Source organism: Bolinopsis microptera, chromosome 3 (assembly GCF_026151205.1).
Source record: "Bolinopsis microptera isolate Bmic1 chromosome 3, MBARI_Bmic_1.0, whole genome shotgun sequence".
Lineage (NCBI taxonomy): Eukaryota > Metazoa > Ctenophora > Tentaculata > Lobata > Bolinopsidae > Bolinopsis > Bolinopsis microptera.
This window is the reverse complement of record NC_087074.1, coordinates 12,862,150-13,105,942: the sequence shown is the minus strand read 5'-3', so window position 1 is coordinate 13,105,942 and position 243,793 is coordinate 12,862,150. Positions and strand designations below refer to the sequence as shown.

The 243,793-nt window shown below is 38.5% G+C and overlaps 18 protein-coding genes and 2 long non-coding RNA genes across 21 annotated transcripts; 15 read left to right on the top strand and 5 right to left on the bottom strand.

The window, feature by feature from the left end:
• The first annotated feature begins 4,633 nt into the window (after positions 1 to 4,633).
• LOC134812350 (inhibitor of nuclear factor kappa-B kinase subunit alpha-like) lies at positions 4,634 to 6,765 on the top strand. Its single transcript, XM_063819741.1, has one exon. The coding sequence runs from the start codon at positions 4,644 to 4,646 to the stop codon at positions 6,495 to 6,497; it is 1,854 nt and encodes a 617-aa protein (XP_063675811.1). The 5' UTR covers positions 4,634 to 4,643; the 3' UTR covers positions 6,498 to 6,765.
• A 218-nt stretch (positions 6,766 to 6,983) lies between these two features.
• On the top strand, positions 6,984 to 8,805 carry LOC134813201 (uncharacterized). Its single transcript, XM_063820889.1, has 4 exons — positions 6,984 to 7,279; positions 7,812 to 7,912; positions 8,078 to 8,378; positions 8,555 to 8,805. The coding sequence occupies exons 1-4, from the start codon at positions 6,984 to 6,986 to the stop codon at positions 8,712 to 8,714; spliced, it is 858 nt and encodes a 285-aa protein (XP_063676959.1). The 3' UTR covers positions 8,715 to 8,805.
• A 571-nt stretch (positions 8,806 to 9,376) lies between these two features.
• On the top strand, positions 9,377 to 16,567 carry LOC134813586 (pre-mRNA-splicing factor 38A-like). Its single transcript, XM_063821430.1, has 5 exons — positions 9,377 to 9,563; positions 11,375 to 11,500; positions 13,684 to 13,780; positions 15,163 to 15,278; positions 15,640 to 16,567. Exons 1-5 carry the CDS (start codon positions 9,400 to 9,402, stop codon positions 15,932 to 15,934), a joined length of 798 nt encoding a protein of 265 aa, XP_063677500.1. The 5' UTR covers positions 9,377 to 9,399; the 3' UTR covers positions 15,935 to 16,567.
• Positions 16,568 to 16,695: 128 nt separating this feature from the next.
• Positions 16,696 to 20,332, top strand: LOC134813585 (mitochondrial 2-oxoglutarate/malate carrier protein-like). The gene is made up of 8 exons (XM_063821429.1): positions 16,696 to 16,754; positions 16,918 to 17,070; positions 17,550 to 17,677; positions 17,890 to 17,961; positions 18,159 to 18,256; positions 18,609 to 18,699; positions 18,890 to 19,041; positions 19,163 to 20,332. Exons 1-8 carry the CDS (start codon positions 16,696 to 16,698, stop codon positions 19,313 to 19,315), a joined length of 906 nt encoding a protein of 301 aa, XP_063677499.1. The 3' UTR covers positions 19,316 to 20,332.
• A 1,450-nt stretch (positions 20,333 to 21,782) lies between these two features.
• On the top strand, positions 21,783 to 66,484 carry LOC134813584 (myeloid leukemia factor 1-like). Its single transcript, XM_063821428.1, has 8 exons — positions 21,783 to 21,793; positions 64,644 to 64,731; positions 65,004 to 65,133; positions 65,240 to 65,329; positions 65,431 to 65,580; positions 65,726 to 65,830; positions 65,975 to 66,116; positions 66,231 to 66,484. Exons 2-8 carry the CDS (start codon positions 64,697 to 64,699, stop codon positions 66,287 to 66,289), a joined length of 711 nt encoding a protein of 236 aa, XP_063677498.1. The 5' UTR covers positions 21,783 to 21,793; positions 64,644 to 64,696; the 3' UTR covers positions 66,290 to 66,484.
• Positions 45,704 to 64,431, top strand: LOC134812638 (intraflagellar transport protein 74 homolog). The gene is made up of 12 exons (XM_063820125.1): positions 45,704 to 45,808; positions 45,979 to 46,085; positions 46,538 to 46,753; positions 46,941 to 47,108; positions 54,714 to 54,854; positions 55,055 to 55,184; positions 55,352 to 55,539; positions 58,196 to 58,340; positions 58,583 to 58,770; positions 59,153 to 59,326; positions 60,570 to 60,692; positions 63,972 to 64,431. Exons 1-12 carry the CDS (start codon positions 45,727 to 45,729, stop codon positions 64,074 to 64,076), a joined length of 1,767 nt encoding a protein of 588 aa, XP_063676195.1. The 5' UTR covers positions 45,704 to 45,726; the 3' UTR covers positions 64,077 to 64,431.
• A 1,251-nt stretch (positions 66,485 to 67,735) lies between the features above and the next one.
• On the top strand, positions 67,736 to 71,190 carry LOC134812753 (uncharacterized). Its single transcript, XM_063820319.1, has 8 exons — positions 67,736 to 67,794; positions 67,979 to 68,134; positions 69,303 to 69,403; positions 69,651 to 69,819; positions 70,037 to 70,135; positions 70,357 to 70,395; positions 70,628 to 70,785; positions 71,014 to 71,190. The coding sequence occupies exons 1-8, from the start codon at positions 67,749 to 67,751 to the stop codon at positions 71,176 to 71,178; spliced, it is 933 nt and encodes a 310-aa protein (XP_063676389.1). The 5' UTR covers positions 67,736 to 67,748; the 3' UTR covers positions 71,179 to 71,190.
• A 631-nt stretch (positions 71,191 to 71,821) lies between these two features.
• On the bottom strand, positions 71,822 to 91,191 carry LOC134813581 (radial spoke head protein 3 homolog). 2 transcript variants are annotated; one of them, XM_063821424.1, is made up of 8 exons: positions 91,182 to 91,191; positions 77,745 to 77,852; positions 77,403 to 77,493; positions 73,669 to 73,834; positions 73,377 to 73,498; positions 73,107 to 73,226; positions 72,574 to 72,935; positions 71,822 to 72,460 (listed from the first exon to the last, which is right to left on the bottom strand). In XM_063821424.1, the coding sequence occupies exons 2-8, from the start codon at positions 77,846 to 77,848 to the stop codon at positions 72,445 to 72,447; spliced, it is 981 nt and encodes a 326-aa protein (XP_063677494.1). In that variant the 5' UTR covers positions 77,849 to 77,852; positions 91,182 to 91,191; the 3' UTR covers positions 71,822 to 72,444. The 2 variants fall into 2 exon arrangements, with proteins under 2 accessions (XP_063677494.1, XP_063677493.1); XM_063821423.1 differs by having other exon boundaries at positions 71,822 to 72,450.
• Positions 78,098 to 79,733, bottom strand: LOC134813583 (von Willebrand factor A domain-containing protein 3A-like). The gene has a single exon (XM_063821427.1). It carries the CDS (start codon positions 79,656 to 79,658, stop codon positions 78,462 to 78,464), a length of 1,197 nt encoding a protein of 398 aa, XP_063677497.1. The 5' UTR covers positions 79,659 to 79,733; the 3' UTR covers positions 78,098 to 78,461.
• Positions 83,568 to 95,199, top strand: LOC134813582 (WD repeat-containing protein 93-like). Its single transcript, XM_063821425.1, has 14 exons — positions 83,568 to 83,792; positions 83,946 to 84,100; positions 85,809 to 85,882; positions 86,019 to 86,083; positions 86,464 to 86,524; positions 86,967 to 87,315; positions 88,952 to 89,049; positions 89,223 to 89,347; positions 89,593 to 89,682; positions 91,333 to 91,462; positions 91,623 to 91,715; positions 91,903 to 92,033; positions 94,321 to 94,445; positions 94,712 to 95,199. Exons 1-14 carry the CDS (start codon positions 83,568 to 83,570, stop codon positions 94,788 to 94,790), a joined length of 1,800 nt encoding a protein of 599 aa, XP_063677495.1. The 3' UTR covers positions 94,791 to 95,199.
• On the top strand, positions 92,230 to 94,148 carry LOC134812559 (arylsulfatase B-like). Its single transcript, XM_063820042.1, has one exon. It carries the CDS (start codon positions 92,385 to 92,387, stop codon positions 93,957 to 93,959), a length of 1,575 nt encoding a protein of 524 aa, XP_063676112.1. The 5' UTR covers positions 92,230 to 92,384; the 3' UTR covers positions 93,960 to 94,148.
• Positions 95,200 to 103,958: 8,759 nt separating the features above from the next.
• LOC134812764 (lysosomal thioesterase PPT2-A-like) lies at positions 103,959 to 106,145 on the top strand. The gene is made up of 9 exons (XM_063820327.1): positions 103,959 to 104,191; positions 104,292 to 104,395; positions 104,620 to 104,726; positions 104,895 to 104,955; positions 105,111 to 105,163; positions 105,311 to 105,394; positions 105,525 to 105,609; positions 105,760 to 105,877; positions 106,071 to 106,145. Exons 1-9 carry the CDS (start codon positions 103,982 to 103,984, stop codon positions 106,143 to 106,145), a joined length of 897 nt encoding a protein of 298 aa, XP_063676397.1. The 5' UTR covers positions 103,959 to 103,981.
• Positions 106,146 to 106,166: 21 nt separating this feature from the next.
• On the bottom strand, positions 106,167 to 110,744 carry LOC134812766 (PEST proteolytic signal-containing nuclear protein-like). Its single transcript, XM_063820328.1, has 5 exons — positions 108,781 to 110,744; positions 108,352 to 108,557; positions 108,065 to 108,193; positions 107,717 to 107,769; positions 106,167 to 106,855 (listed from the first exon to the last, which is right to left on the bottom strand). The coding sequence occupies exons 1-5, from the start codon at positions 108,818 to 108,820 to the stop codon at positions 106,678 to 106,680; spliced, it is 606 nt and encodes a 201-aa protein (XP_063676398.1). The 5' UTR covers positions 108,821 to 110,744; the 3' UTR covers positions 106,167 to 106,677.
• Positions 110,745 to 110,753: 9 nt separating this feature from the next.
• On the bottom strand, positions 110,754 to 112,996 carry LOC134812763 (uncharacterized). Its single transcript, XM_063820326.1, has one exon. It carries the CDS (start codon positions 112,975 to 112,977, stop codon positions 112,063 to 112,065), a length of 915 nt encoding a protein of 304 aa, XP_063676396.1. The 5' UTR covers positions 112,978 to 112,996; the 3' UTR covers positions 110,754 to 112,062.
• Positions 112,997 to 116,732: 3,736 nt separating this feature from the next.
• Positions 116,733 to 122,134, top strand: LOC134812632 (uncharacterized). The gene is made up of 3 exons (XR_010159934.1): positions 116,733 to 116,843; positions 120,831 to 120,940; positions 121,082 to 122,134. It is a non-coding gene; the product is annotated as an uncharacterized LOC134812632 (long non-coding RNA).
• Positions 122,135 to 155,711: 33,577 nt separating this feature from the next.
• On the top strand, positions 155,712 to 167,593 carry LOC134813392 (CSC1-like protein 1). Its single transcript, XM_063821130.1, has 15 exons — positions 155,712 to 155,816; positions 155,928 to 155,992; positions 156,631 to 156,711; positions 156,924 to 157,029; positions 157,216 to 157,343; positions 157,529 to 157,689; positions 157,883 to 157,968; positions 158,101 to 158,227; positions 158,453 to 158,578; positions 158,778 to 158,885; positions 158,994 to 159,138; positions 159,284 to 159,449; positions 159,583 to 159,707; positions 166,717 to 166,827; positions 167,082 to 167,593. Exons 1-15 carry the CDS (start codon positions 155,772 to 155,774, stop codon positions 167,182 to 167,184), a joined length of 1,683 nt encoding a protein of 560 aa, XP_063677200.1. The 5' UTR covers positions 155,712 to 155,771; the 3' UTR covers positions 167,185 to 167,593.
• LOC134812650 (uncharacterized) lies at positions 162,648 to 163,997 on the top strand. The gene has a single exon (XM_063820143.1). The coding sequence runs from the start codon at positions 162,675 to 162,677 to the stop codon at positions 163,899 to 163,901; it is 1,227 nt and encodes a 408-aa protein (XP_063676213.1). The 5' UTR covers positions 162,648 to 162,674; the 3' UTR covers positions 163,902 to 163,997.
• A 3,985-nt stretch (positions 167,594 to 171,578) lies between the features above and the next one.
• LOC134812627 (uncharacterized) lies at positions 171,579 to 183,976 on the bottom strand. Its single transcript, XR_010159933.1, has 4 exons — positions 183,823 to 183,976; positions 183,483 to 183,550; positions 173,355 to 173,498; positions 171,579 to 173,112 (listed from the first exon to the last, which is right to left on the bottom strand). It is a non-coding gene; the product is annotated as an uncharacterized LOC134812627 (long non-coding RNA).
• A 9,396-nt stretch (positions 183,977 to 193,372) lies between these two features.
• Positions 193,373 to 209,475, top strand: LOC134812475 (repetitive organellar protein-like). The gene is made up of 8 exons (XM_063819927.1): positions 193,373 to 193,515; positions 193,719 to 193,803; positions 197,454 to 197,702; positions 198,344 to 198,523; positions 198,675 to 198,772; positions 198,976 to 199,068; positions 208,145 to 208,331; positions 208,498 to 209,475. Exons 1-8 carry the CDS (start codon positions 193,394 to 193,396, stop codon positions 208,663 to 208,665), a joined length of 1,182 nt encoding a protein of 393 aa, XP_063675997.1. The 5' UTR covers positions 193,373 to 193,393; the 3' UTR covers positions 208,666 to 209,475.
• Positions 209,476 to 216,750: 7,275 nt separating this feature from the next.
• LOC134812421 (gelsolin-like protein 1) lies at positions 216,751 to 220,688 on the top strand. Its single transcript, XM_063819831.1, has 9 exons — positions 216,751 to 216,877; positions 217,103 to 217,220; positions 217,780 to 217,921; positions 218,186 to 218,318; positions 218,652 to 218,788; positions 218,937 to 219,041; positions 219,171 to 219,245; positions 219,832 to 219,961; positions 220,139 to 220,688. The coding sequence occupies exons 1-9, from the start codon at positions 216,751 to 216,753 to the stop codon at positions 220,270 to 220,272; spliced, it is 1,101 nt and encodes a 366-aa protein (XP_063675901.1). The 3' UTR covers positions 220,273 to 220,688.
• Positions 220,689 to 243,793: the final 23,105 nt, after the last annotated feature.

The following is a 243,793-nucleotide window of genomic DNA, read 5'->3' as shown; positions in this document are numbered from 1 at the left end:
GTTAAGATAGGCACCTAATTTTGGTTAAAATATGTTCATTAGACTCTTAACCTTACAGGCCAACAAAAGTTTTTTGTTTCATATTGCATTAACTTTTGATTTTTCTCATTCAAAGGAACACTACTCGGAAATGAAAAAAATCATTCAAATTTTCAAAGGGCCATAGTTTGGGTATGCAGCAATATTTCTCTATGAAATTCCATACACTTAGGCATAGGCATAAGAATGAGAGCTATGCAAAGTTTCAAAACCGTTACTCAAATACTTTTTCAAAAAAATTTCCACAAAGATGGTGTCGCGTCTGTCACAAAATTAAGCAAAAAAGTTTTTTCAGAGCCACATAGTGCTATTTATATTAAAAAAACCACTGTAACCTATCTCTTCTGAAGGTAAGGGAGTACCGTAGAAATTATCAGGCTTGTATCTTTTAAGAGCAAATTTTTGGAAGGGGGGTCCCAACTTGTCGCGTCCGTCACATTTTTTTGAAAATGCTCCAGAAAATCTTTAAACAGACTTTAAATGCATTTTTCTTAAAGCTGAGGCCGTCCTCAACACAACTATGTCGTCAAATCGAAAATTGGACAGAAAATGACCGAGTTATGTATAATTTTGTATATGCCCATATATGGGCGTACGGCTCACTTTTAGCCATTTTTATCCATATTTCCATTATTTTGACTAAAACCAAGACAAATAGAAGTCAAATAAGGTTGGATTGTGTTGACTATGTTGACTTGACTATCAAATAATATCATATGCAATTCAATAATTAAATTTACTGAGTTTTTGCCATTTTATTTGCTTACAACTTTTTCAGAGGTAAAAGGCACAAAAAATGAACTTTACCCTATTTTCGCATATTTTTGAAGTAAAAATTCAATATCTTCCACATTTTAAACACTAAAGTAATGAAACTTTTAGGAGATGGTCTCAACAGTATGATGCGTTGAACAGTGACGAATGTTTTACCAGAGTTATAAATTTGTTCAAGTTGAGAAATAATTGATGCCCCTAGACTGATACCCTAGCGTATGCCCAAAATGGACGATTTTGGCTATTGCAGACCTCTTGGGGGTATTTGAGGCCTAAAAATTGGCATGAATACAGAGTAGATGTCACTGAACAAGATAAAAGTGTCAAGTGGAAGATTTGGAAAAATTGGAAAAAAACGTGTGTCCGTCACAGTCGCGTCTGTCACAATTTGAAAATGGCACCACGCAAACAAAAATTGAGCAATCTCCAAGAAAATGGCATCTCAGAAATCCCTAAACCTTCTTCTATCATTGTAATTCCAAATTAGAGACAATAGATAACTTTTTGAGATAAATTTGGGTACCATCTGAGTAGACACCCAAAAAAAGTGTCATATTTAAGTCGCGTCCGTCACAGGGGTGCTATCTCAGAAAGTAATAATGGTAGGGGTCTGAAATTTTCACACAACCTGTAGAAAGGTTAAATGTGGACAAATAAACAGTTGGAGCTGATAAATAAATAACATCTCGAGTACAACAATCGTTTGAACTTTAAAAAACAGCAAAATCGTGGTGTCCGTCACGGTGGAATTGCCCTAGGAACAAAATTTTTCCATGGGACCAAAAGTAGCAGATAGATATCACTCCCCTCTATTAGAAACAACTATAAAATCAATTTTGAGAGAAATTTCATAAAGACCCCCCCCCTGCCCCCTTAAGCGTATACTGATAACTAGCGAGTAGAACTCCCCATCTCTGTATCCTGCTTACTCCCATTTCCGGGATCTGCTTATTCTCTCCCAGCAGGAACTTCAGAGGCTTGTGATCCGTCACTAACTCGAACTTTCGGGCGAATATGTAGCGGTGAAACTTCTTTACCGCCCACAGCACTAAACTAAGAGCCTCCTTCTCTATCTGCCCGTAGTTTTTCTCTGCTGCATTTAGTGACCTCGACGCGTACTCTATCGGCCGTTCACTTCCGTCTGGGTAGGTGTGGCTGATCACTGCTCCTAACCCAGATTTACTCGCATCTGAATCCACTTTTATTGGTAAGTCTGGATTATACTGTACCAATACTTTGTCAGATGATAACACTTGCTTCAGCGTGTCAAACGCCCTTTTCTGCTCCGGTCCGAAACTCCACTTGACACCAGATCCTCGTAGTCTGTTCAGTGGTTCAGCTATCATCGACATATTCGGTATAAACTTAGCGTAATAATTAATAGCGCCTATAAACGATACTAACTCCGATAAGTTCTCAGGATAAGGTGCTTCCTTGAGAGTCTTAACCTTGTCTTCTACTGGAGATATACCCTGACTACTAACTTTATGACCTAAGTAAATTACCGAATCTTTATAAAACTCGCACTTATCTAATCTGCAACGATATCCTGCCTGCTCTAACCTGTTAATCACCTTGGTAACGTTATCTCTATGCTCTTGGTCGTTGCGACCCGTGATGCAGATATCGTCAACCCTGCATACTGTGTTAGGTATCCCGAACAGTGCCTTATCAATCTTTTCCTGGAAAATTGCCATCGCTGTTGACACTCCAAACGGAAGTCTCGTCGGTCTGAATAATCCTAGAGGGGTATTAAGAGTTAACAGATCCTTAGCTTCCTCGCTGAGTTCAACCTGGTTGTAAGCCTGTCTAATATCCAGCCTAGTAAACTTCTTCCCGCCTCTCATGGGGTAAAAGCACTCTTCCTCCGTCGGTAGCGGGTACTGCTTTGCGTCCAGCTGAGGATTTACAGTAGCTTTGTAATCCCCACAAATCCGTATTGCTCCGTCTGGCTTGTCTACGATCACGATCGGGCTTGCATACTTGCTGTGTTCAACGTTCTCCAGCAAACCTTCCCGTACTTGACGTCTGAGATCGTTATCAACCTTTTCTCGCAAAGCATAGGCTACAGTTCTTGACTTCCTGTAAACTGGCATACTGCCCTCTTTCACCTGTATGTTAGCTCGGAAATCCTTGATCAGCCCAACACCGTCTTCGGCCTCCTATTCGAATTTAAAGAATCATCAATCTCAACATTATGGCTATTGGACTTTCTAGGGTTTTTAAAACAGAATCGTTTAGTATGGCCTACTTTACCACACAGAAAACAAGACGTTTTGCAATTGTTCTCAGAACATTTGGAATTCCGAACTTTTAACTTACAAAACTTGCAGATTGTCTCTGCTTCCTGAGCTGTAGTCCTTTGATGTCTGTTATTCTGTTCCTTCTTCCCCCACTTAGGAGTTGTCTGCTGTACATAGTTCGCTTCAGACTCCCCACCAACAACCACTTTCGCGTTCGAGGCTGCTTGTTCTCTGGCTAACGCTTTAGCATGCGCATCTTTCAGCGACAATGTCTTTTCCTCCGATAGTAGTGCTTTCCTTATCGAACTGTCCGCCAACCCACATATAAACCTGTCCCTAAGAGCGTCCTCATAGAAGTCCCCAAATTCGCAATGTTTGGCCGCTGCTCTTAAGTCAGTCAGAAACACTGTTACCGTTTTGCTTCCTTGCGTCTGTTGCGCAAACCGATGCCGCTCGACCATTACAACTGGTTTAGGGTTAACGTGATCTCTGAGAGCTTTGGTCAGTTCGTCATACTTTTTGGTGTTCGGTTTGGTTGGAGAGAAGAGATTTTTAAGAATTTCGTAGCCATATCTGCCCACATACGTTAGCAGTGACGCTACCCGTTTTCTGTCGCTATCGTCTCCTACCAGGTCCTCCAGGATGAAGGCTTCTTCCAATTGTTCCAACCAGCTGTTGAGATATGTGGCATCACCGCACCAGGGCTCTTTTCTCGTCGCCATTTGCTGTGTATACACTAGAACAAGAGAGACACTTACTTTCCAGACATAAACCCCTAATAAATAATATCAATTAGTATAGGAATATAACAAGATACAACAATTACTGCAGCAGATACCAACAATATTATATTCCAAACCGTTTGAACCATTAAATTAACTAGGAAATTCAATCCTCGACTTAACTTTTACTGTTTTAAACTGATATGATGACATTAACTTAACTTATTTTATTACATATACTTCTTTATAGTGTGGTGACTTGGAGTCCATAAATATAACAATACAAGCTGATAAACCAAAAAGAACAATTGGGGTAGGTAGGTAGCCCTGGTGGGTGCACAAACTTTACAGTCTGCTCTCTCCAAGATCAGCCTGCTTCTCCATTTTACTGTGAAGCCTAATTTCTAGTTTTTATAAATACAATGCAAGTGCATGTTTACTAATCTTAATCTACTTACCAATTCAATAGCTCAAGTCACCATACGATACTCTTAGTATATTCCTTAGTAATAGAATAACTTTAAAGTTTTTCAAATTGACTCTCGGATCGTTTGCTTATTTGCACTTACTACAAACATCTGTCCTCTTGAACTACATTTAGCCCAAGTTATTCGATCAGGCCAAATTTCTGGGTTGGTTTGAGATGAATCCGTTTATTTATTATTTATGTCATACCCATGATACCTTAGCCTTGACAATAATGCAGGGTAACTAACTGTTAAAACAAAAACCCTTCCCATTCAACAAAAGGCGGTATTCCCATTTACAAACCACAATACAAATAAAGCAAAGAATTTTTAAGTAGTTCAACCTCAAGTATTTAAACTTCAAATATGATTAATCTTATCTTATTTACAGGTTCATTATGTTTGCCAATTTGCCATGGACAAGAGATGATGAGAGTCGAGGGAAGCATACAGGAACATTTGGGGAGGTTCATGTGTGGCGTAGGATAAGGAATGGAGCTAAAGAAATGGCAGTTGTGAAAATACCTACTGTCCCACAACACATCGAAAAACTTAGGAAAGAGAGGGATAAAATGTTACAAGTCAGTCATGAAAACATAGTCCGTTGTCTGAATCCCAACATATTCAGCGATGATTTTAATCTGGAAAGGCAATACAAAAGTGGAATCATATGGAAAGATGTTCTTGTCATGGAGTTTTGTGATGGTGGTAACCTGAGAAAAGTTTTTAATCAAAATAAACATGGAGTAAGACTTGAGGATCTTTTAAACATATCCTCTGACCTTGGCTCTGCATTGCAATACCTTCATGAAGTCCATCACATTATCCATAGAGACATAAAGCCTGAAAACATATTTCTTTCCAAGACTTCAGATCCCATACGTCCACTTCTTTACAAAATCGGGGATATGGGTGAAGTAACTGAAGTAATGAAATCAGATGGAATGACCCATGTCAGCACTTTACAGACTCATGGGACATTTGCATACATGGCTCCTGAACAGCTTTTGTATGACCCTTATGATGGAACAATGAAGATGGGAGAAAGCACTGATTTGTGGGGATTTGGTACAATATTGTCTGAAGCAGCATTTGGTATTCGCCCGTTTTTCCACGATCAGGGACACCAAATTCACATGGATATCAGTTCTTATTGTAGCACTATCATGGATAAATCTGATGAAACCATCTACATTTACAAGGAAGGGCAAATGCGAGATCCAGCATTTTTACCAGTCCATACATCAATCATTCCTCACAACAGTACCCTTCCTGACTTCGTTCTGCAGAAGATATTTCAAATTCTTAAAAGTCTTCTTTTATCAGATCGTAAAAAGAGGGGCAATTTGTGTAATGGCTCATATGGGATCTACAAACTGATATCTGAACTAACCAGTACAAGAATATGTTCTGTCCTTCATTGTGGGCAGATCAAGACACAGTTCATCGATATAAACAATGATGAAAGACAGTCATACGATACATCTAATGGAATAATTGTAGACCAAAATCTCGAGATTAACCCTGAGCATTATGATGCTGGGCTTTACCTTTACTTGTCTGAATTTTCTGAAACTGCTGTTTCAATTCCTAGTATACCAAATGTTTTAGAGCAGTATTTCTCTGAACCATTTCCAAGTTATAGGAAAGGAGTTGAACGCAGTCTTGTTGGGTTTGTAGTCAGCCTGAGGCTCAAGTTAGAGCATATTGTTAAATCTATAGACATAATCATCAAACTGATCAAAGAAACCAAGACTAAATTCGAAGCTGAATCTCTGGCGCCATTCAGCACTTTTGTTGAGCTGTGTGACCACAAGTTGTATAGAGGATATCTGATGTCGTGTATTGAAACAATTTCTACGAAAACTGTTGTGAATAATCTGCAAGATCTGAAGAGCGATATCACGATGCAAATTGGATACACCACTTGTTGGGTTGATACTTTTCGAGGTCTCACCTCAAAGACTGAGTGGACTGATGTGTACTTGCTTGTAGACAGCTTCAAGGAAAAGTACTGTACACTAGTGAACCGTTTTGCAAAGGGGTCAGGGTATGGATATTCGTTCTTGAAGACAGTTGCTCATCAAGAAATGAAGCTGAAAGGTATGGCAGCTGAAATGAAAGGAATTGTGCTTAAAACATCTGGAAATACTTCAAAAGACAGAAAGAGTAACATCACAATGTTAATGGAAGAGAATGCTAAACTTTTTGATCAGCTCAAGATTGAGCTTGAAGATAATTTTGACATTTAGAACCTTTAACTGTTTATTGTTTTACTTACCGTTTTTTTGTGGAAACTTTATGAATCGCTATACATGTGACCCTGGCCATGTGGCCTGTACATACACTTCTGATAATATAAATTGTACATTACAGTTTTTTTGTAAACACTAAACGCACATGCCATGTGGCATGTTATCCGGAAAAGTTAAATATTTATTTTGGGATTTTGGACAAAATTTTGTTTTATACTAATATTGAATTAACACTATGTATAATCATTGCTATTGCACCCCATGACATGTAATTTCATGTACTTTTATCAGTTTATTGTTTTTTTTATGGATCATGGAAAATATTCAGTAATCAATATTGATTACAACTACAAAAGGTTGACTCATTTTGCAAATTACACCATCTCCATGACTAAAACCATGCACACTATTTCTTCCAATTTACAATCCCAAAATTATTTAATCTAAATTAAAGTTCTCACATAGCATAACAAATAGCTCGCTATGTCTGCCCTGATAAAAAAGCTTCTCAACACTCGGGTACTTCCCATGGGCCTGCGAACTCTATCTGAGGTCACCAAGGTACAACCGACAGTGACTAGCATTCCCAGTTACTCTGACCAACTGAACCCCATCCCCGGTTACGATTACCACAAGACAGAGTCCCACCCGATCCCCGGAATCAACTTCAAGGACCCCCCTCCTGCTGAGACTGGAGTACATGCTGTTACTGGGGAGGTGGTAAAGTTTCCTTACTTTCACTGCAGGGATGCTTGCTACGATGGAGATCTTACTATTGCGTGAGTGCAGTATGTTTTTATAATGTTTATTATGATCGTTTCACTGCCATTTTATACCTGCTTAGTGTTTATTTGGCTAAGGTGCCATGGTGGAAATTTGACGTCTGTCATGTGAGTAATAGAAGTCGTTTGCTTATCTAAATAAATAGTTAGAGTTACAACAGTTTAGCTTTGAACTAATATTTTGTAAGGTTCAAGTCTTCCAGAACTGGAAAAAAAGCGCTAGATTTTGCCGTCATGTTCGTGAAATAATACAAATTGCGCTTAGTACAAATCATGACGTCTTGTCGATTTATTGCATGCTATTTATTCCATTTATGTCTTCCTAAGTTATACACATTGTTCTAGACGCTTCTTTACAGCTTTGCATAATTTATTCAAATTATTCTCAGTGTTTTAGTATTTAAACTTGATGAAATTTAAGTGCACTTGGCACAAGTTTTTCCGTAATTAAATCACAAAACTCACGAGAATGATCCATCCCTTTACATACCTAATTAGTTCTGTTTCTCTCAGGGATTTGGTAGAAGTGATACCAGCTGATTCTGAAAAAGGACCTATTGATATCTGGCTTGACGGGTTCGAGTTCCCTGGTCTACCCAAAAGGGGCTGATGAAGTTTACAAAGTTAAAGGTACCTGCTTTTAACTGCAAATTTCTGTTTCTATTATATTTTACTTTTACAATAAAAATACATTACATTATATAACGAGAATACGCTTTTCATTACTTACAAAAATTAACTCATCAAAAGTTTTAAATACAAGTTTTTACTGAACTGATATCCTCGTCCTACCAGGCACTGATGTCGGTGAAAGTGGACCAACCCCCGATCTGTGGCGTTACAAATACGAAATTCCTGCCGTCAACGAAGCTTACCTCTTCTGGAGAAAGTACGGGACTCTAAGAAGTGACAACTTGCCGGAGGAGCAGTTTGATGCCATGTGGCTTCACTTCTTCAACAACCCTCTTCTGGATATCTTCGAGTTGAGGCGAGGTTGCAATATCGTCCACGATCTGGATATGATCCCAGAACCGGCTCTGGTGGAGCAGATGTTCTACGCTTGTAGGAGACTCAACGATTACCCTATGACTCTCAGGTACTAAACTGGGAAAGTGCTTACGTGATATCGTGCTTATATTGGGCCCTTATATTATATTCTTCATTTAGTTCTAAGTTTGCCGCTTTTAACAAATCTGCAATCAATGAAAATAAGGAATCAATATGTTTACCATCCCTGGTAAAAGTTTAAAACATTTCACCATTTGTCCGCAGGCTATTGGAAGGAATAAAGAATAAGATCCCCAAGGACCCTGTCGTGTATCAATGGGTTTTACAAGAGCTCGCACCAGTCATGGAGGAACTTGGAATTAAAACACCCGATGAGCTCGGACTTCACATTGCCCCTGAGGGCAAGGGTCCTTTACCCTATTAATATTCCAATTAGTTAATCGGTACCGTCAAACTGATAGTGTTGATAGAGAGATTGACGGTATCGTATAGAATTTCAATCGTTCAGTGCAGCGGGCTGTCGTGGTTATTGGCGCATTGAACATTTTGCAACTTGTACAGTAAAACCCGGATTAACTGCGTACTTGGGAAGGGTAAAACCTGCGGTAAATCGGGGTTTCGGTTTTGGGTTCCTAAATTAGTCATTAATGGGATAAGGCCTGAAATGCGTACAAGCAATATTTTTAAAGAAAAATTCGGTGTAAATCGGGGGCAGCGAATCGGAGTTTTACTGTATTTTAGCGTACCAAAAAATTTGATTGCGTCATAATTATGAGACCCTACTGTAGGACACTAGACTCATCCTCGAATTATCTGATGTTGAAAGTTCTCACTGGACCCCTTTGTGCTTACCTTGATCGTGCTCGTAAACTAAACTTTGTAATTATATACTCAATCTTTTGTTTAACTTATTGATGGTAGTTTTTCTTTAGGCTTCGTTCCCGATATCACCTGATTTTAACTGCATCTCATGATCTAATCTATTCAGTGATCAATCGACTTATAAAAAATCACAAAATTGAATTGTCGATTTATTTTTTCTGCATTCTGCAGTTTTTGAGTCTGCACTATAATTATAACCTCTTAATTAAGAACACAAATAGTTCAGAATGGCGAACAGAACTGTCAAGGACGCAGTGACTATCAAGGGCACAAATCCTCAGTATATCATAGAAAAGATTACCAGAACCAGAGTATACGAGTCGAAGTTTTGGAAAGAAGAATGTTTTGCTTTGACTGCTGAGCTTATTGTTGACAAAGCAATGGACTTAAAGTAAGTTATTTAAGACGCAAACAACTGTTTTAAAGAATTCACATTATATGTATATAGATATATATACTGTTTTCCCTTTAGAACACTTCTCACATCACATAGTAAAATAAGTATTATGAGCTTGAATGAAATATGATGTCTTGGTATGGTCGTTTCTAGTGGACTTCAACGGGATCGGCGAATTGGACAACTAAGTTTGCGGGTTTTGTCGGCCTTTCCTGCAGCTAGTTTGATTAAATAATATTGACGAACATCGATTATAAATGTCCGTCAAAGTCATACAAATCCAACCTCTCGGCTTCTCGGCAATATTCATACTTGGACACACTCGATAACACCCCAACCTGTGCTGGACCATCAAGTTCCTGATAGATGAATACTGAATATTATACATTACACTCTTATATCAAAGATGTGTGAGCCAATATAACACTTGTGTGATATGGTACTTGTGAACTAATGAGTTAAAACTTAAAATCGTGATTTTCCTTTGGTTGATGTGCTGAAGATTCGTTCACACAGCATCGACACACTATTTTCACAACCTTCGACCAAAGCTGGGGTATTTCTGTTCTCAGACCCGAAATTTGTTGCTTCTAGAACATTCTGGATCAGCAGTTGTAACAATTGCTACTATTAGTAACTTAGTAAATGTAGTTTACATACATTAATAGGGACTAGCAGGAACCCGTCTAACCCTGAAGTGGTGTCAAGACTCGAGAGACTAAAATAATTATTACCTATTTAATTCGCGTTTTTGACACCACTTGAGAGTCCACATTTTGGGCACTAAAATTATTATTCCTTGGCCAATTTTTTATTTTTTCATGCTGATTTGAAGGCCATTAAAGCATTTGACCCAGTCAACAAAAGTTTCAGTTGTATATGTTTAACGGTTTTTGCGGAAAGTCGCGTTAAAGTAGATGCCGTGGTGTCAGTAAAATGGCACGGATATATACACATATATATATATATCGTCTCGCTTTATATATAGTAAGATAGTAATTAGTAGATAGCGGACGTTTAAACTTTAAACCAAAAAATATTAAGTGGGGACTGGGCCCTAGCCCAAAAAGAACTTCGCCTCAATTATATAGAATCATCAGAGAGTAGAATTATCCTCACAGACCACGGTTGGCGGGTTGCGGTATCACTATAGAATCATACCATAGTGTACACAGCGAGGACTTCTAGATGCTTCTAGAATATTCTTTGTATGAATTGCAGGTGCTCTTTTACAACTAGATTTTATCAGATTCCGTACATAGCAATTGTGACGATGTATTTTTATTTTAGCATACATGATTTCTGCAACTCTTTGTTTTAAACATTGTGTCTTGTGGCTCATGCATAATGTAATTTACAAAATATAATGTATTTACCATGACGCAATACCAAGTTGTCCCATGTCTGAGTACACGCATCATATAACCAGATTGTAGGGGGCTACGTTGTGTAAAATTGACCTAATCAGTACATTTACTTATCATGGTTCATTATATCATGTAGGGCATCTTGGCAGCTAATTATATTACCTTCGATATCAGATCAATTACCTGCCAACTCTAATGATGAATCTTCGCTTTATTCTAGGACTGTTTCCATAGTTAGGAGTGTTTCCATAGTTACTTATTTTTCATAGTTACTTATTTTTCATAGCTAGGACTGTTTCCATAGATACTTATTTTTCATAGTTACTTGTTTTAACGGTATAGCAACGGAGTTGCGGAAGTCGAATTCTCGCTTATTCAAAAGTCAAAACTCAAAAGTACCATTTCACAAAGCTTCATAATCCATTACGTCCTGTTCAGGTACATTGGCGGTACGTACGGAGGAAACATAAAACCAACTCCCTTCCTCTGCCTGATCCTCAAAATGCTGCAGATACAACCGGAGAAGGATATCATTATCGAATTCATCAGAAATGAAGATTACAAGTAAGTTTATTAAAGTATTTGGATTTTATTATTCCCGACTCCCGAGTTGTTTAGGATATCTAGAATATTCCAAATATTCAGATTTAGTATTATATATGCTGAAATTGTTACAGTTATGTGAGATTTCTTGCTGTTCTGTTCTGTTTGTGTTTTGTTTCTGTAACTCGGAGTTACTAACTCCCTCAAATAATGTTAAGCTTAGTTCATTCTTTATTTCTGTGGTTTTAAGTCTTCCGGTATATTATATTTTTCACACCTATTCTGGGCAGACAATAACGCGAACGTTACATGTATAATATATTTATTTAAAACTAATTACTTACAAAATCTATTACATTTATTAAGGAGAAACAAAAGCTTCTAACATGAACAATAGGTCTCAAATTTAATAAAAATCGCGAGTGGTTAATAGCAATTTTCGGCCAATTTGGGCTTGGCCGTTCATGAACAATTTTTGAATTTTGAACTTTTAAACCAGCTAGTATACCTGAGCTGCACAGAATACGTGACCTACTATGTGAGCTCACTGTGCAGCCTGCACAGTAGCTGCACTGTGCAGCCTGCACAGGAAGATTGTACCATTTCACAGAAACCTGATTCACAAAATGGGTATTTAAAATAATCGGCTATCAAAAATAACAGCAATCTCAATTGCGATCTTCATGACGGAAAAACAATTTGCGGTAAATTTCCGGAATCCTTAAATGATCATCTAACTTCATTATAAATCAAGAGGCTTGCATATAATGAACATATTGACACGGGTGCAGAGTTGAGTCTGTACGGAACCTAGTAGTTTCAGATCCTTGTTTAACTTGCCGTACAGCAAGGTCATCCACTACTTTAGCCCGGCGAGGCACATAACTCCCTCTACATCTCCATGACAAATGTTTCATATATACTAGCCGAGTTCACAAGTTATATCCTTGTGTTTGAGAAGAGCTCGTTAGAACTGCTTCCTTTCCCTTCAGTATCCCACAGTCTCTCGAGTTTCGTAACTGCCAGAGAACTCTCTTAAACAATTACTAGACTCGGTGATTATAAATCAAGAGGCTTGCATATAATGAACATATTGACACGGGTGCAGAGTTGAGTCTGTACGGAACCTAGTAGTTTCAGATCCTTGTTTAACTTGCCGTACAGCAAGGTCATCCACTACTTTAGCCCGGCGAGGCACATAACTCCCTCATCAAAGTAGTGGAGATGACGTCTGAAACTTTTTAACATAGCCTAATGAGCTAATGACTAATCACAAATGCATTATCTACACAATCATCTTCAAAAATGGGTCTCTTAGCGCTTTAGCGTCATCCGAACTATACTTTTTGCTTTTAACAAATACCAGTTCCACTGTCCCTGCAGAACTGGAACTACCAAAATGATTGTACAACGATACTATAATTCAATGAGGGTAGGGCGCCTAACGACGACAGCATGACGTTGTGATGTAGCTGTTGTGAAATCTGCAAATTATGGTCTCTCTTTTTATTGTTAACTCAAAACGTTATAATCTGAAAATTGTGGTCTCTCTTTTTTATTGTTTACTCAAAACGTTATAATCTAAAATTGTGGTCTCTCTTTTTTATTGTTATCTCAAAACGTTATAATCTGCAAATTGTGGTCCCTCTTTTTTTTTGTTAACTCAAATCGTTATAATCTGCGAATAGTGGTCTCTTTTTTATTGTTAACTCAAAACGTTATAATTATGAGAAAAATTTCTAAGAAGGTAAAATTAATTTCTCAGAAAAATAGTAGGAACAAAATTTACGTAGTGCCTCTTGGCATTGAGATCAAAGAAATAATAACGAATTTCTTGCCAGTGTTCCAGTTCGGTCGTTCGGAATTCAAGATTTGTGTATATAAATTAAATATGCCAAACGGTTTTGGCATAATATTCTAACTTGAAAGAGGTTAAAATTGGTATCAGGCATGAAATTAACAGTTTAGATCCCCAAGGGAATGAAATTGTGTAATATTTGATTAAAGTATGTTCCGGTTCATGTGTTTTATATGTCATATTATGTGGTATTATATGCTCGTTCGGGTGGCTGCTGAGTTTGTACTACCCAGGAGTCCGAGCAGTATAAGTACAGTACAAGTACAATAATTTAAAAAGTCTATAATATAATGTGTTTTTCATGCCGGTAAAACTCAAATGGATAACATAACCCGCTGTATTGCAGGTATGTGCGATGTTTGGGAGCCTACTATCTACGGTTAACTGGGACTGCTATTGACTGTTATAATTATCTGGAACCACTTTATAATGACTACAGAAAGGTTTGTGTTGAAATTATTTAGAATTGTTAAATCTGATCAGTGATTTTCGAAGCGACCTTATATAATCAGTGACCAAACATTATGGGATATTTATTACCGACTCACTTTTAATGACCGGAATTTTATGTCCTTATCATACATTTTATGTCCTAATCATAAAATTTTATGTCCTTATCAGAAACTTGAATACCATGATTTAACGTCGGTTGGTTACCTTAACTCAACATACTCTTCTGGCTGCTGGCCAGGAGGTGACCGGGACATGATTTTAGGCCTGACTGGGACCGGGACCGGGACCGGGATACAAAATGTGACTTGACCGGGACCGGGACCGGGACCGGGACTGAGATTATCAATTTACCGTGACCGGGACCGGGACCGGACCAATAATTTCTGGGATTTCTATCTTACCGGGACCGGGACCGGGACCGGGACCAACAATCCAATTTTACCGGGATGACCGGGATTTGACCGGGATGACCAGGATTTGACCGGGATGACCGGGATTTGACCGGGATGACCGGGATGACCGGGACCAAAACTGGTATTCTCATATTGAAAGCTGCAACTTTCATTTACATTATAATTGAAAAAAAAACCGTCAATATGGGGCATGGGCCTAATGTACTACACCAATAATGTTCATGTACTGATTACTCAAGTTCAGTGGCGTAACGTTGCCTGTTGGCGCCCCCTGCCGAAAAAAGCGCCCCCCTGTTGGCGCCCCCTCCCCTTTTGGTGCCCTCCCTAAAATTGAACAAATTAGGTGATTTTAAAGAATACGCCGGTAAAATCTCTAAAAAAGTGTGTATCTAGACCAAAACGCGCAGTTTTGCTAGTACATTAGTTAAGTTTTCGAAATTGTCCCACATTCAAACGACGATTTGGCGCCCCCCTAAGACGGCGCCCCCTGCACAGCGGGGTCAGCAGGGCCTTTCGTTACGCCACTGCTCAAGTTCACCCTCATTCCTCATTCCTCGATCAATGATCCCTCAAATTATTCAACAGTTTCATTCTCCAATTCCAATTGACAATTGGGCGTAGCCCGAGTTGAAAACTTGATGTTAGTTTGCACTTATGAGTTATGTAACGATATAAGTTACCTAAACTAGTAAACTTGTTTAGCAATTTTAAACATTGTTTTATTTGGCTCAGAGGTGGTTTAAAGTTGAAATTCACAATGAATGAAAGTAAAAACTTAAAATCACAGTGAATGAAATTATGTAAAAGATCCCGGTCAAAATCCCGGCAAATTTGAGTGATTGACCGGGACCGGGACTGGGACCAAGAATCCTGAATTAACCGGGACCGGGACCGGGAATCCCGGTCACCTCCTGCTGCTGGCCACACTACTGTCTGTCCAACTGAAAACCAATCTTCAGATAAAAGTAAAGAATCGTAATGGTGTTTTCGAACTATCACATGTTGACGAATATGTAGAAAGTCTACTCACTGAAGAATCGTGGATCGGTCAGACATTGCCTAGGATACAGCTAAGGTATGATTGCCAATTTAATTTTCTGTCACACATTGCTCGTGAATTTTATAACGTTTTGCAGCGACGCGATGGAAATCAGCATATGTAAAGGTGCGCGCACGACATATCTTATTTACGTGTCTATATAATTAAGGAAATGCCGTAATTTTAATACCTTGTTAAGTTATGCTGTTTCCGGCGAAGATTTGATATGAAATACACTGGAACCTGGTCACTGGGCAGCTGATGCATCTTCATTACATATAGTTCATTTACAAACATCCTCGAATAAACTAACCCATGAATTAAGATGACGCCTATATTTGTGCCGTTTTTGTATGTACATACTACATTTACTGATTTACTCATATAGAACATTCAGGTACGTTCTAGAGGAAACTAATCTGCTCGAACCGCGAGTCAGTGCTTTAGACGATGATTTGATGGATGCTTCAAGCGACGACGACGAGTTACCCGACTATGTTTACTCCGAGCCTCGTGCCAAACTGAACATGAGGAAATCACCCAGAAAATCCCCGATATTGACACGCAGGTCTCCGCCCGTGTCCAAACCACGCGGTTCACCTCCTCCCAGAAGAAGAAGCAGAACTCCGCCTAAAAGGAGAAGAAGTGTTTCGCCTGAGAAAGAGAAACGGAGACGAAGTCCGACCCCCTGAGCGTAAGAGAAGGAGCCCGACTCCAGAGAGGAAACGAGAAAGATCTCCGAGGAGGCATAGAGAAGAAAGGGAAAGATCCCCGAGAAGAGACGACAGAGGGAGATCTCCAAGACGTGATGACAGAGGCAGGTCTCCCAGAAGAGACAGGTCCCCTCGTAGAGACAGATCTAGATCTCCTCCTCCTAGACGCGATCGGCGGCATTGAAGCCGCAGATCCTATCATACAAAAGAGTTATCTTTGTAATGAATATGTCGTCGTGACGTTCCCCTCCAACCAATGTACCAATGTATACTCAAGAGAGTTCGCGAGTTATAAGACAATAGATATGGGACAATTTCTAAGAAACTGAGTTAGTGAGTTTCTTGTTATGTACACCTCTATATTTGTACCACACCCAATTGCACCCTGAATTGCAGCTTGCTCGATTGGAAACAGTTATTTCTGTAATTTTTTATTTGACCAAGTTAAAGCTTTATGATTGATATATTATATTCTTATTTAAGCGGACGCAGTTATTCATCGCATTTACACCATTAATTCATATTTTTATTGCTGCTTCCACAGTCGAATGAATATTTTGATGCTGTTGTTATATCGCGATGTGATGATATTTTAATCAATTTTGACCACAGAAAGTAATTGTCTTCAATGAATCCTAAAATTGTTCACATCTTTCATGTTCGGTGACGTGATCCCAATAACCATTAAATATTTCCATCTGTTTACTTGTGAATGATATTAAAACACTATCTTCACAGACATGGCTTCCAATCAGAATATACCAAAGCCAGTAAAGTTCGCTTTTGGTGGCATTTCAGGGTAAGTTAGTTCAAGTTTTGTTTACATAACTTAGGTGAATTTAATATTCATGTTATGCTTATCTAAAGATGTACTAGAAGTGGAATTTTAAAAGAAAAGCTAGCCAACCAGTAAACACCTACCATTACTTACTAAATATAAACTAACCAACACCCGCCCACAGAATGGGGGCCACAGTCGTGGTGCAGCCACTGGATCTTCTTAAGAACAGAATGCAGCTTAGCGGAGAAGGAGGCGCTGCTCGAGCTCATCGCACTGTGTTTCATGCAGGAATTTCAGTTTTTAAGACGGAGGGATTTTCTGGGCTATACAAAGGGTAGGTGTAGAATCGTAGATCTCTTATTGAATAGAACAATAGAACACTGTTTACTTTTAAATTAGGTTAGCATAAGAAATCGAGTTGTCAAGAACTTAAGCAATAAGCATCGAGAAAGCAGTTCGACCGAACACAGAATTACAAATCCTGCAAAATAATCACGAAGACAGCACTGGATACAAAATCTGTAGAAAGTCGTACTTGTCCTATATTACATTATTTACTTGTTTGATCGCAGACTTTTTAGTAAGCAAAATGTAATTAGATCAATCCGAGCATTAAGGACTAAAGTAGGTGAACAGAACATCGATAGTAAGGAATATTCAATATAATAATAAAGATTAAAATGAGTTTGCTTTGACTGTCTAGTGTCTCGGGAAATTCAAGATTTTATTATAAGTTTATTCCCCTTGAACATATCCAAAATACCCAGAATTTCCGCAAGTTTAGCCCTGTTTTGTAACACTGACCTTCAACAGGTTATCAGCAGGATTAGCGAGACAGATCATGTACACAACAACACGTGTTGGTATTTACACTACTCTCTTCGAGAAGTTCTCCGGACCGGACGGTAAACCGCCTGGTTTCTTCACTAAGGCTGGATGCGGTAAGTTCTGAGTTTGAGAAGATAATTTGTTGAAACTTGTTCCGTGATTGAGGCTGGAGAGACTCAGTGTTAGGTTCGTTTGAATGATGATTGATGAACAATCAAGAAACTGGCGACCCGTTCATAAAATTGTATGTTGCTTTTATGGTACATACATTCAAATGTAATTTTACTTTTAAGAAACAAAGTTATTAAAAAATTGATTGTTTCAGCGCTGACAGCTGGAGGGATCGGTTCATTTATTGGAACACCAGCGGAGATATCTCTCATCAGAATGACAGCAGGTTAGTGTTCGTCCATGGTATGAACCTTCTTTGAAGAATGCTGGGTTGGCAAAGGGACCTGCTAGGAGGTCGAGGGTACTTTATTTTAGAATCTCCTTATTATATTATTATTAAATCCTTATGTACTTTAATGTCTAATATTTTAGCAATTAGCAGCTTACGTTTTCCAAACATTTTCACAAGACTCTCTTTTTCAGATGGATCACTACCCCCTCAGAAGAGGAGGAATTACAAAAATGTGTTCAATGCATTTTCTCGGATCACTAAAGAGGAAGGACTGTTCACACTCTGGAGGGTATGTGAATCCAAGTTTACTTTATTAAAATCAGATCTCATGGACTGTATATTTTATTTCATCTGTTGTAGCTTATCTTATTTATATATCCCCTAAACGTTTGTGACATAAACCATTCATATGCAGAACGTATTTTGTTTTCAAGTAGTATATTCACTATATGACCAGCCCACTCTAAAAACGACGTTGTTATTCAACAATGAATGGAGCAATAAGACCAAATATAGAAAATCTGTTGTTTGAATATATGTACTAGCTGAATAGTGAATAAGTTATGACGAATTATAAATAAGCAAATACAATAAATAAACAAAACAATAAATAAACAAAACAATAAATAAATGTATTACAGGGCTGTGGACCGACTGTATCACGTGCTATGGTTGTTAACATCGCTCAATTAGTCACGTACTCAAGCGCTAAGGAGGAGCTTCTTGCTTCAGGTTAACACTGATTTTAACTTTTAATATTCTTGCATTTTATATATATAATAATCCATTGCAAGGAATTCTATCTAAATTGAGTGTGTTACAGTCAGTATTGAGACCTTCTCTGAACTTATTGGTGTTTTTAATAGGACATCGGAACACAGAATCAATAACATTCTTCTGAGTTCAATCTAATCATTTGCAGGTTATTTCAAGGATAACATCTTTTGTCATTTCGCCTCGAGTATGATAAGTGGTTTGGTAACAACCTTAGCCTCAATGCCTGTAGACATTTGTAAGACAAGAATACAGAACATGAAAGTTGTGAACGGTGTGCCAGAGTACAAGGGAGCCGTGGTAAGTTTTCATTTTCTGGCATATTACTTACATTTCTCCTCGTATTTTAAACAATTCAACGTAACATTTCAACATTTTATTAATTCCACCATTACATGTTTTATCCTCCATTATCCATCAGGACGTGTTTCTGAAGACAGTAAGAAACGAAGGTGTGTTCAGTTTGTGGAAGGGATTTACCCCTTACTACGCCCGACTGGGACCTCACACCGTCATCATGTTTCTATTGTTAGAGCAGCTTAACACTTCTTATGTCAAGGCGTTTGTTAAGTAGGTTAAAATGAGGGTTTTGATAATTGGACTAGCTTTGACAGAATTGAATATAGTTGTAATGGCAGAGGTAAAGTTGTAATGCTTGATTTACCCGAGATAAACATTATTGATATACTGTAATATGATTATTATAATGAGAAAATGTGTATAGTTCAGTTTTTTAAGTTGCATGCAGACGAATTTATATGCTATCGCAATGGAGATAGGAGAAGCGTTTATTCGAAATCGTGGATAAGTTTTCAGTATTGAATTGATTTTAGCACTGACTGATAAATACGTATGTATGTTTGATAGATATGTATGTTTGATAGATATGTATGATATGTATGTTTGATATTAAGATGCAGGAGAGATAATATGACTGATGACGCAATTTTATTGTTTGATTGACGAGCTGAAAGGAAGAATCGGGCGAGATATATAATTATAATTAGGTTGTAATTTATTGAAATTTCCAGGGTATACGCAAGTATCAATGAGAGACTTGTTGAGACTTTTGGATTACATTTTTTGTCGATGTACACGATTGAAGATGCCTTGATAAATTATGATTTGATCGAAGATATTCTAAAAATATCATATCTAACATGTATGTTTACATTAAAGGAGTATTCACTATTGCCTTGGCCAAAATTACATTAGCGTCAGCTTTTCGTCAAATTTTAAAAAGCCCTTTCGATCCCCCTAAGATTCTGACGTAAAATGTGAATATTTCTTCAATATGGGTTGTTTGAAGTGACATAGTTTGGTGAAGCTTTAGTCTCAAAATTAAAGGCGATTTCGACGCCTAAACCATTTGGTTAGTTGAAATTAACTTAATAAAGTGGTGTTAAGCACGCCGGGTAATTTTAAATCCGGATCTGACCCTTTCTTCAATAAGAAAGTTGTGCATTACATTCAAGCTTCAGAGCTATAATAAATGCGAATCGGAAGAAATCTTGTAAATAATATTATCGATAATAAGTTTGCCTATCTTATCTCTGAATATGATTGTTTTAATGATAAGTTCGATAAGGGATATGCTGTTTCATTTTCATAAATGAACCAATATAAACAGTAAAACTAAAAATTCTGTCCGTTTTAAACGTAAAACTTCTCCCTTTATAATAGTAGTCACATTATAATGTAAAAGTGAGCGTGTGCTTGCACATTCAACATTACATACATCATATACATGGTTTGCAGTTTGTATTGCGATGCAGTATGCAGTAGTACTGACACTGTGCCGTGGTAGATAGGCGAGATGCACCGCTGTGTACTGGGCCATAGCCACGCCGAGCTGCGAAGGATTGAAATCGTGAATAAAATACATGGTATTTATTTCCCTATATATAGGGAGGGCACCATCGGCCGTGCATACCGACACTGCGACACTTTACCTGGGGACCCCAGGCTACCATATTTATGTTCATTTAATCAATAATAATCGTATGAAGTAGTGCACTACTGCAAGTAGTACTAGGCTGCGCTGTGCATCCAATAATATTAATTGACGATGTCAGCCCTTCGAGATCGTTGCTCTGCAGTCTGCATGCAGAGCAGATCTGAGAGCGCAACGATCTTGCAAAGCAAAAATAATAGTTCGCGGCGGAGTCCTCCAACGACCAACAAATAGTATTTCTAGCAACCACGTTGGATCAGTTTGTATCACGCCGCGCCGTGACGGCCCCATTGTCGTTTCACTATGCACTAGGTGGTAGTATATCGTGGCCACTCGTACTGCGCGGCAGGTCTACAACGTATGACCAAGATCGGGATCTTACGTTCAACGTTGCGATGTTGTCCATTGTTAATGGACTAACCCCGCGCGCGCTATTCCGTTATAATACTTGCCCCAGCCACACTATACTACTTCGAAGAAATTTAGGAGAGTAACATGAACATCCGTCAACACTGGGACAGGCGCCACGCCGAGCTGTAAGAATTGACATTAGCTCTAACCAGAGCCCTCTCGCTTGCAGTATTGCGCGACCGCCGAAGGCGGCACAGGAGTATATTCTACTTGTGAAACAAGCGCGTCACGCAGTACGCGTATACACATGGCTATGCATTTGCTCTATCCAGAGCGCTTGCGCTTGCAGTAGCGCGCGCCCGCCTCTTGACGTGTGAAACAAGCGCGCCCAAAGTGGCGCGAAAGCGGCTCTTACTAAATCGCTCGCCCAAAAATTTCACGTGACTTTGGTTTTTTGGTTTTGCAGCCGTATTACTGGGTCGCGCTCAGCCTGTCATTCCGCCAAATCTTTATTCGATAAATGAACATAATAGCCTGGGGTCTTGTAGCGCGATGCACTACTGGGTCGCGCGCGCATCAAATAATGCTTCTCGCAACCACAGTAGTGTGCAAACCAACATTCGAACCACCAGCAGCTGGTGGTCAATTTCCTACGAACGCGACTTAATTTTGGTTCAGACTGGAGTCGAGCGCTACGTTATAGCTGTATATATAGCTCGTTTCACGACGAAATCTTCATTTATTGAGTTTGTCTGTCGATTATGTTGGAGTTTGTATTTTTAATTTTGTACTCGAATACTGTTAATTTATTTTTATTAAATAGTTGTTTTTCGTAACAGCACACTAGTACGTGATTCCTTTTGTTATTCTTACATAATTAGGAAGATTTTAAACTTCAATACTATAAATAATCAAATATTTACGAACACCGATCATCGGTATGTACCCATTATGCATTATTGGTATCGAAGTCTTATGTTGAGCTGGATATCGAAAAATTTCAAAATGTAAGGCTGTAATTTTGTACTTGTTTAGGTGTAGAACTAGGATTAACAACTTGATTGCTAGGAGCTAGGAAGAGATTTTAGTAATGATGACCCTTTAAACTTAAACTATATCTCTAGTGCACTTCGATCGGTTTTCTTTTCAATTTTGATAAAACCTAGTCGTGATCTTTGTTTCAGAACTTCACTAATTTATTAAGTTTTGTAGTTTATATAGACGGAACATGAGCAGATACCATTTGATTAATTATAATATATCCGATTTGAAATATTATTCTGTCGGAGTTTGAGTTCAACATGGACACATTTATTAACATCCCGCATGAATTTGTGTCGTCTTTACAATTTTTTGCGCTGAATTTGTATGCTTATTAATACTGCCGCATGATATCAGTAGCTGCTATAAAACTAGAGTGTATAGCATGTGTATTATACGATGTTTCCCACGTAAAAATCGCAGGTTGTTTTGGTGCGGCTGGGCACTCTACTGGTGATTGAAACCAGAGACTGAGAAAAACTTTGACATAATTTTCAAGTTTGATATGACCTAATAACTACCACATTTACAGGAAGTATGGTAATACATTCTTGTCAGCTGTCTGGGCAAATCTTCTCTCGCAGAATTGGATTAAAATTTAATGTATTTTATTTCTCACTTCCAACGATGTCGCAATTATTAGGTAAAATTTGAAGTTATTTTGAGATTCAATTAATAAATTTTAGATTGCAGCTTGATATCACTTAGTATGTACATTGTACTCGGTTGCAAGGGTAGAACTTATGAGAATACTATCATAGTATTATTGCACTATACTATTATGGGTTCATCAAAGTTCGTATCATGATTTGTCACAATTAAACCATCGAGTCACTTGAGGAAACCCGTTAAAGCTCGCAATTGGCGACGAGATAAAGTTTGTGGTACCTCTAGATGTTAAGTTAACTCTTAGGCTCCAATCTTCCTTACTATACCTACCACTCCTTCTTCCTTGATAAGAAGTAGATCCATCTGGAACAGTGAGCTGCTTCTTCCCTTCTATCCCGTACTAGCCTACTCAGCTCTCTCCAAACCGTGAACAACTACTCCCGGTGCTAGAACTTTAACCGCATAATTATAACAGCACAATTCTTTCGCTTGAATCTCAGTCTGCTGTAAGACTGCTGTACCGGTAGAGTTTTTACTTGTATGATTCAGCAATCTGCTCTTTAGATGGTACCGTTACCTCCCGCCATAAGACTGTGCCGTCTTGGTGACCTTGAGAATATCATAAGGTCCGATATATAAAAGCACTATCCAATATCGAGACCCACTCAGGATCCCAAACCACGACTCCTTTCGGTCGTCTGTACTTGCTTTTTTCCTCCCAGCATGGACTAAGTCAATGATACTGTCTTACATCGCTGGCCTTGTTCTTATAAGTGTTCACTCGGCGCTCACAAGATAACATGTTGAGAGATCTGTTGCAGAACCTTGTCGTGCCGTCATTTATATACTCCTTGACTAAGAGCTACTTTACACCTACAGCAAAAATGTGCTAAATGATACCCATCCTCTCCTCACATTACTGTACTTGCACTTACCATCCTCATCTTCGCCATAGAGGTGGTTAAGAGGGTGACGTACACAGCATCTAGCACGAATCCAATAAGTGAGTCTACAGTGCGTGTCGAAATACATTGCATGTACCCTTATATATTAATTGAGACAGAATTTTAATAAATCAACAAATTCTTAAAATTTAAAAAGGTAGAATTTAATTCTATGGCATTTATTGAAACCTGCTTTTTTAAAGTTGAGAATTGGTTTCAATTTCTAGAATATCACGATAATGTTGACTCAAAACTGTTTCAGGCAGCTATCAAGTCTCAAGATATGACATAATTTGATAGAATGTTAGTACCAACGCTATCAGTGCATTGAAGTCGAGTTCTCGATACAGGTATTATAATTAGGTTCTATCGACCGTTTTTGTAGTCTTAACTCATTTTTATTTGTTATTATACGACCAATTAAAACCTAGCAAACCAGACTTCTTTATGTGCTAAATGTTACTTTAACCTTAATAATAGCAGCATTGTGGCAGATATCCAGTTACATTTTTTCCAGCCGTATATTATAAATATACAGGGTGGGCCAAAAGTCAGTGTGCAAACGTTGGCATTAATAGCTCAGTCACTGAGTGCCCAATTGAAATAATTGGTTCTGGTATGACTTACTACCACCACTGGTTCGAGAAATTTGTCAAATCGAAACATATTTGTGTTCATTGTTTTCAAAAGAAGGTTCATTTTCGCATTTATTTGATAGTTTGGATAATCGGATCGAGCCAAATTTTATTGAATTGTGTTTAGCCATTTAAATTACGTTTGCTCTAAAAAATGAGAGTATATATATATTACTCATGCAACTAAGATAAATTGAGTATAAATACTCAATTTATCTTAGTTTAAGTTCCAAGTTATATAACTCATTTTCTAAAGGTCTCGTAAACTTTAATCAATTACAGAGGGTGTGGCCTCTTTTTCACTGAAAAGACGCCATCAGATTTCATTGCATTCTGGGACCAATTTTGGTGTGATTTAAAGTATCCTACAAATTGGTGTTTACTGTTTCGACTTTTGTAAAATCACTGTAACAATATAATCTGTATTCTTATAGTTTCAACCATAATAGTGAAATAGAGGGGCTGGCCAATAGCCACACCCTCTGTAATTGATTTAAGTCTACGAAACTTTCAGAAATTTGTGTGTAATTCGGAGATAAATTAAACAAGTTGTTATCGGCCACCATGTGTAAACGGAATGTTCTAGCAGACTGTATAATACTATAACATACATTTTCTTACACACATAATCTAATCTCTGGAATGTTGCTATGATATCAATGGCAATGTTTTGATACTGTGTATTATCATGATTATGCCTTACAGGCCGATCTTCCGATGGAGTTTCGGTTGCCATGGCAACACATCAATATGATAAAGAATTTGTAAACGCAGTCACAACTCTGTCGTGTACACTGTACGGTGCGAGCGGTTATTTGGCACTATCCGTCGCGGAGTCGAGTCCGCGGCGGAGCCGCCGGACTTCGAGCGGACTCCGAGCGGACTCCGGCGGAGCCGCCGGACTCCGAGCGGACTCCGGCGGTGCTCCGCCAAAATGTATTTACAGTGGACTCGAGTACATTTTGGCGGACTCCGAGCGGAGCCGAGCGGACTCCGAGCGGACTTTAAAGTCCGCCGCGGACTCCGAGCGGCTCCGCGGCTGCTCGGCGGAGTGTCCGCCGCGGACTGAGCCACTAGGCGGACTCCGGTCCGCCGCGGACTCCGGCGGAGTGCTTGGCGGACTCCGCCAGACTTGAATCCGGCGGAGTCCGGCGGAGCTTGGCGGAGTCCGCCAGCTCGGCGGACTCCGCTCGGAGTCCGCCGGACTCCAACAGAGTCCACTGACTTCCGTCTTCCGACCCTCGGCTAAATTTGTCACGTGACATACAACATAGCATTTTGCAATATTGTGGTCAGATGAAAAGGTCGCTAGTGATAAACCTTAACCATTACCCTCACAATGTCAATAGTGTACAACTCTAGTCCTAACTTTGACCCTATAATGTATAAACGTTGACCCTAACCCTCCACCAAACCGTCCGCAGCGAAATATCAATGTCATTGACTGGTCACGTGACCAAAACAATTTTTGTCATATTATCTCATATGGGGAAGCGTTTTTAGTTTTACCCTACACGTTGCATGTGGCGTCATTCGGCCGGATCCCAGCAAGCAAAAATACGTCGACCATCACAGGACGACGCCAGCCAGCACTCTCTACGCTCTTCGAGCTCCGATCGTCCTGTGACGAAGTAAGGACGAAGCCTGAGGTCCTCAGGTAACATCGACCACCGATTGAAAATTCAAAGATTTTTTGACATAAAGGTCAAATGTAAAACTAAAATCTTGATGCTGATTGATTGACGACGTCAATTTTTGAGCACAGCGCGAGCGCATGCGGAAAAGGACCGCGTAGCTAGTCAAGATGTTGATAAATATTTGGCTTGTGGCGCGATGTGTTGCTCTAACTATAGCCCTCTCGCTTGCAAAAGCGCGCGACCGCCGGAAATGACTTGTGGAACAAGCGCGCCCGCAGCGGCGCGAAAGCACCTGGTTAGCTAAATGAACGCGATGTGCCTTGCATTGTAGGATGAAATCCTACTAGCTGACGCCACTCGCAGCTGTGATGTTAGCTGTACGTCAGCGATCGAAATTTATACGCGTATCACCCGTTAAGATGTGCCACCCGACGCGCCACGCAATTTTTCTCGTTGCTCGTCGCACGTCGACGCCCTCATTAAATCTTTGGAGAAAATCGCTCGCCAGAATTTGTTGGACCAGGACGATGTCCTAGCCTGGCAGCTCATTGCGCGGCGCGTCGCAACGAGCTTCGTTGTTCGTCGACGTGCGACGAGCAACGAAAAAAATTGTGTGGCGCTTCGAGTGGCACATCTTAACGGGGGATACGCGTATAAATTTCGATCGCTGACGTACAGCGAGCAGCACAGCTGCGAATGGCGTCCCGCGTCAGCTAGTAGGATTTCATCCTACAAGGCACATCGCGTTTACCTAGCTAACCAGGTCATTTCCGCCTCCGGCGGTCGCGCGCTACTGCAAGCGAGAGGGCTATAGTTAGAGCAACACATCGCGCCACAAGCCAAATATTTATCAACATCTTGACTAGCTACGCGGTCCTTTTCCGCAATATGCGCTCGCGCTGTGCTCAAAAATTGACGTCGTCAATCAATCAACATCAAGATTTTAGTTTTACATTTGACCTTTATGTCAAAAAATCTTTGAATTTTCAATCGGTGGTCGATGTTACCTGAGGACCTCAGGCTTCGTCCTTACTTCGTCACAGGACGATCGGAGCTCGAAGAGCGTAGAGAGTGCTGGCTGGCGTCGTCCTGTGATGGTCGACGTATTTTTGCTTGCTAAAAACGCTTCCCCATATGAGATAATATGACAAAAATTGTTTTGGTCACGTGACCAGTCAATGACATTGATATTTCGCTGCTGACGGTTTGGTGGAGGGTTAGGGTCAACGTTTATACATTATAGGGTCAAAGTTAGGACTAGAGTTGTACACTATTGACATTGTGAGGGTAATGGTTAAGGAATTTATCACTAGCGACCTTTTCATCTGACCACAATATTGCAAAATGCTATGTTGTATGTCACGTGACAAATTTAGCCGAGGGTCGGAAGACGGAGGTCGGAAGTCAGTGGACTCTGTTGGAGTCCGGCGGACTCCGAGCGGAGTCCGCCGAGCTGGCGGACTCCGCCAAGCTCCGCCGGACTCCGCCGGATTCAAGTCTGGCGGAGAGGTCCGGCGGAGTCCGCCAAGCACTCCGCCGGAGTCCGCCTAGTGGCTTAGTCCGCGGCGGACATGGACACTCCGCCGAGCCGCCGCGGAGCCGCTTGGAGTCCGCCAAAATGTACTCGAGTCCACTGTAAATACATTTTGGCGGAGCACCGCCGGAGTCCGCTCGGAGTCCGGCGGCTCCGCCGGAGTCCGCTCGGAGTCCGCCCGGAGTCCGGCGGCTCCGCCGCGGACTCGACTCCGCGACGGATAGTGCCGGTTATTTTATGATAGGTAACATCTACTTTTTCAGCATTTGCGGGATGACCAGTTCACACGTATATTTTCGCAGACACAACTTCGCATAAAATTATATCCAATTATTCTATAACCAATTATCTACACGGACTTCTGTCTAAATATGAATGAAATCGAGAAAACCAAATATTATATGTTTCATCCTGAAGTGCTGAGTTCTCAGGCAGTAAAATCATGATCCTGATAGATATCGAAGTCTCCTTAAATGATTGTCTCTGCTGCTTAATATATCTGGATTGTCGTTGGGAGGCGATGCAGATTTGTTTACTTTTAAGGGGGAGGTTCTGCTCAGCAGGAGAAAGAGGTGATGCACATTTTGTATTTGTCTGACATGTAGGACTTGAGCCACGTTTCCGTAAGTGCAATAAACGGTAACGAGTGGTTTTTGGATTTCTCCTGAATAAGAGCTGAGATTTTTGGCACTTCCCATATACTCGCACTTGATGCACAGGATTCATGGACTGGACATTTAAGACGAGGCATGAGGAATAACGGGCACGTGCAGTGTATCCTCTGAGGCGGTAGGAACTGCTGGTAGTGGTATAGTGGGTAGTATATATATATTACTCATGCAACTAAGATAAATTGAGTATAAATACTCAATTTATCTTAGTTTAAGTTGCAAGTTATATAACTCATTTTCTAAAGGTCTCGTAAACTTTAATAAATTACAGAGAGTGTGGCCTCTTTTTCACTGAAAAGACGCCATCAGATTTCATTGCATTCTGGGACCAATTTTGGTGTGATTTAAAGTATCCTACAAATTGGTGTTTACTGTTTCGACTTTTGTAAAATCACTGTAACAATATAATCTGTATTCTTATAGTTTCAACCATAATAGTGAAATAGAGGGGCTGGCCAATAGCCACACCCTCTGTAATTGATTTAAGTCTACGAAACTTTCAGAAATTTGTGTGTAATTCGGAGATAAATTAAACAAGTTGTTATCGGCCACCATGTGTAAACGGAATGTTCTAGCAGACTGTATAATACTATAACATACATTTTCTTACACACACATAATCTAATCTCTGGAATGTTGCTATGATATCAATGGCAATGTTTTGATACTGTGTATTATCATGATTATGCCTTACAGGCCGATCTTCCGATGGAGTTTCGGTTGCCATGGCAACACATCAATATGATAAAGAATTTGTAAACGCAGTCACAACTCTGTCGTGTACACTGTACGGTGCGAGCGGTTATTTTATGATAGGTAACATCTACTTTTTCAGCATTTGCGGGATGACCAGTTCACACGTATATTTTCGCAGACACAACTTCGCATGAAATTATATCCAATTATTCTATAACCAATTATCTACACGGACTTCTGTCTAAATATGAATGAAATCGAGAAAACCAAATATTATATGTTTCATCCTGAAGTGCTGAGTTCTCAGGCAGTATAATCATGATCCTGATAGATATCGAAGTCTCCTTAAATGATTGTCTCTGCTGCTTAATATATCTGGATTGTCGTTGGGAGGCGATGCAGATTTGTTTACTTTTAAGGGGGAGGTTCTGCTCAGCAGGAGAAAGAGGTGATGCACATTTTGTATTTGTCTGACATGTAGGACTTGAGCCACGTTTCCGTAATTAGTGCAATAAACGGTAACGAGTGGTTTTTGGATTTCTCCTGAATAAGAGCTGAGATTTTTGGCACTTCCCATATACTCGCACTTGATGCACAGGATTCATGGACTGGACATTTAAGACGAGGCATGAGGAATAACGGGCACGTGCAGTGTATCCTCTGAGGCGGTAGGAACTGCTGGTAGTGGTATAGTGGGAGCGCTGTTCCTGGCTGAAGAGGTGGATGTGGTCTGGGGTAGTGGTAGGGCATTTGAGTTTGAGGGAGGCTGGACCGGTGGTCGACTATTTCTGATAGGAGTCCGATCCTGGTTTGCATCGTTTCCAACAGTCTCCGTAACTATAACAATCCTGTGATCTGGTATTGGTTACTTAAACTTATTTAATTGAACATGGTGTTTGACGTTGGAGCTTATCACTTTACAGTTTACATCACCTTACCTGAATAATTGAATAGGATGAATACTGAATAGCATTTATTAATGCTTTCTTTACCCGGAGAACTCTGTTTTACTTGTCCCTCGGTAACACAAGACCGTGAGCCGTGACACTTAGTCACAATAATTAAGTCATAAGTCAGAAAGAAGTCCATAATTCGTACACCCATGATTATGTTAAATATAGATTGACTCCAGTCTCCATTGTTCAATGACTTCGTCAAAATGTTTTAGGAAAATGTTCACAGATTTGTTAATTTTGGACTCAAATTAACGTTGAGAAAAACTGAATTTATTTTGGAAAAATCCCGGCTAAAACCAAAATCCCGGCCGGTACCGGTACAAAATCGCCAAATACCAGCCGGTATTCCGGCTGCGCCGGTTATATCCCGGTCGAGTTCTGTCTGAGACCTAATTTTCTCTATTTCTCGTTCAATTTTAGATCAGACACAGTCATCTAAATTATTTAATAAGAAGGTTTAAATTATAAGCAATTAAAAACAGTTGGGACTATCATTGTTTGTGAGTACATATTATACGAATATAAGGTGGTTAATATAATTATAACACATTTAATATAAAACATTTAAGACACATTTTTTTATTCCTGCATTGTACTCATTAATTTAACTAGTAATATTATATAAAAACCACATTTCTATTTGTACAGGGAGCTGCTGGTAAACTACCGTCGCTATACATCGACTATGACTACAATCCTACTTTTAAAAACAAACTACATACATATCTCACATTTGCGAGGACTACTTCATCACAAGCAAAAAATCGACATTGGTAAATAAAGGTAGGTTCTTTTCACTGACTTCGTTAAATGAGTTACATATTTTCACACAAATTACGTGCGTGATCATTAAAGGGTTGCTTGTGTGCAGTTACTTCTGGGCCAGCGCCACCCTGTTGGGAGTTTTCACATAAGTAAATTTGCCGATAATACAATTTTACTCATTCTGGACATGTTACCTATATTATCATTATACTAGTATTTCTTCAGGTCTGTCTTCTATAACCACGATGAAAAGAAAAGCTGGGCGAAAACATTTGAGACTGCAGATTGCAGAACTGGAACACTCTATTTGAAGACAGTGGCTGCTGAGTGCTGAGCTGCATCAAATCTATCAGCATCATGTAACTTCGATCAGGAACAGACTCCATTTCATTTCCGACAACTAGCACCTGTTTTCCCTAGACTTACCAAGTATTAAGTAACTGCATTAGTATTAGGTTAAATTAAAGGCCCTACATCGAACAAGTCTAACAATTAAAACTTAAATGCAAGAGTGCACAATTTATCACTAAATATCTTCCTCTTTTAATTCTAATCAACACACGGTTTCGTCTTTGTTTCACCCAATCGTGCTGATAATCAGTAATCATGCACTCTGCACTCTAACTTCGAGATGTTTCAAAAGGGCTCCCGACGAGTTGAATTAGATCAATATTTTCTTTTGATACATAGATACTGATTGGGAGGTTCATCATACTATTCTTGTCACATGGTAACGATTAACGATTAGCTGATCAGCTTCCAGCATCGACAGGCCGAAATCCATAAATATAATCAGTTGTAATTTAATATTTATCATCGTCCGGATCATCATAATATTTTAATTTAAAGTTACAATTGAACGGTGTTAAGAAAGATAATTTAAGAGAAATGTTTTGAAAGTGCCTGATTTCGAGTATAAGATCTGTACTGATACATTAATTTTCAGATTGTTATTATAGTTTATTTGTATTTTTTATATTATCTTATCCGCACAAGTTCGGAAGCCATCTGAACGCTATTGCCAGACACAGGCATATATTTATTTTGGGGTATCATGCTCTCAGAAATTTCAACTCAGTCCGATATTATAGTTATACTAACCTGCATTGCATAAGGTTAATTGTCTCGCAGTCTAGTGCATAAACCTTTTATTTTGTATAAACCCTTTATTTTGATTGGGAAAACTTTAGTTTAATGTGGTTACCGTCTCTAAAGTTGGCATGATAGTTAATAAACTCTTATCTATTATGTCACTGAAGATGACGCCTTGCAACATGTTTGACGATAGCCTGTAGATTGATAGTTTGATCTAAGTATTTACGACAATTCATCTAGTTTGATTGATTCAAAGGGAAACAAATTCCTCTCTTATCTATTATGACTATATTTAAATTCAATCCTGTAAAGTGATACTCCTTTTTTAGTAATTTAAAAATGTGTTTTCTCCTTCTGATTTTTAAACTATTACCGGTCACGCTGAATAATAATGACATCAGTGAATTTAAAGCTATCGTTAACATCACTCAGAAAATGCGCGTCTTTAGCGCCGGTCTTGTTGTTATGCATCAATCCTTCGGTAGATCGGCGAGATGCACCACTGTGCCTCACCGAGCTGCGAAGGATTGACATCGTGAATCAACCTGGGGTCCTCAGGTAACAGCCGTACAAAACGGTTTTACATAAACCCTAATCCCAACCCTAACCCTAACTATAACCCCGAAGCTATCCATAATCTTAACCACAACCCTAACCCGAGCCCTAAATAATCGAATTCACGTTTTACTTGATTCACGATGTCAATCCTTCGCAGCTCGGTGAGGCACAGTGGTGCATCTCGCCGATCTACCGAAGTGGTTGCGAGAAGCATTATTTGATGCGCGCGCGACCCAGTAGTGCATCGCGCTACAAACGTTTTACTAGCCTGTCACGTGACCAAAACGGTTTTTTGCCCATAACTCTCCACATCTCCAGTAGGGAAGCATTTTAACCCTACGTCATGGGGGTGATTCGGAATCAGCGTCCAAAAATACACCGGTCCGGATCACTTTCATGCCTAAAGGGCCTTTTCACAAGAATTTTCTTAAAATTTGGGCGCAGAGCGATTTAGTACATAGTAGGAGCGCGCGAAAGCACATGGTTAGGTGAAGCTATGCATAAAATTGACATTACATGTTACATCGTCAATAAAAATTTCGGCCATAGTATGATTGCATGACCTAATCACTAATTTTTGATTTTTAAAAGTTTGTAGTAATTTTATGATCTACCGAGCTCAAAACGTGCAATTTGTTCAATTTGACTTGTTAACGGTTACGCTTTACGGTTTCGATATTTGAGCTTGTTACTCCACTGCAGCATATGCATTATATTTTATAACTTGGGGTTACCAGGTAAAATATTTTATAACCTTGCAAATTAAAATGTAAACAAATTTAGTTTTTAGCATCGATCATTCACTGTTCACACCGCGCGTTTTTCGTAATGGATCATTAATAATGTACCACGCCCAGCAGACCTTTGTATCACGTTGTGACACCCACGGTCGTTTCACTTTATCGTCCTGACGATACAGGGGGAGCCGCGCACTTCGTGCGCGGCGGGTCATACAACGTATGATAAGCAGACCTTACTGGCTGGCGATATTACTAAAGGTGATCGCCTCTTCACAGCTTGTTGAACTCCGCGCGCGCTCGTTTACGTTAGTTTATTGCATTTGCACGCTTCAATTATTCCAAGAATGCAATTTCACCACGTACCACGTGATATTAATTGACGATGTCAATTCATGGCAGCTCGGTGCGGCACAGTAGCGCATCTCGCCGATCTAGCCAGTGAGAAGCCTTATTAAGTGAGAAGCCTTATTAAGTGCGCGGCGCGGCACAGTAATGCATCGCGCTACAACACGTGATACGATTCAGCCAATCAGAGAACAAGAATCCGCAAAGTTAAAGCTACGCAGTTTTATAAGGCCTAAAATATGACTTTTCGCGATAGTTCAAAATCTACATTGTTTTGAATTTTCTTACTGGGCCGCGCTCAGCCTGTCATTCCGCCTAATCTCTATTCGTTTACCAACAGTAAAGCCTGGGGTCCTCAGGTAAGAATTTTCCTCCTGGGGAGGAAACGTTATTTTTATAAGGCGAACATTTTGTTGAAAACCAGACGTTTCTATCTCTTTTATTTTCGAAGTTAGGCCCCTACCAGTAAGGTTTCCTGGGCGTGAATAATAACTCGATTCAACATTCAAAATCGAGCGCAACAACTTGCTCTAATTTCCCATGTGATTAATTTTTGTTAGGAAAATAAATTTTAGGAAAACAAATTTAAATTTTGGTATTTATTAATAACAATCAAAACATATCATATCATAAAAATAAAGCCGCGCGTTGGTTGACTGCCTCAGTAAGGTGAATAATTTAAGCTTGAAGGTGCCCTGCGCATTTACAGAACCTTATGCGGCGATCACATATTCACGAGGACCTGTGAGCGCCAAAATTAATTTAAAGTTTCTAGAAATCATACATCACTACGAGTTACTCATGCTTTTGGATTATAAGAGTGCGGATTGTCAGGTATTTCATTCATTCATACTTAATCGGTTTAAAGCTGTATATTTAGAACTCACTATTGTTTAAACTACGAAAGCAGAACGTAGATAATGGACAATATACCGACGACAATACCAAGGACCGAGTGCCGCATTGACTTTTCCGGATCCGTTTTTACCGAAGGCTTATCCACCAGTTACTCATGCTGCATGTATAGTCTGATAATATTTTGTCTTGTCTCTAGCGAGCATTCTGTAAATTGAAGTGTCGTATTTATTATAGAAGAGCCAGCCAACCTCCGCATTATAATCTTTTGTGTGCCAAGTTCGTTTATAAAATCTAATCATATAATAAGATTGATCCAATAGTCTAAGATGAACGGTATATCATAGCTCATCGTTATTAAAATCCGAATGGATGAATTAATCAAGTAATGTTCCCTTCCAACACAACTAAACAACAAACATCTGCGATTGGTAATGAATGGATTCCTCTCAAGAAAGTCAGTACCCACTCAAAACCTTTCTGGAACTCTCTCCTTACAGACCTTTCACGAACTCTTCAAGCTGCGCAGGAAACCATGAAAACCAGCTACACACCATATAACGTCTCCCTCCACAAACAAGCAAAGGAGGAGTTTTCTAATACCTTGATATCCGAAAAAAACAAATGGATTCATCAGCAACTGGAAAATCTCAATGTTGCTCAGTCTCAAATATTCTGGAAAAATTATAAGAAGACATTGACCAATAAGCCTAACGAGTACATGGGAAATCTTATGGATGGTGGTATCCTCCACTCTGACAGAACTCAGAAAGAAAACATCTTGTACAAATCATTCTTCTCGGGTGAACACATGAATGGATGCAGTTTTGATCATGTCTTCGAACAAGAAATCAATAACATTATATCGACTCAGTTCCCTACCGACCAATTAGATCACATCATTAATGATCATCTGAATGGGAAAATAGGTCTAGAGGAAGTTACTTTAGCACTGAAGGCTCAAAATAGCAATGCCAAAAGTTTTGACACTGATAATCTTCACCCAAAAATCCTGAAACATCTGCCTGTGTCAGCTCTTCGGATTCTAACAAAACTATATGACCTTGTCCTTGAGACTGGTGTATGGGTCTGGGAGGTATCCAATGTCACTTTCATCAAAAAGGATGGGAAGGATAACTACATGAACCCCTCTGCTTATAGACCAATATCGATATCATCATATGTTGGAAAGCTGCTAGAAAAGATCTTGGAACGAAGAATAAAGCTCCATTGCGAACTAGAGGGCTTACTCGACGAAGAGCAAGAAGGCTTTAGACCTCAAAGAAATACTGCAAGGTATCTTTATAAATTAGTATCCATCCATAAGGCAGGAATGAAAGATGATCCTAATAATTACAGGCCAATATCCATCCTTCCACTTGTAGGAAAACTTATAGAATACTTTGTCGGCAAGCAACTCACTGATTACATGGAGGAGAACAAACTTTTCATCCGGCATCAATATGGCTTTCGGAAAAATCACTCCACAACTTATTTGATGTACGATCTGATGGACGAAATATATATGAGTAAATCTAAGTCTTATAAACCAGGAATCATCTTTCTTGATCTTAAGAAGGCCTTTGACACAGTGAATCATGAAATATTGCTTCAAAAATTGGCATATTATGGAATTGGTGGCATTGCTTTAACCTGGTTTAAGAACTTCTTATCTTGTAGATATCAATGCACTAGGATCAATGGCAAACTAAGTTCATTTTTAGAAGTTCTGAGTGGTGTACCACAAGGAAGCATCATTGGGCCTATATTATTTAGTATCTTCATAAATGACATCATTTATGCCTGTAACCTATCTAAGCCCTTTCTATTTGCAGATGATGGTGCACTATTCTTTGATCAAACCTGCAGAAGCACATTTATAAACATGAAAATAGAACTTATGACAATCTTTAAATGGCTCAGTGTAAATAAATTATCACTCAATGAAAAGAAGACTGAATTCCTATTGTTTGATTCTGTTGATCAACATGATGAATTAACCATTGAATGTAATGAGGTAACTTTCACAATCAAGGAGTGCAAAGAGACAAAATATCTTGGCCTCATTCTAGATAGTAAATTAAACTTCAAAAGCCATGTAGATTATATTATTAAGAAGGTCATGAAGAGAATTGGTGCCATGTATAGAAGTAAAGCACTGCTACCCATTAAATATAGGAAAATGTTTGCCAATGCACTCATGTTGCCACAATTCGATTATTTAGACACGATCTATTGTAGAGCTGGCAAGACAAAACTTGCTGCACTTGACACTCTGTACAAAAAGGTAGCCAAAATAGCTCTCAACGTTCCACAAACAGAGAGCAGCCTTAATGTTTATAGAGACATGAAATGGTTACCACTCCATCTTAGACGGCAACTCCATCTGTCAAATTATATGTTTAGAATCATCCATGACAATTGTCCTACAAACTTTATGAACAAATTTAGTTACATATCAGGAGGTAGTAGGAGCGGCGAAAGCTGCAACCTATATGTTAATAGATCAACATCACATAAAAACTTTCAATACTTGGGGGCAAAATGTTGGAATAATGTTCCAACAGATCTACGAAATCTGCCCGATGTTAAAAGCTTTAACTTGATTCGTATAAGAAACAGCTACTCTCATCTATAACAACAGACCCTAATTATACCGTCGACAATTCATATGACAAATTTTACACTGCAATCATAGTCGACGATAACTAAGTATCTTCTAATTCTTTTAAATCTGAGGCATATATAATTGATGTATCGAAAGAATTTTCCCTTTTTTACCACCTTACCATTTTGATTGATTTTGCACATGACTGACATGTTTTAACTGGAGAAAGGGTTCGCACAGTGGTAGTTTTATAAACCACTTTTAATTTATTGACCTATTATACCTAGTGGTAGTTTTATAGACCACATTTAATTTATTTACTTATTATACTTAGTATTTATTTTTGGTGACTGTATCACCCAGTTTTAACATTTGATAATTGTACAGTTTATTGACGACACATTGACTGAATGTTATTTTATATTCTAATTTATATTCTAGATATTTTATTTATTTTTCAACAGACGACAACTTCCTGTTTTTTTCTTCTATATTAGTTACTCATATCTCTTTTACAGACTTTTTTACAAGGACATTGACAGATGATACTCACATTAGGCATTCATTATTGCATCTAAATTATTTCACTTGCATTAGGTTTAGAAATTTATTCTCTGGTTAACAGATTTCAAATGTTTAATTAATTTGTAGTATGACAGTAAGGTATATAAGAAGTTATTTAATTTTGCTTGGGCTATTATATTGACTATTGAGGTTTAATGATGATATGGAATTTGAATTCTATATAAATTTACACTATGTGGTTGGGGCATTTTGCATAGTAAATATGGTTACTACTCCTATATATCATATTATTTGATTGGTATTCGATTTCTGATTATTTCTCTAGGAATATGATTATTATATCTCAATTTGGCTTTAGGTAGGGTGCCCCGCTAAAAGAACTGGATTCTTCCAGGAAGCATCCCGTGCACAGACCTTGGTCTACATATATATTAAATTATTAACCATTCATTCTGTATGTGCACGAAAATTTATTTCAATCAAAGTAGCTACTCTAGATGAATGCAGAAAGTTAACCACTCCTTCCTCTTCCCCTTCATCTCAAGAAAACAACAATTTCAAGAAAACAAGGGAGTCAATGTGTCATCTCCTATTCTTCCCTCTCCTACATCCGACAGTCCTAATAAAGTATCCCCAAAAGCTCCCATCACAGACTCTCAAAAACACCAGAAGTCTATCATTCTCATTGCTGGTGACTCCTTTGCTGCTCGATTGGACGCTGATCGCCTCAGTAGAGGTAAAGAAACTGTCACCAACATCGCTAAGGGTGGGCTTAAGATATCAGCTATACAGAAATCTATTGAGGCCTTTCATACAAAGAACCCTCTTGTGCAGGTAAAGAAACTGTTCTTAAGCTTCGGTGCCAACGACATCCGGTACTGTACCCAGGGTGTCAATCATCTCAAGACCCCTGTGAGTGACCTTATGAAGACAGCAAAAAAACTTTATCCAAATGCACGTGTTTTTGTACAAGCTATTCCACCAGTCCACCCCAACGGACAAGATAAAATCCCTGGTAATGTTTGTGCTATGAACAATTTGATCTTTGATCGCTGCTCTAGGCATAAACTGTTTTACCTTGATGTTTTTTGGGCTTTCTTAGACCGCTATGGAAACAGAAACGAGAGATTATTTCCTAAATGTGACATTAGGGGCTTTTATGATATTCATCCCAGCCCCAAGGCTGGGATGCCAGTGTTGGCAAAGTTCTATCTCAGAATCATACACTCAAAGTGGTTTAATCCATTGGGATACTGATGTGGTAATTCAATTCAATATTTAAATTTTTCATTGTCTGCATCAGTATCCTATTGGATTTGATCATTTGGATGTTATTTATATGTATTCAAACGAAGTGATAGCATAATGTATGTTACTTCATATTATAGCACAATACCTAACAAAACACAACGGCGAGACACAATTCTGTTAATAATATACTTTAAAGTTCCATGGGAATATCGGCTCAACAACACCGTGTTGCAACTGGTATGTTTTCTAGGTATGTTATCATCAGTAAAAGTAATAGAGGTAACGGGGAAAATTTGTTGTCCTGTCTTCTGTCTCGTCATATGTTATGTGCTCTATTGGGTATATTTTATTTTTATGTTATTTTGTATATATTTTCTTTGACTATCGATGCTAATATACTCCCTGGTGCTCCCCTACAACCCAAAATACACCCTGTACCATGTTTGAGGTCATCCATAAATCTTTACTTTATGGTAATATTTTGTACCATTTTTCTCAGACACTTTAAACTTGTGTATAGGGGGGAGAGGGGCATTGGGACAGCCTTAGCTGCAATTTCTGTAAAATTGCTATCTACCACAAAAACCGAACTGTCACCTACCATGTCACCGAAACAGACTGTTAAGTTACTTTTCGGTATTACCAGCAGCTGGCTTGGGGTCATGTCTAGGTGTGGTCTGGTTTTTCTATCTCTCCTTAATATTTCCCTGATAGTAATTTGTAATTGTTCCTTACTGAACCCTGGACCAAATCTATCCGTTGTTTACAATAATGTCCATGGTTTCCTAAATACACGCGATTTAGCATCAGGAACACCACCACTAAATATGACCAAGATACATGAATTCCATGGTTATATCTACAAACATAAGCCTCACATCATTATTCTAAACGAGACATGGCTGAAAAATTCCATTCTCAGTAATGAGGTGCTCCCTGACAAATACAAAGTATTTAGGCTTGACCGATCCTTAAGATCGCATCCAGTGGATGCAACCCAGCCCAAGAAATTCAGAAAAAACGGTGGTGGTGTTCTGATTGCCCATAGAACAGACATTGATATCTCGAGTGTAAAGTTCTCTAAAGTTAGTGTTCAAGCTGAATTATTATCCATCATAATTAAGACTCAGTGTGGAAGAAACTTTTGTATATCAACATTTTATAGAGTAGGAACGCTTGGCTTAGATAATTTTGAATCTTTCAAGAAACATTTTGTTACTCTAGCATCTGCCAGAAAATTGCAAAGGCACATTCTGGTAGGTGACTTTAATTTGGCTTCGATTTCCTGGCCAGATGGTCAGTCATCTTGCCAGCTACATTCTAGCTTTGTAAATTTTCTCACTGATGACCTCGGACATACACAACTTATTAGCTCCCCTACTCACAAGTCAGGCAACACCTTAGATCTTGTGTTCACTAACATTCAAAACCTTATTAAGAATGTTAAAGTTTTAGATCAAAACGAAATGTGTATGTCCGACCACTTTTGTATCACATTTGACATTGATATTAAGACCAAGTATATTAAGCAGCCTAAAAGAAAGATCTTTAATTATAGTAAAGGTAATTTTAGGGGCCTGAATTCTGAGTTATTTTGCATCGATTGGGATAGTATATTTGAGAGTAATGATCCTTATCTTGCCTGGAGTCGATTCAGAGGAGTTCTCGGTGCAGCCTGTGACCGATGGATCCCTAAAAAGACCATTAAGTCTCAGTTCCAGCCCCCATGGTATGACTCCGAATGTGATCGTCTCCTACGAAATAAGGAGAAATGGAGAATAAGGCATAAGGGGAGCAACTCTGAGTCTCATAAACAAAAGTTTCGTGCATTTCGCACAAAATTTAAAAATTTGATGGACGAAAGAATGAGACTCAGTGTTGAGGATGACTCCGATGATGCTCTTATCTCCAAGAAATTCTGGACCTACGTTAAATCTAAATCAAAGTCAACCAGGATCCCTGAAACTGTCAAATATCATAATCGCTTTCGAAACAATCCATCTGATCAAGCTGCCCTTTTTAACGAATATTTTTATGAGCAGTTTTCTCAAGAGAGCGATTATGGCATTGACATAGATTTTCGTGATGATTGTTTTTCAAGTCTTGTGTTTAGTAGAGAAGATGTTCTGTTGATTCTTAAAAAGTTAAATCCTAACAAGGCCCCTGGCCCTGATGGGATTCATGGGAGAGTCCTCAAAAACTGTGCCCAAAGCCTTGCATACCCACTTAGTGTTCTATTTAACCTGTCTTTCTCGAGCGGATGCATACCCCCTGATTGGAAGCTGGCACTTGTAGTACCAGTGCACAAAAAGGGCGATAAGTCTTCGGTTGAGAACTACAGGCCTATCTCGTTAACATCTCTTGTAATGAAAGTCTTTGAAAGGTGCATAAAGACTGCATTATACGCTGCATGTTCTGATCTGTTGGATGACCGACAACACGGTTTTGTTAATGAACGTTCATGCACAACCCAAATGATACCTTTCACGGACAATCTTGCACTTGCACTGAATAACAGGTCCAGGACTGATATAATATATTTTGATTTTGCGAAAGCTTTTGATAGCGTTTCGCATGACCTTATTTTAAGTAAATTAAAGAATATTTTTAATGTCGATGGACTAATGCTTAAATTTATTAAGTCCTATCTTGAGGGGCGACAACAACAAGTAGTGATAGGAGGCCAAACGTCTTCTACTCTACCAGTTCGGTCTGGTGTCCCTCAAGGTTCTATACTTGGCCCTTTATTGTTTGTAATATTTATAAATGACATGTTCTCCTGTGTCTCTGAAGGCACCAATATCGCCCTTTATGCAGATGACACTAAAATTTGGAGGGAGATTCTTGGTTACCCTGACCATCACATAATCCAAAATGACATCAATAGATTATATGATTGGTCAGTGAGAAATCGAATGAAGTTCCACCCACAAAAGTGCAAAGCCCTCTCTGTGTCCCTGCAAAGAAACGTGCTGGATAACTTGCCATTCAATACCTTCTTTTATAAACTTTCTGGAAGTGATATTGACTTTGTGCCCTCTCAGTCAGATTTAGGAGTCGCAATAAACTCCAGGTTTAATTGGGGTGCACAATGTAAAGCGCTTGTTTCCAAAGCTACCTCTAGACTTGGACTACTTAAGAGAACATGTCATTTCACTACTGATAAAAGGCAGAAAAGATCGTTCTATTTAGCGCTAATTAGGTCTATATTTGAACATTGTTCTGTCATATGGTCCCCTCAATCTGCAACTCATCTTCAACAGTTTGTTGCTATCCAAAAGAGGGCTATTAAATGGATCAATGGTGAACCTTACTCCAGTTATAATGACGATAAACTTGCTACAGAGCAAAAGAAACTAAATATTCTCCCTGTTAAACAGAAGTTTATTTATAACGATCTTATGACCTTCTATAAAATAGTGAATAGCATAATTCCAGTTTCGCTCCCTACATATATAGTTCTTTGCCGTCCAGAGGGCACCCGATACACTAGGCACAATGCTCAAATAATTGATATGTCGGATACTTCAACTTACATGAGTACCACTGTGCCCTGCTCGGATGCCTTCCGAAATAGCTTTTTTCATAGATCTATGCTGAAATGGAATAGTCTACCAGTATGTATCCGGCAGTCAGAGCGGATTTCTACTTTTAAGGCCAAACTGATCAAGTACCTCTGGGCTGCCGATACAGTCTGGCCAGATTAGTTCATCAGTCTTATGAGAATCAGAAATTTGTTTTTGTTGGTTACAATTCTGTCCGTCCAATTTCCTATCTGCTTGTCCTTTCTTTTTTCTTTATCAGTTGTGACGGAATTGTAATGAACAAAATCCTTATAATTATTTATGATATGTTTGATTTCTTGTTAATGTTTGTCATTCAAATTTGGTAGACGGCCCCAACGTTAATGTGGCTCTTGCTATGTGTTGGTTCAGCCGAATTAATTATTATATAATCAAGTTTATTTTTCTCGTTATTTGTCATCCGGCCAAACATTAAGCAACTTATATTGCAGTACCATTTATCATTTAGTATATCAAAATATGTCATTGTAATTTTGCATGGCTGAAATGTAACGCTTGATTTATATAATATATAATGATTAATTGAATTTTCAAATAAAAAGAGGAAAAAACTCACTACTTTCCTACTATGCATCGATTTTAGCAAAGCATTTGATAGTGTATGGGTGAAAGGCCTGATTTTCAAGCTCAGCAAATACCAAATACAAGGGAACATTTTGCGGATAATAAATAACTTCCTGTTATCCCGCAAAGTACGGCTGAGGGTTAACAACAGTCTCGGATTTCAACGCTCATGTGGATGGTTTGGGCTTCCCCAAGGCCCTGTCCTTGCACCCCTGCTATTTATCCTCTACATCTCGGATATGTTATGCAAGGACCAGCTCCCACTGGAATGCAGCTCTAACTCAAGCCTCTTCAAATATGCTGATGATGGAAGCATAGCAGTCTCTCACATAGATCCTATATGTGCTCATCGAATTATGCAGTTGATGTGCAAGTACCTTCATGTCTGGTGCAGTAAGTGGAAACTTATCCCAAACTGCGACAAAAACAAGACCGAGTGTATTATGATCACACCAACATCCTCATCTGCACCTGATGTCACAGCCTTTGGACCACTTATTATCGGCAATAGACCCATAACATATACATGTCAATCAACTGTTCTTGGACTGAGGATAGACGACAAACTTACCTTCAAGAGTCACGCAAAATTTAAATTGAAACAATGCTGGTTTGCCTGGTACAGGATCACTCAAAACTCCACCCGCCACAGAGGCCTGAATGCAAGCTCACTCAAAATGCTCTTCAAAACAGTAGTACTCACAAAACTTCTATATGCTGCTCCAATATGGCTAAAAGATAACCTAGACACTTTCAAAGACTTCTATGCCAGGGTCCTCTTGAAAATAAGTGGATCCACTCACCATCCTCCCAAAGATTTGACATCTGTCGCGCTTGGAATTCCACCCCTTGAGATATCCTACAAGATGATCACCATAAAACTCATAATAAAAGCACTTACAAGTGACCCATTTATGCAAGGACTCATCTTACAGCTAGAGGAGGCAAAGGCCCATCGATATCAGCACCATATTGATGAGATACGTAAGTTCCTAACGTGGACAAGGGGGTCCAACGAGCTCAACAGAAGCAGAATAGACCTTCTGACTAGTGTCCACAACAGTGTTGTCAGCTACTCAAAAGACGAAATAACCCGCTTTATGGACTTCACGTGGAATAAACATCTCCTACTGAACCCTAGAATTAATCCGGGTGAGATACTGGATAAACATCGATAAGAGGAGCAAAAAGTTGTTTCCTCGCTATTCAAGCAGGAGCACAGACACTAAAGTAATGTCTCTCTTGCATGGCCATGACATCACCTTCACAGCATTCAAGGCAAGGGTTGCCAACAACTGCGACCCTCAGTGTCCGAATTGTCAGATGTTGGACAACAATTACCATCGAATCTTCTCTTGTCCACTGTACCGCTGTTCCTACAGAGAAACCATTCAAGAGCACTCCACTAGTGAACAACCATGCTGGTCTATCTTAAGAGATGGTAGTGATGGCAGCATCACTGCCTTCCGATCTTTAGCACAGATCGCCATCGGTGAACTATCATAGAATTGATACTTATACTTATAGTGCTCCTTCACCTCCATCCCCCTTCATGTCCTACATCTCCTTATGACATCACTCCCCCTTCAGCCTCTACTACTCCTTTACTACTCCATCTACTGCCTCATCTTCTGGACATCATTATCTTCTAGGTTAGTTGAGAATTCTCAACACCCACTTCCAAGTCGAGTACTCTCGACCCACTTAGTCCACATACCTTGCAAACTTACAGCAGGGTATTTGTAATGGTCTAAGTCCCTAATACACGCCAAAGATGGTTCCTCTATACTCAACCGTAGGAGAAGAAAATTAGGTGACTGTATTTTGTTCTAATGTTGATATTAATATAAGTATGTTCTAGTTGTTACTCCTTTTGTTTTAACGTTTTTATGGTACCCTCCTTAAATTATTTCAATGCAGTCACTCAGATGATTTTTAAATCAGGACACTTAAATAAAGACACATACTCTGCCCACAATAAGGGGCCATAATTTTAAATTATGTAACAGTATAGAATTATTATTATTAAACAACAAACAAATGCTTGCTCACCAGTGGTGACGCAATCGTAGGGGCATGCAGTTGGTTCAGATAACTCTCACCCCGACGACGGCGTCTAGAAATTATCAAATTATGCATTTGCTGGACACATTTTATATTTAATATTTCATGTGGTTTGTAGAAATTAGTTGAAAACCATTCCTGTCTTATTACTCCTACTTTTTTGTTTGCCCTCAATGCTTGATTAAATGGTCATGGGTCAGTTTTCACTCATGGAGTAACGTGCACTAGTGGGACAACAATTGGCCAACGCCACTGGAATGATAGTTTAAATTATAGTGAGAAAACTGATAAATACTGACTCACGGATGGAACTCACACGTCAAATTCATCATTGATAGGGCCATGATTAAGAATTGATGATTAAAATATGTCTCGCCTACACTATGCATGTTTACTGTTATTGATTAGCGGTTCTCATTCCGTCCTGATTTCACATGGCGACGCGACCTTGCACATTTGGCTTAGCTTTGTTACGTCACTACCAGGACCCTTCATTATTGCTACGATCCAGTAGTTTACAATTTTGTATTGTAAACTAGATTGTAAAATATTTATGTGCTTAATTGTGTTCTTAAGATTGAATATGATATAACAAAAACTCCTTGTTATGATGCCTAATTTGCGTTTGACTAGCTGCAACTCTAAAATTTAATTTATTATCACAGGTTTGTGAAAGATTAATCATTAACATCTAATATAAGGATTTTGCTTCTTTTCACTATAATTTTAAGACAATCATACTTTTTAAAGAAGTATTTTGTGGAAAAACTCTCTGAACTGATCAAATACCAAAGATTTAAAGGTATTGTATCTTTAATTTCGTTCATTATATATATAAGAGCACTAGTACAAATTATACTACACGAATGAGTGCACCAAGGTATCAATTTAACAGTATTTGGAACAGTGGTTGGCATTTTTGCCCTCTTGCTTTGTGTGCAATTATAGTAATACTCATTGTCTTGCATTGAACTACTAATATTTATAGCTATTTCGAGCTAAGATGTCAAAAAGGTTAGCAACTGCGGCTCGCCCAATGTCCAAAGGGGGAAGATTAGGGACAACTCTTCAAAGGCCTCCTACAGGTAAGAACCCTTTTCTTTACAGGTGTGTAGTGATTGTTGCAGTTGTGCCTTGAAAATGAAACCCGGAAGGAACTTTAGGTTTATCAGTCTGTCTTATTGCATCACACATCATGCAGAACCTAGGGTTTGTACGACTATTTTTTTAATGATCTGACAAAGAGATCCTTCAGGGGCAAGGCTGGGAACAGCACGGCCTGGAACAAAGTCTGGTGTTGCTGCTGGTACAGGAGCTCTCTCCAGTTCAGTTCAAGTCGCAGATAGGCCGATGACACAACAGGTGAAAGTCAAAACTTGCAAAGGAAAAATCTAGAGATTATTGTAAATGAGAAGGAGATGGAAATCATAAATGATATACAACTTAAACTTTTTTGACTGGTTCAAATGCTTTAAAGGCCTTTAAATCAGCATGAAAAAATAAAAAATTGGCCAAAGAATAAGAATTTTAGTGCCCCAATTGGTGTCAAAAACGCGAATTAAATAGATAATAATTATTTTAGTCTCTTGAGTCTTGACACCACTATAGGGTTAGACAGGTTCCTGCTAGTTATTGTAAATGAGAAGGAGACGGAAACTGATTTTGACGATTAAAAATACTGCTAATTAGTGACTGTCATAGATGTAATCAGTCAAATTTTGCTCAGTGAGTCTCTTTCTTTTAAGGTTTTGACAATGAATTGACCATAATAATATAGCTTATGATCTAGAAAGTGTAAATTACACTACTTTCAGGGCTTATCGGGAGTAAAGACTGGAGCATTGGGTCCACAGCGTCAGGTTCTGGATGCCAGCTACTATTCTGGAATACTAAGATCGAAGATCAAAGAATTGCAGGATGAAATAAATGTTATGGAAAAGGAAAGTGGAGCTCTAAATGCAGAGAATGCCACTTATTTAACATTCGAGAGAAGAGCAGAGACACTGGCTCAGCAACTCAAAGAACGCCAGGTGAGATGAAGATCGAGCAATTAATACTTATTGAACTTTCTTTTCAACCGTATTTGTTTTGCAATTTTTGTGCTGGATCACGAACTTTGAAATGTTTTCAGTAAACTTGTGTTGGCCTCATTTCTCACTACTTCGCAATATGTCAAATTAAAGATTTACATGAGTTTGAAAGACTATTTTTAACTAGGGCGAACTAGCAGACTACAACCTGCTCATAGACAAGATCAACACAAACACTGATGTTGAAGAGATTGCAGAAGACTGCAAGGAATTGCAAGGACAAAACAACAGAGACAGCAAAGGTGTTGAAATACTCTTCGGTGAGAAGAGGGAGAAGGAAAATCAAGTTTCTCAGGTTTGTTCAAAATTTTGTCCGTAATATTAATACTTTTGACTCATGGGCGATTTGCTTCGTCGGGGGGGGGGGGGGGGGGCCAATGGCAAAAATGGAGAATTACTCATAGGTTTTTCCATTTTCTCCATAGAAATAGTCTCCATTTTATGCCATTTTATGCCATTTTATGCCATTGAAAACCTGAAAAATTTAGAATTTCGAGAAAAATTATTAAAAAAAAGATATTTTCGGCCAATAATGAACAGAGTATCATGAAACATGGAGAAAAGTGGTTTTCAGAAAAACTTTGAAAAATGTTGATTTAGAATATGTTCGGTCCGAGTCATTTACGATACGTACCTCCCGTATCGAGTGCTCCCGATTCCCAGCTCGTGTTGCAAAGGGGAGGCCTGCCTTCCGAGATCGCATTACCTCGAGTCCAAAATTGTGTATCGAGGGGAAGGTGTGGACTTCGAAAAACCGAAAAAATATTTGCGGCAAATAATGAACAGAGTAGCATAAAACACGTGGAGAAAAGCGGTTTTCAGAAAAAATTTGAAAAATTTTGACCGAAAAAATATTTTCGGCTTAAAATGAACAAGGTACCATGCTCTTTTGCACAGGGAGATCCAAAAGAGCGAGTAACCCAGTACAGCGCCAACAGAAAATTGTTCTCCTCTGTGACTCGACCATGCGAAGCTTTAAACCTGACGAGTTTCCAAAGAGGTACAATGTCTCTGTAATATACAGGCCAAGTTTGAAAGAACTTGACTCGTGCCTCGAACGAACAGTAGAAGAGATCTCAAACCTCAATCCAGATGCAGTGTACATTCACCTTGGTACTCGGGACATCCTGGAAGGCAACAAGGCTGATATTGTGGTGGGATCATTAATCAAGTCTACTGAAAAGATCCTTAGACAGACCTCACAACACTGCCAAATATTCATCTCTCACCCCTTTCTGCGCGACCATCCTGGAGAGGAATGGGGTAAAAATAGTCGACTCATCACAGAGGCAATCAGAAATCTTAAAGATGACAGTGAAAAGGCTGATTTCTGGATGAGATCAAGAGAAAACAGAAACAACAACTTCTACCCGGGGGGATCGGATATCCCACACGACTATCTGTTTGTCCCAGATCAACCTCATCTAAATGACAGAGGTATCAGAGTAATCATGGGAAACTTCAAGACAAGTCTCAATAGTACATTTAGCAGGGACCGTACTTGAATTCTAGTCTCTCATTCTCAGCTCCTCCAAGTCTTCCGAGTTCTCTTCTTCTTTCCTCCTCTCCTCTTGCCTCTCTCATCTTCTATACCTGACTGATGAACATCGTCAACGGTATAATTTCCTGGAATGTTGCAAACATTCATGGCTTGCTCGGAAACAAAGTTGAGGATCCCGAATTTGTCAAAATCATCAGTCCAAATGATATAATCTGCCTCCAAGAAACCGGATGCGAAGTTTCCCTGAAAGGATACAAATCCTATAGTGACATCCGCAAATCAGGTAAAGGAGGAGGAGTAACCACTTTGGTTAGGAACACAATTGTGGAATATTTCTCTCTGGATAAATGCACACTCACTGCGGACCATACAATGAATATTGTCATTGTTAAAATCACTGATCCCGACAGCAATCTCAACACCTTTGTTGTCAATAGCTACATCCCACCTACAAATAGCAAACAGAAAAACCGCACTAACTGCTCCGAGGCAAACTTTGATGCCCTTCAGGAAAAAATAGCCAGCATCAAGAATAACCCCAGTGATGAGCTATTACTTCTTGGTGACCTTAATGTCAGGATAGGAGTAGCTCCAGATTTTCATATGTATGACAGAGCGGACGAATTCGAGCTCTTTCCAGAAACTGGCAGGTCTTCCGACTTCATGGTTATACCTGACGTGGCACCTATATCTCAAAATAGGAACAGCCAGGACAAAATTACCAATAGACACAAAAACCTTTTGCTTGACCTCTGTGGATCACAAAACCTCCTGATCCTTAATGGACGTACCATCGGTGACTCTGCTGGAAAATACACATGCTACAAGTGGAACGGAAACAGCGTAGTGGACTACTTCATTGCATCAACATCCTTTCTTCACCGTGTCAAGAGCCTCTCAGTGGGTGAGCACACTCTGTTCTCCGATCACAATCCAATCTTACTCAGCCTTTGGCATAGACGAAGGGCCCCTCAAAGGAATAGTCAAGCTCCCACCAGTATCTACGAGGAAGCTCCCTTTCGATACAAGATCACAGAAGAGGGTTTAGCCAACTTCACAAAATCATTTGAACAGCCTGAGTTCATTCAAAGAATCTCCCAACTGACCAAAGATGTCGAATCCACTCCAAAAACCCATGAGGCAGTTGAAGCACTGAATAGGCAGATTACAGAACTCATAAACGATGTCGCTAAAAAAGAGTTCGATATCTCTAAACAAACTAAGAATCCAAAACCTAAGTTCGCCTCATGGTTTGACGGTAAGTGTCACACTGCACGACGCCTTTTCAAACGGTCAATAAAAATTGTCGACAATAATCCTGATAACCAGAGAATCAAAACACGGCATCGTGCCAACTCTAAAGGGTACCGAAAGATTGTCAATAAGAAAAGGGATGACTTCTTCAATAGTCTTAACAAGAAGATTAAAAACGGTAAAACTATATCCTGGAGAGATTTCAAGAAGCTTAAGAACTACAAGAAGGAAGAAGTCCAAACTGAAACGGAGCAACTCAACTCTTTCCATCAGTTCTACTCTGAGCTATATTCTGACAATCATCCAACCGTAGACACTCTCACTAAAAGAGCTCTCCTCGAAGAAGCCAACGCCCTATCCGAGGGATCTGCCCCTAATGAGTCACTGAACAGCCCATTTACATCGGATGAGCTGAACGCTGCGCTAGGCGAACTCAAATCGGGCAAAGCATCTTCTTTTGACCACATCAGCAATGAAATGCTCCGGGGTCTGAGCATGAATATGAAGTCGCTCCTCCTCAAACTCTTCAATTTGTGCCTGGAGACAGGAGTCTACCTCTGGAGCAAAAGTGTGATCACACCAATTCACAAAAAAGGGTGCATCAGGAACCCTGACAACTATAGAGCAATAGCAGTCTGTAGCTGTATCGGAAAACTGCTCTCTACGATGCTGCTATCTCGGCTCGTTAATCACCGCCAAATCTCACATCCTGATCCACCCAACCAAGCAGGCTTTACCAAAGGAAGTCAATGCAATGACCATATATTTACGCTGATGTCCACCATAGAAAAATACAAGAAAGTCAAAAGTAAAATATATGCAGTGTTCATTGATCTTCGCAAAGCTTTCGATCTAGTCTGCAGACAAGCTCTCATGTTCAAACTAGCCTGCTATGGTGTCAATGGTGGCTACTACGACATCATCAAAGACATGTACAGCAAATCAGAGGGTCATATCAAGATGAATGGTAAAATAAGTGAAGCATTCAAGATCCTTAAAGGAACTGAACAAGGACACCCACTTAGCCCAGAGTTTTTCAAAGTTTACTTTAAAAAGCTTTCTGACCTCCTTAACGAAGCTACTGCGAACTGTCCGACACTCGCTGGACTTTCAGTGACTCACCTAGCGTGGGCTGATGATCTAGTAATCCTCGGCCTAGATCCTGAGTCTCTCCAAAAGTTGCTTACGATTATTGGGGACTACTGTAACGAATGGGGTCTGGAAATCAATATCTCCAAAACCAAATTCATGGTCTTCAATGGCAAAGGACCAGACATTCCAAATTGGCGTCCTTCCATTCACGAAAGAGATATCGAGATGGTCTCCAGCTACTGCTATCTTGGGATTATTATAAGCATCACAGGGAAATTTCGGCAAGCAACTGACTCTCTATACCGTAAAGGACTTGGAGCTTACTTCAGCTTGAGAAGCACTATAGACCGGAGATTCGTTGATGCATCCTGCCTTAACAAATTATTTAACACCCTTGTTAAGCCAATTCTACTTTACGGCTGTCAAGTTTGGGCCCCGGTTCTACCCACCGTCAATAAGGTCCTCTCTAGCTTCAGCAAGTTTCACAATCTTCATCATGCGGTCTCTCACATCGCTAAACAGCAACTTGAGCAAGTGCATCTACGACACCTAAAATACCTTCTTGGTATAAACAGAAGGGCAGTCAATGCTACAGCCTGGGGAGAAACTGGCTCATACCCAATCATTATTGAAATGTTGAAACTGAGTACTAAATATTTCAAAAGAGTTATGAGCCTCCCCTCTACACAACTAGTCAAAGCTGCAATGACTGAGCAGATTAACCTCAAATTGTCATGGTTTGTAGGCATCGAATCAATCATCAAATCATTCAACAACATCGACCTTCTTGAAAGGAATTCATCGTCGCTGTTGAACGCAACCTCACTTGCAGACTCCTGCAGCCCTGATTTGATCACAGAGAACCTGAAAAAAAAGTTCCGCGATTCCTGGGGTTCTCTTGTGAAAGATTCTAGAAAGCTATCATTCTACAGTGAAGTCAAAACAGAATTTGCATGAGAGCCATATCTAACCTATGCTAGGTCTTTTCAGGACAGAAGGGCAACCACACAGATTCGGTCCAGTTCGCATCACCTTAGAATTGAAAGGGGGAGATATGACCAAACTCCAATTGATGAAAGGACCTGCAACTATTGCGAGCTTAACAACAACCAGCTATTCATCGAGGACGAGAATCATATGCTCCATTTCTGCCCCCTAGGGAAGGGTCCTAGGGACAAATTTCAAAATCTCAGTGGAAACCTACTCAACAATGTTGGTAATGGTAGCTTCAATCTTGCCTCCACGTTCATGTCGCAGTCTGATTGCAAGGATACTCCCAGTGATGAGGACGTAAGTTTGATCAAACTCTCAACCAGCACCATTAACAAGATCTACAGACTAACCCTCAACTTCAAAGACAGTCTGAAAGCAGATAATTAGTTTCCTTTCTCAGTTTTCTTTTTTTGTATTATTTTTTCTTTTTTCCTCTCCTCCCTTTTCTCCTCCCAACTTTGAATCTGTGATGGATGTGATGGAAGGCTTGCGTTCACTTTTATCCCTACATGGGCTCCCGGCCGTGCGTCCATGTAGGAGCTGTGGGGCCTTCCGAGTGATAGGGTTACAGTGACTGCTAGTAGAGAAAATATGAAGGTTCCACCAGTAGACATACAGGGTGAGTTGAAAATAGTGTGTGGAAAGTAAAAATCGATAATTTTTTTTATGAAGGAGCAAATTTTGAAAGGTGAATTGCTATCAGTTCATAAACTTTACATATTTCATTCTTGCCTCTCATTTGATTCTAAATCATAATTTGGTTGATTTTTGGCAGTTTTCCAAAAAATCTTAAATTCGTCCTAATGGTGTTCTCAAATCGTGTGCCCTGAAAATCGAGTCTAAAAATCTATATTCTCCTACATTTTTTAAGCAATCACCCTGAAACTTTCAGGATATAAAAAACGAGGTCCAAGATTTTCAAAATCAAATAAAAATTTTTTAAAGGCCTATCTCAAAATTCTGTCTGGCTCATCTCTTCTAAATGATCCTTAGAACATATACTGAAAGTTTCAGGGTGATTGCTCAAAAAATGTAGGAGAAAATAGATTTTTAGACTCGATTTTCAGGGCACGCGATCAAAAATCGCTCGCGCAATACAATTACCACACACGCGCTGACCTTTGACCGGCAATAATTTCGGCTAGGAACGATATTTTTCCACGGCATCAAAAGCATCTGATAGATATTACTCCCCTCTATCAGAAACAACTAACTAAAAAGTCGATTTTGAGACAATTTCCATGAAGACCCCCCTGCCCCCATAATACAGTCAAGTCGGCCAAAGACAATTGTCTTACACGTTATCAATATGTCCTAGCTAATAAAGGACGATGGGTTATGCAAATTATTAATTATTAAGTATTTTAATTGTATTATTATAAAAAGTATATATTTTCATTACCTAAATATGCAAAAATAAAGTGGAAATTTCATTTGTCAAAAAAATTTGAGCCATTTACTTTCCACACACTATTTTCAACTCACCCTGTAAGTATCGAAAGCAGGGCATTGGCTCGACCTCCGAGGCGGGGTATCCGCGAGGACCCTGGTCGTAATCAGCTCTGCACTGTTTCAGTGTATCCTGATGCCTGAAATCTCGGACACTGCCTACGTACGGGGTAGACAGCCACGGATGATTTTGTCTGTGAGGTTTTCATCACTTCCTGACATGAGCCAGACCTCAGCTGGATCCTTCCTTTTCCTTTTTCTTCACTTCCCGTTCAGTCTACCTCTTCATCATCAGTTTGAGTTGCTTCGCCTTGCATTCGAACTTAGCCTCCACAGTTCACCACGGCACCTCTTTTGGATGCCTCCTGCCGGGCAACACTAGCTCTCAGACACTGGCTAACTTACCGCGCACGGTTTAGTTTCTGTGTCTTTTCTGTGGCCGTGTATTCCGTTTTATGCCACCCTCTCTGCCGTTCTCGCGCTTGCGCTCACCCACTCCTCAGTGGGCTGTTCATTTGACAGAGTTACTGGCTGGCACTCCCATCATCTTCTCACTCACCATCACTGCCCAATCAAATTTATGCAATCAAAATCACTATACACCCATAATCATATGATCAAAACACGTAAAGCTTTGAAATATACTTTTCTCTGTTTGAGATTTGAATAACGTTACTGTAATGTTCCAAATTATATTTTAAATGTTCAAAAAATGAAACGTGGAGAAAAGTGTTTTTACGAAAAACTTTGAAAAATGTTGACTTAGAAATTACCCCTCGGTACACAATTTTGGACTCGAGGCTTCCCCCTGGTAATGCGATCTCGGAAGGCAGGCCTCCTCTTTGCAACACGAGCTCGGAATCGGGAGCTCTCGATACGAGAGGTACGTATCGACATATCGAGAATGACTCGGGCCGAAAATTTTCTAAGTCAAAATTTTTCAAAGTTTTTCTAAAAACCACTTTTCTCCACGTTTCATGCTACCCTCTTCATTATAAGCCGAAAATATTTTTTTGGTTTTTCGGTTTATCGAAGTCTGCACCTACCCCTCGATACACAAATTTGGACTCGATGCTTCCCCCTGGTAATGCGATCTCGGAAGGCAGGCCTCCCCTTTGCAGTGCGAGCTTGTTTCGACTGTCGAGGATGTAGGTCTCACTACTCAGTGCCTATTACTCTCCCCTATTACTCACTCCTGCTGTAGCCTGTAGAAATAACTTTACGCTAGGCTTCAGTAATTATGAGTTTGCCTGAAGTGTGCCTCTACTAATCTAGTATAAGCATCTAGTAGCCTACTATGAGCTTTCATAAGCTTGTTATATGTCCAATGTTAGGATGTCCAATTTAGGTGTTAAATGGTGTTAAAGATGAAATTTCGAAGACAAAATTCATGGCATAAAATGGAGAAAATGGAGAATTACTCATGGGTTTTTCCATTTTCTCCATAGAAAAAGTCTCCATTTTATGCCATTTTATGCCATTTTATGCCATTGGCCCCCCCCCCGCTTCGTCTATTTATGTAAACGCAATTCGTGTTAGTGAATAAACTGTTACAACAATACCTACCATTGATCACTGTGAAAAACGGTGATTGACAATAAAATACCTCAGTTGGAAGCAGAAATCAGGAAACAGAGGGAAGCTACAAACCAGTTGCTACAAGGGCTAGACTACGATAGTCAAGCTAAGTACATGCAAATGAAGGAGGCTAACTTTGAGTTGCAGCAGAAAGCTGAACAGCTGCAGAGCCAGGTGAATACCAGGTTTAAATGTGTCAACAATTTAAATCACGGGGATGATTTTAATGTATATGTCAAGGAAGTTTCTAGATGTTTCACAAGACTAAAAGGTACTTTTTATTGTGCTTCAAAAGGTATCTCACTATTCTGAATAAGATTTATTCCACGATTCAGGAATTACAGTTATATAAATTCTCATGATATACTTCACAGGTAGACACGTTAGCCAGTAAAGAGGTTACGTTGCAAACGGAGCTAGAATCTAATCCTTTGAAGCAGAGAGCCTTTGAAGTAAACTGTAGGATTAATGACCTGGTCGATAAGAGGAGCGGTCTCAAAGAAGGTCCATTAATATTATTTAATGGGGAGTGGGAGGGGTTGGAAGGGGCTAATAAAGTTCGTATAAACATTTTAATAACCTTCAGGCAAAACATAAAACATGTCAATTAATTTTATAACTCTAAAGGTCACATTTGCTGTGAAAGTTGACAACTCTTATTCAACCATCAGAAATAGCAGAAGAAGCCCAGCTATCGCCCGAGGAAGAGAAAGCGAAACACCTGACACAAGTAAAGGAAGATAACAAGGAGATATCAGGGTTTGAGAGTAGGATCCGGGAGTTGAGGGGGAAGATGGAGCTGTGTCAGGAGGAAATAGTCAGATGTGAGGATAGCATCCAGGATCAAGACAGCGAACAGGTGATATACTTTGTTACTTGAAGTATTGTTACATGTCTCGTTAGTTGTTAAATAGTTATAAGTGGTCACAAAGCTGAAGTTTCACAGCTCAAATAGTAAATACCATCTAAGTTACAATGGCAGACATTTCTATAACGTTTTAAACCACTGCTGTTGAGATGAACACCACATTTTCTGTACTAATGTATGTACAATTTTACCAAAACCCATAATCATGGGTAGAGTGGACCGCTGCCAGTGTCTCTCTTTCCCAAACAAAAGGAAATGATATTAATTTGATTGACCGTTCTCAAATGCAAAATGATACCGAGAATGAAATCGGTCGCTCGCTTTTCCCATTCATTCACGGCTTACGAATTGTATAAATAAGTTTCGATTGATTACATCAATCAGATGCTGTAAAAATCTCTTTGGGTTGCGTTCGGGTCGATACCTAGTATTTCGGGGTAAGGGACAAGGGTGGTAGTTATTACTTATTGAATAAGCTTAAGTTTATTGAATCTTTATTGCCGAGTACAGCTGCCTTTGGGTAGTTCTTCTTAATCTATTACAATTGTAAATAAATGGGAAAAGCGAGCGACCGATTTCATTCTCGGTATCATTTTGCATTTGAGAACGGTCAATCAAATTAATATCATTTCCTTTTGTTTGGGAAAGAGAGACACTGGCAGCGGTCCACTCTACCCATGATTATGGGTTTTGGTAAAATATCATCTCTTTTTGATTATTATGTCAGGGTATTTTATAAAGTCGAAATATAAACTGATATCTTCATTAATAAGGAGGAAGTTTCAACGATTTCGAAATTTTTCCTTTAAAAACATTTCCTTGTCTTTAGGGAAGCATATCGGTCGATCACTGACTGAATATGCCACTTAGTACTCATTCAAGTTGGCATTAAATTCATATATAATGCCATTAAACTGTCGTGGCATTAAGCAGAATTTGTTGGAAATCACGAATGAGCAAAATTCTCACCTTTCGCACGTGAAAACTTTGAGCGGACATTGCGTGCACATCCAATATTGAATCGCCGTAAATTTTTGCATGTAATTGTTTTATATATAGCTTGATAAGCATGCAAAGTTTCAAAGTATTTCAAGAAGAACTGTAATCACAACGGCAATCTAAAGTTGACAGAAAATGACGAAAACAGCAATTTTCAGTGATTTTAGCAATTTTCTATCAATTTGGGCGTGTCCCCACGTGTGCAACTTTTCGATTTTTAACTTTAAAACTAGCCTAATGCACAATTTATACCTATAGGAAGCAGAACTGAGCTCCACAACCCAAGGCATGGCCCAACACCAGAGAATACTAAATCGCAAAATTGACGTTTTTATAAAATAATTCTTCAAAAAAGCACAAACTTCAATGACGAATATCTTTATGAAGGAGCAAGCTAAAAAAACTTTCCGGTAGATTTTCAGAATGCTTGAACAATTATCTAAGGTGTAAATTTCCTTAGATTTTGAATAAAGTTACTCCTTAATGGTTTAAAATTAATTTTAAAAGTTATTACTTTGTCAAAAATCAAGTTTTAAAAACGGTTAACTTGATGACGTCATCAAGGGGTGTTTATGACGTCAAATAATTTTTGTATACAATGTAAACTAAAGTGTAAACAATTATTTGCAAGACCTGTGGTCGGAAATGGCTGTATCTTTTATACTTTTGAATCTATGGACACTTAAATACAGGCTACAATTGACTGGCAAAGCGTCTATCCCTGAATATGTATATATGTATCACGACAATCTATCGTAAAACAGGGGTTCTAGAAAACCCATTTCCCGATGCTCCTGAAACCTGAAACTTTTTTTGCAGTCGATTTGGTCAACGTCTAGACGCCCTGAAAAATTTCAGATCTCTAACTCAATTTTAACATGGTTTTTAAGGCACCTGAATATGGCGATTTTGGGTTTTTTACCGAATTTCGTATAACAGTGCTGGCGAGTATTTTATGCAAATTTCTTAAAAATCTCAACATAACTATTTTTTATTCCTGTCATCTTTGACATCAAATTAGAATGTTTTGAACTAAAAATAAATCTGCTGAACGACTTCCGATGAGTCTTAATGCCTGGAAAACTCCTGCCGGAGGCGGCAGCCTTCGGCCGCCGCCTCCGGCCGGAGTGCACGCTTCGCGTGCACAAAAGAGGCTTGTAACGTGTACCAAAGGGGGTATAATAGTAAAGGGGGTATAATAGTAAAGGGGGTATAATAGTAAATGGGGAACATAGTATACCCACAATAAATGCAACGGTCGTGCTTGCCAGCACTGTGATTTGTGTGAAAGGCTAAAATAACGCATCAGTTACAACTTGCATGCTATCTCTTGTCAGGTGACGGTGTAAACTTAATTCATATCGTAGTTAAAAGCATTAATAGCAATGTTCAGTCTTGACTACTGGGACGAAGTTTTGAATAAGTATGATAAGCTGCATCAGACGTTGACATTTATAAAATCGAATAATTTAAAAACATTTTGCACTTGTTGGGCAGCCGCAGCCGGGCCTTCGTACTTTGATTTTTATCGCTATGTAATCGGCAGAAAAATGTTCTACTAAATAAAATTGAAGTGAAAACTCATATGTTTAGATCTACTTTCTCTACACCGGGAAACGTATGAAAATTAATGATGGTTTACGTGCAGGCGAAGAAGTATAAGGAGTTGAAGAAAAGGGAAGAGCAAATAGAGGATTACCTCGCTAAACACGACACCCTAATCGCTGAGGAGAAGGAGGCGAAGGGTATACACGAGGAGAATGTTGTTAAACTACTGGAGGCGACCTCTACAGGTTTTTGATATGGGCTTCATTACGAGTACAAAATCAGGACAAATTGGGCGATAGTCAATACCTTCATTTTGTGTATTTGTGTATCACTACTTTCAAGTGTGATTGTTCTTGTATCGCAAAAGGTCTCCAACAATTTTAACTAAACCGATTTCACACTTCACTCTATTTTTACTGACGTGTCGCTGGTAAGGGTACAAAATGTTCACTAAGTTACAGTTTTAACATTTCACTTTACCCCTTAGGATTATCAAGAGCCAAGATGTTGCCCTCAGTGCGGGACTACAAGGAACTGAAGGATGATCTGGAGTTCAAAGCAACAGAGGCTGATCGGGCTAAGGACACATTGACCACACTTGAAACTGACAAAACTAAATTAAGAAGTGATTTCCAGAAACTTGAGCAGCTGGAAACTAAAATTAATACAGAAATGGTAGGTTTTCTTGGATTTCAGCACTGTTTAAAGTACTAGTTATAACATCTAGAATTTATTTTAAGAACCATCTAATTTCCGGAATTTATGGTTGATTTAAACTCCTTAGCTGATTTGGAGTTTGTAGTTTCCCTGTACAGTGTATACAAAATTAGTCGCTTGTATTACAGACGCAATTTAACAGAGTTTAAGACTCGAGTCTACATAATTATCTTACATAATTACAGTCTAGAATATAATATGGACGTGTACTAAAAGCCACTCATTTTCCTTGATACCAAACAAATCTACAGAACATTTGCCAAGAATCCAAACTTTAAATAAGCCCTGATTCAGTTTCCAGTGAAGAACCAATGAGACTTTTAATCAGATTGTACTCTAGGTCCAACTTCAAGATAAGATCAGTAGGATGAACGAAGAGCTGGAGGTTTACAGCGACACTAACAAACTGAAGAAGAGTCTAGATGACAAGAGAGAACTGTTGTTGACGGAGAAGGAGAAGATTCTTGGCACCAGGGACACCAGCAAGGCTAATTTGGAGAAGCTTCAGTCTGAGGTGGGTTCTTTTTAAAATGATTTATTCTTGTTGGGGATTTGTCTGTTCGTCTCGTTCACTGTCAATCTTCGAAGTCGCGTGTAATCGTGTATACTGTATAATGCGAAATTTCAATCACAGCTTCTGACAAATTTACATCACAATTTTTTTCCCTGCTCTTGCCGAAGGCAAAAAGATCGTAGGGAATAAGTAATCGGGTTTGGATATATGAGGTGGCCCGACGGTCCTGCGATGTCGACAAAAGTCTGCTCCTTCGCAATATAGACCACTCCCCTATAATTATGAGTATAGGAAGCGTCTGTTATGCTGCGCGCGACGCTCGGCATGTGTTAGTTAATTGCAGTATCCAACGCGAATTTCAATTGTCAAACGACGCCGTTCAAATTAAATTAGCCCAAAATTTGTGCGCAGCGTACTAAATATTCGATTACATGCAATCCTGCACGCGCGCAATGACAAATTACGATTAGATGAAAATATTGCAACTTTTTAACAACAAAATAATCCAATATCTAATTTTTATTAATCGATAAAATTAACTTTTCGTTGCAAATATTAACGGTTTAAGCAGGGAAAATTAATCGTGCGTAGTGTAACCGCGGCGAAATTCTTGTTGTAATCGCAACTTCTATATATTTATATGAATTTATCTCGTATAGATTATATGTAGAATCGTCTTGGTCATAGAAATCACAATACTAATATAATATGATATATCACGCATTGATAGATGAATTGTTTAATCTTTATATAATCATGCATGATATTCTGTTGAGTGACATCACATTTATGTAGATCAAGCTAACATACTTAGCTAATAGATTTTTACACTACAGCAGAAATCTCATAAAGAAGGCACTTTATTAGGAACTTGAACTTTTTGATTCGTCTTGGTCATAGAAATCACAATACTAATATAATATGATATATCACGCATTGATAGATGAATTGTTTAATCTTTATATAATCATGCATGATATTCTGTTGAGTGACATCACATTTATGTAGATCAAGCTAACATACTTAGCTAATAGATTTTTACACTACAGCAGAAATCTCATAAAGAAGGCACTTTATTAGGAACTTGAACTTTTTGATTCGTCAACCTTGTTGTCCTTATAATTCTTCTTATTCTCGATTTCATCATTATTCTTGTTGCCTTTTTTGTAATTTTTGTCCTTTTCGTCCTTATAGTTCTTTCTTCAATATCTTTATATTGTTTCCTCAACTGCCATATTCTCAGCACGACGCCCTAAAAGTCCTGTTAGAGGAGAACGAGACTCACGTGCAGTTGACTAACCTGGAGAGAAAATGGCAGCACATCGAACAAAACAACCAGTTCATGAAGGACTTCATAGCTACTAAGGTATTTGTAGTTCAACGATTTTTATTTTTATTAAACAAATCTTTTCAAACAATACATAATTTAAATAGTAATCTCTTTTCGCTCCTATGAGTGGGTCGATCGTATAATTTGATAGTTGGGGACGAAGTGAGACCTGAGAGTCTCCACTCAGTGTTTAAAGTTTATTTATTCATTGAATTAATAATTGTACAGAAATGATTATATATTAGTTGCATCTGATATTTTTTCATTCCTAAACTTGTGGTTTCTGCTAGAGGTTGTAAGGGCGGATTGTAACAATGGAGCACAATACAAATCCAATAAACATTATCTCTAACCACCTGCACCCCGTTCTCTATGCACACTTCTCCGGTTCAGCTTAATCTCAGGTTCAGTTTGCGGTCCTGTATTCAACATGTAGTTTTTATGAGAGCAGCAATCGACAGATATAATCTGAGACTCTCTCGTCATGTCCACGTTACAAAGTAAAATTTATTCTGTCAAGCTTTGCCCACTTACCAAAGTAGCTTTTGTTTAAATGATTCTGTCAAGTTTCATTGGGAATAGCAATAGGTTGGGCTAGTCTTTGAGACGAAAAGTTGTATTAATCAATAGATTCCACTCCTTGATAAACGTTTGCTGCATTGATGTACGAGTCCAAATAGCTCGACAAATAGATCGACAAATACCACACGTTGCGATTAAATGCTTATAACCTCAAAGCTCACGCTCGCCTTTTTTTAAGGATCTCCTACGAAAGTTTGCTAAAAGCACTCAACATGGGAACCTATTAGTTCCTACTTCCTATGCTATCTAATTCTATGCTTGTAAATACTCTTCCACAAGCTTAATCAAGCTCAATCTGTTCGTCAAGATTGTAGCGCTCTGAACTATTTATTAATTAATTTTCGATCGAATCTACAGTTTCAACTTGGAAAGTTATAAAGTTTCTAGAATAATATTTGCGATCGTCGCAGGCTGAATAACGTCCAATGTAATGCTTGGCGAGAGGTTTATCTTTGTAGGTTTTAACCGTAAAATTTTGGACCATCCATAATATTCAGTAAACATTTCACCAATAGGTTTATTATAGATTTTATCAGTGTAATGTGATACAAATTATAAAGTACAAACAGGGCGTAAACTTTTTGCTGACTATGAAGTTAATCTTGCATTATTATGTTTAAAGCCATCGTATTACTATCAACATGGCAAGTGCTTTCGCTGTGATTTGGCATGATTTAACGCTCATATATAATACTCGAACTCAAACCGCTAGTTAAATATGGTTGTACTGATGATGAAGGTAGACTTGTTAGACTTGTTGATACTCTAAGTAAATGTTAGAGGGAATCGGGATACTATCTAGCAGCAGTTTATAGGTTTGTTGGGTGTATTTCAGGGTGACTGTCTCTCTTAATGTTAGTTTAAACCATTTCTACTTTCTAGTGCACTAAGAGACCACACTGCTAACGTTGCAATCCTAGACCTGACATTACGTGCAAGTGCAAGATTTGTCTATGAAAGGTATCATTTGAGTGGTGCAAAAATTTTCACTTTAAATACCTCCCGAAAGTTAAGAGCCTTTTAACACGTCGTGACGTCGTACTTTGAACCCTGAACTTGCCTTATAGGTTATAATTATAAAAACACAAGAACAATTCTTGCATAGTTTTAAAACGTGCATTATTTTAGCCGTGATAATAGCTTTAACTCTTGCCGTGATAACCGAGCTGAAACACAGAAGGCATTTGATTCGGATCCCGTCGCTTTTGTCGGTTTTTAGTGGTTTCCCTAAATTATTAATAGCGAAAACTTGTGATTCAGGATATCATATCGTGCGACTTTTTAAAATCTAATTGTCAATTTTTCTGAACAATTTTGAATCATCCGACCTCTGGTTAGACGACAGATGATATAAAATTATTACGTCACTACAACATACCCTATAGATGATTTCCAAAAACTCGTCGACTTCAGACCTCACAGAGCAGTATGGTGCACAAAACGAAGCAGAAAGATATACCCTGATTGGATGGTGCGTGATTGTCCTAGTGATGAATATAACAGGAAACTCCATAATCCTCCTCATCACAATCCGATACAGGGCGCTCAGACTGGACAGAATCAGTATCCTCCTCATCCAGAACATTGCCGTCAGTGACCTCTTGGTGGCAGTTTTTGGGGTCCACCCAACCCTCGTGTCCCTAATCCGGAACAAGTGGCCGTATGGGACATTCCTATGCGGTATGTTTGCAAGTGCGGATAACATTTGTAAGGTGTCTGGTGTCCTATTGATATGTGGTATGCACATCACTAAGCTCTTTTCTCTGCTCTACCCCTTACATTCCATCGGACGAACTAACAGATCCGGATATCTGATCTGCACTGCTATTTGGCTCCTCTCTACTGTTGTTGCAATCACCAATATCATAGTAGATCGTGGTAAAGACAGCTTCTACTTCGATTATAGGATCTATAAATGCAGGTATTCCTTCTCAGCCACGGTGTGGAAATGGCTGCTACCGGTTACAGGAATTCTCCTTAACCTGGTTCCAAATATCATAGTGATCTGCACTACGATTGCTCTATTGTCTTTGGTGAGAAGGGCTGTCGGGAGGATTAATAGACAGGGCATTGTAACTGCAGTTTATGTGGGATTTGTATACTGTATTTCCTTTCTTCCTTGTGCGCTTTATTTGACTGTTTACGTGCAAATAAAATCTAGTCTAAATTCCATTATATCCCCAGGGTTCGAAAATTTCTTGGAATTTACTGTTTATAAGTTTGTATTTTTTGTTGTGTACGTCAATGGGATCTCTAACATTTTCATTTATTATTTTTCTATAAACAGCATTAAATTATTTTTAAAGAAGGCAATGTTTTGTTATTTCCAGCGTTTGACACGTTGGTGTCGTTTTGGGCAGTCGGACAATTTTGAAATGCGAAATTTTAGAAGACCTTAAAATGCATTTTTAAAACAAAACATATTATTCGTTATCTTTTCCTTTTTCTAGATATAAGAATAAAAATGTATATTTGTAATGTATCTCCTCAGATGTTTAACAATAAGACGTTAATAATGTTATTTTTGTTTACCACGGCTAAAAGATCTCTAGTTCCTGTTTCCCCATAATTTAATATCGCACCACTGAGAGAAAGTTAATTAAGAGACTATACTACTAACTACAGCTACAGTCTGCTCCTTAATTACTAACTGATAGAACGTTTACACATGATACATATGTTCAAATGTTTACCTAACCGGAACCGTACTCTAATAAATTTGTTCTTTTGCAGAGTCAAGAATCGGACTATATTCCCCTTAGAAAGGAGGTAAAGGAGAAGATAAACAACATCAACATACTATTACAACAAGCTTTAGCTGCAGCTGCAACTCAATAAAACTAACAGCTACACACACACAACGTGCTTTAAGACAGATACTCAGATATTTTTTCCAGATATATGTTTACCAGTGTGCATTATCAGAAAAAGAGGGGGGAGGGGGGGGGGGAGAAACATAGTTTTAGCTTCAACAGGGCTGTCACGCAAGATCTTGTGAGGGCAGATGCTGGTAATCTTGCCTTGTGCACATTTGATTGTTGATCTATACAATTGTAATTGTACAGTCAGATCATAGGTATATATGGGATATACTTGTCAGTCATTGAAATTGATATTCTTGCCTAAAGCTTAAAGTTTGTCTTCCTGCTTAGAAATTTGGGTTTTGACCGACATGAAACTTGCTGTATATTTCTCCCGAGTGTATTATTTGTCCTATATGTTATATGATGTATCATGTACAGTTTTTTGATATTTTACTTCCATTTGTTTGTTGAATAAAATGGCAATTATTTCTTGTCTCCTCAAATTTATAACTAGATAAAATACTCTAGTGCTCCCTTTGAAATGTTAGCTATTCTGGGAATTTCTCCTGAAAAGTTTCGACCTTAACTTATTTCCTGAAAGATAGGGAAGGCTCCTTGGGCCCGCAGTTTACCTGCAAATTGCAAGATAATACAATGTTCCGTGGATTTGATGACGACCCTTTCTTTCGGTAAGTTTTGAGTTTAATTTCTAATACATTTTTGTATTTTATTTGAAAATCAAAATATCGGAACCCACTTTCAGAGCCCGATCATAAACTTTGCGTGAAGTGATCGTTATAATATACTACTTGAACCCTCTTAGTCTTTTCAAAAGTAAATTTAATCATTTGGTGCATATTTTTGCGGCAATTAATATAGATACCTGATACATGCTAGGTATTATTCATAGTACCTAGATCACATCCTATATTTTGTTATTAGCTCATCATAAAAATCACAGAGAATTTAATGACGGAATGCGACGTACCCACGGGGATATACCTGGAAGTATTATGGGAAGACGTGAAGACATGTTCAAAGATATGGACAACATGATGAACAGCATGATGCGAGGATTTGGTGGCAACATGGTTAGTTGTATTCTTGGCCAATCCATATTTTCTACTTATTTTTCGGAAAGTATTATATTATATAAGGAATGTATTGTCGCGGAATGTTACAAATATGTTATCTCAGGGAATGCTGGAGGGACCACGTGAGAGTGGGACAGACAGACAGGTCGCTGAACGCCGACCTAACAACGCCAGGAACTTCTTCCCGGACATGGTTAGTGTAGCTCTTTAATTGCAATCTTATTAATTCACTACTTACTTACTGAAGCTAAAGAAAAATCACACAACTATTTACTTATTTTAAAAAAACTTCAGGGAAGTTTGGCTCGGCAGGTGGATGAAATGGCAAAGGACGGTAACGGTTACTCATTCTCCTCTCAACAAGTGTACAGTTACCGTAATGATGGTTCGGGTGAACCTCAGAAGTTTCAGGCGACCTCGTCTACCGCTAAGGGACCTGGAGGGGTGAGGGAAATAATTTCCTTTAATTAATTACTTTAATTAATTAATACCTGGGAATATTTATACTAACAGAAGTCAATGAATTAGTATTCAGTATTCCGTTCTGTTTAAGCTTCTGCTCAGTCTATAATTTTGACTTTTATTTCAGATAAAAGAAACAAAGAAAGGATTCAAAGACTCAACAAAAAAGACACAGAAGATGCAATATGGTCGACATATTGCAGACAGAGCTGCTATAAAAGAAAGATCTCAGGTTAATATAGAAATCTTTGTATTTGATTCACATTTTCGGTTACTTATTGACAATGAGTTAAATACATCATATCCATTAATTAGTTGGACATCGATTATCTTTCCAGATAATAAATAACTTAGTGTTAAATATTCTTCTTTTTAGGTTCGAGATCAACGACAAGAAAAAACTGATTACTTCGGTCTCAATGAGGCACAGGCTCCAGATTTTAACCGAGAATGGGGAACAAAAGCCAGCGGTCTCTACAGACCATCATTTGCTGACACACAGCCTGCTAAAAACAGAGGTACTTAATAGGAGAGGGTTATACTTTATGTGGTCGACTTATTTAAATTGGGAACAAACTTCTCGATCATATTAGTATCACAAGTCACGTGTTTAATTGTGTTTTTATTGTCAGGGATTGACAGAACAGGACGTCGAGAGAAAAAAAGAGCACTACCTCAGGCAAAGAAGTAGTAAACGATCTCCTCGAAAATTAGAACTAGTTTGCTTGTTTTTTTGACAGAAAAACTCTTGATATCTAATACTAAGAAACGTTTTATAAAGTTGTACATATAAAAATCAAGCAAGACGGACTTACTTTTTCATTTCTTCGCGAGTTCGATTTTATCAAAATAATTGTGTATTTCGTGTTAATTATTCTTAGAGATATACATTCGTTTTCATTTCCATTATATAATGACATGTCACATGTGGCTACGTAGTATTCTTACTAAGTTAACACTAAAACTTGTGAGGCAAGAACATATACCGATAAAACTAGTAGAGCAAGATATGTAATCTGCAAAAAAAACAATCAACAAATTTTGCTTAAACGTTATTAATCATTATATAGCGTCTACTATCTATTAGGGCTTATATTATACTGATAACTGGGCAGATAAATGTTTTTCATCTCATTAAATTTTCCATCATCTTCATTAATCTTTTCACGCCATCCTTCTACTATCCTTCCGCCTTTTTGCTGAACCCCTTGGTTTAAGCCCACCCATTTTTATTAGTTCATGCATTGTTCATGAAAAATATTTCTTTAACTCTAATAATCTAAAGACAGCAACAGTGTTCTATATATACTGTACGTGCATTTGCTAAGCCTCATACCAGGTCACGGTGATAAAATTAAGATAAAGTAAAAGTCGTTAAGGTCTGCCACTTGATTATACCACTAGACTAAATCTGATTAGTTTAAACTCGTACAATTCTGCAAACTTGTCGAACTTTTGGTTCATGAGGTTCAAATCTTTAATGAGAATAACGAATAATTGATGTTCAACTCACGATGTTTCTCTGTTTGCGTAGAAAAATAAAGATTCAGATATTAAATTGAATTAGGCAAACTGTACAGAAAATCTCCAATTATGCTTGAAATTGAGCAAGTTTGGTGAGGTGATACAAGGGGGAATAGAAATGAGGATGATAAATCGAATAATTACAGTACATGGCTACATCAAAAATAATCTAATATTCCCTGAGCTGCAGGTGCGTCTAATCAATATTGCTAATTGAATTCGCACCAGAGAACCGCTCTCTTATCAAGCTATCTAAACTCAATTCTATTTCAGTGTCGTTTGTAGGAGCCATGTTTTCTGAGCTCCACAGACCACAGTTTCTACGGAAATTAATTCCTTTCTTTCTAACTCAGGCAGTTTAACATTTTGTTAGTATTGTTTCTCAACCCCGATATTATTTTCTGTAACTGGCACCGTAACCAGATGCGTTTAAATTAACATTGCAAAACTATTAGTAGCAATAGCTTGGGCCGACAAATATATTGAGCTGTAATACCGATTGTCGTGTAATACTGCACAGAGATGAACATGGACAGTATCATTTCAAAGCGAATTGAAACGAAGCCCATGAATTACAAATTTTATAAATACACAAATAAAGTTATTGATTGCAGTACTCTGCAGAAATGTTGGTTGTTCTGCTAGCTTGCTTTCTTGGTGCTGTCACAGCAGGTAATTCATTTTGAAATGTTAATGTGGGCACATCATACGGATAATATCTCATTATCATAGTAGACAACAGCTGCTGTGTAGCAGCGTACTCTGTCAAGTGTCAAAACAGTAATTCGTCCTACACAGTTATTCGTCCCAGACATTAATTCGTCCTACATAAACTTGGAGTCTTTCAACATTTCAGCTCCGACACTGGACCAGTGCCCACGTATCATGTCGGAAGCAGGGTTGAGTCCCAACTTTGCTCCGATGGTTACACACAGTATCCATTCTCTCACCGTGGAGGATATTCGATATTATTTTAAACCCGATGCCACAGAGGAGAACGGCATCCCAACCGGTAATTTATATTATGATTTGGAGGATTTATCGGCCCTGCGATTGTTCACACAATCTATTCATTTCACATTATCCATGAGTTCCACATATCATGTAAAATGATTCAATCTTATCACAGTTTTGACTACTGTTTGAGGACGAAAATGGGGGTGCTGTTTTTCACCATCCTTTGCTGCAAAAACTGTTTGTGTTGCAGAAAAAATGTATTCGTATTGTGAGTAGAAAAACAATAAAGATTGATCACAAGTTTCAACATACTAAACCAATGTTCTTTCGTTTGAAATTATTAACCTTGTTTAACTTATTTACATACTTTACTGGATGTATTGCAATGAGGCTTCTTAAAGAACAAATTCCTATTGATGTTTATCGCCGGTTTAGCAAGTCAAGTAGATCATGCAGACTGCTATATCCTAAATTCTCAATGTCTAAGACCAAGAATAGTAATTTTGTTTTTAATGCATCCAAAATTTTAAATTATCTCCTTGATCATGATGTACCGTATCATATTTTGTCAATTTCACTATTTAAAAAGAGATTTAAGAACCATTTGCTTCATATACAAAACCTAGGGCTAAATGGGGATCATGGATGGCTACCATGTAATCACGATATCTTCTCGAATGTATCAATTTCATAAAATAAGTTAATTTCAACTAGGGAAATATAAATTGAAGTTAATGTTTTGGGGACGTTTGTGTGTTTTTTGTGTGTATTTTATTGTGAGTATTTAAAACAAGATAGGGACTATAATTGTAACGGTTTAAGTGTATACGTCTTTATTAATGTTGCCTCCGATTTCACTACACTGACAACATTCACTTTTTATTTTTTGTGTTATTTTTTACTTGAGATCTCATATCATAAAATTTTACCATCGCGATACGGGTATTAATTTACCTCCCAGCGGTGAGACACCGCTTCCCTCCATCGCCATGTTTGAAGCTCTCCCATCATCTGTTCTACTTCAGAGGGAAGTGATTTATTTTATATTTTAAAATTGTTATTATTCCAGTATAACAAATAAATTTTCTAATCGTGTAATCGTGTAATCGTGAACGTTCTACAAAATTTTAAAATATTGAAAATGTAAGAACATTTACTATATTAACGGTATTTGTTATGTTTTACTAAATGCTGACGATTTCAACTTATTTAACTTGTTTCAGTGAACTTGGATGTAAGGAGCAGCGAGCGAGTTCTCTCCGATGCCCCCCTGATTGGATATGATGACGTGTTTAAGACTAAGGCTCTAAAGAGTTTCGACATGGTAAGAGCGCTATATTCTCAAGACAGGAACTGATAATAATAGTGCTAGTGCTATTTCTAAACCCTTATATTTCTTTTAATTCTTACTGTTTAACTCTAACTTCGTTAACTTATTAAGTGCAACCTGTAACCGCGAATCATGATCCGTATGCTAATGAAAACATATCGTTCCATCCCTAGTCTATACTCTATCAGCCTTTCTTGAAGTCGATGGGGCACTCGAAGTGTATAATACCCTCTTTTTTCAGGTGATGAGGAACATGAATAGAACTTGGTGGGGTATCCCAAACTACAGCGTCCTGGAGAAGGTGTCTCACGCACTTCACATGGCAGAGGCTTGGGAAAATGCTATGGAGGAGTACAAGATGATTGAGAGACTGTTGGACCCAGAGTCTGACATCTGTTCTTGTGTCACCGGTACGTGGACGTATACTTCGTATACTGCTTGGGAACATATTACGTCTAAGCTAGATTGTGATTTGTGGCCATTTTAGATCCGACCCCCTCCCCAGACCGAAAAAAACCATGCTTTTCAATTAAAATGTTTCCAAGATTCACAATTCACGCCCTGTATTCCCTTTTTTAATGAGATAGATCTCCAATTATTTTTATTCATGCTATATATTTTGATCAGATATCGAGCATAACGGAGTCCTCAACCATCTCAACCTTATCGCTTTCAAGATAAGATACCCTGGGATAACCTCTGGAAATGCTACTTTCACCAACTATTGTGAGTAAGAACAATTTAACCACACAAAATTGGTGAATTTCATGCAGGACAACTTAACTTATCATCGTCTTACTGTAGTTTTGAGCCAGTTTGTCGGTGCCACTCACGACGAACAAAAATACTAAAAATTTAACCAAACAGTAAGTTTACCTCGGTAAAAATTTAAACATTTGGTTTAAAATTCTTATCATTTATTCAGGATAACGCAAAATATATTTCAGATTTGGCCCAAGCAAATTCAACTGACCCCACCACCGAAGGTAAGCATCAAATTTTAGTCAAGTTTCAAGAAAAATATTAAAATACAGAAGTAGTAATGATTGGTGATCGTTCACACCTATCTACCTTCCACAATACTATTTTCTACATAAAAACAATCTCTAAGGTTTACATAATCACTTATTCAAAACTTTATTTTGTTCAATTACAGGCTTATAATAAACCCTAAGTGCTTGTAATTAGCGTTCAAGCAATTAACTTCATGTTTCTCAGATACGCACGTAAGAGAGAAGCGTGCCCCCGAACCTTGGAAGGCCAGCTACTCCCAAGGTGGCTACTCAGCCTCGTACTCGGCTGGCAGAGACAAACCAAGCAGATTTCACAGATCCATGAGTTTTGACGGCATTGACTTTGATCTCTCTGATCTTGAGGTAAAAATATTTTGATAGTCGAACAAATTTTGATAGTCGAATAAACATAAAATTTAAACGATAAATTTATCTGAAATTTCAGTCTAAATCATGGCTATTCGAGGCCATCTGGTTGTGCGGCCACCAAAACTGTCATAATTTTCGCCGGTTACACCGCTTTTAATTAGTTCGCCATGAATAAATCATCGCTTTTAAAAGTAGCACAGATTTATAACTGATAATTGTCAGCTGCTGAAGGATGTAGCGGAGAAGTTGGTGGATGAAGATCACGTGATGGAATACCATATCGACAGTGCGGAACACTGGGAATACTGGAAGAACATTCTGATCTTGTCGAGTGAGGCATCCGCCTACTACGATCTCGCAATGTTCATGTTCTGCATGCTCAACTAATTACAAAGACAGTCTGTTTATATAACGAGATTTTGCAAGGATTTCAATGATTATCTGGAAGAGGATTCCATTCCTCGTGGTTTTATTTAAATAAAGATTAGTTTTATATTGTACTTCAAGTCAGAAATATGAGATATTTATAGTACAATGTTTCATTATGTTTTGCATCGATAGAAGTGTCTTAATTTTACCCCTTAGTTAAAGCCACTGAATAAATCCATCACAGTATTATTGATCAAGAACAACGCTACTCAAAATGTGTGCCCAAATTGCGTCCTGTACTCTTCACTAAAATGGAACGCGCGACACTAGTGTTGTCATAAAAAGTGTAGCTGTGAGCATAAAATTACCTTATATGGTAGTGCGGTTGTGGTATCTAGGACAACGCGCCGCGCATAATAACAGTTAAATATTATCATCTTATCGAAAAGGCAGTATATTACAAATTCTCATGTAGTGTGTACACAAGGTGATTGATTTAGTGACCAGGAGCTCAAACTTTTAGCTATCGTAAGTCTATCTGGACTTCAAATTAAATTATCTCTGCTGTATACTCCATATATCATACTTATATGAGTTGTGTGAATAAATTTCATTCCCAACAAATTTCGTTGATTTTTTTAGTAGAAATAAAATAAATGGGTTAAAATTAGCAAAACTGAAAGATGGTATTATGTACATTCGATAAACACTTTCAAAGTTTGCAGTTATAAAATCCTTTATTTTATCACACATTAGCACAAAAATCGATCAAACAATTTTCCCATTACATAGTGGATCGTTGACGAAAAGTTTCAAGAAAGACGTGATGAACAATATTTTAGGCCAGGTAATAAGTATCAATAACAGATAAAATTACTATTATACCATTCTTTAACACATTTTAAATTTGAATTTTTTCGGTTCAATCGCTTCAAAATATATTTTCTTTTAACAAACTTGAATAAATGGCATGCCTGGCACAAGATTTTCATAATCCATATGAAATGTCCAAATAAATACAAATAAGTTACAATCTATTGCTGGGTGTCAGATGACTCGATAATAGGTGGAATATCGGTTGATTGAAAGTCTGTTGCAGCCGTTGTCTCGATGTTTGGTATCGTAGGACCAAGGGGATCTACGGGCGATGCTGAAGAGGGGGCTGGAAGTACCGAAACTGCTGAGTCGGCTGAATCTTTAGGGGCCGGTGCTACGGGGGCCGGGGCTGGTTCCTCGTTGGCCCGAGACCGTGCTCTGGCCTCTAATCGTTGCTGACTTGCCTGATCATGCCTGGGGTATTCTGTTGAGGTTTAGTAAAAAATAGATTAATCAGAACAATTTTCCACATATTATTAGAAATGAGCTAATAGGATTTTTTAAAAAACTAAATCACGGATATTTTAAAATCCTAACCTCTTATCACACACAGCTCTGATCAGCTCATCAACCATAACTCTTGAAAGAAGAACATGTCCCATATTCTCCTTCACTCGGCTCAACAACCAAGGCACAAAGTTGCCTTCAACATCCTTGGCAACTGGATCGTAGAAGTACCCATTTTCACTGAGAGCACCAAACACGGAGGGCACAAGATCTGACAGATAGTTCTGAGCGAATGCTCGGGCTGCAATCTTTCTGGCAGTTTCTGCCTCAATGGAAAGAACCTCCCGTTGTTGTGCCATACGCCTCTGTTTTTCCTCGCAGTGTCTGCGTTCTTGTTCCTCCAGACGTTGTGTCTCCACCAATTCAGCATGTCGTAATTCTTCGAATTGCCTCTGTAATATTATGATTTGTTAACATCTTCAGAAATTGAATGGATTCACAAAGCATATAAATTAAAATATCTGAATTCTCCAAATTATTGTAATTAAGGTTGTGGTGTAGTAAATGACAGATGAAGATTCTGAAACAAGGTTACTGACTACGAAGATGTAATTAAAACTGACCTGTTGAGCTCTCAGGTTAGCCAGCTCCTCTTCCTCCATGACTTCCATCAGGGCTTGTTCAATGGTCTTTCCAACCAGAACTTCTAGAATCGGCTTCACTTCAATATCGAAATCAAACAACTGCAAATATCTTTTATTAGAATTGAAACCCCAATTAACTATTGAGTTAGACAGTTTGACGATTCTCAGAAGTCTCCGTCCTACTAGGATCAGGATGAGTACCGTTATCCCAAGAATGGCAAATTAAAATGCAAACCAATAGAATCATACCTCTCCGTCAAGAATCTGAGTGACGTTATCAACTCCAGTTTTAGCTGGTACGAACAATGGGGTGGGCGGTCTATCCAGGAAAGCATCTGTCTGACATTCAACATCGGCTTCCTCAACTCGATCTAGAACAAAATTATATAACCGATTGGGAAGAAGTCTTCAAGACTCCTAAAACTGCCCACTGTTCAGTGTCCTGCTGACACCGTGATACAACCACAGATAATCTTATAATACCGTTAATCCTTGTAATTTGTGTACGTTTGCAAGTAGTCAGATGTTCAAAGAGCAGCACCTTTTATTTCTTCCAGGTAGAGTTCAGTCTGGACGTCGATGTGTTTCCTTCCCTCAACTGGTTCGGCAGATCTTGGTCTCAGCTGATCAGTTGCCCTCTTCCTAGCGAGAATACGTCTCCTAGCTTCTGCTTGTCTCTGAACCTCAATTGGGTCCGGCTGTACCGTCTGAAATTAAGAACATTAATTATTTCATAGATTAAGTGTTTAAATTTGAAATCACAAATGCGGCGATGATACTCCATATTTTAATTTAAACTGAACTGAAATCATGTCAATGCGCGCGCGGACGGATGCGCGTCTAGCTCAAGACGCGCGCTAGTACTGCTGAAAAAGTACTCTGTTTTGTAATACGTATAAATTACCATGACAACCAAATAGAAATCTAGCTAGTTCTTGTTGCTCTCAATAATTCAGTATCGAGGAGCTATTATAGCTGTTATAGTATTTAAAATCCACAAACGACTTAAGCATGTCATTTGCCGCTTAAACTCCTTACGTCTCTAATCAGAACAAACGATGCTGCAATTATGCCTCTAGTTTAGGGTTAGATCATATCAAACGTCAATGTCGTTACGACATTCAAAAATATACATGTAGTTAATGGTTAGTTCATATTAAACGATATTCAAAAACCGACATGCTACTGTGGTCATGTAAATTTCATGTCCTGTCGATAGAATTCATGATTCTTGTTGCAATTTTCGATGTAAAACCAAACGCAAGCCATGTTGAACAGCGCTGACATTCGATATTAGAGGCCCTTGCTCCTATCTCCGATTACTAATATTTCGCAAGCCACAGTGTAATGCAAGTACCTCGTGACAGTACAAGAAGCTCATTTTAATTGAATCAAAGGAGGAGCACTTGAGAAATATTGATAAGATGTGCAACTAGCCACAGTAAGTCCCACAAAGGAATCAGCTTCTTATTTTCGTTATGTTCAAGTTAATTTTGTTGTTTGTGATTGATTTAGCTGTCGGTGAAAGCTGCAGTAACTATTGCAAGTTTCTGTGGGACAATACCACAGGAAATGCAACATCACTCAATGTGCCTCGCAATTCTAATGAACTGGGAATAGCGGGTATTGTAACAATAGATGGAAACGTATTCCAAGTTCCAGATAATCCGCCCACCACAGGTGACCTGTACACTCAGATTCATTTCAGAGAAAGCATGATAAATAACCCAATATTTTTTACGTTCATGGTGAAAAATGGTACGGGAGAAAACGTTTTGCATGTTCAGGCGTCATACGCTCAGACGGATACAATGCCAGTCTTTGAAGTCACCAATCCCTTTCAAAGCAACCAGATCAACCTCCAAGTATCAGATCTGAATGCAGATTCCCAAAACTACTACTCACTTTTTACCAATAGAACAGCATTCTTAAACAAATGTGACTTTGGGAGCAAAGCCTCGTGGACTAGCATATATTCGACACACAATTTAAAATTGAATGACACTGATGAGATACGACGCACCCTGACTGGACCTTACAGCTTCAACTATTTGTCGGTTTGTTCGAATCATAATCCGACTATCTGCCCTCCAAACCTTGATAACCCCACCCTGGGATCTGACTTTAACATAAGCTGCGTGGGATCTGGCGCTCCTTACCTTACCATGACATGGAGCACAGATAAAAGCGTTACCATGACAACGCATCCATCAATTTACAACAGTTCAGCTGCAGACCACTCAATCTCTTCTGTTCTGACTCTTCCCAACTTCTCATTAGAGCACGAGGGGGACTACAAGTGCACTGTCACCAACTCAAACTTTCAAACTTCCGCATCTCAAAACTTTACTGTCAAGTATACACAGCCTTTCTCAGTTAATTTCCTCTCCAACGACACTTTTTCGGCAGCGACAATAACTACATTGCGTTGGAAAGTCACAGGGTGGCCACTAGACATCCTGAAATTGAAGTGCAACACCAGCAATGTTGTCTACAACACCACCATATCCACTGTTACTCCCACCGCCAACTTCTCCGTATCATTTAACACGACCAGTGACATCGTAGCGTGTCAGCTTACAGATTCTCAAAATGCAACCGTTGCCGTGACAACAATATACAGGATTGGGATGAATTGCAGCCAGGGAGAATATGGCAGCGGTAAAGAATGTTTGTTGTGTCCCAAAGGGGACACGAGTTTGAGAGGCAGCAGCGTTTGTTACCATGGGAACAGTAGCTGTGGTCCAGGATTGTATTATGGGGATACCAGCTGTGTTGCGTGCCCCCTAAACATGATGAGTGAACAGGGAGCAGTGAAGATTCAGGAGTGTTATCACGTGAACAGCACGTGTGAAACAGGACAGTACGCTGTGAACAGTAGTGTGTGTCAGACCTGCGAGTGGGGCACCACTAGTTACAGGGAGGCGGTTAAAGTACAAGACTGTTTCCACCCTCCTACAAAATGCTCTGCTAATCGTTACTACTCTCTCAACTGGCCCTGTGTTCCCTGTCCACAAGGCCAGATTTCTCAGACCGGAGCAGCTAAGATACAAGACTGTCGCCCAGCTAACAGCAGCTGTCCGATGAACTTCTACGGGATTGGTAACAGTTGTAGTGATTGTACACGAGGGAAGCTAAGCCCACCGAGCTCAGTAAAGGAAGAAGATTGTAAAGTTGCCAGCAGTACATGTGAGAGAGGGAGTTGGGGGACAGACTCCTGCGAGTTGTGTCCCTGGGGTGAGACGAGCGACCAAAACACGGCAGTAAAACCCCAGGACTGTTACAGCTACCCAGCAGCTAAAACATGTTCAGCTGGCAAATACACCACCACGCAATGTGTCACGTGTCCAGTCACATGTGCTCCTTGCCCGGCTAACCACACCTCCAAATCTGGCGCTGCTAAACCACAAGACTGCACCGAGATGTCCAGTAACTGCTCCGAGGGTTACTATGGGTACCAGAACAGGTGCCAGTTGTGTCCAGATGGGCACACGAGTCCACCAAGCAGTAAGACGGTGGATCAGTGTGTTAGCACTAGGCTCAGTCCACAGGTGGTGTTTGTGATCGGGGTTATTACTGTGATGATAATGTTAGGACTCATAATGGTGGGCACTTTCGTCAGATTCAAGTTGAAAACAAAGCGGCAAAAGAGGAATATGAGGGCTATTTTCAGCACCAGGAACAGTGGCACTTTAATCGTAAAGAACCATTTTGCAGACTGATACAGTGACACAAGATATAAGATTTTATCCTAAACAGTGGACTATTTTGAGATGTGCATTTGTTCTGAGGTAGATTTGAGATTGAACCTCGATGATTCAAATAGTGGTTTCTATAGAGACAGATTCTATTTAAAGAAATAGTGAAGCATTAGCTACATCCTATGGCATAAGGGTTAATGAAAAGGAATGTTAAGAATTAAGTGGGCCCCTGATTTGGCTGCGTTTCTCGGAGGTGCAGGTGGTCAACAATTTATTTGAAACGAGACAGCTGTTACCGAGACGATGCTTTAAGCTGATGGTTAATCATTGTCACGTGTTCGAATAAATATAAATCGTCTACTGGAAACGCAAGCAGGTCAGTTTAAACTGACGTCACATACATGCAACTAGCTTCATACAGGAGGTCTATTCTCATTTGCAGGGCGCTCTTTGAACTTTGAAATAAAATTTTACGATAACTTCGGGGTTTTAATTGTAATTGTATATTTAGCTTAATGAATAATTAACTTACACAGGTAATTAACGTTACTAACTAAATAAATAGTTAACTTACAGCGGGTAGGATATGTTGAGCGTAAGTGTTTCCTCTGACAATTCTCCTATCGTACATGATGTTGCCGTACAATGCTGGTCCATTTGTAGTTCTGAAATCAATTTAAAATGAGCTTTATTTTTTCATTTATATCAATCTACTTCTACAATCTACATATTATTATCTGTTGAGTTTGTATATTGTGATTGTTAAAATTTGACCAATATATTATGTTTGTGTATTCGCTTTTTAAAAGGTGCTAAAATTATGGAAAAATACAGAACATAAAGTGTGCAATTAGCAGGATGATCAAATGTAAAATAAGGCTGTAATTTTAATATGGTAATTAAAAGTTGTACTTACTGATAAGGATCTCTGAATTTCATGGCAGGGGGTCCCTCGTGGGGTTTGGACTGGAACGTGTACGTCCCTCCCTGGTCGGGCATTTTAGCTGCTGTCGCTGCCATACCTATGTAAAATAATTTTAATCTGATGAAAAAAGGGATTGAAATTGCAATTTCTAGAACAATCGATTATCGAAAAGTACACATGCTTCATTGTATTTTATCAATGATTTATACGTAAAACGTGCAGAATTCTGCAAGCGCCGATTAATATATGATTGCATTGAAGCAAACACCAGTGTATCACGTATAAAATAGCTGGTCTCTACGCAACAAAACATGCATGATACGAGTAATGACAAATTTAACAAGCAAAAATTTCAACATTTCACATCGCACAACACAACTTTTCAATATTTATATACAAATACAATAATAAGTGATATCAAAGGTTATCAATAGATAATGAAATAAAGGCATTCTTCTACAATGTTTTCGTAAATGATATGAGAGTTAGGGTATTCCAGGACAAGCAAAATGAAAACCAGTAAAAAATCTGGGAAAGAGGCACGTGCAAAAATTCCGATGAGTAACGAATAAATAATAAATGACACGTTTTCAAAGAAATGACAGCCAGCTACACTACCCTGATAAAAGTAAACATCATGTTAAAAACAGCAAAATCTTAAATCATCAAAAGTAAACATCGACATATTAGCAATAAACCCCAAAAAATTCACACCCCAAAAGCCGAAATTTCCTCCGGATTAACAGTTGGTATCATCTCGCTTCCGCAAATCTTCAAATTAACCATCTCAGTATCTCCGGAGTGGTCAGCTATCAGATCCCGGTAAGTCTGACTGTTGGCCATGAATTTGCGTGCCTTGACGATGGCTTTTGAAAGCAGGCGCAAGTCGTCGCCGGAGTATGCGGGTATTTTGAGGGACTTGTCTTCTTCACTTTGAAGAGAGGCGGGGAGATTGTTGCTGAGGAGTTGGTGGGTTATTATGTTTCCCTCAAACCCAGTCACACACGCGTGGTAACGGCCCTTGGTTTGTTTGCTGAGAGTTTTGAGAAAAGATATAGCTTCTTCGTCAGAGGTATTCAGGGAGATTGTGTGGATTTTCTGTTGCTTTTCAAGCTCAAGGGAGGAGACATGTTTTAAAACTGCTCTACAACTTGTGTCAGGTTTGCCGTCAGTGACGAGGTAGGTTGACTTAGCACTTGTGTCGCTCAGTGCTTCTGTTAGAGCTTCTAGGGTGCAAGTGTTGCCTCCAGCCATCATATTTCCAATGAATTCAGCTGCAGCTAGACATGTATCATAGTCTGGATCAACTGTTGAATCTTTGAATTTAGTAATCTGACTGGCAAACTGGACTATGTTGAATTTGATCTTGTTAGGTTTGATAACTGTCCAAAGAAGGGCACACAACTCTCTTTTTAGCTCATTGATAACAGTTATCATACTCCCACTGGTGTCAATACAGATCACAATTGCTTCCTCTAGAATAGTTCCGAACACACGATGTGGACCGAGTAAAAGCCAACGCCAGCGTCTCAGATATCTCGATATCACGTGGTCTAAATTTTCTTCGTATTGAACCAACTCGTGATGGTGAAGCTCCATGTGCATTTTCTCTCCACGAATCTTGACTTTAGGAAAAACATCGCAATACTTAGCTCCAACACGGTGTCCAGTGACCCTGATGAATTGAGAGGAGTGTTTGTGTGACGACATCAGATGTTCTAGGTGCAGTCCCAGGGGTTTCAGGCCGTATCTCTTTAGCCATTCCTTTGACGAGAGTAATTCTTCTTCCTCTGGTATGTATTTGATCTTCTTCTTTTTGCTACTTTTTGGTCGTTTTTCAGGCGTCGTTTCTTTTTTGGCTGCATTCGCAGATTTACTCCTAGGTTTATCAGCCTTGTGGGCCATAGTCCTCAACTGTAACAGGGGCTTATATTAGGACATCTATGCCATGGCTAAAGAAGACAGTTTTAAGGAACGGTCACAATTGCAACACTCAATAAATGCTGTAAGATATAAGTTGAAACTTGCTAATGGACAATATTTCAAATATGGTTACTTGATTGGCATCACGCTGTATAATGTATATTCGCTCCAACAATTCATAGCAAAAACACCGAGACTTCAAAGGAGCAGCAAAAGTTAAATTATAGTGTCAATCATAATCGTCAATCGAAAAGACAGTAGAGCCGGCTGTAGCACTTATACTTATATTATAATTAAGCAGGGAAACAGTAAACACATGTGGCAGTCAGGTTGCACTACAACTGGGATGATGACTGAGTCTGCCAACTATTTAGCCACATCCTACAGCTACAGTCTAAATGCTAACATCCATAAAAACCGGAGATCCATGATGAATTGAAATATAAGCAGTCCGAACTTTATGTCTCACGATGATGTGAATCAAAAGGAACGAATTTTACCAGATTGAAACCTTTCTGGCTAACACATTATGACTGTCCTGTGATTGAGTGATTTCTGCCGAAACACTTTTGCAAAAAAAAGGTTTTATTGCTATTATCATCAAACAAGTTCAGTCAATAAAACTCGATGCAATTAATATTGAACATGAATGACGAATCGCATGGTAAAACGAATAGCTACAGCCTTGTAGCAAGTCGATCCAAAGCTTACGCCCGGTTAATCTTTATCCAGTGCCGAAAAATGAAGGCTCTTTCGTTTGACGAAATTTGTATCCTGTATTCTGCGCGGCGTACTAATTTAATTGTGGGGTGGAAATTTATTCATAATTTGTAATTATTCAAAATAATTTGTAAAGAGAGACTATTTTAAACGGATCTGTAAATGATAGTCATTTTTGATGCTTCGGACGAAGTATTAGGAAAGATTGAGGGATTAAATTATGCTACTAATAAAGAGAAGCACAATAAATATTTTGTGTGTAATGTTGCTAAAAAACGCTTTATCAACTTATATATATAGTAGTGGAAAGTATGTAAATTAGCTTTCATTTTAACTTGGTTGTTTAGGCCAATAGATTTATAAAAATAATTTTTAAACTTTAGCCTTTATTTTAGGAAATACATTTTTGATGATGTGTCATTACTGTTACCAAAATGTAAATCAGATCGAACGAGAATCTAATTTCTCGTTCGATCTAATTAGTAATTTCTCGTTCGATCTGATTTACATCTTAGTGACGGTTTTACTGGGCCGCGCTCAGCCTGTCATTCCGCCAAATCTATATTCGGTTATGTTAAATGTTAATGAACATATTAGCCTGGGGTCCTCAGGTAATGACGGTTATATTTTGATTTGATTTGATTTGATTTTTTAAAATAATTTAAAAATAGAAAATAATTTAATTATTTTGTTCAAGAGAATGTTATTAATATATAATTATACAAACTCAAAACTTAGATTGATAAATTGAAATAATATATATTATTTCAATTTATCAATCTAAGTTTTGAGTTTGTATAATTAATATTTAATTTTGTAAATTTATAAAAGTCACTAGTTTGAAATTTAATTTAAGTTAAACTCATATAATGGAAAATTAATAAATACACTGAATTGTTAAAATTATAAATATGATTTGTAAATTAACTCAATCACAAGAAGTTTATTTGAAATGATATGAAGCTAGTTGCGCGCGCCAGCGATGATCATAAATGCCCCGCTTACTAGTTTAGCTCTTTCTAGTCCCCTGCTACACGGCATGTAAACAGGGATTGGCTAGTTAGAGGCGGTCCGTGTAGGCCTTACACTGTGCTTTCAGCAATACTCATAAATAATATATAATAACAAATAAGCGCCTACAAATACTTACAAATCGAGCGCTATCGTAGATAAATCGTTAAGATAGACATTGCATCTCCAGCGAAGATCTCCGCATAGCATAGAAGGTGAGTATTAGATTGTCACTTGTGTAACCAGGTACTGAAAGTTCTATTCCCAAAGAAAGCTTTGATAAACGGAAATTTGATCAGAATTCAAAAATAGATTTTGGAAGGTTTTTGAAAAGGAGTTTTTCTGCCGTCCCCTTGACCGACATTTTGCAGTTTTGACTGAAATTTGACCAATCAGTAAGGTCGGTGAGAGTGACACAAGTCGCCATAAAGGTACTGAAAGCAATATATCCAGAGGAAACTTTGATGCAATGACAATTTTGGATATGTACTACTGGTAGTACATAGTCAAATTTCAGCTTTCTGCGACTCAAATTTCACTGTTTTGACTGAATTTTTTTGAATGTTCATCTTACAAGGTCACTGAGGATGGCATAAGACACGATTGTTTCCCAAAGAAAGCTTTGATAAACGGAAAATCATCAAAATTTAAAAAGAGATTTTGGAAGATTTTTTGAAGAGGAGCTTCACTGCCATCCCCTTGACCAAAATTTCGCAGTTTTGACTAAAATTTTGACCATGAGTGACCAATCAGTGAGGTCGGTGAGAGTGACACAAGTCGCCATCAAGGTACTGGAAGCAATATATCCGGAGAAAACTTTGATGCAATGAAAATTTTGAATTTCAGCTTTCCGCGACCCAAATTTCACTGTTTTGACTGAATTTTTCTTGAATGACCATCTTTTTTTCCTGTCATCCCCTTGACCGAAATGTCGCGGTTTTTACTGAAATTTTGACCAGTGACCAATCAGTGAGGTCGGTGAGAGTGACACAAGTTATTATAACCATTGATACAACGACCATAAATTTTCACCAGCTCTCCAATATCCATCTTAAAGTTGCATTTTATAACCTCAAACTACACAATTTAAACTTAGGCATATATAGTGTAGACTTTCTGTCACAACAAGACTGTAACCCATAGTAACAAACATAAACAGAACCCCTAACGTCTGCTAACAATTTTCTTCTGATTCTCATATGAGCCCTGTCTCTAAAAACTCAACTGAACTAGCGTTTCGGTGTGTGCAAAAGCTTTCAGGCACGCACATTCCCTGCCCCGTTAGTTACCTGTCCCTTCAAAATCAAACTAACAGTCAAGGACAAAAAGTCATACACCAAATGAGCATTATATTTTTATAAATTGTTTTACATCTCTTTATTCTGTAAAATGTGCTAAAAATTAAATTTCTTGTTTCATTGAAAATTTCTTGTTTCATTGACAAGTCACCTATCAAGATTCAAGGTACTGGAACCAGAAGCGGAGAAAACTTTGAAGCAATGAAAATTTTGAATATGTCCTACTGGTAGGACATATTCGAATTTCAGCTTTCTGCTTCGTTTTCGACAAAGTGCTCTACTAAAAAATAGGAGCTTTTTATAAGCGTAACAAAGTAAACGATGCTAAACTTTTAGTTGGACAATAACATCGTTTACTTTTTTACGCTTATCTTTTTATATATAACTAGAAAACCCGTGGTCACAGGGAGGAAGCTAATAGTATTTTTTGTTAGGAAGTTTAAATTGCGTCAAAAAATATCCTACACAACCGAAGATACAGCCGATTAAAATGTTGCTTTTTACCTAATTTGCACATTAGGAATCATAAGTAAGATACATATATATATATATACAGGGTGTTTCAAAAATAATGTCCTGATTTATGAACTAATTTTTTTTTGGAAAACAAATAGAATAATATATAACAATATAATTTACAACAATGTAAATGGCAACCAATAATGGGCATTTTGCTCCTTTATAAAAATTGTTATTGTTTTAAAAAATCAGGACATTATTTTTGAAACACCCTGTATATATAATATATCTAACCATCATGGTTTTCATATAATTGGCATTTTTATTGAAAATCTGGAATAATTCCTTATTTTATTTGAAAATAATAGTTATCCATTTAACCTCATCATTGTTTGTCCAAAGGATGGGTATATTGAGACCATTTTACGTGGACTCCCCCTCTACATGGGACGACCAGGACGATGGGCTTGACTTTTCTTCAGATCCAGACCAGCGCCACGCCAAACTGCCACAACCCTTCAGGCTTGTCAACAAGATCCTGGATTGTTTGTTTGAGGATACTTGGGCTTCTATAACTGCCAGACAAGCTTTGAAGGAAAGCCAGGCCAACTTTAGTCAACTACCAAATGTAAGTTTCTTACTCATTTTTATTGGGGTTCAAGAAGTTCACTTATCTGTTGAACTGTAAAACAGCTAACAGAATTGCATAAACATTAAACCTTCAACTTGACATTCTCAGAAAATCAACTCCTTCAATCAGTTCACACATACTTTAATGCAGCTAGAGGGAGGAATCAAAGTGAGCCTACCGTACAAGCTCCACAACGTCTGTTCCACCCCAGACAACGAACTGGTGATCGGAGTTGGAGAGGGTGGTTTACTTGCTTTCTCACACGATGACGTCACCAGACCCATCTTCAAATTCAACATTGACGGGTTTAGTTACTATAGTTACTATAGTCAGGGTTGTGAAAAACGTAAATGGTAAACTCAAAAAACGTGCTTTTTTCTATTTTTTCAAAAAACGAGAAAAAACGTTCGCATAATCTAATCAAGCCGACTCACGTGAAAATTCAAAATGTAGCGGTATGACCAATTAAACTTGCCAGTTGTGTTTAATGTCGAATACTCTTGCTTTCTAAGTTGCTGTACATGTAACACGAATAACTATCAGTAAGCAAGAAATGAGATTATGATTGACCATGCCACCTACTAAGAGAGCAACATCAGATGTTAAATAGAGTTTTGGTGATACTTTCTTCAAATATCAAATATGAAACATCTTAATATGCGCTAATTTATCATTTAAGTTATAGAAATTTCTATATTGTTCTGTGTAGCGCTATAGCATATCAAATTTCAAGCTGGGACTGCTTCAAAATTGAAAAGATTGAATGCGTATCAGAATCATATCACGGCACCAAATAAACACAGAGAGCGGCAGGATTACAGTATCGAAGGTGAAAGTACGGAGCAGAGAGAGAGAGAGAGCCGACATATAGTCATTGCGACTTATACAAGAAGTGACTCGACTGTACGGCTGGGTGTAACTTATGAGTTATTGCTGGATGTATAAGTGCGCGTCTCAGTCCCGCACGTTTGCTTACGGAAATTTACAAAGCTTAGCTGCTACACATATAATCTGACGGTATAATATAGCAGAGTCTGGAATTTTCGCTTAACTAAAATAATAAAGTGAGTAATGAGTCGAGGATATGTGATGAATCGTTTCGATACTTTGCAGTTTTAATGTAAGTGTACAGTGTAACTGAAGACTGCAATCTGCTTATGTGATTGTGGCCCAGGCCTCAGTGTTCGTACTTCGCTGGTTCGTTTACTGGTAGTCGGTGACCGTCAAAACATTGTAAATTTCCGTATAAATCACAACGTTTTTAAAATAAATACGCAAAAACCTGTTAAAAAAACGTAAAAACGCTCCAATTAAAAAAAACGTAAAACACGTATTTCACAACCCTGACTATAGTTACTATAGTTACTACAGGGACGTAGCCAGGATTTTTCTTTGAGGGGGGCTGTCCAATCCAGCTGCGCAGCGAGCAAGCTGTGGCTGGGGGCGCAGCCCTCACCGGGTTCCAGGGGCAGAGCCCCTTGGCGGGGGCTAGGGGGGCGCAGCCCCCCGGAAATTTTGTGCGAAACAGGGTGTTTTAGACGACATTTGGCATTAAAGAAATTTGTAGGACAGCAATAAACTGGGATTGAAAAGAATCAAGTACTCACGTAAATTTGGTAACTTCACAACAGCAATCTGCATTCTCCAATCAGAATTTACGACTTACTCAGGCCTCATCGTCTTAAGATTTTTACATTTCCTACGGTCTAGGGGACACTATTGACTATTTATAGAAGTCTTCTAAAATGTTTGCTTGGATTTTATGACAGATATTTACTAATCCACAGTTCAAATCTTTGACTGACTGCAGTCATAAACACAGCTGCCGCCCCCCTAGCCCCCCCCCCCTGTCTACGTGCCTGAGTTACTATAGTTACTATATATTTAGACATTCGAAAGCTAATATGTAATTCATTATTGGCGATGCTGTTTTAAGACTTTATTACAGTTATAGCTGATCCTTTTCTTGTGTACTTATGGTAATTAACTTATTGATTTGCTTGCTATTGTCAGGGGATACCTGAAGGCTAATGTGACGAGTGGACCTGAGGAGGGTACTTATGTTGTTGCTGCACTTGACGAAAAAGGTTCAGTACAATTTAACATAATTCTTTTGCTTATTTCATAGTTATTTATAAACAATTTAGTTAGTGTCTGACAGTATCCGTGGACCGTGGTGTGAATTTGTGTTTTAATTGCATCAAATTATGATTTTTCTTTCAGGTGTGATTACCTTGTTCGGAATAACAAGAGCTGGATTTATCGAAGTTTCTCAGCTAAGTAATGAGGTGAATATTTCGTTAATAGCTGACTCATGACCGTTTTCTCTTCTTTTTTTATTTGAAAATTCAATTAATTATTATATATATAAATCAAGCGTTACATTTCAGCCATGCAAAATTACAATGACATATTTTGATAAACTAATTGATAAATGGTACTGCAATATAAGTTGCTTAATGTTTGGCCGGAATCCGGATGACAACTAACTAAAAGAGAAAAATAAACTTGATTACATAATAATTAATTCGGCTGAACCAACACATAGCAAGAGCCACATTAACGTTGGGCCGTCTTCAGTTTTATACTCAATTTGTATTTCTGAAATTAAAGAATCTTGCTGGGTTTCAGAGAGTTTTGTAATTCGGCAGCTTACGTTGTTTTACAGGGAGATGAGAAAGTTTTGCACTTTTGGCTGAATGGAAGTAACCTTGCTCTCTCTGTTGGTGGTGAGTTGTTACTTGTTATCCGTTCTAAGTATTTACTTTTCCAAATATATCTGGGAAATGGTGTTATTGTGGCCTATAATAATTTACTTGGTTTTATATACAAACTAATGTAAACCACATGTCTATCTAGTACTGTCAATCACCATTTCCCGGGCATTTGGAGAGTTGGAGCCTGGATTAGGGAAGTGCATTACTAATAACATAAATAGAAATGAGTCGTCAGTCGCATACTCTGGCCTCTGCGTCCCTTGTTGAGAACAATCCATTTTCCTCTGTGGACACAATATCGACCACGCGATGGATCCGCATTGCGCGCTGCTGACAAACGTTATTCATCTGTGTACTTTTTCAGTATTGTGTATAACATAAATGAACAGTAGATCACGACTAAGCCGCGCAGTGTTGATGAAGTCTGGTCAAAAACGCAAATATATACTTTCAGGGGAGAAGAACAGCTGCAGCATATTATTCTATCTACTTCCTATAACAAGCTGGTCAGAACCATTCGAACAGATCAGTTCACAGAGACTCCAAGGCAGTGACGAAGACAATTCCCAATTTACCGCCCCAGAACTAAAAGGACGAGTCAGTAGCCCAAGTTCAGTGTCACCATGCGCCAAGAACAACCTATCTGAAGCAATCACTCCTATAATGAATACTATCACTAACCCTGTAAGACTGGGTCAAGGAACTCATCATATCTTGCCTTCCTCTTATTTCGAGAATCGGAGGGCCATGTTGGAGAAATTACCCAAGTACAAGGACGTGGATTGGTCAACAGTAGATAGCAGGTCGGTGGAACTATTTTAGAGATTCTATTTTGCAAAATTGCATGGTAAATACTGTGGGGTTCATCTTTATATATTTGAAACACTGAGCAGAAAATTTAACAATCGAATGTAATCAAAATAGAAAACCTGAAAATCACCTAAAATTTAATCGAATTTATAAAACAAGATTATACAACAGAATTATAACAAGGTAGTTTTAATCAAACTTGATATACAGATAATAATAAGAGTGCGTGTAAGTGATAGCCGTGCTATACTATCAAAAATTAAAGTCTTAGATATTTTATGTTCAAAATTAATTAAATTCACTTTGATGAGTACAGACAAAGAGGATCTATACAGTCTCCCAGGTAGTCCAGATAGAACCGCTCCTCTTGAAAGCAACCTTCAAACTTGCACTCTGACAGTTTAACAATTCACAGCTGGATCACATTATTGATAACCGATAAATTCGATATTCTTGATCTTTACACTATAACGGCAGTTCTTTGACAGCAATTTATCCAACAATTTGAATATCCTCGTATATCTGCTTATATTAGGCTTCATTGCATCCTTGAATATATCATTAAAATCTCTAACTTGCAGGATAATGTCTGCCCCCCATCTGGAGGCATTCTAACTTTCTTCAGCATTGAGACACTTACAGAACATGAAAAGGTTACCAACTGCTTTGGTTTCTTCAGTCTTACTACCGGCTTGAACTTTCAATTGACGACTCCACACGCCTTCGTTCAACAACAAATCTAAAAATGAGCCCTCACCCGGCGTGGGAAAACCATCTATTCCATAAATCCCGCTCAAGTCGATGCTGATCTCGATCTCCGGGATAAAATGTGTAAAAGGGTTGTCATGAACCTTGACGATGAATATGGCGGAGGTGTTTCTTTGATATTTAGTTGGTATTGTGCAAAAATTTGAGATTCTTCTAGACATTTTCAGTATTTGGTGGTTATTGTGCTACTGAAAACACTGATATCTAACAAAATAGGAGTTAAGGTTTTATATTTCCGTTATGAAAATCTTATCAAATGATTAAAAATAAAGTATTAGTAAACAGTAGAAATTTGTTCGTTTTGTACCGAGATATCTGGTACTTTTTCTTTAAACAGTAAATAGCAGAATTAGATCACATAAATGTCCCTCTGAGCTTTATCAAAGATTTAATTAACAGCAGAAGCAAACCTACAATGCAGTGCATAGTATGCACCACAAACAACAGAAACAGAAAAGTAGTATAGGGAAGGTACAAGAGTCACCAGCAGTGGCTGTTGAAACCTGACTTTGAGCATCAGCTGATCAGTTCATAGTTCGTCGTAATTTATTTCCTATAGAGCGATAGTGTGTAAAAGAGTGTGGTTTTCAGGGGTCAATGTGATTCTCGTCGATTACTATTCTAAGCCTGAGTATTTCATTATACTCCAGCCGCGAAAAGATGATCGCTAAAGGCTCCAAATTACGATAGAATTGTACTGAAAACTCAAATTTAGAGGCCAGTGCTACGATTGGGTTTTCTTTTACAGGTGCACTCGATCGATTATAATCGAGACCATCATAAGAGGCATTATAATTGAAATATATTTCTATCGATTACTCTAATCAGTGATCATTCCTAATTATCAATGGTTAATTTCAGCGTGATCCGGGTAGGACATGTGGTGTTTGTGCAGGATAACAAAGTTATGGTGTGGTGGACAAACCACCACATTGCTACCCTACACTCTCTAGCGACTGGTAATCTGATTTATCTTACTTGAGTGGTAGTTACTGCCATTTTACATTTTAATATTTCTACCTGAGATCTTGGTATGATTGACACTTTTCTGATCAATAGATCTTTAAATACGTTCCCGTGATCTCTCAATCTTTCAAGAAGATCTATTCAATCATATAGACATTTTTTTCAGATGTGGAAACAGTGGTCGATAGTTTCATATATTGTTCAGACATAACATCTGCAGCTTCTAGTTGCAATGGTGATAAGGTCGCTATAGGTCTACAAAAGGGATTGACATCTGTTATTGATATGAAGGTAATAAATTGCTTGGTCTGTGCTTCGTTTGCTCGACAAAAGAATTCTGATAAGGATTCATTTTTCAACCTTCACACTTTACGTCCATAAATCTATAGCCTTAAATTATATCACAGTTCACTTGTGTTTAAAGTGACTTCAATCGTAGACAGTGGTGAATTTTTGAGTATTACAAAAAACGATTAGAATTGAGCATTCGGTATTCTTCATGATATGACCAGAACTAATGACTGTTTATTTACCAGGAATGCCTGACTGTGCAATGTTCTCTGGTGTCCAGATCTCCTGTAAATCACGTGGTCTTTGTCGAGGACAAACTTCTTGCGGCTTGTCAGGTACTTGTTTTATTATCATTCAGCACTTTTAATTTGATTCGAAAACAAAGGAAACAATCTCATTTTGATCGTGATAAAAGTACTACAAAAAATTCCTCACCTCAACCAAATTCCCTTGTCTGTATTCAAAAGTTCGTAACTAATCTGCCAGGAGCGCTAATTTTTCAAGTTGTAGCTGGCCACATACCTACAAACTCGTCCTTTGTCATTGGAGCCGAAAACATACCGAAAGTTCCGGCAGTGGCAGCTAAGTGACCCTCAGAGCTGGTGGCAGCACAGCAGTCAGTCAGAGTTATCACATGGAAACCTTTCTCAAAGGCCGTTCTCATGGTACTCTCAACACAACAGTTTGTCAGAAGGCCTCCCAAAACGATGGTCGTGATATTGTTTTCCACCAGTAGAGTTTCAAGGTTTGAGCCAGGAAACGCGTCCAGTCCCGTCTTACCTATCACCTCAAGATCACCCTCTTCTGGTGTCATTTCATCGCAGATTTTTGAGTTCCATGTGTCAGCTACGAACAGCTTACCATCATTACAACCTTTCAAGATTCCCAGCCCTTTATTAGGATTGTTACTCATATCCTCTTTAAAACTGATGGGCGCATGGATAACCTTCATACCCCTCTCCCTGGCAAAAGCGCAAACTTCAACTGCTTTCTCAAGCATTCCTGTCTCCTCCATAACACCCTTAACTGCATCGTGCAACTTGCCACCCTCCGTTACAAACTCGTTCTGGAATTCTATCATCACGAGTGCTGTTGTTTCTGCCACTGGCACTTCTCCACCGTGCGCCGCCCCCGGGGCAAACGTTCGTCCGGTTGCGGTCATTTGTAATCTGTACAACACAGGGGGTGGAATCAAGAGCAAAATCAAGATAAGCAAGAATATTATCAAGATATTATTATTATAGATATCACGAAAATAAAATCAAGTGGTGAGCTGGTTATGAGTTATCGTGTATTTAGATTTATATCAAACAGTAACGGCGACTATAGTGATATAAATAAGTAGATAAGATGTAGTACATTGTACGAGAACTTTTTAACGTGTGGTTTTTTAACATACAGAAATAGATCACGGAAGTGATGTATATTTTATTTACAAACACTATGTATGTACCTGTGTATAGCGGTGACAATATTTATTTAATATCAACGAAAGAATCGCAATTTTTTTAATTTCTTATCGAAGCAATGCTGCATCAGGCCGGAAATATAATGAGAAAAAAGAAGTTGTCTCAATATCTTATTCAACTTTGTAATATAGGAGCTGAGAACTAATGCCCGAAGAGTTCCAGTCTAGTGTGCGTAATAACGACATATGATATACCCAAACTTCTTTACCGCAGAAAACGCACACCCGTGAGATAATACATAGTAACAAATTTGTTCACTATGAATAGGGACTAGGGCACAAATCAAATTCAAATCGATAGTATACTAATCACCATTCAATTTACATCGACTTTTTTGTAGGCATTCTAAAATTCTAGGTTGTTATCAAATTATTTTAATAAGATATTCGGGAAACATAATAACTGTAATACAATTTGATGATGCAGGGCCAGGTGATAGTGCCAGGTGATAGTGCCAAGTGATAGTGCCAGGTGATAGTGCCAGGTGCCTGATCTATAACAAACCTTCTTCACCAGGACGGAGCCGTAGCGGTCCTGAGCTGCGACGTTGAGAATAGCTGTGCCAGGATTCAGCACATCAGGACAGACAACAAGGCTCTCTCTGTCTCCCAGATCTACCCTCTTCCTCCTTTCTCAAACTTAGCAGGTTTGAGTTTTTATATAATCATTCATTTCTAATCTTCCGCTATATGTATAAAGTGTGTGTAATAAGGCCATGACAATGGTCGATAGGAATCAATTATCAATAATCTATTATTTCCATAACATTTAAGTTTTTAAATCTCATGAAATCCCTCATTCTCCAGTGGTGACATTGTGCCCTGGAAAGGTTGCCGTGATTGATGTAGATAGTTACCGAGCTATCGCAATTGTTCCAGCTTGGACTGACTCTGTTCCAAGTAAGTATTGCGGAGGAATACCCCAAAACCTCCCAACAGTGTTAACGTTCCAGAACTCCCTCTAAATGTGAATGTAAGAATTTAGTTTGTTAAAATTGTGTGACTGAAGGTACTGCAACGGGTCCTTTGATTCCTTGCAATCGTAGTTCATAATTTAGCTACTGATTAAAGTTCGTTATTACCTCAGTTTGTGCGAGTTTAACAAAGAAGTACTTGTGTGTCATATCGTTGGATACAGTGCTTCTGTCCGCAAAAATACGAGCTCTACACAAAAACGCTGACTGTTATCTGCAGAATGTTTCTGACAATGTACCAGAGGTAATACATAATACATAATACATAATAATATATAATACATATTATATAATACATCTGCACTGCACAGTGCGTTTAATATTAATATTAATAGTACAACACTGTTCATTCTCACTGTTGATATTTAATATCATTATCTTCATTATGATATTGTCATTACCCTCATCAGACGGAGTGTAAACCATTCTCGTCAATATCGATAGTCTGGCGTATATGACTGTACTTGCACTTACGTTACCATGTACTGTATAGCGTATACACATTGTCCTTTGTATAGATGAGATTGAGGACTATTTTACCATTTAACCATTTGTTTAGTTGGTTCCTGAAAAAACTTCAACTTAACCGAGACTGATGTGGGTGCTTTTACTTGTCTTTGTTGGCCTCCCTAACCATGCCTATACGAAACAACCCAATATTGTGGTAATAGTTGCAGATGACCTGGGTTACCAAGATGTTGGATTCAGAGGTTCTGACATACTGACTCCAAACATAGACAGATTAGCTGATGAGGGGGTGATCCTGGAGAATCACATTGTTTCCTCCATCTGTTCTCCTTCTCGAGCTTCACTCATGACTGGAAGATACGGTATTCGGACAGGGTTCTGGAAGGGAAACATTAAACCTAACGAGGAGTTCGGACTCGGATTGGATGAGACTTTGCTTCCTGAGATGTTGAAAAGGAACGGATATAAAACTCATGGCGTAGGAAAGTGGCACCTTGGCATGCACACTTGGGAGCATACTCCTCCAAAAAGGGGGTTTGAGACCTGGTTTGGCATGTTCCTAGGAGAGCAGGGATATTTTAGTCATAAAAAGATCGGCAGAACAGATCTCAGAGAAAATTACTACGATTTGGGAAACTTGGTTGACAATGTGCGGAGCGATCTGAAAGGAAAGTACAACACGTACCTGTTTACAGATAAATCAGTTGAACTTGTTCAAAACCACGATCAAACCAAACCTTTCTTTCTCTATCTAGCTTACACTGCTCCACATATCCCTCACGAAGTTCCCGAAGAAGATGCTGATAGATTTGCTTCACACATTCTTGGAAAGAGAAAAAACTATGCTGCCATGGTATCTGTCATGGATGAAGGGGTTGGTAAAATAGCGGATGCTCTGACTAATAATGGGATGATGGAAAACACTATCATAGTGTTTACTTCAGATAATGGAGCATACTATAAGAGTGTTGGCAGTAACTATCCTCTGCGAGGAGGTAAGAGTTCCTTTTTAGAGGGCGGTGTTAGGGGAGTTACTTTCGTTCACAGCCCTCTCCTTCAGAAATCTGGATACACAAATACCAACCTTCACCATGTGACTGATTGGTATGCCACATTCCAGAAGCTGGCTGGAGACAAGCCAGAGGAAGGCAGTAAAGCACAGCTTCCTATCGATGGAGTGGATATCTGGAGCTCTGCGAGTAATGATGAGCCTTGTCGTGATGAAATACTCTATGAATTGAGGGATCCCTCTAAAAGGTTGGACTCCCAAGGTAGCAGGGGTCTAAAAAATGTCAGAAAGTATCCAGTTCAGCTGAAAACAACGAAAATGAAGTTTCGGAAAGGAGACTCCAGAGACGCCCAGGAATTCTTCGTGATACGATGGAAGAACTGGAAGCTCCTCACTGGTTCTGGATTGGAATTCCAAGGCTGGAGTCCGGACCGTGGATTGAAAGAGTACCGAAACTTTGTAAACTACAATAAAGAGCCGCATCCAAGGAGCCTGGTTTCTGGGACGTTTCTGTTCGATCTGTCTACTGATACAAGGGAGGAGCACAATGTAGCAGATTCACATCCCGATATCGTGAACATCTTGCTAGAGAAGAAACAGGGTTATTTAGACAAGGTGAAGATAGTTGAGGGGAGGAATTATTCAAATGCGGGCATGGTTGATGGTGTCTGGAAGCCATGGGTTGAACTTTAGGTTGTGGGAACTAGGGTCGCCGGGATTGGAAGAGAATTTCATTTGATATTTTATAGTTTGAGTCGATGTTAATTATTTGATACTTTTTTTTGCTGATTTGTGAATGAATAAGTACGTTTTGCATGAGATTTATTTGAGATTATTTAACTTTAAGATTGTTGATTGTAATATGTTCCGAAATGATATTTAATTGTAGCCTAATTATTATTTCTTCCGTGCGAACTGCAAAACTGATATAACGAAATGCCGATAAAATTAATTGGGTGACCGAACTCCATAACAAATAATTCACTGGTTTCTGATACATATTATTTTCCTGTTAGCCGTTCAACGTTAAAACTGATAACTGTTGTCTCTCCAGGTATCGGAGTTATTCGTGTACGAAGTGAGCGATAACAGCGAGATAATAGAGCGAGGTTACGTGAACACTGGTGAAAACAAGCAGTCAACTCTCTCTGGACTCTGTCAAAGCTACATTGCTGACAGGTACTGAATATGCGACGTCTTCTTCTTCTAGGAAGAAAATGATTTTATCATTAAAGTCTTGAATATCGAACTTAAATTAATCGATGGCTTTTTGTGTAAAAAGTCTATTTTCCAATTGAAAATGACGGTTGACTCAGTATATCTAGCTCTATGACACAGTCACACCCTAATTAACGATACAATATTACTATGCTGGTGCAGCCCGTGCGTATTTTCCTCTAATTTTCTTGGAATAACATGCTCATTGCTCAAACCTTTTTCTCCAGAGAAAGCAAGAAATGTGCACGACACGAGCGACTCCGTGAGAGGTGGTTCCAGTATACTGAAGAACTGGAGACCTACTAAAGTTAAACTCACACACCTAAAGTAAAGCTCATAAACCACAGCACTGGATTCATAATTTATTACGTTATTATAGGAAGCTGAACTGGAACTATATTATGGGTTGTATATTTAAAATAAATCTCAATCTAAAATGTACATGTTTGATATTAACAATTCTGTATCAACTTTTCAACTTCAACATTATAATAATTTCAACAATGCAGCAGGGGTTAGACCAACACTTGTTTTAGGTTAAACTTTATATATATTATTGAGCTGCTGTCGCGAGTTTTCCCAAATGATAATATTTGTTAACGGTACTGTTTGTATAGTATGTGTATATAAAGCTTTTATTTTTGTACAAACTTTGAAGATGTACAAAAACTCTTTAATCAAGGAGTTTTATTAGGTATAAAACCTTTCGGCAATCGGCAGCGTGTGTCTCTGCTGTTGAATCACTATCAGTTTAGAACATTCTAGATCCAAAGATCTGGGGGGCGCGGGCCACGATAAGTTGTGATAACAGATTACACTCCAGTTCACACGCCTAAGGTATTTGAGTTAATGATACAGAGGCAACAATAACATATAAGTGCGGCAGGTGCGGAATGGGGGTCTGGGACTCTAAGTCTACGGCGTAAGACTCTACGGCGTGAGACTCTAACCCTAACCCTAACCCTAACCCTAACCCTAACCCTAAGTTAACCCTAACCCTAGTCCTAACCCAAACCCTAACAGTAACCCTAACCCGCCGTAGAGTCTCACGCCGTAGAGTCTTACGCCGTAGAGTCCGGACCCCGCAGAATGCAGCATTAATTTTTGCTAATTCAGCTAGGCCCACAGTCCCACACCAGCAAGGCCCAGACTCGCTGCACTATTCGCCAAATTTGCCGCACTTTATAATGCTGCCTCTGTACTTCAAGGTATCTTTTATTGCAGTTGTATGAAATTGAAACTACCTGAAAATGGAAAAGCTGAGTAGCTAATATGTTAATGTAATACAAAATGCTTGTGGGCACTGGGCAACATTTGTGACTGTACAGTGTACAGCGTTACTTGACACCACAATCTAATACATACTTGGTAATTGATATTTCTCATTACATCTGCTGGTTACGTTTCTCTTTACTGATTGCAGTTATCGTGTTTGACTGTTTTTGCATCATCTGCCCTTATATTATAATATGCTCCGTTGCACGTGTGAGATTGGGCGACATCTGTCCGACAGCGACATCTGTCCGAAAGCTGAATTAGGGATTTCGGACAGATGTCGCTGTCGGACAGGAGTCGTTTTTGGCGACATCTGTCCGAATTTCGGATCATATTGTAATTTCGGTTCACATTCGCATTTCACAAGCTCACAGGTAATCTCGTGACGTTCTAAAGCTGATGTGATCCCTTAAGATCTGATCCATCGATACGTGATTAACTAGTTGAGAACAGGATCGTGCTAGCCGTATCCTAACAAGCTGTCGATCACATCACAGGACTCACCCTGTCCACCATGCTGAAACGACCGTCCACGTCAGCAAACAGAACTTGAAAAGAAAGGCTTCTGGTGGAGATCAACCGACGAAATACCTCGTATCTGAAGCAGTCGGTGGATTGGGTTACGAATCTAGAGCAAAGCTTGGCTCCCAGCTGTCATCCCTCAACAGAATGGTACAGAGAAGCAGAAAAGCAGCTAACAGACACCCTTCTAACCCGAGAGATCTGGAAACGCTCTCCATTCCTGCAAACTACATCCTCTCTACCGACAACGAACCAATGATGCTCTCGGACATCAACCACCAATCCTAACTTCGCTCCCCACATGTGGAATCAAATTCAACACGAAGCTGCACAGATGAGGATTCCTCGCTCATCCAACATCGCAGAAGGTTGGCATCACGGATTCCATTCAATGCTGTCCTGCTCGAAGCCCACAATTTGGAAGTTCCTTGATTGCCTTAAAGCAGAACAAGCCCTTACAGACGTGAAGAAAACCAAAAGAGACGGGCGGGAACTACCTGAGCCACGTGCACCCTAATGGATCCGTTATGATCGACAACTTCAGAGAATTGTAGATGATTACGACAACTACAGCAACCCTATGGATTTCCTTAAAGCTATCGGAAATTTGACTATGCTTTAGATTTGATTCTGTGATATTGTATTATATTGAATTAATTTATAACATTTAAATAACATTGAAACTATTGTCCAATTTATCGACATCAAATTAAAATAAACTGTGGTAGTAAACTATGGCTCAGATCATATCTCAAATTGGACATGTTACGTATACAATTTAGCAAGTAACAGTTAAGATCATGTCTCTAATTGGAAATGTGTCGTATTGAAATCAGGTCACAATTTCGGACAGATGTCGTTTTTTTATGGTACCCTGATTCGGACAGATGTCGCTGTCGGACAGATGTCGCTGTCGGACAGGAGTCGTGTTACCCACGTGTGACTTGCGCGCATAAAATATTACTATTAGTCTTCAGAACATTTCAGATTAGAATGCCTAATACTGTTGAAATTGTTTGTCATCATATTGTCCCAATCTCTGTCCCATTTTCAGTTTTTGAAGATGAAACTTCCAGGACAGAAATTTTACAGTTTTGACTGAAATTCTCACCTGCAACCAATTAGTAATTCAACTATAGGTGGCATAGGACACGATTAAGGTGCTGGAAGTTTGATTTCGGTCGGAGGAAGTCCACAGCAAAAAGCTTAACAAAACGAAAAGTTGTATTTTCAAAAGTCTGTCCCATTTTCAAATATGAAATTTTCTGGACACAAATTTGACAGATTGGATAAAATTTTAGCCCAGAAACCAATAAGTCAGTTAATTGATGATGGTATGAAACCAAATTGGGGTACTGGAAGTCAAAATCTCGAATAAAATTGTAAAATCATATTGTCCCAATCTCGGTCCAATTTTCAGTTTTTGAAATTTCTGCCCAGAAACCAATTAGTCAGTTAATTGATGATGGTATGAAACAAAATTGGGGTACTGGAAGTCAAAATCTCGAATAAAATTGTAAAATCATATTGTCCCAATCTCTGTCCCATTTTCAGTTTTTGAAGATGAAATTTCCAGGACAGAAATTTTACAGTTTTGACTGAATTTCTCAATTCTCACCTGCAACTAATTAGTAATTCAACTATAGGTGGCATAGGACACGATTGAGGTGCTGGAAGGTTGATTTCGGTTGGAGGAAGTCCACAACAAAAAGCTTAACAAAACAAAAAGTTGTATTTTCAAAAGTCTGTCCCATTTTCAAATATGAAATTTTCTGAACACAAATTTGACAGATTGGATGAACTTTTTGCCCAGGAACCAATTAGTCAGTTAATTGATGATGGTATGAAACCAAATTGGGGTACTGAACGTCAAAATGTCGAATAAAATTGTAAAATCATATTGTCCCAATTTCTGTCCCATTTTCAGTTTTTGAAGATGAAATTTCCAGGACAGAGATTTTACAGTTTTGACTGAATTTCTCACCTGCAACCAATTAGTAATTCAACTATAGGTGGCATAGGACACGATTGAGGTGCTGGAAGGTTGATTTCGGTTGGAGGAAGTCCACAGCAAAAAGCTTAACAAAACGAAAAGTTGTATTTTCAAAAGTCTGTCCCATTTTCAAATATGAAATTTTCTGAACACAAATTTAACAGATTGGATGAAATTTTTGCCCAGGAACCAATTAGTCAGTTAATTGATGATGGTATGACACCAAATTGGGGTACTGGAAGTCAAAATCGCGAATAAAATTGTAAAATCATATTGTCCCAATCTCGGTCCAATTTTCAGTTTTTGAAATTTCTGCCCAGAAACCAATTAGTCAGTTAATTGATGATGGTATGAAACAAAATTGGGGTACTGGAAGTCAAAATCTCGAATAAAATTGTAAAATCATATTGTCCCAATCTCTGTCCCATTTTCAGTTTTTGAAGATGAAATTTCCAGGACAGAAATTTTACAGTTTTGACTGAATTTCTCAATTCTCACCTGCAACTAATTAGTAATTCAACTATAGGTGGCATAGGACACGATTGAGGTGCTGGAAGGTTGATTTCGGTTGGAGGAAGTCCACAGCAAAAAGCTTAGCCTTAACAAAACAAAAAGTTGTATTTTCAAAAGTCTGTCCCATTTTCAAATATGAAATTTTCTGAACACAAATTTGACAGATTGGATGAACTTTTTGCCCAGGAACCAATTAGTCAGTTAATTGATGATGGTATGAAACCAAATTGGGGTACTGAACGTCAAAATGTCGAATAAAATTGTAAAATCATATTGTCCCAATTTCTGTCCCATTTTCAGTTTTTGAAGATGAAATTTCCAGGACAGAGATTTTACAGTTTTGACTGAATTTCTCACCTGTCCCATTTTCAGTTTTTGAAATTTTTGCCCAGAAACCAATTAGTCAGTTAATTGATGATGGTATGAAACAAAATTGGGGTACTGGAAGTCAAAATCACGAATAAAATTGTAAAATCATATTGTCCCAATCTCTGTCCCATTTTCAGTTTTTGAAATTTTTGCCCAGAAACGAATTAGTCAGTTAATTGATGATGGTATGAAACCAAATTGGGGTACTGGAAGTCAAAATCTCGAATAAAATTGTAAAATTATATTGGGGTACTGGAAGTCAAAATCTCGAATAAAATTGTAAAATCATATTGTCCCAATCTCTGTCCCATTTTCAGTTTTTGAAGATGAAATTTCCTGGATAGAAATTTTACGGTTTTGACTGAATTTCTCACCTGCAACCAATTAGTAATTCAACTATAGGTGGCATAGGACACGATTGAGGTGCTGGAAGTTTGATTTCGGTTGGAGGAAGTCCACAGCAAAAAGCTTAACAAAACGAAAAGTTGTATTTTCAAAGGTCTGTCCCATTTTCAAATATGAAATTTTCTGAACACAAATTTGACAGATTGGATGAAATTTTTGCCCAGAACCAATTAGTCAGTTAATTGATGATGGTATGAAACCAAATTGGGGTACTGGAAGTCAAAATCGCGAATAAAATTGTAAAATCATATTGTCCCAATTTCTGTCCCATTTTCAGTTTTTGAAGATGAAATTTCCAGGACAGAAATTTTACAGTTTTGACTGAATTTCTCACCTGTCCCATTTTCAGTTTTTGAAATTTTTGCCCAGAAACCAATTAGTCAGTTAATTGATGATGGTATGAAACAAAATTGGGGTACTGGAAGTCAAAATCTCGAATAAAATTGTAAAATCATATTGTCCCAATCTCTGTCCCATTTTCAGTTTTTGAAATTTTTGCCCAGAAACGAATTAGTCAGTTAATTGATGATAGTATGAAACCAAATTGGGGTACTGGAAGTCAAAATCTCGAATAAAATTGTAAAATTATATTGGGGTACTGGAAGTCAAAATCTCGAATAAAATTGTAAAATCATATTGTCCCAATCTCTGTCCCATTTTCAGTTTTTGAAGATGAAATTTCCTGGACAGAAATTTTACAGTTTTGACTGAATTTCTCACCTGCAACCAATTAGTAATTCAACTATAGGTGGCATAGGACACGATTGAGGTGCTGGAAGTTTGATTTCGGTTGGAGGAAGTCCACAGCAAAAAGCTTAACAAAACGAAAAGTTGTATTTTCAAAAGTCTGTCCCATTTTCAAATATGAAATTTTCTGAACACAAATTTGACAGATTGGATGAAATTTTTGCCCAGGAACCAATTAGTCAGTTAATTGATGATGGTATGAAACCAAATTGGGGTACTGGAAGTCAAAATCGCGAATAAAATTGTAAAATCATATTGTCCCAATTTCTGTCCCATTTTCAGTTTTTGAAGATGAAATTTCCAGGACAGAAATTTTACAGTTTTGACTGAATTTCTCACCTGCAACCAATTAGTAATTCAACTATAGGTGGCATAGGACACGATTGAGGTGCTGGAAGGTTGATTTCGGTTGGAGGAAGTCCACAGCAAAAAGCTTAACAAAACGAAAAGTTGTATTTTCAAAAGTCTGTCCCATTTTCAAATATGAAATTTTCTGAACACAAATTTGACAGATTGGATGAAATTTTTGCCCAGGAACCAATTAGTCAGTTAATTGATGATGGTATGAAACCAAATTGGGGTACTGGAAGTCAAAATCGCGAATAAAATTGTAAAATCATATTGTCCAATTTCTGTCCCATTTTCAGTTTTTGAAGATGAAATTTCCAGGACAGAAATTTTACAGTTTTGACTGAATTTCTCACCTGCAACCAATTAGTAATTCAACTATAGGTGGCATAGGACACGATTGAGGTGCTGGAAGTTTGATTTCGGTTGGAGGAAGTCCACAGCAAAAAGCTTAACAAAACGAAAAGTTGTATTTTCAAAAGTCTGTCCCATTTTCAAATATGAAATTTTCTGAACACAAATTTGACACATTGGATAGATTTTTTGCCCAGAGACCAATTAGTCAGTTAATTGATGATGGTATGAAACCAAATTGGGGTACTGGAAGTCAAAATCTCGAATAAAATTGTAAAATCATATTGTCCCAATTTCTGTCCCATTTTCAGTTTTTGAAGATGAAATTTCCAGGACAGAAATTTTACAGTTTTGACTGAATTTCTCACCTGCAACCAATTAGTAATTCAACTATAGGTGGCATAGGACACGATTGAGGTGCTGGAAGTTTGATTTCGGTTGGAGGAAGTCCACAGCAAAAAGCTTAACAAAACGAAAAGTTGTATTTTCAAAAGTCTGTCCCATTTTCAAATATGAAATTTTCTGAACACAAATTTGACAGATTGGATGAAATTTTTGCCCAGAAACCAATTAGTCAGTTAATTGATGATGGTATGAAACCAAATTGGGGTACTGGAAGTCAAAATCTCGAATAAAATTGTAAAATCATATTGTCCCAATCTCTGTCCCATTTTCAGTTTTTGAAGATGAAATTTCCAGGACAGAAATTTTACAGTTTTGACTGAATTTCTCACCTGCAACCAATTAGTAATTCAACTATAGGTGGCATAGGACACGATTGAGGTGCTGGAAGGTTGATTTCGGTTGGAGGAAGTCCACAGCAAAAAGCTTAACAAAACGAAAAGTTGTATTTTCAAAAGTCTGTCCCATTTTCAAATATGAAATTTTCTGAACACAAATTTGACAGATTGGATGAAATTTTTGCCCAGAAACCAATTAGTCAGTTAATTGATGATGGTGTGAAACCAAATTGGGGTACTGAACGTCAAAATCTCGAATAAAATTGTAAAATCATGTTGTCCCAATCTCTGTCCCATTTTCAGTTTTTGAAGATAAAATTTCCAGGACAGAAATTTTACAGTTTTGACTGAATTTCTCACCTGCAACCAATTAGTAATTCAACTATAGGTGGCATAAGACACGATTGAGGTGCTGGAAGTTTGATTTCGGTTGGAGGAAGTCCACAGCAAAAAGCTTAACAAAACGAAAAGTTGTATTTTCAAAAGTCTGTCCCATTTTCAAATATGAAATTTTCTGAACACAAATTTGACAGATTGGATAAAATTTTAGCCCAGAAACCAATTAGTCAGTTAATTGATGATGGTATGAAACCAAATTGGGGTACTGGAAGTCAAAATCTCGAATAAATTTGTAAAATCATATTGTCCCAATCTCTGTCCCATTTTCAGTTCTTGAAGATGAAATTTCCAGGACAGAAATTTTACAGTTTTGACTGAATTTCTCACCTGTCCCATTTTCAGTTTTTGAAATTTTTGCCCAGAAACCAATTAGTCAGTTAATTGATGATGGTATGAAACAAAATTGGGGTACTGGAAGTCAAAATCTCGAATAAAATTGTAAAATCATATTGTCCCAATTTCTGTCCCATTTATAGTTTTTGAAGATGAAATTTCCAGGACAGAAATTTTACAGTTTTGACTGAATTTCTCACCTGCAACCAATTAGTAATTCAACTATAGGTGGCATAGGACACGATTGAGGTGATGGAAGGTTGATTTCGGTTGGAGGAAGTCCACAGCAAAAAGCTTAACAAAACGAAAAGTTGTATTTTCAAAAGTCTGTCCCATTTTCAAATATGAAATTTTCTGAACACAAATTTGACAGATTGGATGAAATTTTTGCCCAGAAACCAATTAGTCAGTTAATTGATGATGGTATGAAACCAAATTGGGGTACTGGAAGTCAAAATCGTGAATCAAATTGTAAAATCATATTGTCCCAATCTCTGTCCCATTTTCAGTTTTTGAAGATGAAATTTCCAGGACAGAAATTTTACAGTTTTGACTGAATTTCTCACCTGTCCCATTTTCAGTTTTTGAAATTTTTGCCCAGAAACCAATTAGTCAGTTAATTGATGATGGTATGAAACAAAATTGGGGTACTGGAAGTCAAAATCTCGAATAAAATTGTAAAATCATATTGTCCCAATCTCTGTCCCATTTTCAGTTTTTGAAGATGAAATTTCCAGGACAGAAATTTTACAGTTTTGACTGAATTTCTCACCTGCAACCAATTAGTAATTCAACTATAGGTGGCATAGGACACGATTGAGGTGCTGGAAGGTTGATTTCGGTTGGAGGAAGTCCACAGCAAAAAGCTTAACAAAACGAAAAGTTGTATTTTCAAAAGTCTGTCCCATTTTCAAATATGAAATTTTCTGAACACAAATTTGACAGATTGGATGAAATTTTTGCCCAGAAACCAATTAGTGAGTTAATTGATGATGGTATGAAACCAAATTGGGGTACTGGAAGTCAAAATCCGTGAATCAAATTGTAAAATCATATTGTCCCAATCTCTGTCCCATTTTCAGTTTTTGAAGATGAAATTTCCAGGACAGAAATTTTACAGTTTTGACTGAATTTCTCACCTGCAACCAATTAGTTAATGTGAACTACCCCTTACTATAATCGGATATCCGATCAATTTCTAAATTTTATCAATATCTGAGTGGAATTTGAATTAAAATATTGTCAAATTTTTATTATTCTAGAGGGTAAAAAAGAAAATTTTGATTATGTAATCAACGACCAGACCCCCCCCCCCCCCGCAATCAACCGTAAGCATTTGAAAACCCCTCGGCTGATTACGTAATATGTGAACACTGAACGACCCTTAACCGGCACCGATCCAGATATCTAGTTTTCTTGACTCTCATTGCAAAATGTTCATTTTCTGATACGTCAGTACATAACTGTAATGCATGGCAGATTATCTTTAGACCCTAAACATGGCTATAGACGGGATGTGGCACATTGTCCCGCTATTACTATTAACTCTATGGATATGCCTGGGAGAAAACGTGACGGTGTCAGGCCAAACAACTGCAGCAAACCCTGTTCTTCTCTTTCATGGTCTGATGGACAATCATAAAACTATGGAGTACATGGCATTTAAGATAAAGAAAGATTTCCCTGGCACATACACTCACTCTATCAAGGTACAGTGTACGATGTTTCATAAACGAGTTTACAGTTATTTAGCAGCCAATTCTTTTGCAGCACGATGCGCAAAGCACTGTTAAACTTAAACTGTTTCAGCTTTATCCGGACGACTATAGCTTGATTTCACTAAAAGTTCAATCTGAGAGTCTTGTGAAGTACATAAAGAATCTTCATATCGAGGGACCTATCACTTTTATCGGGTATCTAAATTACTAATTAGAATTCAATATTAGTATAATTATTTAGTACTATTATGTACTAGTATAACTATGAGTATGAATGACTATTGACTACAATACTTTTATTTTGATATGGGCAACACTCTTAAACTTACTAGGAGAGAAATATGAACTACCCACATTTAATCAGCTAATCTGACAACAATATTTATATGTTCTTCTGTTCCTAACGTAAGTCCCGTTAGGCACAGTATGGGAGCGTTGTCCGGTAGAAATGTGATACAGAACTGGGATGATCACAACATTACAACGTTCATCTCATTAGCAGGACCTCATATGGGGGTCAGCAAAGGTTCGGCTGATGGATTACTCAATTTCCTCCGGACTTTTTGATGGGATTTTGTCCCAGAATTTGAAAAAGAATACTCAAGAAATATAAATTTTTTCTATCGAATAGTCAGTAGTCACCGGCTTCCGCCTACCTTACGTTAACAATGAAACGAATCTTTAATAATTTCAGTACCACCGATTAATGGCATAGCTGGCGGTTACGAGAATTTTATCAACGACACTTTAGCTTAGTTAGTTCTCCATTCTCGATAACTTATTACTATTAGAGTTATGTATAATCTTAGTTTTGATCTTGAAATTTTAGTTTTAGTTAATACCTATCACCTGTAATTATTTCGGAACATTCAGATTAACGGTCCCGTCTCATTTTAACCAACATTTTCAGCATGTGCTATAACGCGGGGGGACAAGAGTTTTCTCTATGTAATTTTTGGAATGGTGGGTACATTTTTACAGCCTAGTTATACATAATTCTTCTTTCTTTAAAGAGGACCTAGCGCCTCCATTTTCGGTCTAGTTATTTTAGCTTCCCACTGGGGGGCCCTTCCCACTAACAGAGTAATAAATTCTGTCTCTCAAAACCAGACCCAACCAAACAAGCGATGTACAAGAAACGAAACAAGTTTTTATCGTCATCGTTGTGTCAAACTCAGAGGAAGAAATGCCCAGGTAAACTACACGTCAGTTTACAACACAAATATTCTCCTTGTGAAATAGTTTGACGTATATTTTCTGCACAGATATGATTTACTACTAGTTCCCCCAATTTGCCAGAATTAAAAGTATCTAAAATTTCCAGGACAATCAGACAACCTAAAAAAGCTTCAAAAGATGGTCTTAATAGGAGGTCCTCAGGATGGCACGGTGTTCCCTTTCGAATCGACGTTAGTGTGGACATATTTCTGTTTTTATATCAACTACTGTAGCGTAATTTCTTTCTAATATATAATAGCAATTCTCATGACGAATCGAATCAATACTCGAAGTGAAATATCTTTAAAATTCGGTTTGACTAAAAATGAAATCATTTCCAGTTTATTTGGGTATTACGATAACGAGTGGAACATAGTTCCCAGAAGGGATCAGTCGTTCTACAAAGATTTGGGATTGAAAAAGATGGACAAGAACAATCGCATAGTAGAATGCATCAAGGTTAATCTTAGCTTTTTGCCATTTCCAGTTTTAAAGTAAAAGTCTTGATGTTTGCATTGAGGAACAGGAGAAGTAAAATAACCTTGTCATTTATCAATTTCACAGAACTTGGCTAAAATTCAAGTCGTTTCAGACCACAGGATATCACAACTTGGTGTCTTATCTAGTTCAGATAACATAATTACATTTGCAGGAAAGTGTAGAACACGTACAGTTCGTATTTAACGACGACGTTTACAACGATTGTGTGAGGCCACACATTGTCTGAAAAAATAAGAAGACACTGGGATGAATCGTCAAAATATTGCATAAAACATCGAGTATAAAATACTATACACATCGAGTATAATTATATGTTTGCACTCACATTAACAAAGACATGCCGCATATTTTTGATACTGAATACATTCAACACTGTTTAAATGTAATAAAATAAAGTTTTTACGTGTCATTGTAAAATAACAAATGTCTTCTTTTTTAATAAGTCTTAGAAAATTTGAAATCAGAATTGAATCAAAAGGGGTAGTCAGTCAAGTCACAAGTGAGCATTAAAAACAATGAATAAAAGCCGTAAGTCAATCCGGAGTAAAATGAATAAGCTTCAGTCAAAGGAAGACGAAATGACATAAAACTAAAAACATTCAATACCTATATATGTATGTCAAGCAATGTTTGTCAAAATTGAATAAAACCGTATTCAAATTTTAAAACGATAATTGTAAATTTGAGATGGGTCATCAACGAGAGTTCATGATCAACGAGGGAAAATAAAAGTTTGCTCGCACAGCAACCACAAACTATTATTCATCTTTGCCAGCAGCGGCTTCACCTCTTCCAGCGGGAGTTTCGCCCTCTTTCTGCTTCTCAACGATGAATTGTGCCACTTTTACCGGGTCTTTTTCCCACATTTTAACAGTGTCTGTGAAACCTCGTTTGGTCTTTCCGAAACTGTTTGGCCCCGATGAGGTCGGCGTGTCCCTAGAGTATTTCATGATGTTATGAGCGTATTACAAATTATGCAACTGACCTGCATAATCAATTATGGATCTGTCGAATTGGCATATCCTGGTGCGATGAGTAGCTAATTTTAATAGATAAGATAACTCCATGATGTCTGACTATCTTAGATATCTCCATGATCTGTCATCTGTCAACATTAAATGGTATAATCGAACAGTAGATCATAGATGGCATAATCAAATTATCTAAATTAAATTGAAATAAATATAATTTTGATTATGCGCGGCTTTTTTATATTAACAGTTTTGTCCTGAATCATATAATTGGCTTTGCGCCTTCCGCATAATTACTGTACGTATTTTGCCATCCGCTTAAGCCGCGCCATATTATTGATATGTCCGCGTGTATAATTTGCCTAAATATACTGGATCATAAACTTAATTTATAAAGGAGCACCCTTTTAAAAAGGCCACTTCGACAATTATTCCCACATTTCCATCTTGCAGTCGGATGGGAGGGAGGGAATGGAGGGGTGAGGAGGGAGGGAGGGAGTGGGAGAAAGGGAGGCAGGGAGGTCGAGGGATGGATGTGATAGTGTGATTTAGAGAAAAAGCTTTGGTTTGTACAATTGTCATTATGTAACACGGGAATAAAAGATCGAGAGAGGGAAGGAGGGCAAAGGAGATGTGGGGGTGGGGGGGGGGGGTGGGGTAAGAAGATATACTTAAAGTGGGAAGACCAAGGACATGTTGAACATTTCAATGGCGTTAAAACATATTATGCTTTACTGTATTGAAGGACAAGAAAAGAAAAACAAAAGATAACGGGCACCTAAAATAAGGTTAAAATTAATTAATTAACTAATTTAATCTTACTCACTTGCCAACGTTCCTCATCCTCATCTTAGCATGTAGTGGAATTTCTTCCTCTTCCTGAATCCATGTCAACGTTAGAGTTACCATGGCAACGATATAATGAGATACACACATGCCTCACACTGGAGATATTAGAAAATATCAACTTCAAATTTTATTTTTAAGTAAACTGGAGAAAAATTATTTCAAATTTGTTTTCGTGTTTCGATAACAAAGCTATCTCGTTGCTTTCGATACCGTCGTGCAATTAATCAAATTTATAAATAAGTATGGAGCCAAAAAATTGATAAACCCCTACATTTTAAAAGTTGACGATTAAGTTTAAACATGTAGGTTATGATCGATTACTTACGTCCGAACTGTCACAATTGAAAACAGCAGCCACCGTCATTTTCTTTTTTGCAGGCTTAATCTCTACTTTAGCGGGCTTAATCTCTACTTTAGCAGGCTTAATCTCTACTTTTGAGGGAGAGCTTTTAGCCTGAGAAATTACTGTTCATTAGAATTTTTGTCGCTCTAAAACATGCAGGACACTTCTTTGATCAGACAGCTTTACGGTTCAAGTCAGGACTAGTGATCGCATGTGCACAGTGATCGCACGTGCACATGTGCATCCCGTAAGAGAAGTCTCCCAATTACCTCAAACTTTGGGTATTTCTGTGTCGGGACATGATATACGTTTTCCTGCTTGCGTTCGTCGTCGTGTTTTGGTTTGTGCGAGCTGCTTGTGCTGTTTGGCCGAACGTACGGACTGAATCTGCTACCGCTAGAGCTCCCGTTGGAGGAGGACTGAACTTTTATGTGGTCTGTCTCCTTGGCGGTAAAATTTCTCCGATGTTTATAATCTGTGATGTTGAGAAAAACATGTTAAATATCAACATTTAACATAGATGTTAGATATTAAAGAAAACTGTCATCAGGTGACTGATATTAAAATAATTTAGAGGTATTAAAATGTATAATTCACAGATAGCAGGTAATCCAACAGTACTTGTGATAGAATCTGCAGAAGATGTAATAATGCTAAGGTTAAATACAAGTTTTAACTGTTATAAAGCCAATGCATACCTCTGTTGTGATGTGACGAACTCTCCAAGCGATCAGACATGGCCTGAACAGTGAACAGTGAACAATTGTTAAACGTCAACACTTAAACTGAGCACTTATGTAGCTTGCAGGCAGTTCATGTTGTTAAACCACTAATGTCATGGTACAGCCAGAGACGGCCTAATTCTGCAGAAACTCGCATATTGCTACCAATTAACCGAACTAGTTTAACTATGAAGGCTCCAGATAACTTGCATAGCACAATGGAGGAAATTTAGAAGATAAAAATAAACCGCAATGTTAATTACATACTTTGGAATACCTGGGTCACAATTAGTTGCAATAATTTACAATATGATTATATGATATACCTAACTAACACAAAAAGAAGAAATCTGACAGTACAATTTGTTTGATATTGAAATACCTTTCAAGAAATTTAGAAGATAAAATAAACTGCGCTGTTAATAAAATACTTCAGAATACCTATTAAACAATTAGTTGCAATAAATTACCCCTCCATCAGAACACTTTACAACCTAACACAGCAAGCAAAAATATGTCTGTACAAAAGGTTTGATCTGAGCCGCAGATCATGAGATCACGGGTGCTTAATTGATTTGCACACTGTGAAGGGTGAAAACGATAGGTTTGCCTACCACTAACAATACAAATGTATACTGTACGTGATAAAATCTTTTTACCTAATAAAAATATGGATTGTCGACGGATTGTATATATTTCATACAAAATCTGATAAAAACCCAATAAAAATAGGGATTGTTGACAGAGCTATGATCTATAATTGTCAAAGCATCTACTTGAACATAATCTTACAATGGTATTGTGAGTTTGATACCGTGTGTCCATCCCACAAAGTATTGGTAATGAGGTTCCTTTTACCATCCTGGCTAGCAAGAACTTCTCTGCACAAAACAGTTTGGTTCGCACTGTGTTCCTCTATTGTACTGTCAATTCTGACCATTTGAGTCGTGTCTTTTAACTGCAACTCTAACGCTTCAAAATAAAATGAATCTGCGGGATTGATGCCAATAGTTCCATCTTTCAGCTTAATAACGATCGGCATACATTGTTGTGTCTGATAATCATGATAACGTCTCTTTGAAAAATCAACTAGCTGATCATATGTGAGATGAGGGGAGAATTTAGCAACATCAGCAACAGTAACTGGAGCCAGATTTACAGAGCTGTCATTTAAAAGTTCAGCTGGTGAAAGCCAGTGTAACGACTCAATCTCTCCTTCGCAGGGCTTTAGATTGAATTCCTGTAACCCCACAAAAATCAAGAAAAATGTTGTGTTAAATCTTCTCGGGAGCTGTAAAGGTGTTTGCCAAACACTCCAAGGAATAAGAGTGGCAATATCAATATCAAGTGGGAATTCAGTTTCCTCTTTTAGCTCTCTCAATGCTGTTTTCCTGTAAACATTTTCAATCTCAGAGGGCGGTGATGCAGAGAGCTTATCAATATTTGTAATTTGACGGAAATTGGCAACCCTTTCCGACTCCTCCTTGTCAATTACACCACCAGGAAACGTTAAAGCCCCAGGCCAAGCTTTCAGTTTCTGATGCCGTTTAACAAATAACAAGCGATAATCAAAAACATTCTGTGAGCAATAACTTTTATCAGCTATCTTCTGAACCACAATACAAGAACCACTTTCCCTTACTCCAACAGAAGCTGCTTTAAGAAGACTCCGAATATTTCTAACCATATCTCATCTGTTTCTACAGCACTTCTAATGGTTACTTTCAAGTTAGGCACTATTTAAAAGAAAATCAAATTGTTGGTCTATTTAAAAAAATGTATTATATGCTTTGAACTACAGAACATGCATTATAATTCAGCTCATAGTATCTGCTAATTGAAATAATGGAAAGCAATCTGGGAAATTGTGAATCGTTTTTGGATACGATTTTTAAATGTTCTAATAAACCATATGAGCTAAAAATACCTATCTATAAACTATATAAGCTCCAAAAGAGCTTTAAAGTTTAAATCAACTGCACAGCATTGTAGTCAAGAAAAACCAATCATCCTATGCAGACTTTCCAAATTCCACAACAGTTCTTGGCACTTTCCTGACATTATCTTAGTCTTACATCTTCCTCACAATACACATTCAGATGACTTATAATAGCTTCCATGGTCACTGCCTTTATAAATACTTAACCAATGGTTTATGAGAAAATTGCTCTAGCATGTACATTGTACAATATTGTTATTCCTTCATGTGACAAGTCAATAACACACTAAATGAACTAGATGAGGAGACTACATACCTCTAATCCCTTTCATTACTATTTGGCTCTACTGCAAAGAACACTGACATCATGTTATACTCATGGGGAGTTGCAAGTTGCAATCAGTTTATTCTAACAGGTTAGCAGAAACTCATGGATTAGACAGATCGATGCTAATGCAAGCGTGCTTTATATAATGTAAAACATCAATTTAAATTGATTTATTACTCTTCAAACATAAGATAGCATGCTGCTAATTCCATGCTGGATACGTAGTACTTACTTACCCAAATTTTTCCACTAACAAAATTTGTCCACTAAAAGCATTAATAACATCTTAACCTCAAAAAACCTGCATAACTATCATACGATATTGGTAACCTTCAAAATTCTTAAATTTCAACAACCTCTGTCACTCCATGAGCATCGAGCAGTTTAACAAATCAAGTAGAGAGGAAAATACTCTAACAACATCTCATGCATCCTCAGACTTTATATCAAGATCAACCAGGCTATTGAACACTGACACTCCAACTTAAACTGTCAGACTACTCTCAAAAAACTAGCCAAGCAAAAGTGAGTCTTAAAAACATCATACTCACTATACAGAATAAAATCGATGATATTCCATGGGCTCAAGATGATTTTGACATACTAAACAGTGCAGTATAGCGTTTATAAATAAACTGCACTGTTAATAAAATATTTCAGAATATCTATTAAACAATTAGTTGCAATATATTACCCCTCCATCAGAACATTTTACAATCTAACACAGCAAGCAAAAATATGTCTGTACAAAAGGTTTGATCTGAGCCGCAGATCACAGGTGCTTAATTGATTTGCACACTGTGAAGGGTAAAAAACGATAGGTTTGCCTACCACTAACAATACAAATATAATGTATACTGTACGTGACAAAATCTCTTTACCTAATAAAAATATGGATTGTTGACGGAATGTATACTTCACACAAAATCTGATAAAACCTAATAAAAATTGGGATTGTTGACAGAGCTATGATCCATAATTGTCAAAGCATCTACTTGAACATAATCTTACAATGGTATTGTGAGTTTGATACCGTGTGTCCACCCCACAAAGTATTGGTAATGAGGTTCCTTTTACCATCCTGGCTAGCAAGAACTTCTCTGCACAAAACAGTTTGGTTTGCACTGTGTTCCTCTATTGTACTGTCAATTCTGACCATTTGAGTTGTGTCTTTTAACTGCAACTCTAACGCTTCAAAATAAAATGAATCTGCGGGATTGATCCCAATGGCTCCATCTTTCAGCTTAATAACGATCAGCATACATTGTTGTGTCTGATAATCATGATAACGTCTCTTTGAAAAATCAACTAGCTGATCATATGTGAGATGAGGGGAGAATTTAGAAACATCAGCAACAGTAACTCTGAGAATATTTACAGAGCTGTCATTTAAAAGTTCAGCTGGTGAAAGCCAGTGTAACGACTCAATCTCTCCTTCGCAGGGCTTTAGATTGAATTCCTGTAACCCCACAAAAATCAAGAAAAATGTTGTGTTAAATCTTCTCGGGAGCTGTAAAGGTGTTTGCCAAACACTCCAAGGAATAAGAGTGGCAATATCAATATCAAGTGGGAATTCAGTTTCCTCTTTTAGCTCTCTCAATGCTGTTTTCCTGTAAACATTTTCAATCTCAGAGGGCGGTGATGCAGAGAGCTTATCAATATTTGTAATTTGACGGAAATTGGCAACCTTTTCTGACTCCTCCTTGTCAATTACACCACCAGGAAACGTTAAAGCCCCAGGCCAAGCTTTCAGTTTTTGATGCCGTTTAACAAATAACAAGCGATAATCAAAAACATTCTGTGAGCAATTACTTTTATCAGCTATTTTCTGAACCACAATACAAGAACCACTTTCCCTTACTCCAACAGAAGCTGCTTTAAGAAGGCTCAGAATATTTCTAACCATATCTCATCTGTTTCTACAGTAATTTTAAAGGTTACTTTCAAGTTAGGCACTATTTAAAAGAAAATCAAATTGTTGGTCTATTTAAAAAAATGTATTATATGCTTTGAACTACAGAACATACATTAGAATTCAGCTCATAGAAATAATTCTCATGAAATAACGGAAAGCAATCTTGGAAACTGTGAATTGTTTTTTGGATACGATTTTTAAATGTTCTAGTACACCATATAATGAGCTAAAAATACCTTTCTATAAACTAAATAAGCTCCAAAAGAGCTTTAAATTAACTGCACAGCATTGTAGTCAAGAAAAACCAATCATGCAGACTTTCCAAATTCCACAACAGTTCATGGCACTTTCCTGACATTAGTGTGATGTGTTTGCGGGGAAAGCTTAAACGTGCACTATTAAATAATCAACACAGCCACGCCCCGCTTGATTGGACAATCAAAGATTTTGACTGCAACAATATTGTCTTCGAAAGATCACTACTTGCTGGTCACACACATGTCAGCGAAATTCCCCTAGTCTAGTGTTTTCCAAGTCTTGTTCTGTGAGAAAAGTATGTGTGAGAAAGTCTTTAATAAAATAAAATGAATGTATATTTTTGAATTTTTAACATTTAATTTGATAATGCAGTATAAAGAAATTTTTAATTAGCACTGTATAGTTTAAGATATTTATATTAGCTTATTATAACCATTGATACAACGAACATAATTTTTCAACAGCTCTCCAATATCCATCTTAAAGTTGCATCTTATATCCTCAAGCTACACAATTTAAACTTAGGCATATATATAGTGTAGACTTTCTGTCACAACAAGACTGTAACCCATAGTAACAAACACAAACAGAACCCCTAACGTCTGCTAACAATTTTCTTCTGATCCTCATATGAGCCCTGTCTCTAAAAACTCAACTGAACTAGCGTTTTGGTGTGTGCAAAAGCTTTCAGGCACGCACATTCCCTGCCCCGTTAGTTGCCTGTCCATTCAAAATCAAACTAACAGTCAAGGACAAAAAGTCATACACCAAATGAGCATTATATTTTTATAAATTGTTTTACATCTCTTTACTCTGTAAAATGTGCTAAAAATTAAATCTCTTGTTTCATTGAAATTTCTTGTTTCATTGATTATCTTAGTCTTACACCTTCATCACAATACACATACTGACTTATAATAGGTTCCATGATAACTGCCTTTATAAATACTTAACGAATGGTTTATGAGAAAATTGCTCCAGCATGTACATTGTACGATATAGATATTACGTCATGTAACAAGTCACTAAATGAACTAGATGAGGAGACTACATACCTCATAACTATTTGGCTCTACTGCACCTTCAAAATTCTTAAATTTCAACAACCTCTGTCACTACATGAGCATCAAGCAGTTTAACAAGTCAAGTAGAGAGGAAAATACTCTAACTAAAATACTCATGGGCTCAAGATGATTTTGACATACTAAGCAGCGCAGTATAGCGCCCCCTCCGCTGAAAAAATCATCCCCTGTTGCATGTTGGTGCCCTCCCCCTCTTAAAGTAGAAACGTAAAGTTTGACAAATTAGGTGATTTCTATGAGAGATGTTGTTACGCCACGTGGGACTTTCCCCTTTTCACCCCCACATCAATTCCTCATGGTTAACTTCAGTTTCCTCCATCAGGGATGCCATACCTCAGTACAGAGACAGGCAAGGCATTGTCATGCTATCCTTTTGAGGGCCACACAAGTTTAACCTGTCTTGATATAATATAATAATAGGTATAGTGTAGCACTATTCTTCTCTCTGCTGTGGACCTGAGCAGACCTGCTGCTGGTCTGCAGTGGACTACACACTGTAGACTACCAGTACCTGCCTCCGGTGGATTACCTGCTTCAGACTACCTGGTGTGGACTACCTGCAGCAGACTTGTATAAAATACACAAGCAAACGGTTTCAAAACAATGCCAAAAGTCTTTTAGTAAATTGAATTTCAATGGGTAATTTGTATCACGTCATGACCCCCACGGTCGTTTCACTATTGTTCTTACGATACATGGGAGCCGCGCACTCGTCATACAACGTATAACAATGGCTAAGTGGACCTGGGAACCCCATGCTATTATATTTATGTTCATAATCATATAGTACATAGCTGAGACTATATTTAGCGGAATGACAGGCTGAGCGCCGCCCAGTAATAAGTACGATTGCAATTAAAATTATTGTTGTAATATAAATATAATACAAATAAAAGCTCGGCGCGGCACAGTAGCGCATTTTGCCGATTTAGTGCTGTGATAAGCTTCATTGAGTGCGCGGCGCGGCAAAGTAACGCATAGCGCTACAATATTTACCTAACACCTCCAATCTTTATTGCGGACACCGTACACTGCATGCGCAAGGGCTTTGGTTACAGGTCCAAGGTCTGAGCAATAAAAATAGTAGCAGAATATTAATATGTAATAGAAAAATGTAATAACATAATAATAGCAGAGTTTAATTTGTTTCAAGAGTGACGACATATTTAAAAATAAAAGAATGGTATTTATAATTTTATTTGTTTGCTTTCAGCTTTGCCCACTGTGAGCTCTTCAGTCGTTACGTCACATGCGCGTCTACAAAAACATTCTCGCGCGATACAATTACGTCAAGCTACTTCCTAGGTAGGTTTGTCACAATTTCGGCCGCGCTATATACAGTTACACGTACAAACACGTACAAACTGCGCGTCGAATTCAGAATTATCATAATGTAATATTATTTTTTGTATTACAAATTAATTATTAAATATTATACATGACATTAGTCCTGGGGAGCCCTGGCAAATACATATATGTTCATGTGCATGATCAAGTTAATAGAGATTAGGCGGAATGACAGGCTGCAGGCTGAGCACCGCCCAGTAAATACATGAAAATGTTAATTGCTTTTTAATTTATAGATCGACAGTTCACTTTCGACTAATATACTATATTAAATCGATTCGTTATATAATACATTATATAAACTTAAAACAGTGAAATATTGCAAGTGCAGGTGATTTTTGTCTTCAAACTAAACTTTTACATTGTATGTTATAGTGTATTTACTAAAAGCGTAAACTTGCGGATGAAAATTGTATCCCTTAATAACAAATAAACCCCTATTACATTATACATCAAAGGAATAATATTATTGAGTAGAGTCACACTATAAAAAGTTTTAGGCAAATGGCCACTTTTAGCAAAAGTTATATGTTATAGCATATAGCCTGTCAAAGTCCATAAAATGATCACTTCAGAAAACGGGGCGGAGAACCGTGTTTTTTAAATTTTTGACAAATATTTTTGACAGCATATTGTTTATTACATTTTTTTACATAAGATTAGTCCTATGTCGTAATTTTTGTGTTTAATATTTGAATCTAAAATAATTATTATTTGGATTTTAAAGTACACGCTACGCCGCGCACTTTACTTGGAAGTGAAAAGATTTAATTCGATTTTTTTGGAAGCGCGTATATTTTTACGCAATTCAACACGTGCACCGTCTAATCTCGTTCTGCTGTTGCTCGCTTGTTTCCTTATAGCATCCCTTGTCACACGCTTTAATTTGTCCGAAAGTAACTGTGCGATTATGTTATTAAGTAATCGCAAGAGGGTATTTAGTGCTACTGAATTAGTGGAACTGTTAGTGGAACTGTGTACTAATCTTGTAGATTGATTTTTCTAATTATAGTATAGCTTCAAGCAGTGAACCAGAATTTTCGAGATTAAATTAAGTAAAACAAATATCATTATTACTAGCTGAACCAGAATTTCCCTTGGGATGAAATGCTTTCCTGACGAACGTTCTTGTATGATAACAACCGATTATATGGGCTGAAAGTGGAATATGTGAGTACTTTTTTTTCAGCGGACACATTCCCGTATCGAGCTGCCTCGGAGCGTGGTTTTTCTGCTATGGTTCATCGCAAATTTGATCGCCGAGTTTCTCTCCTGTATCCCCCCTGAGATTATAAATCAAGACATTCTTGTTGCGATATTATTCATCTACTACATTCCGAACTATTTTCTACTAGTTCTTAGCCGTGAAAGTGGAGGCAGAGCAAAGCTGGTAGACTGTTTTGACACAGCAGCACCGTAACACTGGGTAACTCTTAACGGCGGATTTAACAGTTTTCTGGACTGAATCTAGCTCTAAAGTTGTTATGTCCAATAGTTCTCCTTGCAACTGAATTACTGATTTCTGAGTATTCATTTCCTCTCTAACTTTATTCGCTGATAGAAAAGTACTATGACCCCACCACAATATCAGCCTTGTTGCCTTCCAGGATGTCCCGAGTACCAAGGTGATATCTACAAATAAATTGCCGTCTCTGATATAGTGATACTTTGTTGGCTGAGCAGTAATCATTTCCTTCATTTTTACAACAATTTTCTGGTGAGCTGCTTTCTCCTCCCTATTTCTGTCAGGTGTGATGTACCATTTGTGGTACGCTGCATAATTAGATTTCTTCGGATTTCTTGCTCGAGCAAGAACCATTTTGACTGATTCCGTGCAAGCCAATGTCACTTTTATCGGTCTCGGTTTACCACTATCTGCAGGTTTTTTAATCCCGATCAAACTTGCTGCCACCACTTTAGGATCACACCCCGATGATTCCCAAATTTTGGTAATCACTTCTTTTGCCATTATTATATGTGGATCACAATTTTCCACAGAGAAGTCCATTGTACAAAGTCCAAAAGAATGCTTGCAACAGTGTCTCCCAGTCGGTTGTGTCTGCTGTGGTGGTGGTGATGGGCTAGGCGTCTAAGGGTCCCTCAAGCAAGGTCTTCTTAGCAAACGCCAGGATTTCTATCGGGTTGGTGGTTAGTATGTCCAAGTTTAAGTCAGATTTTCCGAAGATTTCTTCTCTCGTCCTGATCGTTGCAGGGCACCGAATCCAGTGTGGTACTGCAACTGTTTCTTCTTCTTCTCCGCAACGGGGACAAGTTGCACTCTTTGTAGAGTCGATCCTATTTTTGTAGTGGGACAGGTGAAGGCAATGGCCTGCTCTGAGTTGTGCTAGCAGCGCTCCGTCTTTCCTGCTCTCTATTTTACTGTCCGCTCTTTTTCTGTTGTATCCCTTGTAAGTCTGGGAGACCAGGTGGTGTTGGGGGTCGCTATCCTTGATGTGAGCCTTCGCTACTGCTCTGGCTACTCCGTATGAGATTGTAGACTGTCCTTGGCCCAGGTCCGGGAGTTGTGCTGCTTCCTTAGCTGCTTGGTCAGCGTATTCGTTCCCAGGAATGTTGGAGTGGCCGGGAATCCACTCGTTGTCCCATGGAGTGATTCCAGAGTTTTCCTGATATCCTGTGTGTCTGGGTTCAGGCTATCGATGCTAGTCAGTAATGCCTGGCTATCAGAGCATATGATGGTGTCATCATACTTCTGCTTCTCTGTCATCCATTTCAGGGCTTCCGTAAGTGCAGTTTTCTCCTCACCATAGGAACAGGTGAACTTATTTCCCTTCTTTTTGATGGTCTCCAGTATAACGGGGTTAGCTGCTGACCCTGTGGTGATAACTGCTGCTGCTCCACCTTCCTTAGTTCCTTGGTTCCACCTTTACATGATCCGTCAGTATAGATGGTAGTACATATGTCGTACTTGTCAATCATTCTGATAGCACTTTGGGCGGTCAGTCTTTTGGCAGAGCTTTCGTTAGCTGTATCGCTTGTGTCCCAGAAAGTGTCTCTTGGTCGTGTGGAGAAAGGGTGTTGGTTGTTAGGCACAGCTGGATGGGATTTGGGTACTAGCATAGGAGTCTCTGGGAGTGCTGTGAACACTTTCCAGTTCCTTTTCCTATGTTCTTCTGAAAGGGCTTCTACGGGATTTCCGTGAGTTGGTAGTTGCCCTCTGGTGGAGTTAGTTTTCTCTCTCCAGGAACTACGGATCTTGCTTCTGTGGATGGTAGGTGTTTTAGGGCGTAGTGCTGTGTGCCTTGGATGATCTGAAGGGAGTCGGTCTGCTTTTTCTGCAGCAATAGTGATGATTCGCTCACTATGTGTCTTGTAGCTTTCAACTTCAGCTTCGATTCTTAGCGCTTCTGTAGGTGTTGACGAGTATTGACCAGTGACTAGCCTCAGGGCTTTGTTCTGTGCTACTTCTAGCTTGTTGAGTTGAGTAGCAGATAGCCATGGTTGCCAAGCAGCTGCAGCATAATCAAGTACGCTCCTCTGGGTAGCTATGTACACCCTCCGTAGGTTTTCTTTCCTCCAGCCCCACTGTTTTCCTGCCAGGGACGCCAGTATCTTACAGCGTTCAGAGACTTTCTTGGTCACTTCAGTGACATGCTGTTGAAATGACAGTGTTCGGTCCATATGAACCCCAAGGAACTTTGGGCTAGCGTTGAACGGGATAGGTGTTACATCCAGGTTCAAGGAAGGTCTCCACTTTGCTTCATTAGTAGCTGGAGTGAAGAACGTAGCTTCACTTTTATCTACATTGAGCATCATATTTTTCCTGTTGCTCCATTCCTGTACTTTATCAAGAGCTAGCTGAACTTGTCTGTTGGCTTTGTTGAGATCGATGTCTGATGCCCACAGGGAGGCATCATCTGCAAACAGAGCTAGCTCTACTCCTTCTGGGATCACTTCACTTATGCTGTTTATATAGAAGAGGAAAAGCAGAGGGGATGACACTGCACCCTGGGGGAGACCCTGTCTCATAAAGACTCGCTTGCTGAATGCTCCGTTGTAGAGGACTTGGGCTGTTCTTTCTTTGAGGAATGCTCTGAACCAGCGTATGATTTGGGCAGGAACACCTGTATCAAGCAGGGTGTGGAAAAGTTCCTGCTGCCATACCCTGTCATACGCCTTAGAATAGTCCAACATCGCTAGTACTGTCCGCTGAGCAGGTTTTTTCTGGAATCCGTCGCTTATACCTTGAGATTGCGGATCACCTGGTCCTCAGTACTTTCTGCCCCACTTCTCGACGTAGGAGGTTACGATTCTTTGCCTTAGCTCTTATATCACTATTCATCCAGCTATCTTTGTTTTTAGGGGATGTTTTCCCGACATGGTTGTAGCCAGCTAGTTGTACTAAGATCTTGTTGAAGTTGGCTACCTTTTTGCTGAAATTTTCGGGAGCGTCTGTGGTCACGTCTGCTGTTGACAAAGCCTGCTGTTGAAAAAGCCTCCTTTCTTGCGAATAGGAATGTGGTTGTAGGAGTTATCTTTGCCACAAATGCATTTCTTGGCTATGTTGGCAATGGGTAGAGCGTATCTCAGTGCTATAGCGTCTATGAACCCTTGCTTGTTCAAGACAAATCCGTACTTCTCATAAGGTAGTCCGGTCAGCCTGTTGATGCACCTTTTTCACATGCATGTGGGATCTTCTCACTGATCGAAGGTGGAAGATCGTTCATCAGCTGGTTTTTGAGTGACTCATACCTCTTGGCATGAGACAGGCTAATGGCAGACTTGACTGCTTTCCCAGCCTCTCTGTTTGTATTGAGAGTGGTGTGTTGCAATTTTGTCTGGTTCTAACGCGAGTCCCGAAAGCTCTGCGTGTGAACATCTGGCCTACCAAGTAAATTATTTGTCGAACTTGAGTAAGTTAACCTTTCGACCAAACATAGGATATTTTCAAGAACCACAAGATATCAACTCTTTGTATCTTCAAGTACTAGTAATTTTTGGTTAGATCCTCATAAGAAGTTTACATCGCAAGCACTTTCGGATTGATAAATTTTAAATAAATTAAATTATTGGCGCGCAATAAACGCGCGCACAGCAGAGTGTCCAAATTATTACCGTTCAAAATTTTATGTGTATTTTACGATTTGAAATGATTTAGTTTGTCCGCTAGTGTATTAGTTGAAACCTTATCTGTTCCAGGTGAAGCTAAAGGAATGTTTTATCTCTATAAACACTAATGATATCCGCTGTGCGAGAGCCGTGGATAGTGAGGGGTCTGAGACAGTGAGACATGCACTCCGTATTAACCGGTGAGTCATTTTCAGCTTAGTTTATGTTCAATTCTTGTCTCCAAATCTTTATTCAGTTATTAAATTAATGTTCCAATTGTATCTAGTCTATATATGTTCAATAATTCATGATTCCAATTGACTATTGTTTCTTATCGTCAGGAAACTAACGTTCGAAGGAAAAAAGAATATCCAGACTCAACACTGACAACACTCTTGGAGTATTCAAAGACAGGACAACACTTGTTATGCTCCAGCTCTACAAATCCCTGATAAGGTCCAGAGTGGAGTACTGCTGCCCGCTTTGGAATCAAAACAAGATCTATGATGTCCAGTCTTTCGAGAGCATACAACGCTAGTTCACCAGACGGATTCTAGGGCTCAGAGACACCGATTAAATGGAATAGACTGAAGGAACTGAAACTTACATCACTGCAAAGACGCCGAGAACGCTACACCATCATACATCTGTGGAAAGTTCTCCAGGGAATATGTCCAAATGTTCTAGATGTACAGCTCAGAGAGAATGCCAGACTGGGAGTTAAAGTTATACTCCCTTCTCTCACCAAACAAGCATCAGCTGCTGCACGCTCCACCTACGACCACTCATTCGCAGTAAGAGCTGGAAGACTCTGGAATGTTCTCCCCAAAATTGTCAATACTCCAAGGACTTTGACAAGCTTCAAGACATCTCTTGGAAACTTCCTAGACACCCTTCCAGAATCCAGACAAGCCCCTACTCCTGGATACAGTGCAGAAAACTCGATTTCTACAGACATAGCGGAGTTCTACAGTTACTAGCTACGAGTCCACATGGATCGAGATCTCATCAATCCTACCTTCGCTCACTACAAATGGACTCCACCAAGATGCTGCTTCCCCGGAGTTCAACATAGCTGAAGGATTGCTCCACGGCCTCTACTGCACTCAATGTTATCCTTTTCAAACCTTACTATCTGGAAATTTCTGGACTGTCTGAAGGCGGAGCAGGACATAACATATGTGAAACTCACGAAGAGACTGTGCAGAGAACGTCCTAGCCGAGGAGCAGCAAAGTGGATCTTAAGTATGACGAGAGACTGCAGACTGTTAACTTGATTTTCTTAAAGTTATTGGATGTATGATTTGAATTTATGATATAATGAATTTGTGATTTAAATTTATTAACATGACTTTCAAATTGATAATCTCTCTTGGTGAAGAATATAATAATAATTTGTATAATTTGTAAAGTTCGTAGATTCCTCTACAGGGTCATCGAATAGTTCGACCGCCCTTGTTTAACAGTACACTACATTGTATAGTAGATGTTCTGAAGGAGTATCCTAAGATTCTTGATCTTTTGGCACAGGCACCCCTCCTCATTAAACCCTCAATCAAGTTTCCTATCATTCGGCTGAGTCGACCGAGGAGATCACATAGATCCAATGAATCCTTAGCTACTTACTAGACTGAGTAAAACTGGGATTCTAACCCTGAACCTTCTGTACAGAAGGCGGAAGCTCTAACCACTAGGCCACCCAGCCATTGAGAAAAATTGGGGGAAATTCAACTAAGCGTCGCTTATTTTCGGTACTGCTTGTCCCCGTTGACTAACCGACGTGTTACCACACTTAGTATTCAGGCTTCTTGCAGAGAAAAGCATGTCAAGACGATAATCCCGCTTAGGCCATATTACAATTCAAATACACGATGCAACGAATTTTGAGGCCATGCCTTGGCCTTGTTCATACAAGTTGTATATCCTACTGGAGAACTAAAGCAATATTGGGCCGCATTCTTTGTTGGCACCGCGATCATTTCCTATTCTAACATACATAGCATAATAACATAGGTAAGCAAGCAACACCACGATTTTCTCGTAAAATCGGTAATATTTCTGTATTTAATGTACAATGTAGAGCCGGGCGCTAGATCACAGATATCCCTAGATATGCACGATCTTTGATCCATCTAGGGTCGCCCCTGAAATTGGAGATACGCTCTCTAAGGCATGCTACCATCTTATTTCACAATTGCCTGTAGGGAGGTACCCCAAAAATTTCCTCTTTAAGTTTAACTAACAGTTGCACTGCCACCAGACAGGAGGGTGTAAAATGCAGCTCTGATTTGAAGAAATCAATATGACTGAAGACTCTTATAAAGCTAATTTGTAGCGGTTGCATCGGCAATCTGTTCAGCCGACAACCACTACATTTATTGATTACGAGCTGTGCTAATCGATAAAGGAATCCAATGTTGTAGTGTCAGAGTCAGTAAATTAACGCATGCTACCCTAAATTAACGCATGCTACCGGCCCTGTACCCCAATACACACGATGTCCTCAGACCTCATCATTGATTCTCCAGTAAATTTAACGACATTACTTCGGAGTATTCCAACAGCCACATTGTTACACACGTGCAACCAGCCAATTGCAGGAAGCTGAAGGATTAATTTTGGCCAGTGACGGTTAAACTTAAAGTAGTGTGTAGTGTGTACCGTACTTCGCCCGAGACTGCTGCAATGTGCAGCTCCTCATTTAACCCTCACACCCGATTTCCCGAGTATTCGGCTGAGTATACCGGGGGGCTGCATAGACCACTCAGGATCCTTAGCTGAACGTCAACGACGCTCACCCCACAACCAGGCAGACATTGGGATTCGAACTCGCAACCTCGCGGTTGCAAAGCTGGTGTTCTAACCAACTGCGCTACCTCGCCGTTGCGAGAAAGGAGCCTTCCCCTCATTTCCAAATATAGTCATTTGTGACGTCATAACCATAGTAACGCCTTGATACATGTTTCGTATCCCAATATCAGAGATAATATGGATACACCAGGAAGGAACACCTCTGCGCGGCGTAAGTAAATTTACAAGTTCGCGCGAAAAATTGTCTTATTTTCCTGGCGCTTTGTTCTCGCGCCGGGAGTGAATCACTAATTAGCTAAATACTAAGCTAGGATAATCTACCACGTTACTCTTTTGTTTCTCCGTTAAGCCTACAATTCTAATAACTAACAATGGAGTATGAGGTCAATTAAATGTCCATAGATATGGATTATAGAAATTATATAAACACATAATTGAACAGCATGACAAAAGTGTAAAACACACAAACGAATAGATTACAAGCTCGTTAATGATCGTTGCTTGATAAATTGGAGATTTCAAAACTGTAATCCGACAGTCAAAGTTCTCTTGTCTAACTTTAGTGCGTGTCGAACTTGAGTCCAGATAGAGCACTTTAGTTCGACAGAGTCGAACCTCAGGGTTTGTCGAACTACATGGTATAAGTGACGAACTAGAGTGCGTGTCGAACTTGGGTACGTGTACCGAATCTACCATGGTAAAAACATCGTCACACCGTAAAATGGGCAAAAGCTACAATAACGGTTCCTCCGACATTGTTTACAGCGGGCAATATCCTTTATTTCATTCAATTCTTCTGAAGTGTTCATGACCAAATTACGGTCTTTAGGATCGTCCATTAATAATTTAAGGAGGCTTTTGCCGGGACAACCTATACACCCTTTTAATTTTGACAGGGCAGCTCAGAAGTAGATGGTTCTAAAACAAAACATAAATAAATCTAATCCCTTTAAAATAAATATGCTACCTTCTAGCTTACTCATAGAACACAACTCGGAATGAGCTTTTATACTTCATATTCAAATCAAGCGGTAAGTAAATATTGATAATATAACTAACTCTACTGCATTATAATCCACCTTGCGTGGCTGAGAGGACCAATTCGTTCTCTCGACAGTTCAGGACTCAGAACCCCTTAAATTTTTTAATGGCAGGTCTATCCTGTGAAGGCACCAAATAAATCTTTGCAATTCCCATCCAAAATTCTTCTCTAAGAGGGCTATAATCCCATTGTGACGTCCGGTGTTGACGTAAGTGGCGTAACAGCCACAAGATCTTAGTGGCGAGTTGTCTAATGTCGATCCTAAGCTCATCACAATGCTGCATCTTTTCTCCCGTCAAGGTAGAGCGACTCCACTTTCAGATTCCGAAGGTCTTCTAACTCATTCTCTTTAGATCGCTGCACTATCTTTGGATTTCTTCAGTCTCCTGAAATATATTATGTCACAATAGATCATTAGATGATACGTAAAGATACTGTACAGGCAATCCATGATTGTTGATTTGTTTGCATACCCAAAAATATTTCTTTTACATTAATAGCTTATAAAAACCCCAACATCAGGATGTATTTGAAAAGTAACTTAAAACGACATGCAGAGCGACCAATAACGCCTGAATCAATGCTTGGTAGCACAAACCGGAGGTTAAAAATGAATATTTGACCACATGGTGACATGGTTGTTGCATGGGTCACTTGCAAGTTCATATATCACATACTTGGTTTTACATTTCGGAAAGCAGCGTGGGTTTCAGAGTTCCGACTCCACTTGAGGATATGCTCCTGATAGCGTAATCCAGTTTCTTTATATTTGGGATAACCTCCGAAACAGAAACCATGTCCCCCTCCGCCGCTTTTGTGGTGATGTAGAATGGCTTCAGTACCGCAATATCTTTGGTCAGAAGATCCCAATCGTGAGGAGTCATCTGCAAAATTCAGTTGATCAATACTTAGCCTGTACATTGAGAAGTGAGCTAAGAATTAGGAGGTCCAGCGGACAAGAATTTGTTCCAGTTACATTCCAAAGACATTGATTCTCTAAACTTGATGTTAACTAGTGCTACTCAGAAAATGAGAGATGAGTCAAAAGAGCTGCATGTAAACTGACCTGTTGAGATGCAGACAACGATAACTCTGCATTTTGAGCGGTGATTGTTATTGCATATTTTTTATTCTGAAAGGCCTGGAAGATCATGTAATAACTGTTCCATCTCGTGTCCACTGCAACTGGTCTGATGAGAGTTGCCTCTACTGCTTGATTTTCATTCAGTAGACGTTTACCTGCATGTGCGGGATAGTTTAACATATGATAGTTAAGAAATGATAAACGCAAGTCGTAACAATGATAGTTTTGCCAAGATTATGTCACTCAACGAACATGTACCTACGGCAACATTTTAATCAAACGTTATTTATGTGTACATTTCAGTAAGAAAATATTTTGAATCAGCCGTTATTATCAGATTAAGTATGTGACAATGAAATCATCAAACAGAAAACCTAAGGTAAATGTAGTGATTCTCACCTGCAGGGGTTCTAAACTCCTTGATAAGACTCTTGATCTTTTTGATAAGCCGGTTAACTCCACTTTGAGAAAAACAGAATTCTTTACGATGAGATTCAGTAGATGGAGAAAACAGGATCCAGGCGGACAAAGCCTTTTTCATGTTTGAAGCAGTGTCGCTGATAACGCAGTGAAGTTTCTCTTCGGACAGACCCCATGCCTGCAGTACAAATGACACATTGTTCTTTAACGAGTCACGTAATAATTTGTAATTAGAAACTATGTGGGCAGCTAACGGTTAATATTTTCTACTATCAAAAAGCTAAGCGCACTCTGATGAACTCGAAATGAGCATGTATTTCGAATTTTACAATCTATATGGCATTGGCAGTCCTGAGTTCTGAGTTTGAACTTTGATCATGGGGTTAGAAATGACACAAATTAGATATATATATGAGCTAAATTATTCAGATTTAACGATAGAACTTACCGGTATGTGCTCGGCTATAGGGAAGGCATCTCAGTACAATAACTTTTCTTTCGAAGTTTGTAGTTACGAAGTGTATTATGACCCCAAATAGGAATCCAGCGCTTCTGACAACCAAACATCACAGCTCAGACTGTAATCAGCTCCTTTCAGTCAATAAATTTCTTCAGTTTAAACTGTACTCTATCATATAATTCAGGAAACAGTTTTGTGCGCACCACCTTCTCTGAGGGTATGTCAAACTTCTTGTTCAAACCTGAATGAGCCGGAAGTCAGATGATCTTAATTTATCTGTAAATGATTATCCAACAAATGATTGTCAATCTGCTGCTAATTTACTTAATAGCAATCAATTTTATCATCACAAAGAACTCAATTGGAATTTTAATCTGGAGTCATCACAGCTCGAGCCTAGAAAAGTTGTTTTTTTATTGAGCTAAGTTATTAAAAACGTCCCAAATCAATCTTACCGTCAACAAACTGTTGAAATTGTTCATTCTCAACAGTCGTGTATGGGAGCATCTGATCAATAATCCATTTCAGGAGCAACTTTTTAGATCTTTTTGACGTTCATCAGTCTAGTAACAGTGGCGCCGCTCCAGACTGCCCCCAGTGTGGGCTGATTAGATGTTGTCAGTTGATACATCGATCTCCGCTCAGCTTCGACTTCATCAGACTTTTGTCTCTTGAGTCTTGACCCTCTGTGATTCACGTATTGCAGTTGCTTCCTTGTGTTTAGAAGGGTGCTTATGTTTCAAATGATCCCATAAAATGGTTACCTGGATATCATCCTAGCCTAAAGCATGTGACGTGACAAGCACCTGCAGCAAAGATTAGATTAGATTAGATTAAGAATAATGACATAAACATCAACACTAGTTTTAAACATTCTTTCTGATTTCCTCATTATCAGAACTGTGAACATTTCACAGCCTTCGTCATTAAAAAACAAACAAATTCTATAACTAACATAATTATCATAATTTATTTAGAGAGTTAATACTGAGTGGAAGAGTAGCTACTGAGGGAAATATCGAGTAACACTGATGAATACAGAGAGTTAATACTGAGTGGGAGAATAACTACTGAGGGAAATGTAGAGTATCACTGATGAAGACAGAGAATTAATACTGAGTGGGAGAGTAGCTACTGAGGGAAAATGTGACCTCCAGATCAGTAAAATTAAGGGTGCTGGAAGAGCTGCATAGAGTCCACTTGCACTAGTATTTAATATTAGCCTGTACTGGCTCAATAAAATGTGACCTCCAGATCAGTAAATTTAGGGGTGCTGGAAGAGCTGCATAGAGTCCACTAGTATTTAATATTAGCCTGTACTGGCTCAATAAAATGTGACCTCCAGATCAGTAAAATTAAGGGTGCTGGAAAAGCTGCATAGAGTCCACTAGTATTTAATATTAGCCTGTACTGGCTCAATAAAATGTGACCTCCAGATCAGTTAAATTAGGGGTGCTAGAAGAGCTGCATAGAGTCCACTAGTATTTAATATTAGCCTGTACTGGCTCAAAAAAAGGGGACCTCCAGATCAGTAAAATTAAGGGTGCTGGAAGAGCTGCATAGAGTCCACTAGTATTTAATATTAGCCTGTACTGGCTCAATAAAATGTGACCTCCAGATCAGTAAAATTAAGGGTGCTGGAAGAGCTGCATAGAGTCCACTAGTATTTAATATTAGCCTGTACTGGCTCAATAAAATGTGACCTCCAGATCAGTAAATTTAGGGGTGCTGGAAGAGCTGCATAGAGTCCACTAGTATTTAATATTAGCCTGTACTGGCTCAATAAAATGTGACCTCCAGATCAGTAAAATTAAGGGTGCTGGAAGAGCTGCATAGAGTCCACTAGTATTTAATATTAGCCTGTACTGGCTCAATAAAATGTGACCTCCAGATCAGTTAAATTAGGGGTGCTGGGAGAGCTGCATAGAGTCCACTAGTATTTAATATTAGCCTGTACTGGTTCAATAAAATATGACCTCCAGATCAGTAAAATTAGGGGTGCTGGAAGAGCTGCATAGAGTCCACTAGTAGTATTTAATATTAGCCTGTACTGGCTCAATAAAATGTGACCTCCAGATCAGTAAAATTAAAGGTGCTGGAAGAATTTGCATAGAGTCCACTAGTATTTAATATTAGCCTGTACTGGCTCAATAAAATGTGACCTCCAGATCAGTAAAATTAAGGGTGCTGGAAGAGCTGCATAGAGTCCACTAGTATTTAATATTAGCCTGTACTGGCTCAATAAAATGTGACCTCCAGATCAGTAAAATTAGGGGTGCTGGGAGAGCTGCATAGAGTCCACTAGTATTTAATATTAGCCTGTACTGGTTCAATAAAATATGACCTCCAGATCAGTAAAATTAGGGGTGCTGGAAGAGCTGCATAGAGTCCACTAGTATTTAATATTAGCCTGTACTGGCTCAATAAAATGTGACCTCCAGATCAGTAAAATTAAGGGTGCTGGAAGAGCTGTATAGAGTCCACTAGTATTTAATATTAGCCTGTACTGGCTCAATAAAATGTGACCTCCAGATCAGTAAAATTAAGGGTGCTGGAAGAGCTGCATAGAGTCCACTAGTATTTAATATTAGCCTGTACTGGCTCAATAAAATGTGACTTCCAGATCATTAAAATTAAGGGTGCTGGAAGAACTGCATAGAGTCCACTAGTATTTAATATTAGCCTGTACTGGCTCAATAGAATGTGACCTCCAGATCAGTAAAATTAAGGGTGCTGGAAGAGCTGCATAGAGTCCAATAGTATTTAATATTAGCCTGTACTGGCTCAAAAAAATATGACCTCCAGATCAGTAAAATTAGGGGTGCTGGAAGAGCTGCATAGAGTCCACTAGTATTTAATATTAGCCTGTACTAGCTCAATAAAATGTGACCTCCAGATCAGTAAAATTAGGGGTGCTGGAAGAGCTGCATAGAGTCCACTAGTATTTAATATTAGCCTGTACTGGCTCAATAAAATGTGACCTCCAGATCAGTAAAATTAGGGGTGCTGGAAGAGCTGCATAGAGTCCACTAGTATTTAATATTAGCCTGTACTGGCTCAATAAAATGTGACCTCCAGATCAGTAAAATTAAGGGTGCTGGAAGAGCTGCATAGAGTTCACTAGTATTTAATATTAGCCTGTACTGGCTCAATAAAATGTGACCTCCAGATCAGTCAAATTAAGGGTGCTGGAAGAGCTGCATAGAGTCCACTAGTATTTAATATTAGCCTGTACTGGCTCAATAAAATGTGACCTCCAGATCAGTCAAATTAAGGGTGCTGGAAGAGCTGCATAGAGTCCACTAGTATTTAATATTAGCCTGTACTGGCTCAGTAAAATGTGACCTCCAGATCAGTAAAATTAGGGGTGCTGGAAGAGCTGCATAGAGTCCACTAGTATTTAATATTAGCCTGTACTGGCTCAATAAAATGTGACCTCCAGATCAGTAAATTTAGGGGTGCTGGAAGAGCTGCAAAGAGTCCACTAGTATTTAATATTAGCCCCAAAAAAGCGGTCCTGGTCGAGCCTTGGCTTTAACGAGTTGGAAGCAACCAGAGAGATGGTTAGATGTATAAATTTGGGGATTGAAGTGGTTTGCAATAACCAGAGAGATGTTAAACAAATTGAACAACAGGTTGAACAAAAAAGCATGTGTAAAAAGTTATCGAGCGATAAAATAGGACAAAGGAGAAAGCATAGATATGATCTTAGGCAGCTAGACGCCAGCTAGCTCATCGCGGTGTCACATGACTTTAATACCACGATATCATTGGTCATCTATATATCCAATGCGAAATATAAATATAGCGCGTTTTTCATGAATTAGTAGCGCCGTACAAAAATTAAGCAGTTTGGAACAAAATTACAAGTTTTCAGTTTACAGAAATATTGAAACATTTCAATTTTTGTTTGCATGAAGGTTCTAATGACTTAATAAAGTCGTTTAGATAATAAAAATACTACAAAGATACCAAGTAAACTCACAAATATTGCAACTTGGTTAAAAACAATGCATTTAACTGTTTTGGTGGCGCGCGCGCGCCATCTCAGTCAATTACTCCCATATTTGGTCAAATAGGATAATAGGGACGCAGAATATGCGTCCCTCTAAAAAGTCCGATTCCCTTCATGGTATGCCCCTTTTTCCGCCTTCGGCGGCGCGCGCTTCGCGCGCGAAAAGTGGCATGCAACGTATGTCAAGTAACGCCATAACCATAGTAACGCCTAGCGATACATAATAGCGACGCGCATGTTATTTTGATATTCGTTTGTTTTATTTGCTGCGCGGTGTAAATATTTATTTTGACCAGTTATTTAGTCATAACTTTTTATAGGAACCTGCGCTAGGTTTCGCTTTTCTTGCGACATCCGATTTGGCGTTTTTCCTATCGGATGGTATATAATTTGGCCACAGCGCAAATATCGCACGATAATCTTATTCCTATGAACAGCTTGAGCCGGGTGTTGTGATGCAAAATGCCTTACATAAAATGACTCATAACATATAATAGGAAATATATCAATAAACATTTATATCAATAAGTCAGGGCCCGATACCATTAAAAATCCAAAGGGCCTGCATAATGAAAAATGTGTCGTGGAGTTTTTTGAAATGCAGTTAGATTTAAATAAATCCATTTCGTTTTTATGGCAAGTCTATCATATACATGATACAGTTGAGGCACAACGATTTATACTTCAAGGGGCCAGAAAAACTGCCGACAATCGATATCCTGTATAGTTTGAAGAAATCGATGGTGAAGCTATAAAAGCTGCAGCCAAGAACACCCATGGTTCAGGAGGCCCTACCCTCATAGATGCTGATGGTTGGAAACATATCTTATGCTCAAAGAGCTATGGAAAATCCAATGATATCCTAGCTCATGCCATAGCCGATGTCACCAAAAGATTATGCACAGAAACTATCGATCCATACTCAGAGACCTTCTTGCAAGTAGATTGATTCCTTTGGACAAGCGACCAGGAGTCAGACCCATCAGAATCGGTGAAGTTTTGCGACGTATCATGACAAAAACCGTAACAAAAACCATCAAAGAACACATAAAGGAAGCAAGTGGGTCTCTTCAAACCTGTAGTGGCATTGAGTCAGGCATAGAGGCTGCAGTTCACTCAATGGCCGAGAACTTTGCCAACGACAACAGCCAAGGCCTTCTCCTAGTTGATGCATCAAATGCATTCAATAGTTTACACCGAGAGCAGGCCCTTGATACTGTTGCAACAACTTGCCCTGTGTTTCACCAATTCCTTAAAAACACCTATCAAACAAGGACAAAACTCTACATTTCGGGGTCAAAGTCAGGGGAGTTCATCTGGGGCGAAGAAGGAAACACTCAAGGAGACGTTGCAGCAATGCAATTTTACTCCATAGCCACTAGACCTATAATAGATGATCTCAGAGCTTATGCAGAAGCAACCATGGTGTGGTACGCTGATGACAGCTCTGCATGTGGAAGCTTCATCCAACTTCTTCAGTGGTGGAATAGACTTTGTGACATCGGTCCGGGATCTGGGTATTATCCCAACGCTAAAAAGACCATTCTAATTGTCAAGAATCTTAAAGACCAGGCTGTAGCAGAGACACTATTTGGGCATCTTGGAGTTAAGATCACGACATCTGGAGAACGTCACCTTGGTGCAGTGGTAGGATCAAAGAAATACAGGGAAGATTACATCAAAGAAAAAGTTGAGAAATGGATAACAGATATTGAACAACTTGCTGATATCGCTTCTGAAGAACCACAGCTGGCTTGTTCAGCCTTCACCAAAGGAATATGCCACCGATGGAGGTTCTTCATGAGAACTATACCTGACATTGCAGAGTACTTTGCCCCACTGGAGAGCAAGATCATGCATGTGCTCATTCCAGCCCTCCTCGGTCGTCCAGTCAACCAGCACAAGAGAGATATCCTCGAACTTCCTGTTTGTTGTGGCGGGCTAGGCATCATCAATCCTGTCAGAATAACATCCCGTGAATACAGAGGCGGCTATTGAGGTCGTCCAGGCGTCCGTGGATGCCTTTAAATTATTATCTGGTGGCTGGTGCTTAAAATAGAAATAGTAATTAGTAATAGTGTTAGGAAATAACAAATCGCAATATAAAGGTCTTCGTTTACTATCATACGTTTTAATGTAAGCGCACGCATGATCTTCGTGAAATTTTGTGTTGTAGGGAGTCCAATCCTACCTCTGGACTACTCAGCCGCGCAGTTTTAACACATAGTTAATTGTAAACGTTACAAAGCACATCGTGCGCATCCCACTACAGGTAATCTATTATGATTTGCCTCGATTTGGGGGTCCAGGACCCTTTGAACTATTGACTGTTGTGATACTGCGCGGCTGAGATCGTACACGTGTGGTGTCCTGTTTCACCCATGTTATAAGTTTTTGTTTTTGTTTGCTGTCACCTGTAAAGTGTTACACATTACATTTACAAGGCCCTGTGTGTAATGTAATCGGTAGTTTGGAGGGATCAGCTTGAGCCGGCTCCCAAGCCCCCCTCCTCCCAGTCCATCGATTGGACCCCCAACAAAACTGCCAGCCAGCTCCCACGAGCCGCCTCTGCGTGAATATGCTTACTCAGTAGCGGTAACTAAAGACCACGTGAGTTTGATCAACCAACAAGACCCGGATATCACCAAGCTGGACATGGGCAAGATAAAAGAAAAGAAAGAAGAACTGAGGAAACAGAAAGAGGAGTTTCTCTCTCAAAGGTTCAAGGTGCTCCACAAAGAATCAGATCATCAACTAAAGAACCACTTAGACCAAGCAAGAGAGAAGGGAGCCTCAACATGGCTTTCGACACTACCACTGAAAGACCTCAACTATGTTCTAAACAGGCAGGAGTTCCAAGACAGCATACGCTTAAGGTATGGTTGGAAGATCCAAGGAGTGCCCTCTAAATGTGCTTGTGGAAATGTTAACAGTATCTACCACGCCCTTGACTGTAAACTAGGCGGATGCGTTAGCATGCGCCACAACGCTATTAGAGATACTGCTGCTTTCTTCCTCCGAGAAGCAAAGTGTAAAGATGTAAGGATAGAACCAGCACTCCTGACAGTCCAACCAAGCTCCTTCTCAAGAAAGACCAACACCCAGGATGAAGCCCGTCTTGATGTTGCTACATGGGTTGGGGGTCCCCCCTTTTTTTTCTTAAAAAAAAAATACTTCAACTATATAATATATTATATCTATATCATATATTTTCAACTCATGTGCTTACTGCAATGATGCTGCAGTACATTATGCTACATAATCTGTATTAAACATTTCATCTGCATCAGCAATTTGATCATTTGGCCCGATCAATGAAACAAGAAATTTCAATGAAACAAAGTAAAGTAAAGTAAAGTAAAAATTATGACATAACATCATCACTAATGTCTACAAAGTATTATCACACTACATGGAAAAATATACAGTAACTATTAGCTCCCTCGAGTGTGGTTTACAATAAAAGATGTTTTAATTTTGTCTTTGCCTTATGATGAGTTATACTTTAGTTCACTTTTACACATTTGCTCACATCACTCACAGTCAGCCGCTCTGACATGGTTAACCACCTTCCTTGTGTTGTTGGTTAATCATATTATATGAGCGGGATATAAATACCTCATTTCATTTCATTTCATTTCATTTCATTTCATTTCATTTCATTTCATTTCATTTCATTTCATTTCATTTCATTTCATTTCATTTCATTTCATTTCATTTCATTTCATTTCATTTCATTTAATTTCATTTCATTTCATTTCATTTCATTTCATTTCATTTCATTTCATTTCATTTCATTTCATTTCATTTCATTTCATTTCATTTCATTTCATTTCATTTCATTTCATTTCATTTCATTTCATTTCATTTCATTTCATTTCATTTCATTTCATTTCATTTCATTTCATTTCATTTCATTTCATTTCATTTCATTTCATTTCATTTCATTTCATTTCATTTCATTTCATTTCATTTCAAATGTTAATCATGAATAACAACAACATTAAAAAATTTAATTTATTCATACTTCCCAGTGGAATAAAGATTTATAAAACGTTTCTTTGCTACATAAGGATCAAACCAAAGATAATCATTGTGTTTTTCATTATTACTGACATAACATTCCAAAAATGAACGTCATTTACAATACATTTAGAAATCCTATCCTTTTAAAAACTCTCCAATCCAGTTTTAAAACTCAAAACTGTCAAGCAGCTCTTTACCTCTGAAGGGAGTTTGTTCCAATAAGGAACAACCCGCTCTGGAAGAAAACAAGAAATTTGATTTTAGCACATATTTGCAGAATAAAAAGATACATAATAAAATTCATAACATATATAAATGCCCATTTGGTGTATGACTTTTTGTCCTTAACTGCTAGTTTGGTTTTGGAAGGACAGATTACTAACGGGGCAAGAAAAGCGCGTGCCTGGAAGCTTTTGAACCTGAAACGCTAGTTCAGTCAAGAAAACAACAATTTCAAGAAAACAACAATTTTATTTAGTATCAATTAAAGCAAACATAAATATATTTATTAGTTATATAGTTATAACTAGCAGGACCTTTTTACCAGATATCTTAGGGGACTTGGAGTAGCAAGAGAATGGATAGAAGGTATATACCTATTAAAAAAATACGTCAAAAAGAATCCAGGGTGATACAGGATCGGAGAGTGCAGACCGTAAAGTTTACGCACCCACCCTTGCCTCCTAAATTCTTGGTTGGGTAGGCATTTATGCGAACTTGGTCGTTTATACTCCAAGTCCCTTTGTTAAAAAGTAAAAAATTTATCTCAGGAGTTAACTTCATTCAACAATAATAATATCAATATCAATTTATCGCATAAATTTAACTATCGAATACAGGTTTGATTATCGAATATAGGTTCGATTATCAAATATAGGTTCGATCTGATATAAATTTGTAAACTAAAATATTTAATTATTAAAAACATTACATCAAGTGGTTAAAAATGGATCTGAAAGCTTATCAGCTTATATTTTAATCATGATAGTAATATTAGGTGTGTGCCGCTGCATGTGCAATTTAATTACTGCAATTTAAAATTGGTTGGAGTCCAGGTATCTTTTAAGCCAGCTGCCTCTGATCAAGTACTAATAGTGCTTTGGTTCTCAATTTTATCAAGTTAATGGAAGTTTCTAGGCAATTGCTTGAAGTTAAAATTTTTTTATGAACTGTGTTCCAAAGCTTGGCTGCATTAAACAAAAAGGTATTTGATTTATTTAGAAGAATAACAGTTAGACTCGTTGTACGATTTGAAATGTTGATGGCCTCATAAAGGGAGTAAGGGCAGTGGTACTTGATAATCTTAGAGAATTCTAAAATGCAGTGATATTTGTACAAGTTTTGAGCCGTTAGAATTTTTAGTCTATTAAAAATGGGTTTTGTATGCTCCTTTTCAAAGTGTTTATGGTCTAATTTTTGCATACCATACGGTCTAGTACGTGCACATGTTGATTGTTTATCTAAATATGAGTCGAGATCACCAAAAATGATCCTTACACAGTGCTTCTGTGTGATAAAAATACTGTCATTTGATCGTTCTTTAAGGACAACGCCCAAAACACTTATACCATAACTGAGATGTGATTCAAAGAGAGCATTATATATATTTTCAAATATAGTTCACCAGGTATCGAGTGCCGAATTCTGCAGATTGCACCAGTCATGGACCGAAGTTTTTTACGAATGTAGTGCATATGGGCAGCCCAGTTTAACTTACTATCTATAACAATACCTAGGAATTTGGTATCCTTGACTTTAGTAATAACCTTACCATCGATGAATATTGACCTAGACTCATCTAGCAGGTTAGCGAATGGTCTGGTCCTTGCACAGGTCTCATCATATTCAGAGGCAGGTTTAAAATGGATGTCATATTCAGTTAAGTTTTTAGAGACAAGGCTCACATTAGGACTAGAAGAAAAATTGTTAGCAGACATTAGGGGTTCAGTTTAGTGTTGTTACTATAGGTTGCAGTCTTTTTGTGACAAAAAGTCTACACTATAACATGCTTTAGTTTATATTGTGTAGTTCAAGAATATAAGATGCAGATCGATTTTTTTGTTGCTGCTGAGCCATTTCACCATATAAATTATTTAGTTTTACATAATCTAGGCTCTAACTCATTAAGGAGCTTTATAACGATCATGTGATCTATCCCGTAAACAGCTGCAGGATCTAGTCAACCTGTGGGATTAGCTGATCACCTCATTAAATGTTCACACTGTATGCTCTAAATTATTGGGTCATTAAAGCTTCACCACACTCGTCCGGATTTTTAATTTATTGATCCCTCAATCTAGTTTTCCCCTTCCTGACACGATTTTTTAATTTGGCAACTGCTATGATTTCGACGAAACTGTTTTGATATAATTAGATAAGTATCAAACAGGAAATTATCCCAATCGGAATGTGATTATCTCTGTATAAATGGATAAAAAATAAGTCATAATTTCACTTCCTGCTAGGATTTATTGCCATGGCAAAGTGCACTGAATTGATTTTAGATGATGGTGGTTTGATTCTCATTCTCTTGGCAGACTGTATTGTATCATTGGTAAGAGAACTTTCTTAAACAATTACTATTGTTGTTTTATTTTAACTAACTTTTCTTTATTTAGATTTTGTTCACTTTCAATTGCTATGTTTAACTTCCACCCAACGTTTTCGTTAGTTCAAATGACAAAAAGACTTTAATTTTTAAAGTTTTTCAATACTAGATCTTCGAAATTGATTGTCTGTAATAAATATCCTTTCCATTGCAGGCAATATTTGCAGCAATGTGGCTTTTTTGGGAGTTTTGGATTGACAAGAAACAGAGAGAGGCTGACCTCCTTGAAGTTAGGTAATACAATATGTAGTGAATGTTACAATTTTATTTGTTGCTGATCAGACAGTCATCAGGCAGAAAATCATGAATATTTCATGGGATGTAACGACAACTCGCTGTTAAAAAACTGCCAGAAACAATAGACTATAGTTCTTTGTACTGTTCATGTTTGTTTAAGGACAAACTATTTCAGGAAACTTACTGATGACGAGATAGTATCACACTCTGATATTTCTATGAATTCAAATGATCATAACACAGCTACTCCAGATAAGGTCTGATTTTACAGTTTCATTATTTTTGAGTTTCTTTGGGTTGACTAAAAGATGTGCAAAATTTTAAAATATTTAGTTCTATTTATTATGATTACTAACTATTCACTTGATTATTTTCAGTTGGTCTGGTACAAGTTTTGCTGTCAGATTTGGTCAATAGAGTAAGTAAGAGTACACGAATAGGCCCATACAGGGACACATGTTTTTTTATATAAATATAATATATGATAATAAATTAGTAGGTAACTGATAAAAAACGCATTCCACAGATTGTGTGCCTAAAAGTGCACACTGCACAGCATGTTTTTACTTAACATGAATCTTTCTTATACCGATTAATTAACTGTCTTTGTTTCCAATAGCTGATTTTTAAACTAATAATTTTCATAATAATTTTCAGGGATAAAACATTATCTAATCAGCATGGAAATGATGGGCTACTTTACATCTACTTCTCGAGGCATCTGCAAACATTTACCATTTTGCTCTGTTTTGTATGTGCCGCACTACTTATGCCCATCTACTATTTCTTTGGTGACGAAGGTAAATCTCAATTTTTGATCTTAATTCATAGCTTACAAAATTCTCCAATAAACAATTCAACGGATGTGATTTGACTTCTATGATAATTTTATTCCTCACAATTTCATAATTTTACTCGCACCATAAATTGAGTTGTGCCTTCAGAGACTACTTTCTTTGGACAGTTAACAATATCAAATCTGCCTTCCGAGTAAGAATCGAGCATTCAGTTCTTTATCATCTACCACTTTATACTAAAGCTACTTTAAGAGAAGCAATATATCAGCACATTCAGTAGAATTTGTAAAATATCAAGCATTTTAATGTCTGCAGCAATATCTACATAATGAAATGTACACAAAATGTTTACACATGATTATTGAGAGGAGTAACAGGTAAAGATTAGAACTTAGCTTACATATAATATGTAGTATGGAAGTGTGGCATGTGAGATGTAAAGTTGAAGAAATAAAGAAAAGTGAATCAAGAACGCTTTTAAAATATGTTATGGAAATAAATTGATGGTTATAAGAACACAACTGTCATAAACAAGCATTTAAACACCGCAAATGTACCCAAATGCGGACCAATGTATTTCACACCGCTCGTTCTTGCCATGGTCTGCTGTCATATCGTCTACTGTGTACGCAGCAAACCAAGAAGATCCCATTTTGTCAACGAACACTGAGGAGCATATATTTCCTTCACCTGTTACTGTGGCAGTGATCAGCGGTTGAGAAACAAATGCGCAACCAGCCATGTCCACTTCAAGATAAGCCTTGCCAGATGAAAATCTGGAGTCCTTCCAACCTTCAGAGGTTTGCACACCGGCACAAACTAGAGTGCAGGGTGCTGGGAGATCTTCTGTGTTAAAGCTCTTTGGCATCGAAAGGATTTTCAGTTCAGTTTGGTATGAGAGGGGGAACATGAGTAAAATCAGGAGGGTTGCCGTCGAAATCATATCGTTGAAATATATAAGCTGATGAAATAGACAAAAATTATATATCGAACAAAGTAGATTTAGTTGCTTTTATAGTAAGCACCTGCGATGTTGTCGTAAACTTGTGATAATCAGAAACTGTCACCTATTTTTATGAGTTTATGAACTGACCCGCCAACGATCTATGTGCTTATTGTGCCATTTGTAGCCCTCTAAACTTCTTAACAATAGGATGGAAGATTTCCTTTGTAAAGCTTAGAATCGTAGGTGACATGTCCCGAAGTTACAAAAGAATAATCTAACACCTCCCTTATTGGTTTGTAAAGAGAGGAATTACCAATCAGGACATTCCATTGATTAGAATAAGCCCGTATATTTCATACTTTTAATATGACCTTTAGAACTACTGTTTGGGAACAATGTTCATGCTGATAACTTAAGATAGTATGAATTTGGGAAATATTTAACGGATTCCTGTCCCAGTACTATGCAAATCTGAATATCGAAGCACAGTAGTTCCCGATTTAAGTCACAATAGTTTCCGATTCAGGGCACAATAGTAGCAAGTAATTAGTGACTGATCCTATAATCACCAGTTCAATTAGGTTTACAATAAAATAGTTTGGTTCAGTTGTTCAATATTCAGGAATGCGCGGATAAAGGATCGCAATTTCTGAGTGCTTTGTCCACGATCATTTCCTTAAACTAGACAGATTTTTCCTCTAAACTATATGTCATTTCTCTTAATACTCTGAACCTATACTTATTTTAAACTATTTACACTCGTACTAAAAATGTGACTAGACTACAAATTTAAATTCAAATGTTAGCAGTTTCGAAGAAATAGTGATAAAATATAAGGTAAAATAATTGTTGGAGACAGTGCGGAGTTAGGAACCGTTTTGTTTGCCACATACAAGCAGAAACCCTCTGCTTTCAATGCTAATGAATAAAACATTGTTGTTCTGGAGAGGTAATCTTACATAAACGGGTCTTTAACATATGCTGACAGATTACAAGCCACGGCCACCATGAACGTACTGTTCACTGAGAACACTGACTGGATGGACGTTGGTAAAGAGCCAAGGACCTGGATCTTTACCAAATATCAAAGCCCAATATTGGAGTCTCAGATAATTCCCTAGCATTTAAAACGAAAACAAAAATGTAATCTTGGTTACTAGATAAATGCAAAATTTGATTCTACAATTGAACTTCTGTCATAAAGAACACCACTACAATCTGAACGACACTAAGTGCCATAGCAGTAATTAAAACATATGTTGTTGGTGCAAAGGAAGCCATAACCATCCCAACTACTCCTCCTGCCAGTCCCATAGCAAGTGAAACACTGGAGCCTAGAGAAAATCTTTCTGTTCCAAAGTACCAGATATCGGCATAAATGTAGCAGTAAGCCTGGTGACCAATTCCATACAAAAACTTGATTAAGAAGTTGGTGAGAACGATTACTGCAAGGCTCTCCTTTAAAAGCATCAATGCAAAAACCCCCATATTCAGACCAGCGAGTATCGCCTGCGATGGGCGAAAACTGATCCTCTTTCTAACAAAGTGCATGAATAACTTGCCAGGTATAGCTGCGAATGTGACAATGCCCACAAGAAGAAGTTCCACTCCCTGGGTCACAGTCACTAAGCAGTTACTGTTCGGATCAGTGTATTTGAGTTTGAGCATCTGGATCAAGGCTGGAACAAGGAGGATTGTAAGCCACCCCTGGAAGATACCCACGGCACCAAACAGTCCAAGTTTAGTGGTTCTGGCTACAAAGTTTGGAACTGTCACTGTTTCATCCAATGTGCGTGTTGGATCTCCATCATCAACGTCTTGTGTTTGCTCGTCCTGTGTTTGTGCTCCTCTTGTCCCTACAAAACAGAAATGCAGCATGAAAATAGTTGGTATGAAGATTGGTAACGACGTCAGAAGTATAAAGATCCTCCATCCTACCACGTCTAAAAGCAGGTATCCCAGAACTGCCGACCAAACTCCACCGATTGTTAACATCACGGATGAAACTATCACTATAAATTCTATAATGTCCTTTCCGGAAACCAGTCCAGCGATCATGACCCATACGGTCGTCAAATTGAGTCCAATACAGACCCCAATGAGTGATCTGGCTAAGAGGAGGGTGATGTAGTTACCTACCAAAGCAGAGACCACTGCGCTAAAAGTGCTGAGGTAGAGAGAAAACAGCAGCAACTCTCTCCCCCCGAACATAAAACAGTATGTTGTGATAATTTAGTAATTTAGAAGATTGTACTCTAGACGATAAAATACTGATAGAGTATCCAAAATCTGCTGATAGGTCGCTAAATTTCTTCTAATATTTTTAAAGTTTTAAATATTTGATTTCTCAACCTACCTATTCGCTAATGAGCCGGATATGACAGCAGAAACTGCTGAAGTAAAGTACATTACGCAATCCAATGTTCCTTCCTGCCACTTAGACAGTTCCATTTCACAGGATATTAGTTGTGTTATCACTCCTGACAGAGGCAATATACTTAATATAGTGTTTCAGATAGAATAAATAGATAATGGAGCATTTTATGGGCCCTTTTGAGTGCCACAAATGTCTCGAACCTTCTTAAATAAATCCATTGTATAAATCTGAATACTGGTTCGAGGTGACTATTGAAACTTTACAGCGATTAACCAATCAGCTTCCAGCATTAACCAATCAGCTTCCAGCATTAACCAATCAGCTTCCAGCATTAACGGGGGGGGGGGGGGGGGGGGGGGTCACGTCCGTCTATGTCCGCTTGTCTCATAGAATCCAAAAAGGACAGGACATAGGCGGACATAGGCGGACATAGGCGGACATAGACGGACATAGGCGGACATAGGCGGACATAGACGGACATAGGCGGACATAGGCGGACATAGGCGGACATTAATGGACACATAAATTGCTAAATAAAATGTTCAATTTTTGCTGTTATAGGGGGATCATGTTTTTTGTCCGTTCGGTACCCTATATTTTCAAAAAGGACAAAAAATAGAGCGGACAAAAACGGACAAAAATGGACAAAAACGGACAAAAATGGAAATAACATTTAGATGCTTCCTCCTCCTACTCTTCCTCCTCCTCCCCCTGGGTCTTCCTGATCTTCCTCAGTCCTCTTCCTCCTCCCCTCCTCAGTCCTCCTCCTACTCCTCCTCGTCCTCAGTCCTCTTCATCAGTCCTCAACAGTCCTCCTCCTCCCCAGTCCTCCTCCTCCTCCTGAGTCCTCCTCCTGGGTCCTCCTCCTGGGTCCTCCTCCTCCTCTTCATATTCCTCCTCCTCTTCCTCCTCAGTCCTCAGTCCTCCTCAGTCCTCCTCCTCATCCTTCTCCTCAGTCCTCCTCCTACTGGGTCCTCCTCCTCATCCTTCTCATCAGTCCTCCTCCTCCCCAGTCCTCTCCCAGTCCCCCTCCTTCTCCTCCTCCTATTCAGTCCTCCTCCTCCTCCTCCTCCTCAGTTCTCCTCAGTCCTCCTTCTCATTTCTCCTAAGTCCTCCTCCTGAGTCCTCCTCCTCTTCCTTCTGAGTCCTCCTCCTGAGTCCTCCTCCTCCTCCCTCTCAGTCATCCTCCTCAGTCATCCTCCTCAGCCATCCTCCCCAGCCATCCTTCTCAGCCATCCTCCTCAGTACTCCTCAGTCCTCCTCCTTCTCAGTCATCGTCAGTCCTCCTCCTCAGTCCTCCTCAGTCCTCCTCAGTCCTCCTCAGTCCTCCTCCTCCTCCTGGGTCCTCCTCCTCCTCCTCCTCCTGATCCTCCCCAGTCCTCTTCCTCCTCCCCTCCTCAGTCCTCCTCCTACTCCTGGGGCCTTTTCCTGGGTCCTCCTCCTGGGTCCTCCTCCTCCTGGGTCCTCCTTCTCCTCCTCAGTCCTTCTCCTCCTCCTCCTCAGTCCTCTCCCTCCTCTTCCTCCTCCTCCTCCCTCTCAGTCATCCTCCTCAGCCATCCTCCTCAGCCATCCTCCTCAGTCCTCCTCCTTCTCAGTCCTCCTCAGTCCTCCTCCTGAGTCCTCCTCCTCCTCAGTCATCCTCCTCAGTTCTCCTCCTCCTCCTCCTAGGTCCTCCTTCTGGGTCCTCCTCCTCCTCCTCCTCCTGGGTCTTCCTGATCCTTCTCCTCCCTCTCAGTCATCCTCCTCAGTCATCCTCCTCAGTCATCCTCCTCAGCCATCCTCCTCAGCCATCCTCCTCAGCCATCCTTCTCATCATCCTCCTCAGTACTCTTCAGTCCTCAAAATGTTTGTCCGCTAATGTCCGTCAATGTCCGCCAATGTCCGTCCGAGTCCGCCAATGTCCGTCCGAGTCCGCCAATGTCCGTCCGAGTCCGCCAATGTCCGTCCGTGTCCGCCAATGTCCCAAAAAACACGTCCGTTGTCTCATAAAATCCAAAAAGGACAGGACATAGGCGGACATAGACGGACATGACACCCCCCCCCCCCCCCCCCCCCCCCCCATTAACCAATCAGCTTCCAGCATTAACCAATCAGCTTCCTGCATTAACCAATCAGCTTCCAGCATTAACCAATCAGCTTCCAGCATTAACCAATCAGCTTCCAGCATTAACCAATCAGCTTCCAGCATTGACCAATCAGCTTCCAGCATTAACCAATAGCTTTCAGCATTAACCAATCAGCTTCCAGCATTAACCAATCAGCTTCCAGCATTAACCAATCAGCTTCCAGCATTAACCAATCAGCTTCCAGCATTATCCAATCAGCTTCCAGCATTAACCAATCAGCTTCCTGCATTAACCAATCAGCTTCCAGCATTAACCAATCAGCTTCCAGCATTAACCAATCAGCTTCCAGCATTAACCAATCAGCTTCCAGCATTGACCAATCAGCTTCCAGCATTAACCAATAGCTTTCAGCATTAACCAATCAGCTTCCAGCATTAACCAATCAGCTTCCAGCATTAACCAATCAGCTTCCAGCATTAACCAATCAGCTTCCAGCATTAACCAATCAGCTTCCAGCATTGACCAATCAGCTTCCAGCATTAACCAATCAGCTTCCAGCATTGACCAATCAGCTTCCAGCATTGACCAATCAGCTTCCAGCATTGACCAATCAGCTTCCAGGCTTCCAGCATTGACCAATCAGTTTCCATCATTAACCAATCCAAACCCTGAGTATTACGTGTTTAAACAAATATGCATTTGATGAATGACGTACCTGGTAAGTAAGTTTCACAGCCATCTCCCATATACACCAGGACTGCAAATACTAACAGAAGCCTATCCATGTTCGTCCAAGACTCCTTTCTCTTAGTCTTCATCAAATACGTCTCTTCTTCTGTATTACTTTCATCTTGCATACCGTCAGAGTTGTTCATGATGATGTAAACGAATGCTTGAAAATAATAGCTCATTAACATTGCATATTGTGTAATTTAATTTCTGTATGCATACTTCGGGTAGCAACTATAAATCCGGAACTGTAGGACCACTATAGCCTTGTGACTGTTTCCGTTAGAGTGGCTGAATTTGGGAAAGCGACGTTCTACGCAGATAATGGGAAGTGTAGATATAATTATAGAAATGTTGATTGATGGCAAAATTTGAGATCATTTCATGAGCCTCTGTCGGATGATATGATTTGAGATCACATCATCATGGGACTAGGGACATGAGCCGATCGAATTGAATAGTTAACGAATATGTTTTTTTTGAACATTTAAAATATAATTTGAAACATTACAGTAACGTTATTCAAATCTCAAACAGAAACAGTATATTACAAAGTTTTGTGTTTTGATCATATGATCGTGGATGTATAGTGATTGATTGCATAATTTTGAATTTGATTGATGGTGATTGTGAGTGAGAAGATGTTTGGAGTGCCAGCCAGTAACTCTGTCAAATGAACAGCTCACTGAAGAGCGGGTGAGCGCATGCGCGGGAACAGCAGAGAGGGCGGCACAAAACGGCACACATAACACGGAAAGGACGAAAAAAAATACGCCGTGCGCAGTAAGCTTGCCTATGTCTGAGAGCCGGTGTTACCTGGCAGGAGGCCTCAAAGGAGGTGCCGTGGTGGAGTGTGAAGGAAAAGTTCGAGAGCACGGCAGCTCTAACTGATGATGAAGATTGAAGAAGGAGGTCGAGCGGGAAGCTCAGAAAAAGCTAAACAGGAAGGATCCAGCTGAGGTCTGACTCATGTCAGGAAGTGATGAAAAACTCACAGACAGAATCATCGGTGGCTGTCTACCCCGAACGTAGGCAGTGTCCAAGATTTCAGGCAACAGGATACACTGGAGCAGTGCAGAGCTGATTACGACCAGGGTCCTCACGGATACCCTGTCTTGAAGGTCGAGCCAATGCCCTGTGTTCGGTAATTGTGTCTACTGATATAGCCTTCATATTTTCCCTACTAACAGTCACTGTAACCCTATCACTCGGAAGGCCCCACGGCTCCTACATGGACGCACGGCCGGGAGCCCATGTAGGGATAAAAGTGACCGCAATAAATCCATCACATCCGTCACAGATCTAAAGCTGGGAGAGAAAAAAAGGCGGAAAGAAAAAGGGGAAAAAAGAAAGAAAGGAAGAAAGGAAGGACTGAAAGAGGAAGCTAGTTATCTACTTTTAGACTTTCTTTGAAGTTGAGGGTTATTCTGTAGATTTTATTAATGGTGCTGGTCGAGAGTTTGATCAAATTTACGTCCTCATCGCTGAGTTTATCCATGCAATCGGGTTGCGAGATGAACGTGGAGGCAAGATTGAAGCTACCATTTCCGTCAATGCTGACTAGATTTCCACTGAGGTTTTGAAATCTGTCCCTTGGAACTTTCCCTAGGGGGCAGGAATGGAGCATATGATTCTCGTCTTCGATGATTAGCTGGTTGGTGTTCAGCTCACAATAGTTACAGGTCCTTTTATCAAGTGGAGTTTTGTCGTACCTCCCCTTTTCAATTCTAAGGTGATGAGAACTGGACCGAATCTGTGTGGTTGCCCTTCTGTCCTGGAAAGACCTAGCGTGGTTTAGATATGGCTCCCATCCAAATTCTTTTTTGACTTCACTGTAGAATGATAGCTTTCTAGAATCTTTCACAAGAGAACCCCAGGAATCACGGAATAGTTTTCGCAGGTTCTCTGTCATCAATTCAGGGCTGCAGGAGTCCGCGAGGAAGGTTGCGTTGAGCAACGATATTTAGCAGGGTTGTAAAAAAGGATAGGAATAGTGTATAGCAATTTTAGAATTTCATTTTAAAATGTTCTATGCGGCTGATAACTTATTACTGGCGAGTTAGTAGCCGCATAGAACATTCTTACATTATATATGCTTTGAAAATAGTTTCAGCGCTGCTATTGACTAACCTTGTAAATAATTATTTTTTTAAATTTTTTAATTTTTTTTATTTTTTTTATTTTTTATAAAATGCAACCTACTAAAACCAATGGAGCCCTCCTCGGGGTCATTCCTCTCGCATTTGCGAAAGTCGTCCCAAAGGTGTAAAAGGAGGTCAGGATTTGTTACCGCCAAGCTCTTACATCGCTAATTGTTGACCATCGGCCTTCACTGAAGGTAAGTTTTTTAGAGTGGAGGACAACCGTCAGCATGGGATGCAGGGCCAAGCAGGAAACAACGTCAAGACCCCTTTGTACTTAGGCCATGTTGGTTTTGGCAGATACTGTGGTAAAAAATATGAAGTGAATGAGTGAAATGAATTGAGTGAAAAGGGTGTAAGAGAGGAGGCTGTAGGAGCTTATAAGAAATTTAGGAAAGGAAGGAAGCAGGGCATGTACTACAAAAGACAGCTACTAGTAGTACTGTAAGATTGTAACAATAACCGGTAAAAATTAAATAACATAGACAGCAATAAAAATGGAGTGGACAAATTACCCTAGACCCTAATCGGCCAAGATCGATACAATAGAACTTTTGTGACCTATTTTATCTCCTGTAAGCGAAAGCTTAAGAAGTTTGATATACCCCTGCCAGATCGGCAAGTCTCCTGCCTGGAATTTTTTGCTAATGTACCATTTCGCAACGATATTAAAATAATTTATAATTTGTGAAGTGTGATTACAGACTATAAAATTAATTTTAGTGGGATCTTCGTAATTTCTATCGATTTTCCTTTTAATAAAGTCTTCAAGTATTGTGATGAAGCTATTTGTGTGAATACAATGGAGGTAAATATGAGGAATAGTTTCTAAATATGTTTTACACAGGCTACACATGGGAGTATCTGTAACAATTTTCATCTTATGTCTCATGTATCTACACGTTGTGATCCTCATTAAAAGTTTGTACTGAAATTGAATCAACTTAAAGTTTTTAGATACTAAGAAAAACAGGTTGCTTAGAACGACTGCCCAATCGATGGAATGACTGTTCAAGTCGATAACCCATTGACGTAAAGGAGTCAGCTCGTTTGGGCAAATAGAATCGTACATTTTATCCCGAATTTTGCTTCCCTTCACCTGCCCAGTTGCAGAATGTAAAAATTGAAGTTTTATATTCGGGTCAACAAATTCGATATTCCTTGAGTTAATCGTGGGACAGTTATATCTCCGTATCCCCATGATAATGTTACAGTAGTCAATTTTGGAAATCGTATTCGGAGACAGCTCCCACTTGTTCATGAACATATCGTAGTTAAGGAGTGTACTTTGATCTATAGAAAGGAAATCTGAGATGTAAAATATTCCCTTATCAATAAGATGGTTGTTCCAAAGTTTGGCCCCGATGTCGGTTATTGCTGGGTTGGACCACACACAGTGATCAATAGAACCCAAGGCTGCATTAGCCGAACTAATCTTCCACTCAGTGTAGCAATTAAGTACGTCCTGTGTAAAATTACAGTTGATATTAGCGAGACCGTTTTCTACAGAGATGGTGATGTGCTCGGGAAATTTCAGTTGCATTATCATAATATCTTTCCAAGTGTGGTGAAAGGAATCATTTAGTAGCTTTGAAATAAGACTAGTTTTAAGACCTATGATAAAATCGGATAAATAAAATAGTCCCAGGCCTCCATGTTCCTTGTTTCGGGTTATGATTTCACGTTTTATTTTATCCCGTTTGCAACCCCAAAGAAAATGGAATATAATCATGTCAAAAGTTCTGATAAAGGAAGCATCTGGTCTGGGGAGAGGAGGAACCAGGTATGTTAATTGGGAAAAGAGGAGAGTTTTGATAACTGTACATTTACCCATTACCGTCAGATCCCTCTTGTTCCACCTGTTAATCCAAGACCGAACCTTAATCAATTTATCATTATAATTACTGTTGACTATATCCATAAGTGAGCCATCATTCCTATAAACTATACCCAAAGCCGTAAAGTTATTTGTAATAAAATCCTCGCCGTAGTCCCTTTGAAGGGACTCTAGAAGAGTTGTATTAAGGCGAGCACGACCTAAAGGAATACATCTAGTTTTGTCGATGTTAGCTTTACACCCCGAGCACTTAGCAAACGTTCTGAGTTCTACCATAACCGCCTCTATACTCTCTAATGAAGCTTTCAGAAACAGATCAGTGTCGTCTGCAAAGAGACTCTGTAGAATTTCCACACCCGATATGTTAATACCCCTGATATTAGGGTTGATCTGAAGTTTATTCGAGAAAGTTTGAGCCACAAGTAGAAATAGAATAGGAGAGAGTGGGCTACCCTGATGAAGACCTCTGAGGAGATAAATAGGTGCGCTTAAAAACCCATTAATATTTGCATAGCTAAAGCACGCCTGAAAAGCCACTTTAATCAACTTAATAATATAATCACTGAAACCTAATTTTTCAAGCGTACTGAAGACAAAGTTATGTTCTACCGAGTCAAAACACTTTTCAAAATCAATCTGTAAAAGGAGACCCTCTTGTTCCGAGTCGTTGTTAAATGATTCCAGAACCATTGACATAAGAATAAGATTATCTGCTGTACTCCTGCCTGCTTGAAAGCCTGACTGGGTTTTGCTGATTACGCTAGGGATAGCCTTCATAATCCTATTCTTAGCTATATGTGTGAAGATTTTATAGTCAATGTTTAGCAGAGTAATAGGTCTCCAATTTTTTATGTAGTTAAGTTCCACTGGGCTTTTAGGCTTGGGAATAAGAGTAAGAATACCTATTCTCTGTGAAGGCGACAGGCATCCACTGTCAATAGATTCTAAATAGCAGTCGTAAATGATCTGCCTGATATCCAACCAAAAGGTTTTATAAAATTCAGCAGATAACCCGTCCCAACCTGGGGATTTATTGTTTGTTAACTTGTTCACAATAGCATCCATTTCGTGTAACGAAATAGGTCCCTCCAGAGTTTCAGTAATTTCCTGTGGGATTTGCTCAAGCTCGCTGCTGGTTACATAATTATCTATCTCAGTGGGAGATGGGTTAGTTGAGTTATACAGATTCTGATAAAAGTTAACCACGTGACTAGAGATGTTATCCTGGTCCGTTAGTTCATTTCCGTCGTTGTCTATCAATTTACTAAGACATTTTTTCTTGCCGTTTGATTTTTCAAGTCCAAAAAAGTATTTAGTCGAGCGCTCCCCCTCCTCTGTCCATTTCACACGTGATCTGGTAATTGCACCTCTCACCTCCTGATCTATAATATGATTTAAATCCAACTCTGCTTCAAATAATTTCTTCTGTAGTACCGTACAGTTTACTAGATTCGAATCTTTTTTACAGTCTTCAATATCTTTTTTTAACTTTTCTTTTTTCACTGTGATTTCTTTTTTTTTCTTTTTACCAAAGGTCATTCCAAACTGTTTTATTTTGATTTTTATAACGTCCCAAAGACCCCTGTAAGAATCAAAGCTATCTTCTTTTGTATTATGAATGATTTTCTTTATTTCGTTAATAAAATTTTGATCTAGGAGGTGAGAGTTGTTAATTTTCCAATATCCTTTTCCGTGTGCAATAGTAGAGCCCTGGAGGGATAGCGAGATGTAGCTGTGATCAGATTTATAGCCATGGCTTATTTCTGTGTCACATACAGGTAGATTGACTAGGCTATCTTGGATCAAGAAAAATCTAATCTAGACTGAGTTTTGTACTTTTTGTTAAAATGAGTAAAAACCCGTGCCTCAGCACCTCTGTTAAGACGGAAAATATCACTAAACCCATAGTCGCTAATGCAATCATTGAGAAAATTCTGGCAGCGACTATTTGCATGGGTGGTAGACCCCCCCTGTTTGTCCAACATGTTGTTCAGAACCGTGTTCCAGTCTCCCACAAATATTATATGATCATCTCGTGCACGACTGAGTGATTCTAAAAATACGTTTTCGAGAAATGACACATCGTCATTATTGGGGCAGTAGACATTCACTAAACACAGCTTGAGAGAGTCGTACTCTAACTCGACAAGGGTCGCACGACCTTGGCTGATGCTACGCTGGTTAATAATATGGAGATTCGGAGCATCAGCTTTAACAAGGAATGCAATACCGGTTGAGTTTGACGTACCATGGTTAAAGATTATATCCCCATCCCAAGAATGTTTCCAGTCTCTCTCAACTTGAGGAGTCGAGTGTGTTTCTTGAAGACAAATAATTTGCTCAGGTTTATTATTCAGCCAGTTTAAAACAAGATTACGTTTAATCGGGTTACCCATGCCATTGCAATTAAAAGAACCGATTTTTGGGCATGCCAACCCACTATTGCTGTTATTTTGCGGAGTCATTGTTAATCTGAAAATGGCCCCGCCCTTCCTTAGTGTAGCTTTTTACCCCCCCCCCCCCCCCCTGAATTAAACCCCAGAAATGAGGGTGATGGTGTCGTGAAAAAATGAGTATATACAATGGAAATAACACAAAAAACATGCACACACGACATAGAAACACGAAAAACGATCGTAGAAAAATAATTTCTACAATAATACAGCCTGCTTGTACTACAGCCTACACTGGCCCCGCCCTTATCATAACAGTTATTATCGGAAAAATAGTAATACCAATAATCGAAGTGACGAGGTAGCAAGGTGAGAAACACACTGTATCTAGGAAACATGAGTGAACGCGTCGCAAGGAGAAGTTGTGACAGTTTACCCGAAACTGTAGCAGATAGAAGATCAGAAAATCTAGAACAAAATGAGAATGATAACAACTATATCATAATGTTTATAGATACCGGTTATACACCGAGCAAGAGTTTTTTTGTATGTTTGTTGGCATAGCCTTTATAAAGATTTTTTAAAAACTTTTGAATAATGAATAATGCACTGTACAAAAAAATCAGTACGAGTCAAACAGACCCTTTTAAAATACCTATAAAACATAATAAATAGGTGAAGGTGATAAAGAGGTAACTCACGTGGACAAAAAACTGGTCTCTCGACGTCGGTAATATACAGGTGTTATAATGAGAGGGGATATTTTTATAAATACTAAGTTACCTTAACTGGAAAACGACTGCACGGAGCAAGCCAATCAATAATAAATTCAATAGAATCAGGCTGACGGATACACTATTATAAAAACTAGCGGATACAATAATATGAGGAGATACGCACGCTGAATAACAGATAAGAAGTTGAAGATAAGAGCCCTTAAGGCTTAAGCCCTACCACGTAGCTCCCACCCCACGAAACCCCGTGAACCACTACTTGAAGAATAGGCACACGCTGCATACTTGCTATGCGTGAGTTAAGTGTTAAAACATGAAGGGGTCTCTCGAAAATCGTACGAGATAATACAGTACAATACAGTGAAAACACGCTAGAGTGATAATATACTAAAAGTTTATCAACTAATAAAAAAAAGGCTATATAACAGTTACGAATGGTTACCAGAGCTTGCTGAAGGATCGTTTTGCCTACGTTGAGCCCTTTTGATATTAGGGAGGCCATGTCTGGCCCTAAGGGAAAATTTAAGTCGGCTAAAATAAACCTTCAACCCGGCTTCGTTAAGATGAAAAGAGTCCGAATTCCCTACTGAGAATTTCGGTAGCAGCTTGCCGTTGTTGCTTTGGAATGTTTTCATATCTACGTATGATGCATTCGGTAAATATTGGCACATATCGTTCAAATAAAAGTTGTATTTTGTGATTCTGGTATTGATTACAGTGGAGGTAGATGGGAGAACCCCCGGACAAAAGACGTGGCACGAAGGATGTGCTTTTCTGACTTTGCTTATGTAGGTGAAAGTAGATTTGACCAAATCTTCCGGGATACAAGAATCTAATTTTAAGTTGTTAGTGCCTACTGCTAAAATAAGATCAGAAATGCCATTATATGTTTCCGGCTCTGGTAAATCCTCGACCGTGGCTACAAATGTATCAGATCCAGGTAGGGCGGCCCCTAAAGTCCCTTTTCCCTGTCCGAATTTGATTTTCCCCCCCGAATTAGAATCACCAAGTAAGGCTATTTTGGTCTCAGGAGAACCTACTGGCTCCCATCCTGACTCTAAGTTAGCTGAGTTTGACCCTGAGAGAGTTACTATTTTCGCCTCAAACTCAACATTTAAGTTTTCCAAGGCAACGAAACGGTCTGACAAATCTGTGGTTTCGAGCTGATGGGACCCCGCTCTCTCCTCGATACAAGACATTCGGGTATCAAACGAATCAAGTTTTAACGAGATTGTATTTAATCTAGAATCGAAGCTTTTTAGTTTAATGGAGATCGCATCCAGTCTGGCAACAGTCTGATTAGAAAAATTAACGAAGAGATTTTCTATTAGCGTTACCATCAACTGCTCTTCGGACTTAGTTGGAGAGCCTGAAACGTTTAAATTTGGACGTTTGGTATCCTTGTCAGAAGGTGAACTACTGGCACTTACATCATCTAAGGTCCTTTTATTATCCGATTGCTGTGGAGGAGAACCAGAAAAGTACCCTAGAATACTCGACATAACCGTTAAATATGGGCACAGCTAAAGTGTAACCGGTAAAACCTTATCACGTGGTAAATAATATGTACGTGTTAAACTATGAATAGCATAGACGTTAGGAAAGTTCTAGAAAAACGGGTAAAAACGTCACAACTTTAACGGATAAAAATTATCTTGGATAAGCCTTATCGTACATGATTGAAAAAACCGTTATAAAAAGTTGAAATAAAGGTGTAATCTAAAAAAGATAAGAGAGCTTAGGAAAAGGTGGCGAAATGAAAGTTTAAATTGAGAAGTGTGTTTAAATTGAGAAGTGAGTTTAAATTGAGAAGTGTGTTTAAATTGAGAAGTGTGTTTAAATTGAGAAGTGAGTTTAAATTGAGGAGTGTGTTTAAATTGAGAAGTGTGTTTAAATTGAGAAGTGAGTTTAAATTGAGAAGTGTGTTTAAATTGAGAAGTGAGTTTAAATTGAGAAGTGGTTTTAAATTGAGAAGTGAGTTTAAAATGAGAAGTGAGTTTAAATTGAGAAGTGAGTTTAAATTGAGAAGTGTAAATAATTATTTGAGTTCTGATAAAGCTTAATAAATAATAAATAACTCGAGGAAATATGGACAGAACTGAACAAGAACAAAAACCACATTCAAATACTGAGGAATCAGGAGGAATCTGCAACCCAGGAATCAACTACTTACCTACCATTGGGCATTGCTCAATAATCGGTTTGGTATCGACGTTGCATACTTTGATTTTCCAACTTTAAAGCTGGAGATTTAAATCTTGGAAGTATGTAGGGATCGAGATTCGAGATCTGATATGACTTACCCCACTTAAGGAATTGTACAAGAAGATGAACAATTCAAATTCCACTCAATTTCACTCTGATAGTGATAAAATTTAGGAATGGATCGGGTACCCGGCATCCGGCTGTTAAAGTAAATAGTTAGGAAGGTGCTTGGCCGGATATCATAATAATGATATTGGCTCATATTTTTTTCGGCTCATTTTGCTGTTTGATTACGTAATATGAGAACGACCCCTAACTGTGTATAAACGGTTATGATATGGGGCAAGCCAGAAACACGCATACTTACTTTACCGCTCTATCTAGCATCAGAAGAAGTTAAGAAGTTAAGAAATTAAGAAGTTAAAAGAAGTTAAAAGAAGTTAAAAGAAATTAAAAGAAGTTAAGAAGTTAAGAAGTTAAGAAGTTAAGAAGTTAAAAGAAGTTAAAAGAAGTTAAAAGAAGTTAAGAAGTTAAGAAGTTAAGAAGTTAAGAAGTTAAGAAGTTAAGAAGTTAAGAAGTTAAGAAGTTAAGAAGTTAAGAAGCTAAGAAGCTAAGAAGCTAAGAAGTTAAGAAGTTAATTAAGAAGTAAAACTCCAGAGAAAATTATTAAAGAGACGGGTGTGATGGTTCTATAATCTATCTGATGGATCTCTCTGGATACAATGTTCCAAAGTAGTGAGTTGTTTTTAGCAGAAACTTCATAAAGTTGACCAGACCACTAGACATATAAAACTTGGCCACTAGACATGGACTTGACCATAATTCGGGACCTTCATAGGGAGGGGGGGGGGGTAAAAAGAAGGAGTTACAAGCGTTAGAAGCGTTCCATAATACAAAATGTGCATCACTTCTTTCTTCTGCTGAACAGGTACTAACCCTTAAAAGTAGACAAATGTGCATCACCTCTCTCTTCTGCTGAACAGGTACTTACTATAAATTAAACAAATGTACCTCACCTACCTTGTCCTCACGAGAATCCTCATCTATGGATTATGAAATTGTGCAGTAGATGATATCAGTGTTATTATTGATTGTCATTTATCAGATACTTCTCACAAACGTCGTCAGATCTATAGTTATTGATTTGTGTTTTGCTTGTTATTGAACTATTAGTACTGAACAATGGACCGCTTTCTAAAACGTCCCGCGGACAAATCGCCGAGACCTTTGTATATTAGACGGTCGGCCGTTTCAAAACAGGGCAATATGACTGCTTTTGTTAGAGTGGCTGAATTTGGGAAAGCGACGTTCTACACAGATAATGGGAAGTGTAGATATATAATTGTTGATTGTTGGCAAAATTTGAGATTATGACGTCATATCTTGTTGTTATGGATCCCCATTAGACTGTGTCGGATGATATGATTTGAGATCACATCATCAATCATCATGGGGCATGAGCCGATAAAATTGAATAGTTAATCAATATCATATGACATCTAACTTAGCTCTGCAAAAATATTATCTTTCGCCTCGATTTTCGAGGTTTCCCCCGCGATTTTGCCGCAATTTTACTTATTTTGGCTTGTCGCAGCGCCGCGATTTTTGGTCTAAATTATCGCGATTTTCTTTTGTCCTTCTAGCGGCGCCGCGATTTTTGAACTAAAGTATCGCGATTTTCTTTTGTCTTGAGTCCCAAAGCCATGTTTGGATTACACAATGCCGCATCACAGGTAACAAAACAACAGTTGCAGTTGTTATTCGGCCTGGTTATTTGATGGTCAACAAACTTCCAAGCTGACAACGAAGGTTGAATTCCGGCGAGTTTTCATTAGGTCTGGTACTGAGATGAGAGATCTCATCATCTGTAAATTGTATAGCTTCAGTTTGTCTAACACACATCAGTTAAAGCAAGCACCGTTCCCTATAGCAATCCTACACTTGACCTATTTGCGTTTTTGGCAAAAGCAGTCTGCAGACTAGTAGGAGACTAGAGTTATCGCGGAATTAAATTTTAATAATTTTGTTTTATTCTTCAGTTCGGAGTGGTTGTGGGCGCCAACACTCGCAGCTCCTATCATACTGATAATTGCAGTCCTAATCATGGAGAACTTCAGAACTAAACTTGCTATTGAAGCCCCTATGGAGGTTCTAATGAATTTAATTTAGAGTTGAGATTTGAAAATTCAGTCTGATCACCAGTTCTAGTTGTAGTTCAAGTGAATAATTGCAATTATTGAGAATATATGAACTCTACAGGTAGATCACGCGGTGATTATTCAAGGGACCATGCGGGATAAAGCTGATCTTATGGTATATTTACGGTATGAACAATTTGGTCACGTTTACATTCTGACCTACTATATAAGTATATATTATGTACTTATACTACATAACAAATCGGTCGGAGCCCAACCGTTTCAAAAGGCCATCTCTTTAGTTTTTCGTGTTAAAAGCGATTTCTCGACGGTTATCACCTCTTTAGATGATGCTTAAAACATATGGCCTGTATGGCATTTTTGTACTCAATGCCATACGGGCGTTTTCGGCCACACCCTTTTCTAGAGTTTTTTGGTCACTCGAATTTTGTATTTTGGCTCAGGAAGGTCGTAGAGACTTTTACGATACAGTAAAATGTGCCTAATGCTAAAAGTCATATTTATATACAAGTTATGAAGCAACATTCACCTTAGAATGCTTATTTTCGGAAATATGGCCGAAAAACGGTTTTTGGCTTGACGCAGCTCATAATTTCCATGATTTTTTGTATTTCCGCCTGGGAAGGTCCTAGAAACTATTCTAATACATCAAAATGTGTCCAATAGCCACATTTATAGAAATCGCTTTAAACACGAAAAGCTAACGAGTTTCCCTTTCGTCTCGGACTAATACTCCTAATCAACATAACATTTTCCCTGTAGAGCAGTGAGTTGATATTAACTGTCGATAATAACAATTTTAGTGATCTAGATCTGGCAGACGATGTTATCGAGATACAATATGTATACGACGTGGAACAAGCTTACAAACTTCTCCAAGACATGTAAGTGTATGAGTGTCTTGTTGTTGGCTGCTCTAACGTTATAGGCTAAGATTATAACGCAAGATTCGTAACAAGAGTAAAGCACGATTCAACGACTTCCTTTCAAGGTTTAGGCAACAGATCCTTCAAATACAAAACGTAACCAGCCCGTTTCAAAGAGACAAGATACAAATGTAAACAAACCATTTCAATAGTCTTTAACTCTCCCGTAGGAGAAGAGCTGGGAGAATGGAGCTACGTTACAAAGATCTGGCAGCTGAAGGAAGGACTAAAGAAACTGTTTCTCATGATGGCTGTCTTTGTTGTCTTGTCATTGAGGTGTGCTTATTTTGTACTTTGTTTTGGCATCTTATGAAGGAAAAGTCCTGTAGATTTTCAAGTTTTGGGGCGTCCACCACTTAAACTAACGTTCAATTCTTCTGAAATTTTAAAATGGGATTTATCTCCAGTTTAATGTGTTCTGATCTCACTATTGATAATCCCCTGATAATTTATTCCTCGTAGGAACCAGCACTACAATACTGGACTCAAGAGAAGTTGGAGCTGAATCAGAGGTTTATTGAAGAACTGGGACGGGTAACACGTGTTCCTAAGGTCTTCATTGTGTGGAGTGAACGTGTTGATGTACAGAGGTGGATTTATTTACCTGCCACTTTTATCTATATCTTTATATCTATATGAGAATAAATATTATCTGAGAGTAAATCTTACTTGAGTAAATATTGTCTGGGAATAAATCTTGCACGTTACCTGACACATTTGATTCATTTACCTACAGTTTTCAATAAGCCTCCAATTTACTCCTACATCACACCAGAATGCTGAACACGCACAAACTAACAGAAGTTTGTAGAAGTCCCCATCGCACCAGTCTGAGTTGGAACATTGCCAAGGCTCCTGTTCATTACGACATAAACTGGGAGAATTACGCTGAATCAAATCCAAAATGGTGGTTCCGAGCAATACTCATTAATATAGGTTAGTGTTGGGCTCCAATACATTATTATATGACAAAAATCATACTATGGACTTGTAAATAGCTTTTACTTCTTCCGTTAGAGTTAGTTAAATGACATATAATTATCTGCAATATGTATGTGTATATGTTCACCCTTTTTTAATTGACAGTTAAGATTCGAGGAGTTAGGCACTTACATTTTTATAATTTCAGTTGTTTTGATACTGTTATTTTTCTTCACAACGCCCATTATCGTCTTTCTCTTCTTGTACGAGACTTTCTTCGAAGACGATGTCGATGTAAGTGATTTCAATTATCAATATGATATGTAGTTGCATGTTCAATTATCTCTAAAGTCCTTCGTCAATCATATTTATAAATTCATGATGTACACTACTATTTTCGTTAACCTGAATTGTGCGTTATCCTAGATAATAGAGGTTGGAAACACATTTTGGACTGAGTTTGGTACTATCTTAATCTTACTGGCTATTGAACAAATTCTGCCACAGTTAGTCAATCTGTCTTGCTCGCTTGAGAGACATCGAACGAAAACAAGTGAGTGCGCGCATTTGTGACTTTGGCAAAAAATATTGTTTTATGTAACGCGCTAGTTTATTCTTACAGTCACGAATTTATTTAACGACAAATTTTAGAAATTGATAACGCACACGGCCAGCACAAAAAACTAACTTTACAACAACAAGATATTGAAATTTCGAAGGCCGCTGAAACAAAATTTACTACTGAATGGTATTACTAGATAAAGTATATTTCTCCCAGACAGGAATTACTGGTGTATCTGGAAGGTGTTCATCTACCTGGTGCTATCAGAGTTATTCATGCCGGCGTTTGGTTACACGAGTTTGGCAGCGCTGCTTCGAGGCTATTTCAGCACTGATGATCTTCGTGAGTGTGCCAAACGTATTGAAATCTTTTAAAGTTCAGGTACAAATATAACCAACTTGATAGCATTATGTCTGCAGAAAGTGCTCGAGTAAGTAGTAATTTGGAACCCTTAGAACTGTTGATCGTTCAAGTTAGAAACAATGGAAAGTTTATTTTTTACTTTTTGTCAGTTTAACTATAACCACGAAATGTATCACAGTTTCGAACTGGTCGTGTGTTTTCTCTGCCTACAGAATTGCATTCATGTGTAAAATCCTTCTATCAGCTGCGCTTATTGGACGAGCTTTCGAACTGTTCAATCCTTGGGGTTAGTACTAAGTTTTGATAATGAATTCGAGTGGAATATAACACGATTCATGCATATAAAATGTTTTGACAAACTCCTTTGATTGACTTTAAAACTGGATAACTTCAGGGGTAGCATCATACATTTATTATTACCTGGAGCATAAAACGTCACGAGAATACCGGGAGATATTCGTCCGAATGAGAGATAGATTCAACATCGGGTACAACTACGCCAAGTTGATGGCGTACAGTGCTATCTTCATTTCATTTGGGTGAGGCCATTTTTGTTTAAATGTTGAGAGATATGAAGCTGTTTTATCTATCAATGTTATAAGTTAAACTATAAAACAAAATAGAAACCTTATCTTGAGACTAATGAAATCTATAAAGTGCTCTTTAATAAAGCACTTTTCTCAGAGTAATTTGTCCGCTGATAACGCTGATTGGGTTAGCATTTGTCTTCATCAAGTACTCTGTAGACAAATACCTTATGATCTACTTCCACCGACCCTGCTCTTCTTATGGGATATCTTGTCATGTGGCGGCTACCACTTATGTGGTCTTCTCCTGCTGCTTATTACAGGTCGAGAATTATTTGTTCTTGTATAAGTGTATAGTAATAGCTCAACTTTCAAGAATGAATATCAGTTCTATTCATATTAATAAAGTTAAATTTGGTTTATGTATTATCAAATTTGCAGTCAGGATATTTTCAGATTTTCATGCTAGTTTATGACGCTATCTACATTGGATTTTCCAGTCCGAAGACACTATTTGCTCTTATCATGGTTGTTTTCATTATTACAATCTACTACTACGACTGCTGGACGCGTTTTGTCAGGTTTGAAATTAATGATGTATTACGTTTATAGTCGTCACGTATTATAAGGTATCGAACGTGAATAGTTTATAGATTAAATTTGTTTTTTTATTCGGAAGTGAATAAAAAGCAAAAATTGTTAATTTTTTTTTGTAACGATGTAAATTCGATCTTCGAATGATTACTTTCCAAAAAAAAGGTAAGCAAAACTAGAAGGATAGAAAAGAAATCGTTTTAACTTTATTATCAAGAATTACCATCGAAAATCAATAATATTAAGTCAGTCATTTCATGTAGCCAACATTGTGCATTGACACATTCAGAGACTTATTACTTTTTCGTCACAAATGGTCGAAAGTATTTTAAAAACAGCTGCAGTACAGGTCACAAGAGAAAGATCATTGACAAACATACAATTTTTAATTAACAAAGTAAGAACAAAGATAACAAAGTTAGTAAATTTATAATAAAATAAAGTTCCGAGTAAAAACGTTGTACCGCTGTCCGTTAGAGCTATTTTCCACTCCAAGGATGTGTTCCAGGGATAACCTTGATATCGGATCCTGAAATTTATAATTAATTGGTACTAGACTAAGCTCGAAAATGTTTGCGAAATCGTAAATCATCTACCAAAAAATTGTTTGGTTTTTGAATCACGAGACAATGGCGATAAGAATATTTCGTATTTATTGAAGGCTCTCACTATGTTTACCTATTTCTTCTTCATTTTGAAGAGAAACATATTCCGTGTTCGACTTGTCTTGTGGTTGTTCTTCCGAACTCGACAGGCTTGGATTTCGGTATCTGGATATACTAAATATTTCTGTTAGATCACGAAATGTTCACGTTACAAAATGAGTTCCATGAAAAATATGACAAACGGGTATAGTAGATATGGATACTGATGAGGAGGTGAATAATATTTATTTGAGTTTTGATTGGTCATTGGTCAATACGGAACCTGATCGGTTAACTAACTACTGTCACGTGCCAGAAACATAAATAATTTACCTCAAAAAATATAATTTACCTCAGCACCAGCATTCAGAACAATGAATATTAACAAAAGTATAAATTCCTTACCTTTTCCCGTTAGATATATTGAAAATCGCTACCATGGTCACAACAAGTAGCAGCCATTTAGTAGTCGCCATTAATCCTAAGACTCTAAGAGAATCTCCCTAAAGTTAAACAGATCAAAAGAAATAATATAGATTCAGGATCTTCTGACCGCTTTATAATAAAATTTCAATTAACTAATTAGACTAAGTTGACCCACCCTCTTCATGACGTACAAGATTCTAGTAAAATTGGAAATATGGCTTGTTTGAAACATAGCTTGTTTGTTGCATGTAAATGTAAATGTAATGGGAGAGATAGGATTTATTGCAGATAAGTGCAGATTATTGAAGCTACTACTTTTAATTTCCTGTTAATGGGATTTAAATTGCAGAGCGCAACGCTGCTAATCGCTAATAACATTTTATGTGTTTTATTTCCTAGCTTTTCATACTATATGTTTTATGAAGTTGGGACGTTAAATGGTTTTAAGCGAATTAACAAACATAGACAACTATCAATTTGAAGTTTGATAGATGGATGTAAGTGTAAAGCAATCATTGTGAGAAAACTCCTTGATATATATGAGAACCTGGAATTAGCCAAATTGGAAAGATTTTTTTCGGTAATAATTGTCGGATCTTTCTAGCACAGAATGTTTATACTTGCATAAATTATACAAGCAATGCATAATGCACAAAGTCTGAACGATTTTATATGATGCGTGGCGAAGGCAATTTTTTGTCGACTAATGATTTATCCGGATGCATTTAATTTGTCTTCCAGATCATTTGAATACCTGCAAATATTAAGCCTATTACATAAATACTAAATCTTGCATGATACTTATTCCAACTTCAAATCAAAAGAATTAAACGAAGAATTAATGCAGTTGCAGATACAAAGTGATGATGTTAAAACGTTGATCTAACAATTTAAAACTGGATATAAAACCAAAATTTAAAATGGAACTACAATTTGTTCTGGCACAGTGCTCTACAACTTATATCATCTTAGTCGTTAGATGACACAATGTCTGTAAATAATTTGTTGAAATTAGTGATGTTTTAGTTAAACGTTAAATCGATTACCATACCCTGGAAACTTACCTCACGAGTTTAACTCAACTCGGATATTAACGATTTTAATGAAATAATTGGTCGAAAAATAGTAGGAAAAGATACTATCTACTTCTCTTAACTAGATGACTTCGATTAAGCTTGCATCATAATATAATGATGACGTTTGGTATATATCTTCAAGTTATCAATTATCCAAAATTGTCTCATGAGCTAAAATCAAACAAGTCGACAATCAATGGTTTTATTGTGTTCAACACCTCTACATATTATATAACAAACAGTTTAAGATAGTCTGTAATATATTTATTAGTCTGTGCTCAGGTGTACCCCCCATGTTTTGTCAGACTTTTTTCGTGACCAGTGACCACCTACGGTCTCTCCTAACCTCCGCGCAATAAACTACTAAATGTACTGGGTTAGATTGGACTTAGAGACAGTTTCACAAAATATTCAACAAAAGAAAATAAACATTTCGAGATTCTCCGAGAACATCTGGGGACACAAAATCTAATATACAAGAAGTTACAGTGAGTTTTTCAGCAATTCGGCCCATTCTCTTCAAACAAACGAGTCTCTGTCAAAGATGATCAAATCCACCTAACATGTTCTGTGGTGATCTCAGGGCGCATTTCTAATTCTTTCAACTGCTAAAAGTACTCATCGAATTTTCATATAATGAAAGAAAAGAAATCAAGTTGTGAAAGTGTGAGAAACGAATTTCAAGAGTCAGACTGGCGGGGGTCACACCCCCCCCCCCCTGAGCTGCACCTGTGCCACTGTCGGTGTAACTCCTACTGGTATAAAAACAAGAGCTCCACTGTCTTTCCATCACTTTCAACAACTCATCATGAAGATTTTCATAGTTCTGTGCTTGGTGGTGGCTTCTGCAGCCTACAAAGATCCTCTCTCACTCATCCTCAAGTCTCCAAAGGCCACGCTGAAGCTTTATTCAGACTTCAAATCAAAGCAAGATTTGAAATTCTCTTTAGCAGAAGATAGGATGAGACTGCGGCTGTTCAAGAAGAATGCTGAGTTTGTTGCCTCCTCAAACGAAGTGTTCGAGGACAGCGCTGAGTACGAGCTGAACTTCTTCTCAGCTCTGACCGGGGACGAGAAGAAGCAATATTTAGGACTCAACGTGACTAACCATCTCCCTAACGATGATGTACCCAACATGCTGTCTAGCGTCTCCGCTCCCTCGGAGAAACTCTGGGTAAACGAAGGCGCTGTGACTGAAGTGAAGAGTCAAGGATCTTGTGGCTCCTGCTGGACGTTTGCTGCTGTTGGTGGCCTTGAGACCCGCTACAAAGCTCTCTCTGGTCGACTGAGGAACTTTGCTGAGCAGGAGTACCTGGATTGTGTGTACGAGAGTACGGCTGGGAAAAGCGGTTGCAGTGGAGGCTGGCCTGATAACGCTTACGCCTACTCGGCACGGAACGGTGGTGTAAAAGCATCGACAGCGGATTATCCTTACGTCGCTAGTGATGGTTCCTGCAAGGCTAGTTCTAAACCCAATTCTGCTGTTGCATACAAGATAGATGGTTCTACTAGAATCGGATCTAACGAAGCAGCCAACATAGTAGCACTGGCTTCTGGATCTCTGTCCATGGCATTCGAAGTAACCACCCATTTCCAACAGTATAAGGGTGGCATCATGAAGGATACTACGTGCACAGGGCGCATCAACCACGGAGTAACTGGAGTTGGATACACCGCTAACTACGTCCTCGTCAAGAACTCTTGGGGGTCTCACTGGGGTGAGAAAGGGTTCGTCAAGTATGCCAGAAACCACGATAACTGCGAACTCTTCAAATACAGCAGCCACGCTAAACTCGTAGCAACTGGTTCCAGTGATATCGGAGCTGACGACACAGCTACTGACTACAACCCTGACGACAGTGTTATTCCCGATGATGTCTGTGAAGACGACTCTAATAACTGCAGGGACGAGCACTGTGATAGTCCCCTTCTTGCTGAGAAGTACTGCAAGAAGACATGTAACCTGTGCCCTGAGTGCGCTAGTGGTACAGTCAAGTGCCCTGATGGAGTATGCAGACATCAGCATATGTGCTAATTGCTTAACTATTTAACTAGCATTGTAGACTCATTTTTATTTCTTGTTTGAAGTTTTAAAATGAACTTATTTGCGTACACAACTTGATTTCTGAAAGCCATGTCGTTTTAATTCGTTCTCATCAAATAACATGACAACAGTGCTGCATCAAAAGAGAGAATACATAGAAAAAAGAAGCTTGAAAAAAGAAGGAAGCCGATGGGGAAAGGGGATTGGGATTCATTATTATGTACCATTGGTAATAAGGTAATACATCCACTATAACTAGACCTTCGTTTTTAGGAAATATAAATTCAGGAAATATCAGGAAACGTAATGCTAAAGGCTACAATAAACAATCTGATAACCAAGAATCAGAGAAATTTCACTGCATAGCGTTTCTTTTGTGATTAAAGTCAATATTGTTCCACTGTTCATAAATTTCCTACTTATTCATGCTTTGTTACCACGAACAGAATATTTGAATGAGCAGACACCATCCTTTATGTTAATGTAGAAATTAATGTTTGTCGACAATTCCGTATTGCTGATTGAACATACCTCTCTGGACTTGATCATACGCAGTCTTACTCTTAGGGAGCGTCAAATGATGTCAGCAAGATTTTGGCCAATTTTACCCCCCCCCCCCTGTCAGCAACTGTCAGCATTGAGCGACCCCCCTCCCCCTAATGACGTCAGCATTTACCAGACCCCCCCCCCCCCCCCCCCTTTGACTTTTTAACCACCTTACTTAATACTAACCCCCCTCATGAGTCCCGTTAGCTAGCGAGGGGTATTGAAATGCTGACGGGGGGGGGGTGTGGACAGTAGGCAGGGAAAATTAGTGTGTGCCTAATTTGAACAGTTGGTCAACAGAATTCAGTTTAGCGTGCGTCGGGTTAGTCCATTAACAATGGACAAACTCTTAGGGAGTTAAAATATTGCGAAAAATGTACTTAAAATTGAGAATATGAATAATTTACTTTTAGTTGAACTAAAACAAAATGAATAATGGGTGGGGGGGGGGCCAATGGCATAAATGGAGAAAATGGAGAATTACTCATAGGTTTTTCCATTTTCTCCATAGAAATAGTCTCCATTTTATGCCATTTTATGCCATTGAAAACCTGAAAAATTTAGAATTTCGAGAAAAATTATTTTAAAAAAAGATATTTTCGGCCAATAATGAACAGAGTATCATGAAACATGGAGAAAAGTGGTTTTCAGAAAAACTTTGAAAAATGCTGACTTAGAAAATGTTCGGTCCGAGTCATTTTCGATACGTACCTCCCGTATCGAGAGCTCCCGATTCCGAGCTCGTGTTGCAAAGGGGAGGCCTGCCTTCCGAGATCGCATTACCTCGAGTCCAAAATTGTGTATCGAGGGGAAGGTGTGGACTTCGAAAAACCGATAAAATATTTTCGGCCAATAATGAACAGAGTATCATGAAACGTGGAGAAAAGCGGTTTTCAGAAAAAATTTGAAAAATTTTGACCGAAAAAATATTTTCGGCTTAAAATGAACAAGGTAGCATGAAACGTGGAGAAAAGTGTTTTTCAGAAAAACCTTGACTTAGAAATTACCCCTCGGTACACAGTTTTGAACTCGAGGCTTCCCCCTGGTAATGCGATCTCGGAAGGCAGGCCTCCCCTTTGCAACACGAGCTCGGAATCGGGAGCTCTCGATACGAGAGGTACGTATCGAGAATGACTCGGGCCGAAAATTTTCTAAGTCAAAATTTTTCAAAGTTTTTCTAAAAACCACTTTTCTCCACGTTTCATGCTACCCTCTTCATTATAAGCCGAAAATATTTTTTTGGTTTTTCGGTTTATCGAAGTCTGCACCTACCCCTCGATACACAAATTTGGACTCGAGGCTTCCCCCTGGTAATGCGATCTCGGAAGGCAGGCCTCCCCTTTGCAGTGCGAGCTTGTTTCGACTGTCGAGGATGTAGGTCTCACTTCTCAGTGCCTATTACTCTCCCCTATTACTCACTCCTGCTGTAGCCTGTAGAAATAACTTTACACTAGACTTGAGTAATTATGAGTTTGCCTGAAGTGTGCCTCTACTAACCTAGTATAAGCATCTAGTAGCCTACTATGAGCTTTCATAAGCTTGTTACGCCCCTAGTAAGCGTAAATAAACATGTTAGGATGTCCAATTTAGGTGTTAAATGGTGTTAAAGATGAAATTTCGAAGACAAAATTCATGGCATAAAATGGAGAAAATGGAGAATTACTCATGGGTTTTTCCATTTTCTCCATAGAAAAAGTCTCCATTTTATGCCATTTTATGCCATTTTATGCCATTGGCCCCCCCCCCCCCCCCCTAATGGGTACATTGGTGTGGTATTTAATGGGCCTCTCGACACTCAAGAAATATTGTGTATTCTAACATTGGTCTAATCTTGGTTTAATTGTTAATATGTTTTTTTTAATCAAGACACTTATTTTACTTCGGTGTATTCCAACAGCCACATTGTTACACAGTGCAACCAGCCAATTACAGGGCGCCGAAGGATTTTTATGGCCAGTGACGGTTAAGGTAGTGTGTACCATACTTTCTTTGCCCGAGACTTTGCTGCAATGTGCAGCTCCTCATTTAAGTTTAACCATTAACCCTCACACCCGATTTCTCGAGTATTCGGCTGAGTAGACCGGGGGCTGCATAGACTACTCAGGATCCTTAGCTGAACGTCAACGACGCTCATCCCACGACCAGGCAGACTGTGGGATTCGAACCCGCAACCTTACGATTGTAAAGCTGGCGTTCTAACCAACTGCGCTACCTGGCCGTTAAAATAAATTATTCGTCACAATAAATTATTTCTTTACAGGTGGCTATTCCCTGAAAGGCCATACAGTGATTTTCTTGAGCGAGAAGTAAAAGCTAGTGAGCTAGCCGGCATTTACTTACCTCCTTTCCTACAACAATCTTCCCAAAATAGGTACGCTCGGACATCTTTCTGATCATTATTATTGATTAAATAATATTTTCATCCGTTATTTCGGATCTTTGTAATGAATCAAATATTGTTGCGTTTAATCAATCCCTGTGTGTTGTGATTTAGTTTAATTATCATGATCATTGTTGGAATTGATTGCATAAGATCCTGTGGTGAGTTGACTTCTTGCAAAAAACAAGAAATAGCTCAAATGCATTGATTTGCTATCACTTTGTTACCTTATCACTTATTATCAGTACGAAGTTAAAGTCGATGGCTGTACCAGTTCAACGGCGACCTGAAAAGGAAAGCTTTGTAACTGCAGATTCTCCGGGTGTTAATGATTACGGCAGTGTCTGATCACAGTTAATTGCTGAAAGAAATTAGAAATGGACCATTTTAATAATGAGAGGCTGGACCTAGATGGCCCATGAAAGGATTGCATGAGGATACTCTGCCTGAGATGATGGAGGTTCCTGTGTCCTGGAATTTGATCAAAATTTGATCCATTGTGATCCACTGCCTGACACCCACATTGGTTGTCACTTATAGCAAATACCCAGCTGCACAAGCGATCTGCCACAGGATGCTCCCCGAACTGCGCACGCTTCACAGCCAAGGACTGGAAGTGGGCCTACCCCCTATAATGCCTAAAGAACGATACTACTAGTACTACTAGAAGTAGATTGAATGATTTTATTTTTTGTGATCAACATACTTAATATTTTAAAGAATATAGTTAATATTGTTACTGTTAGTAGTAGTATTTAAAGAAGTTGGTCTATTAATTTCTCGTTAGGGTTAGGGTTTCATTACTGGGCCGCGCTCAGCCTGTCATTCCGCCGAATCTCTGACTCTATTGTTATGAACATAAATAATAATATAATAGCCTATATGAGGTCCCCAGGTAAGGGTTTCAGTGAATTCTGTTGTTAAAGATTGGGTTAGGGTTAGTGAAGTCATTCCCGATCTCATTTTTAAATCCCGGGATTCGGGAATCCCGACCGAAATAAATTTCGGGTTTCCGGAAAATCGGGAAAAATTTCCCGGATTCCCGAAAATCGGGAATTTCCCGAACATTGAAAGTTTGTTAAAACAAATGGTGCCAATCCTGGAGTTCGACTACAAGTTTCATAAGGGGTCGTTCACATAAAATCATATTACTTAATCAGCTGAGGGGGGGGTTCCGAATGATTACGCTTGTGTAATTTTGACACAATACTAGCTATGTGTAAAAATGATAACGGAGGGGGGTTCACATAGCCATGTGTATACGCGTACTGCGTGACGCGCTTGTTTCACAAGTAGAATATAAGCCTCTTTGCCGCCTTCGGCGGTCGCGCGCTACTATACTGCAAGCGAGAGGGCTCTGGATCAAGGGGGGGGGGAGTAAAAATGTTCCAAAAAAATGATTACGTAATATGTGAACGATCCTATAAAAGTGTACTTGAAGCAGTATAGAGTGTCAATTGCAATTTTGATTAGCATTTTTAATTAAAATTTAACCGTTTAAGATTAGTTTAAAACTTTCAGTTTATATGTTATAGTTATCGGCCATTCAAATTGAAGATAACAAATGAAAATGCACATCTTTTGTCAAAATTAAAAGAACCTCAAGAACTTTTACATCTTCACCTGATCAATTCGCATTAGACTCGGACATCTACCTTTGTTTGCAAAAAGTAATAAAGTCGGAATGATCAATTGACGTGTAAACGGAACCAACTCGCGCGCAGCAAAGCAACCACACTCCACAGAACTAAAGACATAGTCAAAAAGTGGTCGGATCAGGCAACTAGCTGCTATTCTAGATGCGTGCATTATTTTACATCACCACACGAACACGTGCAACGTAACATAAAATAAAAGCACATGTGGCGATGAGTGTTATATCATGATCATTTATTGTAGCGCGATCTGCACTACTGGCTCGCGCGCGCATCCAATAATGCTTCTCGCGCATCCAATAATGCTTATGGTTGGTGGGCTAGACAGTGAAACACGCAAATGTAGTGTATACTTCGTTAAATTACATCATTAGCTACAAAGGAATTAAGTTGGTTAGATTTATTAGTACTATATATACGAAGATCTAAAATGCCTCAAACAATCGAGAATCAAATAACCTAAATAAAATACACAAGGTAAATGGAGATGAAATACACAAAAATATAGCTTCAAAAATGAAGCTTCAAAAAAGAAGAAATAAAAACTAAGAACCTTATCTTTCAACTTTGCATCTATTTAAACCCAAGCAATTAGTTCTATACTTCTCAATATACCTAAATTCCTCCCTATTTAATCCCCTGGGGTTACATTCTTTCAAAATGGCAAATTTATAGTTGTCAATAGTAAAAATATCTCTGTGATGTTCATAGGCATGAATTGTAGCGCGATGCGTTACTGTGCCGCGCCGCGCACTTAATCATTAATTGTTAATAAGGCTTCTCACAGCGACTGGCTAGATCGGCGAGATGCGCTACTGTGCCGCGCCGAGCTGCCATGAATTGACATCGTCAATTAAAGGCATGAATCGAAAGGGCTGATTTATTACGATCCTCTACTTTAAAACAGGCTCTGTGTCCATTGACACGTTTATGAAAGTTTTGCATTGTTTGCCCGAAATAAGTGTCTTCTACAACTATCTCATAACCTTCTTCCTTTATAAGATTACAAAGCTTACATTGGGCCACATAAATAACATTTTTAGATTTACAATTATATCTGATAGGAACTACTAGCTTCTGTCCATTAACTACAAATTCTTCCCCTGCCCTACACATATGCCTGCATGTTCGGCATCTTGGTGCATTGCATTTCTGAGTCCACTCTGAATTATTTTCTGCCGGTGTTCTGCAGATAGCACTGTTTCTCAGTACTCTGTTACCAATCGAGCAGCCTTTCTTCGATGCCACCGTGATTTGTGTTGGGCCTAATAGTGCTTCAATGTCCGGTTCCAACTCCCTTAAGACTGATTTAAGCTGGGGCATCTCCGAGAGGTGTTGGACTGAAAACACCATGGAAGTTTTTTGGGGAACATGAACACTTCCTTCTGAGTTGGGTGGAGGATTGAACAGCTTCTCCAACACCCTTGGCTCTAAGGCGTTCAGTTTCGCTGAGTCGTGTCCACTACGACGCAAATCCGATTTCAATTGCTGTAGGTCCGCCTGCCGTGTATCCTCTCTTGAGTTCCTGTTAGCAATCCGAAGCATTTGGGAGAAGGCTACGGAGTTAAACACGTGTTTTGGGATCCAATAATGCTTCCGTAGATCGGCGAGATCGAAATGCACCACTGGGCCTCGCCGAGCTAGGAAGGATTGACATCGTGAATCAAGATCATTTATTACCCAGCATGAGCAATGAGCATTGCATCGAAGATTCGAGCATTAGCAAGCTAATCTAAGCGCTAAAATTATTAAAATTACATTGCATAAAATTTCCCGAACGCGAAATTCGGAAAATAAAAAAATTTCCCGGTCCGTGAAAATTTCAGGTCAAAAATGGTCGGGATCGGAAATTCCGGGATCGGGAATTCCCGACATCAGGATTGACTTTACTAGTTAGGGTTGGGTTTTGGGATCAGATGCAGATTAGAGGTCTAGGATTAATTTCGAATAGTCATTCAGGGCCAGCCAGAGAAGTGAAAAGGTACTGTTTAAAAAGTCACGTGACATGGTCGAGTGTAGAGTGAATAATCATCATCCGCCGCGTATTTATACACTGTGAAATTTCCGGTGCAAGACAGTAATGAGTAAAACTAAAATCAATTATGATACTTTTAGAAGCTGAGCAAGTGGCAAGGTTAATTAAGGAATTTCAGGTCCGTGTACGCATAATATACGACGTACGTACGTTGCGCGCGAAGAATGAAATGTGATGTATATCTTGACATACGTTGCATGCCACTTTTCCATTTTCGCGCGCCGCCAAGATATATATCTCTATGATATTTGGGATATCAATGTATATCCTGTATATGGATTATGGTATAGTAGTCAGTGCATGCTATGCTATGCGCGAGTGTATTTTAATGTATTCATCATTCATGGGGGGGGGGGGGGGGGGGGGGGGGGGGGGCTAGAATGAAGAATTTCCCAAGGGTTTTTCTATTATGCATTATTCCATAAAAAGTCTCCATTTAAAAATTTAAAAACGCCATTTCTTTGTTCTTACAAAATTTTGACCTTAAAGGACTTTGTCATACGTTGTATGACCCGCCGCGCACGAAGTGCGCGGCTCCCCCTGTAGCGTCGAAGACTATAGTGAAGCGACCGTGATACAAAAAGGACTGAGGACAAAATAATTTAAATACAATGACAATATTAATTTAAAATCTAAATATCATTTCGCGTCGCGCGAACACCATGCCAAAAAGACAATTTTTGCATGGTGACCCCCACGGTCGCTTCACTATAGTGGGTGTCATCCGAATTGCGAGATTCGCGAGAAATCTCAGGTGCAACTGGCCGGACGAGAAGAACTCGCGTGCGCGGGGCAGTAGACTCAGTACTAAATTGTTACCGCGTGTACGGGAGAGTCATCTCAGAAGGTTCTAGACTATTTGATTTTGAAGTTACATGTTAAATTCTTTGATGACGTGATCGTTGACTGAAAGCTAAACCCTTACTTTTTACAATTTTCTAACTAGCAACACTTTCTCCTTCTTATTCTTATTTTAGTATGAACACTGAAGTCTCGGTAGATTGATTATTTTTGAAATGTCGATACTTGGATAAGACGAGAAAGCATCTTTCAAATTAAATAAGTTAATCCGGCATTTTAATCAGAAAAAATATTCCAAATTCAATCAGTAAAGCCAGAATTTTAGTCACGATATTTACGATTTACAAAACTCACCTCATATAACTCAAAATTGTATTATTGGTATCCTTATATTAATGTATAACACAACTAAAATTCATCTGCAATATAAATTAACATAGATCAGTGCTTCAAAGAAAAAAGATTGATATCAGACGGTTTCCGGTTCAGCAGCCAAATCTCTGGACTGGTCTCCGGTACTCGCTTACTACTACTAGTCATTTGTGACAATACATAAAGTGTGGTATGTGTTAGATATTTATACGAGGGTCTTTGATAAAAAACAGAGGCAAACCGAGGAATTGTCCTCCTGACCAAGGCCGAGGAAAAATCGCTATTCCTCGGTAAAACCGAGGCCGAGGTCGACCCTTGTATTTACATAGCATACTCTAGAGTCTAGATCTATAAAACGAAGTAAGAGTTACCACGTTACTCTTTTATCTCTCCGTTAAGCCTACAACTCCGCTAACTAACAATTGAGTATGAGGTCAATTAATTAATGTCCACAGATGTGGATTATAGAAATTACATTCAAACATAATTGAACAGCATGAGACAAGCGGAGAACAAACAAACGAATAGATTTCAAGCTCATAACGGATCGTTGCTTGATATTGGAGATTTCAAAACCTTAGTCCGACAGTCTAAGTTCTCTTGTCGAACTTAAGTGAGTGTCGAACTTGAGTCCAGATAGAGCACTTTGGTTCGAGTTCGACAGAGTCGAATCTTAGGGTTTGTCGAACTACAGTATAAGTGACGAACTACAGTGCGTGTCGAACTTGAGTACGTGTACCTAATTTACCATGGTTAAAACATCTTCAAACCGTAAAATGTGCAAAAAAAACTACATTTAAAGGATCCTCCAACATTGTCTACAGCGGGCAATATCCTTTATTTCATAATCACTCAATTCTTCGGAAGTATTCATAACCAAATTACGATCTTTAACATCGTCCATCAATAATTTAAGGGAACTTTTGCCGAAACAACCTATACGCCCTTTTAATTTTGACAGGGCAGCTCAGAAGTAAATGGTTCTTTAAGACAAAACATAGATAAATCTAATCCCTTTAAAATATGCGGCTCAGTTACTGGCACGTTCTTACCAAGACAATTTAAATATACCATCTAGCTTATTCATAGAACACATTTCGGAATACTTAGTGGTCTTAACATTCACCCTAGGCAGAACATCTGGGTGATCATGACTATTGTTGAGAATTTTTGAATCTGAGAATTGACCATTTTCGTCGGGAATACTTAAAATTGTCTTTCTCTGCTGGAGGTTGAGGTTCTGCTGTATGTTGAGGATCTGTTGAGGATGGGGATACTTTTATGAAGTAGGGTCTAGGAAACGAGCTGCGGAGCAATATCTGTTCATCCAGCTCGGCCTTCTTCTTGTTAAGGTTAATCAAATTGGTCCTCTGACTGTCTTTTTTGGCTCTATCTTTGGATTTCTTCAGTCTCCTGAAATATATTATGTCACATTAGATTATTCATGATACGTAAAGATTTGTTTAAGCATACCCAAAAGGATTTATTTTATATTAATAGCTCATTAATATAATCCAGCATTGGATCTATTTGAAAAGTAACTTAAAACAACATGCAGAGCGACCAATATCGACTGAATCAATGCTTGGTAGCACAAACCGGAGGTTAGAAATGAATACTTGACCACATGGTCACTTGCAACATATATCACATACCTTGGTTTTACATTTCCTTTTCAATAACTAAATCAGAGTGACCTCCAATCTCCATAGATGATCAAACGCATGGCCCAACATATAATCGACGAGAATTTTCAAATGATTTTCGGCATTTCAATTCTTGCAGCGGTTGCTGAGTTTCTGAAAAATAAATCATTATAAAACATTATTGGGATTTAATATTGTCTGAAATATTCGAATTTTCGAATGTTGACGACAGACTTCTCGAATGAATAGTTATAAATATTAAACACGTGTGTAACGGGACTTTTGGCCCCCTCTATTATTCCTAGTATATCTATAATATTAGAGCTATTCTGGTGTATCTGAACAACATTAGAGCTACTAAAGTCTGGTGTATCGTAACAATATAAATACTAGTGAAGTATGGTGTATATTAACAATATAAGAACTAGTGACGTCTACGTCTGGTATAACTCCACAATTATAATAGTAGAGCTAATAAAGTCTGGTGTATCTGAACAATATTAGAGCTAGTAAAATGTGGTGTATCTGGTGTATATTATAGAATAGCCATTCTTTATTAGTTAATATAAATTAATTATGAAACTCTAATACCCTGTGGTTAACGTTTTTCAGTTTCAGCCCTTTCGACTTAGTAATTCCTGATAACTAAAAACTACTTTTCTCCGTGTTTTAAGCTATTCCAATCATTTTGAGCCTATAAAAAAGTTTTTAAATTTTTGCTCATTAGCTTATTGCTTATTATCCAATTAACTGATTATCTTACGTAAAATTGTCTTCCTGATTATATGAACACCCTCGATAAATCTGCAACCTTTAACGATGTTCACAACTAAAGTTATTTGACAAACAAGAAAAGCGGTTAAGTGGCAAAAAGTGGCCTTATATATATACAGGGTGGCCTTAATAGCTCAATCACTGAGTGCCCAATTGAAATAATTCTTTCTGGTATGACTTACTACCACCACTAGTTCGAGGAATTTGTCAAATCGATAAATATTAGAGTTCATTTTTTTCAAATGAAGGTTCATTTTTGCATTAATTTGATATAGTTTTTATATAATAGTTTTGATAGTCGAATCGAGCTAAATTTTATTGAATTGTGTTTGGCCATTCGAATTACGTTTGTCCTGAAAAAATTAGAACTGTAACTTCTTAGATGACAGAGATATGAAGCATAACGAGTTTATTCATTACGTGTGATCAGGAGATTGGTTTACCTAATCACGTGATTAGGTGACCCCGTTAACCACCCCGTTAAACATTATGGGAATTGTTAAGGGTGCCCAATTAAGGTGTCGTGTCACGGTGTCACATAATCACCCAGTCAATATTGTTAACAAGATACAGAAAATGCTTGATAACTTGGTCATTTCTAATCCGTTTTGCCTCATGTTTTCGGATCATATGCAACATTTAATAATCTACCGTCTCTGAAAAAATAGGCGTTCAGCATGTTCAGAGAAAACAATATAGGTGTTTTAATATTGAATGGGCGTGGTCTAAAATATTCGAATTTTCAAATTTTGACGACGAAATCCTCGAACCAGTAAGTACAGTATGCCATCTGCAAAGCAACAGCTCTAAAATATAAAACACAGCGGAGCTATTAAGGCCAACGTATGCCCACTGACTTTTGGCCCACCCTATATATTAAGACACAAATCTTTTGTAAGCTTTGTGTGTCGGCAGATCGATTTTATCAGACGGATCTGTCTGTACAACTCGACAATTCACGCAAATCTCGAAGTTCCGGTGATGCACACTCAAATTTTGGCAGAAATGCTGAAGCAAGTGTGGTTTACATAAAACTCTTAGACACATTTTGGTCTATAATTCGGGGGGGGGGGGGGGGGGGGGGGGGGGGGTGTAACCCAAAAAAACCCAAAAAAACCCAATCCCAGTATTACCTTTTTCAGGGTAGGAGTTGGGTTTTTTTGGGTTTTTTACAAATTTTTAATTTGAAGGAAATAAAATCATGTAGGCACCTAGCAAAACAATTATCAGTACAACATCACTGTTGTGGTTCATCACTACAACATCAGCTGCATGATCACATGTGATATTAAGTGATATCTTCGCTTGTTTATGGCCCTGGAGTCGCTAAAATATTGACTGGGATGGCATTCGATCTCGCCCTCCATTGAGGCAAACCTCAACAGTCGTATCATGATGCAGAGCATTACCATACACAGTTGCTATTTTCTCCCATTCCTCTGATGAGTCAATATCCTCCACTTCCTCTTCTTCATCATCTGTTTCCGCTTCGTCACTCTCTGCTCCGTCAGAAGATGGTTGGAAAGCCTCTCCTTCGAAGCTATAGTGTTCTTGAAGGAGTTCTCTACCCCTTGAGACTCCCTTCTTCACAGCTTGTAACAATCTTAAGATTGAAGTATCTTTACCTCTATATAGTTTATGCTTTCGGATGCGGTATAACAAGCTTGTTGCGAGGGTGGGCAACTGTTACAGGGATCAAACTTTTGCCGAGTGCATCAAGCTCGAGGGAACGGTTTGATTTGCCCATGCCAACCAACATATCCTTAGAACACAGATAAGTTCTAATGCTTGCATGGAGGCCTATGCGCAGGAAAGCATAAAGTTTGCTTGCAGGCATCGGATGTAAACAGCCAGGGCATAAAGTGTTGATAACTGTTGTCAGCTGTTACACTGAGAATGTACAGCAACAGACCCTCGACTGTAATAATCACATCGTCAAAATTTTTACAAGTAGGCAGGTGGTCACTCTTTCAATGGTTGTGTGAAGCTTAGGTGGCCCAAGGCGTCACCGCTGGATAGAAGCTGGGTGGAAGCCCTGGTCTGATGTGAGGCTCCCAGAACTTTGAAAAGGGGTATCCTGCTGGTGCCCTCTTCCAGACACTCATCCGATAGCATGATGAAAGCCACTACCTCCGCGTGGTGAAGACTGGATACTGGACAGGGGGTCCAGGCTAAAGGCAGGACGGTCGACGGGAGACATTGAGCCCCGGAAGTTCAATAATTTGATCTATTGACTCCTTAACTCTTGGTCTACAAGAGGCTTTGAGACTCGTAAATCTTTACTGTGGATTGCACAGTAGCTTAAGAGGTGTTGGCTGTTACCCTGTTCAACCTAGTCTACTATGACCCAGCTAGACTGGACCACACTCTGGTAGTCAGGATACGGCTCCCTATGCCCGGGGTACCGGGTAACGAGGTAGTCAAGGGAAGGGTTAGTCCCCGCTAAAGTGTAGCTCTGTTCTCACTCTAACCTCCTTATGCTTTGGAATAAAATCGGAAAGTCCCACACTAGAGCAGGTGACGATTGGGTAAGGATTACAACTGATGCTGTTGGGTAGAAAAAGGAAGTGTCACATTTGTCTTGTATAGCATATGTTCGTGCAATTACATGCTCAAGATACCCAAGATATTATGGTGAGAGTTAAAGATGGCTTTTGTTCAAGCGGATGCCCTTAACCTTTTAGTGGCGCAAGAGTTAAGAACACAATCCACTGCTAATGTGCAGGGGACTGCACAGGATTGTGAGCCAACTGAAAAGTCAAGATGAAGTTTATCAACAGCTTAAGGGTTAAAGCCCCTTATTTTTCTAGTGGAAGTGGTTGCCGGGGTAATTACGCTGCTATTACAGAAGCTGATGACTCGGTCTCCACAACACGACAACCTATTTCTACAGAAAGTCAAACAAGAAAACATCAAAAAAATATGAACATCAATTGTATTGTATCATGTAAAAGGACTGCTAAGGTTAGCACATTTAACATAAGAACAGCCAGAGAACAGCACAAACGCATCGAACTTGCAGAACTATTTTCTGGAAGCAAGCTGCACATCCTTGCCCTGCAAGAATCGAACATCGGGTAGTGCATGCTGATTGCTGAGAATACCAGAATAGAAACGCAGCTGGCGCTTCTAATGGGAGAGTAGAAATCATCTTGACGAGGACAGCAGCGCATATACGAGGCTATAAGTCTTATAAAGTTATAAAATCTTACAGCGCAAGGATCCTCACCATGTCTCTTAATGGAAAGCCCAGGCTCACTGTCATCACATGCTACAGTCCTACAGAAGCCTCATCTGATGAGGAGGCATGAAATCTTTTTTGTCTAAAACCAAGCATCTTACAGTTAATTTAGTAGGAGAGGAGCCACACACAATAATTTCTAAGGACGGACATGCCTTAGAAGAAGTTGAGGATTTTAGTACAACGGAGCACGACTTTAGGTTACGCAAGGCCAAGGCATGGGCTGCCTACCACAAAATGTAGGCTATATGGAGGTCCAATTTGCGCCGAGATTTAAAGATCCGTCTGTTCAAGCTACGGTTAAATCAATCTTCCTGTATGGAACGAAAACGTGGACAATAATATCCGTCTATTCTTTGAAGAAAAGAATAGACGGATGTTACAGTAGAATGCTTCGGATGGCCCTAAACGTGGACTGGATAGGACATCGCACCAACAAGGAGGTCTTTGGATCACTCCCAAGAGTTATTTCGAAGATACAGGCCAGAAGAATGAGGTTGGCTGGGCACATCCAGCGACATGATGACCTGGCAGCACACCAACTTCTCCTTTGGGAACCTAGGGAGGGGTAGACCACCGCTCACCTTCGTCGATAACCTAATAAGTGACACTGGACTCAAGAACACTGGGGAGATTAAGGAGCTTATGGCGGACAGAAAGATTTGGAGACACATCATCGAGACTCGGACTCTGAAGCCGCCTTAAGTCAAGTTATTTAAGTCATGTGCTTTGACTTGCCCTTGACCTTCGTCACAGCCTCCTTCCATGACAGGAGAACACATTTGCCACGTTTGGCACATTTCCACTTTGTGCATTCATATGGATTATATCTCAATGAACGAGACATCCTGTTTGCTATCGTGATAACATACTATCAATATAATTATAAACACACTTATTTACTATGTAAACTATCTATTAAGTTAAGACATGAGAACAACACGTAGGTAAGACTCAGTGGGAAATAATTCACATTCAATACAATTAATGAAATGGCTAGAATTTTGTTTAAATTTTGTTTAAAAAACCCAAAAAAACCCAAAAAAACCCAATCCCAGTATTACCTTTTCTTGGGTAGGAGTTGGGTTTTTTTGGGTTACACCCCCCCCCAATTCGGTGTGTCTCTAATATGATATTTGCCAATAAATTGTGGGCTGTGGCGTGATCAGAGCCGCGCACACGTGCGAATATATCTATCAATGGAAATTGGAATGTACAAATGTGTATGGTGTGTGCGAAGCAAATTTAGAAGTGTAGCCGCTGTAATCTATAAAAAATATTATAAGCTATGATTCCGTTTTATTACAGGATCTGGCATCTGCCGTAAATATCACTGATTTTATCAGTGACACACACTATAAACTATGCAATGTTACCTGTTTCTCTAATAAACTGCTCTAACAAGTACACGGCTAGGGACTGCGAGTACTCCTCTAACGGAATTAAATAATTAAAGTAGAAAGTGATCGATGGAGCGGTTTTTTAGAAGTACAGGAGAGTAAACAGCATAAAATGTAAACAAATGAAAACATATAATGCTCTTAGTAGTAAATGGCCATTTGTTCTGAGCTGTATGGTTTTTTGACAATCAACTAGCGGGGCAAGGAATGTACTGGCTGGTAGCTTTTGTACACACCAGAACGCTAGTCTGGTTGATAGGAAGGCATTATAATTTGTGGGTGTAAGAGGGAATATTTGGCATGTACTATTCTAGCAGCTATTAGAATTAGAATTAGAATTAGAATCAAATTTACACAGCAATACAATAAGAATAAAAATTAATTTAAGAAGCTTCAATCTGCTGTGCAGGACATTCAAGTCAGTCGAAAACTGTTAGCAGAACACCCTTCTAGGGACATAAGCTATTTTGTAACAAATGGTCTTTACAATTATTAAGGACGGTAAGTATTTTGGGTGTTAAATCATGGCGGGGGGGTACCAATGGCATAAATGGCATAATGGAGAATTGGCCAATAAAAATTTCCATTTATGAGTATTGCTGAAAGCACAGTGTAAGGCCTACACGGACCGCCTCTAACTAGCCAATCCCTGTTTACATGCCGTGTAGCAGGGGACTAGAAAGAGCTAAACTAGTAAGCGGGGCATAGCCAATACACTATACTCCCATCATTGAGTATATTACCAACCAGAAGGAAAATTTCCTTGTGTTTGGAATCTACCAAGACGAAAGTTGTACAATCCAGCGAAATTCCGAAGAATCATTCCAGTAGACTAGGCGCATTGCAACCACAGCCACGGAAATACTTATGAGTATTGCTGAAAGCACAGTGTAAGGCCTACACGGACCGCCTCTAACTAGCCAATCCCTGTTTACATGCCGTGTAGCAGGGGACTAGAAAGAGCTAAACTAGTAAGCGGGGCATAGCCAATACACTATACTCCCATCATTGAGTATATTACCAACCATGCCATAAAACGTATGCCATTTATGCCATTTTATGACATTCTATGTCATAAAATGCCATCGGTACCCCCCCCCCCCCCCGTTTGATAAAATACATTTCTATTTTCTTTATTTGTCATATGAATCTTTAACGATCATGCCAAGCGTTATAAAGCATGAAACATGTCTCTTATTCAAGTACTAATAATAATTTGCGAATTTAAAGTCATCCTAAAGGTCAAATATGAAGATCTAAATTCATGGCATAAATGGAGAATTGGCCAATAAAAATTTCCATTTATGCCATAAAACGTATGCCATTTATGCCATTTTATGCCATTGGTACCCCCCCATCATGGCTAAATGTCTTAATTGGGGGCCGGGGGTTTAAATTTAGGGGAGAAAAAAATGAATGTTGGGTTATAATATTAATCATAGATGTCAACCCTGATATAACTATTGTACTAAAAATTTGATCATAATGCTTAGGGTCTTTATTAGAATTCAAATTGGATACAAAAATAGGATCTCTTTACACTACACTTACTCACTCACACATCACATTCAACTGGAATACGCTTAGCTGGCAGAGTAAGTCGATTTGGTCATGAAATTTTGGAGGTCAGGTGGAATCCCTACAGGAGCCTACGAAATTTTAAGGTTAATAATATCAAAATCTGTATTTGTCCAGTCATACACGGCATGACAATGCAGCAATGCTGGTTGGCACGGCATGACAATGCTGGTTGGCAAGTGGATTTCAGGCAAGAAATACTAACAGAATAATCAAATATTTTTAAGTTAGGGGTTATTATATTCCATATTTTCGTTAACCTCGTGTTATGGTTGTCTGGGGGATCCGCATAATTTGACCGGGACCAGGACCGGGATGAAAAATGTGACTTGACCGGGACCGGGACCGGGATAGCTCAAAATTGCCAATCTCGGTACCGGGATTCCCGGTACCGGGAATTCCGGCCGATTACTGGTTAATTCATGATCATAATTTATTACTCAAACTTGTTTAGCAATTTTAAACATTGTTTTATTTGGCTCAGAGGATGTTTAAAGATGAAATTCAAAATGAATGAAAGGAAAAACTTAAAATCACAGTGAATGAAATTATGTAAAAGATCCAGGCCAAAATCCCGGCAAATTTGAGTGATTGACCGGGACCAAGAATCCTGAATTAACCGGGACCGGGACCGAGATCATAAATCAGCATTTGACCGGGACCGGGATAGCTCATAATTGCCAATCCCGGTACCGGGATTCCCGGTACTGGGAATCCCGGTCGATTACTGGGCACAGATCAGCTGGATGCTGGAGAACAGAACCATCAAGTGATCAAGAGATACCGGAACCAGAACCACGATATGGGTTGAGGAACAGAGCAAGTTTGCGACCTCCAGACTATTACAGTGATAACCATCATCTACAATTAGACGGGTGATTAACAATCACGAGCAATATTTTAGTAATGTCAGATAATCTGGCACGGTTTCAAGACTGGGATTTAGTGTTACCCAGGCCCAACCGAGCACAGTTCACCTATCAATTATTGTTGGCATAGTTCTAGCCACGCTGCTAGATTACATCAGTATATGAGTCAGGATGTTTATCAGTAGTATTTGTCTTTAAACATCTAATAAAAGGTAAAAATGCACACGATACAAAATTCAACCAATTCTCCCACGAGTTTGTACGCTGGGTTGACTGTGATGGACTTTCACTTAATCTAAAAAAGACCTGCTATATGCTTTTCGGTGTTAGAAATACTGACAATACTCCAAATATTCATATTGCAGACACACAATTAGATCGTAAAAGGGAAGCACGGTTTCTTGGCGTTATAATGGATGATAAATTAACATGGTCTAAGCATATCGCAGCTGTTAGAAAAAATGATGGAATTATGTCACCTACTGTAGGAATTATATCACCTACCGATTCAAATAAGGCTACAGTTATAAATCAAGAGGCTTGCATATAATGAACATATTGACATTTATATCAAAGTTTTGTTCAATCGCATTTAAACTTCTGTTCAATTATATGGGGGTTTGCAGCAAAAAATCATACTGAATCACTCTTCTCACGACAAAAACAGGGTATCAGGCTGCAATCTGCATCTGCAGTAATGCCAGGTTACATTAATTACTTTTACAAAGACGGTCGACTGCCAGAGCACACTAAACAATTTTTCAATGACAATGGTATGCTCACCGTGCACAGTGTTATTGTAAAAAACACACTAATTCTCATGCACCGAAACAAACACTTCCGTAGCTCAGTCACTCAACAAATCCGTATGACCATCCCAGAAAATGCACCCTCTGCAAACTCAGATCACGTGACTGCAGCTTCCTGGTTAGCCGAGTGCAACACCACATATTTCAGATTTTCGCTTGTTCTTTAAAGAACCTTTACTCTCAATTTATGCTGTAAATGCAAATGTAAGCACCCGGCCCTACCCAAACTTTTTTCCATAAACCTTTTTAAATCGGCTACAAAACGCATGCTCTTGAACCTGCAGAGTGAAAATGACAATGACACGTGGCCCAGTTTCCTATTACATAATATTCCAGGACTAAGAAGATAACAACGGGTTTGACAGTTACTGGATATAACGGTCATATTACTGCCCCCCTATTAGTTTAGTGAATTAGTTAATTAGTTAATTATTTAATTAGTTGATTAGTTAATTAGTTAATTAGTTATTAGTGATATGGTTATTATTACGTACTATATATTATATGATATTACAAAAATAAACTATGATATGTATATAATACTTGTACACAAAAAAGCCAGAACAAACTGGGCACAGACTAGCGGCAACTAATAATAATATTAATGGATGAGCCACACATCCTAAATTCCAGGTTCATATTTACACTGCCACATTCCCCACTATCATTATTCTCCTATCAGCACAAGCCCTAATTGATTTTAATTGCTCGGACAAGTACACGGCTAGGGACTGCGAGTCTATCAGCTACTGCATATCAATAAGGAGTACTCCTCTAACGGAATTAAATAATCAAAGTAGAAAGTGATCGATGGAGCGGATTTTTAGAAGAACAGGAAAGTAAAAACTCAACGTTTGCATCGTGAGACTATAGTGATAAAGGCACAGATCAGCTGGATGCTGGAGAACAGAACCATCAAGTGATCAAGAGATACCGGAACCAGAACCACGATATGGGTTGAGGAACAGAGCAAGTTTGCGACCTTCGGACTATTACAGTGATAACCATCATCTACAATTAGACGGGTGACTGATTAACAATCACAAGCAATATTTTAGTAATGCCAGATAATCTGGCACGGTTTCAGCACAGTTCACCTATCAATTATTGTTGGCATAGTTCTAGCCAAACTGCTAGATTACATCAGTATATGAGTCAGGATGTTTATCAGTAGTATTTGTCTGTGCGAGGGGGGGGGGGGGGGGGGGGTCATGAAACTTGATTCTGACAGCAGTTGACCGGCAAACTAGGACAAATCTGATATATTATATAGATCCGATCAACTCAAGCAGGACTGGTACATTGTCTGATTGGAAAATCTTTGTGGCCGTGTAACTTGACTTGTTCTGATATGTTGACTTGTGTGGGCATGATAGTATCATTCCGAACCCATTATATGATGCATAATAGGACCTCATAATAAAATTAAACCCTACAAAATCGATATATTTAAAATTAATTCTCACCTCTTATTCAAAGATCAACTGATGTATCGGTCCATATCCCAAGATATGACTTTTTCTCTGTTCGTCAACTGCAAAGTGGGCGTAATGTGTTAAGGGTTAGAAGAATTGTTATCATAAACTTAATATTGTAATCATGGTATTCACCAGGCAAACCATGTACAGTAACACCACGATTTACTGCTCAGTTTGCAGTTTGAGGGAAAGACAACTTGTGCGATTAATCGTGGTGTATGATAAATCAGGGTTTTGATGTGGTTCACAAGCACTCAAGTTAGGGGTAAGTAGGGAAGCAGTTAGATATTATGAGAATATTAGAATTTAGAATAAGTCCATAACTCACCTTCGGGTTTCATCCTTCATGAATGCACAAATAGGTTCCCAGAGAGGTATTATACGTGTTGACCGTTATGGAGCTTCAGCAGAAAAGTATAAAGTCGAACAAAAATCCAGTATTATCTTTGACTTCAACACATCTAATAGAGAAATCAGATTCTGGTAAGTATAAAATAAAATAGCAATAAATATAATCCTTCGTGGACGGTAGTTGTTTCAAATATAAAAGCAAAATCTCTAGAGTCGATTAATTTATTAATATAATAGTCACGTCAACAGTGTTGACTTGGCACTATAATAATTTTATTTGGAACAGAAGTTCCAAATAAAATTGGGGCGAAAGAGTCGGAAACTTGACAAATAAGACCAATTCGTTTATAGAGGAGTGTAAGTGTAATACAACAGCTTACACTGCAGCCAGTAAAGATGAGGACAAATAACTGAAGTACAGACATAGTGGACACTGGACGACATGCCCATATTTGGATTAATCGTTAATTGTACGGGTAGATGACAGCAAAACTAAGTGTAAACAATAAATATTACATAGAGTTATATTTATAGTAATAGAGTTACAGGTCCAGTCGGAACGGTGCCTTTAAATTAATTGCTGAAATCACGAACGTATGTTCTACTTAAGGCTGTCTCCATGATGGTAACCAGAGTTTAAAATGCGGGAGAAGTTTAAGACAAATAAGGGGTGTATAGAGGAGTGTAAGTGTAATACAACAGCTGACACTGCAGCCAGTAAAGATGAGAAACAGGTCCAGTCGGAACGGTGCCTTTAAATTAATTGCTGAAATCACGAACGTATGTTCTACTTAAGGCTGTCTCCATGATGGTAACCAGAGTTTAAAATTCGGGAGAAGTTTAGGCACTATCCGTCGCGGAGTAGAGTCCGCGGCGGAGCCGCCGGACTCCGAGCGGACTCCGGCGGAGCCGCCGGACTCCGAGCGGACTCCGGCGGTGCTCCGCCAAAATGTATTTACACTGGACTCGAGTACATTTTGGCGGACTCCGAGCGGAGCCGAGCGGACTCCGAGCAGACTTTAAAGTCCGCCGCGGACTCCGACATCCGAGCGGCTCCGCGGCGGCTCGGCGGAGTGTCCGCCGCGGACTAAGCCACTAGGCGGAATCCGGTCCGCCGCGGACTCCGGCGGAGTGCTTGGCGGACTCCGCCGGACCTCTCCGCCAGACTTGAATCCGGCGGAGTCCGGCGGAGTCCGCCAGCTCGGCGGACTCCGCTCGGAGTCCGCCGGACTCCAACAGAGTCCACTGACTTCCGACCTCCGACTTCCGACCCTCGGCTAAATTTGTCACGCGACATACAACATAGCATTTTGCAATATTTTGGTCAGATGAAAAGGTCGCTAGTGATAAACCTTAACCATTACCCTCACAATGTCAATAGTGTACAACTCTAGTCCTAACTTTGACCCTATAATGTATAAACGTTGACCCTAACCCTCCACCAAACCGTCAGCAGCGAAATATCAATGTCATTGACTGGTCACGTGACCAAAACAATTTTTGTCATATTATCTCATATAGGGAAGCGTTTTTAGTTTTACCCTACACGTTGCATGTGGCGTCATTCGGCCGGATCCCAGCAAGCAAAAATACGTCGACCATCACAGGACGACGCCAGCCAGCACTCTCTACGCTCTTCGAGCTCCGATCGTCCTGTGACGAAGTAAGGACGAATCCTGAGGTCCTCAGGTAACATCGACCACCGATTGAAAATTCAGAGATTTTTTGACATAAAGGTCAAATGTAAAACTAAAATCTTGATGTTAATTGATTGACGACGTCAATTTTTGAGCACAGCGCGAGCGCATGCGGAAAAGGACCGCGTAGCTAGTCAAGATGTTGATAAATATTTGGCTTGTGGCGCGATGTGTTGCTCTAAGTCTAACTATAGCCCTCTCGCTTGCAGTAGCGCGCGACCGCCGGAGGCGGAAATGACCTGGTTAGCTAGGTAAACGCGATGAGCCTTGTAGGATGAAATCCTACTAGCTGACGCCACTCGCAGCTGTGCTGCTCGCTGTACGTCAGCGATCGAAATTTATACGCGTATCACCCGTTAAGATGTGCCACCCGACGCGCCACACAATTTTTTTCGTTGCTCGTCGCACGTCGACGAACAACGAAGCTCGTTGCGACGCGCAATGAGCTGCCAGGCTAGGACATCGTCCTGGTCCAACAAATTTTGGCGAGCGATTTTCTCCAAAAATTTAATGAGGGCGCCGACTTCCACTTTGGCTAGGTTTCTTGTTACCCAGCGCGGCGGGTCGGGTACTCATGTACTTGATTATTGAGAGTACCCCATCTTATGAACGATAGATGAACTTACATGTTACAATATATTTTGAAGTTTTTGAAGTATATTATATGTATCGATTATTCTGTGGCAAATAAAATTCTCTTTTTCTTAAATTCTCTTTTTCTTAATTCTTGTTCATTGAAATATTACCGTCAGCGAGGAGCTGCAGCTGCGACTGCAAGCCGTGTTACCCACTTCCCTGTACTGTATTGTGATCAGCATGAGTTTAATCAAAGTAATGTGTATCACTCGCTTCACTCAATCCGAAATTAAAGTATATAATCCTACAACGCCAAGCTAGTAATAGAGTTTTATGAAAGCACTCTGGCCAAGTCAGTGGATTCTTTTTACCTAATTTTACCTCATCCCATTAAGGAACGCGCGCTGGGTAACAAGAAACCTAGCCAGAGTGGAAGTCGGCGCCCTCATTAATTTTTTGGAGAAAATCGATCGCCAAAATTTGTTGGACCAGGACGATGTCTTAGCCTGGCAGCTCATTTGTCATTGCGCGTCGCAACGACAAACGAGCTTCGTTGTTCGTCGACGTGCGACGAGCAACGAGAAAAATTGTGTGGCACGTCGGGTGGCACATCTTAACGGGTGATACGCGTATAAATTTCGATTGCTGACGTACAGCGAGCAGCACAGCTGCGAGTGGCGTCAGCTAGTAGGATTTCATCTTACAAGGCACATCGCGTTTACCTAGCTAACCAGGTCATTTCCGCCTCCGGCGGTCGCGCGCTACTGCAAGCGAGAGGGCTATAGTTAGACTTAGAGCAACACATCGCGCCACAAGCCAAATATTTATCAACATCTTGACTAGCTACGCGGTCCTTTTCCGCATGCGCTCGCGCTGTGCTCAAAAATTGACGTCGTCAATCAATTAACATCAAGATTTTAGTTTTACATTTGACCTTTATGTCAAAAAATCTCTGAATTTTCAATCGGTGGTCGATGTTACCTGAGGACCTCAGGCTTCGTCCTTACTTCGTCACAGGACGATCGGAGCTCGAAGAGCGTAGAGAGTGCTGGCTGGCGTCGTCCTGTGATGGTCGACGTATTTTTGCTTGCTAGGATCCGGCCGAATGACGCCACATGCAACGTGTAGGGTAAAACTAAAAACGCTTCCCTATATGAGATAATATGACAAAAATTGTTTTGGTCACGTGACCAGTCAATGACATTGATATTTCGCTGCTGACGGTTTGGTGGAGGGTTAGGGTCAACGTTTATACATTATAGGGTCAAAGTTAGGACTAGAGTTGTACACTATTGACATTGTGAGGGTAATGGTTAAGGTTTATCACTAGCGACCTTTTCATCTGACCACAATATTGCAAAATGCTATGTTGTAGGTCACGTGACAAATTTAGCCGAGGGTCGGAAGTCGGAGGTCGGAAGTCAGTGGACTCTGTTGGAGTCCGGCGGACTCCGAGCGGAGTCCGCCGAGCTGGCGGACTCTGCCAAGCTCCGCCGGACTCCGCCGGATTCAAGTCTGGCGGAGAGGTCCGGCAGAGTCCGCCAAGCACTCCGCCGGAGTCCGCGGCGGACCGGAGTGCGCCTAGTGGCTTTGTCTGCGGCGAACACTCCGCCGAGCCGCCGCGGAGCCGCTCGGAGTCCGCGGCGGACTTTAAAGTCCGCTCGGAGTCCGCTCGGCTCCGCTCGGAGTCCGCCAAAATGTACTCGAGTCCAGTGTAAATACATTTTGGCGGAGCACCGCCGGAGTCCGCTCGGAGTCCGGCGGCTCCGCCGCGGACTCTACTCCGCGACGGATAGTGCCGAAGTTTAAGACAAATTAGGGGTGTATAGAGGAGTGTAAGTGTAATACAACAGCTGACACTGCAGCCAGTAAAGATGAGGACAAAATAACTGAAGTACAGACATAGTGGACATTGTACGGGTAGATGACAGCAAAACCAAGTGTAAACAAAAAGTATTTCATAGAGTTACATTCATAGTAATAAAAACAGGTCCAGTCGGAACGGTGCCTTTAAATTAATTCCTGAAATCACGAACGTATGTTCTACTTAAGGCTGTCTCCAGGATATGGTAACCAGAGTTTAAAATGCGGGAGAAGTTTTAAGAAGAACGAAGTTCCAAATAAAATTAGGGCGAAAGAGTCGGAAACTTGACAAATAAGACCAATTCGTTTATAGAGGAGTGTAAGTGTAATACAACAGCTTACACTGCAGCCAGTAAAGATGAGGACAAAATAACTGAAGTACAGACATAGTGGACACTGGACGACATGCCCATATTTGGATTAATCGTTAATTGTACGGGTAGATGACAGCGAAACCAAGTGTAAACAAAAAATATTACATAGAGTTACATTTATAGTAATAAAAACAGGTCCAGTCGGAACGGTGCCTTTAAATTAATTGCTGAAATCACGAACGTATGTTCTACTTAGGGCTGTCTCCATGAGTTTTAAATGCGGGAGAAGTTTAAGACAAATAAGGGGTGTATAGAGGAGTGTAAGTGTAATACAACAGCTGACACTGTAGCCAGTAAAGATGAGAAACAGGTCCAGTCGGAACGGTGCCTTTAAATTAATTCCTGAAAATAATACTTTTAAATTACAGTTTAAGCCAAAACGAGGGTGAGAATGCCAAACTTTCGACAAACGAAATTACCAGTATCAATTTATTAAAGCAGGGCCGAAGTTGCAGAAGTTATTAAATGAAATGATGAAGAGGGTCACGAGTTACGACGCAAAACTTAATGACAACTGACAAGGCAGACACATAATGGTCATCACACATGTAATGAGTGCAGACAAATTAACTGTTATTGTTAACTTAAAAAGCAATGTGACATTCATTCCGTTTACACCGCAAGCATTTTAAAATAGATCTTTATGTGGCCAAATAATTTCATATCTTAAAAGCTTAGCAACACTACACAAATAAAATAGATCTATAAATGGCCACATACTTTCATAGTTAAAAAGGTTATAGCTTACCTGGGGACCTCAGGCTATCATGTTCATTAGAGATTAGGCGGAATGACAGGCTGAGCGCGGCCCAGTAAGTTATAGCAACCCTCCGCAAACAATTCATATTAGCAGCACACAAATATTCAGTACAATCACGTATGGCGCGGCGCTTTATTATGAAGGGAACTGACTGAGTTCCCTTTTGGTTTGTTATTGTTTGCAAAACGGCTATACAACGTATGACAATTTAATCTTATTTCGACCTTTAACAATTTTCCAGCTCAACCACAATTGTCCTTGTATCACGTGGTGACCCCCACTGTCGCTTCAATATAGTGAGTTTCTACGATACAGGGGAGGAACGTATGACAAAATTGTCCATTGTTAATGGCCTAGCTCAGCGCGCTACTCCGTAGCACTTGACTTGGGCGGGGCTAGGCTACTTATACTTTGAAGAAATTTAGACGAGTAACATCCGCCAAGAACTTACTGGGCCGCGCTCAGCCTGTCATTCCGCCTTATCTCTATTCGGCGGATGTTTATAAACATGTTTATAAACATGATAGCCTGAGGTCCCCAGGTAACCAAGAACACAAGGATCCCCAACCCTCTTTGCTCTTGCATATTGCATACATTTTTGTAATTTTTGAAATAATTTGTTTTTCAAATATCATAATTTTAGTGTATTAAACGTTTTGACTTTTTTTGGGAACGTGCTTCGAAGTATATTATAGTAGCGCACTCACAGTGTGGGCTGAAACCAGGATCAAACGCTGCCATTTGTAGTCAAACGTCGCCACAAGCAATTACACTCATGACACAGTTGCTCTCGACTCTGGTCCAATGAAATTGCTGCATTTTGTAAGCCAAGCTCTGCATATATACGATTATATGTAATTCAATTATGCAGCAGTTTCTTTGCACTTTGCCCCTCCTGTGAATGACTTGCAAAATGCAGTGATCTTGAAGCGCAGCTTCAATCTGTTTATGAATACTAAAGTAAAGTAAAGTAAAAATTATGACATAATATCATTACTAATGTCTACAAATGACAAAATATCATTGCACTACATGGAAAAATATACAGTAACTATTTCTCCATCAAATTTAAAAGTAATAATTTATAAAATATTAATCATGAATAAAAAAAACATTAAAAAAATTAATTTATTCATACTTCCCAGTGGAGTTAAGATTTATAAAACGTTTCTTTGCTACATAAGGATGAAACCACAGATAATCATTGTGTTTTTCCTTATTACTGATATAACTGGTACCTTCAATTCTTGTTAAAACTTCTTTCGAAACATTCCAAAAATGAAAGTCATTTAGGAAAACAAATTTTAGGAAAACAAATTTAAATTTTGGTATTTATTAATAACAATCAAAACATATCATATCATAAAAATAAAGCCGCGCGTTGGTTGACTGCCTCAGTAAGGTGAATAATTTAAGCTTGAAGGTGCCCTGCACATTTACAGAACCTTATGCGGCGATCACATATTCACGAGGACCTGTGAGCGCCAAAATTAATTTAAAGTTTCTAGAAATCATACATCACTACGAGTTACTCATGCTTTTGGATTATAAGAGTGCGGATTGTCAGGTATTTCATTCATTCATACTTAATCTGTTTAAAGCTGTATATTTAGAACTCACTATTGTTTAAACTACGAAAGCAGAACGCAGATAATTGACAATATACCGACGACAATACCAAGGACCCGAGTGCCGCATTGACTTTTCCGGATCCGTTTTTACCGAAGGCTTATCCACCAGTTACTCATGCTGCATGTATAGTCTGATAATATTTTGTCTTATCTCTAGCAAGCATTCTGTAAATTGAAGTGTCGTATTTATTATAGAAGAGCCAGCCAACCTCCGCATTATAATCTTTTGTGTGCCAAGTTCGTTTATAAAATCTAATCATATAATAAGATTGATCCAATAGTCTAAGATGAACGGTATATCATAGCTCATCGTTATTAAAATCCGAATGGATGAATTAATCAAGTAATGTTCCCTTTCAACACAACTAAACAACAAACAAATGCTTGCTCACCAGTGGTGACGCAATCGTAGGGGCATGCAGTTGGTTCAGATAACTCTCACCCCGACGACGGCGTCAAGAAATTATCAAATTATGCATTTGCGCCATACTGGACACATTTTATATTTAATATTTTGTGGTTTGTAGAAATTAGTGTCATCTACAGTATAGCTTAACTGGCGAGCAAGCATCGTCCCACTCGGCCGGGACGAAAATACCGAGTCCAATCACAGAAAGTTAACCAAAAGATAAAAATAAGAGCTCGGATATCAACAAAAATCACACGCTCCAGACGACGGGGGAAAAGAGGAAAGGAAGTAAGCTGCTGGGCTCAACAAATTTTGATAATTGTAAACAAATTCGTTCTTGTGCCCTATAATAATTTGGTATTGAGGTATGACCCTGTACTGTGCGTGATAGTGAAAATGAAAGTGAATGTGAATCTATAATGCGAACGAAATGAGTTATGGCCAGACGATTCTTCAATTTCAAAGTAATAAAGTCAAAGGACTCTGTTTTAAAATACAAGCTCATTCTTATCGAAGTTTAATTCTGTCCATTCTAATTCTTCGTACCTGGACTGTATCTTGAGTAGCTCACTTTCCAGTGTTACTTTAACTAAGTTCGTTGACTTAGTAAAGCTTATCAAACTGTCAATTTTTCGACAGTCGTTCCACATTTTTGTTGATTGATAAATATATAAATACATTTAGAAATCATATTCTTTTTAAAACTTTCCAATCCAATTTTAAAACTCAAAACTGTCAAGCAGTTCTTCACCAACGAAGGGAGTTTGTTCCAATAAGGAACAACTTACTGGGCCGCGCTCAGCCTGTCATTCGGCCTAATCTCTATTCGTTTATAAACATGATAGCCTGAGCCCTGAGGTCCCCAGGTAAGGAACAACCCGCTCTGGAAGAAAAGATTAAAGAACACTGAAGATTCTTGACCTTTGTCACACTCTTACTACATCTATTGGATGAAACCAGATTAAGACCTGATCTGCTTGGTCTGAACAACAACAAGTCTGAACCATAATCATTCAAACCATTAATAACCTTAATAATAGTCAAACCATTAATAACCTTAATAATTAATAACCTTGAATAAAAAAGCCTGAGGTCCCCAGTACAAGTAAGTCTACATCGTGAATTACTGAATGCTGAATATCCGGAGAAATCTTTCATCTTTGGTGAAATTAGGAAAATTATAAAAAATGTCCCACTTACCCTTTATATAATTACCAAGCATACCTATACCTATGCATGGCGCTTTTTAGGACTTTCTATGTCATATGTGAAGGGAACGGAGCGAGAGATTAGCATGCCATACTCATAGGAAATTTTCAGATCTCATTGACCTAGTTTTCAGCTTTAGGCCAATTGATTGACTGTGAGTGTATTCATATTGTCTAAGCAGTCAAATTCTGTCAACAGTTAAATTCTGTCAGCAGTTAAATTCTGTCAGCAGTAAACATTTTTATTTTACCAGTATGCAAGTAGGACATTTTCAGATTCCAGCTTTCATCGTCTTGACTAAACTTTTGTTTAATTATCATCTATCAAGGTCGCTGTACGTGGATGACACAAAACACCATTGAGGTACTGAAAGCAAGATTACCGAAAAAAGCTTCAAGAAATTTATTATAAAATCATCAAAATAGAAGAAAACAATTTTGGATTTCTGAATAGAAGCTTTTCCGACTTGACCGAAATTTCATAGCTATAGTTTCGACTGAATTTTTGACCAGTGAATAATGATCAATCAGTGAAGTTTAAGTGAGTAACTCGAGTAACTTTCAATGTACTGGAAGCTGTATATCCGGAGAAAGCTTTGATAAAATGTAAGCATGAAAATGTCCTACCCGTAGAAAATTTTCAAATATCAGCTTTCCTGGACCCAAATTTCACTCTTATGCCTGAATTTTGTTCGATGACCAATAATAAGTGAGTTCACCCTGGAATGTGGATGGCACAAGACACCATTGAGGCCACTGAAAGCTAGGTTACCGAAAAAAGCTTTGATAACCGAATAATCATCAGAATAGAAGGAGACATTCTGGTAGATTTTTAAACAGAAGCATCTATATTGTTGAACAATCATTATTTTTATTGATTTTTTATTGATTTATTTATAGTATATATAATACATATAATAAAGAGATTGACTTGAAATAATAATTCGATTGAATTTAAAAGTTAAAGTATTTGTTTAACGACAAAACACCAACTTTAATATCGACCTTTATTCAGTAGCAGAAAGATACTATGGCTAAGAAGGGAAAGAAGAAGAAGACAAAAGGGGGAGAAGAAGGATCAGGCGGAGAAGTAAGCCACAAACCAGGCAAGGATGAACCTCTCTCAGTCGCTGAATCGATTCTTTCCTTCCAGTTAGTACCCATGACAAGCTTTCCAAACAGTTTGTTACTATCCTTGTTAAGAATTGACAGCAAAATATTTTATCACAGCTGCTGTGGAAACTGTTTCAAATAAATCAATAGCTCATTTACTAACAGTAAAATTATTGTTCGCCATTTGGTTTTGTTTTTAAAAATTGGTGTCCTGATGGGCTGTTAATTTTTGTTTTATTCAGGATCGAAGTTAAGACTAAGACAATCGAGGCATTTAGAGACGAAATTGTGCAACTTAAGGTAGAAAATGAAGAAAGCAAAGAGAAGGTTGGTTTCAAGTTGTCTTGTGCCATTTGTAGATCTCAGAGAAGTTTTACAATCAAAAGATGTGGCTAGTTAATATTCAATATAATGCAGTGGCTTAATACGACATGATTAAAATATCACTGAATAATATCAATGAATGTTTAGTTAAAGAGTCTATATTGAATGTGACTAGCAGGAGGAAATTTGGTATTGAAAAGTGTCTACTGCTCTACTGTAGCAGCTCAGTTTCTGGTTTTAAACAATTTGTGGTTTGATCCTCTTGTCCAGTTATGGATTTAGAACTTCTTCCGTTTGGTTTAGTTCCATCTTTTTTCCTCAAGCACCCAATGATTCTGTTAACAAATGTGCTTTCCGAAATTCTCGTGCTTTTCATCACCTCCAGTGTAAACAATATTATCGAAACCCCAATCATTGTAAAAGCTAGCGCAAACACCCCTGACATTACACCAAGTTCCAGTGGTTTTATCGAGTCTACAGGATTAAAATGGTCACACAGATCCTTAGAGTGGCTGACGTTGTACCATAAACGTTGTAACATGTTGTTCTCCTTCATCAATAGAAGTCCTTTGTCGATGTCTTCACGGTCCTTCAGTCTCTTGTTGTAGAGCAGTGAGTAGCTGTAATCAACTATCTTGTGCTGTGTAACGTACAGATTACATGGCGGTTTCAGAGCTTCATACTGTAGCGGTATTTTTTCGGATAAGAACGCAAAGGATCCTTTCCTTGCCAGACTGACACCTTTATCGAAGGAGTCAACATAACTTAGTCTCCTGTAAAACTCCTTGAGAGTAAAGTCCTCTGCATTACGGATCAGATGTTCTGTAACTGAGTTGTTGACCGTGCCAAATGAGATACCTGATCCAGATCTCATGAGATCGTTGACAGTTCTGACAGCTCGAGACACGCTCGACCTGGTCATGGTGGCAGTGAGGTTAGCTGAGTACATGGCCACCATAATCAGACACACTAACCACCAGCTGGTTGCAACAAGTCGACTACTCCAGCTCCGGGGAGCAGTTGGCATTGGGATCACTTGGACGATTGAGCTGACCATCATCCAGAGTGAGCTTAGTGAATCCATTTCCTGTAAACGCTCGTTCACACCATCTAGAGGACTATATTGACAGAGTGTCAATTGCTGTTCTTTTGACATGGGGAGATACATACACTGCTCACAATTACAAGTGTTCAACTTCTGTACCAAACCTCCACGATGTCCATACGGAGAATATCTATCAAAAATCCAAACCAGAACCCAGAGAGAAAGACACACTACTCCGATAGAGACCCACAGCAGGAAACTAAAAGGGGACAAAAACAAGAGTCCATCATTGCTATACCCTGAAGAAAAGAACTGTCCGATTTTAAACCCCTTCTTTTGTTTTTGCTCGGCAGGATTCAGCACCATGTAAACCCCACCATCGAGTATTGGGGTGGAGAAGTGAGCTACCTTTAGACGAATAGTGTCTGTGCGAAAGGGATCCCTGTAATGTCTATCTCGTCGTTGTCAAGCATCCCGAGTAACCCTGTCCACATTCCATCATGATACATTCCGGATGTCCCGTCTTTAGACTCGTGATAGGTACAGAGGAAGTTGAGGTTCCGACAAAGTTCCCCGAAGAGTGAGATCATGATTCCGGAATAGCATGGTGGGGTAGACTTGTCATCTTTTTGGATCCCAGATGTCGGACACGAGGTTTGTCCCCGGTTCAGATAGTCGTAGAAGACAAAAGGCTCATCTCGGATCAAACCTATTCTGAGGGTACGTCGTTTTCTTTGGAAATCAGAGTAAAATTTCAGGTCTCGGCTTAGTTCTAATTCCCGGCCATTCCACACTCCAGCTTTAACGACTTTGGGATTTGTTCCAACAAAATTGTAAATTCCCAAGCGAGGTGACACTTCTATCCGATTTCCGTGTTTGTCGAGTTTAATTGTTCCTGTCTTGCCGAACACAGTTGTATTTTTTAGAATTCTCGAGAGTGTGTACCTGAAGTTGTATGGGACAATGAACGTCGTGTCAAAGGTACAACCCTCATTGTACTCATGAAAATCGAGCTTTTTCAACATCTCAAAATTTCCAGCAAGAGCTCTGTGAACTAGTTCCACACTGTCCAACACCAGTGAACCCTTGTGTAAAGTATTGGGGAGATCCGTTTCACTTTCACTGAAGTTTACATCAGGACCTACTGCCACAACACCGGCCATGTACCAAGGTAACGTCGTACTGTTGTACGATGCTTTATCTAAGGCAGTGTCAGTGGAAATCCAGTAGAAGTTGTTTCCAACCAGTCCCTCCTGAGCTGCAGTGTGTAGTGTTCTCAGCAGCACGTTACTTGATACACAAAGTATAAAGGTCCTTGCTCTTACGTTTATTCTGTTTCTGAACCTGAAGTTTTGTGAGAATTAATTAATTAGCTCGTCTTAACATTATCATCTGCGATTTAGAGTATTTAGAGAAACAGTTAATCTCCATGCAAATCGAGAGTTCTAGAATTTACCAGTTCTTTACAGTCATTCTATATTGTCAGCAAGATCTATTTAGTATAAAGAAATGTTTTAAAAACATGAATCATCATTGCAACCTACCTGAGCCCAACATCGACCCAATCCTGTTCATTATCATTGTTAACTGGTATTGATATCTCCTCCACAACAGTCACCGAGTTATCATCAGAAACTGCCTCAACAATTCCGATCATTTCTGACATTCCATAGTCGTCGTTCGAGTAAACCACCGTCACTTTACTCCAGTCGTACAATTTGAACAACTCCACAAATGGGGCTTTTGAAGGTTTCATCCCCAGGTTGATCTGATAAGAACTCCACAAATTCCCCTTAAAACGTCCGAGTCTAATTGGACGTTTTGGAACTATGTTGGGAATGCCAAGAATTGAAAGCATGTTGGAGGTATCTGCCACATGCTTTCTGTTTAGAGGTCCGACGACTACTGTCATATTCATTTTGTTTACCAAACTGCAGATTTGCTCCTGTACGTCTAACGACGAAAAATGAGTGGAATTTTTGTTTGTGACAACAGGAACTAGTTGGAATTCCTTTGTCTTGTTATTCAGTTGTGTTATCTTTCCAGTAAACACTTGTTCGAGTTCTGCATTATCCGTATCAGCAATAAATCCAATGTGAAAAGTCTGCAGTCCCTGAACTATCTCAAGAGTTGTAGCCAACAAAATCACGATCATTCTCATGATCAAAACTAAGCTCTTGGTCTCGTGTTAAAAGTAAACAAGTCGCACAAGCGATGTCACGAGCAAAAAAATGTACAATGGTTGAACGACTCGAGTCGACCAACTTTTAAAAGCTAACGATAATTAAGATTGATGGTTGTTTCAACACTTAATTAAGTTACTCAATTACTTCGGATTACTGTAGGAAATGAAGAGATCACTGTCAAAATTTCCTGTTAGATATTACACGACACATGCACAATGACTATCTATGTTCGTATCTCAAAATAAAATAACACTGAAGTTCTTACTAACCCGGTAAAAGTGGCTTTTCTGACCTTACGTATATCATAAGTAGCTCCATAATCCATTATATGCGACTTGTATTTTATTTCATGTTATTATTTATCTACACTTCCTCATTCCTGGTGTAATATGCATAGTTCTCGTCAACGATACATTTTTCAGACGCAGAAGTTACAAGCGCAACAGTTGCAGTATGTAAAACAATCAATGAGAGCAGCAAAAGAATTCGACTCAGACTACCAGAATACTCTAACCGAGCTTCAGACTAAGATTGAAACTGCTCTTAAGGAAAAACAAGTCTCCACACAAAAACTTCAAGCGGAGGAAGCAGAACTGAAAGGAAAATGTGATGCAGAGCAAGCGAGAACAGACGAAACTTTGCAAGAAAAAGCAGAGCTTATTGATTACAAGGTAAATTATTTGAGAGGGAAGAACTTAGTGTAAAATTTTGATTACATGATTGCGATGGCTAAAGAATTCGTCCGTAGAAAATCTGTTGGATTGAAAACTTTTCGAAAATGTAGTTTAATTCCTGATAATGGTATTATGTCATTACTCATCGTGATAACTGATATGGCATTGTACAGCTAATAGTATGAATCCTCTAATCGGATCAACCAATCCCCTTGGATACCATCAAAAGGGTCTACCGAAGAGATTTTAGAGAGCGCGCGGTAATAGAAAAGATATTAACTTTTCTAATGTAAGCTCTCAGTGTGTTATATTCTGAGCCGCGCACGCGTGAATTGAGTAGACATATTCATGAGCCCAAACAAGCACAAGGCCACGTGCAGCGTGCATGTAATGGACCGTGACCAGATTTGAGGATTGGTCTATATTACTGCTTGACAGCTTGATAGCTCATTCTTATCATTTCTGAGCGACAGCTTCCCGCTCCAATTCCAATTTAATCCTACCACTTGCAATATATTCGGGATATAGATTATTTAATGGAAACTCACTTTCACTTTGTGCTTATCTTATGGTAATGTATTCGATGTATCGAAGAGAGAAAAATAAAACCCTCAAATTGATTGTTTTTCCATCGATAGGACAACGGAAGTGTACTACATAAAAAGAACATTGACATTCTGAAATGTGCAATCAAAGACATCAACGACTCGTTTGATGAAAATGCTAAGTACATCCAAAAGAATTTACGTTTGACTCTCGATGAAATCAGCAAAGATACTGCTTCAAAAGTTGACTCCCAAAAATATCAGGCTACTGATGTAAGTATAAAGTAGACTAATACGAAAATCTCCCAATGAAAATGTCAAAATCCCACTTATTACGAGTTCTAGTTTCTCATTTGTTAACATTTTAAAGATGAAATGTTATATTGTTATTTAACAGCTGTCTTTACCAGACATTTCTTATCAGAGAGCGATCCAACTGCTTGACCCAAGGAACTATACTGTAGCTCAACAAAACTCTTGGCTGAAGAGTGAAGTTCAACTTCTTAGGAACGACATTGAACGGTAACTGTCCCTTAAATTGTATGGTCTTTTGCAGAAGACACCAACCTGAAAATACAATAGTTTAAAATGGTTCCCAATGGTTACGATAATATCTCAAATTTAAGGTTTCTACTTTCTCAAACATAAGAATTTTGGACAAATCAATAAATTAAAAATCATTATTGTTTAAAAGAATTAATGAATATCCAGCCTTCCTACCGCAGGCTGTGGAAGGAGGTTGAAAAGTTGGAAACAGATAACATCTTCATGTTGACAGATATGTACGATGAGCGAATGATGGACATAAAACGATCCAGGTCGGTTTTCTGAAATAAATTATCGTTTTATTGAGCAAATACGTTCCTAATTTCATGATAGTTCATTAAATATTTAATATCATTTACATATTCGGTCTGAGCGAGAGTTAGTTCATAATTCGTATTCTTATTACGATGGCACAGACTGGAATGATTGAGTAAATGTTGACACCACCCGCAATGAATACAATTTTACTAACTCTGAAGGGGAGCTCATCTTACAGAAACAATATTGGAAGATTTATTGTACAGTTACTATCTATATTTTAGAGATTCGGCTTCATAGCTGCGTAACTTTAGTTAGAGCGGGTTATCAAACCTGGAAAATATAACAGCAACACAGGAGTTTGACTCATATCTGTTGAAACAAAGCTCAAATTAAGAACTTTTGAAAATTAGCATTCATGATTACATGCTGAACTTTGATGAAAGTTTTTGATTTGAGATTAACTTACTCAGTTAGTTACAGTAATGACCGCACAGTAAAGCAAGTTTCCTGAGAAAAGAAGGCGCCTGTATTATAGAGGTGTTAAATGTGAAAATACATTGAGTTACCTACTCACTGGCAACTTCCATGTTTTATGTAGAAGGTGTGGTACGATGAACCATTAGGTCAGAGTATGGATCTCTTTTGTCACAAAGCTAATATAAACCAATCAAATAGTTCTTTTAACATGTCTCACGCGTCACAAATAGGTCCCAATAATTTGTGAGGTGATTAAGAACTAAAAAATTAACGTAAAATATTCTGACAACTGACTGCAGTAAAATCCCGATTTACCGTGGAGTTTTGGAGAAAGAATTATCATACAATAGGGAAATAGGTCTAACGAAAAAGATTTATCTAAGTGCAGCGCAAACTTGTGATACAAATGTTTGACTCACTAAATTTTCTGCACGAAGGAGAACCTCTAAACTCCGTACCCTTGATACACACCGGAGAATGACCAATGTTAAAAAGTCCGGAGTGACAGGATACAGTTATCGTGGTGTTAGAGACGACAGGAAACTCCGTGGTCGTGGCTATGTCTGTCCAACTGGGGTCTAGTCCATAACACCCCTCTGGAATTGAAGGGGTCGTTAAATCTAAAATATCTCAAACAAATATCCAACCCTTAAACTCAAGATGGTAGAAATTTTAGTTCATTATTTTGACTATGTGATCTGTTTTGCTTGCCGATCCGACGTTATAATGTAAGAAAAATATACAATGAACGTACCTTGTTCAGAAACGGCAAGAGACAAGTCTTGTAGGGTGGGTTTTGTTGCACGTGCAAGGACAACCTCTGTTTGTTGAAGACACCCTCCCTCACCGGCTGTCACGAACTTTTTCCAATAGTTTCGTGAGTTCTGGATCTTTATCGTGAAACTTTTTCTAGATTTCTCGACCCTAAGATAAGATTACTGTGTTTTCGTATTCACGGACATGCAACTTCAATTCATTGCCCATGTAAATTTATATTAATTGGACGGTGCTAGCAGTTTAAGATACTATTTTCCCCAACCAAGTATTTTACTTACGTCAGGATAATCTCTAATCCCACCGCGCAACCGATGCTCTCCAAATCAAAATAACTCCACGTAAAATTCTCCGGATCACTATCTAAACTTGCACCCGTTTTCCTACACATGATCGCTCCGTTTACCTCGTCACTCCCTAACAAAACCTCCACTCGCACTTCACCAGTCACCTGGTTAATTAATCAATTAATCACAATGCAGGAAAAAGTCTTAAAAACAGATGCTTTTCCCTTTTTATGCAAAGAACAAGTTATGACTTCAAATCCCTGATGATAAAAATACCACATTGGCGGAGTTGTAGAGGTAGAGAGAATATTGGGAGTCCTGAACACAGTGCTGTTTCACGAAGTAGCGTTCCTGTACCACGTCATTGCCAAGATAGTACTCAGCTGATTCGTCCTTGTTAAACTGTGTCCACAGTAGAGTTTCTGAACTATCTGAAATACAGGGAGGAGGTTACAAATGCGATATTTAGCGATCTGGTGGAAACAGCGATATCGTTTTAAATATTTGGGTATAAGATTTGCTTCACATTATTTTCATACCTTCGGTCTGAGGTAGCAGTTGTCTTGATGTTGGAGTCAGGACGACTAGGAGAAGATAGTATCGACACCTCATCACAAGGAACCTTAGATATTCCTGCCAAGTGCTGCTAATATAGTGCTAATATACTGCTAATATACTGCTAATATAGTGCTGCTAAGGATATACTGATATAGATAAAGCTAAAGAAAACTTGGGACAAACAAACAAAATTTCAACTTTTCTAAAACTAATATTGCTACTAATTTACCTAATTCTACTTATTGACGGTAAAATGAAGAACTAAGAACCTATGTGTTGATATCAGCAACACCACTACAAGTTAATAAGAACGTGGTAAACCCAGAAACACAACTATTGGTTAATAATTTGGCTTTGTCGCCAGCTGGCTTGGTAGATCCTGAAAGTGTGATATTCCGTGCGTTCTCGCAATTACTCACTGAATCAGACGCCCTGACAATTACTACTGTCAGATTCTGTACTTCGTTGTGAGTTGTGAGTTACCATGGAATTATTAACGTTATGTGGAGAAGATCAAATCAGAAGAGTAGTCGTAATTGTCATGATCCTTGATTAGTAGTAACTTGAACTCAATAATACCTACCTGACACCTGGGCGGTCATTGCTCCATTTACTCCCGCATTTTCCCCTTAAACTCTGTGATTCTCGAAAGAAGAAAACCAGGGAGGGTTAATTATAAAATGACCAATAGCCCTGATATAAATAAAGACCTTCGATGTTAAATGATAATACAGTTATCTAAAAGGTAACATGACATGTCGTAAAATAGTCCCAATATTTTACGACATTTTTTGTCAATAATTTTTGGAATACGAAGATGTTTATAAATATAAACATCTTCGTATTTCATGATGTGGAAAAACGTATAGAGCTAATTTGTATCACCTGCTGGAATTCGTCTGTTACTATAACTAATGTCAAAGAGTTTCTCGGGTGGATTGAATGCATTAATATCTTGCTGTTGAATCTGGTTAACCAGGGTAACCTTTGCTTCAGTCACGTCAGACCAAACTGGTTCCACTTGACAAGGCCACTCCACGTCAGTGCCGTTCCAGGTTACTTTCAAGTTTCCTGCTGAATCAATCCATATTTCTACTTTGACTCGGAAGAAACCCGTAACACTCTCTTGGTTAGATGTGCATCTTGATGAGCTATTTTCATTCCATTTAACCAGAATTAACGAGGCATCACTGAAATTGGAAAACGTCTTAATTTAACAGTTTTGATCCCGGAATGGAATGAAAAATTAAGATGGATTATTCCTCGGGTGGTGAAGCCAAAAAGAAGGCAAATTTTAAGTATGGTCTTCGGCGGAAAAACTGAGGTAGTTTCCTGTACCTTTCTGAGTTGCTTTTGAGATATCTTCCTTGTAGCTTTAGAATACCCAAACTATCGTCGGAATTTTTCGAGAACAAATTCAAATTAACGTGAAATCGATACGGTTTTGACCAAGTGTTATTCAGCTTCTTAATCTGTTTGACACTGATTCTTAAAGGAAAATTCTTTCTTGTTTTGAAGATTGGTTCTACTCCTGAGAATAAATATTAATTAGAAAGCTAATAAAAGAATAAAAGATGTCAATGTAAGTCAGCAATCTTTAAATCAGTGGCAAATCTTCACATTATGCTGCCCTCGGCCTCTTGCAGAGTGCAGATTGCACTAGTTCACGCAAGACCACATAATTAAACATAAACTTGGATCAACCGTCATGCATGATCTGAGAATCATAACATTGCTGGGCGATATTTACCTGACTTTTGAAGCTGTAAATCGAACAAGTTATTCTCTTCCTTGCATTTGTCATTCAATATAATTCCGTCGCCATCTGACATTGGAGTCCAACACAGAACCTCCGAACCGCTGGCAATCTGAATAGATCCATCATCTTTCAAACGCCACTCAGTACCCTCTTCTCCGCCTATACCCAGAGTGACGTCATCTTCTCCCACTCCTACGTACCTCTCGGTGTGCTTTACGTCTATGTTACTTATTAGCCGTGACGCAGTGTTGTAGCAGAAGATGTTTTGTTGGTGCACTGAATCACAATTGGTGGGTGTTAAGGTGAGCTTTTCTTCAATTACCCTTACACATTTGTTAGTTTTTATGTGTCGAAGAATGCCACATATCCTCTGTTGAGATTCAAGTTTGATGCCTTGACTTTGACCTGGAAGTGTTGATAGTTTCTGTCGATTGTCGAGAAGTAGAACGTTTCATTTAACGTTTCATTTAATAGCCTCTTTTTAGGCTTAAGGTTAGTGCGACCAATTATATTTCTGGCTATATAAATCTACTTAACATTAATAAACTCATCACTATGAAATTAAAATACCTTGTTGAAAATAGGCACCAAGAACAAGAACTAGTAGATTCTGTATAATCATCCCTCCATTACTTTTACCTTATCATACTGTTTGCATCGCTAAAAATGGATCAAGATTAAATATCATTATTCACGTACAAAGTATCTACATCACGACACCAAATTTTGTGATCTGTAAATCGTAAAATCAGACGGTAGACAAGGACTAAAAAATGTAAGATTGGTAACTTTTGTTAAATTTTACTAAATGTTGTTTCTGAGTAGTGAGTCAGAATACAGTGATCATTTACAGATCTACAAAATGAAAATTGTTGTATAAGATGAGGGGAACTAACGGAACTATCATGCACCTGTGTTGTACTTGTTCTGCATCACTTCTTTTTAAAATTCGTAGCTTCGTCGTATCATAATGATCCTCGATTAAAAAGTCAAGCCATCTGGTGCGTTATTCCCAATCTTCTACAATTTCATATTTATTTATTTATTTTTTATCTCACACTTTATTTTACTTCGGACATTACAACAGCCACATTGTTACACAAGTGTAACCAGCCAATTAATATTATAGGAAGCCAAAGGATTCAATTATACATTAGGCCAGTGACGCCGTGACGGTTAAGGTCACTTAATAAGGTAGTGTGTACCAATACCATACTTTCTTCGCCCGAGACTTTACTGCAATGGGCATCTCCTCATTAATCAACCCTCACACTTGATTTCTCGGGTATTCGGCTGAGTGTACCGGGGGGCTGCATAGATCACACGTAATCCTTAGCTGAGCGTCAACGACGCTCACTCCATGGCTGGTAGCTCAGCTAAAATGGTACGGATATATAAACATATATATTATATTTTAAACGGTATATTAGAACCAGACAGAAACAAAGTGCGAAAGGCCTGAACGGAACCCCTCTGTTTCAGTTCCTTGTTAAACACTGCCGTACAGCAAGGACATTCACCGAGTTAGCCAAAGATGGGCACATAACTCACTCCACAAGATGCCTCTGTCAAATGTTGCTTATATATCAAGGATCTACAGGAAATATTTCCTTGTAGGTTTAGAGGGTGATCTGTGAACCTCATTCCCAACTTGTAGGAACTAGAATTCCTTTACTATCCCAACTAGCTACACCAACCATAGTTTCAGATATCGTCTCGCTTCATATATACTATATAGTAAGATATGACTTATAGAGAGTTGTGGCCATGATCGCAACTGATAATATCAAGTTGATCGACTTTTCCTCGTTACAAAATGTTTAAACCTGTTCCGTCATGCACCATGCGGTTGTAGATCATATATTTGTTATTATACTAAGAGCAATGAGCCTAAACAGAAGATAAAGAAACGCAAATATTAAGAAACGCATCATTCGCAGAGATCAGATCTAATAGGGTTCAACAGTTTATCAATACACTGGCCTGTGTTCAAGGTTCGTCCGGGATCCCGGCTTAATCCTGGTCCCGGTCCCGGCTAAAATGCAGAATTTTCACCGGGACCGAACCGGGATTTTTTTATAAATTTTAAAACATTTTTCTGCTAATTTTGTTAAATTATCGAAACACTTTTCGACGACCTATATCGTCTCGCTTTATATATAGTACTAAGATACGGTATCTTAGAACTTTAGAAGCCATAATAAACCCCAATTGATATAATATATCAATTTTAGATAAATATTGATATTGATGAGCTTGGGCCCAAACTCGCCTATATCAGGGGGATTAATATAGATCGCAAATACATATTAAATCGGTAACGGATTATAACTGCGAATTGATTAAACAACACATGCACTTGAACGAAAAGCAGACATTTGAACTTTTGCAGTACAAACTTCCACAGATTTACCAAATAAATTAAAATTTAAGAATGGTAAACGAACATCCGAGTCATGTCACATGTGTCCACTGAAAAATGCAAATGCTTATGATGATCGTTTCAAGACTATACTCTTTAAAACCAATTCGAATACAATTACAAATATTGGTTAGTCCAAGAGTTGAAAAATTGAACATTTTTTTTTCAGTGCTGAGAAAATAATCTCCTGCAGAGCACAATTCTAGGAGTGAGGTGAGAAACTAAGCGAGTTAATTTTCCGAGACTCGACTTGAAAAATCGTAATCGACAATTTGCTCTCCTTTTTGCCGTAATTATTGTCTTTGAAAATCGTGTCTTTAGCCACAAAAGTACCATTGCCGAAGCATAGAGCTGGGATAATTTTCCAAGAAACGTTCATGCAGATGAAAAACTGTTCCCAATTTTCGACTAATGATTACTTTTAGATTTTTTGATAATCTAAAAGTAGCTCACCCTATGGCTGGTAGCTCAGCTGGAATCGAACCTGGTACCTCGCGATTAACAAGCAGGAAGATTTACCAACTGAGCCACGCAGCTATTTATCATGTTTTGACTTCTATAATTTATTAATTTGAGTCTGAGCACAATGCTACCGAAGCAAATAATTGTATATCAATGAACCATCTTCCGATTTTATCTTGTCATATTTAAAGAACACCCGCGTTCGTAAATGGTCCTCATATAGAATTAAGGTTCTTGAAGTCGCCTTCTCTAATTCAATAGTGTAGATAGATGTAATTTGCCGAATTCCACGGACAACTAACTACCAATACCATGACTACTATTGCTATTGCTATCATTGCTATCTTGCTTACTACTTTACTATAATACCTGCCATGGCTATTGACGACCAGATAAGAATAACTGCCGCACTGCTTGTCCATTAAATGAGGTATCAGGAGACTTATAGTTTCTGATTACCGCGAAAAGGCAACAGATAAGATAAAAGATTAAATCTAAATACTTGCCAGGTACTAAAATAGCCAAAAGGACAACTAGATAATTAGTTAAAAGATTTCAACTGTTTTAAATTTGAAGCTTTCCTGCGTGCAACAATAACTAAAACTCCAACATCTATTTTCTCAACATGGACGATAATCAGTTAAACTTAAAGTGGTACTTTAATAATACTGACCAAAGGAACAAAGCGGAATGTAAAATGAACGCTAAAGGCATAGCTGATTTATGTCGGCTGATATGATGAATGATGATCGTGCATATACAGGGTGTACCGCATAACATGTGATTTTTCTCCACTTTTACAATATGCACTTCGTACACTATATGCGTCGTACTGCGTGCGAGTGCGACTAAAGGTTTGATTTTACCTGCAAGACAAAAGAGAAAGTTGCAATAAATCGCCTCGATCAGCCAGGCGCCTTAACCATCACTTTACAGAGAGTACCTTTTCTCCTGCAGTGTGAAGGTCTAATATGTTATCTAAAAACTAGCATGATCAGAATATCGGTTAAATTGTGGCAATAAGCACTTTCAAAACAAAAAACATGCACAATTACCTTTTCATAATTTCAATTCTATCTAATTCTTTTCGTGGTTTAACATTTTAAGAACCATATTGTTTATCATGCGATATGAACGGTATAGTATGGTTGATGAATGATTTATGATGTCTAATCAACCACTTGGAATCAATACAGTAAAGCTATAAAAGTACACACCTCAGTGATTAATGGAGTAAAAATTCGGCATAGCATCTCCCGTTATAGAAACTTAGAAAGATAGCGCCAAGCTATAAATCAATGATTTAATTTTAATGAATGGCGAATGCTTGAAAATGTTTGTCTGAATATTTATATGTGTTCTAAGTGGCCACATCAAAATTTGACTTCAGCTCAAGAATTAATGCGTCCTCTGAATCATTAAATCAGACATAAAAAATAGGACGAGGATTTTATTCCTTCAAATTTTGCGACTGGTTTTATAGTATAGGCTGACATAGTTTTCAAAAAGTCTCGCTAGTCGCTTCGTTATGAGGGTAGGAAATTTAGTAGACAGTAAAGAATGGACAATATTCCCTGGTTTATGCTCTCATGTTACATGTATCACTGTTACATGAAGTGTTTATCATCTAATCATACCAAAAGTCAGTACAAAAGTTACCAAGAACTATTAATCTTTTGAAAAGTCCGCCGATGATATGATGGTTAATTCAAATGACGTAACTTTCACACCAAGGGTTCATTCACAGCATATACATTAAGATTGTACAACATACATATCATTTACATGTGCGACTCAAGGTTACATTTTGTTTGCAACATATTGGAAAACTCTACCCTCGTCAGTTTTATAATGTATTTTAATTTAGTGACCGACTGGTTTGATTAAAGAGTAATTTGACCAATTAACGATATATCGAATGTTCTTGAGAAAAAAAATTAAAACGAGTTTCATCTAATTCTAAAAGCTGAACTGCAAATGCGCGTGTACTCGAAGGCTGTAAAGAGTATAACATGATGATCATAGAATTGCCATAACATTATGAAGAGTCTGCCCAAATTATCATATACTCCAGCCATTTTACTCAAGTTATAATTTACCTCTCGTCACCAGCTGGGAGCGAGTAATAAAATAGTAATATCAAGTAATATCCAAGTCTGATTCGTGCGTTGGTTTGAAATTAAAATTTCACATTTCGATGAGATTGGAAAATTCAAAACAACCTATTTGTATCGGATTTAGCACTCGCGCCTGAGAATTGAGACAGTGCTATTTCAGTAAACTAATCACTCAATCAACATAATTATTGTTTTACTGTTCAAATGTTAACCACCGAACACATATTTCAGACAGCACTATATGGATTGCGTGAAGAAAGGGACGACGTTTGGTAACCGAACCTCTCTGTTGATAACACCACCCCCAATGGAGGATCAGAGGTTAGCTATAGAAGACGTGGATGAAAAAGACGAAGGAGAAGAGGATGACAGTGGCAGCGAAGAGGGGGAGGACGAATTTACTGACGATTCTGACGAGGTTAATTTTAGGAAACTGATTTTTCCTAATTTTTGTCAGCCAAAAGTCTTTGATTTTCGATTAAGTTTTTTTCGAGTAAGTTTATGTTCGTTCTGATCATCGATTGGTTTATTACACTGGTTTTTTATTTTTTTAAACTGCAGTGATCCTAATTCCCTCCCCTCAGGAAATGGGTGTGACGGACGCGGAACTGCAACTCCTCAGCATACAGGGTATTAACAAGCCACTCTACGAGAGACCGTCAGATGTGGAGGATGATTCCTGTCTAGTCGCCGTCAGCAGTTTCGAGTGGACGTTAGACGATAAGATTCCCATATCTCTGACCACTTTGTAGATTGGAGCGAGTGTTACATACTGGTGAAATGTTTCAGACTCAATGTACAACTTTGAGTAACCTAAAATCTGAGTCGAGATCGGAGTCCCTTAAAATCAAAGGACTATTTTGTGATTTGATCGAAAATTCTTTAAGTCTGTAGAATTTCAAAAGGGGCTGTAGAGGGGGGGAGCCAAGTGGATATTTGTAGATATTTGGATAATGTCATCCACTTTTTTCGTGAATTATCCATTACAATAATCTACAAATATCTACATTTATCTACAAAAAATGTATATCTCAAATATGTGCCCAGAAATTCTACTGAATTTTTGGAGATAAATTTGTAGAATTTGTAGAATTTTCGTGAATTATCCATTGACAATAATCTACAAATATCTACATTTATCTACAAAAAATGTAATCCCAAATATGTGCCCAGAAATTCTACTGAATTTTTGGAGATAAATGTATAAATTTGTAGAATGTCATCCAGTTTTTTCGTGGATTATCCATTCTACATTAATCTACAAATATCTACAAATATCCACTTGGCTCCCCCCTGTAGAACTTCAAGATTCTTATAGGCTTCTTTTTGATATCTTATTACAGTCATAGAAGTGGAAGCATTGAAATCAAATTAATATTTCAGTAATACACAATTAAATTATAATTATACACAATTAAATATCAATACGTTTACGCTTTCAAAATGGTAATTAAATAAAAGTTCGGGCTGCAAATATTGTTATTTCTTTTAAGTTATTTTTGTTAAGTTATTAAACATTGTTTTGTTGTAGATTACCGGAAATTGAGGTACTTTTGCTTAAACGTCGTGTTATTCTTTGTTAGTTCAAATACAAGTCTATCGCTGGTAAAGAAGTGTGAACTACAAAAATACCGGAATAAATAAATCACATGTCAAATAAGTGCAGGTTTATCAATGTTATTCTCATGAACATTGACCATCTTCTCCTCGTGTAAACTGCTTTGCCAGGATAGTGTGTTACGAGTACGATTAATATATAACTACGTGGAACAAAACGCAGAAACACATTCCTTAAACTTACTCAATACAGTTTCAGGCGGTGAGTACCAGGTATGTGGTTCCTTTACCAGCAAGGCAACAATCTGTTTTAGAGTAATTCTGAAATGTGAGCATCAAGCGGTTTCCGTGCTTTTTTCTCGAATCTGTTACTCCTTTTCTGAATGTGTAACACTATAAAAGTATAACGCTTTCTCTCCTGTGTTTTCTGTCTCACTCATTATTTTTGCACCAGTGATTGACTGTGATCCCCGGTCGCTGGAGGAATTTTTATTTAATTTCCGTCCTATTAATGTTACAACTAACATAAGCTCTATCGAAAAGTCGATGAAAGTAAAAGAAGGAATGGAGATGTATTGTGTTCCAATTTAACCGCGTGCGAAAAGCCTAACTGTTAAAGATGTGAACGGAAAGCTTTGATTAATACAACGACATCAAGTGGAATATGATCAAAAATACCAACTGGCAAAGTGCAGCATATTTACACTTGATATAGGCAAAAAAAAGCTTTTATATTTAAGCATATTTTGAAATTGACCAGGATTATAAGCTATGATATGAAGAATTTTTAGATAATTTCTAAAATTAAAGCTTTGAAACCAGCATTTTGAAAATGAAATCGTCAAAAAATATTTGGACAGCTATAAATTAGGATCAAATGATTAATTAGAATCGTTTGGATTTATGGGTCTTCTTCTTCACTGAATATCTGTAAGTGTAGCTCCCGTCCTCCAGGCCAACATTTCAATCCTTTTATGCTTTAATATGAATAAAGATCGAAAGCCATTCTGTGATTGCTTTTTATTAAAGTCACTCCGCCCATTTTTCAGCCTGTATAGTAGTAGAACTAGAAGTAATAAACATTTTTTGTAATACAAATTTTGCGTTAGTTCGTACTTTGAGGAGAGTCTTGGTGAATAATTTAATTGACTTTGGATGTAATGAAAGATTGACAGGTAATATTAATGGTGGTTCATGTTGTGCAATTTATATTATTAGTAGTACTTCATACCTGCCTTATGTATTGTTTTAGCTCAACAATGGATTGAATAACGCCTGAATAATGTGGCAATGTCAATGGTATACACTAGTGGATTCGTGTAGTGTTCTTGAGTCTCATGATTTGATTTTCTTTCATTCAAATTTCGGATTGTTTCTGAATAGACTCATTTAAGACAGGTTCTTATGGAATTTAAATTTATTTATTTCTGTAGAATCTGTCTTCACCGAGTCTATTCAGAAACAATCAGAAATTTGAACAAAAGAAACATCAATGGTATACAATTGTGTTATTGTTATATGACTATGCAATATGCATCGTGATTTATCGCCATTATAGAAAAAATGTTTAAGCATTCTGTTGATTATCTCAGGTATGTCTCTGATCTGCAGTAAGAAGTATTATAAACTTTACTGGCCGGCGCTCAGCCTGTCATTCCGCCATATCTTCAATCAATTGTGTTTATTGTGAACACTAAGCCGAAGGTCCCCAGGTAATAAAAACTTAAAAATCAACCGAGCACCTGGAAATTGGAACGTGATCTGATCTTATCCTAGCCTTGTTCCGATTTTTCCATTTTGATTTTTACCGCTTATCCTGGCCTTATTGATATTTTGACCATCTCCTTGCTTTTTTCTGATCTTTCCCTAGAACCAAATATTGAAATTTTCTGAACTGTTTCTATAGTCTAATCAACCTTAGGATAAATTGTTCCCTATGATATATATTCTCACTATATTCTTATAAACGAGGAGGTTTTGACTTGAAAGAGTCAGTCAGTATAAGTTGCAACTGTGCCTACAAATAAACATAACGTCACATTTTCATAACTTTGTCATTTTCTTTATTAGAACGGAGATCCAGTATGAGTGAAAAGGTAAAATGACAACTAGAACTGTAATATCTCATTGATGAAAGATGCATCACGCGAGAGGTGCACTATTATTTTGTCATGACGTTAGTGTCCGGCGAAACGTCCAGGTAAGGTATGATTGGTATTTGTATTTCGTGGGCCACTAAAACCCCTCCCACCTCGGCCGACCCCCATGCCTCATTAGTCTGTTATTGTTTTTTGCTCGACAGCTCTGCTCAACAGATAACCTGGTAGTAAGGTGATGTTTCCAGAAAGTCGTGACATCGATTTTTGAACCTATATCTATAAAGGCACTGGTGGTGGTTCGATAGTATAACTACTTAACTATAAAATATTGGATTTTTTATATTCTGAATTAGTTGCTAGCATCGTTACCGGTCTATTAGTGACTCAATATCTGAATTCTTAAATAAAACCATTGAACAATGATCAAGGTTTTTAGTTTCTAACATATCTCAAACGTTAAAATGTCAAACACAGAAGTAAATATAAATCCCGCTGGTATCTCGTCGCATATCCTTCATCATAATGAATTGTTAACGTTAAATACATCTTGATATCTAGTAAACTGTAAAAGTGTACGTCATCACAGTAACAAGACGTGTAACCCAAATAAGTTAGCTCATTAACAAAGTGTAAAACGTGTCTACAGTACATTTTGTTTGTTGTTCACCTCAATTTTTGTTACCATTTCATTCTACAATCACTATGTAATGAGTGTTATCCTATTTTGGTGTTGTCGAAATTTTCAAGTTCTAGAAGGATTGTACGATGGAGAAAATTGTTAATTTCGAAGCTCGCTCATAAAAACTTTATCTCCAACTTCAGATGTGTTATTAAACTTAATTAAAAGTATTATGTTAAAAGTATTATGTTAAAAGCATTAAAGTTAATTAAAGTTAATTTTTATCGTTTATAACGTACTTAAGCTTATCGCGTATTATATAACAAGTTTGAGTTAATCGCAGTGCAGTGCTTTTTGGGTTCCTTTTACATTGTTCGACTGCCCCAAAATACATGGTATTTATGTCGAACCATGTATTAAAATACACGGTATTTTCGTGACGAAACATTTTTTAATAACAAGCAAGAGGCTCTTGCACTGTGATACAATTGCTGGATGAATGCATGTTCGTCGCCTACTCATATCTCATTTATCTCTCTTATGTATTCGCCGTATGTAAGTATATTGTTAAACTCCAATGTGGTCGCCTGCAGTAGTTGTAGTATAGTATGTTCACTTTGTGACAGTCTGAACCAATATTCTGATCACATTTATTTGCTAATGGCTCATGGTCATATTAGCTGCCGTGTCCTCAATCCTGACCAGAATAAAAAAGCAGCATACTGTGTAGCTTTTTATTTCTATCACCATTTTATATTTTATATTTGGTAAAATTTTACCTGGGGACCCCAGGCTATTATATTTATGTTCATATTCATATGAGAATAGAGATTTGGCGGAATAACAGGCTGAGTGCCGCCCAGTAAGTCAAATTATGAAAGTTATAAGTACATAAACTTATATTACGATACCATGCCAGTTTAAGTAAACTGCGGTTATCTCAAAACATTATTATTGCATTGGACAATAATTCTCGTAAGTGATGGTTGGCAGCTTTCGACAATGATCATACTCTGTATACTGCCTATAAATTTCTATATGGAAGGATACAATGAGCGCGAGAAGTTATTTATAGATAAAGATATTATCATCTTTATAATCATAGACTCCCAATCTCCTCTGTCAGCAAGTTGATACAGAGCTGTTTTGTAGATATGATCATGTTATCGTTAGCAGTTTCTTATTTTTCGTCTTCCTCCCCTTGCACCAATGTTGATAAAGTATGTTGATCTCATTCTCCCATAGAAGCATAGAGTATTTCATAAAAAATTAAGATTAACTTACAGGGTGTTACAAAACTCCAAATTTGAAAATATAATTGTTCTATTTTATGAAGGAGCAAATTAGATGCAATCGATTTAGGAATGCTTGTTGAGTCTTACATTTAAGCTACTTCTTGCAAAATCGTCTCAAAGCCCATTTTTTCACAATTACATAGCACCTAACCCAATGTAATTGTTATTTTGAGCAATTACTTAATGTTATCGATATCAATCCTGCGCTATAAGATAAAGAATGAGTCTAGCACCTGATAATGTAGTCGTCACACCATTGGACCTGTCAAAATAGCACAAAGTAACAAAAGCACCGTTACACTGACATTTCCGGACAGCAAGAGTGCATTGTTATTGTATCCTACACAGTAAAGCTTGCCGTGCATTACCAGTAGTGATCTGTAGTGTTTGTTATATCCACACCGCATCAAATTCTACTTTCCATCCCGGTCAGTTAGTGCTCATTCAGCCGAATCAGATGAGTTTTTGCCAGTCAAAACTTTTGTGCTTCCTGCGTGAGAACCGGGAGTCGAGGATTAGTAATAGTGACCAGTTTTAATTGCATTTGCTACTGAGGTGTTGTGAGCGAGCTAATGTTAATAAACCACTCTGTATCAGAATCATGCTACACTGTAATAACCATTACTCTCTACAGTTATAAAGTACTGCTGCTCATTTGTATGTGCGAGCACACCTGGCCATATTTATTTATTTATATCCTGACCTATAATGTACTACAGGGGGTCCAGGGCCCAGGTCCTCTGGGCCCAGGTGTCCCCTCTTCTCTGGTGCTAAGTTGCAGGAACCAGGTCCTTAAAAACTGCACACCGGTTCCCCAAATCTAATTCCTCATAATATTAGAGGCATCGGTTTGTTAGCAAGATAATTGCTGTAAATGTGGTGACCAAATCACCACAGTTGCTGAGGTTTGGTTATATTAATATTATGATATTGGTTGGTTTAAAAAATTCTCGATCTGATATATTCGCTATAAAACAATTATAGATTCATTGGAGTTGTATCTTAAATGTAAGACGTTGGTAGAGTTTATAACGAATATGGCTATAAAACACGTACGATCTTGAAGTCAACAATCTCAGCTAAACGCATTAACCAATCTGAATTGTTTAATCAACAGCTAGTCGAACCACAACACTTCGTTGCGGATATGCTTTCGTTTCTCACTTAATCTTCATATGTTTATTCATGATTTGAACCTCCACTATGCTGTGTTTTCGTAATTCTTAATTTCTCAACATCGAGCAGTTACGATCGATTGTTCACGTCAATTGTTTCCACATCACTATTTACTGTTGCTCCATGAAATGAGAAGGTGCATCACACTGTTCACTGTTCAGTGTACTCTCTGAAGAATTGTGAGCTGGTGCACTGTAATTACGTCATGTTTCACTGCTTTGAACTGTGGAATACTCAATACTCGTGGAGTATTTAGTATGGAGAAGAGGACTTCATTATTCTATGTTGAACAATTGTTAAATTGTCTTGGTTACCAGCTATATGACAGTGTTCCGTAGTTCTCTTTTCATTTAACACTTCAGAAACTATGAGTTGCTATGGCGATTATTCGTATTTTGATTTATTTTCGCTGGCTTGAACGTTTCTCCGACTCGGGACCTCATTATTCATTTGTGTATATTCGTTTGATGTGGCTTGTTTAAACTCTGTACAGATTTAATAAGTTTATAGTTTATGTGTCACGTGACAACAGATCATATATAAGAACCTCCTGCCCCTTAACGTTGGAAATTACCAGAGATAGTCCCACGTACATATTCATTCGCGGTTGGGAAACGTTATCCTTCTGTAACATCCTGAACAATTATATTCACAAGTTCAATAATCCAAGAATAAAGAATAAATAAGAAATATCCATGATATTTATGATGCAAAGTGAACACACCAAAAATTTAAAAAATAGTTTACGAATAACAGCTTTTGCATGCAGATTTATCTCCATAATATGAATTATTACCCGTACAGTTATGAGCTTGCCAAGTGTCATGGTTTACCCAACGAGCACTTTTGTAGGATATATACTTTCTCGGTGCATGTCGCCATCTTTAAATTTTTCATCGCTTAATATTTAACTTCTTTGTCAAATTTGCCTCTTCGACCTTTATACAAATTGTTTGCTCCCGATTGCAGTCAGGATTGAGGATTAGTAGATTGCACCACGATAAAGCCCACTACTACGGTTGATGCTATGAAGATATTACATATCAAACATGTTTAGGCCCACCAAAACATGACTAATGAGTTGCGCGCGAAAATGTCAAATAAATGTTAACTAAGGGAATGATAAGCTTTAATATAATATCTTATTGCTTTGTTTGATCATTATCTCTTCGCCATTGCACAAACTGCTGGCTTATTGATTGTTCTCTCTGATGACTCACTTTATCACCCGGTTGTTTCGTTTTGCTAACGGTTCTTTCATAACCAACACGGCAAAAAAAAAGTTTTGTTCGTCAATTCTTTAATACGTAGAGCAGCCTAAACTTTGAATGATTTGAAATCGTTAGGACATCAGATTAGCTAAGCAATAATATCTTTAGTTAACATCTGGCCCCCTAATCCCCTAAAAACTTAGAGCAAATCTTTAGAGGTGTTCGAAAATAGGAAATCTAAGACATATAAATCAATTTTTTTATTTTCCATGAGATCTTATTGTTCACAGTGTAACGATGTATTGCTTTGTAGTTCTTGATCGTCCTTGAAGCAAAGCTAGAAAACAATAGAGATTTCTATCAGCCACATATGTTATATTTCGATCGTCTTAATGATAATCTCACAAACTTTTCAACCAATTTTTCAATCGACCGATGGAAACACATACTGACGTACGCAATTTTAATATAAAGCTGCAGTTTCTATAAGATCATTCATGTCTCACCACGTTGCTTGCTTGATACAAGATTAGATTAATTGCAATTCCGAGTCTCGTCCCTTTTAGTGCAAAGCAGTATTAATTGGTTTTTGAAACAGTGGTTTAATTATACACTTTATCCCATATTCAATATTATCAACCGCTCCAAACATGGCTTAATAGCGAGTTTTCGTCTCTGAATTATAATACTTTGTCACGGATAATTCTTGATCATTAGTATGATACTGTGTTTTCAGTTATTGCTCATATATCAGCTAATGTTTTCTTTGATAATATGCATCATATTTTGGCGGATATTGTGATTCGAAGATTGAGATTGAGCGTTTATCAAGAGTATGATACAAATATTCAGAGTATGATACAAATATTCACATATTCAGATGGCTGGTCTGAAAAAGCAGGCAGAGTACAACTGGAAGGATTCCAACTTGGCTCTCTTTGGTTCTGATGTTGAAAAACAAGTGAAATTAGAGTCTGCTCAGAGCGAACCTGCTTGGGAAAACTCAGGTTAATTCTTGTTGCGTTAAGAATCTATAATCAATAATGTTGTTCAGGAATCAGGAGATAGCCTATTTGCTTTAACTCTAAGCAATCTAACCTCATGAGTCATGCTGCCATATTGTTTTACATGTCAGATTGTCAGTGATGTCTTCACCTGAAATTATTAACAGTTTCCGAGTTTGCCGGTTAGTTATTAGCATTGGTTCTGTTTCTTTGAAATAAACAATTCAGGTAAAGTTGTGGGACTAGAAATCTGGAGGATAGTTAAGTTTCAGGTGGAACGATGGCCCAAAGCAGACTACGGTCGGTTCTTTGAAGGTGACTCTTACATCATCCTCAACACTTACAAGTAGGCATTTTATTCATGTGAAACTTTTTTGTTCCGATACCCTCACCAGTCACCGTGTTCAATCTTGCAAGTTATCGAGACGCTTAAAATAAAAAACTAGAATCAGAAGATCCGAAGGATAACATTTGTCAAAATTGGATGAGAAACAAAGGATGAGACTTTAACAGGTTTTAAGATTCTAGTGTATGGACCAAAACCAACTATTCGAGATTGAACAACAAGTCACTTACTTTCGTATTAATACTAATAGGCTGGAAATCGGTAAGACACGGGGCGCCGTATTAGGGGGGCGCCAAATCGTCGTTTGAATGTGGGACAATTTCGAAAACTTAACTAAAGTACTAGCAAAACTGCGCGTTTTGCTCTAGATACCCACTTTTTTAGAGATTTTACCGGCGTATTCTCTAAAATCACCTAATTTGTTCAATTTTAGGGAGGGGCACCAAAAGCCTCTAAAATAAGGAAGTTTTAATACAACCAGTTCCTAAAAATCTACTCCGAATACATGTGGATTATTGGGTCATTAATTTAGTTTTTCTCAATCTCGTCTCTTTGCCAGGATCCCAGATGAGGATGCTCTAGAGTATGATCTTCACTTCTGGATAGGAAAATATTCCACTCAAGACGAGTACGGAACCGCTGCCTACAAAACTGTAGAACTGGACACCTTCCACAGTGACAAACCTATTCAACATAGAGAGGTTTCATAATAATTTCATTTCAGGGAGTTTATAACCGTTTATGTTTTAGGGTTGCAACTTTGGGGTAGTAATTCCAATTTTAACGGTTTTGGCAAGGGTTAGGTTTTGGCATAGAGTACTCGAATGTTGTGGGTTAAAATGCCGAGAGGTGAAATGTTGTACTTCTCAGCGGCCATGAGGTGTGATTCACGTCTCCCATTTATGTTCTTATGTACACAAAACTGCTTTATACTTCTCGTACTATGATATGCAATAATTGTCCAGGTACAATATCACGAGTCCAAGCTGTTCAAAGGTTACTTCAAGGAAGGGATCACATACCTTAAGGGAGGAGCAGATTCCGGGTTCAGACACGTTAAACCTACAGAGTATACTCCTCGACTCTTCATCTTCCACGGTATTCAATTTAGATGAGGTTTATTATTGCCTAATCCATTTTAAGAGTAATTTTAGAAGCATACTTGCACGGTATGACACTTAATTTTCATAAGTTTATAAGTAAAGCCATTGGCAATGAATTAATGCTTTTCGCTGGCGTGCACAATGCAGAATGCCGCCATTGGTCGGCAATGGAGCCAGTTCATTTGTTCTCATATCTCATGCGCTATAACTATAAATATTTCCACATATATTCAAAGCTTTGGTCAACTTGATACCACCTTTGGAACTGTTATGTTTCCTGATCACATATATTTAATGACTACCTATCTCACATCTCGATATCCAACAGGGGACACAGTAGAAAACACCGTTATTAACGAGCTAGAATTAATCAGACAGAATCTAAACGAGGATGATGTTTTCGTACTGGATGCTGGACTAACTATTTATCAGATCAATGGTCCCAAATGTGATAAGGACGAAAAGGTAAGTCGTATAAAATGTTGATTTGTGTCATAGCATTTAATATTTCGACGATACGTATGGTTTGGTGGGTTAGCGTTAGCTTTTCATGTCCAAAATCTTAAATTTCTTGTCTCCTTTATTTCCCTAACAACAGAACTTAATAATTCAGGTCAAAGCCATGTACTACGTGTCAGAACTAAGGGCAGAAAGGAATGGCAAACCAAAAGTTGAAGTGATTGATGATGATCCGCTGAGGGATAGGGATGTTTTGGAGGTTTGTTGAAAATATTTTAAAATTGCAGCATTCTTTTTTGGAATAACTTATTTTAATTGACAATGTAGATCAAATTCATATTTATTCTTTCGCAACGACCATATTATTGATGTAGAACCTCTTTTTCAGATATTGAAAGATGGCGACGCTGATTCACTTGAAAGCCAGAAACCTATCGACGATAACACAAGAAAACTTATAAGAGTAAGTGACAATGACGATTGATTTTACAGTTAAACATTTATTGTTGCTTTTAATTTTTCCAACAGCCTTTCGTTAATACTTAATATGTGTCCAAAGCCTTTTCTGTTTACACGTCATCAACTTAAGAATTATTGCCTTCAATAGATTAAGATATCATTCACAAAACTACTAGGGTCGTGTGTCCTTGTAGACTCATTCACAAAACCACTAGGGTCGTGTGTCGTTGTAGACTCATTCACCAAACCACTAGGGTCGTGTGTCCTTGTAGACTCATTCACAAAACCACTAGGGTCGTGTGTCCTTGTAGACTCATTCACAAAACCACTAGGGTCGTGTGTCCTTGTAGACTCATTCACAAAACCACTAGGGTCGTGTGTCCTTGTAGACTCATTCACAAAACCACTAGGGTCGTGTGTCCTTGTAGACTCATTCACAAAACCACTAGGGTCGTGTGTCCTTGTAGACTCATTCACAAAACCACTAGGGTCGTGTGTCCTTGTAGACTCATTCACAAAACCACTAAGGTCCTAATTGTAGACTCGCTCGTTAACCAAGCCGGCTCCTCACTCCTCACTAACTTCCCCAGATCAGTGATGCCGATGGAGAGTTGAAGATGGAAACAGTTGCTGAGGGAGAGATCGAGCAGAGGATGTTGGATCCTAATGATGTGTTCTTGGTTGATCTAGGGACTCATTTATACGTATGGGTCGGAGACGGTCAGTGTTTTTATTTCATAGGCATTTGAGATTATTTATCACCAAAATGGCAAATTTGACCATCAAGCGATTTGAATGATGACGTAATATACTGATATAATTTTAACTTATATCGACTTCATGGAAATCATGATGGTATGCAGACTATACACATTTGCTTGACATAAAAAATTTCAGATGCTTCTAAAGGAGAATCACAAAACGGCTTGAGTTACGCGAGTAACTACCTCAATGGAGTGGATAGGTTCAGTTGTCCCATAACAGTTGTCTCCCAAGGGAGGGCTGCTCAACTCTACCAACAACTCTCCTAGGATACAAGGACAGATTTACATTTTATTGGCGGTTTTCTTTGATTTCTGTAATTAGCGTTGTTGTCAGTAAATTGAAAGTAAGATAGTATTCAAATAGTAAGATGATCATATTGTTCATTTGGACAGAACCTTTTTTATGTTTAATAAACTTGATGTGATTTACCTTTTTAGCCAGAAATTTTGCAACTGTTTTTTGTTTGGGGTACATTTTGTTGAATTCAGAAGTATAAAATTTTGCTCAGTTCCATAAATCAGAAAATATGAATACAAGGATTTCAATTGTTATTCAATTTTTTCCTTGATAATAATAACTTCTTCCTTGGTGATATCTAACCTTAATAAATACTTCACTAATTTTAATGTTTGTGATTGCAACTGTAGAGCAAATAATGAATAATATTAATTTGTTCAATTTCAAAAAGAATTTGTTTAAGTTTCTTCTCTATCGTGTTCATCGTCAAGCTTCTCCAAAAGGCCCAACTGCTGAATAAAGACGGTAGCATGTCCAATGGGTCTCATTAATTTTGAAGCACTGAATATAATTATCAATGTAAACAAAAGTTCACTCAACATCCGGTATGAAGTGTTGATTAATCAGTAAATGTGAATACTGGATGATATCAATGCTATATCAATGTATAAGTAAAGTTAAGAACAGTCTGTAGCATTAGAGTCGGATACTAATTAATCAATTAAATGTGAGGTAAGCTAATCCTATCCTGGGCGTGACATTTGACAAGCAATTAGGTTTGTGGCCCAGGCATTCGAGTAGAATTATTATTATAAAACAGTAGAATGTTGAAAGAAATGTTCGCTGAACGAGTAAGAAAGTGTCCATCGTTCACGAGTTGTTGGGGGAGCAAGCTTAATTAAACTGGTCTGAAACATATCTTGTGAGGCTTTACTTCATTTCAGTGTTTTCTGAACCGCTTTGACATCGGCCTAGAGTTAGACCCAGTACAGAAGAGACGATAGACTATTTACCGTAAATACCGTCCCATCTGGAAAAGTAAAAACAGCTACTTTTGGTTATTTTCGACAACAATCTATCACTATAATAGGCTGCAGTCATAAGCTATCGTCCTGACTGGACGCAGGTCAATAGCAATCACTCAATCATATCATTATCTTGGGCCCAACACGTGCAAATAAATTGAATTTCCTGTGATAAATCGTTCGGAGGCGTACAGGACACAATACGTCACCGTTTATAATGATGGGAAGTTATTCTAGGAAGTAATTATTTTGCCCTGTTTTGTATTGCTTTGCAACTCGTACTCTGCGATCATTTCGAAATTAAGCTAAAAACGCGATTCTCCACTTGTGTCGTGATTTAACAACACCTACCTATAACAGCTATCACGAGAGCCCCTCGTGAGGGTCCTGATAACACTGTCTCACTGTGTCTGTTTGTCTAAGCTTGCTCGGAGTAAAAACAGCCCAGGACTTGGGAAAATTGGGGGATTCAGCTCGCACTAAAAGAACCATTGCACATTAGCGTGTCATGATTAGATCGAAGAGTTATCTGGCACACACAGGAACTTTACCATCACATTCGGTAATCACTGTTGTCGTTCTTTTAGTTTTTAAAACAGATAAAATTGCAGCTATGAGGGTTGAAATGACATAGGGTAAAAAGAGTTTGGTCAGTTATGGGCTAAAAACTGTTTCGGTCACAAGTCCACTTGTGCCAGTGTAACGTAGATTTCCAAATTTTATAGAATTCTAGTCATGGTTATGGCATAAGGTCACAGCTGTGGTTATATAGGGTATATTAGGGTTATGTTTAGATTAAATTGGGTTAAAGATAGGGCTAGGGCAAATTAACAGTTTCGCCTGGCCAGGATTCTTGGCGAGTATAATTTAGCTAGAACAATTTTCGGATAGTTCAATTAAAGTTCAATATTGTGTCGGAGCACAGTTTCTTCACTTATGACGATATCGCATAATGGATTTTAAATTTGAATTGACATCTTAAAATTTAATGTTTTACAGTTGATTAAAATGTAAACAACTGCACAACATTTAATTTTAAGCTGTCAATTCAAATTCAAGCTGTATTGGGTCATATTCGGGAAGCTTATTTTTACTTCCACTAAGGAAATGGTATTGGTAGTGCAGACCCTGGTAGTGCAGACCCTTTTACCACCCAGTTCCTTTCAAAATAAGGTTTCTATGTAATTCGTAAAATTCTCTCTCTAAGAACCGCGTCATAAGGAGGTACATGACCCAGACTGTTTTACTACTATGAGTAAAAAATAACCACCTAAACTCAGTGTTCATGCATAATTTGTACGAAATTTAATTCGCCCCCCACAAACTCAAAGGTTTTTTCTGCTGAAAGTAATTACCCAATTATTCACACCTCAGCAATGACTTTATTTTTTCTAGGAAAAGCGGCTCAGTTAGAACCGTTTAATGTGCCTACATTCATTTAAATTTATTTCAATTAAATCTGACATTACTATTCGGAGCGTCACTTTCTAGGGTCCAGGTAAACTAACCACCATAATTAAAACTAAACCATGTACAATGTCATGGTTACCTCATTGGGTTACCTAGCAACCGCACTTATATTTCTAATGCTTCTCTGTCTGCGTGGCAATTGGTTTTCTCTTTTTATTGGGAATATTGTTATACGTCATCGTTAATATTAAGTAAAATTTGTTTATCTGTCGTTTACTTCAGTCGTTTTGGTTTCGGTTTGCAATCGGTTGAGTTTGATACAGCTTCATACAAACCCTCGGTGTTTGAGGTTATCAGAAGCTGTTTTCAACAAGAGCTAGAAACTTTGGTGAAACAAGTGTTATCCTGGAATACAACAAATGAGGCCTCGGTCCTGCTTGCCTATTAATTCTCGGCGTGTTAATTGAGTCGGGACACAGCTCTAAATATCACACAATACCTGGCTGGTAATTACCGGTTCACACTGGCACACAGATTCACCTGCAGGAGTTTTCTTCTGTTTTGCAGTTTGGTTTCGCTATAAATAAATACACCGGTTTTTATTGCCAAGAATACAATTATGCCGTTAGCACCGTTTAGTGAATACGAGGAAAACATTGCAGAGGTAAGCCATTTGGATAGTACTGATTTCTTGGCTCGTGCCAGTCGAAAAGTTTCGTTTGCAGAAGAAGTTGGTATGCCAATCAAATCCTTGGATTTGAAATCCATATCTTCTAACAGGCTTCCTTCAATTCCATCCAAATCAAAGTCTCATTCTGGCCATTTTCATCTCGGGGGTATCATGAAAAAGAGTGAGAAAACCAAACCCGATCTCCCTTTACCTCCGCCTCGAAAAAAGATGGCTGGGGTAAAAAAGGCTCTTCCTATTAACGAAAGCAATAAAAATAATGCCACAATGATTCCTGAGAGTGAGAGGACGAGGAAAGGGGAGGTCGTTAAACGGCTGAGGAGTGCTCCTCCAACATCCTTCGATCAATTACGGAGAGCAGCACGACCAATCAGTTACAACTCATCAATTTCATCTCCCGTGATTTTGAGAACATGTCAAAGCAATGATCCTCAGAAACCATTTTCAAGCAGCCAAATGGTTACAAGTCCAGCCAATGCTACTGTCAGCTCTTCAGGTGCACAATCATCGTTTCCATCTTCAGCTTCTGGACTTGATCAGAAGACCAAAGATCAAAACCAAAAAAATATCAGAAATTTCAAGTATGTTCCTTCAACTGGGCTTGGTCAAATATTGGATAGTTTACAAGAGGCCAATTTGTTTGAGCGTTATCACCACGGGAGCATTGATTCTAACATGTCTGGGACTTCCAGCAGGAGCAACCCATTTTATGCTGAAGATATCGAGAAATTTGCTCCTCTGGCACTAAATGCTCTTATCAGTAGTTCAGACTTCGTCAAAAAGACCGAAAGACTGAGTAGGGCCTTTTCAGCTTCGTCACTGGAGATAGACAATGCGTGTCAATCTAACTCTTCGCTTTTCGCTGGATCACATGCGGCCACTACAGCTCAAAATCCTTTTCAACAAAACAGCCACAGTTCCAGTGAACCTAATTTGACGAAGGTGGCTCCGCTTCTTCAGTGCCAGAAATGCCACACATCTTTGACCCAACTTGTTGAGGTAGACATTCCTTCCCCTGATTACAGCAGCTATTCAACTTCGAGTTCGAGCTCTGACACTTCCGATTATTTTGACTTTTCTAATGTAGACACGGACGAATCAGAATCAGATTCACCTATAAAAGCAGAAAAGCGAATTAAAGGAAATATAAAAGGAGACTTACCGTCATCAAATGTGTTGTCCACCCCTCTTTACGGAAAATCAGCTGTCAGCATCTGCAATGTGGAGTCAGTAGTCATTGACATCTGTGAGAGCTCCGAAGACAGCTCCGAGAACAGTATCCCAGTAACGGATAGTCCATATCACATTAAAAAAGCTTCTATTATCAAATCAAGAGAAAGATTGAACCCTGGCGTTTTTGACAATTCAAGGAACCGTCCAGCAGTATTTAAATGCTGTAATCTTTTTAAATGCTGCCAATGCTTTACCCAGATGACATTAGTACCCTTCCTCTGGCTCTTCATCTTTGCCATCATTATTGGATTTGTTATTTTGATTGATCTGCTGCCTGCTGGTCGGGAAAGTTCTTAGCCATTCGGTAGAGAACGGAAATTATTGTGCTGTTGCCGTTGGTGACTGTGAACCTTGCGGGCAAGGCGATAAATATGACTGTCTAATATATTATATGGCTGATAAAGAATCGTGGATATTGTAAAGTAAACGGATAACATTTATTAGACTAATCTGCTTAAAAGCAGATAAAAAAGACGAAATAAAAGATCTATTCAGGTACCCTATCATACCTAACTTGAAAATGACCAAATAATGAAATATTGCTGCGTTAATATGTTAATATGGTCACTTACTGTATGACACATAAATCTAATTATTATTGTAGTGATCTAGATTTTAGGTTCCCAATTAGTGATCTAGGTTCCCAATTAGTGATCCACGTTTTTAATTAGTGATCTAGATTTTCAATTTGTGATCCACGTTTTTAATTAGCGATCCAGGTATTCAATTAGTGATCCAGTTCTTCAATTAGTGATCTAAGTTTTCCGTTAGTAATCCGGGCTTTCAATTAGTGATCCAGATTATCAATAAGTGATTAAGGTTTCCAAACAATGATACAGGTTCCCTTTCAGGCGGTTGAAGATATGAGAGAGCGACGTCAGGAACAAGAAAAGATGCTGGCCATAACGATTGAAAAACTGGAGGCAGCTGACGATAAAGTGGAAAAACTCACTGGGGTTAGTGTCAACTTACTTAAAAAATTCCATCTCAATACAAACTTGTTATGAAGATTGCCAGGTTAGATCAATCCTTAACCACGCCACCTATTTTCTTTACACCTTTACAGTGATTGTTCCTATTTATGTTATATTCAGTTACATTTATTTTATTATTTCAGGAGAAAAACAATCTGGATAAGAGACTCCAGGAGATTGAGGAACAAATTAAGGTACATTTTTATAAACCACTCATTTATTGAATCTCCAGTTAATACCCAAAACATTCATTTGATCGTCAGCAATTAAAATTAAATTCAAGGAATTACTCATTGAATATATACATTATCCATTCCAAAACTTTTTTGATTGATTAACTTTGATTAATTTTTGATAAACTTTGATTAATTTTGATTATTTCAGACACTTAAAAAGGAAAACGATGGAATGCCCAAACTTAACGAAACCCTTAGACGAACTGTTGCGAAGATGGCAAAATGATTTAAAAAATATAAATCTTGTTTTCGCCGAAACTATTGGCCTCTCAACTGCTTGACTCAGCATTCTTTGGATATTGACGGAGTGTCGGTGTACCGATCGAATCTTAGCGTGACTTTTGAATAAAATGCTCATTTTTTTAATGAGCTAGATTTGATGCACGTCAAATTCGCACATGTCTTCAAACGAATGTCACCCATATGAAAATGAACCAGGATTATTCTTGTGTAATACTAATATGCTTCGTGGACGAGAATTATATTATGCGGAAGCAGGTTCATGATAGAAATTATTACCAATCATCTGAGTTTTATTAAAAGTCGCACTCTTTTGTTATTCTCAGGGGAAATATTTTCTTTAACACCGTCTTTTCAACCAGTGTTCCGATTATTCATTTTAATATTGAATTGAACTCTACGGTTGTCAATTTTAGTAATGACCTATGATTCACAAAACTCATGAAATAACCATAAGTTTCATGCTTCTTTCAGCAATTACGAGATTGGTTGCATGTCCAATAGCCAATATAATGCTAATACATTATATTTAATCCATGCTGACAATTATCATATCATCCGCGAGCCATCTGTCCATCTCAATGGCTCAGCATGGGTCCACACTCAGGTGGAGCCACGTGGGGTCTTCAACGTGTTGTTGCTATGATAAAGTGTTTTGCTGCCATGGTAACTGAAAGAGCACGTGACTCAGGAATTAGTGCACGTGTTCAGGAGCTCAGCTGATATTATAAGCAGAGCTTGAGCCGTTCTCTTGTCTCTTGCAGTGTTGGTCAGGTGTTGCTCGCCTCGAGCTAAGTACTGGTGGTACTCTCTTTATAGTCCTCTATCTTAGTATCTCAAGCCTTTCTTGGTGATCTACCTTTGTTCATGATAGACAAAGGGGATCACCATCATTTCAAGCACTTAGTGCTGCTTACTGTTAGCTCGATAAGCTGTGGCAGGTTACTGGCAGGTTACTGCTTTACTGGTTAGTGACAGCTTTTTAAGCACTTGGATCGTTGCGATCAGAAATCGAATACCTCTTACAAGACCACCTGCATTTATTCGCGCAGTGATATTTAACTTCGATATCTAAAGCTACACCTATGCTTTCAATTTATATGTTTCAATAACCGCTAGATCCTTATTCCTTACATGTTTCAATTACTGTAACCTCTCACCATTCTCGCCGGTGATTCATTATTTAGGATTCTGTTAATTACTGTGTTACCATCGGTTTCGCTTAATGGAGATATTCTATTAATCAGCAGTGTAAACCTTAGAATGTTAACTACTTAACATGTTTAAAATTACTTAACTATATAATTAGTAATTTACTTGTGCAAGTGTCTTATCAGCTGCACAGCAAGATTAAACTATCTACAATTATTTGGGTATATAGTGGTGATTTTAATATGTATTGACATTCTGCCATTTGAACTTAATAGCATCAATGCTTTATAGTTTATAAGTCGAGACTGATCATTTTTATCTAGCGGTGGTTTGACCAATTGTTGAAAAAACAAACGTCAAAAGTCACACTAAATACCCACACTAAATAGTCAGTTTAACTATAATGCCATTTTTGGTTGCAAGTAGAAGTCAAATTCAACTATGCAGTTGTAACTTAAAACATTGATTTAACAGTCGCACTGACATGCACTCCCGTGCCAATATTCACCCTCGACTTTATCCTCTACTCACTACGAAGCTCCACCTGAGGTAACTGTTGGATTTTAAAGAAAGAAAGAGAGAGAGAGAGAGAGAGAGAGAGAGAGAGAGAGAGAGAGAGAGAGAGAGAGAGAGAGAGAGAGAGAGAGAGAGATAGAGAGAGAGAGAGAGAGAGAGAGAGAGAGAGAGAGAGAGAGAGAGAGAGAGAGAGAGAGAGAGAGAGAGAGAGAGAGAGAGAGAGAGAGAGCGAGAGAGAGAGAGAGAGAGAGAGAGAGAGAGAGAGAGAGAGAGAGAGAGAGAGAGAGAGTGCCGTCTACCAACGACCTCCGTCTGAGGCAGATCAGATCATTGAATTGTCTGATTTGTCATGCACCTAACATTTAGACGAGATGATAATTCATGACTGACTAGGTAATGAGGTAATTTAACAATTCGATTCCTCTAATCTTTAGTCTAGGGTAGGCCATGTGTTTTAGTGGAGGTTTGGTCTGAAAGGGTTTTTGCAATTTGATCCCTCGTGGGCGCGTGATGTTGAGGAAAAGAAGGGTTTACCAAAAACTTGAATACACTGCTACAAATCAGGGTAGAGATAAAATAAATCATTAGGCCTCATAATTTAAACATTTTATGCGCATAATATGGGTGCAGATATGTGATTTCTCAAGTTACAGCCCGATTGCCCGTAATTCAGTGACCATAGTAACAACAAACATAAATGCAGACCTTTATAGTACGTGGGGTATCACTCCTCAGTCCTCATCTTCATCCAATAGCTTTTCCGTTGTATAATGTACATGCAGTTTCTCATAATCTCAAAATTTGTTATCAGATTTAATGTTCATGTTTTTTACTTCGTTTCAGTTCCGTCGACATTATTGTATGTCATTTATCTTGCAGATTGCCGGGGTTTCCATATTGCAATAAGGGGATATATTTCCGGTTGCTGCCCGTAAGGGTGATCTAACATGAACTATTCTGCTATCATATTCCGATGGTTTTACCCTATCTCCGCCCTTCATACCACAAGTTAGAATTTGTAGCGAATACGTTCTCAACTTTTTGATGCGATAAGGTACACTAAGGGGTTACAAGCAGAGTTCAGGGTGGGGACGTAGAAGCAGAACAGGTGGTGTAGAAACTGGGTGGGGAGGCTAACACAAACTTTTTCATTCGACAAATTACAAATCACTTGGAAAATCAGCAGCACGAAATGCGGCATTGTCACTATCAAGAACAGAATAGTAAGGATTACTACCGTAACTATGGCATCGTGTTTGTTGTGTCTTTGAGTTGTTCCTTGAGCCCCTTTGATCCGTCTTGAGCTCCTCAAATAACAAATTGTAATGATGCATCCAGCTATGCTCGGAACAATGGGAACCAAGATCTTGCTGACGTCTGTCAGAATTGTGGTACAGTTTGCAGCGAAGTGAGCGTTATATTTGGCAACACAAAACATGTGACCAGCATCGTAAACCACCCTCTCCACGACAACCACGCGGGAAACCACAAGAAATATAAAATAAACCACAAGACATACCACAAGGTGCCAGATTCTAACACCATAGAGCGGCTTCACCAGCGAGAGGGTCCTGGTGACACACAACACAGCCATGACAAACATCGACATTCTCAGAGCAAACGCATAGAAGAAGTTCCAGAAAGTGCAGAACCACTGAAAGTGAAAGAGTAAAGCTGCTCCTCCAGCAGTGGTTGAGAGTAAAACAGGGGTTAGAGTGATGCAGACTATGAGATCTAACGCATTGTTAGTGATGAAGATGAAGGTTGAGGGACTTCTCTTGGTTTGACGGATGAAGTAGGAAAGGGATATTAGGTTGGAGATGCTTCCGATGATAACGATGAAGTAGGAAACAAAGCAGAGGATTGCTCGTTCTGCAACTTCTGACATCTTCACCTAAAAAGTATCGAATTTTAGTTTAACTTAATTCAAAAGTTCAATGTTCTTCAAAAGAAAAGGAGACTACAAAAGGATGAGCTAGCAAATAAAAATCTTTCTAGGGTTATAAGAGATCCAGTCAATCTAGTCAGGAAGCTAGGGGTACAAATAATGTTGTCATTGACACCATTTTATACTTCTAGTGGATTCTTCTTCTAGTGGATTCCATTGTCGCCGCTAATTTATTGAACCATGGAATTTATGCGCTCTGCTGTCATCCTTAATAAAATGATACCATTTGTCTCTTCACAACACTGTAGGTTACAATGGAGCAATAGGTGATAGGATCCAATTTCGACAAATTAGATTGATAGTGCTTCTGAGTGGATTCATTAGTGCAATCATTTTATTGTCATGGGTATTGGGCACCGATGTTGGCATTGGTAAGAATTTGTATCGTACGAAACTTTTGCCATATTATTCTTAATTAAGGTTGTGACGTAAATTACTCAAATCAATCATTAGTGGTCAAACTACTAAAAAGTGAGCATAACCGAAAAATTTCATTTAGCAAATACGTTTTATCCGAATATTTCTAAATGAAAGCTGAATTTTCAATGAAATACCAAATGTCACTAACTACAACAAAAGTGTCCATGTCAATAATATTTACAATAATAGCCAAAATAAACGACGGTGGTTATACGACCGTGCTCACCTTACGACAATTATTTTATAAAAATATAGAAATATGGCGACCTTCATGGAGGGTTCCCAGAACAAGACAGTAAATGAAACTATTGAAATAATTACGAAGCAGCATGGGCGCTTACCTTGCCGTTTAGCACCAAGTAATAAAACACACGCTGGTGTAGAAATCTGCTAATATTTTGTAATCGTGGAGTGCGGCAGTTTTAGCACTAACGCATTCCTGAAACGATGAAATACCCGGACCCTGGAGAACGGTTACCGCAAGTCTGAACTGCATGAGTCACGAATACCTTCAGCAAAAAAACTGCACATATGCCAAATGACAATGGCATTAAGACATTATTGCTCGATCATGAATATGTGACCCATATTATATGCAACACGTGCGGAGCTGTTTTATTATAATCCTTACACCGTTTAGATAGCAACAACAACCGCAGGTGCTGTCTAAAATTAGCACAAACTTTAGAGACTGCCCCCAGTCCTCCTTGGACCTTGATGGTCCCTATTCAGCCAAGTCCTTCTCCAGACGAGAGAAGTCAGGTGCAGAAGCCTATAGATCTAAAATGTTTGCATATCAATCCTTCTACTGCAACAAAACTAGTGTAATTAACTAAGGACTTGGCTATGCGATTTTTCAAGGTCATAAGCCAACTTGACAACCAAACTATGTTGAAGTTTTTAGTTCGAAGCAATGTGAGCTCTTCATCTGAACGAACATTAAAGCCGAAGTTGCGATGAGTCGATATTGACGTGAAGTTGGAGGGAGGTAGAAGATTAAAAACCTTGTTAACATGCTGCCGAGAATGGTGTAGTCATAGTCAGAGCCCTATTCGCTGTGTCAAAACACGTGTTTACTAGAATAGCACCTGTTGAGGAAAAGTTCAATTTTTGTTATTTCATAAAAGTTTAGTTTACAAGTTACAACATAATGAAACCTTAGTTACGTGAGAATTCAGACCTGTTAGTTTGATTCAAACTGTGTGAATAAGGGTTTCAGTTTCAGGCTAAGTATATTAGGTGTAAAAGCATGTGGGGCCTGAAAAGCAATAATTTTTGATTTTGTTCTCGCCGGTAAGTTTATTAGTGAAGATTAAGCTTAGTATTAACCATTAGGCACGGCACCTTAATCACCTGTTAATAGCATGATTAAGCCCAAAATTCTTCCATTCTCTCCAATTATACGTCATCTCCTTCAAAGAGATGCCAGATTTTACTTAACTCAGTGAACATCTCGTCTATATTGCTCACAAAGGTAGGATTTAAAGATTTAGGAACTCCTTGAACTATCCGAGCTACTCTAGGCCTAGCTACCATTGTTATGATGAGCACCCCAGTCTGCCATGTCCGAAATTTGTTTTGTTCGCTAGGTTGTGTTAAGATTTACGCAACAAGTTATGATGCCCAATGCCCATGTATGCTTATACCAGGCTGTTGGTGTAACAAGCACAATTAATAAATAGGTTATCATGGAGGCAGGTCACAGTAAGCTGCAAAGAAGTGGTAGAGTAAAAGGTTCCATTTAAAAAAAATTTGTTCAGAATTTTACCATAAAAGTATAACATTATGATTTATGATACCAGTTATAAATTTAAATCCGTACCGAAGATCCGTACTGGAAACTAATTCAATCTCCACTCGATTTCTTAAGTAGACGGCAGATCCATCATATAAATTTTGAAAGTTGAAACCGCTCTGCAATTTACCAAATTACAGTTAATTACAGGTAATTACAGGTAAGGGATTGGGTTATTAAGCAAACTTATTCTTTAGCAAAACTTCAAGTTCAACTGATGGCGAAAAGCAAATGATTAAATGAGAGCGAATCGCCAATTCTGAATAAATCGACATGACAATGACTGAATCTGATTCCACCAGATAATAACTTGGATCACCGTGAGATCAATGATGAAAATAAACTGTGATCCAGATCACTGATCACCGATCGCCCAATTTCATAATTAAAATTTGAGGATTATGGTGCGGTATCTTATGGTCTGTCGGTGCTGTGTTTTATTACACTGACACAATTTGATGTCTTGAGGTCACCAAGTTTAAGATTTCCCAGATCTATAAGCAACTTTGACCTGGTCATAACATTTATGTCGTCAGACGCGTCGGATAGTATTCACCGTTACGTTACACAGACGGGTTACAGTTAGTGAACTTACTTAAGAAGTCATAACTCATAACCAGTATCATAATCCGTTCTGTAATCACTCATTTATAGGTCTTTTAAACCAGTCACACGATCCTACAATCTCTACTTACAAGTTAAACGGCAGCTTTATATGATATATCGGGCTTGGCACTGACTCAATGACTCGGGTTCTCTCGAGATTGTGGGTTAAACGATAACGCGACTGTTCACAGAGTCAAGTACTGAGCTTTGCACGCTAGTTCTTGATTCATGAAGATTGCAGTGGACGTGGCTAGCTCTAACAGTAACTGGTTACCCAGGTGTTAACCCACCGTTTAACACTTCACTCATCATCAGCTCCTGAGAGCCATTTATGTCTAATTTTTACTTATTTCTCATCTCTCAGCACCTGTGTATTTGTCGTCTGTCACTTATCTTTAGTCCCCTCCCCCAAACCACGGTAAATTTTCTGATCCGGATGAAAGATAATAGTCATTCAAGTTATATATTTGTCAATTTGTCAAGTATATTTTAGACCTGCAGCATGCAGTGGATAATGCTCGTTGCCCAATTATTCAATTAAGAGTGATAAATAGATCAGGATCTTAATTCCAAGAATCCGTCTTTTTAAGCCTCAAATTCAAAAAATGTCACATACTATTGTTATTTTGTTCTTGTCGCTATAGCAACAGATACAGGTTACCAAGGAAACAATCATTCGCTAATTAGAAACGCCCGGATGATCATATGAAGTCAATGACTTACCTTCCCCAAAATACCGAGAATACTGAAACCCTAAACCGTAATGTGCATCAAGGGGGACCCGGGGCGTTCGAATTTCACGTACGCGGTACGAGGGGAGATTATAGGCTGAATGACTTATTGTAGCCCCCCATTATTTCTATAAAGCCGTTATAACATACGTTTTAGTATTAGTGTATCCATGTTTTTTGTGTGTAATCGCCGAGCAAGGCTGCAGAATTTGGTTTCGTGATGACTCTTAGTCCGGTCCACATTTCCACCACTTGTGAGTATAAAAATAATATTTCCTCGCATTCTTAAACCTTCTTTATTTTCCTCAACTCTTTGATAGATGTAAGACTGCTGAGGCTGCATGCTGCAGCTGATTAATTGATGGCGGTCGTACAGTGTCCTGAGTCCCAGGATCACGTGTTATTGCAGTACTACAAGCTTGGTATCGGGCATCTTAGCTTCAATGAGACACCTCCAAATACCCAAGTAATAGGTAAAAAACAAGTTTTCTGTCACAAAATCAGATCTACATGTTGAGCAATAAAAGTCAAGTTTCAATCTGAACACATTTTTGTATACAAATTTGTGATCTGCCATGCACTTGCAGTTAATTTCCGTCAGTTTATGTGTTCTATCCTCATTGGCTATTTCTGACTATGGTAATATGCTAGTATATTGTGGCTCAGCAGCTAGTTTGCTTTTATATTCTTAAGGGCTATTGATAAAAAAACGCATACCTTACGAGACATATTTAAATGGTAGGAAAGTCGGTGTTTTTTTCGAAAAAAACATCATATTTTCGGACTTTTTTCCTAAATTATGACTTTATTGATTTACTATCAATATAGTAAGTTATAAATATGATTCATCAAACAAATGAACACTAGTGTTCGATCATGAATTGCTTTAAAAATGATTATGGACACGTTCCATTATGATTAAAAGTAAGCAAGCTCTGTCACTACTATATTGGCCACGGTGGTGAAATTTTGGGAGCAGTAACAAACACAAAAAATATTTCAAAGGCTCCGGAGAAATTGTTTACAAGATGAAACAGCTGACCAGAGAAGTTCTTTGTATTTAATTTTCTCAAATATTGGGTTTCATTTTTGTAAAATGATGAGATAAAAAATCCCCAAATACCATGATTTAATTTGGGGTACGAAGGGTGGCGGTCTTCGGAAAAAACCCCATATTTTCGTTCCAAATCATTTAGGTCACCGGAATTATGTCGAACATAAATATTTCTCGTAAGGTACTTGATACTGTGAGAGGATATTTGACACAATAAAGCTCTCATCACTGACATGAAACTAGTCAAATTGATTGTAGTTTAGTTCGAGCTAGGAATCGACCGAAATTTGGGTTAACTTCGGTTTAAAATTCGAGTGATTACTTTAGGTTCAGCATTACATCTAAGAAATACGACCCAAGGCCAATTGCATACTATACCTGATGAATACACCGAATCAGTTGTTTCACTTTAAATTTTAATGGCAAACGGTTATATTTTTCGATATTTTGTAAATTTCTTTACAGCCACTCCAAATTCCAAGAAATCGTTGTAATTAATTTTCAATGGGGACTCACGTCCAAGTCGCCCAATTTCATTTCACCTCAGGTGGCACTAAGGTGCCTCAGTGCCACCTAACTCTTTACTCTACCACATGGGTCAGCTAAAATTATCGAAAAAGGTAGCTTTGATGTTAGATACAGGAATTATAAAGGTCAGGGGTGTTCTGAATACTACACGATCAAAACTCTCCAAGACCCGATATCACTATATCATGGCATCAGGCACCCTTTATAACTTTATAAACTTCGACCCTTCATATAGCCGACAAATCGAGACAACATATTGGAGTATTAAACTTCTCCGATCAGATTTGAAAAATGCTATTTCGGTCGGTTCTTAGTTTCACTCTAGTTTCTCCCAACCATTCTACTAAATTTAACAATACCCCTATCTTATTATTTATGTATTTGCAGGTACCCTCCCGAAGCTGTACGACAGACCCAGCAGAACAGCCTGTTACAAGATCTCAGCATGGCCCGTCGTAACACAGGTTAGAATCAATACATCTTATTCTACATTTTAGTCAGTATCTACTTATTAAAATTTAAACAATAAACATTCGTCACAAATATCGGATACAATTTGACAAATGTGTGAGTGCCTCTGCAGTTAAAACTTCAGTTCATGTAGATCTGGATAGTGGATGCGAGCGAAAATATTCCCGGCGCTTCTGCGAGGTGTATTTCAGAATTTTGCGATTCGTTTGCTCTTGTACAGTTTTTAATTGTTGTGGTCTATTTAGCTTGGTGATATGTATTCACGACATTTCTAGCATTATAGCCTATAGAGCATTGTTGGATGATTTCATTTGTTCTATTAAAGCAGAAAAATGTAACTGCCTTTTCATTATTTCATACCCTCATCTTAGATAAAGTTTACTTGGGCAACATTCTAATATTATGATTGATAAAGGTGTGTCCAATGCTCGGCTAACGTCATGATTTCACGGAGTTTTTCAGAATCGTGAATCGTAACTCAGCACAAATATCATAGCATGCTGACCATGACACGTGATTTGTTACACATAAAAACAATGCTTGTCAAGATTCAAGAAACTACAGCTGAACAACTCTTTTAGAAATGCTGAATGCAGCTCGTTGTAGATTTCCGATTTGGATTTTATTTCTGTTGCCAATTCCATTCTATTGTTTCCCCTGACCCCCTTTCGATTGACCGTTTAATGGGTTGGTTCAAGCCTTAATATGCACAGTTAATTCGAATTCCCATCGTGCCTTATAGTTGTTTAAATCCTTCGCATGCAAGATATTGATTGATATCGTTTTACATTGCTTGTTACTATGGAAAAGAGTCGGAGAAACAATTTAGGGCTCATTTGCTATAGCTTTTTATGATTTCACGAAAATCATTAAGTACTTTCCGTGAACTTGAACTTATGCCCATAATTTTCCTTGTGCCTATATTTGGATTCTTTCTTACATTATCTGACTGAGAGGCATAACAGTAAGGTTTTAAAAAGCTACTGAACAGTAGTCCACGCTATCATATCAGAATGTCTGGAGGAATCTACGGTCAATACCAGACTCCAGTCTACAGGTCCATACCTGACCTCCTGGAGACACCTAGAGAGGACCTGAGCTTCAGAGAAAAACATCGGATTAGGTGTGAAAAATACACGATTTCGAAAATCTGCGTTTGATAATGCCTTAATTTGCTATTTAAAGAGCTTACTTAAACACCAACGTTGTAGTCAATTATTGTCTCGAAACCAAAATTATACCACCAACTAATTGCAGAATTTTCGATCAATTTGAGCCGATCACCGAATCCGATCTTCACCCTGTCGAGTCACAGCCTCTAGTGGATCGAGGTGTGCAAACAACGCCTCTTCCTGATATTCCCCGACAAGAGCCGGAAAAGAAAGATGAAGCTGAACCTCTGGAGGCTGAACGGAGTATGACTTGGCAATGGCCCAAGTTGAGGCCAAACGATACATACAGGGTTATAAAGAAAGTTCGAGAAGCTCAAGCTGCAAATACATACGGATTCGCGTACTATAGTGAGCTGGCCCAAAATGAACTGGTAAATTTGGAATAGAGAAACTTCTAGCTCTCTGATCATGCCCACCAGATATCAATCATGAACATGATTGAATCAGCTGGTGCATGTTATATAGCAGCAATTGTCTGAATGATTTAGTGAAGTGATAGGATCGTTGAATTGTTATAGTCAAGCGATTTAGCACCGGTGATAAGTGTAAAATGACTCCTTGGATACCTAATTGTTTACGACCGAAGCATTCAAGCGTGAATTTCAACTTCAATTGGTACAATGAGTATTTTGAATTGGGCCTCATCTACTGTTTGCGGTCCGGCCATCGTGTGATATTAAATGTGCGAAGATTTAAACGAACAAAGCTATAGTTAAATAAAGGTTCTAAAAAGTCAACCCCAGGATTTTCAGGGAAGGAGTCCGAGTGTAGTGAAGTCGTCTCGAGGCGGCCCTAAACCCAGCAAGAGACCTGGCGCCCGACTCGTTCCCAGTTAGTATCGTTTACTTTAACTTTTAAAGCATTAACATTTTATATTATCAATTTGGTTTAAATGTCTGCAACTTTAAAAGAAACATTTTATCAAATAGTAGTAAATCAAATTGTTACAAAAGTCTAACGTAGCATATCTAGTACAAAACAGACGAAATGTGCCAGGCGAGGTGGTTTGGTGTTATGTGGGTTCAAAAGCTCACAAAATGACGTCATCAAGTAGTGTCGTGACGTCACTAATTCCCAAGCAACTGCCTCGTGACACGTTTTATTCAGTTGAACGAGCTAGTTGTGGCATTGCAATGGAGGTCGCTAAAGCAGATTCGAAAACAAACTGGGAGGCCCTGATGAACCATATCAACGAGTCGATCAGGTATGATTTAAGCTAGCAACCTGGCAAGAATGGGATATGTCACATATTTAGCATATTTACTGGTTTAGGGCATAAACTTACAACACTTGTCGCTGATAATGAGGTTTATAATGTCAACACATCTTAGAATAGCGGAAAGTCTATAAATGTACCTGATCATAGAACCGTGGCAATACTGTAGTCACGCGGCGGCTCCACATAACTGTAGTGCATCCATTTAGAATTGGCGGTTTTTAGAAAAGTTTAGCCAATCAAAATACAGTTAAAAATCAATCCAATCATTATCGTTTCCAGTTCAAGTAGAAATACCGCTAGGCCCTTTAATATTATTATCGGAGATCTCCACCGCCAATCCCAAATAGTTCCACTATTGGTCAACAAGGTCTCACGGTTAATTCCCCTCAGAGATACACAACAACAGAGAATGCTGGGTCAGTACATGATACAGAAACTGAAAAAGGAACAGACCATGGCCAACATTCCTCCAGAGCAGGCTGCTTCCAACCAGGTGAGAAATAGTTCTCAAACCTTAGTTTTCCCAAAATCCTAACGGAACTTTAATTCAAAATCATATTAGGGCTCATTGCTGTCATCGAGAATCTGTACGACCCCGAAACCGCAAATTTGCTAAATTTTTCTTTAATAGGTCGATGGTCCTGATTCCTGAATCCGTAGCTTTATATTTTGTAGGGTGATCTTAGCATTATTTATATGTTGACGGAAGGCATACATTTTTATGGTCTACTCATGAGAATCAAACCTTAAAACTACCCTGAGAATTAGGGTTTTGCTCTCAACATTTCATGCAATGCACTCGATCGTAGACCTTATAAACCCTTTGATATATTTTCTGGATAGTGGAGCATATCACAATCCAGTCTTACGTTACAAAGAATTTAAGGCACTTGACTTTTGTTGATTCAGCCTCATTGCAGATTTCCGGCATAATCATGTGCATTCTTGTTTCAGAGATGCCTGGAGAGCCTGATCCAGCGCTACGGTACCGGGCTAGAGGGAGTCGTGTCAAAGGAACGTGAGTTTGAGCGACTTATTGATGCTTATCAAGTGTTCATGCGTGGTGATAAAAAGAAAATGCAGAGAAAAGTTGAACGAAAACAACAGTCGGGAAGAAAGATAAAGGTAATTTATGATCTGTAAACAGAAGTTTAAACGTTGAAATTGGAACGGGCAGGTTCTAGAACCATACAAATTACGCACTGTTAAAATTTTGAGGTCGACAACCAATTTACCAATTACCGTTATAGCAGACCGCGGATGAACCACTACCAGCGATTGGTGACCAAAAGGCAGGCAGAAGCCAAGTCGGATGTAAGATTAGACATGAGCTCGCAAGGAGTACGGCCAAAGAGTCAGGATGGATTTAGCAAACAGATCAGCTGGATCAAAACGATCTCTACCCACTCAACCAGGTAAAATCTAGAACAGACATGGAAAAATGCCATAATCTTATTAATCTTAATTATGTTAATTATAACGGCACTGTTTATCAGCGACTAAAACGAGGAATTATGAAATCATGTGTATTTAATCCGTCCCACCGGTTAACAACTTGGCACTAGCACTTCCTGACCCTGATACCTCACAGGTTCTGCTCCTAAACCTATGTCAGTCCGAGTTAGAAAGAGTGTTCACTCCGGACAGGATCAGAGGGAGGAAACAATTGGTGCTTTCGATGAAATGGATCTTCCTCCCACTCCAACTTCTCCTAAACTGGTAAGCCCGTTTGTTATTATCCTGGATGCATCACGGGACCAGATTTCCAGTCGGCTCTAAGTAAATTTATCATATCATGAGCGTAAAAATGCTGAACAGCTCGAGCTTAAACTATCCTGCTAAGTGCTACCTTACTCGGGATTATTATAACCGGGATAAAGTGGTGGGTTTTGGAAGATTCCGCCATATTTTTCCCGGTCAAAAATTTTACCAGTCATAAAAAAACCCGCCGACTCAGATTATGGGGTTCCAAGGGGGTGGTGATCATCATATTTTACCTGAAGTCTCATATGTGCTAGAGAAGACTTTTGAAGCAGTGGATGGAGGGCTGTAACTTTATTGGCGGTTGCTACCATAATTTCGTTATAAAAATCACAATTTGGTTATGGAAATCAGATTTCAGGGTGGACCGTGATTCTCACTTTTCTTGCCCATGAAGTGAGTAAACTGTGCCACTATTTCATGGTCCACGGTGGATTGATTACTGGAGCAGTTGAAGATGCAAAGCCAAGACGTTCCCCAATACCAAGCGGTGGGCAGGAAATTAAGCTCCGGCTGACCTTCAGAGCAGTAGCCCCATTAGCGGACAAAATGAAAGTCTTGTTAAGACAACAATACAACTTCGAATTTGACGGTCAGCAGCAGGGGGATATCAATAATGATAATGGAGGGGACATTAGCGATAATGAGAATGAGAATACGCTTTAATGAAGATTTGACTTATTATTGCTATAGATTTATTTTCCTTTAAATACTAAAGAGCAATCTCGGCCGCCATAGACGTGTCTTTTTTTCTATTTCTGAGTAATATCAGTAACTGTAAATTGAAATAACTTCTTTAACAAGTAACAAAAACAGAAATTTCGGTTGAAAATTTGTTGACCTCTGAAAAAAAACTTGAACGGTCGGCCACCGGTAAATACATGACCGGGATAATTTGGCGGGTTTTGGGAAATTCCGCCATATTTTTCCCGGTTATTTATTTTCCCAGTCATAAATTAACCCGCTATAATATTCCCGAGTAAGGTATACTCAGATATCATTGAAAAATCGTGAAACTAAATCAAGATACCACAGGACGAATCTGCTGAGGGTCTTGAAGAGACAGAATCTCAATTGTCGATGACATATGTGCCCAGTGAGAACCAGTCCTTAGCACAGCTGATTCCCGATGAGGAGGACCCTGGAATTTCTGTTGAGATTAAACCAGAGGTATTGTCTTTGAGAGTTTTACTGTGACCTTAATCGCTGTTGTACAAGGACTCATATCTTTATAATACAGGGTATAATTATATAGGTCATGCTATATGTCCGGTCGAAGACATTCGTATAATTTGGTAGAAAGATGAGAAATTTGTTTGACATACTTGCAACTTGTAATCCCTGCTATTACGCACAGGAGGATATCCCTGAAGAGGCTGGGGAAGATGAAGTAGACCCAATACCGAGTGCGATCCAAGAAGAATCTGAAGAAGAGATTGAATTGGAAGCACCTGTTGAGAAAGAGGAAGAGGAGTGCCTTGTTTTGGAAGGAGATTCAGATCCTAATGTATTGATTGTTAACTCACAGACTGAACTCATACCATCACATCCTTCTGTAACTCCCAAGTTTGAGATTGTCGAAGCTGAAACTCTTGTTGAGTTTAAGGAGGCCCCTGAGCCAGCTGCAGGTAAATGATTTTGGATTTTGTATTATGAGTGGGAAATTCGAAAGTATAGCAGCCTAAAAGAGATGTTATCACCAAAGTATAGATATGTAATTGTATCGAGTTATTCTAACGATTATAAGATTACCAGATCTTTGTGGAAATGACCGTTCTATCTTCAGAAGTTGTTGAACCAGCACCAGAAGCAAATATCGAGGAACCAGCACCAGCTCCAGAGGCCGAAACACCAGGAGCAGAGACTGTTGTCTCAGTCGTGGCAGAGGACACAGCAGAGCCGGAACTTGAGGAACTTATAGACTCGGACGGTGAACACACTGAACAGCAGCCAGAGTTGTTCCAGACTGCTGCCTTTAACCTGGTCAACAATGTGTTCCAAACTTTAGATCTGGAGGCCGAGACTGACGAGTAAGTCCATATCATTGCGCATGCTGTACATTAAACTTTCGAGATCCAAACTGTTTGATTTTTGGGAGATTGGTGATCAGGAAAAAATCATCGGATAGAGTCTTTAGAATGTTAATTCAGCTGTTAATACCAGCTGCTAATGTAGATTTAAAATAGGGTTTTCAATCATGCTATTTATGGGTTACAGCAATTAGCGCGGTGATCACCCAAACAATTTGAGCATGATGACGATAGTTGCAAACCATTAAACTTTTCTCAGCTTTATATGTGGCATGTATTTTACTTCTTTTTTCATTTAACTGTAATTGTTTCTTCGAACAAGTTCATGTAATTGTACCATGATTATTGTGTGCAGATCCTCTTTTCATTGACTTATCGCTGAGAGCTGTTGCTCCTCAAACTTCAAAGTGCATACAGTTCAGTCACAGTGTTCTGTACCAACCCTAGTTTACTTGAACTACTTCCAGGTTCAATTTTCTTTAATTGGGGCTATTTCATTAAAATTAATTCGATTTATCTGAGAAATTAAGTCTATATTAGCTTACTTCTGGTGAAGTGAAACTTCGCAGTGTCATCCGAATATAAATAAATAAACTTGACCGCATCACGCATGCACTGCACAGCTATAAAATTATTTCATTCGTAGAGTGCATTGCAGCATTGCAGTTTCATAATCATTTCCGAATATCCATCGATGTCACAATAACATTAACAATCTTCGTTGACGTTTTGTAGAGCTAAACCATAAACACATAATATTAATTATTCATCTGCACTCATATATATTGTTCTTAAAGGAAGTTAGCTGATTTAACTTCCTCTACCACTTGACGTGTCTTTTGCCCGCATCTCATTGTTTAACTCAAAAAGGTCGTGCAGAGCATTAAATGATCCTTTAAAGTGCGTCACAGGAGGCATTTAACCTTGGGTTTCACAAGACATTTAACTCGAGAGTTTTATCGTTATTTGTTACGATTACAGGCTTTGAACTCGTGGTAAAAACGAGTAAGAGGTTAAGCCCTTCGCACAATTATTTACTAAACTTATATAATATACTTAAATATTGAATATGAGAACTTGACTTAGTTGCCAGCCGCTTAACGATCCAGCTATCTTTCTGGCATAATCGATTTACTCTTAATCGTTTAAGAGCTCCTCTCTGCGTTTTGCTCCAGAATATTGGATTTGATCGCTCTTCATCGTATTGCATATTTTGCTTACTCAAATGACTATATACGTATTATAATATATATTTTGTGTCACATGAAAATGTTCAATTTAACGGAACTGACAGGTGCATGATATTTAGAGTCCTCTTATTTCAATTCGATTTAACTGTCGCTGCGATCTCTTTGGCTCCAAGAAAAAAGTCACTTTATCAACTTAGTGTTTGTTAACCACGATACGGGCATTAATCTTTGGTTTAAATTAGGTTATACTTTTAGAATTTTGCATAACGTGTATGCTTTAAATTTTTGGTATAGGAAAGCAGATAACAGCGGCGTCAAAAGCACAGAGCTTTCTTCTGTTCTAAACAATGGCGTAGGTATATTAGGAAATAAGGATAGGATGGATAAATATCATTAAAATCTTCATTCTTAAAGCGACATCTAATGTTTTATCCGCTTTCATTTTCATCTCTAAATAAGCCGAAAAGGTCTTCATGAGCATTAAGCCGATAACACCTCAAAACCTTGGATCTTTCCAAAATATCAATGAAGCACACAGAACCACCCTCGCACGCAATCATTACTTCACTTATTACCTGCCGAATCTCAGTTCAGAGAAGCCCGATTCAAAGGAGGTAAAGTTCAAGTCGTCTCCTGAAGTTGTGTACTACGATAAGCAAAGTCCGGAAGATGCTCTGGCGTGCCACCCTGATGACAAACTGATCCTGTCGGAGGATCTCAGCACTGCTGAGAGTGAACTTGACGAGGACGCTAAGGCCCTTTACCACAAAGTTCTCTCCAGTATGTTGTTTTTAAGTCATTTCATTATTGGTATTATGTACATGGTATCGGTATTATGTACAGTGATTATAAACATATACTAGCTGGTCGTTTTGATTCCATGTACCGGTAAAATATACCAGCTACTGTTCACCTAATTTAGTATTTTTTGTTTACAACTTAAACCATTTCAGCTGCACATAGCGAAGAAGGACCCAAGTCACCTAAACTCCGATCCACTCCAGACAGGGAATCCACTCCAGACATGGCACCTACCCCAGAGGATTTGGTAAATGAACAGCTATCAGAACTTGCCAGGGAACTAACAGATTCTGTCATCAAAAACGCTGCAGCAACACCAAAGGAACAGGTGACCTTTAGAATTATAATGA

Excerpts from the sequence above, each read along its gene's own strand:
- LOC134812350 (XM_063819741.1), top strand. The coding sequence starts at position 4,644 with ATGTTTGCCAATTTGCCATGGACAAGAGATGATGAGAGTCGAGGGAAG.
- LOC134813586 (XM_063821430.1), top strand. The coding sequence starts at position 9,400 with ATGGCGAACAGAACTGTCAAGGACGCAGTGACTATCAAGGGCACAAAT. Across the intron at positions 9,564-11,374 it reads GACAAAGCAATGGACTTAAA|GTACATTGGCGGTACGTACG; the intron begins GTAAGTTATTTA and ends CGTCCTGTTCAG. Across the intron at positions 13,781-15,162 it reads TTTATAATGACTACAGAAAG|ATAAAAGTAAAGAATCGTAA; the intron begins GTTTGTGTTGAA and ends ACCAATCTTCAG.
- LOC134812764 (XM_063820327.1), top strand. The coding sequence starts at position 103,982 with ATGGCTATAGACGGGATGTGGCACATTGTCCCGCTATTACTATTAACT. Across the intron at positions 104,956-105,110 it reads ATCAACGACACTTTAGCTTA|CATGTGCTATAACGCGGGGG; the intron begins GTTAGTTCTCCA and ends CAACATTTTCAG. Across the intron at positions 105,395-105,524 it reads TCAGAGGAAGAAATGCCCAG|GACAATCAGACAACCTAAAA; the intron begins GTAAACTACACG and ends TAAAATTTCCAG.
- LOC134812638 (XM_063820125.1), top strand. The coding sequence starts at position 45,727 with ATGTCAAAAAGGTTAGCAACTGCGGCTCGCCCAATGTCCAAAGGGGGA. Across the intron at positions 45,809-45,978 it reads TCTTCAAAGGCCTCCTACAG|GGGCAAGGCTGGGAACAGCA; the intron begins GTAAGAACCCTT and ends GAGATCCTTCAG. Across the intron at positions 55,185-55,351 it reads GAGGAGCGGTCTCAAAGAAG|AAATAGCAGAAGAAGCCCAG; the intron begins GTCCATTAATAT and ends TTCAACCATCAG.
- LOC134813582 (XM_063821425.1), top strand. The coding sequence starts at position 83,568 with ATGGGTATATTGAGACCATTTTACGTGGACTCCCCCTCTACATGGGAC. Across the intron at positions 84,101-85,808 it reads TTCAAATTCAACATTGACGG|GGGATACCTGAAGGCTAATG; the intron begins GTTTAGTTACTA and ends TGCTATTGTCAG. Across the intron at positions 86,525-86,966 it reads CCTTGCTCTCTCTGTTGGTG|GGGAGAAGAACAGCTGCAGC; the intron begins GTGAGTTGTTAC and ends ATATACTTTCAG.
- LOC134812650 (XM_063820143.1), top strand. The coding sequence starts at position 162,675 with ATGAAGATTTTCATAGTTCTGTGCTTGGTGGTGGCTTCTGCAGCCTAC.
- LOC134812421 (XM_063819831.1), top strand. The coding sequence starts at position 216,751 with ATGGCTGGTCTGAAAAAGCAGGCAGAGTACAACTGGAAGGATTCCAAC. Across the intron at positions 217,922-218,185 it reads AACCTATTCAACATAGAGAG|GTACAATATCACGAGTCCAA; the intron begins GTTTCATAATAA and ends ATAATTGTCCAG. Across the intron at positions 219,246-219,831 it reads ACACAAGAAAACTTATAAGA|ATCAGTGATGCCGATGGAGA; the intron begins GTAAGTGACAAT and ends TAACTTCCCCAG.
- LOC134812475 (XM_063819927.1), top strand. The coding sequence starts at position 193,394 with ATGGCTAAGAAGGGAAAGAAGAAGAAGACAAAAGGGGGAGAAGAAGGA. Across the intron at positions 198,524-198,674 it reads AAAAATATCAGGCTACTGAT|AGAGCGATCCAACTGCTTGA; the intron begins GTAAGTATAAAG and ends ATTTCTTATCAG. Across the intron at positions 199,069-208,144 it reads ATGGACATAAAACGATCCAG|ACAGCACTATATGGATTGCG; the intron begins GTCGGTTTTCTG and ends CACATATTTCAG.
- LOC134813583 (XM_063821427.1), bottom strand. The coding sequence starts at position 79,658 with ATGGCCCACAAGGCTGATAAACCTAGGAGTAAATCTGCGAATGCAGCC.
- LOC134813581 (XM_063821423.1), bottom strand. The coding sequence starts at position 77,848 with ATGGCAGCGACAGCAGCTAAAATGCCCGACCAGGGAGGGACGTACACG. Across the intron at positions 77,494-77,744 it reads AAATTCAGAGATCCTTATCA|AACTACAAATGGACCAGCAT; the intron begins GTAAGTACAACT and ends AATTGATTTCAG. Across the intron at positions 73,227-73,376 it reads CTCAGATTCTTGACGGAGAG|TTGTTTGATTTCGATATTGA; the intron begins GTATGATTCTAT and ends AGATATTTGCAG.
- LOC134813201 (XM_063820889.1), top strand. The coding sequence starts at position 6,984 with ATGTCTGCCCTGATAAAAAAGCTTCTCAACACTCGGGTACTTCCCATG. Across the intron at positions 7,280-7,811 it reads GATGGAGATCTTACTATTGC|ATACCAGCTGATTCTGAAAA; the intron begins GTGAGTGCAGTA and ends TTGGTAGAAGTG. Across the intron at positions 7,913-8,077 it reads TGAAGTTTACAAAGTTAAAG|GCACTGATGTCGGTGAAAGT; the intron begins GTACCTGCTTTT and ends TCGTCCTACCAG.
- LOC134813584 (XM_063821428.1), top strand. The coding sequence starts at position 64,697 with ATGTTCCGTGGATTTGATGACGACCCTTTCTTTCG. Across the intron at positions 65,134-65,239 it reads GAGGATTTGGTGGCAACATG|GGAATGCTGGAGGGACCACG; the intron begins GTTAGTTGTATT and ends ATGTTATCTCAG. Across the intron at positions 65,831-65,974 it reads CTATAAAAGAAAGATCTCAG|GTTCGAGATCAACGACAAGA; the intron begins GTTAATATAGAA and ends TCTTCTTTTTAG.
- LOC134812763 (XM_063820326.1), bottom strand. The coding sequence starts at position 112,977 with ATGGTTAGAAATATTCTGAGCCTTCTTAAAGCAGCTTCTGTTGGAGTA.
- LOC134813392 (XM_063821130.1), top strand. The coding sequence starts at position 155,772 with ATGGAGAACTTCAGAACTAAACTTGCTATTGAAGCCCCTATGGAG. Across the intron at positions 155,993-156,630 it reads GATCTTATGGTATATTTACG|TGATCTAGATCTGGCAGACG; the intron begins GTATGAACAATT and ends TAACAATTTTAG. Across the intron at positions 159,139-159,283 it reads GCTATCTTCATTTCATTTGG|AGTAATTTGTCCGCTGATAA; the intron begins GTGAGGCCATTT and ends CACTTTTCTCAG.
- LOC134812753 (XM_063820319.1), top strand. The coding sequence starts at position 67,749 with ATGTTGGTTGTTCTGCTAGCTTGCTTTCTTGGTGCTGTCACAGCAG. Across the intron at positions 69,820-70,036 it reads CATCTGTTCTTGTGTCACCG|ATATCGAGCATAACGGAGTC; the intron begins GTACGTGGACGT and ends TATTTTGATCAG. Across the intron at positions 70,136-70,356 it reads TGCTACTTTCACCAACTATT|ATTTGGCCCAAGCAAATTCA; the intron begins GTGAGTAAGAAC and ends AATATATTTCAG.
- LOC134813585 (XM_063821429.1), top strand. The coding sequence starts at position 16,696 with ATGGCTTCCAATCAGAATATACCAAAGCCAGTAAAGTTCGCTTTTGGT. Across the intron at positions 16,755-16,917 it reads GCTTTTGGTGGCATTTCAGG|AATGGGGGCCACAGTCGTGG; the intron begins GTAAGTTAGTTC and ends ACCCGCCCACAG. Across the intron at positions 18,257-18,608 it reads GACTGTTCACACTCTGGAGG|GGCTGTGGACCGACTGTATC; the intron begins GTATGTGAATCC and ends AATGTATTACAG.
- LOC134812766 (XM_063820328.1), bottom strand. The coding sequence starts at position 108,820 with ATGTCTGATCGCTTGGAGAGTTCGTCACATCACAACAGAG. Across the intron at positions 108,558-108,780 it reads TTCGTCACATCACAACAGAG|ATTATAAACATCGGAGAAAT; the intron begins GTATGCATTGGC and ends TCAACATCACAG. Across the intron at positions 108,194-108,351 it reads AGAAATACCCAAAGTTTGAG|GCTAAAAGCTCTCCCTCAAA; the intron begins GTAATTGGGAGA and ends GTAATTTCTCAG.
- LOC134812559 (XM_063820042.1), top strand. The coding sequence starts at position 92,385 with ATGTGGGTGCTTTTACTTGTCTTTGTTGGCCTCCCTAACCATGCCTAT.